We start from the raw sequence: 288,358 nt of genomic DNA on the forward strand, positions 1-288,358 counted from the left end.
ATTGAAAAACCGATATTGAAAAACCGATATTCAATAACCGATATTGAAACCAAATATTGAAAAACTGATATTGAAAAACCGATATTGAAAAACCGATATTGAAAAACCTATATCGAAAAACTGATATTGCAAAACCGATATTGAAAAACCGATATTGAATCCGATATTAGAAACGATATTCAAAAACCGATATTGGAGAACAAATATTGAAAAACTGATATTGAAAAACCGATATTGGAGAACAAATATTGAAAAACTGATATTGAAAAACCGATATTGAAAAACCGATATTGAATCCGATATTAGAACCGATATTCAAAAACCGATATTGACAAACAATTATTGAAAAACTGATATCGAAAAACTGATATTGAAAAACCGATATTGAAAAACCGATATTGAATCCGATATTAGAACCGATATTCAAAAACCGATATTGGAGAACAAATATTGAAAAACTGATATCGAAAAACCGATATTGAATCCGATATTAGAACCGATATTCAAAAACCGATATTGGAGAACAAATATTGAAAAACTGATATCGAAAAACCGATATTGAATCCGATATTAGAACCGATATTCAAAAACCGATATTGGAGAACAAATATTGAAAAACTGATATTGAAAAACTGATATTGAAAAACCGATATTGAAAAACAAATATTGAAAAACCGATATTGAATCCGATATTAGAACCGATATTCAAAAACCGATATTGACAAACACTTATTGAAAAACTGATATCGAAAAACTGATATTGAAAAACCGATATTGAAAAACCGATATTGAAACCGATATTAGAACCGATATTGAAAAACCTATATCGAAAAACTGATATTATAAAACCGATATTGAATCCGATATTAGAACCGATATTCAAAAACCGATATTGAAAAACAAATATTGAAAAACAAATATTGAAAAACTGATATTGAACAACCGATATTCAAAAACCGATATTGAAAAACTGATATTGCAAAACCGATATTCAAAAACCGATATTGAAACCGATATTAGAACCGATATTCAAAAACCGATATTCAATAACCGATATTGAAACCAAATATTGAAAAACTGATATTGAAAAACCGATATTGAAAAACCGATATTGAAAAACCTATATCGAAAAACTGATATTGCAAAACCGATATTGAATCCGATATTAGAACCGATATTCAAAAACCGATATTGAAAAGCAAATATTGAAAAACTGATATTGAAAAACCGATATTCAAAAACCGATATTGAAAAACCTATATCGAAAAACTGATATTATAAAACCGATATTGAATCCGATATTAGAACCGATATTCAAAAACCGATATTGGAGAACAAATATTGAAAAACTGATATTGAAAAACCGATATTGAAAAACCGATATTGAAAAACCGATATTGAAACCGATATTAGAACCGATATTGAAAAACCGATATTGAAAAACAAATATTGAAAAACTGATATCGAAAAACTGATATTGAAAAACCGATATTGAAAAACCGATATTGAATCCGATATTAGAACCGATATTCAAAAACCGATATTGGAGAACAAATATTGAAAAACTGATATTGAAAAACCGATATTGAAAAACCGATATTGAAAAACCGATATTGAAACCGATATTAGAACCGATATTGAAAATCAAATATTGAAAAACTGATATTGAAAAACCGATATTGAAAAACCTATATCGAAAAACTGATATTGCAAAACCGATATTGAATCCGATATTAGAACCGATATTCAAAAACCGATATTGAAAAACAAATATTGAAAAACTGATATTGAAAAACCGATATTGAAAAACAAATATTGAAAAACTGATATTGAAAAACCGATATTGAAAAACCTATATCGAAAAACTGATATTATAAAACCGATATTGAATCCGATATTAGAACCGATATTCAAAAACCGATATTGAAAAACAAATATTGAAAAACAAATATTGAAAAACTGATATTGAACAACCGATATTCAAAAACCGATATTGAAAAACTGATATTGCAAAACCGATATTCAAAAACCGATATTGAAACCGATATTAGAACCGATATTGAAAAACCGATATTGAAAAACAAATATTGAAAACCAAATATTGAAAAACTGATATTGAAAAACCGATATTGAAAAACCTATATCGAAAAACTGATATTGCAAAACCGATATTGAATCCGATATTAGAACCGATATTCAAAAACCGATATTGAAAAACAAATATTGAAAAACTGATATTGAAAAACCGATATTGAAAAACAAATATTGAAAAACTGATATTGAAAAACCGATATTGAAAAACAAATATTGAAAAACTGATATTGAAAAACCGATATTGAAAAACCTATATCGAAAAACTGATATAATAAAACCGATATTGAATCCGATATTAGAACCGATATTCAAAAACCGATATTGAAAAACAAATATTGAAAAACAAATATTGAAAAACTGATATTGAACAACCGATATTCAAAAACCGATATTGAAAAACTGATATTGCAAAACCGATATTGAAACCGATATTGAAACCGATATTGAAACCGATATTGAAACCGATATTAGAACTGATATTGAAAAACTGATATTGCAAAACCGATATAGAAAAACCGATATTGAAAAACCGATATTGAAAAACCAATATTGAAAAACCGATATTGAAATACCGATATTGAAACACCAATATTGAAACCGATATTGAAAAACCGATATTGCAAAACCGATATTGAAAAACCAATATTGAAAAACTTATATCGAAAAACTGATATTGCAAAACCGATATTGAAAAACCGATATTGAATCCGATATTAGAAACGATATTCAAAAACCGATATTGGAGAACAAATATTGAAAAACTGATATTGAAAAACCGATATTGAAAAACCGATATTGAATCCGATATTAGAACCGATATTCAAAAACCGATATTGACAAACAATTATTGAAAAACTGATATCGAAAAACTGATATTGAAAAACCGATATTGAAAAACCGATATTGAATCCGATATTAGAACCGATATTCAAAAACCGATATTGGAGAACAAATATTGAAAAACTGATATCGAAAAACCGATATTGAATCCGATATTAGAACCGATATTCAAAAACCGATATTGGAGAACAAATATTGAAAAACTGATATTGAAAAACCGATATTGAAAAACAAATATTGAAAAACCGATATTGAATCCGATATTAGAACCGATATTCAAAAACCGATATTGACAAACAATTATTGAAAAACTGATATCGAAAAACTGATATTGAAAAACCGATATTGAAAAACCGATATTGAATCCGATATTAGAACCGATATACAAAAACCGATATTGGAGAACAAATATTGAAAAACTGATATCGAAAAACCGATATTGAATCCGATAGTAGAACCGATATTCAAAAACCGATATTGGAGAACAAATATTGAAAAACTGATATTGAAAAACTGATATTGAAAAACCGATATTGAAAAACAAATATTGAAAAACCGATATTGAATCCGATATTAGAACCGATATTCAAAAACCGATATTGACAAACAATTATTGAAAAACTGATATCGAAAAACTGATATTGAAAAACCGATATTGAAAAACCGATATTGAAACCGATATTAGAACCGATATTGAAAAACCTATATCGAAAAACTGATATTATAAAACCGATATTGAAAAACCGATATTCAAAAACCGATATTGAAAAACCGATATTGAAAAACCGATATTGAAACCGATAATGAAACCGATATTGAAACCGATATTAGAACCGATATTGAAAAACCGATATTGAAAAACCAATATTTTAAAACCGATATTGAAAAACTGATATCGAAAAACTGATATTGCAAAACCGATATTGAAAAACCGATATCTAAAAACCGATATTGAAAAACCGATATTGAAACCGATAACGAAACCGATATTACAAAACCGATACTGAAACCGATATTGAAAAACCGATATTGAAAAACCAATATTGAGAAACCGATATTGAAAAACCGATATTCAGAAACCGATATTGAAAAATTGATATTGCAAAACCGATATTGAAAAACTGATATTTGAAAACCGATATTGAAAAACCGATATTGAAACCGATAATGAAACCGATATTCAAAAACCGATATTGAAAAACAAATATTGAAAAACTGATATCGAAAAACTGATATTGCACAACCGATATTCAAAAACAGATATTCAAAAAGCGATATTGAAAAAGCGATATTGAAAAAGCGATACTGAAACCGATATTGAAAAACCGATATTGAAAAACCAATATTGAGAAACCGATATTGAAAAACCGATATTCAGAAACCGATATTCAAAAACCGATATTGGAGAACAAATATTGAAAAACTGATATCGAAAAACCGATATTGAATCCGATAGTAGAACCGATATTCAAAAACCGATATTGGAGAACAAATATTGAAAAACTGATATTGAAAAACTGATATTGAAAAACCGATATTGAAAAACAAATATTGAAAAACCGATATTGAATCCGATATTAGAACCGATATTCAAAAACCGATATTGACAAACAATTATTGAAAAACTGATATCGAAAAACTGATATTGAAAAACCGATATTGAAAAACCGATATTGAAACCGATATTAGAACCGATATTGAAAAACCTATATCGAAAAACTGATATTATAAAACCGATATTGAAAAACCGATATTCAAAAACCGATATTGAAAAACCGATATTGAAAAACCGATATTGAAACCGATAATGAAACCGATATTGAAACCGATATTAGAACCGATATTGAAAAACCGATATTGAAAAACCAATATTTTAAAACCGATATTGAAAAACTGATATCGAAAAACTGATATTGCAAAACCGATATTGAAAAACCGATATCTAAAAACCGATATTGAAAAACCGATATTGAAACCGATAACGAAACCGATATTACAAAACCGATACTGAAACCGATATTGAAAAACCGATATTGAAAAACCAATATTGAGAAACCGATATTGAAAAACCGATATTCAGAAACCGATATTCAAAAACCGATATTGAAAAATTGATATTGCAAAACCGATATTGAAAAACCGATATTGAATCCGATATTAGAACCGATATTCAAAAACCGATATTGACAAACAATTATTGAAAAACTCATATCGAAAAACTGATATTGAAAAACCGATATTGAAAAACCGATATTGAATCCGATATTAGAACCGATATTCAAAAACCGATATTGGAGAACAAATATTGAAAAACTGATATCGAAAAACCGATATTGAATCCGATATTAGAACCGATATTCAAAAACCGATATTGGAGAACAAATATTGAAAAACTGATATTGAAAAACCGATATTGAAAAACAAATATTGAAAAACCGATATTGAAAAACCGATATTGAATCCGATATTAGAACCGATATACAAAAACCGATATTGGAGAACAAATATTGAAAAACTGATATCGAAAAACCAATATTGAATCCGATAGTAGAACCGATATTCAAAAACCGATATTGGAGAACAAATATTGAAAAACTGATATTGAAAAACTGATATTGAAAAACCGATATTGAAAAACCGATATTGAAACCGATATTAGAACCGATATTGAAAAACCTATATCGAAAAACTGATATTATAAAACCGATATTGAATCCGATATTAGAACCGATATTCAAAAACCGATATTGAAAAACAAATATTGAAAAACAAATATTGAAAAACTGATATTGAACAACCGATATTCAAAAACCGATATTGAAAAACTGATATTGCAAAACCGATATTCAAAAACCGATATTGAAACCGATATTAGAACCGATATTCAAAAACCGATAATGAAACCGATATTGAAACCGATATTAGAACCGATATTCAAAAACCTATATTGAAAAACCGATATTCAAAAACCGATATTGAAAAACCGATATTGAAAAACCGATATTGAAACCGATAATGAAACCGATATTGAAACCGATATTAGAACCGATATTGAAAAACCGATATTGAAAAACCAATATTTTAAAACCGATATTGAAAAACTGATATCGAAAAACTGATATTGCAAAACCGATATTGAAAAACCGATATCTAAAAACCGATATTGAAAAACCGATATTGAAACCGATAACGAAACCGATATTACAAAACCGATACTGAAACCGATATTGAAAAACCGATATTGAAAAACCAATATTGAGAAACCGATATTGAAAAACCGATATTCAGAAACCGATATTCAAAAACCGATATTGAAAAATTGATATTGCAAAACCGATATTGAAAAACTGATATTTGAAAACCGATATTGAAACCGATAATGAAACCGATATTCAAAAACCGATATTGAAAAACAAATATTGAAAAACTGATATCGAAAAACTGATATTGCAAAACCGATATTCAAAAACAGATATTCAAAAAGCGATATTGAAAAAGCGATATTGAAAAAGCGATACTGAAACCGATATTGAAAAACCGATATTGAAAAACCAATATTGAGAAACCGATATTGAAAAACCGATATTCAGAAACCGATATTCAAAAACCGATATTGGAGAACAAATATTGAAAAACTGATGTCGAAAAACCGATATTGAATCCGATAGTAGAACCGATATTCAAAAACCGATATTGGAGAACAAATATTGAAAAACTGATATTGAAAAACTGATATTGAAAAACCGATATTGAAAAACAAATATTGAAAAACCGATATTGAATCCGATATTAGAACCGATATTCAAAAACCGATATTGACAAACAATTATTGAAAAACTGATATCGAAAAACTGATATTGAAAAACCGATATTGAAAAACCGATATTGAAACCGATATTAGAACCGATATTGAAAAACCTATATCGAAAAACTGATATTATAAAACCGATATTCAAAAACCGATATTCAAAAACCGATATTGAAAAACCGATATTGAAAAACCGATATTGAAACCGATAATGAAACCGATATTGAAACCGATATTAGAACCGATATTGAAAAACCGATATTGAAAAACCAATATTTTAAAACCGATATTGAAAAACTGATATCGAAAAACTGATATTGCAAAACCGATATTGAAAAACCGATATCTAAAAACCGATATTGAAAAACCGATATTGAAACCGATAACGAAACCGATATTACAAAACCGATACTGAAACCGATATTGAAAAACCGATATTGAAAAACCAATATTGAGAAACCGATATTGAAAAACCGATATTCAGAAACCGATATTCAAAAACCGATATTGAAAAATTGATATTGCAAAACCGATATTGAAAAACCGATATTGAATCCGATATTAGAACCGATATTCAAAAACCGATATTGACAAACAATTATTGAAAAACTCATATCGAAAAACTGATATTGAAAAACCGATATTGAAAAACCGATATTGAATCCGATATTAGAACCGATATTCAAAAACCGATATTGGAGAACAAATATTGAAAAACTGATATCGAAAAACCGATATTGAATCCGATATTAGAACCGATATTCAAAAACCGATATTGGAGAACAAATATTGAAAAACTGATATTGAAAAACCGATATTGAAAAACAAATATTGAAAAACCGATATTGAAAAACCGATATTGAATCCGATATTAGAACCGATATACAAAAACCGATATTGGAGAACAAATATTGAAAAACTGATATCGAAAAACCAATATTGAATCCGATAGTAGAACCGATATTCAAAAACCGATATTGGAGAACAAATATTGAAAAACTGATATTGAAAAACTGATATTGAAAAACCGATATTGAAAAACCGATATTGAAACCGATATTAGAACCGATATTGAAAAACCTATATCGAAAAACTGATATTATAAAACCGATATTGAATCCGATATTAGAACCGATATTCAAAAACCGATATTGAAAAACAAATATTGAAAAACAAATATTGAAAAACTGATATTGAACAACCGATATTCAAAAACCGATATTGAAAAACTGATATTGCAAAACCGATATTCAAAAACCGATATTGAAACCGATATTAGAACCGATATTCAAAAACCGATAATGAAACCGATATTGAAACCGATATTAGAACCGATATTCAAAAACCTATATTGAAAAACCGATATTCAAAAACCGATATTGAAAAACCGATATTGAAAAACCGATATTGAAACCGATAATGAAACCGATATTGAAACCGATATTAGAACCGATATTGAAAAACCGATATTGAAAAACCAATATTTTAAAACCGATATTGAAAAACTGATATCGAAAAACTGATATTGCAAAACCGATATTGAAAAACCGATATCTAAAAACCGATATTGAAAAACCGATATTGAAACCGATAACGAAACCGATATTACAAAACCGATACTGAAACCGATATTGAAAAACCGATATTGAAAAACCAATATTGAGAAACCGATATTGAAAAACCGATATTCAGAAACCGATATTCAAAAACCGATATTGAAAAATTGATATTGCAAAACCGATATTGAAAAACTGATATTTGAAAACCGATATTGAAACCGATAATGAAACCGATATTCAAAAACCGATATTGAAAAACAAATATTGAAAAACTGATATCGAAAAACTGATATTGCAAAACCGATATTCAAAAACAGATATTCAAAAAGCGATATTGAAAAAGCGATATTGAAAAAGCGATACTGAAACCGATATTGAAAAACCGATATTGAAAAACCAATATTGAGAAACCGATATTGAAAACCGATATTCAGAAACCGATATTCAAAAACCGATATTGAAAAATTGATATTGCAAAACCGATATTGAAAAACTGATATTTGAAAACCGATATTGAAAAACCGATATTGAAACCGATAATGAAACCGATATTCAAAAACCGATATTGAAAAACAAATATTGAAAAACTGATATCGAAAAACTGATATTGCAAAACCGATATTCAAAAACAGATATTCAAAAAGCGATATTGAAAAAGCGATATTGAAAAAGCGATACTGAAACCGATATTGAAAAACCGATATTGAATAACCGATATTGAAACACCAATATTGAAACCGATATTGAAAAACCGATATTGCAAAACCGATATTGAAAAAACAGTATTGAAAAACCGATATTGAAAAACTGATATCGAAAAACTGATATTTGAAAACCGATATTGAAAAACCGATATTGAAACCGATAATGAAACCGATATTACAAAACCGATACTGAAACCGATATTCAAAAACCGATATTGAAAAACCAATATTGAAAAACCGATATTGAAAAACAGATATTGCCAAACCGATATTGAAAAACTGATATTGCAAAACCGATATTCAAAAACAGATATTCAAAAAGCGATATTGAAAAACCGATATTGAAACCGATAATGAAACCGATATTGCAAAACCGATATTGAGAAACCGATATTGAAACCGATATTGAAACCGATATTGAAAAACCGATATTGAAAAACCAATATTGAAAAACCAATATTGAAAAAGCGATATTGAAACCGATATTGGAAAACTGATATTGAAAAACCGATATTGAAATACCGATATTGAAAAACCGTTATTAGAACCGATATTGAAAAACCGATATTGAAACCGATATTAGAACCGATATTAAAAAACCGATATTGAAAAACCAATAGTGAAAAACCGATATTGAAAAACTGATATCGAAAAACTGATATCGAAAAACTGATATTGCAAAACCGATATTGAAAAAGCGATATTGAAACACCAATATTGAAAAAGCGATATTGAAACCGATATTGAAAAACCGATATTGGAAAACTGATATTGAAAAACCGATATTGAAATACCGATATTGAAAAACCGATATTAGAACCGATATTGAAAAACCGATATTGAAACCGATATTAGAACCGATATTGAAAAACCGATATTGAAAAACCAATATTGAAAAACTGATATTGCAAAACCGAAATTGAAAAACCGATATTGAAAAACCGATATTGAAAAACCAATATTGAAAAACCGCTATTGAAAAACCGATATTGAAACACCAATATTGAAACCGATATTGCAAAACCGATATTGAAAAACCGATATTGAAAAACCAATATTGAAACCGATAATGATATTCAAAAACCGATATTGAAAAACCGATATTGAAAAACCGATATTGAAACCGATAATGAAACCGATATTGCAAAACCGATATTGAAAAACCGATATTGAAACCGATATTAGAACCGATATTCAAAAACCGATATTGAAAAACCGATATTGAGAAACAAATATTGAAAAACTGATATCAAAAAACTGATATTGCAAAACCGATATTCAAAAACAGATATTCAAAAACCGATATTGAAAAACCGATATTGAAAAAGCGATATTGAAATCGATATTAGAACCGATATTGAAAAACCGATATTGAAAAACCGATATTGAAAAACCAATATTTTAAAACCGATATTGAAACACCAATATTGAAACCGATATTGAAAAACCGATATTGCAAAACCGATATTGAAAAACCGATATTGAAAAACCAATATTGAAAAACCGATATTGAAAAACCGATATTGAAACACCAATATTGAAACCGATAATGATATTCAAAAACCGATATTGAAAAACCGATATTGAAACCGATAATGAAACCGATATTGAAACCGATATTAGAACCGATATTGAAAAACCGATATTGAAAAACCAATATTTTAAAACCGATATTGAAAAACTGATATCGAAAAACTGATATTACAAAACCGATATTGAAAAACCGATATCTAAAAACCGATATTGAAAAACCGATATTGAAACCGATATTAGAACCGATATTGAAAAACCGATACTGAAAAACCAATATTTTAAAACCGATATTGAAAAACTGATATCGAAAAACTGATATTGCAAAACCGATATTGAAAAACCGATATCCAAAAACCGATATTGAAGAACCGATATTGAAACCGATAATGAAACCGATATTACAAAACCGATACTGAAACCGATATTGAAAAACCGATATTGAAAAACCAATATTGAAAAACCGATATTGAAAAACAGATATTGCCAAACCGATATTGAAAAACCGATATTGAAAAACCAGTATTGAAAAACCGATATTGAAAAACTGATATCGAAAAACCGATATTGAAAAACCAATATTTTAAAACCGATATTGAAAAACTGATATCGAAAAACTGATATTGCAAAACCGATATTGAAAAACCGATATCCAAAAACCGATATTGAAAAACCGATATTGAAACCGATAATGAAACCGATATTACAAAACCGATACTGAAACCGATATTGAAAAACCGATATTGAAAAACCAATATTGAAAAACCGATATTGAAAAACAGATATTGCCAAACCGATATTGAAAAACCGATATTGAAAAACCAGTATTGAAAAACCGATATTGAAAACTGATATCGAAAAACTGATATTGCAAAAGCGATATTGAAAAACCGATATCGAAACCGATAATGAAACCGATATTGAGAAAACGATATTGAAACCGATATTGAAACCGATATTGAAAAACCGATATTGAAACCAATATTGAAAAACCGATATTGAAAAACCAATATTGAAAAACCAATATTGAAAAACCGATATTGAAAAACTGATATCGAAAAACTGATATTGCAAAACCGATATTGAAAAACCGATATTGCAAAACCGATATTGAGAAACCGATATTGAAACCGATATTGAAACCGATATTGAAAAACCGATATTGGAAAACCAATATTGAAAAACCAATATTGAAAAACCGATATTGAAAAACTGATATCGAAAAACTGATATTGCAAAACCGATATTGAAAAACCGATATTCAAAAACCGATATTCAAAAACCGATATTGAAAAACCGATATTCAAAAACCGATATTCAAAAACCGATATTGAAAAATTGATATTGCAAAACCGATATTGAAAAACTGATATTTGAAAACCGATATTGAAAAACCGATATTGAAACCGATAATGAAACCGATATTCAAAAACCGATATTGAAAAACAAATATTGAAAAACTGATATCGAAAAACTGATATTGCAAAACCGATATTCAAAAACCGGTATTGAAACCGATATTGAAAAACCGATATTGAAAAACCGATATTGAAAAACCGATATTGAAAAACCGATATTGAAACACCAATATTGAAACCGATATTGAAAAACCGATATTGCAAAACTGATATTGAAAAACAGATATTGCCAAACCGATATTGAAAAACCGATATTGAAAAACCAGTATTGAAAAACCGATATTGAAAAACTGATATCGAAAAACTGATATTGCAAAAGCGATATTGAAAAACCGATATAGAAACCGATAATGAAACCGATATTGAGAAAACGATATTGAAACCGATATTGAAACCGATATTGAAAAACCGATATTGAAACCAATATTGAAAAACCGATATTGAAAAACCAATATTGAAAAACCAATATTGAAAAACCGATATTGTAAAACTGATATCGAAAAACTGATATTGCAAAACCGATATTGAAAAACCGATATTGCAAAACCGATATTGAGAAACCGATATTGAAACCGATATTGAAACCGATATTGAAAAACCGATATTGGAAAACCAATATTGAAAAACCAATATCGCAAAACCGATATTCAAAAACAGATATTCAAAAAGCGATATTGAAAAAGCGATATTGAAAAAGCGATACTGAAACCGATATTCAAAAACCGATATTGAAAAACAAATATTGAAAAACTGATATCGAAAAACTGATATTGCAAAACCGATATTCAAAAACAGATATTCAAAAAGCGATATTGAAAAACAAATATTGAAAAACTGATATCGAAAAACTGATATTGCAAAACCGATATTCAAAAACAGATATTCAAAAAGCGATATTGAAAAACCGATATTGAAACCGATAATGAAACCGATATTGCAAAACCGATATTGAGAAACCGATATTGAAACCGATAATGAAACCGATATTCAAAAACCGATATTGAAAAACAAATATTGAAAAACTGATATCGAAAAACTGATATTGCAAAACCGATATTCAAAAACAGATATTCAAAAAGCGATATTGAAAAAGCGATATTGCAAAAGCGATATTGAAAAACCGATATTGAAACCGATAATGAAACCGATATTGCAAAACCGATATTGAGAAACCGATATTGAAACCGATATTGAAACCGATATTGAAAAACCGATATTGAAAAACCGTTATTAGAACCGATATTGAAAAACCGATATTGAAACCGATATTAGAACCGATATTGAAAAACCGATATTGAAAAACCAATAGTGAAAAACCGATATTGAAAAACTGATATCGAAAAACTGATATCGAAAAACTGATATTGCAAAACCGATATTGAAAAAGCGATATTGAAACACCAATATTGAAAAAGCGATATTGAAACCGATATTGAAAAACCGATATTGGAAAACTGATATTGAAAAACCGATATTGAAATACTGATATTGAAAAACCGATATTAGAACCGATATTGAAAAACCGATATTGAAACCGATATTAGAACCGATATTGAAAAACCGATATTGAAAAACCAATATTGAAAAACTGATATTGCAAAACCGATATTGAAAAACCGATATTGAAAAACCGATATTGAAAAACCAATATTGAAAAACCGCTATTGAAAAACCGATATTGAAACACCAATATTGAAACCGATATTGCAAAACCGATATTGAAAAACCGATATTGAAAAACCAATATTGAAACCGATAATGATATTCAAAAACCGATATTGAAAAACCGATATTGAAAAACTGATATTGAAACCGATAATGAAACCGATATTGCAAAACCGATATTGAAAAACCGATATTGAAACCGATATTAGAACCGATATTCAAAAACCGATATTGAAAAACCGATATTGAGAAACAAATATTGAAAAACTGATATCAAAAAACTGATATTGCAAAACCGATATTCAAAAACAGATATTCAAAAACCGATATTGAAAAACCGATATTGAAAAAGCGATATTGAAATCGATATTAGAACCGATATTGAAAAACCGATATTGAAAAACCAATATTTTAAAACCGATATTGAAACACCAATATTGAAACCGATATTGAAAAACCGATATTGCAAAACCGATATTGAAAAACCGATATTGAAAAACCAATATTGAAAAACCGATATTGAAAAACCGATATTGAAACACCAATATTGAAACCGATATTGAAAAACCGATATTGCAAAACCGATATTGAAAAAACGATATTGAAAAACCAATATTGAAACCGATAATGATATTCAAAAACCGATATTGAAAAACCGATATTGAAACCGATAATGAAACCGATATTGAAACCGATATTAGAACCGATATTGAAAAACCGATATTGAAAAACCAATATTTTAAAACCGATATTGAAAAACTGATATCGAAAAACTGATATTACAAAACCGATATTGAAAAACCGATATCTAAAAACCGATATTGAAAAACCGATATTGAAACCGATATTAGAACCGATATTGAAAAACCGATACTGAAAAACCAATATTTTAAAACCGATATTGAAAAACTGATATCGAAAAACTGATATTGCAAAACCGATATTGAAAAACCGATATCCAAAAACCGATATTGAAAAACCGATATTGAAACCGATAATGAAACCGATATTACAAAACCGATACTGAAACCGATATTGAAAAACCGATATTGAAAAACCAATATTGAAAAACCGATATTGAAAAACAGATATTGCCAAACCGATATTGAAAAACCGATATTGAAAAACCAGTATTGAAAAACCGATATTGAAAAACTGATATCGAAAAACCGATATTGAAAACCCAATATTTTAAAACCGATATTGAAAAACTGATATCGAAAAACTGATATTGCAAAACCGATATTGAAAAACCGATATCCAAAAACCGATATTGAAAAACCGATATTGAAACCGATAATGAAACCGATATTACAAAACCGATACTGAAACCGATATTGAAAAACCGATATTGAAAAACCAATATTGAAAAACCGATATTGAAAAACAGATATTGCCAAACCGATATTGAAAAACCGATATTGAAAAACCAGTATTGAAAAACCGATATTGAAAAACTGATATCGAAAAACTGATATTGCAAAAGCGATATTGAAAAACCGATATCGAAACCGATAATGAAACCGATATTGAGAAAACGATATTGAAACCGATATTGAAACCGATATTGAAAAACCGATATTGAAACCAATATTGAAAAACCGATATTGAAAAACCAATATTGAAAAACCAATATTGAAAAACCGATATTGAAAAACTGATATCGAAAAACTGATATTGCAAAACCGATATTGAAAAACCGATATTGCAAAACCGATATTGAGAAACCGATATTGAAACCGATATTGAAACCGATATTGAAAAACCGATATTGGAAAACCAATATTGAAAAACCAATATTGAAAAACCGATATTGAAAAACTGATATCGAAAAACTGATATTGCAAAACCGATATTGAAAAACCGATATTCAAAAACCGATATTCAAAAACCGATATTGAAAAACCGATATTCAAAAACCGATATTCAAAAACCGATATTGAAAAATTGATATTGCAAAACCGATATTGAAAAACTGATATTTGAAAACCGATATTGAAAAACCGATATTGAAACCGATAATGAAACCGATATTCAAAAACCGATATTGAAAAACAAATATTGAAAAACTGATATCGAAAAACTGATATTGCAAAACCGATATTCAAAAACCGATATTGAAACCGATATTGAAAAACCGATATTGAAAAACCGATATTGAAAAACCGATATTGAAAAACCGATATTGAAACACCAATATTGAAACCGATATTGAAAAACCGATATTGCAAAACTGATATTGAAAAACAGATATTGCCAAACCGATATTGAAAAACCGATATTGAAAAACCAGTATTGAAAAACCGATATTGAAAAACTGATATCGAAAAACTGATATTGCAAAAGCGATATTGAAAAACCGATATAGAAACCGATAATGAAACCGATATTGAGAAAACGATATTGAAACCGATATTGAAACCGATATTGAAAAACCGATATTGAAACCAATATTGAAAAACCGATATTGAAAAACCAATATTGAAAAACCAATATTGAAAAACCGATATTGTAAAACTGATATCGAAAAACTGATATTGCAAAACCGATATTGAAAAACCGATATTGCAAAACCGATATTGAGAAACCGATATTGAAACCGATATTGAAACCGATATTGAAACCGATATTGAAAAACCGATATTGGAAAACCAATATTGAAAAACCAATATCGCAAAACCGATATTCAAAAACAGATATTCAAAAAGCGATATTGAAAAAGCGATATTGAAAAAGCGATACTGAAACCGATATTCAAAAACCGATATTGAAAAACAAATATTGAAAAACTGATATCGAAAAACTGATATTGCAAAACCGATATTCAAAAACAGATATTCAAAAAGCGATATTGAAAAACAAATATTGAAAAACTGATATCGAAAAACTGATATTGCAAAACCGATATTCAAAAACAGATATTCAAAAAGCGATATTGAAAAACCGATATTGAAACCGATAATGAAACCGATATTGCAAAACCGATATTGAGAAACCGATATTGAAACCGATAATGAAACCGATATTCAAAAACCGATATTGAAAAACAAATATTGAAAAACTGATATCGAAAAACTGATATTGCAAAACCGATATTCAAAAACAGATATTCAAAAAGCGATATTGAAAAAGCGATATTGCAAAAGCGATATTGAAAAACCGATATTGAAACCGATAATGAAACCGATATTGCAAAACCGATATTGAGAAACCGATATTGAAACCGATATTGAAACCGATATTGAAAAACCGATATTGAAAAACCGTTATTAGAACCGATATTGAAAAACCGATATTGAAACCGATATTAGAACCGATATTGAAAAACCGATATTGAAAAACCAATAGTGAAAAACCGATATTGAAAAACTGATATCGAAAAACTGATATCGAAAAACTGATATTGCAAAACCGATATTGAAAAAGCGATATTGAAACACCAATATTGAAAAAGCGATATTGAAACCGATATTGAAAAACCGATATTGGAAAACTGATATTGAAAAACCGATATTGAAATACTGATATTGAAAAACCGATATTAGAACCGATATTGAAAAACCGATATTGAAACCGATATTAGAACCGATATTGAAAAACCGATATTGAAAAACCAATATTGAAAAACTGATATTGCAAAACCGATATTGAAAAACCGATATTGAAAAACCGATATTGAAAAACCAATATTGAAAAACCGCTATTGAAAAACCGATATTGAAACACCAATATTGAAACCGATATTGCAAAACCGATATTGAAAAACCGATATTGAAAAACCAATATTGAAACCGATAATGATATTCAAAAACCGATATTGAAAAACCGATATTGAAAAACTGATATTGAAACCGATAATGAAACCGATATTGCAAAACCGATATTGAAAAACCGATATTGAAACCGATATTAGAACCGATATTCAAAAACCGATATTGAAAAACCGATATTGAGAAACAAATATTGAAAAACTGATATCAAAAAACTGATATTGCAAAACCGATATTCAAAAACAGATATTCAAAAACCGATATTGAAAAACCGATATTGAAAAAGCGATATTGAAATCGATATTAGAACCGATATTGAAAAACCGATATTGAAAAACCGATATTGAAACCGATATTAGAACCGATATTGAAAAACCTATATCGAAAAACTGATATTATAAAACCGATATTGAAAAACCGATATTCAAAAACCGATATTGAAAAACCGATATTGAAAAACCGATATTGAAACCGATAATGAAACCGATATTGAAACCGATATTAGAACCGATATTGAAAAACCGATATTGAAAAACCAATATTTTAAAACCGATATTGAAAAACTGATATCGAAAAACTGATATTGCAAAACCGATATTGAAAAACCGATATCTAAAAACCGATATTGATAAACCGATATTGAAACCGATAACAAAACCGATATTACAAAACCGATACTGAAACCGATATTGAAAAACCGATATTGAAAAACCAATATTGAGAAACCGATATTGAAAAACCGATATTCAGAAACCGATATTCAAAAACCGATATTGAAAAATTGATATTGCAAAACCGATATTGAAAAACCGATATTAAATCCGATATTAGAACCGATATTCAAAAACCGATATTGACAAACAATTATTGAAAAACTCATATCGAAAAACTGATATTGAAAAACCGATATTGAAAAACCGATATTGAATCCGATATTAGAACCGATATTCAAAAACCGATATTGGAGAACAAATATTGAAAAACTGATATCGAAAAACCGATATTGAATCCGATATTAGAACCGATATTCAAAAACCGATATTGGAGAACAAATATTGAAAAACTGATATTGAAAAACCGATATTGAAAAACAAATATTGAAAAACCGATATTGAAAAACCGATATTGAATCCGATATTAGAACCGATATACAAAAACCGATATTGGAGAACAAATATTGAAAAACTGATATCGAAAAACCAATATTGAATCCGATAGTAGAACCGATATTCAAAAACCGATATTGGAGAACAAATATTGAAAAACTGATATTGAAAAACTGATATTGAAAAACCGATATTGAATCCGATATTAGAACCGATATTCAAAAACCGATATTGACAAACAATTATTGAAAAACTGATATCGAAAAACCGATATTGAAAAACAGATATTGCCAAACCGATATTGAAAAACCGATATTGAAAAACCAGTATTGAAAAACCGATATTGAAAAACTGATATCGAAAAACCGATATTGAAAACCCAATATTTTAAAACCGATATTGAAAAACTGATATCGAAAAACTGATATTGCAAAACCGATATTGAAAAACCGATATCCAAAAACCGATATTGAAAAACCGATATTGAAACCGATAATGAAACCGATATTACAAAACCGATACTGAAACCGATATTGAAAAACCGATATTGAAAAACCAATATTGAAAAACCGATATTGAAAAACAGATATTGCCAAACCGATATTGAAAAACCGATATTGAAAAACCAGTATTGAAAAACCGATATTGAAAAACTGATATCGAAAAACTGATATTGCAAAAGCGATATTGAAAAACCGATATCGAAACCGATAATGAAACCGATATTGAGAAAACGATATTGAAACCGATATTGAAACCGATATTGAAAAACCGATATTGAAACCAATATTGAAAAACCGATATTGAAAAACCAATATTGAAAAACCAATATTGAAAAACCGATATTGAAAAACTGATATCGAAAAACTGATATTGCAAAACCGATATTGAAAAACCGATATTGCAAAACCGATATTGAGAAACCGATATTGAAACCGATATTGAAACCGATATTGAAAAACCGATATTGGAAAACCAATATTGAAAAACCAATATTGAAAAACCGATATTGAAAAACTGATATCGAAAAACTGATATTGCAAAACCGATATTGAAAAACCGATATTCAAAAACCGATATTGAAAAACCGATATTGAAAAACCGATATTCAAAAACCGATATTCAAAAACCGATATTGAAAAATTGATATTGCAAAACCGATATTGAAAAACTGATATTTGAAAACCGATATTGAAAAACCGATATTGAAACCGATAATGAAACCGATATTCAAAAACCGATATTGAAAAACAAATATTGAAAAACTGATATCGAAAAACTGATATTGCAAAACCGATATTCAAAAACCGATATTGAAACCGATATTGAAAAACCGATATTGAAAAACCGATATTGAAAAACCGATATTGAAAAACCGATATTGAAACACCAATATTGAAACCGATATTGAAAAACCGATATTGCAAAACTGATATTGAAAAACAGATATTGCCAAACCGATATTGAAAAACCGATATTGAAAAACCAGTATTGAAAAACCGATATTGAAAAACTGATATCGAAAAACTGATATTGCAAAAGCGATATTGAAAAACCGATATAGAAACCGATAATGAAACCGATATTGAGAAAACGATATTGAAACCGATATTGAAACCGATATTGAAAAACCGATATTGAAACCAATATTGAAAAACCGATATTGAAAAACCAATATTGAAAAACCAATATTGAAAAACCGATATTGTAAAACTGATATCGAAAAACTGATATTGCAAAACCGATATTGAAAAACCGATATTGCAAAACCGATATTGAGAAACCGATATTGAAACCGATATTGAAACCGATATTGAAACCGATATTGAAAAACCGATATTGGAAAACCAATATTGAAAAACCAATATCGCAAAACCGATATTCAAAAACAGATATTCAAAAAGCGATATTGAAAAAGCGATATTGAAAAAGCGATACTGAAACCGATATTCAAAAACCGATATTGAAAAACAAATATTGAAAAACTGATATCGAAAAACTGATATTGCAAAACCGATATTCAAAAACAGATATTCAAAAAGCGATATTGAAAAACAAATATTGAAAAACTGATATCGAAAAACTGATATTGCAAAACCGATATTCAAAAACAGATATTCAAAAAGCGATATTGAAAAACCGATATTGAAACCGATAATGAAACCGATATTGCAAAACCGATATTGAGAAACCGATATTGAAACCGATAATGAAACCGATATTCAAAAACCGATATTGAAAAACAAATATTGAAAAACTGATATCGAAAAACTGATATTGCAAAACCGATATTCAAAAACAGATATTCAAAAAGCGATATTGAAAAAGCGATATTGCAAAAGCGATATTGAAAAACCGATATTGAAACCGATAATGAAACCGATATTGCAAAACCGATATTGAGAAACCGATATTGAAACCGATATTGAAACCGATATTGAAAAACCGATATTGAAAAACCGTTATTAGAACCGATATTGAAAAACCGATATTGAAACCGATATTAGAACCGATATTGAAAAACCGATATTGAAAAACCAATAGTGAAAAACCGATATTGAAAAACTGATATCGAAAAACTGATATCGAAAAACTGATATTGCAAAACCGATATTGAAAAAGCGATATTGAAACACCAATATTGAAAAAGCGATATTGAAACCGATATTGAAAAACCGATATTGGAAAACTGATATTGAAAAACCGATATTGAAATACTGATATTGAAAAACCGATATTAGAACCGATATTGTAAAACCGATATTGAAACCGATATTAGAACCGATATTGAAAAACCGATATTGAAAAACCAATATTGAAAAACTGATATTGCAAAACCGATATTGAAAAACCGATATTGAAAAACCGATATTGAAAAACCAATATTGAAAAACCGCTATTGAAAAACCGATATTGAAACACCAATATTGAAACCGATATTGCAAAACCGATATTGAAAAACCGATATTGAAAAACCAATATTGAAACCGATAATGATATTCAAAAACCGATATTGAAAAACCGATATTGAAAAACTGATATTGAAACCGATAATGAAACCGATATTGCAAAACCGATATTGAAAAACCGATATTGAAACCGATATTAGAACCGATATTCAAAAACCGATATTGAAAAACCGATATTGAGAAACAAATATTGAAAAACTGATATCAAAAAACTGATATTGCAAAACCGATATTCAAAAACAGATATTCAAAAACCGATATTGAAAAACCGATATTGAAAAAGCGATATTGAAATCGATATTAGAACCGATATTGAAAAACCGATATTGAAAAACCGATATTGAAACCGATATTAGAACCGATATTGAAAAACCTATATCGAAAAACTGATATTATAAAACCGATATTGAAAAACCGATATTGAAAAACCGATATTCAAAAACCGATATTGAAAAACCGATATTGAAAAACCGATATTGAAACCGATAATGAAACCGATATTGAAACCGATATTAGAACCGATATTGAAAAACCGATATTGAAAAACCAATATTTTAAAACCGATATTGAAAAACTGATATCGAAAAACTGATATTGCAAAACCGATATTGAAAAACCGATATCTAAAAACCGATATTGAAAAACCGATATTGAAACCGATAACAAAACCGATATTACAAAACCGATACTGAAACCGATATTGAAAAACCGATATTGAAAAACCAATATTGAGAAACCGATATTGAAAAACCGATATTCAGAAACCGATATTCAAAAACCGATATTGAAAAATTGATATTGCAAAACCGATATTGAAAAACCGATATTGAATCCGATATTAGAACCGATATTCAAAAACCGATATTGACAAACAATTATTGAAAAACTCATATCGAAAAACTGATATTGAAAAACCGATATTGAAAAACCGATATTGAATCCGATATTAGAACCGATATTCAAAAACCGATATTGGAGAACAAATATTGAAAAACTGATATCGAAAAACCGATATTGAATCCGATATTAGAACCGATATTCAAAAACCGATATTGGAGAACAAATATTGAAAAACTGATATTGAAAAACCGATATTGAAAAACAAATATTGAAAAACCGATATTGAAAAACCGATATTGAATCCGATATTAGAACCGATATACAAAAACCGATATTGGAGAACAAATATTGAAAAACTGATATCGAAAAACCAATATTGAATCCGATAGTAGAACCGATATTCAAAAACCGATATTGGAGAACAAATATTGAAAAACTGATATTGAAAAACTGATATTGAAAAACCGATATTGAATCCGATATTAGAACCGATATTCAAAAACCGATATTGACAAACAATTATTGAAAAACTGATATCGAAAAACCGATATTGAAAAACAGATATTGCCAAACCGATATTGAAAAACCGATATTGAAAAACCAGTATTGAAAAACCGATATTGAAAAACTGATATCGAAAAACCGATATTGAAAACCCAATATTTTAAAACCGATATTGAAAAACTGATATCGAAAAACTGATATTGCAAAACCGATATTGAAAAACCGATATCCAAAAACCGATATTGAAAAACCGATATTGAAACCGATAATGAAACCGATATTACAAAACCGATACTGAAACCGATATTGAAAAACCGATATTGAAAAACCAATATTGAAAAACCGATATTGAAAAACAGATATTGCCAAACCGATATTGAAAAACCGATATTGAAAAACCAGTATTGAAAAACCGATATTGAAAAACTGATATCGAAAAACTGATATTGCAAAAGCGATATTGAAAAACCGATATCGAAACCGATAATGAAACCGATATTGAGAAAACGATATTGAAACCGATATTGAAACCGATATTGAAAAACCGATATTGAAACCAATATTGAAAAACCGATATTGAAAAACCAATATTGAAAAACCAATATTGAAAAACCGATATTGAAAAACTGATATCGAAAAACTGATATTGCAAAACCGATATTGAAAAACCGATATTGCAAAACCGATATTGAGAAACCGATATTGAAACCGATATTGAAACCGATATTGAAAAACCGATATTGGAAAACCAATATTGAAAAACCAATATTGAAAAACCGATATTGAAAAACTGATATCGAAAAACTGATATTGCAAAACCGATATTGAAAAACCGATATTCAAAAACCGATATTCAAAAACCGATATTGAAAAACCGATATTCAAAAACCGATATTCAAAAACCGATATTGAAAAATTGATATTGCAAAACCGATATTGAAAAACTGATATTTGAAAACCGATATTGAAAAACCGATATTGAAACCGATAATGAAACCGATATTCAAAAACCGATATTGAAAAACAAATATTGAAAAACTGATATCGAAAAACTGATATTGCAAAACCGATATTCAAAAACCGATATTGAAACCGATATTGAAAAACCGATATTGAAAAACCGATATTGAAAAACCGATATTGAAAAACCGATATTGAAACACCAATATTGAAACCGATATTGAAAAACCGATATTGCAAAACTGATATTGAAAAACAGATATTGCCAAACCGATATTGAAAAACCGATATTGAAAAACCAGTATTGAAAAACCGATATTGAAAAACTGATATCGAAAAACTGATATTGCAAAAGCGATATTGAAAAACCGATATAGAAACCGATAATGAAACCGATATTGAGAAAACGATATTGAAACCGATATTGAAACCGATATTGAAAAACCGATATTGAAACCAATATTGAAAAACCGATATTGAAAAACCAATATTGAAAAACCAATATTGAAAAACCGATATTGTAAAACTGATATCGAAAAACTGATATTGCAAAACCGATATTGAAAAACCGATATTGCAAAACCGATATTGAGAAACCGATATTGAAACCGATATTGAAACCGATATTGAAACCGATATTGAAAAACCGATATTGGAAAACCAATATTGAAAAACCAATATCGCAAAACCGATATTCAAAAACAGATATTCAAAAAGCGATATTGAAAAAGCGATATTGAAAAAGCGATACTGAAACCGATATTCAAAAACCGATATTGAAAAACAAATATTGAAAAACTGATATCGAAAAACTGATATTGCAAAACCGATATTCAAAAACAGATATTCAAAAAGCGATATTGAAAAACAAATATTGAAAAACTGATATCGAAAAACTGATATTGCAAAACCGATATTCAAAAACAGATATTCAAAAAGCGATATTGAAAAACCGATATTGAAACCGATAATGAAACCGATATTGCAAAACCGATATTGAGAAACCGATATTGAAACCGATAATGAAACCGATATTCAAAAACCGATATTGAAAAACAAATATTGAAAAACTGATATCGAAAAACTGATATTGCAAAACCGATATTCAAAAACAGATATTCAAAAAGCGATATTGAAAAAGCGATATTGCAAAAGCGATATTGAAAAACCGATATTGAAACCGATAATGAAACCGATATTGCAAAACCGATATTGAGAAACCGATATTGAAACCGATATTGAAACCGATATTGAAAAACCGATATTGAAAAACCGTTATTAGAACCGATATTGAAAAACCGATATTGAAACCGATATTAGAACCGATATTGAAAAACCGATATTGAAAAACCAATAGTGAAAAACCGATATTGAAAAACTGATATCGAAAAACTGATATCGAAAAACTGATATTGCAAAACCGATATTGAAAAAGCGATATTGAAACACCAATATTGAAAAAGCGATATTGAAACCGATATTGAAAAACCGATATTGGAAAACTGATATTGAAAAACCGATATTGAAATACTGATATTGAAAAACCGATATTAGAACCGATATTGTAAAACCGATATTGAAACCGATATTAGAACCGATATTGAAAAACCGATATTGAAAAACCAATATTGAAAAACTGATATTGCAAAACCGATATTGAAAAACCGATATTGAAAAACCGATATTGAAAAACCAATATTGAAAAACCGCTATTGAAAAACCGATATTGAAACACCAATATTGAAACCGATATTGCAAAACCGATATTGAAAAACCGATATTGAAAAACCAATATTGAAACCGATAATGATATTCAAAAACCGATATTGAAAAACCGATATTGAAAAACTGATATTGAAACCGATAATGAAACCGATATTGCAAAACCGATATTGAAAAACCGATATTGAAACCGATATTAGAACCGATATTCAAAAACCGATATTGAAAAACCGATATTGAGAAACAAATATTGAAAAACTGATATCAAAAAACTGATATTGCAAAACCGATATTCAAAAACAGATATTCAAAAACCGATATTGAAAAACCGATATTGAAAAAGCGATATTGAAATCGATATTAGAACCGATATTGAAAAACCGATATTGAAAAACCGATATTGAAACCGATATTAGAACCGATATTGAAAAACCTATATCGAAAAACTGATATTATAAAACCGATATTCAAAAACCGATATTCAAAAACCGATATTGAAAAACCGATATTGAAAAACCGATATTGAAACCGATAATGAAACCGATATTGAAACCGATATTAGAACCGATATTGAAAAACCGATATTGAAAAACCAATATTTTAAAACCGATATTGAAAAACTGATATCGAAAAACTGATATTGCAAAACCGATATTGAAAAACCGATATCTAAAAACCGATATTGAAAAACCGATATTGAAACCGATAACAAAACCGATATTACAAAACCGATACTGAAACCGATATTGAAAAACCGATATTGAAAAACCAATATTGAGAAACCGATATTGAAAAACCGATATTCAGAAACCGATATTCAAAAACCGATATTGAAAAATTGATATTGCAAAACCGATATTGAAAAACCGATATTGAATCCGATATTAGAACCGATATTCAAAAACCGATATTGACAAACAATTATTGAAAAACTCATATCGAAAAACTGATATTGAAAAACCGATATTGAAAAACCGATATTGAATCCGATATTAGAACCGATATTCAAAAACCGATATTGGAGAACAAATATTGAAAAACTGATATCGAAAAACCGATATTGAATCCGATATTAGAACCGATATTCAAAAACCGATATTGGAGAACAAATATTGAAAAACTGATATTGAAAAACCGATATTGAAAAACAAATATTGAAAAACCGATATTGAAAAACCGATATTGAATCCGATATTAGAACCGATATACAAAAACCGATATTGGAGAACAAATATTGAAAAACTGATATCGAAAAACCAATATTGAATCCGATAGTAGAACCGATATTCAAAAACCGATATTGGAGAACAAATATTGAAAAACTGATATTGAAAAACTGATATTGAAAAACCGATATTGAATCCGATATTAGAACCGATATTCAAAAACCGATATTGACAAACAATTATTGAAAAACTGATATCGAAAAACCGATATTGAAAAACAGATATTGCCAAACCGATATTGAAAAACCGATATTGAAAAACCAGTATTGAAAAACCGATATTGAAAAACTGATATCGAAAAACCGATATTGAAAACCCAATATTTTAAAACCGATATTGAAAAACTGATATCGAAAAACTGATATTGCAAAACCGATATTGAAAAACCGATATCCAAAAACCGATATTGAAAAACCGATATTGAAACCGATAATGAAACCGATATTACAAAACCGATACTGAAACCGATATTGAAAAACCGATATTGAAAAACCAATATTGAAAAACCGATATTGAAAAACAGATATTGCCAAACCGATATTGAAAAACCGATATTGAAAAACCAGTATTGAAAAACCGATATTGAAAAACTGATATCGAAAAACTGATATTGCAAAAGCGATATTGAAAAACCGATATCGAAACCGATAATGAAACCGATATTGAGAAAACGATATTGAAACCGATATTGAAACCGATATTGAAAAACCGATATTGAAACCAATATTGAAAAACCGATATTGAAAAACCAATATTGAAAAACCAATATTGAAAAACCGATATTGAAAAACTGATATCGAAAAACTGATATTGCAAAACCGATATTGAAAAACCGATATTGCAAAACCGATATTGAGAAACCGATATTGAAACCGATATTGAAACCGATATTGAAAAACCGATATTGGAAAACCAATATTGAAAAACCAATATTGAAAAACCGATATTGAAAAACTGATATCGAAAAACTGATATTGCAAAACCGATATTGAAAAACCGATATTCAAAAACCGATATTCAAAAACCGATATTGAAAAACCGATATTCAAAAACCGATATTCAAAAACCGATATTGAAAAATTGATATTGCAAAACCGATATTGAAAAACTGATATTTGAAAACCGATATTGAAAAACCGATATTGAAACCGATAATGAAACCGATATTCAAAAACCGATATTGAAAAACAAATATTGAAAAACTGATATCGAAAAACTGATATTGCAAAACCGATATTCAAAAACCGATATTGAAACCGATATTGAAAAACCGATATTGAAAAACCGATATTGAAAAACCGATATTGAAAAACCGATATTGAAACACCAATATTGAAACCGATATTGAAAAACCGATATTGCAAAACTGATATTGAAAAACAGATATTGCCAAACCGATATTGAAAAACCGATATTGAAAAACCAGTATTGAAAAACCGATATTGAAAAACTGATATCGAAAAACTGATATTGCAAAAGCGATATTGAAAAACCGATATAGAAACCGATAATGAAACCGATATTGAGAAAACGATATTGAAACCGATATTGAAACCGATATTGAAAAACCGATATTGAAACCAATATTGAAAAACCGATATTGAAAAACCAATATTGAAAAACCAATATTGAAAAACCGATATTGTAAAACTGATATCGAAAAACTGATATTGCAAAACCGATATTGAAAAACCGATATTGCAAAACCGATATTGAGAAACCGATATTGAAACCGATATTGAAACCGATATTGAAACCGATATTGAAAAACCGATATTGGAAAACCAATATTGAAAAACCAATATCGCAAAACCGATATTCAAAAACAGATATTCAAAAAGCGATATTGAAAAAGCGATATTGAAAAAGCGATACTGAAACCGATATTCAAAAACCGATATTGAAAAACAAATATTGAAAAACTGATATCGAAAAACTGATATTGCAAAACCGATATTCAAAAACAGATATTCAAAAAGCGATATTGAAAAACAAATATTGAAAAACTGATATCGAAAAACTGATATTGCAAAACCGATATTCAAAAACAGATATTCAAAAAGCGATATTGAAAAACCGATATTGAAACCGATAATGAAACCGATATTGCAAAACCGATATTGAGAAACCGATATTGAAACCGATAATGAAACCGATATTCAAAAACCGATATTGAAAAACAAATATTGAAAAACTGATATCGAAAAACTGATATTGCAAAACCGATATTCAAAAACAGATATTCAAAAAGCGATATTGAAAAAGCGATATTGCAAAAGCGATATTGAAAAACCGATATTGAAACCGATAATGAAACCGATATTGCAAAACCGATATTGAGAAACCGATATTGAAACCGATATTGAAACCGATATTGAAAAACCGATATTGAAAAACCGTTATTAGAACCGATATTGAAAAACCGATATTGAAACCGATATTAGAACCGATATTGAAAAACCGATATTGAAAAACCAATAGTGAAAAACCGATATTGAAAAACTGATATCGAAAAACTGATATCGAAAAACTGATATTGCAAAACCGATATTGAAAAAGCGATATTGAAACACCAATATTGAAAAAGCGATATTGAAACCGATATTGAAAAACCGATATTGGAAAACTGATATTGAAAAACCGATATTGAAATACTGATATTGAAAAACCGATATTAGAACCGATATTGAAAAACCGATATTGAAACCGATATTAGAACCGATATTGAAAAACCGATATTGAAAAACCAATATTGAAAAACTGATATTGCAAAACCGATATTGAAAAACCGATATTGAAAAACCGATATTGAAAAACCAATATTGAAAAACCGCTATTGAAAAACCGATATTGAAACACCAATATTGAAACCGATATTGCAAAACCGATATTGAAAAACCGATATTGAAAAACCAATATTGAAACCGATAATGATATTCAAAAACCGATATTGAAAAACCGATATTGAAAAACTGATATTGAAACCGATAATGAAACCGATATTGCAAAACCGATATTGAAAAACCGATATTGAAACCGATATTAGAACCGATATTCAAAAACCGATATTGAAAAACCGATATTGAGAAACAAATATTGAAAAACTGATATCAAAAAACTGATATTGCAAAACCGATATTCAAAAACAGATATTCAAAAACCGATATTGAAAAACCGATATTGAAAAAGCGATATTGAAATCGATATTAGAACCGATATTGAAAAACCGATATTGAAAAACCGATATTGAAACCGATATTAGAACCGATATTGAAAAACCTATATCGAAAAACTGATATTATAAAACCGATATTGAAAAACCGATATTCAAAAACCGATATTGAAAAACCGATATTGAAAAACCGATATTGAAACCGATAATGAAACCGATATTGAAACCGATATTAGAACCGATATTGAAAAACCGATATTGAAAAACCAATATTTTAAAACCGATATTGAAAAACTGATATCGAAAAACTGATATTGCAAAACCGATATTGAAAAACCGATATCTAAAAACCGATATTGAAAAACCGATATTGAAACCGATAACAAAACCGATATTACAAAACCGATACTGAAACCGATATTGAAAAACCGATATTGAAAAACCAATATTGAGAAACCGATATTGAAAAACCGATATTCAGAAACCGATATTCAAAAACCGATATTGAAAAATTGATATTGCAAAACCGATATTGAAAACCGATATTGAATCCGATATTAGAACCGATATTCAAAAACCGATATTGACAAACAATTATTGAAAAACTCATATCGAAAAACTGATATTGAAAAACCGATATTGAAAAACCGATATTGAATCCGATATTAGAACCGATATTCAAAAACCGATATTGGAGAACAAATATTGAAAAACTGATATCGAAAAACCGATATTGAATCCGATATTAGAACCGATATTCAAAAACCGATATTGGAGAACAAATATTGAAAAACTGATATTGAAAAACCGATATTGAAAAACAAATATTGAAAAACCGATATTGAAAAACCGATATTGAATCCGATATTAGAACCGATATACAAAAACCGATATTGGAGAACAAATATTGAAAAACTGATATCGAAAAACCAATATTGAATCCGATAGTAGAACCGATATTCAAAAACCGATATTGGAGAACAAATATTGAAAAACTGATATTGAAAAACTGATATTGAAAAACCGATATTGAAAAACAAATATTGAAAAACCGATATTGAATCCGATATTAGAACCGATATTCAAAAACCGATATTGACAAACAATTATTGAAAAACTGATATCGAAAAACTGATATTGAAAAACCGATATTGAAAAACCGATATTGAAACCGATATTAGAACCGATATACAAAAACCGATATTGGAGAACAAATATTGAAAAACTGATATCGAAAAACCAATATTGAATCCGATAGTAGAACCGATATTCAAAAACCGATATTGGAGAACAAATATTGAAAAACTGATATTGAAAAACTGATATTGAAAAACCGATATTGAAAAACAAATATTGAAAAACCGATATTGAAACCGATATTAGAACCGATATTCAAAAACCGATATTGAAAAACCGATATTGAGAAACAAATATTGAAAAACTGATATCAAAAAACTGATATTGCAAAACCGATATTCAAAAACAGATATTCAAAAACCGATATTGAAAAACCGATATTGAAAAAGCGATATTGAAATCGATATTAGAACCGATATTGAAAAACCGATATTGAAAAACCAATATTTTAAAACCGATATTGAAACACCAATATTGAAACCGATATTGAAAAACCGATATTGCAAAACCGATATTGAAAAACCGATATTGAAAAACCAATATTGAAAAACCGATATTGAAAAACCGATATTGAAACACCAATATTGAAACCGATATTGAAAAACCGATATTGCAAAACCGATATTGAAAAAACGATATTGAAAAACCAATATTGAAACCGATAATGATATTCAAAAACCGATATTGAAAAACCGATATTGAAACCGATAATGAAACCGATATTGAAACCGATATTAGAACCGATATTGAAAAACCGATATTGAAAAACCAATATTTTAAAACCGATATTGAAAAACTGATATCGAAAAACTGATATTACAAAACCGATATTGAAAAACCGATATCTAAAAACCGATATTGAAAAACCGATATTGAAACCGATATTAGAACCGATATTGAAAAACCGATACTGAAAAACCAATATTTTAAAACCGATATTGAAAAACTGATATCGAAAAACTGATATTGCAAAACCGATATTGAAAAACCGATATCCAAAAACCGATATTGAAAAACCGATATTGAAACCGATAATGAAACCGATATTACAAAACCGATACTGAAACCGATATTGAAAAACCGATATTGAAAAACCAATATTGAAAAACCGATATTGAAAAACAGATATTGCCAAACCGATATTGAAAAACCGATATTGAAAAACCAGTATTGAAAAACCGATATTGAAAAACTGATATCGAAAAACCGATATTGAAAACCCAATATTTTAAAACCGATATTGAAAAACTGATATCGAAAAACTGATATTGCAAAACCGATATTGAAAAACCGATATCCAAAAACCGATATTGAAAAACCGATATTGAAACCGATAATGAAACCGATATTACAAAACCGATACTGAAACCGATATTGAAAAACCGATATTGAAAAACCAATATTGAAAAACCGATATTGAAAAACAGATATTGCCAAACCGATATTGAAAAACCGATATTGAAAAACCAGTATTGAAAAACCGATATTGAAAAACTGATATCGAAAAACTGATATTGCAAAAGCGATATTGAAAAACCGATATCGAAACCGATAATGAAACCGATATTGAGAAAACGATATTGAAACCGATATTGAAACCGATATTGAAAAACCGATATTGAAACCAATATTGAAAAACCGATATTGAAAAACCAATATTGAAAACCAATATTGAAAAACCGATATTGAAAAACTGATATCGAAAAACTGATATTGCAAAACCGATATTGAAAAACCGATATTGCAAAACCGATATTGAGAAACCGATATTGAAACCGATATTGAAACCGATATTGAAAAACCGATATTGGAAAACCAATATTGAAAAACCAATATTGAAAAACCGATATTGAAAAACTGATATCGAAAAACGGATATTGCAAAACCGATATTGAAAAACCGATATTCAAAAACCGATATTCAAAAACCGATATTGAAAAACCGATATTCAAAAACCGATATTCAAAAACCGATATTGAAAAATTGATATTGCAAAACCGATATTGAAAAACTGATATTTGAAAACCGATATTGAAAAACCGATATTGAAACCGATAATGAAACCGATATTCAAAAACCGATATTGAAAAACAAATATTGAAAAACTGATATCGAAAAACTGATATTGCAAAACCGATATTCAAAAACCGATATTGAAACCGATATTGAAAAACCGATATTGAAAAACCGATATTGAAAAACCGATATTGAAAAACCGATATTGAAACACCAATATTGAAACCGATATTGAAAAACCGATATTGCAAAACTGATATTGAAAAACAGATATTGCCAAACCGATATTGAAAAACCGATATTGAAAAACCAGTATTGAAAAACCGATATTGAAAAACTGATATCGAAAAACTGATATTGCAAAAGCGATATTGAAAAACCGATATCGAAACCGATAATGAAACCGATATTGAGAAAACGATATTGAAACCGATATTGAAACCGATATTGAAAAACCGATATTGAAACCAATATTGAAAAACCGATATTGAAAAACCAATATTGAAAAACCAATATTGAAAAACCGATATTGAAAAACTGATATCGAAAAACTGATATTGCAAAACCGATATTGAAAAACCGATATTGCAAAACCGATATTGAGAAACCGATATTGAAACCGATATTGAAACCGATATTGAAAAACCGATATTGGAAAACCAATATTGAAAAACCAATATCGCAAAACCGATATTCAAAAACAGATATTCAAAAAGCGATATTGAAAAAGCGATATTGAAAAAGCGATACTGAAACCGATATTCAAAAACCGATATTGAAAAACAAATATTGAAAAACTGATATCGAAAAACTGATATTGCAAAACCGATATTCAAAAACAGATATTCAAAAAGCGATATTGAAAAACAAATATTGAAAAACTGATATCGAAAAACTGATATTGCAAAACCGATATTCAAAAACAGATATTCAAAAAGCGATATTGAAAAACCGATATTGAAACCGATATTGAAACCGATATTGAAAAACCGATATTGAAAAACCGTTATTAGAACCGATATTGAAAAACCGATATTGAAACCGATATTAGAACCGATATTGAAAAACCGATATTGAAAAACCAATAGTGAAAAACCGATATTGAAAAACTGATATCGAAAAACTGATATCGAAAAACTGATATTGCAAAACCGATATTGAAAAAGCGATATTGAAACACCAATATTGAAAAAGCGATATTGAAACCGATATTGAAAAACCGATATTGGAAAACTGATATTGAAAAACCGATATTGAAATACTGATATTGAAAAACCGATATTAGAACCGATATTGAAAAACCGATATTGAAACCGATATTAGAACCGATATTGAAAAACCGATATTGAAAAACCAATATTGAAAAACTGATATTGCAAAACCGATATTGAAAAACCGATATTGAAAAACCGATATTGAAAAACCAATATTGAAAAACCGCTATTGAAAAACCGATATTGAAACACCAATATTGAAACCGATATTGCAAAACCGATATTGAAAAACCGATATTGAAAAACCAATATTGAAACCGATAATGATATTCAAAAACCGATATTGAAAAACCGATATTGAAAAACTGATATTGAAACCGATAATGAAACCGATATTGCAAAACCGATATTGAAAAACCGATATTGAAACCGATATTAGAACCGATATTCAAAAACCGATATTGAAAAACCGATATTGAGAAACAAATATTGAAAAACTGATATCAAAAAACTGATATTGCAAAACCGATATTCAAAAACAGATATTCAAAAACCGATATTGAAAAACCGATATTGAAAAAGCGATATTGAAATCGATATTAGAACCGATATTGAAAAACCGATATTGAAAAACCAATATTTTAAAACCGATATTGAAACACCAATATTGAAACCGATATTGAAAAACCGATATTGCAAAACCGATATTGAAAAACCGATATTGAAAAACCAATATTGAAAAACCGATATTGAAAAACCGATATTGAAACACCAATATTGAAACCGATATTGAAAAACCGATATTGCAAAACCGATATTGAAAAAACGATATTGAAAAACCAATATTGAAACCGATAATGATATTCAAAAACCGATATTGAAAAACCGATATTGAAACCGATAATGAAACCGATATTGAAACCGATATTAGAACCGATATTGAAAAACCGATATTGAAAAACCAATATTTTAAAACCGATATTGAAAAACTGATATCGAAAAACTGATAATACAAAACCGATATTGAAAAACCGATATCTAAAAACCGATATTGAAAAACCGATATTGAAACCGATATTAGAACCGATATTGAAAAACCGATACTGAAAAACCAATATTTTAAAACCGATATTGAAAAACTGATATCGAAAAACTGATATTGCAAAACCGATATTGAAAAACCGATATCCAAAAACCGATATTGAAAAACCGATATTGAAACCGATAATGAAACCGATATTACAAAACCGATACTGAAACCGATATTGAAAAACCGATATTGAAAAACCAATATTGAAAAACCGATATTGAAAAACAGATATTGCCAAACCGATATTGAAAAACCGATATTGAAAAACCAGTATTGAAAAACCGATATTGAAAAACTGATATCGAAAAACTGATATTGCAAAAGCGATATTGAAAAACCGATATCGAAACCGATAATGAAACCGATATTGAGAAAACGATATTGAAACCGATATTGAAACCGATATTGAAAAACCGATATTGAAACCAATATTGAAAAACCGATATTGAAAAACCAATATTGAAAACCAATATTGAAAAACCGATATTGAAAAACTGATATCGAAAAACTGATATTGCAAAACCGATATTGAAAAACCGATATTGCAAAACCGATATTGAGAAACCGATATTGAAACCGATATTGAAACCGATATTGAAAAACCGATATTGGAAAACCAATATTGAAAAACCAATATTGAAAAACCGATATTGAAAAACTGATATCGAAAAACGGATATTGCAAAACCGATATTGAAAAACCGATATTCAAAAACCGATATTCAAAAACCGATATTGAAAAACCGATATTCAAAAACCGATATTCAAAAACCGATATTGAAAAATTGATATTGCAAAACCGATATTGAAAAACTGATATTTGAAAACCGATATTGAAAAACCGATATTGAAACCGATAATGAAACCGATATTCAAAAACCGATATTGAAAAACAAATATTGAAAAACTGATATTGAAAAACTGATATTGCAAAACCGATATTCAAAAACCGATATTGAAACCGATATTGAAAAACCGATATTGAAAAACCGATATTGAAAAACCGATATTGAAAAACCGATATTGAAACACCAATATTGAAACCGATATTGAAAAACCGATATTGCAAAACTGATATTGAAAAACAGATATTGCCAAACCGATATTGAAAAACCGATATTGAAAAACCAGTATTGAAAAACCGATATTGAAAAACTGATATCGAAAAACTGATATTGCAAAAGCGATATTGAAAAACCGATATCGAAACCGATAATGAAACCGATATTGAGAAAACGATATTGAAACCGATATTGAAACCGATATTGAAAAACCGATATTGAAACCAATATTGAAAAACCGATATTGAAAAACCAATATTGAAAAACCAATATTGAAAAACCGATATTGAAAAACTGATATCGAAAAACTGATATTGCAAAACCGATATTGAAAAACCGATATTGCAAAACCGATATTGAGAAACCGATATTGAAACCGATATTGAAACCGATATTGAAAAACCGATATTGGAAAACCAATATTGAAAAACCAATATTGAAAAACCGATATTGAAAAACTGATATCGAAAAACTGATATTGCAAAACCGATATTGAAAAACCGATATTCAAAAACCGATATTCAAAAACCGATATTCAAAAACCGATATTCAAAAACCGATATTCAAAAACCGATATTGAAAAATTGATATTGCAAAACCGATATTGAAAAACTGATATTTGAAAACCGATATTGAAAAACCGATATTGAAACCGATAATGAAACCGATATTCAAAAACCGATATTGAAAAACAAATATTGAAAAACTGATATCGAAAAACTGATATTGCAAAACCGATATTCAAAAACAGATATTCAAAAACCGATATTGAAAAACCGATATTGAAAAAGCGATATTGAAACCGATATTGAAAAACCGATATTGAAAAACGGATATTGAAAAACCGATATTGAAACACCAATATTGAAACCGATATTGAAAAACCGATATTGCAAAACTGATATTGAAAAACCGATATTGCAAAACCGATATTGAAAAACCGATATTGAAAAAACAGTATTGAAAAACCGATATTGAAAAACTGATATCGAAAAACTTATATCGCAAAAGCGATATTGAAAAACCGATATTGAAACCGATAATGAAACCGATATTGCAAAACCGATATTGAGAAACCGATATTGAAACCGATATTGAAAAACCGATATTGTGTGTGTGTGATTTATTGCTTCCCCTCAGGGTTACATGTCTCCTTTACATTTTCCTTAACCTAATCTTATCCTATCCTTATCCTAAGTCCTTATCCTACTTCCATCGCACTCGCCTCGCTCGCTATCCCTCTCCGCTCTCCCGCTCGCCGCCCCCCCCCCTCTATCCACGCTCTTATACTATTCCCCTTTATCCCGCGCCTGCCGTTTTCTCCTCTTAAAACTACGCCTTTTCCGCTCTCGTCTCCTCCCCTTTCCTCCGCCTTCGACTTCCATTTCCTTTCTTTCATTCCATTCCTCCTTTCATTCATTAGTTCCTTTCTCCCTCCCTCCTTCCCTCTCCTTTCTCTCCGTTTCCTCCTTCCCACTCCCGTCTCATTTCCTCTATCCTCTTCATCCATTCCTCCCCCTTACCTCCTTCATCCAATATTTCCTTTATCATTTCCCCTATTCCTCTCTCCCCTCCCTCTTCTTCCCTTGCACATCTCTCTAAAACGTGTTCCCACGTCTCTTCTTCCCCCCCCCCCGCATACCCTGCATCTCCTCTCCTCTTCCTTCTCCCAGTACCTCCCCCCCCCCTCATTTCGTTCCCCAGCCTAAATCTTGCTATCCTCCTGTACCTCCCTTCACTCCATCCCGCTGCAGATATTTCGGAATCCCCTTTGTTACTATCTCCCTGTACCATCTGTTGTATTTGGACTCCCTTATCTTTTCCCTTCTCTCCTCTGCCTGTCTCCTGCTGTCTTCTTTCTCCATCTCTTCGTACCCCCCTCTTTCCCTTTCCCTTTCGTTACCTTCACTCCCTCCTCTCTCCATCCTAAACTCCTTTCTCTCTATTTCCCACCTAGACAACTCTCTCCCCTCCTCCCTCTCCCTCTCCTTCACCTCTTTCAGACATAATCTGGCCAACTCCCCTCCCTCTCCCCTGCTCAGCTTCTCCTCGTATCTCCACGCCCTTCCCCCCGCCCACGTCCTCAGCTTTTCCCTCTTTGTTTCCTCCCTCACCATATATCCTGGCGTCCTCCAGTCTACCCCCAACGACCATCTTATGAATCTTTCCTGTACCCTCTCTACCTCCTCCCTCTCCTTCCACCCCCATACCTCCGCCCCGTACCCCAAAACCGTCCACACCAGCGCATCGAACAGCCACATCCTCCTTCCCCAGTCCTTTCCAAATTTCCTTTTTCCAATTCCCCAGACCTGTCTCATTACGACCCCTGCCTTTTTCACCCTGTCCTGTATGTGCGCCTCATGTCCCCCGTTTTTCTTGAATACATACCCTAAATACTTAAACTCCTTTACTTCCTCAATCTCCCTTCCTTTCCATTTCCATTCCACCTTTCTGTCTCTTCCTCCCCCTTTTCTGAACCTTACCACCTTTGTCTTTGCCACATTAACCTCTAGGTTCTTTCCCTCCATGTATCTTTCTAGCCGCCTTATCATACACTCCATCTCTTCCTCTTTTCCCGCCAGTAACACTAGATCATCCGCATATGCCAGGGAGCATATCCTCCTGCCTCCTATTCTCACCCCTCCCCAATTCCCTTTATTTAGCTCCTCCTCCACATCCGCTATCAGCAGGTTGAATAGTATGGGGCTCAGCGGGCACCCTTGCCTTAGCCCTCTCGATGTCCAGAATCCCTCCCCTATCTCCCCTCCCACCTTTACTCTGCTAATTGTCTCCCTATATATTTCCTTAACCCTCTCCCTCAACCCCTCCCTTACCCCTCTCTTCTCCATTGCCTCCCATAATTTACTCCTGTCCACCGTGTCGAACGCAGCCTTCAGGTCCACGAACAGCGCTACCAGTTTACCCTAGCCCCTTCTGGTTTGCTTCCCTATCATGTGATTTAGCACGTAAATTTGGTCCACTGTTCCTCTCCCTCTCCTGAACCCTGCTTGATTTTCCGGGATCATCCCCTTCCCTTCCACCTCCTGTTTCAGTCTCTCTCCCAGCACCGCTGCATACACCTTATACAGGGTCGGCATAAGCGTAACTCCCCTGTAGTCCTGCACCCCAGTCCCCCTTCCCTTCTTCACCAGTGGCGCTATTAACCCCTCCTTCCACCCCTGCGGCCATCCTTCTCCCTCCAATACTCTCCTGCAAATCTCCCATGCTGCCTCTGCCCCCTTCTCTCCGCCAAATTTTCAGGCTTCGTTTGGTATCCCGTCCCCTCCCATCGCCTTTCCCTCCTTCAGTCTCCTCAATACCTTTCTTATTTCCTCTTTGCTTATTCCTTCTTCCTCTCCCTTCCTCCTACTCCCCTCCCCTCCCATCCTTACCCTGTTTTCCACTCCCCCTAGCAGTCCCATGAAATATTCCTTCCACTCCTCACTCTTTATCTTTTCGTCCACCCGCTTCCTTTTTTTCCTTCCCCTGTTCACTATCTCCCATACTTTGTTTTCCGTTTTCGCTTCCGCTACCTCCCTTATCATCCTCTCCCTCTCTTCCCCTTTTTTCCTCTCGCACAGTTCATTGTACTCTCTCCTTTTCCTTTTGTACTCTTCCCTCGATCCCTCCCCCCCTCTCCATCTCCTTAGCCCTCTTCTCACCTGCCTCTTCATTTCCCTGGTTTCTCCGTCCCACCACCCCTCCTTCCGCCTTTCCTCCTTGTCCCCCTTCTCCTCCCCTTTCCTCATCACCTCCTTAATCCTTTCTGTTATCTTACTCACCGCCTCCTGTATCCCTTCCCCTTCTATGCCCACTCCTTCCATCCCCCTCCTAAACTCCTCTTTCACCCTTGCCGACCACCGCCCTCCTCCTACCTTTCTTTCCCTCACTTTTCCTCTTCTCTCCCCCACTCCTCCCTCCCTCATCGTCACCACCACCGGGTAGTGATCTGACTCCACTCTGTCCCCTATCTCCATCCTTTCCACCCCCATTCTTGTCCTCTCATCCCCCAACACATAATCGATCACCATTGCCCCTCTTCCCCCCGTGTACGTGTATTCCCCCTCTTCGTCCCCCTCTATGTTCCCGTTCAAGATTTCCCACCCCGTCTCATCTATTAGTTTTACTAAACTTCTTCCGCCCCTATTTACCTTCCTATCTTTCGACTTTCTTCCCCCTCCCTCCTCCTCCTCCTCTCCTCCCTCTATCCTGCCGCCTAGCGTTCCTGTCCTCGCATTGAAGTCCCCCCCTATTATTGTCCTCTCTCCCTCCTTCTGCCCCTCCATCCATCCTATGATCCTTTCCAGCTTCCTCTCCATGTCCTCGTTCACGTATACTGCCACCACCGTCCATTCCTCGTCCCCCGCCTTTATTCTTTCCACCAAAATTCCTTCTTCTTCTCCCTGATCTCGTTCCTGTCCTACTTCCATCTCTTCCCTCACTCCTATCACTATGCCTCCCATCGCTCTCCCCCTCTTATTCCTTCTCTTTGCCCACTGCGTCTTCCACCTGTATCCCGTCGGCAGCCTGTGCTTAATCCTGTCCCATCCCTTCTCTTCTATCCATGTCTCCAAAAGCACTATTACTTCCCATTCCCCTATCCCCTTCCAAAATTCCACCTCCTTGTTTGCCACCCCCGCTACGTTCCAGAACGCTATCTTCCAGCTTTTCGTTTCTTCCGTTTGTTCTGTCGCTCCCCTTTTCTCTCCCTCCACCCTTAGTTTTTTTACCCTTCCGCTCCCTGTCTCCCTTCTTTCTTTCCCACCTCTTCCCTGCCCCTTTCTCCTTCTCGCACCTCTTTTGCTCCCCATTCTGCCCTTCCCCTCTCCTTCCCTCTCCAGTCTCTTAGTACCTCTCCCTGCTCATCCCAGAACCACGTTTTCCCCTCTATCTCTATCTTCCCGTACTTTACTCTCACTCTATTCCCTTTTCTTTCCTCCTCTTCTCCTAACACCCTTAACTGCCATTGCATCTTTCTTTCTTTCCAGGTCAGATCGTCCCCTATCCTTTCCTTTCTCCCTTTTAGCTTTCCTTTGTTCCTCATTATTTCCCTCTTCACTTCCATGCTCTCCATTATCACCTACAGCATCACTTCCTCCCTCCCTTGCCTTCTTCCTCCAAGCTCCCTCACTCCCTCTATTCTCCCCTGTATCCCTACTACATCCAGCACTTCCTTTGCCCTCCTCATCGCCGTTCCCTCCCTACCTACCCCTTTAATTATAATGTTCTTCCTTCTCTCTTCTCTCTCTTTCATTTCTAGTTTTCTTTCCATCCCCTGCACCCTTGTTTCCCATTCTTCCCGTCCTGCGTCCTTCCCCACCCCTTCCTCTCTCCTTCCTTCTCCGACTCCCTCCTCCTTTTTCCTCCTCATTTCTAAATTCTTTAGCCTCTCCTCCATTTCCTTGATCTTCTCCTCCTCTCTCTCCACTTCCTCTAATCTTTTTTCCACCCTTTCCATTCTATTTCCCAACTCTTTCTTTTCTCTTCTCCACTTCTCTTCCCATTCTTCCATTTTCTCTCTTAATGACGCCATATCTTCCCTCGCCTCTCTCCCTTGTTCCTTTACTTCCTTCAGATCCTTCCTCATCTCCGCCCTCATTTCCTTTAATAGCCTCTCTATTCCTCCCCCCTCTCTTTCTCCCTCCGGTGATCTTCCTACCTTTCTACTCTTTTGGAACGCTACTATTCCACTCTCTTCTCCATGACCCTGTTCCTCTTTCTCTCTCTTTCTCTTCCACAACTCCGCAATTTCACCTATGCTTCCTCCACTCATGCTCCTTTCCCTTGCCAGTCTCTCTGCATTCGTTTTCCTACCTCTCATTTTCGCCTCTTCTTCCTTTTCATCTACCTTCCTCTCTGTTTCTACCCTTTCTTTTCCTCTTTCCTCTCCCTTTTCTCCCTCTTTCCCTTCCATCCTATCTTCCTTACCTTCCGCCTATTTCCCCTTCTCTCACTCCCTACTTTATCTACTGTCTCCGCTATATCCTTATTTCCTTTCTTCACCGCCTGATGTCTCTGTCTTCCTCTCTTTCTCCACTCTCCCGCCTTTTCCACTCCCGCTCAATCCTTCCCTCCTTACCATAACCTCAAAACTCGCGTGCTTCCACCCTGTTTTTCCTCCTCTCCCTCACTCCCCTTTTCCTCGCCCTATCTCTCCCTTGACTCCCAGCTCCCCCTTCTCCCTCAGTACCCACTTTTCACACCCTACCTGCCCTACTAACACCTTATCCACTCCTATCTCTCACACTGCTCACTCACACGTCACGCTTCTTACAAACCGGAAATGGAAGTCCGAAAAACCGATATTGAAAAACCAATATTGAAAAACCAATATTGAAAAAGCGATATTGAAACCGATATTGGAAAACTGATATTGAAAAACCGATATTGAAATACCGATATTGAAATACCGATATTGAAAAACCGATATTAGAACCGATATTGAAAAACCGATATTGAAACCGATATTAGAACCGATATTGAAAAACCGATATTGAAACCGATATTAGAACCGATATTGAAAAACCGAAATTGAAAAACCAATAGTGAAAAACCGATATTGAAAAACTGATATCGAAAAACTGATATCGAAAAACTGATATTGCAAAACCGATATTGAAAAAGCGATATTGAAAAAGCGATATTGAAAAACCGATATTGAAACCGATAATGAAACCGATATTCAAAAACCGATATTGAGAAACAAATATTGAAAAACTGATATCCAAAAACTGAAATTGCAAAACCGATATTCAAAAACAGATATTCAAAAACCGATATTGAAAAAGCGATATTGAAAAAGCGATATTGAAAAAGCGATATTGAAAAAGCGATATTGTAACCGATATTGCAAAACCGATATTAAAAAAACGATATTGAAAAACCGATATTGAAACCGATATTGAAACCGATATTGAAAAACTGATATTTGAAAACCGATATTGAAACCGATAAAGGTCGATTTATACAGCGACCGAGCCGAGCTTTCCAAGCCTTCCGAGCCTCTATAGTATGCTTATGGACGGCGCCGGCAAGTTTCCGCCGAGCTCGGTGGAAGCTCGGACGCTCCCCGCTGGGCCCGGGCTCGGAGGCCACTCGTTAAGACGACTAGACGGACGGACCGAGTCCGTGCCCTGTCGAAGTGCAACGCTGCGGGATTTTATGTAACGTATGTACCGACATTGTTATCCAATCTCTTCGCAATGAAAAACATGTATTTTAATAACTGGTATGTATTAGCACTGCCTAAAGTGCAGTTTTTGAATTACTTCTCCAGAAGCCAAACAGTTGAATGAATAGCGTCATTTCGCTTCCTTCTGTGATTTTTTTTTATTTATAGGCTATAAAAGATAAATTGAGGTTACATTTAACCTCTTTTCTCAACCAGTGGTGTACAGAATCGTATTTTAAAATATACGTCTAAGTTTATTTTCGTTTAATATTTGGGATAATAAGATAATAGAGATATTGAGGGACAATGCAGTATTTGGCCATATTAAATCTTCTTCTGAAAGCTAACGAGAAGAGCATCTGTCGCTGCAGAAAGGTGAGATGGTTAAGTTAGGATTTTTTTATATTTATTATTATTTTTTTTTTATTTAGTTTATTTATTCACTTTTGTATTTATTTGTGTTTTTAGCGTAATTGTTACGTGTATATACTGCTGGTTCAGTAACAACGCTTGATTTTGACCAATAATGTTTATTATAAATGACCGTTACTATGGTCGAAAGATATGTGAAATGTATTAAAGAATATGTATTACAAATGTGTATTACAAAACGTGTATGGCCGTTTCCAAGGCCGACAGGAGCCGAGAACTTTTTCTGATTTTGCTGGTCTGAGTTCTGCTCTTCCTTCGCCGCGTACCCTCTAACGAAACCTCGGTTTTCCCCACCACCTGGTCTGCTACGGAGGTCCGTTCAGGGTGGAAATATTCGCTTTCCAATCAGTGTCCTTAAGGTGACACGTTGGGCGTTTTCCTGGATTTTAGCAATACTCCGCCCACCTTTCCAAATGAACAAAATGCAGTGGGAGACACCGTACCGAGACCCCGAGACAGGCCCCAAGGTCCCGCGGCAGAAACGACCCTCACGTGCGCGACCTGTCCAGGGGGTTTATGATGCGGCAATCATTATTGAGTGCCAGGAGAAACTCCAAGACCCGGCATACCTGGGATTTGGAGCTTTCCCCTGTTTATGATGCCAGATGTTTAACAGCTGCAAAAGTCGGGCTAATGAAAATTTAAGTTAAAAAATAGCGAAGAGAGCACGTCCGCATCATAAACCCTGTCGCCTTTCGAATCCTTAACATGCCGCCCACCTTGAACGCATCGCGTTCAACAGACGTCGTAGAATGCTAATATACATTAGTGATATAAAACATCACAAATGTCAAGTACATAAAGAAGAAAAAAAATGACAAGTCGTAGACACAAAAAAAAATTAGCCTAAAAGTCTTTGGACACTACACGTCGTAACAAATATTGACATAAGATGCGTGGTAAAGTAATCGATTAATTGTTAAAGTTTTACAAGTGTCCATATCACAACACAACTCCTGCATCGGCTAGACATCAAGCCTACATGGTTCACTGGGGTTCTTCGGATCGTCCTTCTGCGTCGTCATCTAATGGCAAGATACAAATCTTTGTCACTGGTCGCTTGACAGTGCTGTCAGACAGTCTGATGCTGACAACACGTGTGATATCATCCTTGCCAGGATGAACTTCAACGATCCTCCCCATGTGCCATTTGAGTGGTGGGGTGTTATCGTCCTTGACGACCACCAGCGTCCCTGGACCAAATTTAGCTGGCGTGCTGATCCGCCATTTGGTCCGCTGATGGAGTTGATGCAAATACTCCTTCTGCCACCTCGTCCAAAAATGCTGCAACATATACTGCAGATGTTGGTATCTAATCAGCCGAGCTGGTTTAACATCTCGGAGATCAGGGTCTGGCAAAGACGTCATTAAGCTACCGATAAGGAAATGACTAGGTGTGAGAGGAGTGAGGTCGGATGGATCGTCGGTCAATGGACACAAAGGTCTAGAATTCATGCACGATTCGACCTGCGTTAAAACTGTATAGAATTCCTCAAACGTTAAACTCGTTTGTCCGACCACTCGCCTCAAATGGTATTTTGCCGATTTTACTGCACTTTCCCACAGACCGCCAAAATGAGGTGCGTGGGGAGGTATAAAATGCCATTGAATACCTTCCGTACTACAGAAGTCGGATATCTGCGATCGGTGCTCATTGGTTGACAATAAGATCCCGAGATTCCACAACTCATTACGAGCTCCGACGAAATTGGTACCATTATCCGAGAAAATGTGACTACTTTGACCTCGGCGTGCTATGAATCGGCGTAGAGAGTTAAGGAAAGCTTCGGTAGTGAGGTCAGAAGCTAACTCGAGATGAACCGCCTTAGTTGCAAAGCAAACAAACACACATAAGTATGCCTTGATTATCACCCGACAGCGTGATTTCTCCCGTATCGAGAACGGACCTGCATAGTCAACCCCGCAGGTAGAGAAAGCCCTGGACGGAGTCACGCGTGACACCGGCAAGTTTCTCATCATATAATTTTCGGTGTGTGGTTTGACACGAAAACACCTTATACATTTCCGTAAGAGGTTCCTTACAACGCTCCTGCATGAAAGTGGCCAATATTTCCTACGAAGAGACGCAGTTACTGACTGACACCCCGCGTGAAGCAATCGCAAATGTTCATGCAGAACAATCAAGTTCGTGAACGGATGCTTTGATGGTAAGATTATTGGATGTCTTTCATCATACGAGATTCTCGCGTTCGCTAATCTACCGCCTAGACGAATAATTCCGTTTTTGTCAAGAAAAGGATTCAATGACCGTAATCTACTTAACTTCGGTATAGTTCCTGTTTTTCGTAAATCATGCAATTCCACAGAAAACGCGTCTTGTTGAGCGAATTTCAGTAATCTGATTCGTACATCTTCTAACTCCTGAACCGTTAGAAGTTTATCCCGAACAGTTGCACCCCCTTTCCTCGTACTCGTGGATGCAGACCCCTTTGATGCATGTGCATTACGTATGAAACGCAGACAATACGCCGTGACTCGTATCAATCGCATATACGATGAGTATCTGTCGAACAATTCGCACCCGTTATTGGCGGTTCCGGATAACACGCATGGCTCCTTGAACTCTGGAGCTTCTTCACAAGACTCAACTGGAGTGGGCCAGCAGCCAGCATCCTTGGATAACCAAGGTGGACCGTACCACCACAATCCAGTGCCCTGCAATGCCGTTGGTTGAATACCCCGAGATATGATATCGGCCGGATTCTCTTTCGACTTAACATGAAACCAATTCACGGTGGTTAGTCGCTGGATCTCTGTCGTTCGATTCGCGACAAACGTTTTCCATCTGTCTGACGGAGCCCTAATCCACGCGAGAACAATAGTAGAATCCCACCAATAATATTCCCGGATTGATGTGATGTCTAGCGCAGTTTTTACCTTATTATCTAATTGTGCCAATAACAACGCTCCACATAATTCCAGCCGCGGTAATGTAATTACCTTCAGTGGAGCTACCCGACTCTTTGCGCATAGCAAGCGGACAGTCCCTTGAGCGTTTTCATCCACGGACCTCAGGTAGATGCACGCTCCATATGCCTTCTCGGAGGCATCACAAAAACCATGAAGCTCGACCTTGTCATTCATCCCGAACGTTGCGCGCCTCGGAATATTGATTTCATTGAGCGAAGCTAATTGGCGTTGAAACCCTTCCCATTCCGTGTGTACGGAATCTATCTTGCGGTAACGATTCATCCCAAGACACTTTAAGTTGCCACAACCTTTGTAAAATAATTTTTGCCCGAATTGTCGCTGGACCTACCAAACCGAGAGGATCAAAAATCTTTGATATTTCCGACAAGATGCTACGTTTGGATATGCGTTGCGGAGACAAAGTCGTAACGGAATACCGTAATGAATCGTCCTGTATTACCCACAAAAGACCCAAGGTTTTTGGATCTTTGTCGGCTTTGATCTCCACCCGTTGTAGATGGTCGTCGTGTTTATCTAAAGTACGCGGATCGTTTGACGCCCATTTTCGCAACGTGAACCCCGCGGTGCTCAAAATCTGTGAAATTTGTTGTCGTAATAATCTAACTTCGTCAATTGTATTCGCGGCAGTCAACAAGTCGTCTACGTAAAAATCTTTCATTATCGCCCGACTTGCCGCTGGAAAGGTCACAGCATTATCCTCGCCTAGTTGAGTAAGAGATCTAGATCCTCCACCTAGATTTTAGTAAATTAAGAAGTACCTAAATCTAGAACCTCCACCTAGATTTTAGTAAATTAAGAAGCACATAAATCTAGAACCTCCACCTAGATTTTAGTACAGATTAAGAAGCACCTAAATCTAGAACCTCCACCTAGATTTTAGTAAATTAAGAAGCACCTAAATCTAGAACCTCCACCTAGATTTTAGTACAGATTAAGAAGTACCTAAATCTAGAACCTCCACCTAGATTTTAGTAAATTAAGAAGCACCTAAATCTAGAACCTCCACCTAGATTTTAGTACAGATTAAGAAGTACCTAAATCTAGAACCTCCACCTAGATTTTAGTAAATTAAGAAGCACCTAAATCTAGAACCTCCACCTAGATTTTAGTACAGATTAAGAAGCACCTAAATCTAGAACCTCCACCTAGATTTTAGTACAGATTAAGAAGCACCTAAATCTAGAACCTCCACCTAGATTTTAGTACAGATTAAAAATACCTAAATCTAGAACCTCCACCTAGATTTTAGTACAGATTAAGAAGTACCTAAATCTAGAACCTCCACCTAGATTTTAGTACAGATTAGAAATACCTAAATCTAGAACCTCCACCTAGATTTTAGTACAGATTAGAAATACCTAAATCTAGAACCTCCACCTAGATTTTAGTACAGATTAAGAAATACCTAAATCTAGAACCTCCACCTAGATTTTAGTACAGATTAAGAAGTACCTAAATCTAGAACCTCCACCTAGATTTTAGTACAGATTAGAAATACCTAAATCTAGAACCTCCACCTAAATTTTAGTACAGATTAGAAATACCTAAATCTAGGACCTCAACCTAGATTTTAGTACAGATTAGAAATACCTAAATCTAGGACCTCAACCTAGATTTTAGTACAGATTAAGAAGCACATAAATCTAGAACCTTCAATTAATACACCATCAAAGTAATATGCCTGATAAAAGGAATATTTTGATGAAATACTAATGTAATATATTTTACTATTACTATTATTTTTAAAATCTTTAATTATATAGGTAAGCTAATTTAAGCTTTTAGGCTCATACCCTAACTATAAAAATTCAAATTTTTTCTATATAATTAATAGAATCTAAAATATTATTAAAAAATATTTATATTAAAATCACAATTATTAATGATATTATATTTATTAATATTCTTAATACTCTAAAATTCAAAATTTTATATGCCTTTACATTAAAATATATAAATATAATTTAATAAATTTAACTAATAAAATCACCCTACAAATCATTATTATTATTATCATAGTAACTATAAATTTTATTCTAACTAATAAAATCCTCATATGAATATCCCTAGAAATCACAACAATATCATTTATTAGAATAACAATTTTATCAAAAAACTACAACGCCAGAATCGTCTACTTCATCATCTCATTTATTAGAAGAACAATTATATTTCTAGGAATCATTATATATCCATCAATTAACCGAAACATAATAATCATTTTAAGAGTCATAATTAAAATTGCTATATTTCCATTTAATCTATGATTTAACTCAATAAGAAAATCACTAAGATATATAAATTTAGGAATACTAATAACACTTATAAAATTTATCCCATTAAACATTATACATTTAACAATTGAAATAAATCAATTTATTATACCATTTATTCTAGCAAGAATAATTATTTCACCAATTACAGCAATCAATAAATATTCACTAAAATTAATCTTGTCATATTCATCTATTCATCAAACTAGATTAATAATAATAATTATATACATAAATTTTTATATATTCATAGGATACTTCATACTATACTCAATCATTACATTAAATTTATTATCATTATTAAATAGAATAAGAAGTAAACTAAAATACGAATTCATTATAAACAAAAAAACAAAAATTATATTTTTTCTATTTATAATTTCATACTCTTACTTCCCACCAATAATAACATTCATTATAAAATGATCATTAATTGAAAATTTATTAATAATAAATAATCAATTAAAACTAGTATCAATTATCGTAATAATTTCCAGATGACTCATAATCTGAAGATACATAAATTTTATAAATAACAATATTTATAAATACAACAATTTTAATAAAATATTTACATACAAAATGAATCAAAATCCACAAAAAAACCTGATCCTAATCTACATATTAATACTAACAGCATTTATATACACATACATCAATTTCTAAATCATTAATCTTATCTTTAAACTTGCAATTTAATATTTTTTTTAAACTATAGAAATTCATAGTTCCAGAAAAATTAATTTCATAAATAAATTTACAATTTACTCCTTTTATCAGGCATAGAACTAAACAAAATTTTAAGTTAAAAGTAAACTCTTAATCTTCAAAATTAACAATATATTAAATATTAATATAAATTTTAATATATTACAACACATGACTATACTCGACCAACCATAAAAACATCGGAATACTATATTTTATTTTCGCAATATGAGCAGGTATAATTGGCGCATCACTAAGATTTATTATCCGTATAGAATTAAGAAATCCAGGTAGATGAATCAATAATGATCAAATTTATAATACTATTGTAACTTCTCATGCCTTTATTATAATCTTCTTCATAGTAATGCCATTCATAATCGGAGGTTTCGGAAACTGACTCACACCGTTAATATTAGGAGCGCCCGACATGGCTTTTCCGCGAATAAATAATATAAGATTCTGATTGTTACCTCCATCGATTCTAGTTATCTTGATAAGAATAATTTTAAATTCAGGATCAGGAACAGGATGAACAGTGTATCCACCATTATCATCATATTCATATCATCCATCATCATCCGTAGATTTAAAAATTTTTTCACTTCACATTGCAGGAATTTCCTCAATCATAGGAGCAATTAACTTCATTGTAACAATTCTAAACATAAAAAATATTTCATTAAACTCTGATCAATTACCATTATTCCCATGATCAGTATTCATTACTACAATTCTTCTTCTAATCTCACTTCCAGTCCTAGCTGGAGCCATTACAATACTACTTTCAGATCGAAACTTAAACTCATCATTTTTTGACCCAATAGGAGGTGGTGACCCAATTCTTTACCAACATCTATTCTGATTTTTTGGTCATCCCGAAGTGTATATTTTAATTCTTCCTGGATTTGGTTTAATTTCACATATTATTTATAATGAAAGAGGAAAAAAAGAAACATTCGGAAATATTGGAATAATTTACGCAATACTAGGTATTGGATTTCTTGGATTTATTGTATGAGCCCATCATATATTCACTGTTGGGTTAGACGTAGATACACGAGCATACTTTACCTCAGCTACAATAATTATTGCAATTCCTACGGGAATTAAAGTATTTAGATGATTAGCAACATATCATGGTGCAAAGATAAATATAAATCCACAAATCTTATGATCACTAGGATTCATTTTCCTATGTACCATAGGAGGATTAACCGGAATTATATTATCAAACTCATCAATTGATATTATTTTACATGATACATACTATGTAGTTGGTCACTTCCATTATGTGTTATCAATAGGAGCAGTATTCTCAATTATTGCCAGAATTGTACATTGATTTCCAGCAGTGACTGGATTTTCAATAAACAATAAATGATTAAAAATTCAATTCTTTATAATTGTACGCGAAAGTTGCCATCTTGGCGCCATCTCTGAGTTCGCCTCGATAATTAGGCAGGTGGCAACGGCCTGCTCGCTCCTGTGGAGAGCCGAAAATGTCCCCTTCCATCGACTCGCGATCTATGGAAGGGGGAGGCTCTTCCTTCCAAGAAATAGCGATCGATTTCTTGGAAGGATCACTCTCTAACGGACCACCCTTGCGCCTTTACAAGACACTTATAACAATTTGCAACGACGGACTTGGAGTTGTGCAACGACGTAGGTGAGACACGTGAACTGACGTTTCGCAACTTCTTCGGGGTTTTATTAGAAACATAAACAAATAGTATTTTTACAGTGATCGCTCGGAATAGAGACTTGCGCGTTATCTGAAACGCTCGTATCATTGCATTCTCCTTCACTCGCGTACAATCAGTTATCGTATTATATTTAAATCACTCTCTAACGGAACACCCTTGCGCCTTTACAAGACAATTATAACATTTTTTGGTCCTTCGAGCCGGATGTGCCTGTGAAACAGTTCGAGAAAGTACGTCGGTGTTCAAAGTTCGGTAGTGTCGTCCAACCGTCGCGCGTGACCTCCACACCTGAAAACAATGAGTCACATCATTTCAATCCAACGCGACCTTCACGGCCGAATTGCTCGATGCTTCGAGAATTTGAAGAAACTAGGAGCTAACAATATGACAAAGGGCAACGTAGCTTCTCGATTAGAGACTTTGCGATAGAATTGGGCAAAATACGAGTTACAGCACGAACAACTGTTAGCCTTGGCGGCATCAGACTTAGCCTTCGCGAACCATGATTATTTTAAAGAGAAGAACTTAGCACCTGCAGCTATGGAAGAAGTATTCAGTACACAGGAAGCCTTGCTAATGGATAAACTTGAGGATATAACATCTTTGGAGCGCATCGCAGCACGCACTTTGGAACGACTAGCGACCGACGAACGATCGACCGATTCCCCTGCTGCGGCCGTCCGTTCGAAAGCGTTGCTTCCTCGAATTCCACTACCTACCTTCGATGGCAAACATAAAGACTGGCCCTCATTCCAAGGTCTATTCCGCTCTTTAGTCATACGCGACGCAACCCTGACCGATGCAGAACGTCTCCACTATCTGCGTGGCTCTCTCACAGGCGATGCAGAGCTGCTACTTCGCAACATGCCTGAACGAGAGGAGAATTTTGAAGCGGCGTGGGAATTACTACAAGATCGGTACGACAACCCTCGGCTAATGGTCAAAGCTCAGATGACTACAATTTTTAACTTACCGCGCATACAACGCGAGTCGGGATCGGAGCTGAAACGGTTCTTTTACACGATCTGTGATTCAGTCAAGGCCCTCGCTGCCATGAAAAGGCCCTTCGATGCCAGCGGCGACTGGCTCATCCACCTAATAGTTGAAAGGTTAGATCCTCAGTGCAGACGGGAATGGGAAACGCTAATCGGTCAAACTAAGCAGCCTCCTACCTTTAAAGAATTGCAAAAATTTCTAGAGGGAAGGGTCAATACTCTAGAAGCGTTAGAGGAACCACGAAAAGGATCAGACAATAAAGCCTCGAAACCACCTCTCAAAGGTCAACGAAGATACACCAAGTCACGCAATCGAAGCGATCTTCGGATCAATGTAGCCTCTGCAAGGATACTCACTTTATTCTTTACTGCAGTCTCTACAAGTCTAAGTCACCTTCCGAGCGGAAAGCCGTGTTACAATCTGCGAATCTATGCTACAACTGCTTGGGCAAGCATCAAGTTAGTGCGTGCTGTTCCGAAAAACGGTGCCAGAAATGCAATGGAAAGCACCATACCAGCATACATGAAAATCGCGCTGAATCCAACGTCGACAACCAAGTTTCGGCCCATACGTCTAACTGCTCGTCCAACCCATTGCCTGCCGTTCTTCTCGCGACGGCAAAGGTGAAAGTACAGTGCCGTGACGGTGGTTCAAAGATAGTGCGCGCACTTGTAGATCAAGGCAGCGAAGTCTCTCTTCTCACCGAGCAGCTGGCTCAGCAATTATGTCTTCCTCGTAAACCAGCTAATATTCGAATCGTCAGTGTCGGGAATCAGCGAACAGAACGAGTCCGTGGTCAAATCCAGTTGACATTTGCCGCCCACTTCGGTGCCACGGAGTCGCACGTCATAACCGCCTTGGTGTTGCCTCGCATCACATCGTACCAGCCACGAGTTGATCGCCGATCTTCAACTTGGGCGCATTTGACAGACCTTGCCCTAGCTGACCCGAACTTCGAGGCTGAGGGACCTATAGAATTGCTGTTAGGTGCCGATGCCTTTGCTATCGTAATACGGGAAGGCATTGCAAAGGGTCATACCGGAGAGCCCGTTGCGCAAAGAACCACGCTTGGTTGGATAGTGTCCGGACCTGCTTCACCGGACATCGCAAACGACACTGTCACCAGCCAAAGAGTTGCTACACTGCAAAGTTCCTCCTCCGAGGAGCTACTTCCCTTGATACGTCGTTTCTGGGAACAGGAAGAAGTGATGGTGTCACCCGCTTACACCATAGAGGAACAGAACTGCGAGGAACACTTCAAGGAAACTCACCGACGTCTACCTTCCGGACGTTACATGGTTCGCCTACCGCTTCGTGGGACAATGGAGCTCGGCGAATCTCGGCGAGGTGCTAAGCGAATGTTGCTGAGGATGGAAGCTAAATTCAAAAGGGAACCCGCCTTTGCTGAAGCCTACCACACATTCATGCGTGAGTACAGTCAACTCACTCATATGTCTAAGGTTCAGGGTGATCTGCTAGGCCCCTATTATTACCTGCCACATCACGGGGTTCTGAGGGAAAGCAGCACGACCACCCGACTACGAGTGGTCTTCAATGGATCGTCTCTAACTACCTCAGGCCAGTCGCTAAACGAAGGATTAATGGTAGGGCCGAACCTGCTGCCTAGTCTGCAACAATTACTCCTCCGCTGGCGCGTCCATCGAGTCTGCCTCACAGCCGACATCGAAAAAATGTACCGTCAAATTCTGATTCACCCTGACGACCGTCGCTACCAAAGAGTCCTATGGAGGGAAAGTACCGACAGTGACATTCAAGATTTCGAACTAAATACATTCACCTACGGACTTGCCTGTGCTCCTTACCTCGCCATTCGGACATTACGACAACTCGCTTCGGACGAACAAGCTCGATTTCCAAGAGCTGCTGCTATACTGCAACACGACGTATATATGGATGACGTCGTGACGGGAGCTGACTCGCTACAGGAAGCGGCCGAGTTGCAAACGGAGCTACGACAACTTTGCCAAGCTGGAGGATTCAACTTAAGGAAATGGGCCGCCAATCGAACCGCGCTTATGGAACAATTACCTACCGGTGATGCAATTTCGGAGTGCAAGTGGCAAGCCGGGGAGACTCACACTGCTCTAGGGATCCGTTGGAGCTTGGCGGATGACAGCTTCCGAGTTCACGTTCATTCTCCCTCCGCGGACGGCGCTGTGACAAGACGTTTGGTTTTATCGACTATTGCTAAAATTTTCGATCCACTGGGCTTGGTTTCCCCAGTTACAGTGAACGCTAAAATATTCATGCAGTCCCTCTGGTTAAAACATTTAGATTGGGACACGCCTCTGCTGCCAGCTGAGGCTGGATACTGGAGATCGTTTCTAGAGGACTTGCCCGATCTCAACCGCATCACTACACCTCGCTGGCTCGGTGTCCAAGCTGCCTCACAACAACGGGAACTCCATGGTTTCGCTGACGCTTCGGAGCGAGCCTATGCTGCAGCAATATACCTCCGAGTCGTGGACACTGACGGCTGCGTTCGGACTCAACTGATTACCGCAAAAACGAAGGTGGCACCCTTGAAACGTGTATCGATACCACGACTTGAGCTGAGTGCCGCTACCTTGCTCACCAAACTAATGGCTCTTACCTGCGGGAGTCTGGGATTGACCGACACCACCATTCACTTGTGGAGCGACTCCACAATCACTCTGGCGTGGATTCAAGGACATCCAACTCGATGGAAGACCTACGTGGCCAATCGAGTTTCCGAAATCCAACGAACGCTACCTGGAGCTCGCTGGCATCACGTAGCCAGCAAGGACAATCCGGCGGACTGTGCTTCTCGAGGATTACCGCCCAGTCAGTTGCCCGAATTCTCGCTGTGGTGGACAGGACCTGCCTGGCTAACCTCTTCAGCAGATTGGTCGCAAGAGAAGCCTTCGCCTCTACCCAACACTGATTTGGAGGCTCGGTCAACATGCCATCCGGCATCGGGTGAACCTGCAACGGATGAGAATCCTTTAATGCGTTATTCATCCTTGAATTTACTCCTTAGAATCACCGCCTGGTGCCTGCGGTGGCTACCCCGGAAAACAGCTGGCGCTCGAGGGACCCACCTGAAGCCAGCTGAAGTCAACGCAGCCCGGACTCACTGGCTCCTACTCGAGCAACAGAGGGAATTCGCCCTCGAGATCCGGCAGCTAACTCGAGGCCTGCCGCTATCCCACCGCAGCAATTTGCTGCGACTCAATCCGTATCTGGATGACCAGGGCTTACTAAGAGTTGGAGGACGCCTCCGCCATGCTGTTCTTCCCCTAGATGTCAAACATCAATTCTTGTTACCCCGAAACAGCCGGTTGACCGAGCTGTTAGTGAATGACGCACACGAGCGCACCTTACATGGAGGTACACAACTTACCTTAGCTACTTTACGCCAAAATTATTGGATTCCCCAAGGGCGACAAAGGGTCAAAGCCATTCTGCATCGCTGCGTCACATGCGCTCGCTGGCGATCATCTACTGGACAAAAACTGATGGGTGACTTACCTGCAGTCCGAGTCACGCCAACCCGCCCTTTCCTGCATGTAGGAGTGGACTACGCTGGGCCACTAACTCTACTGATGGCTCGGGGACGAGGACAACGCACGCATAAGGGCTACATCGCTTTATTTGTTTGCCTCAGTACTCGTGCTGTCCACTTAGAGCTGGTCTCCGATTACAGTACGGAGGCCTTCCTTGCCGCACTGCGGCGATTCACATCCCGTCGAGGCCTTTGCACCGTGATCCAGAGCGATCAAGGGACTACCTTCGTCGGCGCTGCTCGGGAGCTCCAAGGGATGTTGGAGCATCTCAACTCTGGTCAGGATGCCGTCCACTCCACTCTACTGAGACAAGGCACTGAGTGGCGTTTCAACCCCCCTGCTGCCCCCCACTTCGGCGGGCTTTGGGAAGCCGCCGTTAAATCGACCAAGTATCACCTCAGGAGGGTGATAGGCGATCAACACCTCACCTTCGAAGAGATGACGACCCTGCTGCACCAGATCGAGGCCTGCCTGAACTCTAGGCCACTTCAACAGATGACCGACGACACTGGAGACCTCGCAACTCTGACGCCTGGCCATTTTCTTATCGGGGAAGCACTGCTAAGCTTGCCCGACCCCACCATCGAAGACGTCCCATCATCCCGGCTCTCTCGATGGCATCTTCTGCAACAAATGCGGCTACACTTCTGGAGGAGATGGTCCAGCGAGTACCTTCAATCGTTGCAGGCCCGCAACAAATGGCTGTACCCACACCGTTCGCCCAAAGTCGGCGATCTTTGCCTAGTAAAATCTGAGTTGACGTCCCCAGCTCGATGGCCACTTGCGAGGATCACCGACCTACATCCAGGCTCCGATGGGTGTACTCGCGTCGTGACTGTTAAAACTGCTCGTTCGACATTCGTGAGACCCATCCGCAAATTAGTTTTTCTTCCACTTGAACTTAACACGGACCCTTCAACACATTGTAACGATTCCACTGCGCACTAAATCTCTTTCACTAGCTTCACCTGAGTTGACAGACGCCTCCACATGAGCTGAGCGGCGCCACTGCCGTGTATTTTGGCCATTTCTATCGATTAGCCAAACGACCCTTTGCTGATTTCAATCATTCATCGGGTGATGAATGCCGGGGAGGAAATGTACGCGAAAGTTGCCATCTTGGCGCCATCTCTGAGTTCGCCTCGATAATTAGGCAGGTGGCAACGGCCTGCTCGCTCCTGTGGAGAGCCGAAAATGTCCCCTTCCATCGACTCGCGATCTATGGAAGGGGGAGGCTCTTCCTTCCAAGAAATAGCGATCGATTTCTTGGAAGGATCACTCTCTAACGGACCACCCTTGCGCCTTTACAAGACACTTATAACAATTTGCAACGACGGACTTGGAGTTGTGCAACGACGTAGGTGAGACACGTGAACTGACGTTTCGCAACTTCTTCGGGGTTTTATTAGAAACATAAACAAATAGTATTTTTACAGTGATCGCTCGGAATAGAGACTTGCGCGTTATCTGAAACGCTCGTATCATTGCATTCTCCTTCACTCGCGTACAATCAGTTATCGTATTATATTTAAATCACTCTCTAACGGAACACCCTTGCGCCTTTACAAGACAATTATAACAATAATATTTATTGGTGTAAACTTAACATTTTTCCCACAACATTTTTTAGGATTAATAGGAATACCACGACGATATTCAGAATATCCAGATGTATATTACTGTTGAAATTTATTATCCTCTATAGGAGCAATTATTTCACTAAACAGAACAATTTTATTTATTTTCATTATACTTGAAAGATTTATATCAAAACGAATTATTATATTTAAATTTTATCAAAGATCACTAGAATGATCACAAAATTATCCACCATTCAATCATTCATTCAACGAAATTCCAATTGTTACAAAATTTTAATATGGCAGAATAGTGCAATGGATTTAAGCCCCATACATAAAATTAAAATTTTTATTAAAAATAGCTACATGAAACATAATATCATTTCAAGATCCAAATTCACCATTCGCTGATAATTTAAATGCATTTCACAATCTAACCATAATCATATTAATCATAATTATTTCATCCACAATAATTACTATAATTAACATAATTAAAAACAAATTTACTAACCGATTCCTTTTAAATAACCACTCAATTGAAATTATCTGAACAATCACACCAATAATTATATTAATAACAATTGCAGTACCATCTATAAAAACTCTATATTTTATTGATGAATTATGAAATCCATTCTTTACAATTAAATCAATTGGTCATCAATGATATTGAAGTTATGAATATCCAGATTTTAACAATATTGAATTCAACTCATATGTAATGAATGAAATTGAAAACTTAAACACATTTCGTCTTCTAGATGTAGATAATCGTATAATTGTTCCTTACAAAATCCCTATTCGATTAATTACTACATCTACAGATGTAATTCACTCATGAACAATTCCTTCCCTAGGTATAAAAATAGATGCAACTCCCGGACGAATCAATCAAATAATTCTATACTCTAATCGAGCAGGATTATTCTATGGACAATGTTCAGAAATCTGTGGATCAAATCATAGATTTATGCCAATTGTAATAGAAAGTACATCAATTAAAAACTTTAAAAACTGACTAAATTCATTTTAAAACAATTAAAGAATTAGTTAAAAAATTACATTAAATTGTCAATTTAAAATTATTAATAAATAATATTTTTTCATTAGATGTCTGAAATGCAAGAATTGGTCTCTTAAACCATATTATAGTACAAGCGAATACTTCTAATGAATATTAATAATCTTTTATTCCTCAAATAAAACCTATAATTTGATTAATAATAATATCCATAACCTTAATAATAATTATAACAACAATGATTATAAATTTCTTTACAAATACAACATTATCAACTCAAAAAAAAAATAAAAAAGTTAACTCAATTAAATGAAAATGATAACAAATCTATTCTCAATCTTTGATCCATCAACCAGAACAATATTATCCCTAAACCCTGATAACCAGATCAGGCAGCAGGATCTGCCGGCAGCTGCGATGCAGCCTACGTCCGCATTCAGCTACGGTTCTGCCGGCAGGGTCTGCTTGTCAGGGTCTGCCGGCAGATCGACGGCAGATCGACGGCAGGTCCTGCTGCTCGCCTGACACATCCAACAGCGCCATCTGAAGGCCACAATTGCCAAAGAATTTCCTACGCGTGACGTCACATGGACCAACGTGCATCCCTACTCCACATGACCAACAAGCAGATTCTACAGTTTATTAAATAATTAATTCTACTTATTTCAAAAAGTATTTATTCTTTCTTTAATAATATACAGGATCAGTGATTACAATTGTTACAAAATAATATAAGCGCATATAAATCCAAAGAGGGACTTTCAACATTTACATTTACAAATCCACGTCCCGTAACCACTGGTACCTAGTAGGGGCGATATCAGGAAATTTCATTCAGTATTTTCGACTTCTTTTTTGTGTAGAATCACCATGTTCCGCGTTGTGTTAGCGCTGAAAACAAATACAATATTAGCATAAAATTAAACGTAACGTATGAATAAACAGAATACATGCGATACTTACTTCAGCTCCATCTCCACACAGTACACAGTCTAGGCGATCATACATGCTCCTGCGAACATTAAAATTTATAAGAAAATATGTCTTAAATTATTATCTACTAAACAAGACGCTAAACATTCGCACTTCGCGCATAACCCTACTTTTCTATCTTGCAGATAATGCGAATCTTGATTTCCGCGACGTAGATAATTAGAAATTATTCAATTCCATAATTACGTTTGCCTTCTGGATACGACGAGATGCTTTGTCTGGATATTGATGGATGAAATTACTTGGAATATTCTTCGATTTTGCCGGCACTGACTGCCACCGCCAGTGACTGCCACCTCAGACCTCGAAAACTGGAAGTGGCCCCCGTTGCCCGTTGTGCTTGAAGACGTACGCTCAAAGAATATTCTAAGTAATCTCATCCATCAATATACAAACAAATCATCTCGGCGTATCCAGAAGGCAAACGTAATTATGGAATTGAATAATTTCTAATTATCTACGTCGCGGACATCGAGATTCGCATTATCTAGAAGACAGAAAAGTAGGGTTATGCGCGAAGTGCGAATGTTCAGAGTCTTGTTTAGTAGATAATAATTTAAGACATATTTTCTTATAAATTTTAATGTTCGCAGGAGCATGCATGATCGCCTAGACTGTGTACTGTGTGGAGATGGAGCTGAAGTAATTATCGCATGTATTCTGTTTATTCATACGTTACGTTTAATTTTATGCTAATATTGTATTTGTTTTCAGCGCTAACACAACGCGGAACATGGTGATTCTACACAAAAAAGAAGTCGAAAATACTGAATGAAATTTCCTGATATCGCCCCTACTAGGTACCAGTGGTTACGGGACGTGGATTTGTAAATGTAAATGTTGAAAGTCCCTCTTTGGATTTTTATGCGCTTATATTATTTTGTAACAATTGTAATCACTGATCCTGTATATTATTAAAGAAAGAATAAATACTTTTTGAAATAAGTAGAATTAATTATTTAATAAACTGTAGAATCTGCTTGTTGGTCATGTGGAGTAGGGATGCACGTTGGTCCATGTGACGTCACGCGTAGGAAATTCTTTGGCAATTGTGGCCTTCAGATGGCGCTGTTGGATGTGTCAGGCGAGCAGCAGGACCTGCCGTCGATCTGCCGTCGATCTGCCGGCAGACCCTGACAAGCAGACCCTGCCGGCAGAACCGTAGCTGAATGCGGACGTAGGCTGCATCGCAGCTGCCGGCAGATCCTGCGCTCTCCTGGCAGACCCTGCTGTCAATCTGCCGACAGACTGCAGGCAGATGGCTATCAGGGAAGGTAAGTATTTCTACCAGGTGTGACGCTGAGATTCCTCTGATTCCTTTCTCTTTCAAAAACTCTTCAAAATCATATATAAAATTGCAAATAACAGAGGAGATAGCGTCTCTCCCTGTAGTACCCCCTAAGTACTCTATTTGCTTATGAGATTTCATCCCTTGTAGCAATTCTTATTTCAACTTTATTATATATACTACTCAGTATCTTTATAAACTTTGTACTAAAACCCAGGATCTTTAGCTTATGCCAAAGGAGGTCATGGTCAACCGTGTTGAAGGGCCCCTTTAAATCTACGAACATTACATATAACTTACCTTTGTCTCTCCTAAGCCTCATCTGTATTAGACTATTTAAGGTGAATATGTTGTCCAAACAAGTACATCCTTCCCAAAACCCTGTTTGCCAGCTAGGAATCTTATCATTTAATCTACACCACTCAGCTGCCCTGCCATACAGTATTTGGGTGCATATTTTAGCTATACAGTTCGCCATCGCAATTGGTCTATAACTATCCATATTGTCCCTTCCACCTTTGTTTTTATATAACATTTTTACAAGTATATTAGACCACTCCTCCGGCACATGCTCTAGCCTTATTATTTCGTTGAACATGTACACTATATAATATAACCAATTTGCAGGTAAGGCTTTAAAAAATTCACAAGATAATCCATCCTCCCCTGGTGTTTTATTGAGTTTACATTTATTAGGCGCATCCTGCAATTCCTTTATTTCTATTTCCTTATCTAGTTCCTCAACACATACTTCATTATCATTCCATATCATACTTATTTCTCCTTGCTCTTTTCTGCTTTCTTTGTAAAATTTGATCTAGTTTTCATACCATTCTTCAGCTTTTATTGGACCTACATTGTTATTATACTTTTTCCTATAATAGTTTATTCCCTCCCAAAACTCATCTGATCCTTTCGCATTCACTATCCTATCAATTATATTTTGCTTATATATTACTTTATTTTTCTCTTTGACTTCAATACATTCTTTTTTTTTCAACATTATTTCTTTCATTATTTCTCTAGCTTCCTTAAGGGGGCCGTCTCCTTTTTGTTATGGTCCGAATCGATCGAAGCGCCCTTGTAAACAGACGGACCCTAATGAAACTACTGCGGTCGGTAAAAAGAAGTTGTACAATGGTGACATCTACCGATACTCTACGTAGACGAATTTTTGACAGCATAGTTGCCGCATGTTCTGTTGTCTCCGTCTCTGCCGCGCTGTTGCCACAGCTCCTTCTATTGAGAAGCTTGGAGGAATACGGCACGAGAGCTGCGTCTAGGCAGCGATCGCCGGGCTCCATGTACCGCTGATGGAGGGGGGAACATCGACAGGAGCGGTGGTTATGTGTGGGGAACTGCGGTGCGTCAGTCACGCACATATAACCACCGCTGTAGGTGTTTCCTCGTGCATCAGCTGTAGCTGGAGCCCGCCAATTCCTGCGTCTAGCATCAGAGCCTCGCTGAACGTAAAGGAGGATAGCACTATTGAAAGATAGAGAGGTTGAGTAGTGAAGTTAGGAAACATGTCAATGAAACAATACTAATTTAGTATTTATTTATACATAGAACGATGCAATACTTTGTACAATCAATGTGCAAATTCAAAGCATACAATTTGAATAAGGTACATCACCGAAGTGTAACATGCCGATCGTAATGAAATTTATGAATGCTGTAATTCTTCTAAAAACATATGCCGCTTTTTTTTCATCTAACTATACATCAAATTATATTTTATATCAACAAGAATTGTCTGTTTCAATAATAGTTTTGTACATGGTTTTCTTCAGAATTGTTATTCCACGGTTGTAAAAATTTATCAATATAAACCAGAGATCAGTACTAACAATACTGATATTTGGGAATGTCCCATTAAACGATTTTATTTAGCTACGATCCTCTGTTTGTTTGTTTGTTTGATTCAAATGTGGAAACTCAATTTTAAACCACTTCCAACCATCCAATTCCCTCGAAACTTTGCAGAGGTGCGTAGTTTGGAATTAGGCCTATGTTCACACTGGCTATTCAACACCGATCCGGATCAGCGATCCGCTAACGAGACAATACTGTAATAATATTATCTTCTCTCATTTGGTGTATTTCCTCTTCTTCTTTGACGGTCTTCCTACAATTTTCTTAGGTCGCTCGTACCGAAAGATGACATAGGCAGTGTGGATCTGTAACACATTATGAAGTTCATTAGGAAATACTTAATTGTAGTTTTGTAAACGTACAAAATTTTACTGCAGATGTATAAGCTGTTAAACTTTACCTGAAATATGGTACTTATCATTCCATTTGTCCTGACATTACTGTCCCATAAACATCAAATTCTTGAAGCGCCTCTTCAGTTTCTCCTAAACTGGCCGTATCAGTGTCTTCATCGGATGGCGAGTGCATTATCTCTTGGTACGTATGATTTTGTCCATCGGATGTTGATGGTTCCTCTACCATACGTTCCTCGGCCACTTCTTCTGAATGTCCTACGGCAGTGTCGTCTGCCGTTTTTTCGTTTTCTTGTTTCTTCTGAAGGGCTGAAGATCTTCTCTTTTGGCGATGTACTTTCCGTTTCGAAAATCTCCTTGCGGACGGACGTAATTTTCGTGGACGAAACGGAGAATTATTGTCCATATCTTCTTCCACATCCTGCATATTCACATTTAGAGTGTCACTCATTCCACACTAAACCAACAAACACAACACAAACACAAACACAACGCAACACAACTCAAAATCCTACTGCCCGTTACAAAAAACGTAAACGCGAACCGTGAACGTGAAACGTGAATCCGAAGGAGTTGGTTACGTGCGCGTGACTGATGCATGCGCAGTTTACGCAACACAACCACCGTTCCTGTAGATGTTCCCCTCCATCAGTGGTACCTCGAGCCCCGCCGATCCCTGGTTATTGAGGAGCCCGGCGACTATCTCCACAATTTCTTAGAATTCTTTGTTCGAAAGTGAGAGATAAAACTTTCGAATAAAAAAAAAAGGTAATTATGCAGAACTGGTGTTTCCTCATCGATTTCAATTATTTTTGGATATGTTGCCGGGGACATGATTCTGAACAACTTTTTCCTATACATGTTACCACGGTTCGACCTTCGTTGCCGAGATATTTGCCAGAAACTATCGGTATTATTATTATATTATTTTATTATCCGGGACAGAAAATCCCATAGTTACAGAAGAACTATATGAACAAAGGGCTTACAGTTACTAGCGCTTACTAAACTAAGTTAACACTAAGGTTTTCAACAGACTATATAACAATGGTCGGATTATACCGATAGTTTCTGGCAAATATCTCGGCAACGAAGGTCGAGCGGCGGTAACATGTATAGGAAAAAGTTGTTCAGAATCATATCCCCGGCAACATATCCAAAAATAATTGAAATCGATGAGGAAACACCAGTTCTGCATAATTACCTTTTTTTTTTAATTCGAAAGTTTTATTCGAATAAATACAACGAATAAAGGATATACTTCCGAATGGCACCAGTGGCCGATCGAGATGAGGTTTGGGTGTGGGGTGGGGTGGGGAGGGGGTGTGAACCCTAAATCTAAAATTGTAGCTTCGGGTATTCTTTAATATTTCGTTTCCGAAATATTAATAAAAAATTGTTAATTTATTTTGGAAATTTATTTACGTTGGTGGAGGCCTCCCTACCCGTAAGCCCTTCTGCCCCTCCCCCGCCATTTTCCACTTTTGAAATTTTGTAATACCCCTCGTAATACTCGGCAAGTTTCGTCTCGATCGGCCACCGGTTGGAGCTAGACCAGTGCGTGGGGCGCGGAAAGCACGACAGCGAACCGATGTGACTTTGGAAATACTCTAGTATTACTGTACTGTATTGGGAATAAAAACTGATGCAGTTACAAGCATCGCGCGATGAGGTCAATATCGTACATTGTATCGTCGACTGTGAAACGAAGAAGATGGTTGTGTTAGTAACGTCTGTGTACATAGGTAGATTTCAATGTATTATGCCGAAATTTTTTTATTAATATCTCAGAAACTAAGAAATATCCGCAGCTGAAATTTTATATTAGAGGGTTTCTCCACCTCCCGCCCAACCCCTCAAAATTTCAGTTCATTCCGTTGGTTGGGTCATACCGTAGTATATCCGCGGATTCTCTCACTCTGGAATAAAGAATTCTAAGAAATTGTGAAGATAGTCGCCGGGCTGCTAAATAACCAGGGATCGGGTGGTCGAGGTGCCACTGATGGAGGGAAACACCTACAGGAGCAGTGGTTGTGTTGCGTAAACTGCGCACGCATCAGTCACGCACACGTAACCAAGGCTCCTGTAGGTGTTTCCTCCTCCACAAATAAGTCTGCCCAAGGACTTGTTGCGTGGCAAGCAACAGTTGGCTCACGAACTCCAGAGCAATAGAACGGAAGACCATGCAGAATTCACAAAATGTAAGTATTATATTGTATACTATTATACAGAGTGACTCTCTGGCTAGAGTATTCAAACGCGATGCCGCCAATAAGCCGCGCCTCGCTGAGTTTCGTGGACGTCGAAGCTCGCGACGAGATTCATTACGGTGTATTAAAAAATTCTTTATTCTTCATTGCATCGATATTGCAGTGATACCAATGCATTCCTGGCATTCTCCCGATTAAAATCATGTCGTGTAATTCGGACTATTTTTAACGAAGTTAGCGTGGTACCATTTTCATCGGCACGACATCCATTGACGCCATTTTCGCAAAGATCTGTTGAGAAATGCAGAACGTGGAATTCGTCACTTCCACGTAACTCAGCGAGGCACGGTTTATTGGTGGCATTGTAGATCGAGAGCTAGCTATATAGGGGTCAACGTGACTCGATGCAGTCACAGTTCTTATTGTTGGATTAGTGTTGCCGAATGCGAAATCCCCATCTGCCGAGTCAGTCCGGAGAACTAACGCAGGGGTGGGCGGTCAAACAGGTAAAATTTTGCAGCATAATAACGTCATTCTTGCTGTTCTGAAATTTCATATACTTATTGTTTACGTATTTAATGAACGATATGCAAAATGGCAGACCACCAAGTGGGGGATACGACGTTGGCAGATGTAAGAAGATCCTAAAGTTGAGGGTATTAACTCGCTTTCTAAATTATTCGTTATAGTTTTATTTATTCCGTTGTTAAAAGTCGGTAGAGTCGAGAAGGTTTTTCTCGAGTCCCGGTCTGTAATCGACTGACTTTCCGTCCCGTGGAAAGTCCCCTCTTGTCCTTTTGGGAAAACTCCTAAGGACCCCGATGCCAATTTATGATGTTTATGGCGTCGCACTGGTCGGGCCCATCGTCGCTGTAGGCGTCACGCTGGCCGCATCTGCGTAAGCTCAACCTTGCAGCCCCTTTTACAAGGTGGTGCTTCAATATTGCTAACACAGGCGTCAATGAAAAGCGCGATACGTGGCTTGCGCGCTAGTGCAAGGGAGAAATATACATTTGTTTCTCCTTTGCCCTAGTGGGACCGCCGTCGGCCGCATATTGGAACGGCAACCGCCTTTAGGGCGCACTTGGTGGTCTGCCATTTTGCATATCGTTCATTAAATGCGTAAACAATAAGTATATGAAATTTCAGAACAGCAAGAATGACGTTATTATGCTGCAAATTTTACCTGTTTGACCGCCCACCCCCGCGTTAGTTCTCCGGACTGACTCGGCAGATGGGGATTTCGCATTCGGCAACACTAATCCAACAATAAGAACTGTGACTGCATCGAGTCACGTTGACCCCTATATAGCCAGCTCTTAGACTATTGTCTTTGAGGACTCTAGCGAGAGAATCACGCTGTACCATCTTACTATTTGCCAAAAATAATACATTCAACATTTCATTTCCAGATGAAAGATACGGTCCCGACCCCGTCGGGGGGAAGTGGAGGGGGGGGAGAAGGAGAAGAAGGAGGAGAGGAATGAGAGTAGGGAGGAAAAATTAGAGAAAGCTCTAGCAAAAGTAAGTTATGTTGAAATTATGTGTGTGTACAGTATTATCTCCGTAAGTGTTTGCTGGTCGGGCCGGCGTTGAGCTCCTGTCGTGAACAGATCTCTAATTCCGAGTGTTCGTTTCTCGCTTCTTCCTGGCCGAAGGGGGGAGCGAGATGGAACGCTTTGCCTGCGCGACGGCCGCGAACGCAAAAGACGGAGTGTCAGGCGTCCGAAAGACGGAGCGAGATAAAACATCATCCCGTCGTCTCGCTCGCTTTCAGTGGCTCTCGCTCGCTCTCGTTCCATCTCGCTCTCGCCTTCGCCGGGCAAGAGTGACACAGAAGTGGTGGAGATACATAGCAACAAACGCGTATCGTGTGCACCAAACCGAACACATACGGAGACAATACTGTATTATTATTGAAAGTGGTATAAGTCGATCTGTAGCTAAAAAATCGTTTGTTTTCTTTAACATTTTTATTGATTATTATTCCATAATAAAATTACACAAGTTTATAGTTTTAAAAACATTACCCGATTTGATTTACGGATGCGAATATTTTGTTGATTCAAAAGCATACCCTTAAATATCCCAATGTATGAATAAATGGACTTATACCAGTTTAAGAAATAACGGCTCATATGTAGGCGTAGAACTAGAAGATGTAATTTTTATGGTACTGTTTCAGTTGAAGAAGGAGCTGAAAAGGTTGAAGTACGGCCGTGGAGGCCGCCGAGGAGGCCGCCGAGGGGGCCGCCGAGGGGGCCGCCGTGGGGGCTGCGGCGGCAACCCCATTATCATTAATAATTATTAATATTGCAATATAAATATTAAATATTTAAAAATATAATAATTCTAATTGATCAATGATTGTTCATTTTCTTTGTTTCAATGGAATGTAAAATTTTCTCATTTTCTATTGTATCGACATGAACGTTTCAGTAACATACTGCTGAGATTTTCCAGATGAAAATGAATTTAAACACGGTATAAATCGGATTATTTTTAGCATTATTAGATTAGAAATGTTTCGCATTTATATTTAATTATCCGATTTATACCGCATTTGAATTCATTTTAATGTGGAAAATCTCAGCAGTATGTTACTGAATATTAAAAACGTGACATTTTACATTTTATCAACATTGTACGCCTCTCCAACCGAGATTACAAGTTGCCGCAGAGTGGGGCATTTCGGGTCGAAACACAGCACAAAACATTTTCTCACCCAAATCATATATTTATCGTTAATTTTTCCATTTCATTCAGTTAGGACGTATGCTTGTGATCCTATTGGTACAGAAAAATTAATGAAATTTGTTTATTTAATGGGTCATAGTACTTTTTTACAAATTGCCGACAATATCGTGCACACTGTACATAGGAAAAAGTTCCGCATCTTTCACATGTAAAAAGACTTCAGTTACTTTGAATTTCAATGGCAGGAAAGGCATTTTTGTAAAAAAAAAGCGTCATAGACCCCTTCTCGTCCCTCTAACTACCTCGTTTGAACTCCCGTTAAAAATAAACAATGAAAATTGGGACATTCAGTAAGATATAATTCCAAAAATATCAGGGATATCAAAATCAAATTTGGTACACTTCAAATACATACCTCAACACTTAATTCCACCAAAAATTAGTTGAATTAAGCAAACAATAATACTATAAACAATAATACAAATTCTGAAGAGTTTCGTGGTTCTCTTCTTCAAAACCGTGTAGTCGCGTTAAAAATTAATGAATATGAAAAACAATCATAATACCTGCAATCAACTACCTGTAAAAGAAAATTTGCAGTTTAGCGATATTTTTGTAAAAGGACTTAGTGCCGTGTTTCGACCCCAAATGCCCCACTGTGCGCCGCCGAACAGCCCAAATCCTCGCTGGTCGGGACCGGCGCGGCGTTGAGCTCGTATCGCGAGCAGAGCCCTAATTCTCAGTGTTCGTTTCTCGCTTCTTTTTAGCTGATAGGGGGAGCGAGATGGAACGAGTGTCAGGCGTCCGAAAGACGGAGCGAGACAAACAACATCTCGTCGTCTATCTCGCACCACCCTCGCTCGCTTTCAGTGCCTCTTGCTCGCTCTCGTTCCATGAGACAATACTGTAGTATGTTTTATTTGACTTTATCCAGATATTATCTTTGCCCATCTCTGTTCTCCAACTGCTTCGCCGTGATTCATTCAAGCCTCCTCGATGGAAAAATATTGATAGGGGAAATGCAGCAACAGCGCGATTCGACTCTCGATACGTCACGGCAACTATGTCTTTCCTACATTTATCGGCTAGATTGGACTTCCACTGGTTTTGATGGTACAAGGCACGAATATACCATCAACGCCGGTGACGGAGAAACCTTGAAGCTTCATTCTGTCATTTTTCGGGCTGTCCTGAGTACACGATTCATAAATTCATTATTATTTCAACGTACGGTGCTTATTAGCGTTCAAACGCACCAGACCACCCTGCACAGATGTCTACTGAAGGCAACTGTACCCGCAAAAACTTCCTTCGGGCCGATTCCAGGACGAAAGTTGTAATTTACGATTTGCTTACTACACGCGTATACGTGCACGCTTTTCCTAGCTTGTGTGAGCGTACTCACACATTCAAAGGCCCGCGAAGACGGCCCCCTTAAGTTCACCCAGGGCCTAGAAAGTGCTCTTTCCCCCCCGGTTTTGATCATTCTAGTTTGCAGTACAACTGTTGTTATTGTTTCAATCATATTTGCATTTAGTAAATTTACATCTTCGCATACCTTAGATACATTATTTGATAATAACATTGTTTGAAAGTGAGAATGAGAATTGAGTGTTTAGAGGTGGGGATGCCGGTGAGGTTGTGTTCGACACTGATGCACTACAACACAGCTGTGAGATAAAATTTTATTGCGTCTTTATTATAAAAGCACTTGTTGAGTCTGTGCGAGATGTGTAGTGAGCACTGAGCCTTTACAACGTAAATGTACACCACGATTATATAATCGACCACACAAGATCGTGAGATCATAAATAAGCTTTGAACCGAGAGATTGAGCACACCAATAACAGTTTTGGATAATGAGATTTGATGAGCGTTGAGATTCACGAGTTGCAAACGAATACTAAATCGCGTACGACACGTCCTTCATCGCACGCTACGTGAACAAAAATGAATTCAAAACGATGAAGGTTTCCGGTACGCGTCGTCTCGAATGTTCTCGAGAATCGATCGACATGGGGACATCTTATTGGTTGATCGATTGATGTGGTGCATCTTGAGTGGTCGATCAATTGTAGATCAGCCATGAGCTCGACTGCCCAGGAGGTGCTGCCGTTAGCAGAGTGTGGGTAGGTGAACTAGATGAATCTCAAACAAACATATTTTCATAATACTGACTTGATCTATTAGTTTTCCATCTAATAACCTGTTTCTGTTCTTTTTTTATCTTCACATCTTCACTTACTTTAATTTCTATCATTACTGGAAAATGATCAGATTGCACAGGTACTGTTATTACTCTAAAATCCTCTGTGAGATCAAGAGCAGTTTCATTTGCCCATACCAAGTCGATAACAGATTTTCCATTTTTGCTGACATACGTGTACTGTACTGGAAAATCACCAGTCGCCCTGCCATTCAAAACAAAGAGCCCCCCATCCTCCATAAATTTCAGCAATAGTTCCCCTCTTTTATTTTTAACCTAATCTAATGTATCTCTGCAGTAATATATTCCAGAGCAAATTTTTGTTGTAGTTTCAAAAATCTCATTTCCATCCCCAATTCTCGCATTAAAATCACCTCCTGTTACAAAAGGAAGACCCCCAGCACACCACCCATTTCTACTAATGGACTTATATATAGATTACATAATAAAAGCCCAAATGTTTTTGTTTTAATCTTTACAAATATATAATTTTTATTTGTAGCTAGCACCTTACTCTTGTAGATTTTATCGTTTAAGCATATCGCGATGCCACCTTTAGGCCTCCCTTTGACGTCAGTTTCTTCAGCGCCAGCAAATATGAGTTCCTGTGAGTAACTGCTAGATGCAGAACCATCTACCATCTTTAGTTCCTTAATACTCCATGTTTCGTATGGACAAACTATACAATTATCCTCAACTTGGGGCTGTATATCCTCAATGTTTCATATTCCACTGGAGTTCCAGAAGATGAGGCGTAGATGAGCATCTCCCCTGGGCTGCTGACTTTGCTTTGGTTGCTACTTCGGTTTTTTGGTACTCCTGGTTGAAACACCCGTTGGCTGAAAGGCAAACTTGTCCAGCATTTCCTAGGTTCCAGTTGTTACTTTAGTCTTGTTTCCTTGCTGTGATTTATGATTTTGACTGCCAACCTGACTTTTTTTGTGTCTTATCGCTGGCTTAACTAGATGCTTGAGAAGCTGCATCATCCAAATTCACTTCTTGCCCCATGTAATTAATTATACCATCCAGCTCTTGTTGTGTGAACTTTCGCTTGTTAAGAATCAGATTGACTCCTCGCATATATGCTGCTTTTCTTTGCTGACGCAAAATGTATCTTGCCTTTAGAGCCTTATTCCTCATTTCTCTGTCTTGTCTTGGCATATCACTGTCAACACTAATACCTAGTTCCCTAAGCTCAGCACTCTTTCCAAAGATATGATATTTATACCTTTCAGCAATCAACTTCAAGCATATTGGTCGACACTTATCTTCTGCTCTTTGCCCCATACAAAACAGGTCCAAGATGCAAACTTCAGGAATTTGAATGCCTACATCAGTACAGATCATCTTAATTCTATTTAATAAACTCGTATTATTTTCTTTTTTTTCTTCCACTCTGAATAATATCACATTTTTTGCCTTTTTTTATCTTCTTCCTTATTCACTCTTTTTTCAATGAGCTCTGACTTATTTTCAAATGCAGTTTGTTTTTCAGCTTGTTGCTTTAATAAGTTTTTTGTCTCCTCAAGATCAGTTTATATTTTTTCTGTATGTTTTACCAGCAAATCAATCTTCGCTTCCAAATTCTCCATTCTTGTGCAATATATTGAGGTTATTTAGTAAATGAACAAAGACACACAACTGTACGCGCTATATACGTAGGTTGGTATTTACGTGTATGCCAATGCCGCGCACGCAGCCTGACGTACTAATACATATAAAGTGTCTATCACATACACCAGCGCATACTATATACTCTTGTGTGTGTGGGATTTTGCATTATATTGCAATCTATCAAACACCAAAATGCTTTATTATGCACCTTTATTTATTGACTGTTAGGTGTTATCTTCTCATTCTATCCTTTTATTCACCCTTTAAATGTTGTTCTTGTGATATTTTGCTGCCTATGTGTATAACCTCAAAAGCCGAGCACGCTGTCCGCTATGTGCCTGTAGCTTGGAGCATTCACCAGCATCGATCAAATCGCTCAATTACCGAGCTCACACACAGTCACTCACAGAATAAACTATTCAGAAATGAAGATCGAACGCTACCGAGCACTTTGATACACGATAGTGGACTCGAAAAAGCAATACTTAATATATTTTATTACTTTTATGCAGGGCGACGTTTCATTCCGTCTACGATACATGCGCGTGCGCGCGCAAACTTCCATGTCAATATTATATCGTGGGTTTCTATGTTCTATAACTCGCCGCCACAGTCGCCCCCCTCGCCACCCGATTGGCCGTCGTCGCCATCTTCGCCGCCTCCGCAGGTATGTAATACATGGTGCGGTTTTGTGTGTTTCATGTTTAATGTGTTTGATGTGTCAATATTATATCGACGTTTGTGTATGTGTTCTACCCAAAAATTTAGTTTCATCGATTCTCTTTAAAATTCCAGCATTTGTCGATAATCTTGCAAAAACAAAGCATACTGAATTTTAAAGGCCTATGTCAAATAGTTTTCGAAATGTTTAATGTTAAAATTTTAAAAATTGAAACATAATCGGCTGACGCGTCATCAGTTAAACTGTAATATCTCGATCATTTTTAAAGATAATGCCCCCGTTTTGGGCTCATTTTAAAGCTGAAGGAATGCTTTCTCAACCCGTATATAGAATATTTTGTTTATTGTTAATAAACTTGACAGTAATCGATGTCAAGTTTCTTAACAATAAACGAGACGTCGTTCCCACCCACGATCTGGCTTGAAAAAAATACCATTCGATTCGTTGAGCCTTCAGCTAATAAATGCGTTTTTCTAAAAAGTGGAGAGATTTTGGGAACAGTCAACAAAAAAATAAAACTTACGATAGTGCACACCGCTTGGAACTGCACGGATCCCGTGGTCAGTTCGCACGCACGCGTTTTCAAAACATTCGCCTAGCGTAGGAAAGTATTTATATACGATGCAACAAAACAAACTTTTCGTTCAGTGTTTTCGGTATTCGTGAAGACGTATTGATTTTATTTCTTGTCAGTAGAGTCAGTCGCGATTTAGCTCGTGTGAGGCATAGCTTTTTATTTAAGTGTTACAAGTTTGCACTATGGCAAACTTAAAATCTGATAGGTGTTTCAATCCCTTGAATATAACGCCCCACAGAAAGAATCCAACTTCTAAATTAAGAAGAGTTCCCTTATGGATTTTAATGATGTTAATATTAACCCCTGATAACCATCTGTCTCCAATCTGACATCAGATTGGGAGCAGGGTCCGGCACGAGAGTGCAGAATCTGACGTCAGAACTGCAGCAGTCTGTGTCCGCATTTGGCTGCGTTCTGATGTGCAGAGCCTGAGGTGCAGTGCCTGATGTCAGATGGACAGCAGATCGACAGCAGATCGACAGCAGATTTCGCCGTCTGCTAGGCACAGCAACAGCGCCATCCGTAGGCAATTGCTTGGTAATTCTGGACCTCAGATGGCGCTGTTGCTGTGCCTAGCAGACGGCGGAATCTGCTGTCGATCTGCTGTCCATCTGACATCAGGCACTGCACCTCAGAACGCAGCCAGATGCGGACACAGACTGCTGCAGTTCTGACGTCAGATTCTGCTCCCAGATCTGGCTATCAGGGACACGGCTGCTAGTCATCTGCAGGCAAGGATCTGCCATTCGTGTAGACTGCAATTGCAAAAGCAAGAGAAGAAAAGAAAAACGGACTGTGACAATGGAAGTGACAATGTTTCTGCCAAAGAAAACATTAGTGAAATTTCTGATAAAAGGCATAGTGTTTTTAGTGGTAGTGCAGAAGGCACTGAAGAAATTATTGTAAGGCAAGATGTTACATCGGCTATGGTTAATACATTGGCCTCTGAACATGATCACGAAAATTGTGAACTGTTAAATAGTTTGAAGCATGCTTTTGCTGCTGCACCAACACATGCCGACAAAGTAAAAATTATAGCATTATTACCACAAAATTGGACCTTCGCGAAAATTGCATCAGAATTTTCGTGCACCCGTTATTTAGTAATAAGGGCTAAAGAATTGGCCAGAAATAACTTGATTTTTTCAAAGATTGCTGAAAAAGGGGAAAGATATTACCAGAAAAAATAACGGAATTAGTAAAAAAGTTGTATAATTCTGATGATTATAGTCGCGTCATGCCCGGAAAGAAAGATTTTGTAACTGTACGACACGAGGGTACTAAGGAACAAATACAAAAAACACTAGTCTTTTGCAATTTAAAAGATTTATATGCTAGTTTTAAAGAAAAGTGCCCTGAGATAAAAGTGGGATTCTCCAAATTTGCAGAACTTAGACTCCGCATTGCGTTCTAGCAGGTGCGAATGGTACACACAGTGTTTGTGTTTGTATGATACACCAGAATATAAAATTAATGATCGATGGAGCGAAAATACAAAAATTAACGCAAGAGGATATGTACCCAATCCAATCATATCATCACTGTATAGCACGTCTTATGTGTAATCCTCCAAAAGAAGAATGTCACTTAAATGAATGTACAGAATGTCCAAGTAATAACACCTTAAAAGAGCAATTAAGAAGTGTATTTAAGAGTAAAGGAGTAGAAATTGTACGATACAAACAGTGGATTGCTGTTGATAGGACATTATTAGAGACGTTAGAAAAAACAATGGATGATTTTATTGATAATTTCGCTGAAAAATTAACTGTGCTAAAAAACATTCTTTCATAGCAATTCAACAAAATTCATACAAAAATGATCTACGAAATCAGTTAAACAGTGGAGAATATTTAGTACTGTGTGACTTTTCTGAAAATTATGCGTTCGTTGTACAGGATGAAGTACATGGATTTCATTGGAATAATAACCAGGCAACAATTCATCCATTTGTTATATATTATAAAGAGGTCCACACTATAAAGACAATGTCATTTGTGGTTATATCAGAAAATGTGAAACATGATACAGTGGCCGTCCATTTATTTAAAAAAAATTAATTCATTTTATGAGGAAACAATTTTCAAACATATTCAAAATTTATTACTTCAGCGATGGTGCCTCGAGCCAATATAAAAACAAACACAATTTTCTCAACTTATGTTATCACGAAGAACATTTTCAAATTAAGGCCGAATGGCATTTTTTTGCAACGTCACATGGGAAAGGTCCATGTGATGCTATTGGCGGAACAATTAAAAAACTTGCAGCAAGAGCAAGTTTACAAAATTCTCAAGAAAATCAAATTCTATCACCGATTGATTTATATGATTGGACTAAAAAACATTTAAAACAAATTACGATGGTATATGCTACAAACGAAGAACATTCAGTAACTAAAGATTTTTTACAAGGAAGATATGAAAAAGCACGACGAATTATTGGAACGCGCAACGAAGATAGAAGTTAAATCATATTCTAATTCGTCGAAAAGTACAGTACACAACATGCAAAAAAAAAGGAAGAATCACTAAAAACTACCTACTATTGCTATCTTTTATATGGTGAGCAGATATTCCTATTAGTTTTTTCGAGAATACTGAAAACACTGAACGAAAAGTTTGTTTTGTTGCATCGTATATAAATACTTTCTTACTTTCTTTCTTCTTTGAAAACGCGTGCGTGCGGACTGACCACGGGATCCGTGCAGTTCCAAGCGGTGTGCACTATCGTAAGTTTTATTTTTTTGTTGACTGTTCCCAAAATCTCTCCACTTTTTAGAAAAACGCATTTATTAGCTGAAGGCTCAACGAATCGAATGGTATTTTTTCATGCCGGATCCTGGGTGGGATCGAAGTCAAATCGCGATTTGAAGCTTTGATATCGATTACTGTCAAGTTTATTAACAATAAACAAAATATTCTATATACGGGTTGAGAAACATTCCTTCAGCTTTAAAATGAGCCCAAAACGGGGGCATTATCTTTAAAAATGACCGAGATATTACAGTTTAACTGATGACACATCAGCCGATTATGTTTCAATTTTTTAAATTTTAACATTAAACATTTCGAAAACTATTTGACATAGGCCTTTAAAATTCAGTATTCTTTGTTTTTGCAAGATTATCGACAAATGCTGGAATTTTAAAGAGAATCGATGAAACTAAATTTTTCACCTATCCGTTTTGACGTGAAATAGCTTTAATGCCTATAATACTGATGACGCTTTTGGCGCGAATCGTAGCGGAGAATGCGCCCCAAGTTGCGCCCCTGGACCTGCAAATGCGGCGATCGGGGCTGGTAAAGAATGGCCGCGCGGCTGCGGCGGCCGCAGGTTCCATACCGACAATTTGGGCCCATGCGACGGCCGCAGTCCCCGTCGTCACAATCATCACCGTGGATCGACGTGAGTCGGCTGCGGTCGTCGCCCCCATTATCCCCGCAGCCGTCGCTCCAGTGGATGATGACGTCGCGCCACCGCCATCGCCACATCCCTAATAGTTTTTTTATCCATTAGTTTATATATTTTTTTATTATTTCTTATATATTTTTTTATTACATTTTTATTTTATTATTATTATATTCTATTTTTATATTATTGATTATATTTCTTTAAATATTATGTAATAATATATTATCATTTAAAACATATTCTTTCTCTATTTTATTTATCCATCTTCCTCCTCCTTCCCTCCAAAACTTGTTAACTTTAGAATGTATGTTTGCTGTATATTGGTTCGGTAGATCGTTGATTTAGAAAAGTATTATTTCTGTGCGTTGGGGAAAAGGTGTCTGTAGAGGTCTCCGCGACGGCTCAGCCTTGACTGATCCCCTCCACGATTGCAGCTTCCCCCACTCCGTGGCTCGTGCGCACGCAACCAATCTCCCACTCCCCGCTCCCTCCGCGCCCAGAGTTCCTCCCACTGCACTCCCCCACGCGCCTTCACTTCCACTGCACACCCCCCCCCCCCGCGCTCCCCTCAGAGGACCTGCGTTAGAACCTTAGTCCTACTACTCCAATACACTTACTGGAGGGACACAGGAACAAAAGGGGTAGTTCAAATTGGGGACGGATCCGTTATCGCTTGGAGTATATAAAAATACACACGCTCGAGTATCAAAACAAAAGGATGCGCGACGTTTTGGCTGCAACAAAAGATGGGCCATAGGGGGGAGATATTACTATGAAGAGGTGGAAACTTCGCGTCTGCAAGGAACGCAGGTCCGAATTGGTCCTAATATAATGACATCCCTATAGCCAACCTTTTCTTGCACCTAACGATAAGGGATTTGAAGGGACCCCGCGCGCGCAAACTACCTGTTCCCGGGTCCCTACACTAAGTGGCCCTCGTCGCGAGTAACTGCGTGTAATTTTTTAATACAATAGCGTGCGGATGAGATTGTATAGATTAAACTGTATTTTTACATTAATAATTAGCAGTAGATTGCTGATGTCGAGGAAAGCACCCATTTGCAGGAAACCAGATGTTTTACTATGTACCAGCATTAGAGTAAAATTTACTTAAATCTACCTACTTAAGGGATTTTAAAATTTTCATTACAGGCACAGAAAAAAGTGGAAAAAGCAACCTTCACTATTTTCTTCGGTATTCCGACCAATTGCGATTTTTTTCAAAACGACGAAACACGACACCTACCTAGAAAACTAATACTTCTAGCTTCTAAAAAGAAATCACGTCGTTTAGACCAATTTTAAAAAATGTTATTCTGTTTTGAAGGGTGTACGAATACTTTTGTCACCTACTGACTGAAAGAACTGTACAGCAGGCTTGCAGAAACGGCTGAATTGGAACTGACTGGGCCAGAACAGGCCTTCTACACAGTTGTCAATGAATTTAGAGACACCGCACGGACACGGAACGGATATGTGTGCGCAGACCTTCAGGGTACAGATTTTACAGGCAATTCAGGGGGGGTCAACGGTGTGAGGGCCTTAAAAATAGGTATATTTTGAAGATGGATTGTGACGCATGTATAATAGATAGAAATGTAATTTTGGTTTTAATTAATAATACATTTATTATTAATCTAAAAAAATTTGTTACTGATCTACAAAAAGATTCAATTTTTGTTTTAATCGAATAAAAGCATGGATAAGGGGCGCTCACGGGCAAGTCCCCGTCACTAGGTGAACGCGCTCAGCGTCAAACTTTAGGTAGGGTAGAGTGGGGCTGAAAGTCCCGTTTATCATATAAACCTATGTAAAATTTAGTAATAACAATCTAGAACTATAATGATAATAATGTACTTCTTTAATGTTAAATATTGAATATAAAAATAATGATAATTAACTATAAGTATAAAAATTTAAAATACATGAAGATATCGCAAAGACAAGAATATTATAATTAAGATTATAATAATTATATAATAAATTAATTAATTAATTTAAATACATGAAGATATCACAAGGAGAAGATTATTATACTCGTAAATATAATATTCTTCTCTTTGTGATATCTTCGTGTATTTTAAATTTGTATACTTATAGTTATTTATCATTATTTTTATATTAAATATTTAACATTAAAAAAACAGGAACATTATTATCATTTTAGAGTCATATCATTGCAATTTATTCCAACAATCTATCTTGGATTTAAAAATATTACTTTTGGCCAGCCTTCAATGACACGTGCATTATTAACCCTCCGGTACACGCGCGTGTGCACTCCGTGCACGGAGGTCAGTTTTTGGCTGAAAGAAAAACGTTTTACCGTGATATATTGTACCCAGCATCCCTATGTATTCTTCCAGCGGACATTTTTGCATAATGCTATGTACTTCTCAGGTTCAAATTCAGTTTGGTAGTGTTTCTGATTGAATGAAAACGAAAGTATGCCGCGTATCTTGCCGGCGAACTCGCACATGTACTCACAAGTTTCCCAGATGTCGGCCTCCAATTCCTTTGGTTTTTGGATATGATTTAGAGGACGGAAAAGTAAGAAACAGGTGTATTTTTTATTTTGGCCTGTCTGCACGTTTAGGGGGTGAAACTACCCCTCAAATTTACAAGATTTTCAGGTGTTCGTCTCCGATTGCTTTGGTTTTTGGATATGTATTAGAGGACAGAAAAATAAGAAATACGTGTCTTTTTATTTCAACCCTTTTCCATGTTTAGGGGGTGAAACCCCCCCTCAAAGTTTATAAGGGTTACAAAATTGTGTCAGGTAAAACTTCATATAAATTTGATTTGCATCATAATTATCCAGAAACCTAAGCAACCGGAGATGAACACCTGAAAATCAATAACTGACGGGTGGTTACACCCCCTAAAAATGCAAACAGGCCAAAATAAAAATACACGTATTATAATTATTCAAAAACAAAAAGAGTCAGAGACGAACACCTGAAAATCAATAACTTTGAAGGGTGGTTTCAGCCCCTAAACATGCAAACAGGATAAAATAAAAAAACACGTATATCTTATTTTTCGGTCCTCTAAACCATATCCAAAAACCAAAGCAATTGGAGGCCGACACCTGGGAAACATGTGAGTACACGGGCGTGCTCGCCGGCAGGATACGCGGCATACTTTCGTTTTCATTCAATCAGAGACACTTCCAAGCTGAATTTGAACCTGACAAGTACGTAGCATGATGCAAAAATGTCCGCTGGAAGAATACATAGGGGTGCTGGGTACAATACATCACAGAAAAACGGTTGTTCAGCCAAAAGAGACCCCCGTGCACGGAGTGCACGACGCGAGTGCTCGTGTAAAACTTTTAGGCGCGAGTACCGGACGGTTAAATAATTAATTACCTAATTAATTAAATAATTAAAAAATATGAAGTAGAATGCATTTTACATTGTTATACTTAGGTACAGGTAATTAACATCATTTTCACGAATATTGTAATTAATGAATTACAATATAATATTAATTAATTATAATATTTTATTGTAATTAATTAATTATAATATTCTTCTACTGTTTTTGTCTTCTTCTTGTTCTTCTTTTTTATCTTCATCAACACGATAACTGGAAACACGATATTCAGATCCTATGCCATAAATGAGCCGTTCACAGGACAAATCGATTAACTCCACTTTTTGAAATATTTTAATTTATTATAAATAAATAAATATGACTAAACCAAGTGCTTTGACACTTAAATTTAAAATATTTAAAAAAAAATCAATGCGTGGAACTCTAACGCGTTGGAAGTGAAATTTCTTATTAAATGTCAAAACCGTTAATTTTTTTTTTTTTGCTTAATGTGAATAAGTTTTAGGATGTTCGGATTAGGAGACAGTAATGCGGTATATTAATTGAGTAAACATAACGTAGTTAAATGAAATATTTTAATGTTTATTAATTTGTAGTCATTAATTTCCATCTCTTCATACTCGAAGAATAATAAGAAAATTTTAGTTTATGAAAACTAAAATAGTTTCTCGGCGAGGCAAAGAAGCAGGGTTGTGCGCGAAGTGCGAAGCAACTTACGCGTGTGATACCGTGCTACATTTAACACCGTCAGTAGAGTAGCCGATAATATTTCTAACGTGCAAGATGCTGCTAGCACATCTGCAGGTTGTAGTTCGTCCGCTCCTGTTAATTTAATCCCCGATAGATTCAGTGCTAGGCGCGATATAAATGTAGAAGACGCCGGTCCTTATACTTCCACGTCACGCGTTTCTAATATCCACGATACATTTTCATTGTCCTGTGGTACATCCTCCGAGCCATTTTTTCGCCAACGGTTAGCGTCTTGTTTCGTGGACAACGATTTGACACACGTTCAAGGAAATAATATATTATCTCTCCTTCGAACACATTCCTGTTTCTCCAAGTTGCCTCGGGATGTTAGAACAGTTCTATCTACGCCACGTAATCCTGTTGTTCCATTCGTCGTGGAACCAGTAGAATACATTCATTTCGATCTGGAAGCAGAAATTATTAAAAGTCTCCCTAACACTTTGTCGGTACCTTTTGTTAGACAGTTAGAATTAGATTTTCATACCGACGGATGTAGTTTGGACAAATCAGGTTCGATTCATATCTGGCCCGTCCAATGTAGGATTTCAAATATTCCTCGTATAAGGCCGATAGTGGTAGGCATCTATAAAGGTCCCCAAAAACCACACGACCCCAATATTTTCTTTGGGAAATTTATTGCAGACGTCAGGGCCATCGTGTCCAACGGAGGCATAAATTTTCATTCCATTAAGTTGCCCGTACGACTGAGATGTTTCATAGCTGACGCACCAGCTCGAGCATTCGTATTAAATCATCGTGGGTATATGTCTATCCATCCCTGTTCCAAATGTACGGTTTCTGGTACCCTGAACGGTAAGCATTACGCTTTCGATGGGATAAATCATTCTCCTCGAACCGATGAGGATTACATTGGACGGTTAGACCAGATGCATCACAAGGAAGGTACAAGCCCATTGTCATCGTTACCGATGGGAATAGTTTCGCAAGTTCCTTTCGAGTATATGCATCTTGTATGCTTGGGCGTAGTAAAGAAACTGTTGTCTGCGTGGGTACATGGAGACTATTCTGGAGACTATAGTCTTAGCAGATATTGCCCCTCAGACTTTGCCAGACGTCCTAGAGCTATCGAACTATCCTCTAAATATAAAGCGACCGAATTTCGTCAGTTCCTTCTCTATACAGGGCCAGTTATACTGAATCGTGTACTGGAGAAAACCCTATACAAGCATTTCTTATTATTACATGCGGCCATACGGGTTTTAGTTTCAGAATCTCCTTCGATCCCACACTTGAGCTTCGCAGAGTTAGCTTTGCAGAAATTTGTTCTTCGTAACCAAGAACTTTATGGCCCAACTTTTAATAGTTATAACGTCCATGGCCTTCTTCATTTAACCAACGATGTCACACGTCTTGGTAATTTAGATTCATGTTCTGCTTTTCCATATGAAAACAACATGTCCATTTTTAAAAAGTATCTCAGGAAGCCAAATCTTCCTCTCCAACAATTTTCCAATAGGATGAGGGAGATACAATTTCATGGCACAAACATTCATTGTAATGTCAATTTTTTTTGTTCGCGTATCTAGACCACTTAATAACGACCCCGATTGTTCTCAGTACCGTAAGATAGAGTTCAATAGCATATCTCTGGGCATCAATGTACGCGATAATTGTTGCATCTCAGTCGACTGCTCGATCTGCTTAATTTTCAATATTAGCATGGACTCCGATAACTCCTATCGTTCAGGTATTAAAAAATTTCTAGAGGTCGATGATTTTTATGATATCGGCATAATATCTTCGGCTCTTAGCGTATATAAATGCGCCACATTGAGCCAGGACATTTTATATATCTCCCCCGATCAGGTTCACGCCAAATGTTTTAGAATGCTTTTTCACGATAATATGCCCACTGGCAATAATGACGACCCCATCCCCTTAGAAACCCGTAGCTATGTCGTTGCCGTTATTACACACAGCGAGAAGCCAGAGTGTTTCAAATTCTTCCATCTTCATTATCGTTAGAAGTATCTCGCTGCATAGTCTCTCTCCCTTGTGTAAGCCTCTCGCGTCAGGCGGTCACCATGGTGGTTTTAGTGGGTGCAAGCCCCACATAATCTCACTCTTCCCACGGGGGGTGAGGTATCCGTTCGGGATTTCCTCCATGTAAAAAAAAAAAATCTTGTTCCTTTTCTAGCTTCGTCTCTTGTTTTTGGTAAGTTACGACTATTTTCTGGTGAGTGACGTGCTACAATATTTACATTTTCTTCTTTTGTATTTCTCTTCACAAGTAAAACCATATTTACACGTATCCTTGTTAATCTCTGGTGATGGGTTATTTTATTCTTTGGTTCGAATGTTTCTGCATGGATCATTTTTTCACGTTTTCTACTGTTGTAGTCTTTGTCGAGTTACACTCGAATTATTGAGTAACACGTTGTATAGGTTCGTCTTGAGGTTTCGTACAATTAAGATACATACAAATATAATATGGAAAAGGTGAGAATAGTTGGTGCATAAAATATTGCATGTAAAATGAAAAAAAAACAGCTAACACGCCTTTGCTAAGTATTGTAATATGTACTTTTACTTGCAGGCTGACATGGACCAACGAGGGAAACGTGTGACCACGAAACCAGCACGGTACCAGACGACTTCTTAGGAGGAGGAAGCGCCAAAACGGCGAAGGACGTCGACCGCGCCGAGACCACCGATCGATCAGGACATCGATGAATTAAGGATGGTCCTGCAGGAACACGGTTCAACAACGTCAAAGGGTGTTCCTACTGTTGACCCGAGTAATGTTTATATGTTTCAGGATAATTATGCGGCCAGTGTTCCTGCCCCCGCACCATTCACGTATCATCAGGATCCAGGGACATCCTCTGCACGCGCCACTGTGATCCAGAGTGAGCCGTTGCGGCACAATACAGCGCCGACCCAACCTCCTGATAATGGGTAAATTTACATGTTTCCTTTTTTTTTTTGCTATAAAAATATTACTGTAAGGACATTTTCTTATGTAAATGTTAATGTTCGCAGGAGCATGGACGATCTCACGGGGCGCAATCGGATCGAGGCGGAGCTAATGTAAGTATCGCGTGTATCGTGTTTATTAATACGTTACGTCTTCATCCGGTCTGTTTGCAGAAGAATGAATACTCTCTTGCTGAGTATTCAGAAATCTGTCCAGGCCATCCATAATACCGGTGAACCGATGAAACCAGCAGTCCTCCCTTTGTCCTCAGTGCAGGAAGTGGACTGTTTTGAGGACATCGATGACGACACTTATTCCAAAGTTGTAAGTAAAAACGAAATTATTCTTTTATTTACTTTTATATGTAATATATACTTACATCAATCTTTACTCGCTTTGGTTAGGTAAAGTATTTCGAATACGTGGGCGGGTTCGATTTCAAGGGAGCGGTCAAGTGCTGCTTCAAGGAAGCACTGCTGGACGACTTAACGTCGTCGTTCACTTGGTTTGGCAGCGAAGGACTCAGATCCTTATATGACACCCGCATCGCGAGGGCGATTTTTGGTACGAAACAATAAGCATTTTTCATCTTTTTACGTAGAATTATTGTTACTATTACTGTATGTTCCATTGATGCTAACGTACTTTGCATACATTTCTTTTTCAGACGGTGTGGCTCAGAACCCCAAGTTCCAGAAGCCAACCCGATCGGACTTCCAATTGCGGATGCAAGCAGAACTGAAGGCGGCAAAGGAGAGGATACGCTGTAGGAAGCGTGATCCGAGCACGAAGCCAACATCGTCAATCCAGAATCCTCGAGTGCCCCACAGTTTCTGGAGCGACCAGCAGCCCGACGAAGCTGATGACGACCTCTGAAGGTCCGTTTTTACGTGCCATTAAAAGTAGAGATGTGTCTCCTTTTACAGTGGCGAAGAGGCCAAACGGTACTTTTCAGTGCCCATTTTAATCTATTACAACGGGCACTACCTCTCGACGTTCACAATGAACAACAATCGGCACTTTTCAGCGCCCGTTTAATGAAATATTCATTGATCGGTACTTTCCCAGTATCATTTCAATTTTAAGCTAATAAGAGTTTGTTTTCAGACTTAACACAAGCGAAGAAGAAGTGGTGATTCTACGCAAAAAATAAGTCGAAAATATAGAATAAAAATTTCTGATATTGCCCTTCGTTCTAGACAAAATTGACTTATGTTTGCATCTAGAATCACCACTTCTAAATGTAAATATTGAAAGTTTCTCTTCCGATTTATATGTAGCACTTATATTATTCTGTAATTGTAATCACTGTATGTTCTTAAAGACAAAATATATACTTTTACAAATAAATAGAAAACTTATCTAATAAACTGTAGAATCTGCTCGCAGGTTATGTGAGTAGAATCCACTGCTCCATTTCTCCTGTCTATCAACTCTCCACGCGTAGTAGAAAGGGAGGGAATAGGGATACACCTACAGCAATAACGATACATTTGTGTTGGTGTGTAGATCCATGTGACGTCACGCGTAGGGAATTCTTTGGCAATTGTGGCCTTCAGATGGCGCTGTTGGATGTGTCAGGCGGGCAGCAGGACCTGCCGTCGATCTGCCGGCAGAACCGTAGCTGAATGCGGACGTATATGTAGATGACGACCAGGATAATCCTTTCCCATTTTGTAATCGACATTGGGCTGAACACATATCACCAATTCCTGTGGAATGGATACCCACTGAATGGGTTTGTTCTACATTGAAATTCATGTTAGCAGTCACAACGTTTGTCGCTTCATTTTTATTTTTGTAAACTGCTACTCCTCCAGCTCGCATGTTTGTACGTTTCGATTGTACAATACAATAAAAATTGGTAATTTCCATTCTTTCTTCATTCTTCACCCATGTCTTCGATAACAGCAAGAAATTACATCGTTGCATCACTGCATTACCCATATCCACAGAGCCCGCAGACTTTGGCAATCAAACAAGCAAAACGAAATTCCTCTTCTGTTCGTATCATCATCATATTCAATATGAACTAATGTGCCTAAAGCACCATTTACCAAACCATGGCGTCACTTGGCTTGGCTTGGCATGGCGCTGGCGTCGCCATACGCACACACTACCACCACTCCTGTAGGTGTTCCTCCTCCGCTAAATATCTGGTCGTGCATAATGTTTTCCGGTCACCCTGTTGCCGAATCCTCGCATGTATATATATAGACCTATATATACTAATATGACTTGTGCACACACCATACGAGGATTTTCTGTATACAGTATTTTGTCGCTAAAAAATCGCGGTTCTGAACTGACGCCGTGGTGGGCATTCAACATCGATGGGGGTGTACCTACTATTCTGAGCGATAGTGTCTCCCTCCTTTCTTGGCGAAGGTGAGAGCGAGATGGAACGAGAGCGAGTCAGAGGGACTGAAAGCGAGCGAGAAACAGTATGAGACAGACCACCCGTTGTACTTTGTCTCGCTCCGTCTTTGGGAAGGTTGATACTCCGTCGCACACGCAAATAACGGAATATCAGGCGCCCGAAAGACATAGCGAGTCAAAGTATGAACGCCTCGTCTGTCTCGTACCATGCCTCGTTTGCTTTCGGCCCCTCTGACGCGCTCTCGCAGGGTAGGAGTAACCGGAAGCGGTGGGTATCTTGGCGGGGGAAGCGTTCTTGGTAGGGGAAGCTTCCGTTGAAGTATGAAACGCTTCCCCGGCCAAGGGGACGACACCCTAGAAAACTTACGCTACCGCGGCTAAAGAAGATCACTTCACAAAGTGGAGTTAATCGATTTATCCAGTGCACTGCTCAAATGAACCCCTCCATAAACGGTACGAGCGGCGAAGAAATGACAATAACTCATAAGATCGCAATTTATCGCAGGAAAATGCAACGGGCCTTTCTTCAAGAAACTTCAAACTTTATTTTACAATAAACATTGCCGCTTGATCTCGCTTGATACATAACTATTTCGTTAGGAGAAGTGAAAAAATATATAGGTCATGTATTCTCCTCTATCATAACTGTAAAAGAGAAATAAACCAATAAAAGCAGAATATATATTAACTTACAGCATGTCAGATAGCTACCAGCACAGAAAAAAAAGGGATTATAGTTTGACATTAAATCGAAAAGTTACTTTCAATTCTGGCCTAAAAGTTCCAGATCATAAAACTAGCAACTTTGAGATCGCATATCTCTTAGAGTATTGTACAATAAAAAATGGTATTAGTGAAGTATCATGCTTTGACAAGTCATAAATGATCTGTAAAAATCAGGGAAAAAATTTCGTCACTTTCGGCCAGTTTTTCGTACCGAACGTGCCACTGTGCGGCGTTCCAAAGGCGTCTTAAAGACGCCTTGTTGTAACACAAATCGGGACGCTCAGTCAGGCCGAAAACAGGCCGGAAATGGGCGCATTTAAAGCGCCGTGTGCTGTGTGGGAACCTAGAGGCATAAAATATTAGTTAAATATATGTATTGTTGCGAGCACCCTATGGACAAGAGTCCAAGGCCTGCTGGTGCTCGCGACAACGATGAGAAGACGGCGGAGAAGACGAACGCGATATCGATCGCCTGTCAAGCTGTCATACGAAAGTCAGACGCCATTGCGAGCAGACGGATTGAGATTACACTATTTCTGTATACTAGACATTCCTTTCCGCTTAGTGTTCTTGTTTAAATTGTATTCCCTGTTCTTGTATGTATGTGCTTTATTGTTTCCCCTTGGGATTACAAGTCTTCTTTACATTTTCCTTAACCTATCCTTATTTTACATTCTTATCCTACTTTCCTCCCTCTCGCCTCCCTTCCCCTTCTCTGCCGCTGCTCTTACTCTATTGTTATCCTAGCCTTAGCCTATCGCTTTCACATCTTAAGGCTGCCGTCTCATTTCTGTTATGGTCCGAATCGATCGAAGCGTCCCTTGTAAACAGACGGACCCTAATGAAACTATTGCGATCGATAACAAAAAGTTGAACAGAGGTGACATCTCCAGGTACTCTATGTAGACGAATTTTTTACGCATAGTTGCAACATTTTCTGTTCTCTCTGTCCCTGCCGCGCTGTTGCCACAGCTCCTTCTATTGAGAAGCTTGGAGGAATACGGCACGAGAGCTGCGTCTGGGCAGCGATACATCAAATTATCTTTTATATCAACAAGAATTGTCTGTAATTTAAATACAAATTTAATAACGTAATCATTATTTAAAACATCAATTTGGACAAAAAGTATATTAAAATCATCCACACTCGTTCTTTACGAACTTTTAGCACTGTAGGATTCAGGCAAACTGTTTAACTGCATACAGTAATAAAAGATATTTGTAAAGAAGTTTAAGGTGTGAAATGTAAATCCACAAACACTAAAAAGTAGAAAATAAAAAATATATAAAAGTTTATACACACCTACTTATAAAATCGTGGAGCAGGATATCTCACTACAGATTCATTTCGACACTTGATGCTGTACTAAATTGATTCATATTCTGTTATGCAATATCCTGCTCCCCTTTTTCATTTAAAGTTAAAAAACACCATCGAAATTGTAGTACAAGAATTGAATTATTTTTTAGTTGTTAGGGCCTCTTTGATAAAATCGTTTAACATAATTTTTATTTTATATATCTTTTTGGCTCTGATCAAGTTACAGTCATCACAATAAATCAATCCAACTTGATTGGAGATTTAAAATAATTATTATCAATTATTATTTTTTTTATTAACTTCTCTCATTCTGGGTAATTCCTCTTCTCCATTGGCGGTCTTCCTACAATTTTGCCAGATCGCTTATAATGAAATCTGACGTATGGCAGTGTGGATCTGTAACACATTGTAATGGAAATATTTAATTGTTGTTCTATAAGCGTACAAAATTTTACCGTATATTTATAAAGTGTCAAAAATTACCTGAAATATGGTACATATTATTTCATGTAGCACTCCATTTGGCCTGGCATTACTGTCCCATACATCATGTGCGCTGTAATTTTATAAAAAGTCCGACTGTAAGAAATGATCGCAAACATTTCAGTAAGTTGTGTATAAAAGTAAAAGTTTGTTTCAATATTTCGTCAAACATCATGCATACCTGCGATGCCCGTATGTACCAGCCTGGCCTCCTTTGACCAAACCGGACTCGGCACAAGGGTGTGACGTATACCCTTTTTTCTACCTTGCCTCCGTCTTCTGTCTGTCTGCCTGCTCCTGTGAACTTAAAAATGTGTCTGAAAAAATTAAAGTGTTAATTAAATTTATTATTTCCTTTTTCACTTTCTGGGAAAAGTTACGGCGGCGTCGATCGACTCGCGTGATCGGAGGATCCGCGAGGAAAAGTGCGATTGCTGACACTTGTGACCACTGACACAGTCAGTGGCTCTGCACTTTACAGTGCGGTGCGACGCCGGTTCGATAAGATCGGAGTTTCGCTATTTTCGGAGGGAGACCTCTTTCGCTTTTTCGAGCTTTTCGCTTTTTCTCTCGCTCTCTCTGATAGTATAAATTGAGGCTCCCGAATAGGCATGCATCTATTGTGCCGACTATCAATTAATTCCGGTAGAATGCATTCTAAATAAAATTGAACCAGTTTTGGCTCCATTTCTCTTTTCCAAAACGCATCATCTCTCTCTACTTTAATATATTTCAGCCCCTTCGGGGTCCAAATGCAAAATATACAGTACTTTCGGTCAGTGATATGTAACTGGCCTTGTACTTGATAGAAATAGTGATGCGTTTTGTTCATTGAAATACCTGTTTTACATGTGAACATGCGTCGGACAGCGGGAATTTTTTCCATAGCCTCTTCCGGCGTAAAGTTCTCCGCTGATTTAGGGCATTTGATTTCCACAATACCCTCTTGGCTGATGATTCCATCCGGTGAAGCTCCTAAGAAGGGGATGCAGCTGTCGATGAATATTTCACATTCTGCAATATCTGTATATTGCTTCTTCAATTCTTCGCGAGCAATCTTCTCGCATTCTTTCCCGTATTCCACCGCTGGTGCACTAATTAACTTTGGATACACAAATGCTTTCACTGCATTTGCGCGTAGCGTGTCAGGTCGGCGACGGCACACTTGTCCAAAATTGGATGCTGTCAACAATTTGGACCTATACTGCAACCATTTGCGGTTCTTCGCTTGTCCGATGGTTTCGTCTTCAATAGCATGCCTTTTCTCTTGCCAGTCACTGAGCATTTGCATATGTTTTTCCCGCTCCACTTCATACATTTCGGATGGCATGTCTGGCTTCTGTGCATTTTGTCCATAATCCAAATCTTTCTGCGACGGAAATTGTTTGCGAACATATCGCGCAGCCTTCGTTTCCTTCTGTTTCGTAGCTCTCTTTTCCTTTTCTGTTTCCTTATTTTCTTCTATTTGATGCACAACCTCGGGCGTTTTCATCTTCATTACCGCATTCAATCGCGAGTGCACTTGGTTACTGTTGTATTCTACGATAGCAGCAGCACATCTTCCTGTATACGGTCCTCTTTCGGCGAAATTTAATCTTTTTCCGCCAATGTACTTGGCAATTATTCCGTTTAAACTTTCCACAGCGTTATTATTGGTATTATAGAGTAAGCTCTCCGCATGAGCTAACAGTGGTACACTCCAATTTTCGTCAATTCTGGAACGATGTTTTTTTCTTTCTCTTTACTGTTTCCATCGCAGAAATATCCTAGTCTTGCACACTCTGCGTGCTCACCAAACACGTGGCTTGGAACATTCTGTATGTCGCTATACAAATTCTTCGTTTTCTCGTCGATTGATACATTCTGATTGTATCTAAACTTTGCGGCTTTTACGATGTCCGTGCGTATCCGGCGAATGCTACTTTCCACAAATTGCCTCAATGGTCCAGGTGTAGTCTTCTTCACAATCGCTTTCATTTTTGTGCAGAAGTTTCGCAACAAATGATTCGTGCATTCAATTTTTTTTACGCGAATCTGTCTCTTATATGGGTCAGCATCAATAATCTTCTTATACACGCTGCTGTCCCCATCAGCAATCAGAGTAGAATAAACGAGCCCACGTTTTGCTACGCTAGTATTGAATCCTTCTACTATAGCATCGCTTTCCATAGCAGTCGATGCTCGAGATGTGTTCCAGTTTTTGAAGCATATGTGCTTTCGGGGTTCTTTATTGTTTTTCGCAGCAATCCGACAAACTCTGCAGACTTTATTTCGAACGCCGTAAAATAAAACTTTCTTCGTAGGATAGCCAACTATCACGCCGACTCCAGACGCAGAATCGTAACATCCGCTGCGATCTCTTCATCCAACTTCCATCGGCCACAACGGGGATGTGAGGGGTCCCTGATCCGGGAAGAACGTCGCCTCTTTCAATCGCCAAACGTTTTTCTTCTTCAGCCGCTGCTAACATCTCTTTTTCTGCAGCGACCATTGCAGACTTAACGAATTCATCTTGATTCTTCACAAAGTCTCTCTTCGACATGCAACGTATGTTCACTCCTGCAAAAGTGTGTTCCAACTGGGCATAACTTGCCTCCACATAAAATTGTTGCATTGACGGCGCCCTGATTGCAATTAATTTCTTCGGCTTCGTCCGATTGATTACAGATTTCAGCTTTGTAATGGCATAAAGTGCACATTACGCTGAAGATGCTCTTGAAGCCACGCCGTTTCACACCAATTATTTGTAGGTGTTCAATGCCGCAGTCTTCCCTATTTTTTGCATGCTTACCTATTTTTTGCAATTGAGCAAGCACATTTGGGAAATTCATTATATCGTTGCTATATTGGAGACGCGATTGCTCTTGCGGCTCGTTCTTCGTAACTTTTTCTATAACGAAGTTTTCTTCTTCGTTACTTTGTATATCAAATTCTTCAAGCGCATCTTCAGTTTCTCCCGAACTGGCCGTATCAGTATCTTCATCAGATGGCAAGTACATTATCTCTTGATGCGTATGATTTCGTCCATCGGATGTTGACGGTTCCTCTACTATACGCTCCTCGGCTACTTCTTCTGGATGTTGTCCTACGGCAGTGTTCCTTCTGAAGGGTCAAAGGCCTTCTCTTTTCGCGATATACTTTCCGTTTCGAAAATCTCCTTGCGGACGGACGTAATTGTCGCGGACGAAACGGAGAATTATTGTCCATATCTTCTTGCACATCCTGCATATTCACATTTAGAGTGCCACTCCTTTCACACTAAACCAACAAACACAACACAAACACAAACACAATACAACACAACGCACCACGACTCAAAATCCTTCTACCCGTTACAAAAAAAAAACGTAAACGCGAACCGTGAACGTGAAATCTGAATCCAAAAATTCGTATATGGTGCGAACTGAAACAAATGACGCTCTACAAAACAGGCAACGGTGCAAACAGTCCGCTGCGTGGAGCGTCATTCTGCTGAAAGAACGCCAACCAGGTGGACGCTGAATAAAACAATAGAGAATATGACTCAGCAAGGCGCGGCTTATTCGCGGCATTTTCTTTACGACTCCAGCGAGAGAATCACGCTGTGCAATCTTACTATTTGCCATAAAATAATACATTCATTATTTCATTTCCAGATCAAGGATGCATTGACCTGGCGTCAGCCGGGAAACGAGGACGGAGACGGAGGAGAAAATAGGAGAGAGGAGGAAACCAGAAAGGAGGAGGAAATGCAGAAAGAGAGGGAGATTTTGAAAAATAAAAAGGAAGCGGAGGAGAAGAAAAAGGAGGAAGACACACGGAAATTAAAGAAAGAAATGGCGAAGGCAAGCTATGTTGAATGTGTGTGTATTTTTCTGAAGTTTGTTTGATATGAACAGCGAAGGCCAAGCCCGGCAAAAACGAAACGACACCGCGTGGTCGAACGTGAAATGTAATCCTACAGCATAATTGTTAGTGGTTAAAATAGTTATTAGTTTAGTTTTAACTCTTTTTAAGGTAGTTGTAAGTAGGTTTAAGGTAATTGTAGCTAGGTTTAATTAAGTGTAAGTAGAAGTCTAGATTTTTAACCAGCACGAGTATCACGACCGGTATTTTTAGTTTATTAACTGAGAGTTGGACAATAAACCTGCGCACTGCACTTTTATTCGTTGTAGGCTATTCTTAACAGCACAAAGAAACCGAGTCTCACTTTTAGAGAATAAAGTCAATAGTTTTGTTTTGAAGTAGAAAAGTTTGCGAAGTTAACGACTCCAGGAGACCGACTGACTCGAGTATTCGCGATCGCAATCTGCGCTCGCTCGCGAGAGAGAGAGAGAGTGGGGAGAAAGCAATTGTTGCCGCGACAATCGACGAGATGGTGACACCGTTAACTTTTCACCCCAAACCAGAAAGAGCGCGTGCAGTGTCGAGCAAGTTAATCTATTCTTAACAACTAAAACAATGTAGAACTTAGATCTAATATTTACAATATATACAGTCCTAAACATAATTAAAGAATTTGTATACAAATTATGCTGTAGTGAATCTCGTCTCAAGCGTCGAAATCCACGAAACTCAGCGAGGCGCGGCTTATTGGCGGCATCGCCTTTGCAGACACTAGCCAGAGAAACATCGTGTATGCTTACTTCGTACCAAACAACTTTGTACGAAACGTGACAATTGTCAGAACGCTAATTCATTTGGGTCCGAATATTTTTGGGATTCACTATATGTACGGGTAGAAGTAGAAACTGTAATTTTTATTGTACTGTTTCAGATGAAAAGGAAGCTGCGCAGGTTGCGCTACCAGCGCGACCGTGGCGGTCGTGGCGGTGGCAGAAGCCGTGGAGGATGGCGCCGGGGTGGCCACGGCGGTAGGCGTGGAGGAAACGGGGGAGGGGGGGGGGGATATAATATTTACATTTCTTATTAGAAACTAATAAAAAAAAAATCTGATTAGTGGCATGGGTTTTATTTAGAAAAAGTAATAAAAAAAGGTTGGTGTTAATATCACTATAAATAATTCACTTTCAATAAAATCGTGGGGCACGATATTTCATAACAGGATATGATTCATTTACTTCAACTTCTGGTTGCACATGGTGTTCTACAATTTCATTAGTGAATTATTTAAATTGATATTAACACCATCAAAATTGTAGTACAAGAAAAGAATTATTTTTTAGTTGTTAGTGCATTTTTAATAAAATCGTTTAACGTAAAAATTATTTTTTATATATTTGTTATTTTCTAGTTTTTAGTATTTGTCGATTTCTATTTCACAGCTTAGAATTTTTTAGAAATATCTTTTATTGCTGTATATAGTAAACGCTATAGTGCTAAAGTCAATAAAAAATAATCATTTTCTTGTACTGTAATTTCGATGGTGATATACTACGAACGGCTGCAAAGTTTGAGTATCATTTCTCGATAAATTTTGTATTTTCGGAATCGCGGTGCGATTAGCGTCCCGAACGTAGAAGCTTTTGTCTTTTTCGTAAAGAACGTGATAGTTGGAAGTGGGTTAGGATCCATTTCGGTTAGAATGGAAGATATCATATATACGGTTCATTCAATACCAAGCGGATCACTGTGAACACTCAATGTCTGAGATTTAGTTCAAATTGAATCACACATTGTAATTGTTTATGTTATTTGTTTTGATAGAATGTAAAACTTCCACATTTGCTATTGTATCGTCATGAACGTTTCAATAACATACTCCTGAGATTTTCCAGATGAAAATAAATTTAAACACAGTATAAATCGGATTATTTTTAGCATTTTTGGATTAGAATTTAGATTACATTTAGCGAACTGTACTCGTATTTGACCATGTACCAATAGTTGACACTTTTATTTTCGGTCACGAATAATAAGCTTTTGACTAATACTTTTTCTAAAAGCGTATTAGTCAAAAACATTTTTTTAATAAAAAGCTTATTATTTGTGACTAAAAATAAAAGTGTCAACTATTGGTACACTGTCAACAACGAGTACAGTTACCCTATATTTAATTACCAAGTGCAGTTCTAGAAATAATCCGATTTATACCGTGCTTGTACTCATTAATCTGGACAATCTCAGCAGCATGTTAATAAATACTGTACACGTCACGTTTTACAATTTATTAATACATAATTCACCGCAAGCAACACTGTATGCCCCTCGAACCGAAATCAGAAGCTGCCGCCGAACAGCCCAAGTCTTCAGGCTCAAAGAGAGATCGCGCCGGTTCGGATAAACACGCTGCCGAAAGTTGTTTGAAGCATTCAAATAAAAGTCGAATAAACTACGGTTAAAGATCGAATAAATAAATTATTCTTCTTCGAATAAAAAAATTATCTTTCGTCGTCGAATGAATTCAATTTGGTTCCGAACGGATAAACATAAAGTATCTTTTATTGGAGTTTATCAAAATATTATCTTTGCCCATCTCTGTTCTTCAGCCACTTCGTCGTGATTCATTCAAGCCTTCGTGACGACAAAATAGTAATAGGGGAAATGCGGTAACAGCGCGATCCGACTCTCGATACGTATCGGCAACTATGTATTTCCTACATTTATCGGCTAGCTTGCACTTCCACCGGTTCTGATGGTACATTCATAAATTCATTATTATTTCAACCCACGGTGTTTATTAGTGCTCAAACGCAACCGACCCGTCTGCACGGATGTCTACTGGAGGCAACTATACCCGCAAAAACTTCCTTTTGGCCGATTCCAGGCCGTAAGTTGTAATATACGATTTGTTTACTACACGCTTGTACGTACACGCTTAACTTAGCTTATGTGAGCGTATTCACACATTCAAGGCCCGGTGAGACGGCAGCCTTAATTGTACGCCTTTTCCGTTCTCGCCTCCGCTCCTCCTTTCCTCCGCCTTCGACTTCCATTTCCTCTCTTTCATTCCATTCCTCCTTTCATTCGATAGCTCCTTCATCCCTCCCCCTTCTCCCCCGTTCCTCCTTCCCTCTCCCCTCTCATTCCCTCTATTCTCTTCATCCATTCTTCTTCCTTACCTCCTTCGTCCAGTATTTCCTTTATCGTTTCCCCTATTCCCCTCTTATCCTCTTCTTCTTCCCTTGTACATCTCTCCAGTACCGCGTTCCCACGTCTCTTCTCCCCCCCCCACACATATCCTGCATCTCCTCTACTCCTTCTTCTCCCAATACCTCCCCCCCCTCATCTCGTTCCCAGCCGAAACCTACCCTCCTATACCTCCCTTCACTCCATCCCGCTGCCAAGTATTTCGGCGCCCCTTGCCACTATCTCCCTGTACCACCTGTTGTATCTTGACTCGTGTTTTTTTTTCCTTTCTCTCCTCTGCCTGCCTCTTGCTGTCTTCCTTCTCCTCCACCAGGGGCAGGTGGTTCTTCTAACCCCTGTACGGGCGGTTGCGTTCCCGGTGTACCCGATTCGCATGAGGACTGGCATGCGATTTTATGCAAGGCCGTCCCCGGCCACCAGAGCGTCCCTGGTGGTCCCGGGTGAGTGCATGCACCCCAAAGAGAGCAGAAGATAGCCAGGGACTTAGTCTGGTTGCGAATGTATTATATTCTTCGTGACCTGGCATCCTGCTCAGAGAGAAAAATTCCTACAGTGGACGCCGTGGAGTCAAGCGTGGTCCTTCTCTGCTTTTTCCGACCCGGCCCTGGCGGGGTCGCTAGTTATGTACTGCCAATACCACCTTGCAAGCCAAATGCTCGTATAGGCAAAAGCCTGAGGAAGAGCGCGCCCCTTTTGGGCCAAGACGGCTATACTAGATATCTTCCTTCTCCATCTCTTCGTACCCCCCTCGGCCCCTTACCCCTTCCTTTTCTTCTCTCCCCCCTCTCTCCATTCTAAACTCCTTTCTCTCTCTTTTCCACCCCCTCCTCCTTCTCCCTCTCCCTTACCTCTTCCAAACACAGTCTTGTCAACTCCCCTCTCTCTCCCCTGCCCAGCTTCTCTTCGTACCTCCATGCCCTTCCCCCCGCCCACGTCCTCAGCTTTTCCCTCTTCGTCTCCTCCATCACCATGTATCCCGGTGTCCTCCAGTCCACCCCCAGCGACCACCTTATGTACCTTTCCTGGACTGTCTCCACCTCCGCCCCGTATCCCACCACCGTTCACACCAGCACGTCAAACAGCCACATCCTCTTTCCTCATTCCGTTCTAAATTTCCTTTTCCCAATTCTCCAGACCTGCCGCATTACCACCCCCGCCTTTTTCACCCTGTCCCTGATGTGCGCCTCCTGGCCCCCGTTTTTCTTAAACACGTACCCTAAGTACTTGAACTCTTTTAACTCCTCAATCTCCTTCCCTTTCCACCTCCAATCCACCTTTCTTTCTCTCCCTCCCCCTTTTCTAAACCTTACTACTGTCGTTTTCCCCACGTTTACTTCCAGATTCTTCTCCCTTCTCCACCGTTCCTCCCAGTTCTCCATTTTCCCCCTTAATCTTCCCATCTCCTCTCTCGCCTCCCTGCTCTGCTCTTTTACCTCCTTTAAATCTTTCCTTACTTCTTCCCTCATCCCCCTTATCAAATTTTCCAGCGTTCCGCCTTCACCTACCCTATTCTCCTCTGGGGATCTCAGTACCTTCCTACTCTTTTGGAACGCAGCTCCTCCTCTCTCCCTTCTTCTCTCTTCTTCTTCCACATCTCTGTTATCTCCACTATACTTCCTCCACTCATGCTCATTTCTCTCCTCAATTTCTCTACGGTCGGTTTCCTGCCTCTCTTTTTCGTCTCCTCTTCCCCCTTTTCCTCACCCATCTTCTCTCCTATCACCCATTCACTCCCCTTTTCCTGCCCCCCCCTTTCCCTTCCATCCTTTCTTCCTCGCCCTCTTGCCTAATTTCTCTTCATCCACTTCCTTCTTTATCCACTGTTCCGCTATCTCCTTACTCCCTTTCTTCACCGCCCGATGTCGCTACCTTCCTCTCTCTCTGTTCTGCCGCTTTTTCCTCTTCCCGCTCCATCCCTTCCCGATTTGTCCTAACCTCAAAACTCCGCGCCTCCTGCCTGTTTTCCTCTTCTCCCTCACGTCCCTTTTCCTCGCCCTTTCTCTCCCTTCACTCCCTGCTCTCCTTCTCCCTCCACTCCTCCTTTTCACTTTCTACTCGCCATATTAACACCTTTTTTGTCTCTTTAACTTGCACCGTTCACTCACATGTCTCGACTCTTACAAACCGGAAATGAAAGTCCTCTCCCTGTTCTTGTATTAAATCACTATTATGTCAAACCGAGCTACCCCGTTACACAGAAGTGTAACAGTATTTTGAAATGGTAATAAAGAGTATTCGTAGAAAGTTACATTTCATTATAAAAGAATGCCTTGACAGTAGCCTTTATTTTCGACCGTCAGAGTAGCTTCATCCCTTAATACGGGGAAACTGTATTATATTTTGACATTTCAAGTATAATAAATTATGATCATGTTACGTACGCAGTCCTATCTTTGAATTCTTAAACCCTTTCGGGTGTCCGGAATGCGCGTGACTCGGCGGGGTCACAGTTTCCTGCAGGGATGCAACCGAGTTTTCCCGAAAAACCTAATAGTCAAAGAAGGTATTCATATCCCCACTACTTTTTAGCCGAATTTCACGATATAGAAAGGGCCACGAATCAATGCTCGGGGGCTCATTTCCAGTCTAGTACACGTAGACGAAAGAGGTTTGCGAGATCGAGTATTATTTCAACTTAAACCATACAGTACGTAGAGTCGCTGATAGGTGTTGTAATTATTAAGCTCTTTGAGACCCCCGCATTTCTCAGTGCGTTAAAACCGAGAGGTGGACCTAGGTACCGCGACAATAACACGTAAACATTTGTAAAGACTGAACTTACAGAATATAATTAGTAATTATAAATTCAGTGTTCTCTTCAATCACCATCCGAATTTCCTCTTTGAGACCAACCCACAAAGATACCTCTTTACCGCTCAAGGGGTATCACATTATAAAGTTACGAGGCTAAACTAACATTCCTAGTGGCTCCCGGGGATACCAGACCCCGGTTCGTCCACAACAACCATCTTCCTAGTGGCTCCCGGGGATACCAGACCCCGGTTCGTCCACGATATCCACCTTCCTAGCGGCTCCCGGGGATACCAGACCCCGGTTCGTCCGTGAAACTTTACCTTCCTAGTGGCTCCCGGGGATACCAGACCCCGGTTCGACCACGACATCCAACCTCCTTATAGCGGCTCCCGGGGATACCAGACCCCGGTTCGTCCGCTACTAACAAACTCTAAAAAACAAATTCAATCCTCGGCCTCGCAGCCGCCACTCTCATTGCCCTCAGCCTCGACTCGTAACAAATTGGTGACAGCGGTGGGATCATTCTCTTAGCTGGTTATTCGGATTTTGGTGTGCCTTCAGCACGATTTAAAATCTACGGCCCCGCGTCCGAGAAGGTCTATTAGTGTTAGGCCAGAATATCGCGAGAATATTTGTATTAAAGGGTGAACTACCACCTTGGTCGATGGTAGCATAATCACAGTGTGCTTTAACCACGCCTAAAGGAATATCAAGTACGGCATTAGAACGTTGGTTTCAACGTGATCCGCCTGCAGTTCTTTGCGAGTCTTGTAACAAGTTCTTGTACGAGACTCAACCAATTTTGTATTGCCCTCGTCGCATACAAAATCACTTCACGCACGGTCCGTGAACGGTTTCGGATAATTTGAAGCAATCAAAGTATCTGTAAAAAGGAAAGAAAATCTTTCGCTTTTATTTTGACGCCTGTTCGGGTCGTTATCTTATTAATTAATCATGCCCGGGACAGAAGCCTCGGCCTCTCCTGAGGATATAGCTAATCTGACTTTGTCAATGGCCAATTCAATGGCTTTGCTTACACAGCGTAACTGCATACAGTACGCTGCAGCTTCAATTCCGGTTTTCGATGGTGAGAGTCCATCCCTCTCGGTTTTCGCGCAGAATGTAGAAAACGGGTTGGCTTTAATACCACCGAATACGGAGCCTGAATATCTAACAATAGGGCCCTTTACACGGACGGTCTTGCGCGCGGTCCGGCGCGCGGGCCGGCGAGCCACACGCCGCGCGGCCCGCAAAAGTACGTGAGGCCGGATCGTGGCGCTCCTTCGCGCGGGCCAGAAGGTCGTACCCGTCACTACTTAGAGATAGCGAGTTCGGGCTCCCATTTCTACGTCGACTCCACATGCTTTGTACACGATCCACTGCAGTGGTGTATTGTGTACTACCTGTTCGATGTATATTATCGATCTGCGAAACGATCGACAAGACACGATCGCGATATACGTTCGCGAAAAGTATACAAATTCCTCGATATACCTGGCTTATAAAGGATACCATAAACGCTGTTACTGCAAGGTACACTGAAACATCTGTTTTGACAAAGCTAAATTTGGTTGACCTGAAGGTGCTATAAATTCTGGAAATGGTTTATGACTCAGTTATAACGAGTGTAAAATTTTACAAGGGTACATTAAAGAATGTCCAAATTTTTCCCCGGCAATGCGATGGCAAATGAAATTGCAGTTAACACATTCACTGTTGTGACGATCATAAATATTACTATCAACGGCAATAATTATCATGTCACTGCTTGTTTTAATATAAAAACTAATATTGATAGACGATAAATACATATAGGTATGCAAGTGATGTTATATCTAAGATAAATGATGAAGAGATGTAATATGCAAGATGTTTTGAAGAAGGGGGGTAGTCTTCTGATTGCTCGTGATGCAGGTCAAATTTTTCACCCACGCTCTTGCGTGGCGCGCAGCAAGAAAGCATCACAGTCCTGCCCGCGCGCCAGAAAGCACCACGCTCCTGCCCGCGCGCAAACCTCGAATCCAGAAGAGTTTTCATAAGAGACAGAAAAGGTAGTTAGAAAAGGAAAAAACGATACTTGGAACCAGGCTCGTTGCGCGCCTCAGGATTTCCGACAGTGCGATCGTTGCTCGTTTTGGTCATCGTTCGGACCACGGAATGCCTACTCCTTTTATAATTTGTATTGTTTGTGTAAAAGTAGTCCGATTTGCATGATATTTGTGATCATTTTAATTGGGAGAACGCCAGGAATCCATTAGTGTTACTTTCATATCGATACGACGAAGAGTAAAGAATTTCTTAATACGTTGTAATGAATATTTCACCCTCGACTGTGGGTCGCTGACCTCGATTCGCTGCGGTCGGCCAAGGATTCATACCTGTTTCAGAAAAACTGTATACTTTATTCTTTATCGTATCGATATGGAAGTGATACCGATGGATTCTTTACGTTTTTCAAATGAAAATTATACCAAATTTCATGTAAATCGAACTATTTTTAACGAAGTTATGGAAATCAATTTATTATGAAGATTCCTTAATTACAATCCGATTTGTGTCTTTTTTTGGACCATTTTCATCGGGAAAACATAAGGAAACGATCCACCTCACTTTCGCCAAGATCCGGTGCGAAATGTAGAATTTTTGATTCGCCACGTCTTAGGGGGCAACATGGTACGGCCCCCCTGGTCTCGAGGGTCGAAGTCCTCGAAACCCATCGAGGCACGGCTTATCGACGGCGTTGCGTCTGGAGTCTTGGCTGCCAGGATCGGCTGCCAGGCTCGTCGCGCGCCTCAGACTCGTCCGCACTGTCGGAAATCCTGAGGCGTGCAACGAGCCTGGTTCCAAGTATCGTTTTTTCCTTTTCTAACTACCTTTTCTGTCTCTTATGAAAACTCTTCTGGATTCGAGGTTTGCGCGCGGGCAGGAGCGTGGTGCTTTCTGGCGCGCGGGCAGGACTGTGATGCTTTCTTGCTGCGCGCCACGCAAGAGCGTGGGTGAAAAATTTGCCCTGCATCACGAGCAATCAGAAGACTACCCCCCTTCTTCAAAACATCTTGCATATTACATCTCTTCATCATTTATCTTAGATATAACATCACTTGCATACCTATATGTATTTATCGTCTATCAATATTAGTTTTTACATTAAAACAAGCAGTGACATGATAATTATTGCCGTTGATAGTAATATTTATGATCGTCACAACAGTGAATGTGTTAACTGCAATTTCATTTGCCATCGCATTGCCGGGGAAAAATTTGGACATTATTTAATGTACCCTTGTAAAATTTTACACTCGTTATAACTGAGTCATAAACCATTTCCAGAATTTATAGCACCTTCAGGTCAACCAAATTTAGCTTTGTAAAAACAGATGTTTCAGTGTACCCTGCAGTAACAGCGTTTATGGTATCCTTTATAAGCCAGGTATATCGAGGAATTTGTATACTTTTCGCGAACGTATATTGCGATCGTGTCTTGTCGATCGTTTCGCAGATCGATAATATACATCGAACAGGTAGAACACAATACACCACTGCGGTGGATCGTGTAAAAAGCATGTGGAGTCGACGTAGAAATGGGAGCCCGAACTCGCTATCTCTAAGTAGTGACGGGTACGACCTTCTGGCCCGCGCGAAGGAGCGCCACGATCCGGCCTCACGTACTTTTGCGGGCCGCGCGGCGTGTGGCGCGCCGGCCCGCGCGCCGGACCGCGCGCAAGACCGTCCGTGTAAAGGGCCCTAATCGTATTAACAAAACTCACGGGTCCTGCGAGAATTAGTATTCGGGATAAATCATTTTCTGATACGTCGGAGTTATTAAAATATCTTAAAAAACGATACGCTCCGGAACGTAATCTGGCGCATTTCCAAGGAGAAATCGCCCGACTTAAAATTCGTTGTGACGAATCCTTACGAAGATATATCGACCGGGTTAGTCGCCTTGCTCATCGCACTCGCACGGCAATTCGTGATCGATACGGTGCGAACGCCGATGAAATAACTAAGGAGATGGAGAAAGACATACTGGAAAACTTCATCGAGGGATTACCGGAACGCGTTGCATGGCGCATGGCGGCATTAGGGGGAAAACACAAGGATCTGGACGACGCGATTGAGGCCGTCCTCTTAATTGATCGCCGACTCAGGAATCGTCGAGAAACCTACGACGACCGATCCACAGATTACGATGACGAGTACCGCGGAAATAGACGGAGCCGTAAACGGGATCGCGGGGCGCGACCCCAGTACCCTCAATCACCCTCTCCCTCACGATATCGCCGGCAATACTTTAGGGACAAGAGCACGTCGGGTTCGGAAAATGAACGCGAAGACCGACCAAAACGCGTGACGGCTATGATCTTACGTAGAAGCGATTCACGCTCCCCGTCCTATAATTCCGATGCGTCAGAAGAGGGTAATTACCGCGATAGGAAATACGTCGGGAAAAGTAATGACAGGCAAGAACTGTACTGTTGGAATTGCGGCACGAAAGGACACGACGGGAAGATTTGTAGGGAAACAAACTGATTTCAGCGTAGAACTAGATCGCCGATAGCCTCGTCTGTCGGGTCAAGTAAGTCTTTAAACTCCGAGAACGATTATCGCAGCGGCGATCCGGTGAGCGTATTAAAAAAGGATCGCCTAAAAACAGTCAAGTTCACCGACGAGAAGAACGAAGATTATTCAAAGAAGCACCCATACCGAGAGTCAGAGTCAACGTTCCGGAACTGGAAATCGGACAAGGGGAGTTCCTCGTAGACGGAGGAGCCTCCGTTAACCTAGTCGCCCTTGTTACGTGCCGCGGCCTTTGGTGTTCGAGCGGCGCGTTTTAGACAGCCAAATTCTGATTAGGGGTATCCCACAGTCGTTAGACTATCAGAATTTCCTATCGTTACGTATAGAATGGCAAGGAGGCTCGCCGCACTGGTAACAGTCAATTATTTTGTTTAATTATCTAAATACCTTATCAAAGAATAAGGGGTAGATTTTGGGATCGTTGGTGCCCTAGACCCATACGGGTCTTTTCAAAGGAATCAGACAGGTAATTAATGAGTATAATTTATGATAATAAAGGTTTAATATTGTAGAAGTGAATGAAAGCAAAAGAACATAACAAAAAGTGGAAATATTCAATGAATCACCTCATAAAATAATAATCAGAGATAACTCCTGACTAGGGGAATCCCATAATGCTTTGATTGTCAGAAATTATCGTTACACTCGATCGTATATTAACAATGTAATAAAGTTTACAGAAACAGATAAAAGGTGCAACTCACCAGACAGTCGATATTGTATTGACAAATATATTTCTGTGGTTTTCAGTTGGAATGGTTTCCTGTGTTCTGATGATATATCTAAATCAGAAAAAAAGATGAAACGCGAACACACACACACTTGGTTATCTTAACGTATAGATCTGAATTGAGTTTAAACGAGACTGAATAATAGTGATTTTAACAGAGCGAAATGAATAATACTTTTAGTTTATAGTTAAGAAATTAATATTGTAAGCAAAGTTTAGTAAAATGATTATTTCACAAGGTTGAGTCTTTTCCGCGGTTTCAAATTAGACCGGGGAACTCTCGCTCTAAAACACTTGCGGACCCAGCGACACGTACCTCACGATTTTTCATCACAGAGTGTCGCAGCTTCACGCTCTCGGCAGCGACCACAGTGGGTCCGTACCGAAAATGCTTACGCTGCATTTTATCGCTCGGCCGCGTTACCATGGGCCCGTCTACTTAACGAGGCGGTGTATGTGTGCGTTTTCACGTCCATCCATCAGACTCCCGATTCAAATATATGATCAATCCTTACGGAATGTTCGTACTCACAGGAAAACATGACGTCTCACATACAATTTCGCACAGCTAAAGGTCCTCCCTTAGGGGAATCCCACAGTCGGTTGACTATCAGAAATTGTGTTGGGTATTCAAATTTTAACAACAATTTTTAATTAATTACTAATTCACAAATGCGACAAGATCGTGGGAAGGCGCGGTTCCCTGCACCGGATGTAGAGCATACAATTTCGTCAGTCTTCTAAGAAATGATCCAGTCTGCGCATTCCCGCTGTAGCCGTTACTGATTTGTTACAATGTTTAACGCGACGATCAGAGGTGTGCTCAACGAGGGTTCTCCCACAATGTTGCAAAGCATTGTTGAAACGCACCCCTGCCGCTTACATAAAACGGATTCGGCACAGAAGGAGAATCACTGGGTCTTTCCGAACGCGACTCTCTGGTGAGAACGCCGCTGCGTCAGCACCGCCTTATCTGTATCGCGGGACGGCAGTACGTTGAGACGACGACGTTCCAAGAAAAGGGGTTTTTGTTCTATCAAAAATATTATTAATTAATAGGCAGGAGTATGATCAACGAGGGATTTCCCATAACGCTAGGCGTTGTTGATGCATACCCTGACTTAAAAGAAAAATTTTACGTTCCGAACGTAACACCCTTAACGTATTGGGAGATAAGGCCGAGATCACTTCCAGGGAAAGGATAGAGATAACGAGTCTATCTCCTGCACCCGTTCACACTTTGGGTACCACTACACTACATATCAATGGCATTCCAGCGTATTTCTATGTTATTAAAGATCTTCCAGTATCAGCAGATGGTCTCATGGGAAGTCCCTTTTTACTACAAGACCAAGCAGAGATTTCCTACCACCACAAGACCCTTGTAACTCACAGTTAGCCGATTAGGCCTATCAGATTTATTAATTTCCCAGATATGGAGGCACAATCTAACCCTTCCAAAACAAAACACCGACTCCCTGGAAGGACAACGCAGCAGATAGCATTGTCAGTTGCAAACCCGGAAGTCAAGGAAGGTTATCTCCCACGCCTCAGGACATCAAAGAACGTCTTCATCGGTGAAGCCGTGGTATCTAATCGAGACGGAACATGTTACGTTTTGGCCACCAACACCGGGGATGAGGAAGAAGAAATAGATTTGGAGCCTCAATACTTACAACCTTACGACATCATGGACTCCTCCGACGAAGATCCAATTTCATCGTATTCAGCACAGCCCATCAACGAACAAAACAGAGGTCAGAGTATATGGAACACCCTAAAAACTGGTCATCTCAATCCGGAAGAACAAAGACACATTCAGGACATTATTCAAGAATTCTCTGATAAGTTTTTCTTGCCGGAAGATAACCTTGATAAAGCTCCAAATTTCCATCTATTCACGTAACTGATGAAATTCCAATTAATACAAGACAGTACAGATACCCACTTGTACATCAAGAGGAGATTCAACGACAAGTAGGAGCATTGTTATCACAGGGCATTATCAAACCGTCTACATCACCTTACAATTCCCCTTTGTGGATCGTACCTAAGAAAACCGATTCTGACGGTAACAAACGCTGGCGTATGGTCATCGATTTTCGGGCGTTAAATGACAAAACCATCAGTGATAAATATCCACTTCCTCAGATCACAGAAATTTTGGACAAACTGGGGAGCGCCAAATATTTTTCAGTTTTTGATCTGGCCAATGGTTTCCACCAAATTGAAATGGATCCGAAGGACCAAGCGAAAACAGCCATTACCACTCCGTACGGGCATTATGAATTTGCGCGTATGCCTTTTGGCTTGAAGAACGCAACACCAACATTTCAACGCCTCATGGATCAGGTTCTAACAGGTATGCAGGGAACTGAATTATTCGTATATTTGGATGACATCGTGGTTTGCTCCTCGTCGCTCCGGGAACACGAAATCAAGATTAAGAAATTGTTAAATCGCCTTCGAGACCATGGACTTACACTCCAAACCAACAAATGTGAATTTCTCCGCAAAGAAGTTGCATACTTGGGACACATAGTATCAGCAGACGGGGTAAAACCGCATCCAGGGAAACTACAGGCAGTGAAGGACTTTCCTGTGCCTAAGACACAGAGAAATATCCAACAATTCTTGGGTTTAACAGGATATTACCGCCGTTTTATTCAAGACTATTCATTGAAAGGAAAACCGTTATTCCAACTTTTGGGAAAAGGAATTAGATTCAAATGGACTGAAGAGCAACAACAAAGCTTTGAAAAATTACGAGACGAGCTTTGCAAAGCACCAATTCTGCAATACCCAGACTTCAATCGACCATTCGTCATCACTACAGATGCTTCGGATTTTGCAACTGGAGCAGTTCTAAGCCAGGGAGACGTAGGCTCTGACTTACCGATAGCCTATGCTTCCCAAAGCTTAAATCAAGCCGAAAAAAACTATTCCGCCACGGAGAAGAAATGCTTAGCTATGGTATACGCTGTTCAATACTTTAGATCATACATTTTTGGTCAGGAGTTCACTCTAGTTACCACCGACCACCGACCCTTGGTTTGGTTGCATTCGGTCAAAGATCCGACCTCGCGACTGGTTAAATGGAAACTGAAACTTCTTGAGTACGAATACAAGGTCGTGCACAAAGCTGGAAAAATCAACAAAAATGCTGACGCATTATCACGAAACCCTACAGCAGTTTGCTTACCTCTCACCCCTAAGGGGAGGACGAACCCTGATACTAACACCATTGGACATCGCATCAGGACATTAAGCCGAAACCAAGAAACGAAGCCAAATTACAAGGAACCCAGTTCTGAAGATTCCGACGAACCAACTACCCCAGTCGTTCGCCGAACGCATCGAAAAACTAAACTACCACAAACCATGCAAAAAGGGAACATACCGCCTCCTTCGTCACCAACCATACAACCTGCACCAGTAAATCAGGAAGAAGAGGAATCCATTGAGGAGGACAGAACTTTAACTGCAGATTCGAATCCTTTCTGCGACTCGAATCCAGTGAACGCTACACTGATACCCGCAAATCAAAGTCAATTATTTTCACAAACAGTCATGGAAGGACCAAACAGGTAAAATCCTCCTATATCACCAGTAGCATCTACGTTCAGTAATCCAATTATCGCATCCACGCCCATCCCTGTGAGAAACATAACAATTCCGTCACAAAACGTATCAATTCCGCTGCGGAACTTATCCCTTGGTTTAAACACCCCCAGGACGATAAACACCATTCCAATAGATTGTGAATCATCACCACCTGAAGATAGCAGTTCGGATCAAGAGGAACCAGCCATTCCAACCATACCACAGCCAACCGTATCGAGCAGTAATCTTCAAAATCCGCCAGAAGACATCAGGAGACAACTGATTGAGGAAGCTCATATCAGCCTCATTGGAGGACACAAAGGAGTTACCAAAACATTTAATCGACTTCAAACAAAATACCATTGGCAGGGTATGCGAAGAGACGTACAGGATTTCATCAGAAAATGTAAGAGTTGTCAGGAACAAAAATTAGTTAGGGCAAAAACACGGCAACCTATGATCATCACCGATGCACCTTTGGAGCCCTTCGATAAGCTCGCTTTCGACACCGTTGGACCACTTCCAGAGACTCCTGTTGGGAATCGTTACATTTTAACAATGCAAGATAGCCTCACGAAATATTGCATCGCAGTTGCAATACCAAATATTCGAGCCACTACAATTGCAGATGCCTTTGCACGACATTATATTTCAATTTTTGGAACTCCTCGTTCAATATTAACCGATAAAGGAACTAGTTTTGTGGGGAAGGTAATGACACATCTCGCCGAAATATTCAAAATAAAACAAGTAACCACTTCCGGATACAGGCCTCAAACAAACGGATCTTTGGAGAGAAGCCATATCGTCCTTACGGAATATTTAAAACATTACATGGAGTCGCATGAAGAATGGGATCTCTTCATTCCATTTGCCATGTTTTCCTATAATACATCTGTGCACGAAGCCACCAACTTCACACCACATGAGTTGGTATTTGGGAAAATGGATCGTTTTCCCAGCGCTTTTGATCTGGATCAAGATACGGAAACCTACGGGAGTTATTTGACGGAACTAATCACCCGGATGACAAATATTCGCAACACAGCAGCAGACCACCTCAACAGAGCAAAAGAACGATCAAAGCGATACTACGACAGACGAGCACGCCCGCAACAATTCAAAGAAGGAGAGTACGCCTATGTTATAAAAGAACCTCGACTAAGCAAATTCGATTCTCATTATATTGGATCATATAGAATAGTTGACGTATCAGATTTACATAACGTAGTCCTGAGTACTGATAATCACAAATTAATCACTAAACATCAAGATAAATTAAAGCATGCATTCCTACCCGACGATACTTCAGAATCAGAATGAAAATCATCATACTCCTTTCTAGTCATTATGCCAGTACCACACAATCTTTTTCGATCCGAAGAAGACGAGGGAGAAGAATTTTATGGACCTTGGGATGGAGTTAGACCAACGGATTACCCAGAAACCTACAAGGAGCTCTCGACGTTGTTTTGCGTACTACCACGGATTGTCCACATTTATGAAGCCGAGGGTCGTCGAATTTGTGAAGATTGCTGGGGAAAATTGCAACAACACGAAAAGGCAGTCTTCACTGAAGGAGGATGGCATTCTGTTTGCGTAAATCAGTCATTACGGAAAAACTGCACTTGCGAAGCTTGCGGCAGCAGAATCGCAGTCTACCGGCCCGCAACAGAATGCTCGGAGTTTATCGAGGAATATTTCGAAATGAACCACGAGACCTGGACACAAGTGGAAGCAGGAAAAACCATCGACGTAATAACGCGATGGTAGACCCGAGTCGATAGAAAAAAAATAATAATAATAAATAAATAAATAAATAAATAAATAATAATAATAATAATAATAATAATAATAATAATAATAATAATAGAGATATTAGAGATAATTTAAAAAAAAGAAAAAAAATATATATATATTTTAACCTAATAATATTAAGAAAGAAAACCAACCCAGAGGAGGCAATAGGCTTAAAACGGCAAAAGTCGGGATAACACCACGTTCTGTTCGCAGGAGCGATAACGGACGGGAACGACATGTTTTGGATTTTCATTTTCATTCTATCCGCTACTTATGGCATCGGGGAGAAGACTGGGGACGATTACACCATCACTCCATTGAAATATAACACTGGGTTGTATTTCGAAAAACTACAACCCCTGAGATTTTACCGTACGCAATGGAAATTAGTCACCTCCTTGGAGATAACAGATTATTTAAAGAAGAGACCAGCTGTCGAAGAGCACATAAAGTGTGGTAAAGACATCTGTATTAAAGGAGGACTCGAAGGGTGCCCCGCAGACGAGCTCGGCCCAGCCATAATTAAAAAACTAGAAAACAGCCGCAGATACAGCGACATGCTAGAAGCAACCTTAGGAAGGGGCCAACGTAAGCTGTCCAGAGGAACTCGTGTTACAAGGGGCGCACCCTTATCCTTCATCGGCACAATCAGCAAAGTCCTATTCGGCACTTTATCGGAAGATGACGAAATTCATTAAAATCAAGCACTTGATCGGTTATACTCCCAACAAAGGGATACGACCGAAATGATAATAAACCAAACCCATATTGTACGTTCTGAGTTTGACAATTTTAATTCACGAATTCAGAATATCTCCGCACAGGTCGATGTTTTGCTTCAAAAATCCACTACAATAATCGAGACGATACAAAAAACTCAAAATGCTATTCGGAGGACGAGACTGGAAGGTTTCATACGAAACTGGATTTTATTTGCAAAACAATGAATATTACATCCCGCCATTTGGTCACCCGAACAACTGTGGACCGCCACTCAGAAGATCAAGAATACTACCACTTATAAGTTTCCATTGACCCGTGCTGAACTACTCTCTGAACAAATTAACGGTATCACCGAACTCAAAATCGTATGTACTGAGGGTAGAGCGTTATTCCAGCTGACGGTTCCGCTGCTAGATTCTGAATTTTTCAACCTGTACAGAGTTCATTCAAACCCATCAACACAATCGTATGGATCGAAAGAACTAACACTTTATATGAAAGCTCCTGCCCCGTATGTGGCAATCTCAACGGATGAACATACTTATGCCACACCAAATCTACAATTTATACGAAACTGTTTCCATCACCACAGACAAGTCATCTGCCAGATGAGACAGAAGCCCAACCAATTTGTGAGGTGGAGCTACTTCGCAAACCGAACCAGGATACCTGGAAAAAGTGCGACATTCAGGTATCACTACTTGTTGGTGAGATCTGGGAACCACTAGAATCCAAGCAAGCCTGGCTGTATTACACTAAGGCGGAAAAACGGATTCGGTTTTTTTGCAAGGGACGATCAGTAGGCACGGATTATATTCACAATGCCGGAATAATTCGCATCAAACCCGGGTGTGCAGCGAGCACAGATTCCACGCAGGTACAAGCATTGAACACCTTATCCACTACTGAGGAACACCTATACGCACCGGAAATCTCAATAAACCTAACGCAACTTTCACCGGAGCTTGGCGAACCTCATCTAAACATCCTGGAGGAACTAACTCATGTAAACACCAAAAATCAAGAAGGAAAAGAATGGAGCAGGACGGAAGCGGCCATCTCTCTGAGGAACATCGAGCACCAAGCACAACAACTAAAGGCACGCAGCACTTTCGAAACCCATTTAAACACAGGAGTCTACACCGGGGGAAGCGTGATGACATTGTTTATGGTGGCCGGTGCAGTATTGGGAGCCCTCAAATTGAAATCGATGTGCATAAAGGGACCAATGAATGCAGCCAGTGTAACTGAAGACGGCGTTATCTCGCAGGAGCCGGTGGAGACCCTTGAAATGAAGGATACTAAACCGTCAACACCTATCACGGTCCCGCGAAGGCCTCTCATCCCCAAACCTGTCCTGACTGTCATATAAAGAAGGAAAAATGCAATAATAGTTAAGATAGGCTAATACCATAGAAATAGACCGTTTTTTTTTTCAAATAAAAGGGCTTAGTTTCCCCGGAAAACCTCAGAGTTTCACTGCAACGCTCAACGGGTGAACATCAAAATGTGTCTCGACAAAAGTAACCAAACCGAAATCGAGGAAGGTACGCGCACCATCTCCGTGCAAACGGGGGAGCAAGGCGCCTGGCTCAAAGAAACCCGAGTCGGGAAAGTGATCTTTCCAACCGGAAAATTTGTTCCGGGCCTAGGAGAGGTGGCTCGAGCAAGGGGCACCCAAACAAAGAGTACTTGGGGCACGGACCATGAGTGCCAGGCGACGGAGGAGGACATCACGAACAAGGCAGCAGAGGGAACCAACAGAAGCAGTCAGCCAAAAGTCCCATACTATTGGGAGAATGGCCTGATCCTGGCCCACTTGACGGACAAAAACATAAGGGACTGGACGCCCGGTGACTCATGGAAGCTAAACACAGCAGAAGAAGACATCTTCCCAAAGAGCGAAGACTGAGGCAACCCATCACCTACGACATCGCCCCACAATACACTAAATTACCACACACACACACACACACACACATCGCAAAAGGCCGCGGAAAACTTGGTTCCAACACACCATTGCACGTGAGTAGTATACATATCGTTTGGTCGCGTGCATTTCCGACACCAAAAGGTGGAAAAGCATCGTAATAAACGATGTTTATTCTAAAGGGGGAGGTGTTACGTACGCAGCCCTATCTTTGAACTCTTAAAACCTTTCGGGTGCCCGGAATACGCGTGACCCGGCGGGGTCACAGTTTCCTGCAGGGATGCAACCGAGTTTTCCCGGAAAACCTAATATTCAAAGAAGGTATTCATATCCCCACTACTTTTTAGCCGAATTTCACGATATAAAAAGGGCCACGAATCAATGCTCGGGGGCTCATTTCCAGTCTAGTACGCGTAGACGAAAGAGGTTTGCGAGATCGAGTATTATTTCAACTTAAACCATACAGTACGTAGAGTCGCTAATAGGTGTTGTAATTATTAAGCTCTTTGAGACCCCCGCATTTCTCAGTGCGTTTAAACCGAGAGGTGGACCTAGGTACCGCGACAATAACACGTAAACATTTGTAAAGACTGAACTTACAGAATATAATTAGTAATTATAAATTCAGTGTTCTCTTCAATCACCATCCGAATTTCCTCTTTGAGACCAACCCACAAAGATACCTCTTTACCGCTCAAGGGGTATCACATTATAAAGTTACGAGGCTAAACTAACATTCCTAGTGGCTCCCGGGGATACCAGACCCCGGTTCGTCCACGATATCCACCTTCCTAGCGGCTCCCGGGGATACCAGACCCCGGTTCGTCCGTGAAACTTTATCTTCCTAGTGGCTCCCGGGGATACCAGACCCCGGTTCGTCCACGACATCCAACCTCCTTATAACGGCTCCTGGGGATACCAGACCGCGGTTCGTCCGCTACTAACAAACTCTAAAAAACAAATTCAATCCTCGGCCTCGCAGCCGCCACTCTCATTGCCCTCAGCCTCGGCTCGTAACAATCACGTATTTATATAGAATTCCACCTAAGAGTAGACGTACACCCCTACCGATATGCGACCGATCTGCGCAGCTTCCACGAATCTGACACACGTGAGATTGGTCATAGCAATTTCCGTGCTGGTTGCCTACCAATCAACAGTATATTCGTGCGCGGAACGAGTCTACTCGTAGATGGAATTCAGTACAGGTAATTGTCATCTAAATAGGGTTCAATATTCCTATAATGAATAAAACATCAAGTTTATTGCGAATGCAAAAAAGAATGAGGATACATTTTCAGTATACTTGCGATTGTAATATAGCATTTTGTAACAACATACAAAAGGTTTGAGTTACTTCTTGACATAAAATATTTGCAGCTTTGTCTCCTAATGCCGCTTGAGCCGAATTAACTCTACCAAGCTGTAACAGTAAGCCTGTTGTATCATCAGCTAAAGGTGGAAAAGCTAAACATATACGCGCCAACGCTGGTAGAACAGGCATAAACAAAATTACTCGATCTTTAGCAGACAGTACTCCTAAAAGAGTTATCAAAGTATTAATTGCTAAACGTGAAACACTTAAAGCCTTTGGTAAAGCATATTGAATTGCAAGATGTGAAGCCAAATCTACAGCAAATATTTGCTTTTCCGGTTCCGGTTGAGACAATAATTCAGGTATCCAGTCAAGACAAATGTGCATAGATGGAATTCCAGTAACTGTAATAGGCAACAATTCCCGCGGATATCCCTGCACATGAAAATAATATGTGTTATAAACTATTCATACAAATTTAAATATATAAATACAAATTTATAAATAAAACTTATTATTATTATAGTAATTAACATGTAATAAACATACTTGAAAATGGACCAGTTTAGCTAAAGATGGATCTGCTATGAACACTTGATGCAAATATGAACAGATAATACTCTGAATTTCTCTTAGTGACCACATTTGTCCTGGAGTTTCTCTGTCTTCTTCAGTTTCTAAGCATACTTCTAATAATATTTGAACGGCTGCACTCTCTTGACCTGCTACTAAAGCTATTCTCAAATCTTCTCTTTCTGTTTCACTTGATAGTTGTCCAACTTTTTCTGTTAATGGTTTGTCTTGTATGTGCCTAGCTAACTGACACCGGGAAGCTGCTAATGCAGCCTGCAAAATTCTAAAAATATTGAATACAAACAATATATTAGCGATAAATTCACGAACCTTGTATTGGCGATAATTGCACACGTTGTAAATTTATAAAAGTTTACCTTAAAATCACAGATAAAATTGGAGCGCACCTAAAAACTCTCGTATCACATCTCAAAACTTGTAATGGATCTAATACAATATTTTCTTGTGTCAAGAAAACATTTTTTACGACAGAATTTTCTATTAATAGGGCATTTATTGATAAAACCCACAAACATCTTGGTAGAACTGTATTCAGTCTAAGCCATACTTGTTTGTACAATTCTGCAAAATGAAAATAATATTTTCAGTTATTAAAATTGAAGCAATGTAGTAATAGTATAAGTTTAATATTTCCTTAACGGGGTACATAGGCAGACTTCTGCTCCGCCTTACGACCCTCCTGCTCTCTTTTCCACTTTATCTCTCTTTCGCTTACGCGTAAGCTCGGGGTTTTCCCACTCTCGTCCGCGTTGTCAGGGACTATGACAGACCAATCGCTAGCCTGGCTAGCCCGTCATGGGAGCTTTCGCAGTGTCTCCTTGACAACGGAAGGCGCGCTGCGGAAAAGAAGATTGGAAAGGGAAGCAGGCGCGTAAAGGGTTCCTACGCTGGACCTGGTTACGGGGGCAACATTATTTTACTCGGATACTTTCTGGAGGGGGAATACCTACAGGGAATGGTGGTAATATGTGCGTGATGACACCGTGACGTCACTGACGCATCGCTGCCTACGTCAAGCCAAGCCAAGTGATGTGAACGCGAAGCTGAGCGACTAACAAAGCGAGTGACGCCATTACGCACGCCGTGACGCCACACTTTCAAATCAAATGGTACAGTACTGTACAGTACTTTTCTAGACGCTACGCGGCACAGTTGTGAATTGTGCCGTTTTTTATAGTTCCACAGTGTTTCATTAAAGTTCCAGTATGAGCAAAGAATCAGGTAAGAGAAATATTGAATACTTTTCCATCAGTATAATTTTAAAAATCTTCATTTCTTGAAAAATTAAAATATCTTTTTCAACAAGGAACATTATGTTCATACCTTCCTTCTTTTAATATTTATTATTTTCAATTCTTTTAATATTGAAAGTATTTACCGTGTTCTCTCTTCAAATGTGAGTACCAGCAGGTCATGAATAGGCCTATACCTGGTGCTCGCAACAGTGTGTATTGTTCTGATATTAAAAATATACTAATAATGGATATTTTATACAAATATAGATACCAGTGTTGCTGGACCCAGCGATGCAACTATTACAAGCCCCGATACCAGTGCTGCTGAACCCACCGATGCAGCTATTAGAAGTTCGGATGCAGAAACAGATTCAAGTAATATATATCTTTAATTTAACTTTCTTTTTCAATGATTATTTTATTGAAATTGTTTTTAATAGTTTATTAATAGTAATTAGTATTTTATGAATAGGCAGTGCTGACAGCTTCATTTGCCCCTCTGCAAAGAAGGTACACAACCATTTTGCCAAAGTTGCTTGAATGAGCCAGTTTCACTCGTGGCTTGAAGAAACTGAGGATCCATACAAAGCAAAATATACAGTGTGCTGCAAACGTTTAACAGCGGCTTCATGTGTATTAAAAAGTCACGCCAGCACTAATTGTAAGAATTTTGCGCTAAAAAATAGGATAAAATTATCCCTGACGTGACTTTTATATTTTTTACGTTTATTTAATTTTTTCATTTCTGTTAACTTAATTATGATAAAAAATTGAAAACTGTTTATTTGGTACTTTATTTAATGCCCTTTTAAGTTTCTAATACAATTGTTTAATCGTTCGCCATCGAGTCGATTACGACGATCATTTTTTTAAATTTTTATTCTCGAGAATAGTTGCTCACCCGCATACGTACTGAAAAAAGAAAATCCATCTCAAACGAAGAAATATGCGGAGGAGATACAGAGTTTACAAAAAGATTTCAGTTTGCGATTCAACAACTTCCGCGAAAATCAAACAAGTTTTGATATTTCTTCATCACCCTTTAATATAAATGCTAAAGCTAAAAGAATTCCTGAAGAATTTCAAATGGAGATAGTCGTTTTATAAAACGACACAGAATTAAGGAATAAATTTCAGAATGAGTTATCTTATTGAGTTTTATAAGCGGTACTTTCCGGCCATAAATTTCCATTGGTAGCTACCCACTCCAGGCAAATAATAAGCTTATTTGGCAGTACGTATGCGTGTGATCAACTATACTCGAAAATGAAAATTATGTAATGAAAATTTGTAAAATTAATAAATGTTCAAACAGGTCTCCCTCTGTCTCTATGCAGTTTTGGAGCCTTCTGATGGAGGAATTGCGAACATTCTCTAACACCCCTTGTTCTTTAACAGCTTCAAATGCCGCGATTATCCGTTGTCGCAATGTTTCTACGGTATCAATTTGAATTGAGTAGACCTTCGACGAAGCAGGCTCTCTTCGCGAGCCGCATTGATGTTGAGTAATACTCTTTAATTGGTAGTTGCCAAAAATTAATCAGGCTGATCGGCCAGAGCATTTCGCTAGGGTCGCGGTTTATGACCGTATTGTCCCGCTAGTCGACGGTAGACAACGGTTTCCTACAGTTTCGGGTAATTTATGGCTTAGTTGGTTCCGCCTCGTAGCAGACGTGAACTCAGGGTATCGGAAAAGGGAAACAGGATTTTTTCTTTATAGCAACTCGAAGACTTTCTGTTTCTCTTCTCTTCGGACCCTTTCGAACCAAACACGTGGTGTCTGCTGCCTACCTCCAAGCAATGGGTACATTAGCAGTAAAAGGACGGAACGCAGACTTTTGTAAAAGTGCACGATAGTCCGTTCGTTGCACTTCTGCGAAGCACGTGTGTTTCGAAAATGTGCTGGCTTCTTTTTACCTGATGCCTCTTGGGCTGGTGGGGGTCAACTCATAATGGAACGAGAGAAACTATTTGGGGGTAGAAGAAGTCGCTTGGAAAAAAAACCTTTTCAGTCAGCAAGCAATCGCGTCGCAGAAATGTTCTCTGCTCAAGAGTATTACTCGAGGTTCTGAGTGTACCCCCCGAACAACGGGGACGCAAGTGCTGCAGTGTGAGAATTTGCGCAGGAATACCCACGGCTCCGAAAGCCAAGTTCTCATTCATTTCCACAAATTTTTATAACGTAAGAACAACACGTTCCATGAAAAATAAATTAAGTGATCAGTGTTAGTAGGCGTACAGTGAAGTGAATATTCGGTAAATTAACCCGGACGTTGGGACCCTCAACTTTGGATGGTGTCGTGTACCTGAGATCAGCTGTGCATTCGGCGCGTCTGTCGATGACCAGGATCGGTTCAGTGACCTAGTGACTCAGGTTTTCAAGCTGTAGGTGAATTTCCGAAAGGGTGAGTTTTAGTTACATTATTGGCAACTATTATTTTTTAAATTTAACGCAGGCTATGGCTTATTTGCGGCGAAAATTCTCCAAATTTCCGTACGTAAATTTTTCTTCGCAGTTTTTAAACGGACTTATTCATTATCAACAACAGTGTTGGCCGTTATTGAACTACGGATTTTTATCATAATAACCAACTACGATCACTTTTCGTTCGTTCCCTGTTGCATACCTTTTCGTTTGTACGTTATTAAAAAAGGAAATTTACGTGTTCCTTATCCTCTCACTCCAAATAATTATTATTTTCGATTCTTCTAAAAAAAAAAAAAAAAACTGTGTATTCGTCTTTTTACGTTACACATGATTTTCATCCATTTATCCTTTATTCATTATTCACTTGAAATGCCAAACAAACCATGGCAAAAGGTTAGATTTTTTCGTTACGTCTTTTTCAATTGTCATTCTACGCAATTTCTTTCGATGCATGCCGCCTTGCTTGTTCGTAGCCGCAGCGCGGCCCGGCGCGCGGCCACGCTAGCGCGAGAGCTCCAGCGGAAGACTCGTGCTCTGATTGTTCGGGCTTTTTTTTTAATATCTCGAAAACGAAACCCCAGACCCCAAAACGGTTAAGGACTTTTCGATTTCTTTTTGCATCAGGATATTGCATGTTCCGGGATGTCCCTCAATTCAGAGACACCCTGTATACATTTGTATGTTTGTCTGTCGCCTAAAAACTCTCGAACATTAAACTCTGGGATCACGAAAAGTGCCTCAGCTTATTATGTCTGACTAATCCAGATGAATGTGATCATTGTCACCCCCCCCCCCCCCAAAAAAATAAAAAATTTTTTTTTTACAAAATCAGAATCTAAATTTCGGACGAAACCGAGTAGTAAAGCTAGTATTACATATATTTCAATTCAATTTATTAGAAACAGGGAAGTAGAGGACCTTATATTTTTCAATTACCGATTAGTACCACAATTCATCGCAGGTGGCATGACAAGCATGTGACGTCACCTTAGCTTCGCATTCACATTACCACCACTCCCTGTAGGTGTCCCCCCTGCAGAAAGTATCCGAGTAAGAAAATGTTGTCCCCGTACCTTGCGCTGGACAGCGCTGCTCTACCGTACCGTCTCGCTCTCGTCTCACTTGTCATTTTTCTCTCATCCGCCTCTCTCCTTTCTCATCACCCGCCGCACTGACACGCACACCCCTCCTCGCCCCCCTCTCCAGCCGTTGCCTGTTGGGCTATCGAGCAAAAGGTCGAAAATCGTGAAAGTCCCGAAATCAGCGATTTTCGACCTTGTTCTGCGATCTTTAAGTGTAGCTCAGAGTTAACCGATTTTGATGAAATTTTAGGCATGTATACAACTTACTTCAATCTATAAGCGATTATTAAGAATAATAATGTGTAACTAAACTGTAGCTTTCGTTACAATTTCTAATTTTACACTCCTCACATTAATTAAAGGATCACCTCTAGGAGCCCGAAAAATATGGGCAAGTTCACATGGTCATAACTCCAGTAAAAACAGTCGTATCGATATTGTGAAAAATATGGTTTCAAAGCGTGGAATCTCTACTTTCAGCCACTTTTTTCAAATTTTAGATGCATTGCTTTTCGGCAAAGTTATAGCATTATAAACAGCACTTGGTCAATTTTAAAAAATTTTTTTCAACTTTGCGTTGTTCCACAGGGAGTATGATTTTTTTTACACAAATTCCATTTACACCAGTTGAAAGTTGTCGTAGCAAATTTCTTGTGCGATTTTTTTGTTGGCCGAGTTATTCAACTTTGAAGTAAAAACCGTTTTTTTTTACTTTAATTGCTTCTAGTAAGCGAACGAATCATCGTGGAACGTTCATAAAAAAAACAATAGAAAGATCAGTCTTTTCTCTTTAAGACGCATCTTCGACTTTTTCGATTCGGTTAAATTTTCGGTCTCTGATGTCCGTTCCAAATTATTTTCTCTTCATCTCGCTGTATCTTCGCGACGGATGATCGGAACATCAACGTCTTAAGCTCATTTTAAAGCGGAGAGTCTGTCGATTCATTTGAGTGCCACCGGAACCCGCTGCGATAATTTCTTACCTGTGGCCTTTAAGTTTGAATTTACCGTTTCGGAAAAACCTACGCGGTGGCTTCAGCGGCCGCGTGGATGCCGTACCGCTGGCATTGGCACCAACCGATGGCATATCGCGTGGAGGTATGTGTCATATGTGTGTGCACACATCGTCGGCGTAACTCGGCTCGCTTTCGGATGCTATCGTCACTTATGCCGACGGGTGGAGATACGATCAAGAACGCTCGCTTCCGCGGGGACGACTGACAGTGTGACATATTTTGTAGTCTTCTTTTTCCGAAACGGTAAATTCAAACTTAAAGGCCACAGGTAAGAAATTATCGCAGCGGGTTCCGGTGGCACTCAAATGAATCGACAGACTCTCCGCTTTAAAATGAGCTTAAGACGTTGATGTTCCGATCATCCGTCGCGAAGATACAGCGAGATGAAGAGAAAATAATTTGGAACGGACATCAGAGACCGAAAATTTAACCGAATCGAAAAAGTCGAAGATGCGTCTTAAAGAGAAAAGACTGATCTTTCTATTGTTTTTTTTATGAACGTTCCACGATGATTCGTTCGCTTACTAGAAGCAATTAAAGTAAAAAAAAACGGTTTTTACTTCAAAGTTGAATAACTCGGCCAACAAAAAAATCGCACAAGAAATTTGCTACGACAACTTTCAACTGGTGTAAATGGAATTTGTGTAAAAAAATTCATACTCCCTGTGGAACATCGCAAAGTTGAAGAAAATTTTTTAAAATTGACCAAGTGCTCTTTATAATGCTATAACTTTGCCGAAAAGCAATGCATCTAAAATTTGAAAAAAGTGGCTGAAAGTAGAGGTTCCGCGCTTTCAAACCATATTTTTCACAATATCGATACGACTGTTTTTACTGGAGTTATGACCATGTGAACTTGCCCATATTTTTCGGGCTCCTAGAGGTGATCCTTTAATTAATGTGAGGAGTGTATTTGACTTTTCCATATAACTCGGAAACGAAAAGTTTCCCAACTAGCGATTTAAATCACTTAAAGAGCATTAAATAAACTACTAAATAAACAGTTTTCAAATTTTTGTATAACAATTAAGTTAAAAAAATTGAAAAAATAAACATTAAATAAACGTACAATAATAATATATTCAATTATAAATCATTAGAAGGGGTAATTTTTTCTGTTTTTTGGCGCAATTTCATTCCAATATCTTTTATAGTTTAAAAGTTATACACGAATGTCACTAACTAAGATGCAGATACGGATGAAATTTTTACTCGACGGAACGGAAGAAACTCCTTTCGTTGCTCGTTGAATAAAGATAACTTTGATTATTCGAGCCTCGAATTACGAATCAATTTTGTTTTATCTTTTATTCGCAATTCAAAATGTTTATTTCCATTATGATTTTATCGAACTTTATTCCCCATGATAGTATGCGTGCAGACCATTTGTACTGCGAAGTCGTTTGAGTTAGGTAGGATACCGGAGATATGTAGAAGCTCGTGAAAAAAAACGAATCGAGTGCCAGTTGGGGTTCGCACAGTTCCTAACACTGTCCATTTTGCTTCGAAGAATGGTGAGAAAATATCTGTCGTTAAATTGATTGGGTACAATAAATTTTCCACCTCAATTATAGTAAAAAAAACATGCTTTTATGACAAAATATGCTCTAAACAACGATGCAAAATGACAGATCTGAACCTGACCGGAATAAAAGATTGTTAACATATGATTGACTAAACTATAATACCTTTAGGTATTAAATGCATAAGTTTTAAAGAAATTTGTATAGTACCAATTACAAATTTATAAGAAATGGGTTTAGTACAGGGCTCTCCAAGTTCGCTCCCGCGGAAGCTTGGAGTTCTCCCACTCTCGTCCGCGTTGTCAGAGATACCGCGCGACGCTGACCGCGAAGACGCTAGCCCGGCTAGCCCGTCATGGCAGCCTTCGGAGCGTCGCGCGGTCTCCTTGACAACGGGAGGCACGCTGCGCCAGAGGAAGATTGGAAGGGGAAGCATTCGCGTGAGGGGCCCCTACGCTTGGGAGCCCTCGTTTAGAAATACAGCCTGAGAAAGTTCTTGAGACTAAGTATACATGTAATAAGGTGAATGTCCCAATTTCTGCTCATTTCAGGGGTTACTCGTCAGAAAGGTGTAAAAAATTTGTTTATGATCAAAATTTGCAGAGTAATTGATTAATTCTTTAATAATAAATCAACCAGTCGAAAACTATTTAAGAAAGGTATTTCAAGATGTTTAGCTACTAGTAATTTGTAATTAAATATAATGCTTTAAATGTCCGTATTTCTGCTCACGAAAAATAGCGATGTACGTATTTATACTCACCATTTGTACCAATTTCTGCTCACATAATATGTTGCCTTTACAGGTTAAAATAAGTTACATATTTTATGGAGATGTTTTATAACACAACAGTAAAGCATAAAATAATGATAAACAAAAAATGAAATGCCTTTGAATAGAAATAGAGGTTATAGCATACAGTGAGCCGCATTAAAATTCAGATACAGTGGTACTTGGAAATATACTGCTGTGTATCTGTAGTAATTCTGGAAATAAGAGATTCGTGTTTTTTTTTATGATTTAGTACACTTATTCTAGTTGCTAAAAACGTAAGATTTTTTTATTTAATTTATACATTTTTCTTGTTAATCAATGGTAAACGAAATAATGCCTAATTTTGACATCGCAAAAATATTCGGACATCACGTATGCTTCGCAGTTTGGTCGTCCTGTTAAGTCAGTTAAGTTGCACGTTGGCAATATTTTTAAACACAACATGTAAGCACTACCTTGTAGACTCAGTTTCATTTCAACACTCATTCATATCGCACGTATTTTTTGTGAAAATGGTACGTAAAGGTAAAAATACGCCGATCGATACACGCAAACTCGTTATTTATAATCGCGAATAAGAAAAATCAGTACATTACTAAATTTGAGTAAGAGTACTGTAGCAGACATTATACGGAAATATAATCATGAGGGCAGGATTGAATCTGTTGCTCAAACAGGTCGTCCAAAGTTACTCGATATTCGTGACATACGTAATATTATTAGAAAAGTGAGTAAAGAACCTAAATTAAGTGCACCAAGGTTTGCAGCAGAATTGTTTGAAGAGGCTGGAAAGAAAGTTCATTCTGGCACAGTTCGTCGAATGCTCAATGAAAGTGGACAGAACGGTACAGTTCCCCGAAAGAAGCCATACATTAACAATGTGAATCGAAAGAAAAGATTACTCTTCGCCAAAGAATACATTTCTAAAGAAGAAACGTGGTGGAAAACTAGTTTTTTGCAGATGAGAGTAAATTCAATACTTTTGGGTTTGATGGCCGAAAACTGATAAGGCGTAAAGCCAATGCAGCTATACACTAAAAATCTCAGACCAACACGGCACAGTGAAACACGGTGGAAGAAGTGTGATGGTTTGGGGTTGTATTTCGACTACTTGAATGGACGAATTTATTTTCATTGATGGAATTACAGATAAAAGTAGATATTTATGTATTCTAAAACAAAATTTACTTAATAGTGCTATTAATATGAACATTCGTAACAGTTTGAAATTTTATCAGGATAATGACCCCAAACACAAATCACGTATACTTCATGAATATTTGTTGTATAATTGTCCAAAGGTATTGCACCCTCGTCTACAGTCACCAGATTTAAATCCGATCAAAAATTTATGGGATTACTTAAATCATCGAATCAGAATAACACCCATATAGTCGAAAGACGAATTAAAATTACTTACAATTAACTGAAGAATGGTCACGTATTCCGTTAGAATGGTTAAATAAAATTATTTTTAGTCTGCCCAAACGTTTAAACCATACACTTAAATGAAAGGGGCATCCAAAAAAATATTAAAATTGGTGTAATTTGGTTAACGTATATGTATATTTTACATAAAAGCATTATGCTTTGCAGAGTATCCGAATATTTTTGCGACGTCAAAATGTGGCATTATTTCGTTTACCATTGATTAATAAGAAAAGTGTATAAATTAAATAAAAATATCTTTCGTTTTTAGCAACTAGAATAAGTGTACTAAATCATAAAAAAGCAACGAATCCCTTATTTCCAGAATTGCTACAGATACACAACAATAAATTTCCAAGTACTCCTGTCTTCGAATATTAATGCGGTTCACTGTATATAGTTGAATTGTGAGGCTATGTTGCTATAATTTTGGTGAGTAGAAATGCGAACACGACGGTGATTCACTTGACCCTAAATCTAAAAACCTGTTTTCTACTTAAAATAATGAAAAATAGTAAAAAAAATCTACATCCAGAGCACAATACGGTATCTGTTTTTGTTATTAAATAAGAACTTTTACTGCAAAAACTATTTTCTGCCCAATTATCGAATACCAATTGTGACCCTGTTCATTACCACAAGCAGCTAAAACACGGTCGAAAAATCATGAGACTCTCATTTTAAAAGTTTTTCGTTGCTTATGCTGCACTTTGATTAGCCCCAAGCTCGTGCAACACTCGTGTAAATGTTCAAATAATTTAGAACTATTTTGTTGTAACTATAGTACAAACGCTTATAACAATAAGAAAAATACGAAATGAGCAGAAATGGGGACATGAGCAGAAATTGGGACATTCACCTTACATAACGCTTAATGAATGCTCTTCATTGAACTTGAATAAACTTGTTCTTAGTATTTTATAAATACAATTATAATAGAACACTTTTAACATATGATTACAAAAGATACTGAAGTAAAACATTACCTTGAATATATCTAGGAACTCTTGAACTTAACGTTGCTTTGAAATAATATATTATGACTTCAGCATGAGGCCAAATATCACTTGGTTTCATTGACATCAATTGTCTTAAAAGTCTTCCCGTTCTTGATGGACATGTTTGAATATGTGTAAATGTCTCAATTATCATGATGTCAGTAATTTTAACATCCTCATAATTTGTAGCTGTAGAATCTATGTTAATCATTTCATTATCAAGCCAATCATCCACTAATGATAGATGAGGGAAATGTGTTGCCAATAGTCTGAGAAGAGGGGAGAACAAACCAGCATAATTCATTTGATCTCTTTGAACTAACTGGAGCAGATATTTTATTGGCAACTCTGACAGGAATTCAGTCGAATAGGATTTAACTTTTTTATCCTGAGATATGAAAGTGTGCATATTGGATAATCTGACATCTTCATACAATAGTAAGTAATAAAGTAATAATAGTTGCGATGTGAGAGAAGGTTTTGGAATATCAATATCGATATTGTCTGTTTCACATTGAGGAATGTTAATAACACTTTTCTTAACCCCGAAATTAGCAGCAAAAACATTATTCTGAAATACTCTCCTGATTTCATCTTCAGTAATTGGTTTATTTGTGTGTTCTGATATTTTATTGTTTGTTACTAAAATCGAATTGACATACACTTCCACCAAAGCAGGGAGAACTGGATGCAACGGTGGAACACTGTTACAAATTTGTTTATAAATCCAATTTTTGATCGGTACTCGATGCTTTGCAAACGCTCGTGACTTCAACAATTGATGAATACAGTGTACAGGTAAAAAGCCTGGAATGTTCGCATTTAAATTGGCTGTGACTGGTACCTTGACGGCATGAGAGGTGACAACTTGTTCAGTAAATATCTCCTGCATAAAGATTTGCTTCATTCTAGTTAAATTGTTTGGTCTAATTGGTATTTTCATCCCCAAAGTTGCGCATACAAGTTCACATATAGCTGATAGCTGATTGCTATGAAAATGTATAGCCATTAGAAGTAACATTTCACCGAAACTTGCTGTCACGCCACTAGCGCTTTCAAAATAAGCTTCTTCACGAACAAGCCACTGCACCCATTCTATACTTCGTTTTTCAAGATTATGATGCCCTATTAACGAAGAGCATGCAATCAGCATACAAAGGCCTAAAGAAACAAATCTTACACCAGCTGGTGACGGAGGAGGATGAGATGTTAGCAACTGAACAATCATTGCTACTTCGTCATCCTGAAATTTAATACCTCCAATGCCTCTCAATGCACAATACAGGCGCAATAATGCACTAGCTTGAACAACTTGACTCTCTGCTAATTGACCTGCATTCTGAGATGTAATTGCTTGCAGTCGTTTAAGTAGTTCGTCTCTTAAAGATTGCAGTGCCGTATGAGATTCCCATTTACGTTTCTGACCATTTCTAATAAACAGTGCAATCCATGTTCTTACTTGCTGGTCACTGCCAAGCAATAATCCTGATACAAAAGCAACAATATCACTTTCTGATAGTGCATTATTCATGCTTTCATGTTCCAGACTTAATATAATCGCCAAGGCTGGCATTCTACAAAGTTCTACACACTTGGCTCTTACTGCCAATGCTTGACTTGGATTCATTTGGCACAGCATTGTCAAAGCCATTGTTCTAACTCTGCCTAATGTTGATTCTTCTTGTCTTTCTCCATTGGCTATTAAATACGTACATACTTCAAAGAAACTGTCAGGAACATTAGCAACTATCCAGCAAATTATTTCTGGGCCATGTTTAACATGTAATAAAGTCTCGGCGATATCTAATACCGATAGCAATGTTGGTAACTCTGCGAGAGCAATGGAGATGACGTAACTAATTTCTTCCATGTATACAGCATTATCAAATAAATCAGATTGTTTGATTTGAAATTCTTGATTTTTCTGTAATTCCTGTACTTGGGAGGCTATATATAATAATTCACTTAAGACTAGCCTTATTCTTCTAGTTGACTCACTGCGTTCAAATTCCAAGGCAAGACCACTTTGCAACGATTGAGCAAGTACACTATCTCGTTGTAAACTGCCCAACTTTTGCCTAAGAAACAGAAACTCTTGTAAATTTATGTAATTGGAAACAGTTTAAAATTATTTATATTTATACTTATATTTATTAAAATATAAGCCTAACCTTAATTGTTGTTCTTTTCGAACATCAGTTTCCAATGCGTGAAAATCAATTGAAAGCAATGCAATTATTGAGTTTACTGATTCAATTCCAGATAAAATTGTCAAAACCTGTTTTCTTTCTTCCACGCATTCTTTAGTTATGTCTAAAGGAGATATCAGACTCATTCGAACTAAACACGGTAAAATTGGTCGAATTTCTTTGTGGGAACACATCGATAATTCCTGTATGTCTACATTTTGTATTGCGGTAAAAACTCGCGGTATTATATATGTACTTGTTTGCATCACAATCAATTATTATTAACGCCTGTTAGAAATCATTCAAATATAAAGAAAATGTACCACTTCTAAACACCATAAGATCTGAATTATGAATCGTTAATCTAAACCTGATTGTATATTTTCTGTAAACAAAAACCTTTATAAATATGTTCTATATTCATAAACTAAATAACTCTCTAATGACATTACGGAATGAAAATACAAGTAAATATAAGTTGATACAAGTCTCACAACTGCTCGTAACTAGTGTTGGCTAGAACCGTGATTTGTGAAACACGAGTGATTCGATCACGTTCATTCCCAATCACGGCGATTTTTCACAGTGATCCGTGATTTTCGTGATCGCTTCTGATTGGTGCAGACAGAACAGTGATTCGCGATTTTCGTGATCTGATTGGTGCAGGCAGAACAGTGATTCGCGATTTTCGTGATTTGATTGGTGGAAAGCATAACTGCTCTTTGCACGCGCCACATAACCCCAATTTCTAATTTCTCTTGAAACATTCTCAAGTCCTCACTGTGCTTATAGAATCTCAGTTGTATATTTTGAACCAATGTAATCGTTATTGATCTATTTAAATTAACGAATATTTCTTCACTTTAGTTAAAAAGTACAATGTTTATGTGAATACTTTAGCCAATCAAATCATTGCGTGCACACATTGACTATTTCTGAATGTACACAAGGCGCCAGGATCGGCTTCCCTTCGGAAATTTGGCAACGCTGCATGTAACTAGGTATAAATCAGCGGTTCTAGTGATATGCAACGTTGCCAAATTTCCGAAGGAAGACGTTTTCACGCTCAGTGTATATACTAAGTATATATTCGCTGAATTAGCACGCTTTGACCAAAGAAGAGATATAATAAGAGGCGTCACTCCGGGCGGAACCTTTGAAGTCCTTACTTGACCTTGGCATTTAAATTGGTTGTCTATTCGAGCGGGGTATTAAAATCGACTAAATGTACCTTACCGCAATTTGCTGATTATTGCCGAAGTTTAGTGTGGTTTACCGATCATTGCCGAATGGGCATTTAAATTGGTTGTCTAGTGATTTTCCTAGTTTATGTCTGTCCTTGTCGAGTGACGCCTCTTATTATATCTCCTCTTTGCTTTGACTGTAACACAAGCTATATTGAAGTATTTTATGAAAAATAATTCAATCAAGATCAAGAATTACGATCACAGTAAACAATTCACTCAAATTAAAAAAATCACGATCGCGGTCGTGATTTAACTTCATTCACGACCGTGATCGGGATTCTGCGATCACTGTGATAAATCACTGTTAGTGATTTTGCACTCCATCCCTATGTATGTACCATAGACATATATAGACGGAGCCGAAGCTGGGACTGTCGGCGAGGGGAACGGTAGGCTTGGAGGGGAAAATGCAGAGGTCAGATACAGGCACGTCGGATTAGCTTCGGAAACATTCGGCATGCATAACCACTGCGTTACCCGATTTCCCTGTATCGTTCCCCTCACCGCGAATCTTACACCCCCCCCTCAGCTTACGCTCTGTCTATATATGGCTATGGTATGTACCGACTTGAAGATCCCGGCGCCATTTTAATCTCAGTAAGATTCTCACTTTACAGCGGTAAATTTGAACGGTAATAAAGGTAGATATACGTAACGAATGAGTGCATGTATGAAAATTGAAAATTATTATTTTAAATAAAAGATGTAATAAAAAATAAACGTACATAAAACAAAAGGAAATGTATAAATGGCTCAAAAGAAGAAAATAGATAATGAACTGACGAAGTTAAAGATAAAAACACATTAAATATAAATATGAAAACAATTTTATTAAATGTAATAAAAGTACACGTATAATAAAATATAAAATTGTATGACAGATATAAATATTGACGTAAATTTAAAATATATATCGTGTAAAACTATGCAATTCATATTTAATACTTAAGCATAATATCCCAGATAGCACAAAACCGTTTTAAATACGTTTTAAAAAGTCCAGGTCGGACGTTCAGGATGTTTTGAGAACATCCAGAAAAGGTCCTAAAAACATCCATTTTCACAAACCAGAACGTTTTCAAAACGTTTTCAGGACGTTTTTTGGACTTTTTAAAACGTTTTCAAGACGGTTTGTAGAACGTTTCTAAAACGTTTTCAGGACGGTTTGTAGGACGTTCTTAAAACGTTTTCACTACGTTTTCTGGACGTTTTTAAAATGTTTTTAGGACGTTCGACGGTGCTGATTCGATTTAATAAAAATTTAAGCAAGTAAATGGTTTTCAAAATGAGATCAAACTCGATAACAATTTATTTAATTTATTTAGTTCAGAAATAATGAAGAATATATGCACTTACAATAGATACAAGAACATGTTATATGCTATTTTACAGGCTGTGAAATTTATAGAAAAAAATGACAATTCCCAGTTTGCCATTCTCACTGACTCTATGTCTGCTATTGACGCAATCAGAGCCTCCAGTAAAGGTGACCACATTACCCAAGAACTGCAAGAGACCCTCTATATTCTTAAAAATCGGGGCAGAGATTATTTTAATTTGGATACCATCTCATGTGGGTATTGAAGGAAACGAAAAGGCTGATTCCCTAGCCAAGTCAGCATGCTCACTACCAGTGCCTGACGTCCCTATCTCTGTGCATTACAATGATCTCAAAACCCCGATTCGTATTGCAGTCCAGGCCCTATGGGATGAAGAATGGAAAACGGGCAAAACCACCAAACTGCACCTGATTAAGAAGGATATCCCTGAAAGAAACGGAATCTGCTTAGAAAACTGGAAAGACCAAGTGACACTCACTCGATTGAGAATCGGTCACACTCACTTGACCCACCCCCACCTCATTACCCACAATGAACCGACAGAATGTGATGTCTGTAAAGTACGTGTCACCATTCAGCACATACTGGTCGAATGTGTCAAGTACTCAGCAAATCGAAACCAACATAAAATTGGCACTGACCTCAAACAGATGCTCACCGATCCGAATACCTTCAACAATGTGCTCAACTTCCTTGAAGACATTGGAATCCGACAACTGATTTAGCGTCTGTGCTTACCAGTACCTGAGATGTCTGAGCCCCAGGAACATTTTTCTTTTTTTTTCCTTTCTATTCTACTCCCTTTTCTTTTCACTAATTCGCACGATGACCAATTGATCTTACGCACCCAATGTAGTCGTTAATGACCATACAATTAAATGCGACTCTAAACGCTCAATTAATAAAAAAAAAAAATAAAAAAACATGTTAGTACGAGGTCGAATATACAGACAATACATTGAATTTTACAGTAATCAATATTGGGAACAGTAAAATGAGGGTGAAAGTTACATATTAAAACCGTTGCTACGTTTAATTTATGGAAATCTTCTTTCCCTTTTCTGCCGTGGCCAACTAAATAGCAATACAACGTCCATTGGGCATAAACGACGTTAACCTAAAATTTAAAAATTATTCAAACCCTAACCTAGAACTACATACCTTTGACCGCAAATACTGAAACACATATACAAAAACTGTACAAAAACGTTATGAAAGCTGTATAAAAACTGTATGAAAACAATATAAAAACGGTATAAAACCGGTTTGCAAACATTCGGTCAGAAACATTTAAACAAATGCTTCTGTGTTTTTGGTTTTCCATTGTTTCTTTCAACAAATGTTCATAAACATTTATATGTACCAGTGTGTATATTTATGTATATATGTATGTAGATTTAATTAGGCTTTACCTGTACGATCTATCCATTTTTGGTGGATCCTTGGTTTCCTTCAACTAATGTATCCTAATCTATCGACATTTCTCAAATGGCACACAGCCTCTTTTGAACGCCTGTTTCGGACATAACCAAAGCGTACTCTGGATGTTTTGAAAACTTTTGCAAAATACGTTTTTAAAATGTCTTCTGGACGTTTCTAAAACGTACAGGAAACGTTTTAAAAACGTACAAAAAGCGTCCAGGAAACGTTTTAAAAACGTACAAAAAGCGTCCAGGAAACGTTTTAAAACCGTCCATTTTCACAAATCAAGCCATGGACGTTCAGACATAAAATATACGTAAAATGTACGTTTTCAAAACGTCCTGTGCTATCTGGGATACAATGTATACAATAAATTCTGAATATAAAAATATATACAATATAAATATGAATAAAATACAAATAAATATTAATTATTTATAAACGAAGTGGTATAAGATTAGATTAATAATTATACATCATAATTTAATGAATGTAGGTACAATTTGAAAACTAGAATATGGAATTGTTATATTTACTAATATGATGTCATTGAACAGGTGAACCAATTTCTTTAAGCTGTAAGAAGTGTAGAAAATACATAAATATGTAACACTATCGTTAAAAAAAAAAACAATTGAAGTTTCTGACAGTATCTAAAATTTACTCCCTACCATGGACCTAAGAATTAAATGGACGGAGCACAAAGTCTCAACATGGACGAGGGGGTCCAATTAGTTGATCGGGAGGAGAGAAGTCGTGGTGGTGGACGGCTTGTGATTGGCGGAGTAGTACGCATGCGTCGCGCTTTATTTGAAATGGAATGCTAAATGCGTATACATATAGGGTATATTACAATTACGTCCAAATTGTCCACGCGGTCGCAATGTGTAATGAAAACCGCGGACGTTGCGGGCGATACCATATTATCAACTAATGATGGTAGGATGATAAAGAACGTATATACAAATTCGATCTGAACAAGTAAACATATTTATTTTTAAATGTATAAAACTATACATATGTTGTATATACATACAAATATACACATATATATTACTCATATGTAGGACAGGCTTTACCAAGTCTTAAGAAACCAAAACATTCAGGAATGTACCTCACTGCAATCGTTCTTAAAGAATTCTTATTGGTTCTTAGTTTCTAATTCTATTGATCACAAGTCCTGATACTATAACTCTCAGTCTCATATTTTTCGTAGACGTGATTAACTTAAAAATATTTTAAAACAATCTACCTAATGTCCGTTGAACTGAATTAAGTTGGTCATATATTGTCTAGGCATCAGCACATTTCTGCCTTCTTTGTGGATCTTTTGAGAAACTGAAAAAGTATAATGTTGCAATTACGTATTAACGTTTTAAACTCAACGACACACTTAACCACAAAAAAAATTAAAAGAGACAATATCTCTTACCGATGGTATGTCACTTTCATAGCATTTTCTTCGTCGCCACTCTTCATTCGCCATTCCTTTTTTAATCTGCATCGTCATAGAATTCATTTTATTTTAGTATTGGCGTTTACGATTTTAATTTATATGTTATGTACATTTGTGACAGGTTTTAAATTTAAAACAAAAACGAAAATCATCAACCAATCACCGATCGTCCACCTCCACATGCGCAGTATCACGCACCCCCCTTACTTATACGAGCTTAGGCCCCGCGGCTTTGTGCTCCGTCCATTTAATTCTTAGGTTTATGCTCCCTACATACATGCTTTGTTTGTTACGGTACCGCGTGATAAAACGTGAACGTAGCTTATGTTAAGGCAGCCACACACGGTCCAGTGGGCGTGTCAGGTCGGCCTGCGCAGGCAGGCCTGTGCAAATTGGTTGGACCGTGTGGATGCACTACGTCGTCCGGCCGGCCTGCGCAAGCCGGCCTGTGTAGGCCGGCCTGACACCCCACAGTGGTCGGGATAGGGGTAGTTAGTGACATTCATTGTTGTATAATTTTTAAACTGTAAAAGATATCGGAATGGCGCCAAAAAACATAAAATGAAAAAATTATTCATAATATAAACAAATTTGAAAAGTGTTTATTTAGTAGTTTATTTAATGCTTTTTAAGCGATTTAAATCACTTGTTGAGAAAAGTTTTAATTTCCGATTATAAGGAAAAACCAAATAGTACTATTTTAGAAATTGTGACGAAATCTACAGTTTAGTTAAACATTAGTATTCATTTATTATTCATTTATTCAACGGATTATTCATTTCAGCGTATTAAGAAATTCCTTATTCTTTATTGTATCGATATGGAAGTGATACCGATGGATTCCTTATGTTTTTCCGATGAAAATCATGCAAAATTTTATGTAAATCGGACTATTTTGAACAAATTCAGCTTGAAATTATATAATTCGATTTTTCATAAAATTTCCTTCATTATGGTCCGAATTATGTCGTTATTGGTTTTGGTTTCATCGGCGAAACATAAGGAATCGATAGGCGAAACATAAGGAATCCTGGACATTTCTGACTTTTTAATGGTATTCCAATACTTTCGAAGATCGAAAGCCATCAAATTCGGTGAAGCAATGGAGGATCCGGTTCTCGCCTCGGGGTACCAGGCGGCATCTCTTTGACAGGCGTCGCTGGAGAACCACCCTGTAGTATACATTCAGTAGATTTCGGTAGGAGAAAGTTTATTTTTCCTGCGCAATAATGACTGTGCAGGCCGACTGGAGCAAAATAGAAAAACGATTCGGTCGGCCTGACGCCACGGCTAGATCTGAACCGAACGCCACTTGAGACTCCCTATTCTCCATTGTAGCGTAGTAAGAAATTCATCATTTTTCATCGTATCGATATGAAAGTGGTATCAGTAGATTTCTGGCGTTCTCCTGATTAAAATCATAACAAATTTCATGCAAATCGAACTACTTTTACACAAGCAATTTGTATTCCTTATGTAAAAGTAGTCCGATTTACATGAAATTTGGTATGATTTTCATCAGAAAAAAATAAGGAATGCACTGTTGCCACTTTCATATCGATACGATAAAGAACGAAGATTTTCTTACTGCGCTGAAATGAATATTTCACATTTTCACCCTCGACTGCGGGGGTCGACCTCACTTCACTACGTTCACCCGAGGATTCATATCTGTTTCAGAAAAAAATAATTATTTATTCTTTATCATATCGATATGTAAGCGATGGATCCTTATGTTTTTTTAGATGAAAATTATACCAAATTTCATGTAACTCGGACTATTATTAACGAAATTAGCTTGAGGTTATAGGAATTAATTTTTCATGGAATTTCCTTCAGTAATTTCCGTGAGAACGCTCATGGATCGCTGATTCGCGAGCCTAGGCGAGTCGAAGCGATTCGTCGATCCACGCGCCGTCTGATTTCACCTTTAAGACCCAATTAATGTGATGGTACGCGTGCTGTTCGATACTTTATCACCCGCTATAATTAATATTAAGCAAGAAACTGATCGCTAGCCACAAGCTAGTCCAGAAGGTAAACTCCGAATAGACCGGATCTCCATAATTTTGGGAGCTCACAATTCTAATTGGTTGCACTTTTGAGGAAGAGGAGGGTCTCTCCTCTGTGAAATCGTCGATGGAACAGGTACCCTCACTGTCCTGACGACGTGGAGGAAAAGCACAGCCAGCTAGTCCTAAAAAATAGCCGCGATGATTGGACAGAGCGTCACGACAGGGTCGCGGTTTATGACGGTATTGTCCTGTGAGTCAGTGGTGGACAACGGTACACGCGGGTACGGATGATTACTAAATGTCGACAGAGCAATATACGGCTTAACTCGAAGCGAGGAAAGTCGAATTCCCCCCAAAAAACGGCACGTTGTCAATTGCCCCCTATTTCCACATTAGGTAGGCAAATGTTTCCCGAAGAATGATTCGGAAATAAGTTGTGCCCGATTGTAAACGAATAAACGAATTTAACTTCTCAAAATAAAAAATATCGATCGGAAGATCGGAAGACTGTCGAGCGTCAGTTCTGCAACTACCAATCGTGACTGCACCAAGTGCTTCGTGAAATTCAAAGAGTGTGGTGATCAATTATTATTATTGGAACAGAAAATGACATCGTCACTTTCTGCTAGACAGAAAAAATGCATAGAGGATTTTTTAACAATTTATAGAAGTGAACCATGCCTATGCAAAACGAATACTGAAGAGTATCGTAATCGTGACCTCAGAGCTACTGCATATTTAAAATTAGTCAATAAGTTAAAAGAAATCGAGCCATTTAGCACCAGAAAAAGTGTGGTCAGAAGAATCAACAACATGTGCAGCGCCTATCGGAAGGAGTTGAAAAAAATAAAGGTCTTGACCAGGACAGGAGCGGGTGCAGACGAAAGGAGTTTCGACGAAAAAACCGGGATCGAGGTAAGTTAAATCAAAGAATTTTTTTATGCATATTATATTTGAAAAATATGCACATTGTACAGGGTGTCCCACTAAGGAGTGGACAGCGCGATATCTCTTAAAGTATTGTCGATAAAAATATAAAAAAAATAGGGAATTGCATGGTTCGAGGGGGCCCATTTATTAGCGCGAACGAATTTTGTTTTCGATTATTATTTTAAAAGATACGATGGTCAAGTTCGGTTTTTCAAATGGAACTATTTTTTTTGAAGACCTGAGTTGATAGTGCGTTCCAAGACAAATTCAATAAGCTTTAATGTATACACTTTATTTCCACTGGTTTTTAAGATATTGCGCTTGCAAATTTACTGATTTTCACTGCAAGAAACCCCTCTGGAATGGCAAAAACCGGGGGCGGTCTTACTGGCGCCACGGGTGGCACTGCCTGTTGAAATGGATACTTACCTGCCAAAGGTCTACGCCAGAAATGGCAGGCCCAAAGGCTGGACAATTCTTTTCCGTCAGAAATGCTACTTAGGTAGGTACATCTGCGGTATCGAGAAGCGCATCGTTACTTTTATTTCGCACTTGCTTTTACGCTCGGATGGCCGGTTCTTTTGGGAGGGATGCAAGTTGGATTTTTTAGGTTAGGAGGAGTGAAAGTTGCTAGACTAAATTTCAACCATAGGGAGCAGATTGTATCAGAACCAATCCAACTTGCATCCCTCCCAAAAGAACCGGCCATCCGAGCGTAGAAGCAAGTGCGAAATAAAAGTAACGATACCTACCTAAGTAGCATTTCTGAAGGAAAAGAATTGTCCAGCCTTTGGGCCTGCCATTTCTGGCGTAGACCTTTGGTAGGTAAGTATCCATTTCAACAGGCAGTGCCACCCGTGGCGCCAGTAAGACCGCCCCCGGTTTTTGCCATTCCAGAGGGTTTTCTTGCAGTGAAAATCAGTAAATTTGCAAGCGCAATATCTTAAAAACCAGTGGAAATAAAGTGTATACATTAAAGCTTATTGAATTTGTCTTGGAACGCACTATCAACTCAGGTGTTCAAAAAAAATAGTTCCATTTGAAAAACCGAACTTGACCATCGTATCTTTTAAAATAATAATCGAAAACAAAATTCGTTCGCGCTAATAAATGGGCCCCCTCGAACCATGCAATTCCCTATTTTTTTTATATTTTTATCGACAATACTTTAAGAGATATCGCGCTGTCCACTCCTTAGTGGGACACCCTGTATGATCGAAATTCCAGTATGGTGGTCTGGGTCAGTTTTGGATCTGAAATCAACATCTGTCCTTAAACTGAGATTTTCCGTGTCAGGAAAGCACGTTCTCTTGTCTATATTCTTACCTACGATGTGGCATTTAGTGCAAGAGGAATAGCCGACAGGGCCTTTGCTATATTTAAGAAAGGACTTGGCAGGTACATCGCAAATAAATGATTTTATTTTTAAGTGATAAAAATGGTCGTTAATAGAAATTCCGTTACTAATTAAATCTATGGCCTCTTTGGCGAAATCTTCTAGAAAAAGATTGGCATCATTAGGCTTTTCAAACCCATGATATGTGCCAATCATACCTACTTCATTGTATCCTGCAATGCAGCCTAAAATGGGGTAAACTTGACTTTTGGAACTTTTACGTAGTGGTGAACCGTCCACATTGATGTTAATATAAATTGTATTGTCTTTGATACGGGATAAATCTAGAGACTGAGCGAGTTTTAAAATGGTGGATTCTAAACCAAAATGGTAATAACGCCCTGTTCGATACGTCTAATCGCTACAGTCCTGGGAGTTTTTAAAAGGGTCGTGGCATCCGAGGGTAAATGACTTGATATTGATTTCTTTAAAATGGGTAATAAAGCGTTAATGGCTTGATGCGAAATATTATGTTGTACAGCCCACTCTGATAATGACTGGGATAAATTGGGACTATCAGTGGTCTGAGAATTTTCGAATGTGGCGAAATTTTCAATTTCTTCCACATTCTCGAGAAATCCTACATCACTCTGAGTGATATTAACAGAAGGTTGGGAATTAATGCCAGGTGAAATGGCATTTGTAGTGGTACTGAGATCGGAAGATGTTTATTGGGAAACTGACTGTGAACAACTAGTGCCAGGTGGGAGTGATATGGGAAACTAGCATCTGATGATGTTGTGGCTCGGATTTCCTGAAGGAAACTATTTAGAGATCTTTTGGCGCGCATATAGTACTTCTTCTGCAATTTGATTTTGCCAGTCATTATTGCGGTAAAGAAGGAGATAGATAGAACTGACTTGACTGTATAGTCGGGAAGAGAATAGCGCAATGGAAGAGAATGGATATAGAACTTACGTGTAATAAAACCGGCCCTTGTATATCCTTGAATGTTAAAGAGACACAACACTTTGTAAAAGTAAATGTAGCTTGTTTAAAATGTCATCCTTTGCGTTCGACGGTTCAGCAGTAACTACCGTATCGCGTGCAGTCAGTGATCCAGAATCGTGGGTTTTCGCCCATGGGCGCTACCCCCACCCCACGACCAAGCGTACCCCCTCCTGGCGCCTGTACCGCACTACGCAAGCATACCCGTCCCTCTATCTGTGTGCCATGAATCGCCCGCACGGTCGCGATATATAATGGAAAGTCGCGGACGTTGCGGGCGATTTGAGCGTAAGTGGAACGCACCCTTGAGGTACCCCTGATTAAAGCACTGACGAGGGCGCGAGATATAAATCATATATATGTTCAATATCTGCGGCAGAACTCTTCAACGAACATAATTGTGGTATTTAGACGAAACAGCATCCCTTGCGTGGTCCAGAACCAGCCATGAAAGTGAGGGGAGTTTCTCATGCGCAATGAGTCAAGTTGGTAAGTCAATATATGGGTATAAAGGTAATTCTATTCTATGCGGAGATAGTTTTTTATCATGAAAAGTTACAATGAAAAAATATAAGATGTAATAAATAATTTTCAGAAAATACAGATGCAGGCCCCAGTGGCAGCAGCAGCGACGCTACTGATGGATTGTTAAGAACTATTATTGAACAGAACCGTGCAATAATGTAGCAAAACAATTTTCTGGAGACATTATTAATCCCCACAAGAAACTTCAAAAAAGTAAAAAAATTACGCCAAGTACATGAAATCAAATAAATCACAAAAAATAGAAGATAATAATAACATCAAAATAAAAAAAAAGATGTGAAATCTTTTTCTCGCTAAATAAATAAAAGAATAATTTCGTTTTCACTTACAACTTTGGAATAAGTGTCGGCATCGATGTCCTCAAAACAGTCCACCTCCTGCACTGAGGACAAAGGGAGGACTGCTGGTTTCATCGGTTGACCGGTATTATGGGTGGCCTGGACAGATTTCTGAATACTCATCAAGAGAGTATTCATTCTTCTGCAAACAGAACGGATGGAGACGTAACGTATTAATAAACACGATACACGCGATACTTACATTAGCTCCGCCTCGATCCGATTGCACCCCGCGAGATCTTCCATGCTCCTGCGAACATTAAAATTTATAAGAAAATGTCCTTACAGTAATATTTTTATAGCAAAAAAAAAAGAAACATGTAAATTTACCCATTATCAGGAGGTTGGGTCGGCGCTGTATTGTGCCGCAGCGACTCACCTTGGATCACAGTGGCGCGTGCAGACGATGTCCCTGGATCCTGATGATACGTGAATGGTGCGGGGGCAGGAACACTGGCCGCATAATTATCCTGAAACATATAAACATTACTCGGGTCAACAGTAGGAACACCCTTTGACGTTGTTGAACCGTGTTCCTGCAGGACCATCCTTAAATCATCGATTTCCTGATCGATCGGTGGTTTCGGCGCGGTCGACGTTCTTCGCCGTTTCGGCGCTTCCTCCTCCGAAGAAGTCATCTGGTACCGTGCTGGTTTTGTGGTCACACGTTTCCCTCGTTGGTCCATGTCAGCCTGTAAAGGCTCGTATAGACTGGGCGATAATCGCCGGCAACTTTGTCGCCAGCGACTCCAGCGGGTCGCCTGGCGACTCGCTGGGATGCATCGACTTGTCTCCAGCGACTTTTACCGAGCGGCTGGTATCTAGCGACTTGTGTCCGGCGACTCGGCAACTTGTGTCCCCCACGTTATGACCAAGACCTTTCGGCGTCCATTCCAAACTCTATTTAGTAGCCATGAATCCGTCAATAGCTATGGGTGTTGGCGCCGCGTTCATTGTAATAGCATCCACCAAAAGAAAAAGAAAAAGGCGTTGGTGGAAAAAGGCGTTTTTGAGAATTGGAGAACATTACGGTGACGATTTAATGTCACAGTTTCTATTAAACGACGGCGGTAGTTTCATTAATTTTGTGCGAATGACAAAATCTGATTTTGAAGAGCTCCTGACATTAGTGGCTCCAAAAATTGCAAAGAAAGACACAAATTGTCGTCTTGCAATTCCACCCACTATACGATTAGCTGTCACGCTATATTGAACTCGCTACGCATATGGAACGGGAACCTCAGGTATACATTATCATAAACGATGTAAAATTGTTCATATTTCAGGCCCAAGGCAAACCAGTTGTTTCCGAAAAACTAGCCAAGTTAATCGGCGAAAACGTCTCATCAGAGTCGCAGTTTATGATCGTATTATCCCGCACTTCGACAGTGGACAACGATGCGTACGGGTGCGAAGTCACCATCTATACCTACTCACCACCCGCCGACACACCATTAAACGGATTAACAAAAAGGCCGCTTTATATTCTATTTTCAAATTTTATTATATTTTGGGCCTTTATATTGTGTTCTGTATTTTGCCTTTATGTTGGGTCCTTAATTATCGCGAAGCGAAAACTCATTTATCGTTTATTGATGGGCAATTCCGTATTTCCCAAGACAGCTTCGACAACATCTGGTTGGCAGATTTTCAAAGGGCAATCAAGAATGTACCTTCGCAGTCTTTAAGAATTTATAAATTATTCGCTGTGAACAAAAATGCGACTTTTCGTTAATACGCAGGTATCCACGGGAACAGTAAACAGCTGGATGCTTCCCAACGTATTGGAAATAAAAAAAAATTGTGTATATGCAATTGCATGCTTCGGGGGGGGGGGGGTGTAAAATTATTAGCGCATACGATATTTTTCTTCGATTATTATTTTAAGAGATAAGATGGTCAAGTTCGGGTTTTTAAATGGAACTATTTTCTATTAACTATTGTCCCAGTGTTCCTTTTGTAGACGTAGTAAAAGTAATAGTTTGTTGAATCGTTTACCGTTCAATCCATTTCTTTGCTGGAGGTTAAACGATTGAGCAAACTATTATTTTTACTATGCCTGCAGAAGGAACCCTGGGACATTTAAATAAAATACTGTTATTATAATGATAATAAATGGGTATGATTCTGAATTGTTCTTTTCGGTTTTTTATTTTATTTCACTAGTTATGGCCTGTTAATTAATTCAAAACGCAGAAGTATTCGATGTTAAAGAAAACATCGATGCGTAGTTGCGATGCATTACATCGAGAATATAATTTAACATTTTTTACTACGAGCATCATCCACAATATGATTGATTGCACATGCTAATAATTCACAATCGATCAATGAATGCTGTTCGAAGTGTTCGCTTTCAAAAATTAATTTTACATAATCCGTTGGCGCGGTAGCGCTACGTAGAACGTCTACGAAAGTGGCATATTTACTGCTTACAGAGTACATATTTTCAGTTAGCCACGTGTACATATGTTCAATGCAATGATTGTACGCGAATAGTTTACACATCGTGGCTTCAGTCATATATATAACAACGCGATTATCGGTGATTTTAATAAGCTGATCATCATGCATACGCGTGAACTCTAGTCGTAAATGATCAATTATAATGTGAGTTTGGGGCGATGTTGCGTTGCTGCGTAATCGTTGGAGTATGTCCACCTCGTTTTGTAGCAGGAGCTTCCACGTAGACATTGAAAAGCTTAACTCGCTGCCTTTATTGTCGGCTATGGCGATCTCGACGTGACACAAATCCATACCAATGCAAATTCCTATAGTTAGACGTTTATAAGCTGTTGCAGTCAGTGGATAATCACGCCCCAGGATCCATACGATTGATGATTTCGGTGTTTTCATCGTTTTTAGCGATACGGATCCAGAACTATAAGAAACAAGTACATGAAATTGATACTTCGGTCGTTTGCGTTTACAGGGAATGAAGTAAATGAAAAGTGTATAGTAACGCGTACGTACCTCATATTGGATTGTTGATGATGTTGTTGTTGTTGCTGCTGTTGTTGGCATTTATTTGGAAACCCACCATCGTTGCCGGCTGTGCAGGATGAATCGTTTAAGCTGGGTTTGTACCTTTTGATGTGCACTATATTTTGTATGGAGTACCGCCTGTTCCGTCAAAGTCACTGAGGCTACTGAGCGCTTGATGGAATAGCGTCCGAGAGCTCGGCTTAAATAGAGGTGCAATTGCCTCCCCCACCACAGCATTTTATTTTAAAGCTACCAATTTTTCCATAATGTTTTCCAATCTTAACATCGGAGCATATCGCGCGATTGTGTGTAATTTGAGCCCCACCTTCAAGGATAAAAGTCTCGACACGTGTTGAATGTAATATAATATCTGTGAAAGCGTCGAATCTTAGAATTATGCGGTGTCAGCAGAAACTGTGTCGGATGATTTTGCGCGCTAATTCGTCATACGCGTGAATCATAGAAAGAATTATGCTGTATCGGTAGAAACTGCACAGAACCATGCTGGGACGGATCGTCGTTTTTGCATGCGGTGCATTCGAGGGATGAGGGTACGCCAAAAGAGTTAGGCAGAGATACCAAACCATGGTATCAGTCTTAAAAGCGCACTCCAAACTGCACAAAGCCTCAAATCGTTGCAACGTGTTGCGCGGAAAAGACATATTCCATTTACAATCATGGGAGAATTCGCGCAAGTAGAACGCCAATTGTTGGAAATCGTTGGAAGAACACAGCCGAATGAAACGCCCGCGATTATCGATCGGTGTTCGACAATCATTGGTTGCTCGAATCGCGCGGCTCGAAGGACTGAAACATTCGTTGCGCGGTCGTTTCGTGCGCGAAGGTGCCGGACATTCAAGTACGGGACTTTTGTGGCGCGAAATGGACACTGCGTTCGATAGTCGCGTATTAACTGGTGCCGTGTTAAATTCGAACTATATCGAGCCGTGCAACTTCCTCCAGGATGTGGGGACCATTGTGCTGGAGCATGCGCGGGGCGCTTTGAGAAAACGTCGAAGCCTCAAAGTGAACACTGTGTTCAACGGCGAATTTGTGGCAGGTGACAAGCATGTTTGTAAAAGCATCAATACCCGGAACTGTGAACTCTTCGGCACATCTGATCTGCAGGAGTGGTACCAGCGATGCGTCATCGAACCCACCCTGGCATCGCTGGAAGAGTTCCAGGAACGCGACAGCGGATGGGCATTGACGAGGATTCTCAACCTAACCGTCAATGTTAATAAGTACAATCCGCTGCGTGCCGGGTGTCATAACAAATTGCCGCGGAAATTGTCGCTGAAGAAGGCGACGATTAGTGTGCAATCCCCGGACAATGCATGTTTCGCGTGGGCAGTGGTCGCAGCCCTCCATCCAGCCGAAATACACGTTGATCGCTCAAGTTCATACCCCAACTATGCATCCGTGCTAAATCTCCAGGGCATTGAGATTCCAATGTCCCTGGAGCAGCTTGGGAAGTTTGAGCGGCAGAATGGCATCTCCGTCAACGTGTACACCTTCGAGATGTAGAAAGGATCGACGGTCTTTCCGTTGCGCCTCACCAGCCAAAAGAGGGATCGACACTTCAATCTGCTCTACACGCCGAATCATGAGCACGGCGATGTAGGGCACTTTTTGCTGATCAAGGACTTATCCCGGCTGGTGAAAACTTATGAAACGTTGAAAAAATATCGTTGAAAAAAATTAAATAAATTTTTTTTTATTTTTTGCAGATGCATGCACTACTTTGGATCTGCCGAGAAGTTGGAGGCCCATTCGCTGGACTGCGGGCAAATGAATGATTGCGCCATCCTGTTGCCCAGCGAAGGAAACAATCTGCTCAAATTCAGAAACCACTGTATGAAGGAGCGGCTCCCCTTCGTGGTGTACGCCGATCTCGAGTGCATCATTGAAAAAACACAGGACAATCACCGAATGGGTGAAATAGATAGTAAATTGCGCGTGTATCAACACCATAAAGTGCATAGCATTGCACATTATATGCATTGCTCGTACGATACATCACTGTCGACGTATCGATGTCGCCGCGTCGCAGATTGTGTTTCATGGTTCGTCAACGAACTGGAAAATTTTGCAAACTTCGCCAAACCCATTCTGGTCAGTAATGTTCCCATGCTTGATATAACTCCCGAACAATGGACGACATTTCGCGATGCAACACACTGTCATATTTGCGAAGAACCATTCAATGCTGAACATGTATGAGTTCGCGATCATTGTCACCTATCCGGACGGTTTAGAGGTCCAGCACATTCGGACTGCAATTTAAATTATAAAAACGCGTTTTACATCCCTATAGTTTTCCATAATTTATCCGGTTACGATTCGCATTTCATTATCGAGGAAATAGCTACCGCTTTCGAAGGCCACGTTAACGTATTGCCCATAACGAAAGAAAAGTACATTTCATTCACAAAAAATGTTGAAGATACGCCTGCCTCAGACTCGCGAAATTGTATTAAATTGCGATTCATCGATTCGTACAAATTTCTCAATACCAGTCTCGACAAATTAGCATCGTTTCTTAGCACGGATAAATTAAAAAATTTACGATCCCAATTTGAAACATTATCCATCGAAGATTTCAATTTATTGACGCGAAAGGGTGTCTTTCCATACGAATACCTTGATTGCGCGAACAAGCTGCAGGATCCATGCTTATCACCGCGCGAGTCATTCTACAGTTCGTTAACGGGTGAGACTGTATCCGAGAGCGAATACGCGCACGCCGCGACTGTCTGGCAGCGTTTCGGGATTAGAACCTTGGGCGAATACAGCCATTTGTATTTGAAAACAGATGTCTTGTTATTGGCAGATAATTTTTAAAATTTTGGCGAAAGTTGTATCAAGAGTTACGGATTAGATTCAGCGCATTATTATACTTTACCTGGTTTCACGTGGGATGCCATGCTAAAACATACCAAAATTACATTCGAATTGCTCACTGACGTCGATATGGTCATGTTTATCGAACGCGGTATACGTGGGGGTTTAAGCCAATGTTCCGGAAGATACGCACATGCCAATAACAAGTACATGTCATCTTACGACCCACCGGAACAGTCATCGTACTTGATGTACTTTGACGTGAACAATTTGTACGGATGGGCAATGTGTCAGCCCCTGCAATGTACTCATTTTCAATGGGTCGAAGATATCACAACTTTTAACGTGTTTTCGATTGCTGTCGATTCGCCCACGGGATACATTCTCGAGGTAGATCTGGAATATCCGCAACATCTGCACGACATTCATGCCGATCTACCGTTCTGCCCGACGCGTGCCAAACCACCGGGCAGCCGACAGGATAAGTTACTCGCGACGGTATACGATAAGCAGCGGTACATTATCCATTATCATAACCTGCAGCAGTGCACGAGTCACGGTCTTCGTATTACAAAGATACACCGCGTGCTTCAATTCGCTCAATCTCCCTGGCTCCGCGATTACATCGAACTCAATACACGGTTTAGAACATGCGCGACAAACGACTTTGAAAAAAATTTGTACAAATTGATGAACAACGCGGTATTCGGTAAAACTATGGAAAATGTGCAAAATCACGTGGATGTAAAACCTTTGACACATTGGGATGGGCGATATGGCGCGGAGGCAATGATCGCGAAACCGAATTTCCACAGCAGAAGTGTTTTTTTCGGAAAATTTAATAGCTGTTGAATTGCGAAAACTCGAGGTGAAATTCAACAAACCGATATACGTGGGTATGTGCATTCTAGACATATCAAAAATTTGTTTGTACGAATTTCATCACGAGTACATGTCTCCCCTGCACGCTCAAAATTGTAAAATTCTATACACAGACACAGACAGTCTCATTTATCATATTCGATGCGATGATATCTACGAGTCCTTGAAACGCAATATCGATAGATTCGACACAAGCGATTATCCCATCGAGAATGCATATAATATGCCGCGCTTAAATAAGAAAGTCCCGGGGCTGATGAAGGACGAAAATAACGGTGTGATAATGACCGAGTTCGTAGGTCTTAGAGCGAAAATATATGCACTTCGCGTAGACGGCACCGGTCACGCAAAGAGCGTTATCTCGCATGTAATTTCGAAGCATACCGCTCCATTTGTAATAGTCCATTGTAGCTGCTCCACTCTTCTCGAGCGATACCCCAAATTTGTTGATCGGCATCTCGACGCACACAGTGCACATCATCAGCGTGCGGTTTAATTTATAATGAGGCCTACCTCGTGGAGTTCCTCGATAATCGATAGAATTTCGTTGTCGTGCGAGTTGTTACGAGCCTGACGCAACGCTTCCAGCAAACTTCCAGACCTTTCCCTGTCTTTAGACCTTTCTCTGTCCTACTAGCCGATACACGGGGGAGTAGCGGTGCAATAACATGTTTGTATTTGTATCCCTTATTGCCCAATACGGGATTCTGAGCGTCATGATCGCGTCTGTGGGCATTCGTCGCCAGCAGTATACTTTTGTGTTTTTGTTTATCGACATCGGTGTACAGGACATCATCGGGAATTCTCTTGAAAATCAGTTCGTAAAGACCGGACGTTCCTCCGTACCTTACACCATCTATGATTATATTATCATCCTTGTCTATATCAAACGCCTTATCCCCAAGCATCGTTCCACTATCGCCAAAGTATACGCCGTACACATAGTCCATTGCTGCATCCCTATCGCCACTTAGGATTGCGCTCATGTATTTTTGTCCCAGCGAACCGAAATGGTTGCGAAACGTTTCTTGTCCCTCGGATGTTTGAAGTTGCTGTCTAATAGATGTTACAAACGACTCATCTGGAGTAGTTTCGAAAACGTCATCACCATCATCGTTGGTCGAGAGCAATTGCACGCTGGGAAATGTATTTATTGGCTTGGGAGGAACCGGGGGCTCGTTTGATGCGACATTCTGTCGTTTCCGCTTCGATTGAACTGTTGTGGAGGTTATGGGTGAATATTCCGAAGACAAGCGTCGTTTCCTCTTTGCCTTGCGCGATGTGTTTCCTTTAGGCTGTATTTTTGTTTTAGGTGTTAATGTTTCATTCCCCTCTACGTCTGCACTCATCAGCAGTGATGTGTCAGCTTCTGTCGCTGCGGTATTTTCCACAATATGTTTTAAGGGTTCTACGATAGATTTAAAGTATCTCTGCAACGCGATATCTTCCTCCATCTTGCCGGTCTTCAAAGCCTGATGTTTCTTGCGAATAGATTCGCTGGTTTTTGCAATTTCCTTCGCTATTCTCTCGCGATCCTTAATCTCCAAATTATCGATATCGATCATCGTTGCACCGCGGGAGGTTGCTTTCCCACCGACGTGTTGACGACAAATGAACATCTCACGGTACTGCAAACTCGTTAAATCCCTTTCTATAACGACCATTGGACATCGCGCTATCCTTGTCTATTACCACGAAACCATACTCCCGTTGCCAACAATTACGACACAAAGCGCAGAAATCCTCGTAAGACATGCCAGTGTTTACGTGATCGCTGTACATATGTTTCAAGTTGGTACCATCCTGCTTAAACAGAATCAGCAGATTCGCATTGTCGCGTATAAGATGTTTGGGAATCTTTGCATACGTCTGACAGAGATAGAAGCAGTCGACGTTCGAGTGGCGTCCCATTGCAAAGTATTCCCTTATCGTATCTTGCTTGTCGCATGCCACGTCATTAAAGATAAAAATAGAATTCGGAAGCGATTCGCTCGGTGGGATGACGTCACTGTTATTCGAAAATGTAAAGTAGCCAATTTCATTTATCGGAGTCAATAAATTCTCCAAATACTTATATTTCGGCTGTTGCAACGACTTGGAATACACGTACACGTTCTCGAAGCGGACGCCGTGAGGACTTTCCAACAAGCTGACCAGCACGTTGGTCTTTCCACAATTTGATGGGCCACAAATGAGGCAGCGTATAGTGTTTGGTAGCATGCTACCGTGTCTGCGTCTCGTTTTCGGAGACATCATTTGCGATTTATCATCAAAATTAGTCACGCGTATCGCCACAGGTTGTCTCACGAATCGCATCCTCGGTGTGAACTGTGAAAAATGATTTTGATACGTCGAAGCGGTGATTCACCCTATTTATAGGTCTGCGCCGAAGCAAAACAGCTCATTATTCAAAATGCTTCTGATCCTGTCGGATAATTGTGATATTTCGAGACCTAACCGCTGAGCAGTTGAAATATATACCAAAAATTATTCTACTGCGAGAGTTTGGCAGACACATCGATCAGTTGTGGGACAGACTCCCCGAGCTTATAAAAGCCGATTTCGAGGTTCAGCCACATCGTCGGTGCTTGGAACATTATAATCGCCCTTGGCAGCGAACGCATATCGACGGTCCAGCACCATTGATTAAAAACTGCAGCGAATGTCGCCGAAGAAAGTAAAGAAAGGTTGTGGTCTGTTAAATCGGGCGATAAACGCGCTACCTATCGAATTACATATTCCGGAATATCAGTTTTGCTGTCCAGGAACTCATCTGGAAAAACGATTGGCTAGAGATGATCAAGGCATCAATCCGTTGGACGCAGCGTGTCGCGAACACGATAATGCATATTCGCGTAGCAACGACCTCGGTGAAAGGCACGCGGCAGATAAGGATCTCGCTGACAAAGCGCGAAAACGCATCGTTGCGCGAGACTCGACTCTGGGTGAAAGAGGTGCCGCTACAGCTGTTTGGGTAGCTATGAAAGCTAAGACGAAAATCGGAATGGGGATGAAAACAAAAACCCGCAAAAGGACTCCAAAGAAAGCATTGCAAAAGCGGATTCTTCCGGTGGCAAAACGAGGTGGCATATTACCACTTCTCCCGCTGCTAGGTTCTAGGATCGTTGGCCGGCGAAGCGGCGAGGATCGACAAGGCGGTAAACGATAATAAGGCGGCGCAACATCAGCTGCAGGAACTGCAACGTCATAATCGCTCAATGGAAGGTCGCGGACTTTATCTCGTACCATACAAGCGCGGACAGGGAATATCGAAACAAAATAAAAATGCCCGAGGGCGTAACTACAGATGCGCAATTGGAGGAGTTGGCAAAACGTATGCGTATTCCATTCTTTAGAGGTGTTTTTATGCGCAACGCGCTACCAGCCGGAGGAGTACGTCGATACGAGAGCGGTATCGTAAATTTGGACAATGTCGAGGGACCGGGAACTCATTGGGTAGCGTACGCGAGGAGAGGGCGTCGAGTTGTATACTTCGACAGCTTTGGGAATCTTCGACCGCCAAAGGAATTGGTACAATATCTGGATAAAGATGCAGTGAAAATCGAATACAATCGAACGTCTTATCAGAAGTACGATCAGAGCAATTGTGGACAACTATGTCTACGCTTTCTACAAACGATTGGCCGCAAATTTAAGGATTGACTTCTCACCACTTTGATTCAGTACGAGTCCAGTCGTACAGCTTGGAATATGTCGTTAACATTCACTCTAACCGGCAAGAGTAGCACCCTCGCGGTGAGCTACTTTCCGCCCATAGATTTAAGCGACGATGATTACGAGCTTGGTCCAACAACCTTCGAAACTTATCACACAGTACCGAACATCGACTCGAGCAAAGATAAATTCTACTTCGCCGCAAACTATGATGTCAACAGCAGCGTTGACACCAGCCATGAATACATTACGATTCCCCACGGTTCCTACGAACTAGACGCCATTGCCAAGTATTTGAAGCAGCGATTACTCGAACGGTATCCTCAAAATCTCGGTGGCACCGATTACAACAATGACGATGGTGACAACGATATGTATCCTATAGTGTTGCGCGCCAACAAGAACACCATGAAAAGCGAGCTGTACTGTCGGTTCGCCGTAGACTTTACAAAGCCCAATAACATTGGATCGTTACTGGGATACTCGAGAAATCGCGTATTAGTACCGGGACAGTGTCACGAATCGGACGATCCGATTAATATCATGAACGTGAACAGTATTCGCATAGAATGTAGCGTGACCGCTGGTGCGTACAACAATGGGACACGTGTACACACGATACATGAATTTTCTCCGGGAGTCCCACCAGGATATAAGATATCGGAAACGCCCGCGCAGATCATTTACCTTCCAATCACCGCACAGGTCATTTCAGATCTAACGATACGCGTTGTGGATCAAGACGGACGGTTGCTTGATTTTCGAGGTGAAGAGATTACTATCAGACTTCACGTACGATGACGACGACGACAATAATACGCGTGGTGCGAACGAAAGAGATGCTTGTATTGAACGACTCCAGAAACCCATTTCTTCCAAGTGAAATTGTTCACAACAACAACAACTGCAACAGCTTTGATCACGCTAAAAAGAAGAGGCTCACTGCTGCAAACATTGCATTTTTTAAATCATTGGGATTCATTGTACGCATTTAAGTTGAAAATTTTTTTGACATTCTAAACATTGGAGGGAAGCCGACGTTTGATGATCGCATCGTCAAGCTCGAGACTCACACATACAACCATAACGTCAACACGACGTTTGGGTACAGCGATGAGATAAGAATACCTATACAGCAGCAGGATTTATACACATTGCCGTGTGAAAGTTTCCTCTTCCCTGGAGGGGAAATTGAAGATAAATAAGCCAAACGATGCATTAACGGTGACGTTGGGAAATAATTGCATGGCGTTCTTATTCGATGAGATTCGATACGAGCTGAATGGCGTGGAGATTGATCGTAACAGAAACGTTGGAATAACTAGCACGCTTAAAAACTATGTATCGCTAACACCTGGCGAAGCCAAAAATATGGAGAACGCTGGATGGGGCTTGAAACGACGCGATGGACCCATATTGAAAAATCATTTCAATTTTTGCCTCCCACTCAAATATTTGCTGGGATTTTGTAAAAACTACAAACGCATGATTATTAATGCGCGTCACGAATTGATTTTAATACGATCGCGCAACGATAACAATTCTCTAATAGGATCGCCGATGTTGGAGCCAGAAATTGAATTACTTAAAGTGCAATGGCGGATGCCTCACGTGACGCTAAACGATGTTACTAAGCTATCGCTGTTACATGCTCTGGAAAGTGGACAAAACCTGAGCATTTGTTTTCAATCGTGGGATCTGTACGAGAATCCTTTCTTACAGAGCACGACCAAGCATTCGTGGGCCGTGAAGGTATCTGCGCAGCTGGAGAAGTCGCGATGCACTATCCTTAGTCTACAGACTGAACGAAAGAATAAGATAACCGAAGATGTTACTCGGTTCAACGACGGCAAAATGACCAATGTAAAACTTTTTCTCAACTCGGAATTTTACCCATACAATGACCTGAGTTTGGACTTTGACAAGAATAAGCATGCCATCTTGTATCACATGTATACGCAATTCCATAAATCGCATTATGGACATGGTAGCAATGATGCATTATTCACCGTGGATGAATTTTTGCAAATTGCTCCCCTCGTGGTGATTGATTGCTCGCGACAAAATGAGTCGATCAAAAATGGTACCGTGGACGTGCGCATAGAATTCGAGTGTAAAGAGAATGTGCCTGCAAATACTACGGCCTACTGTCTGATTCTGCACGATCGGGTGGTTGAATACAATCCGCTGAAAAACGTGGTGCGCAAAATCAATTAAATTGCCACGCTACTTGCCTGCCCTCTCCTGTGTCAAAATCATACCAAAATTTCATCGTGAAAATCGGGATGCTTTACGAGGACGACCGCATTCTCCAGTCTGTCTTGGAAGCGAATGGACCTCTAAATTGTATCGATAATGGTCGTACCAACATTCGTTGACCTGCAAGAGTTCATTGTCGATGGAAGATTTGTCGCGAAGGAAGTGGCTGTCCTACGAAAGGGAACAATTCTCTCGCACTATATTTTTGGGAGTTCGATGCCGCAATATCTTCTTACAAAATTCGACAAATCGAGCATCCGGTGGTTTGTGGCAAAACATCATGGACTTCATTGGGAAGATGGAGACGTTCCGTACAGTATGGCTAAACAGCTAATTATGAAAGCTGTAGCCGATGCGATCGACGCGGAAGATGGAACATCCCATGTCGTATACGTTAAAGGGCTGCAGAAACGCGATTGGCTCGTGGATTTCGTCGATGAAAATACGAGAGCGGACGTGATCATCGAGACGCTGGACATTGACTACGAGGATATCAAATCCCTAAATAAACTAAATGTAGTTAATACTCTGCGATGTGGCACACACGCAAAGCACTGTGCCATGCACAATGTATTTAAAATATTCAACTGGTGGTCTAAACGCCAGAGGGAAATACACAAATAAAATATAATCAATTTTTAATGCATAACTGTTTTTCTTCACCCTCCTCAACCACCAACCTCCTGCATGTACGCTAGATTAAGACGATAGTTGTAATTATTATGTAGAAGTAGTACGATTCATGATCAAAGCGGTACCATACACGTATGATAGACGTTTGATAGACGTTCAGAGTGGTACGTTAGGCGTTGAAAGTGGTACGATAGACGTTGAAAGTGGTACGATAGACGTTTTATAGACATTCAGATTGGTACGATAGACGTTGAAAGTGGTCCAATACACGTTTGATACACGTTCAGAGAGGTACGATAGACGTTCAGAGTGGTACGATAGACGTTCAGAGTGGTACGATAGACGTTCAGAGTGGTACGATAGACGTTGAAAGTGGTACGTTATGTGTTGAAAGTGGTTCAAGAGACGTCCAATACACGTTTGATACGCGATCTAGTCGACCTAGTAGTGTGACCTAGTCGAATGATGTGTCCAAAGAAGAAGGGAGAAGAATTCGAAGAACATGATAAGTGCACTCTGAGGATGGTTAGTGAATAATTCAAATATGTATAGAAGGTGAGAATGGTCAACGAAAATGCAGGTGGCCTGTGATGAAGATGGCGAAGAACAAAGGCATCCTACTTTGCAAAGCAATGCAACTTTAGGCATGGGCCCACATGTGGGAGCTTGGAGATGCAGCGAGACCAGTTGTCTTCAACCACTTTTTTCATTTTTTGTGTTACGTGAAATTGCTTTGAAGAAGATTGTTTTTGAAGGATATTATCAATCGTTCAACGCATGGAAATACAATCAAATACACATCAAATTTCGATGATGATGATAATGTACAAATAACTATATCTCGGAATAATCATGCGTACCATCCAAAGAGTGTGGCTTGGCGAAACGTCAAAGCGGAAAATATTGATTTTGATACCTATAGGAATAAAGTATCGGGGCTTCGGGCTAGTGTTGTTGCAGTTCAAACTGACCCTGTGCAAGTTCCTATGGATTTACCATTAACTAATCTATTTGCTGATGATGTTATCGAGTGGGATAATTAAGCCAAATAAATTTTAATTATGTTTTTTTATATTCTATATTATTCCTTCATATTATTCTTCGTATAAAAAAAAAAGTTCAGCAGATTGTTGATAGTGAAACCTCAAAAATTTGATATATTGGATACAAATAGCATTAAAGATATGTATGGAATAGTTTTATACGACAAATTATTTGAACTGATTACAAATAATTACTTTCATATAACTATACAACGTATTTGCAATGACGTCCATAAAACAAAATATTTTATCAATGCTACAACTCTTTCATTAGATTCATTTGTTAGGTACGAAATTGTAATTGTTATTTGTGATATAAACGACGATTGCATTTCGAACGATACATTGCAACAAATTTTTAAATGTTTATATGGACATAATCTTTTATGGGAAAAGGTTGTTGGGTTATTAGTACTAAATAATACGTGTATGTCAGAACAGTTGCGTACAATATACCCGAATCATCCAACGAACATAATGAACATTTGTTTCCAAAAGTCTTGTAAATTACACCACAATGCAGATATTTCTGATTTATTTATTGCACTAAGCGTTAAAAAAGTTTTATATGAAACAGATAGAAAATGTGGATATCCAATTCTTGAATTTACTTCTAATTTTAAAAAAATTAATTTGAGCTTGCTAGAAATTGAATGGCAACAACTGTATTCTTATTTCGATGAAAGTGAAAAAGCAAAATATAAGCGTTTACATTGCGATAAAATGTGGAAAGAAATTTGTTCAAAGAAGAACACAAACAATGATTACGAATTCCCTACATTAAGACAAGTATTACAGATCATACTCTGCTTTCCTCAATGCACAGGCTGTTAAAAAAGTAATGGTCATCGATTATAGGGATGAAACTAGACCTTTGGATCAGTACCATCAGTGAACATTTGTAAAAAAAAGCGGGCCGCAAAATTGTTTACAAAACTGAAAATTAACGTTAATTTTTGTTTACATCAACGTATTCTCTACTCGACGCGTAGAGAAAAAGTCTGATAGAAACCATGAGCCGGAAATGTACCGTTTCGGAGCTATTAAATTGTTAACATCTTGGTAAATTGAGTGTGTTGTCGCACTCACACCACGTTGCGGTGCGTGAAAAACAAAGTGAAAGACGTTTCGCTTTCTCACTCATTCCCATTTCCTCTAACTCGCGTTCACGTCTTTCCCTAAAAAATAGATATAGTACATATGTATGTTATAAATATGATATGTAAAACTAAACCTTCACTTCATAAGCCCTATCGCTTCATCCTATCATACTGTTATTTACTTTTGCATCACATATTGTATATAACTATACATATAGACACATACATATATAATACATCGAAAAAATTATTGTCAAGCTGATTATCCCACAATTAAACATAATTTATACAAATGACATTACAAAATAATTTAAGAGTATACATACTGTAAGCATAAATTTAATAACTTTTAACATACCTTTATATGTACATATTTATTGATTTTTTTGTCTTCTATAGATGTTTAATAAATATAGAAAGGAAACAAAAAACAACACAGATGTGCATTAATTATTAATTATGTCAATTATTTTATACGAAAATTATAAGAAAATAAATTTTATTCAATTTTAATAAATTATTCTCTGTAATAATTGTAACTGTACAAGCAAGTATCGGTGCCCATAGCGTAAGCTAAAGCGTCTATCGCCAATGTCAACGGTTTATTGCAATTCGGATATTGCAAAATCCTACATGTATCGTGAACGAAAATCCTTTATGAGCGAAAATAGGGAAAAAATTTATTTAACTTTTTTACGTAGTATTTAATTCCCTGTGAGATTCGTTTAGAGAATCTTTTCAATTCTTACGAATAACGAATATTTATATTAAATAATACGAAAAATTATAGAACTATAAGAGGTAACTATCATTATTCATGAACCGATTGGGTTAAAAAATTAACCAGATTTTAAGACGAAAATATGAAATCTACATATAAAGTTTTATTAAAATCTATTGAGCCATTTAAACGCAATTGTGTTAACAAACATTCGAGATTTTGGAAAAATCTATTTTTTTTAATAGTCTCAGTATGATCAGGAGATCCTAAAACGTATATTTCCGCGATAAAATTTTTTTCGAATTTTTTTTTCGTTACAAGAATATCTGAGTCGGAAAGTGAAAATATCCAGGAAGCCAAAATCGCATTGCAGTGGCTCGTGCCGCTTGCCAGCAACCAGGGTTGCCGTTTACCGTTGTCGTCGAGGTAACTCCGATTTAATAACTACTGATTCTTTATTACTATAACTGGTACAATTTATAAGTTTTTACAGTGTTTTGTTTCAAAACGGCGTTGTGACTTGACTGGTCTTAGGTTTGCGACTGACCTGTCCCTTGGTTTGGGACCGGTATTTAACTTAGTTACGAAAAGGGGTGGGAGGTGAGCTAGGCGAGCAGCCTAAGGAATTTGGGAAAAAAGGGGGTGTTTGGAAAAGGCGATATCAGGAGGAGCCATCTTGGCGACTCTCGGAATTTGGGAAAAGGGGTGTTTGGGAAATCTGATATCAGAAGGAGCCATCTTGGCGACACTCGGAATTTGGAAAAAAGGGACTGCTCTGGAAATCAGGATATTGCTAAAAGGGATCTGTTGTCCGGATGGGTAATTATCTTGGCGACACTTGGAATGTGTCGCCCCTTACTGAATGTTCGAATTTCCAACCGGACCCAATCTCGTTGGGTCCGTACAAGGGAAACCCATTCGTCTAATGGAGGAAAAAGGGGGTGGTCGGTTGGCGACTATCGCGATACCGTCCGAGACCTGTAAGAGTGAAGGAGTCCGTGATAGGTACATCATGAGTAAGTAAGATGAAAGATCCCCGAACGGCAACCTCACCGGCACTAGAATCTCAACGTTTCAAGAGCGAGAGAGAAAGGCTCATATTCACCGTCCCTCTCAACTCCCGAAATTGTCCGAAGTCATCCGAAGGGCTGGGCTCACGTACGCGCGGATCGTGGAGTTGTGTATGTGCATGGTGGGGGAAATTCTCGATACTCCGGCCATTAACTTTAGCATCACTGAATAGAGTACGAACTGAATGAAAACTATCAAAACTTCCTCACTCTACCGCAAGCGGCGCTGCAGTCGGAAATCTTCGCATCTTACACCTCTGCCCGTGGAACGCTAAGGCGTTCTGCTCCCTGGACGCGGATTTTTAGAGATAAAAATAATAATAATCATAATAATTATGTAATGAAACGATTTGAACACAAAACTAATAACTTCAATCCCATCAAAAACATTTCATGTAAAAAATGTAGCCGAGTCTCGTGACTCCTTTACTCATAAAAAGTTGTGAGATGTAATGTAGAACCGAGTCTAGCGCTCTAATTTACTCTGACACTTCCATTCACAAATCACTCCAAGTCTACATCTTTAGTTGAGAAAGAACATTTTGTGACTTGGCAATTACGCAGTACGAGAATGTGACGGTAATTGCTTACATTTTAATATTCACGTTTATTAATAAAGTATTGCATAAAATAATATTTATACAGGAACTGAACGTTTATGTATTTATAGCGTGAACTTAATTTTACATAACATTGTAAGGTGTAATAATTTCCCTGTGCTGCGTAATTGCGAAGTCACAAAATGTTCTTTAACGAAAGATGTAGACTTGGATTGATTTGTGAATGAAAGTGTCAGAGTTAATTAGAGCGCTAGACTCAGTTCTACATGACATCTCACAACTTTTTATGGGTAAAGGAGTCACGAGACTCGGTTACATTTTTTACATGAAATGTTTTGATGGGATTTCACTTCTTTTTGTAAGTGATCCTTCTTTTCTTAGCTACGGGTTCTTTTTGGACATTAGCCACTTTTTTCGAATAGCCCACTCTCTATCCTTATTGGTTCTTCTCACGCGATTTTTGCGGAGTGGGGGACTCCGCGCTGTGACTAGGTTACGGCGTCAGGACCGAAACATGCGTCACGCCCGCGGGGGCTAAACATTCATGTATCGTTTTTCGGTAATAAGGCGGCGAGTTTTGTTTTTAAATTTCGAGCACCTGGGGACTAAGAGGAATGTACCTATCAAATTTCATGGTTATGCGTTCAGTGGTTCCAGAAATATCGAATTTCTTTCAAAAATTGTTAGAGAAAAGGATCTTTCTACATTTTTTAATTTTTCCTTTCATTGTATCCCAAACACTACCTTTCTGCCAAAGTTCAAGTCTCTAGGGCTGCGGGAAGTACGTCTGATTTTTGATGTTCGGTCAGTCGAAATAACGGAACTTTGAGTTCAAATATTTTATGAACTAGAAAAGATAGAAACGTGAAATTTGGGGGGGGGGGTAATTCCTTTGAAAAGTACTAGGTTTCAGTAAAGTTTCAGGTTTCTGGGTAACTCCAGCACTAAGATATGAGGGGGGGGGGGGTCAAAAGTACGCTGAGTTGCTTCCAGAAAAGACTGCTTACGGCATGCGCCGGACTCGACTCGGCGGGGGCACTGCCGTGCCCCCAGATCAACTTAATAAACGAATTTAAACAATACAATTAAGAATTTCACTAGATTTATATTTGCACGTCCGTTCACTTTCGCTATCGGGGTTCGAGTGTCGTTTTACAAGGTCTATCGGTTTTAACACCTTTTTGTTAATTACAAAATATCTTAGTTTCTAAGAGCCAATCGCAAATTTACTAATTAGTTAGCTAAATTCCTATTCGTCGATCCATTCCATTTCGGTTATCGATTTTCGCAAAAATAAGCGTTTAACAACATTGCGCTGATTTTACACACTTAGGAGAAGGAATCAAAGTTTATTCAAACATCCGTTTCCAAGTAAGTATTGATTAATTTATAATCTTGAAGTTATTTATTTAGAGAATCTCTAACAATTTTCAATCCCCTCGGGCTTGTGCGAACTTCACACTGTTTCCCTTTCCTATTACACTCGTATGACTCGATTCGAACTTCGCGCTTCTAAAGTTTATACTACACGCCGCTAGACGGGAGTCGCAACACCGTCTTTTGTTGCGGTTTCCGCTGGTTAAATATGTGTGATTGCGTGAAATTAGCTATATGACATAGAGATATCGAAACTAGATGTAGAGCGAAATTCAAAATCCTTTGTAGCGAAAAGATTTATTATAGACATGTGGGTTCGAAACGAACAACACATCTGGAAGGTTTTAAACGAGATTGAAACGGAGGACGAGGAAGAGTTTAGTGCCAGGACTCGTAAACACGTAGAGCGCGTTGTGCTTCTCGAGGGTTTTTCCATGCCAGTTTTTCGAACGTGCTCATACAATATTAGTAGGATACCTGAACTCGGAAGGCATACGAGAATCTGCGATAGCATTCAGTAATTTTCAAGACTACAGTTAGGCCAAGCGAGGATAATAAACGGCTTAACTTTTCCTTCCACATCTGCGTGCCAGGTTTCGACGAGCGAGCAGCTGCTCGTCTCGTAAAACGACTCAAAATTCTGTCCTCGCTTTCAATAATTGCCGATGTCCTGTTAGGGTAAAAACTCAGCTCGGAAAAGTCATAAAGTCATAAACTTTGCGCCGGCGACGTCGTCTTGACCCTAAGGGTTGCGCTTACCTACCTGCTAGATATGTATGTAATGTAAATAGACTATGTAAACGGAAAGCGTACCTCGACCACCAGCCGAGAGTGGAGGGAAGCGCGAAGGAAGGGCCAAGGACGGAGAGATGGCTGAAGGACAACCCCCTGACGAAGCTTGAGGGACAACACCACCTTGATTGGACGAAAGGATCCAGGGAAGGAGACAGAGGAACACGCCGAAATTGGAGGAGTAGGGCGCTCGGAGGTTACAAGCGAGGAGTGATTTTGTAAAAACTTTAGATCTAACTTGTTAGAAATACAGTCAACATCAAGATATCCATAAAAATCCAGAAAGTGTTTCATTCAATTTCATTCCTTCGTTCTTTGAAATTCCCGCGCTACACGTGAGCTGAGTGCTTCAGCGCTCCACGGGCACGGACCCGCCGCCTATTAAGAAGGCTCCACGGAATCGCGCAACACTTTACACTGTTGCGGTTTCCGCCAGTGTAAATATATGTAATTGTGTGAAGTTAGCTATAAGACGTAGGGATATCGAGGCTAGATGTAGAGCGAAACTCAAAATCCTTTGTAGTGGAAAGATTTATTGTACGCATGCGGGCTTGAAGCGAGCAGCGCATCTGGAAGGTTATAAGCGAGATTAAAACGGAGGACGAGGAAGAGTTTAGTGCCAGGACTCGTAAACACGTAGAGCGCGTTGTGATTCTCGAGGGCTCTCCTTGCCAGTTTTTCGAACGTGCTCGTACAATATTAGCATCTGATACCTGAACTCGGAAAGCGTACGAGAGCCTGGGATTGCATTCAGTACTTTTCAAAACTACAGTTAGGCCAGGCAAGGATAATAAATAGCTTAACTTTTCCTTCCACATCTGCGTGCCAAATTTCGTCGAACGGGCAGCGGCTCGTTTCGTAAAACCACTTAAAATTCTATCTTCGCTTTCATAATTGTCGGTGTCCTGTAAGGGTAAAAACTCCGGTCGAGAAAGGCCGAAAGTCATGAAGTCATAAACTTTGTTCGGGCGACGTCTTCTTGACCCTGAGAGTTGCGCACGCCTACCTCTTAAATGTATGTATAATGTAAATAGCCTGTCTATGTAAACTATGTAAATGGAAAGCGTGGCTCGACCTACCTCGACCACCAGCCAAGAGTGGAGGGAAGCGCGAAGGAAGAGCGAAGGACGGAGAGATGGCAGAGGACAATCCCCTGACGAAGCTTGAGGGACGACATCGTCTTGATTGGACGAAAGGATTCAAAGAGGGAGTTGGAAGAACACGCCAAAATTGGAGGAGTAGGGCGCTCGGTGGTGACAAGCGAGGAGCTATTTTTGTAAGAAGTCAGAGCTATCTTGTTAGCAGACCAACAAACAGTTTACTTGTCTAAATATACGTACAATTCGAAAGTTCAAGCTTGTTGAAATCTTTTAAAATTCCCGCACTACTTCGCGAGCTGAGTGCGTTAGCGCTCCACGGGCACGAACCAACGCCATCATATTAAAACTCCATTAAATCGTGCAATACCACTCATTGCATGAAACGCAACCAACTTCGAAGCGAACAGCACATCTAGAAAGTTTTAGGCAGAGTCGAAACGGAAGATGAGAATGGAAGCAAATACGTGGCGCGCATCGTTATTTCTTAAAGGCTTTTACTGCTAAGTTTTTCGAACGTGTTCTTATAATGCTAACGTTACAGCTATACTCTAATCCAGAAGATGTACGAGACCCTGCAATTGTATTCAATAGCCTTCAAAACCTTTAATTTAACCCGGGCGCAGATAATAAATAAATTCATTTTTCATTTACACATCTGCTTACCAAATCTCGCTGGGTAAGCAGCAGTTCGTCCTGTAAAACTCATAAAATATGGTCTTCGCTTTCAATAATTACCGCTGTTCAGGAAGAATAGAATAACTCGGGTTGAGAAAATCCAGAAACCAATAAAGCCATCAAATTTCGTTAGGAGTCGGTCCCCGATTCTTACGGCGAAGTAACCGATGTAGTTAGAAAGCGTGCTTCGACCACCGTCCAAAAGTCTCGAATTAAATTTAACGTAATCCATCCAACTGCATAGCTAATTATAAGTAATTTTGAACATTCCCGCGCAACCTCACGAGCATCAAACGTATCGAAAACATGGACCTAAGAATTAAATGGACGGAGCCCAAAGCTGCGGGGCCTAAGCTCGTGTCAGTAAGGGGGGTACATGATACTGCGCATGTGGTGGTGGACGATCGGTGATTGGTTAATGAAAGTGACATATCATCGATAAGAGGCATTGCCTCTTTTATATTTTTTTATGGTTAAGTTTGTCGTTGAGTTTGAAACGTTAATACGTAATTGCAACATTATACTTTGGTCTCTTAACACTTGGTAAAACTTACGCTACTTGTCAATTGAGGGGCTCATATGTAAGTACATATATATAAGCAATAGTTTTATACATATAAACATATTTTAATACACCCTATATAAGCATTCCGTTTCAAATAATGCGTACTACTCCACCAATCACAAGCCATCCACCACGACTTCTCTCCTCCCGATTGACTGGCTTGACCCCCTCCTCCATGTTTAGACTTTGTGCTCCGTTCATTTAATTCTTAGGTCCATGATCGAAAACCGTTCCGTTTCGTTACTGCGGTTCATGCGCTATTGGAAACGGAACGCTATGAATGCGCGCAGCAACTGCGCTGCGGTCTATGCGCAGTATGCGTGAATCGGAACACACCCAGAATCGTTCTGAAAAGTGCTCTGATATTTGCTCAGGCTATCGATTTTATAAATCGAATTTACTCGAATGCTTCGTTCGAGTAAATTCGTACAGCCTCAGTTTAGCTTCGTGACATTTGACAGCTACTACCCTACGACTCGAACAAAGTTTTGCTCTTCCAGTTTGTCACGTATCATTAATGGCTCAAATGGAAGTTAAACCAAAAAGTGAACATCTGCTGGCGTTGAAAGGTAATTACGCGAGTTTCTCCGTGGTATTTCATTTATGTATGTTAAATGTTGGAAGTACAGGTAACATTGTTATTTATGCCGTGCTGCTTTGCTTCTCAGTAATGAGATTGACACGACCCACTCTTGCGAGTCCAGTAGTTGTTACTTGCGATTCAACGGACCTTCCTGGTAACACATTGAATAATGAGCTTAAAAGCGATTGTACCGCTTTGCAAGGAATGGAAACTCTGGCCGTAGGACAGTTTATGGTGTTACCGCAAAGTTTTGGGTACGTATTCAGTTATTAATGGTATTAAAATTAAATCATATCACTATAGAGTTCTTGAGTCCACCTTCAACATTCTTGCTGTTAATAGGAAGATTTCATTTTTCTTGTTTCCAGAAGCTAATTTAGGGGGCATGTTATAATACATGTTTGACGAACCTTTTCTTTGCATGTTGTCAAGGGTGAATTATCAAGTATAAACGTTCAAATCCTTTTGCGAATGAGATAGATAATCAGAATAGACAAGTTGTGTGGTTCAAATAATTAAGGACCTTGCAGCCAAAGGGTACAGCTTTATTTTTGACAGTTTTTGAGTTATGAAGTGTAATATATACATAAAAACATTCTACATCGCTTGATGTAAATCCGATAGCATTACTCTTTTGCGTAATACAGATTCTCCGGATTTGAAGAATTTGCCAAAAATAGAAATAGAAACTTATCGACTCAATAACTATTACTTCTTGTGCGAAAATGTATATTTTTCAATTAGTGTTCTCCTTTTAACTTTAAGTCAAAGCAATAATTTTATAAACAGTTTTTCCTAATTTACTTGAAGTTGGTAAAGATGGAGCTGCGCTACTCTTGCTGCAAGGTCCTCAATTTAATAATTCAATATTAAATAATGAAATGTTAAAATCGTACGTTCATGCTTGCAGGAACATTTATCTTGGTGAAATATTTTCTAGCTACCTTTCTGTGCATAATGGTAGCAATCAGTTAGTCAAAAATGTTACAGTTAAAGTAAGTAAAATATTCTTATGTATTAATTTTAAGTATAAACACATTAAGACATGTTATATGGTAATAACAAATATAGATTTATAATAAACGGTAGAGATAGAATGATATTATAAAATGATTATATGTGTATAAAATTTCTGAATCAAACTTAACAATATTTCGTACTGTAGGCAGATTTACAAACAAGTACTCAAATTATTTCTCTTTCTGGTAATAGTGGAGGAATGAAGGATTTAGCTCCTGACAGTACAGTTGATGAAGTAATACATCACGAAGTAAAAGAAATAGGCACACACATGTAAGAATGTATATTATAATATAACAAAAGTTACGGCGCATAATTAAAGCGTTGATAACGCGAATCTTTTCCAGATTAGTCTGCGAAGTTACTTATACACCTACTAGTTCAGGTGCCACACCGCAATCGTTTAGAAAATATTATAAACTTCAAGTGGTAAAACCGTTAGATGTAAAAACTAAATTTTATAACGCAGAGGTAACATTCTTACAATGACATACAATATTATATAGGGGAAGTTCCACAGTGCGTGGCTCGGCGAGTCGGCGAGCCATGAGCCCGAGATGGGCGTTCCCACGCGCCGTGGAACTTCACCTTATTATGCCATACTATATAATAACGAAGGCTTTGACGTTTCTAACACTTAGATCTATCTAATTGTTTAAAATAGAATTTGTTTAATAGAAAAGTTTAATTCAAAGCATATTATTTTCTTGAAGTCAGATGAAGTGTACCTAGAAGCGCAAATACAGAATCTTACAGCAGGCCCTATATGTTTAGAGAAAGTTTCGCTCGAATCGTCTCATTTATTCAGTGGTGAGCTCATATCCTCGGATCGACTAATCTAATTGTAAATTTCGTTAGCGAGTATTTTAACTGTTTCAGTATCGACGCTAAGTACAAATGAAAATGGAGAGTCTATTTATGGATCAGTTAACGTATTAGATACTGATTGTAGCAGACAGTATTTATATTGTTTAAAACCACAATTGACTTTGTTAAAAGACCCAAAAATGATGCACAACGCAACGAACATTGGGAAATTAGATATCGTTTGGAGAAGTAATTTAGGAGAAAGGGGGAGGCTACAAACAAGTCAGTTACAAAGGATGGTTTGTTAAGTCGTTTATTGTTTCATTTGTAATTGACGAACCACTTTAGTATCTGATTTATGCTTTAAATCTTTAGGCACCTGAATACGGTGACCTCAGAGTCACTATGAAAGATGTTCCTGTAAAAGTATATCTTGAGCAAGCGGTTAAATTTAATTGCCACATAATAAATACATCGTAAGTATTCCAAATATATGGACGAACTAGAATTAATAGCTAATACAGTTCATTTATAAGGTTTTCACAAATTAAATGTTACAAATTACTGAACTTTATTTTTATTGCTCTAGAGAAAGAAGTATGGATTTAATGATGAGTTTGGAATCAAGTAACTCGATTGCATGGTGCGGAATATCCAACACGAAAATAGGGACATTAAAACCTGGAGTATCAATAGATATTCCTTTATGTTTGATTGCATTACACGGTGGTATTATTGTAAGTATTATGGTATAAAACGTTATAGAAGGGACATTCCATGTGAACTCGGACAGATTTTGGAGTAAGTTTTCATATATTGCTGAAATTTGAATATGTTTTAGTCTTTAGTGATATTTAAACGTACCTCAAAGGATTTTTCAAAATTTTCAAAAGTGTCGATTTTACAGCTGTTTGAAGTTAAGTGCTAACTTTTTTTCAATACATTATAGCTATGGAAGTAGTAAACGGATGGAGATGAAGTTTACGATGCTTATAGAGAAGACATTGAAGTTTTAAGAAAAAATTATTTCAGTTTAAAAAAAAAATTGAACCATTTTTGTGCAATTATTGTAAACAAATGCAAGTTTTTAACATCGGGCGCGATTTTAAAAATCTGAAGAAAAAAAATAGAATATAGTTCTATCCTTCCCCTTGATGAACAAATTTTCAAAAATATGGACATTTTAAAATTGGCCCTGTAAAAATTACAGAAAGTTGACGCTGCGTCGCCCAGCACCGACTCGTCTGGTCGGGCCGTGCGGTACTCGCAGCGGCTATATCGGATATTCTTATACAGGATTCTCGAAAATGTTAAGTATTTGAAAAAAGCTGAAGCAGGAAAACTTTTACTGTTTTTTATATCCAACATAATACGGTATCTCAATTTTTGGTGTTCGCAATATTTTCCTTGAAACGAGGGTGACTTTTAGTTTTTTTTAAATGGAATGGTATATATTTCATTACCCAATATGAAAGTGACTGTCAAGACAAATTCAACCATATGGTACACTATGACCTTCAAGGCCACGCAAGGTTAGGAATGAAATAAATATATTGAACTATCTATCTAAAGTCCATTTCATATATGTTGGCCGGCGAGTTTGGTTTCGCGAGCAGCGCGCGAGGAGAAATCAGCTACCACCACCTAACGATCGTGAATTGGCAGTTGAAGTTGCTGGGTCCCCAAAGGGTATGGTGGGGTAACGGGAACGCTGCTCGACTCCGCCTGAACGCAGCCGTGTGGCTGTTGTTTATTCTTAGCGTAATAGTTGTGTGTGTTACGAAGCTATGCGTAGATCAATACGAATTGAAGCTATCGAGAAAGAATGTTCTGACCAATAAAACTCCTGAATTTTTCCGACCTAACACACACCTATTCTGATGTATGTATTTCTACGCTAAGAACTCGGTTTGGCCTACACGTCTGGAGCTTGGCGCTATCCCCACCACTTGTGACTCGCTCTTGTTCTGCGAAGGCGAGAGCGAGATGGAACGACAGCGTGTCAGAGGGACTGAAAGCAAGCGAGGAACGGTACGAGACAGATGACACATTGATACATACTTTGTCTCGCACCGTTTTTCGTACGCCTGATACTCCGTCCTTTGCGTGCGCACCGGGCACGAGCGTGTTTAGACTCGCTTTCATTCCATCTCGCTCTCGCCTTCGGCAAGAAGGAAGTGAGAAACGACCACTCGGAATCCTGTCCCGTCTGTGTAGTTAAAGTGGTACACCGTATCTCCACGGCGCGACGAGCAGGTGTAGCCCGAAGGAGAAAACGTAGAGAAAGGAGCACCGAGGCAGGCAAGCGGTGTGGTGGGAGATTACCCCTCACGAAACTCACCGGCCAATATGTATGAAATGGACTTTAGTAGATTGAGTTTCTCCCTTTCATTCCTAACCTTGCGTGGCCTTGGAGGTCATACTATACCATATGGTTGAATTTGTCTTGACAGTCACTTTCATACTGGGTATTCAAATATATAGCGTTCCATTAAAAAAACTAAAAGTCACCCTCGTTTCAAGGAAAATATTGCGAACACCAAAAATTCAGATACCGTATTGTGTTGGATATAAAAAACAGTAAGAGTTTTCCTCCTTCAGTTTTTTTTTCAAATACTTAACATTTTCGAGAATCCTGTATAAGAATATCAGGTATAGCCGCTGCGGAGTACCGCACGGCCCGACCAGTCGAGCCGGTGCTGGGCGGCGCAGCGTCAACTTTCGGCAATTTTTACAGGGCCAATTTTAAAATGACCATATTTTTTAAAATTTGTCCAACAAGGGGAAGGATAGAACTATATACTTATTTTTTACATTTGTAAAATCGCGCCATTTGTTTAAAATAATTGCACAAAAATGGTTCTTTTTTTTTTTAACTGAAATAATTTTTTCTTAAAACTTCAATGTCTTCTCTATAAGCACCGTAAACTTCATCTCCAACCGTTTACTACTTCCATAGCTATAATGTATTGAAAAAAAGTTAGCACTTAACTACAAACAGCTGTAAAATCGACGTTTTTCAAAATTTTCACAAATCCTTTAAGGTACGTTTAAATATCACTGAAGACTACAACATATTCAAATTTCAGCAATCTACGAAAACTTAATCCAAAATCTGTCCGAGTTCGCATGGAATGACCCAGAAGCAATAAGTTACTCTATAATGTTATAATGTTTTAGACCATTTCGGGGCTGAAATTGGAGGACACATTTTTGAAGAGGACATACGATTATGATGATTTAGCACAAATATTTGTTAATCAATAGACTAGTCGACAATTAATAAATTAATAAAAACATGTTTATTCACCTGCTATATTCCCCTTAAAAGTGTACCAGGTATATTTATAAATGCATAGAAGAATATTAACGTCGAAAGGAAATCAACTGAATTATTGATTACACATTTTTAGAAATATGCATCCACCGTGGACATTCTTTCACTTTCACTCACTGCTCCTACAGCACACGCAAGGAGAGTTTGCACATCCTGAGGTTCATTTCCACCGAAAACATAGCCGTTAGCTTTGTCCACAGCATTTTTCACTTGTAATAACAATGCTTGATTAGAAATATCCAACGGTATAAAACAGACGAGACTATAATCTTCTATTAGCGACACAAAAGCTGCATTTAGTTTCTTATACCTGAAACACAAAACGTTTTATACGCATCAAAAGTATTGTGACAATTATTCATGTGAAAAATATCGAATGTAAACATACTTTGACGTAAATGGATCCTCATCGAGTTTATCTAACAAATAATTTAAATCGAGAACTTCTGTATAAAAGTCTATATTAAAGGCTAGGCAGTGACTAAATCTCTTCATTTCGTCGAACTTTGACATAATATTAACATGAGGTAGGCCTAACTTCAACATGGTCGTCGTGCAAAGGATTAAGGATGATAAATATTTTCCTATAATCAGAAATGCTAATGTCACGTGTCAACGCATAAATCTACTTCTGAGAATGTAACGTATATAATCACCAGCGTTGCTACAATGATGAGAGTCTACAAGGTGTACGCTGCATAGCCTAACTAGATTCTGTCCCAATTTTTCAGCAATCGCACTGATCGATTTATGATGCGTGTATAATTCAACCTGTCGATGAATATCACGCTACAGCCAAAGAATGTAACGAATTTCATAATAACGTTTACGGAGTATATGTACCTGTCCCGGACAATCGAAAATGAGATAGTAATCCTTTAAGTTTAAAACTCTTGTAATTAGCCATTGTACGTTAGCTTCTAAGAATTCCATACAGTAAACCAGAGCTCCATTTGGCCCAAGCCCGTAATGTAACATTGCTTCTTCGTGTTTTATTAATTCGGATACATCTATTGCTGGTTTATATTCCATGTTTTCATTTGCTGGATCTGAATGCACATGAATAATGAACTCACGGGAAAAATAGAAAAGTCAAATGCTTATTTGTCAATTGGCACTGGTTTTTACCAATATTAATAACGGCTACTTTTCTGCCAAGTTTCTCTAAAAATTTGGACATAGCATGGCAGTAAGTGGTTTTTCCACTCCCGGGTGGGCCGATAACTAACTGACCAAATATTAAACTCATATTTGTACTCTGAACTTATGGCATCACCACGCTGCAAATTTCTTTACAGCTGCGACAATAGCATTAAAGGTATCTTTATCGTAATGTTTTAACGATAGTGAAATTAATAATGGTTTGTCTGCGTTAATTTGATCTGCTATATATCGAGCAGCTGCCACAACTTCAATGTCATCCTTTCCAAACAGTATTCTAAAAATAATATTTGTTTATTTACTGCAAGGAACTGGTTTCAATTATAAGGATACATACACTGTAAAATAATGGCAAAATTACTTACTTTGTGGAATATACGCTGTTGTTGAATGGAAGTAACGCCGGTCCCTGAGATACGGCTATCAATGATCCAAACTTTTTAATGTGCGTGGCAATGAGCAATATGCGATTACTAAAAATAAATATAAATACATACATATCTTTGATTCAATGCTTGTGAATAGAATAATGGTATTTTCAAGCAATGGAAATGCATATATTCCCTATTACCTGTAAATCCTCAAAGCAATATCAGTGTGGTGACCATGTGTAACAATGGCACAAGCATAATTTTGCATAGTTTCTGTTTCTCCCTCTACAACTGAAATAGTATATATCTATTTACAGTGAAATCAATACTACTAATGACGAAATAACTCGTTAAACAAGCTATACTTACATCGCATTAAAAGTACATACGTTGAACAATTCCTGCTTAGTTGGTGTAGATCATAGACATATATAGACAGAGCGTAAGCTGAGGGGGGTGTAAGATTCGCGGTAAGGGGAGCGATACAGGCAAATCGGGCAACGCAGTGGTTATGTATACCGAATGCTTCCGAACCTAACCCGACGTCGGGCCGACGTGCCTGTATCTGACTTCTGCCTTTTCCCCTCCAAGCCTACCGTTTCCCTCGCCACAAGTCAAAGCTTCTGCTCCGTCTATATATGTCCATGGCGTAGGTGCGCGAGGTGGGGGAAATACTCGAGGGAACCCGTCCCCGATCTGGCATCACAGGCTTAGTGTTGGCCAGGGGGGCCAAGCTTCCCTCTTACGAAAGTTGAAGCAGAGTTTGTAGTGCCTCCTACCAATGAGGTGCGTACTAAACTGTGAATGTGTGAATTGGGACGTATGTGTATGTGTATACGTGTAATGCACCGTTTACTTTAAAACCTGTCCACGGATCGTCGCGCCAGCGACACGTATGCAGCAGATAGAAGGATATACAAAGAAATTGAATATATTTTCTTTTCCTAAGAAAAGAAGAAATATTCAATTTCAATGTTTATCCTTCTATCTGCTGCATACGCGTCACTGACGCGACAATCCATGGTCAGGCGGCATTAGAAAGGGTAAACTAGGGAAAGTGAGGACACTTCCTCGTGTCTGCGCCAAACATTTCTAAATGACGACGGTCGTCATGGTAACATTTCACCAACGTCGAAAGGTTGCGTGTCGTGCTCACTGATACACGTAGGTATGTGTATGTGATATACCTAGCGCCTCCTACCAATAAGGTGCTAACTAAACGGGAAAACTTCAGCCAAACAAAGACGGCTTGGCCCCCCTGGTGTTGGCTAGAACCGTGATTTGTGAATCACGAGTGATCCGATCACGTTCGTTCCGAATAACGGTGATTTTTCACAGTGATCCGTGATTTTCGTGATCGCTTCTGATTGGTGCAGGCAGAACGGTGATCCGTGATCGCTTCTGATTGGTGCAGGCAGAACGGTGATCCGTGATTGCCTCTGATTGGTGCAGGCAGAACAGTGATCGCTTCTGATTGGTGGAGAGTATAACTGCTCTTTGCACGCACCACATAACCTGTATATTCTATATTAACGACGTCAAAACAGAAATGCAAGTTACATCGAGTGAATTATATTGAATAAATTAATAATGATGAATTGCAAAGGTAAGTTTAATTTTAGATTTCTGTAGACTTCATTCTATAAAAAAAATATATCTATCTACAAAATAACATTTGTTGCGTGGCCTTAGGGGACTAGTAGCCTTCTGGTGGGGAATTCAGGCGCGGGACAACGTCCGTGGAACGCTAAGGCGTTCTGCTCCCTGGACACGGATTTTTAGAGATAAAAATAATAATGTAAGGAAACGATTTGAACACAAACAACTAATAAATTTAATGAACTCAATGAATTTAAACAATACAAATAAGAATTTCGCTAGATTTATAATTGCACGTCCGTTCACTTTCGCTCTCGGGGTTCAAGTGCCCTTTCAAACGCAAACGCTTTTACATCTTTTGTTCTTTACAAGATGTCCTTAAAATCTAAGAGCCAATAAAATATTTACTAACTAAATTCTCATTGGTGAATCTATTTCCTTCACAGTTATTGATTTTTAGAATCAAGCGTTTAACAACATTGCTCTGGAATTACATCTAGGAGAAGGGATCAAAGTGCAGTTCATTTATTCAAACACCCGTTTCCAAGCGGTTATTGATTAATTTATAATCTTGAAGTTTTCTCATTAAAAGAATCTCTAACTATTTTCTAACCCCTCGGGCTTGTGCGAACTTCGCTTTGTTTCCGTTTCCTATTACACTCGTATGATCCGTTTTGAACTTCGCGCTTGGTTAAGATCTTGACATGTGGATTGATTTTCGTTGAAGTCGACTTTACAGAGGATTGCGTCTCCTCTCCCGTTAACACAGTCACGGACGGCCATGAGGTTGGCCCCACAAGCTTACGCTGGGAAACCATATCCTCCCCCGCCAACATGACACCACATTCCCCAGACGACAGAGCCGCTGATCCGTCCCGCCTCACGGATCCAGGGGTTACCAACCTGAGCGGAGTCTCTTGACAGAAGACCTTTCCGTTAGCCAACAGGCCAGGCAGAGCCCTGGCACCCGCGTCCTGGAGGATACGCACATCCTCTTTCCTAAGGCACGGGGATACTTGATGCCCTTCACCGCAGTCCATCAGCTCCATCAAGTATGCCATATCCCCGGTGCCTTCAGAGAGCAATCCTCCTCTCGTTACAATTTCTATTTCTCCTGCATCTGTAGTATGGCACTCGTCGCTGTCGCTGTCCGTAGAGTAGTGGTCTGTATTTGTGTCCTTAGAATATATTTCAACTTCATCAACATTGCGTAATTTACCATATGTTAAAAAAACTTTGGCTAAAGCCTGCTCATTTCTTTCTGTTGTAGGGTAACTTTCGTCCTCGTCGTTGACTCTCTCGGCATCTACAGGCGGCGGATCGTTGGGCCCTACGACATCCTCCTGCAGCTGCCCAGAAGAAAACGTGTCGGTTTCGTCTATTCTGATATGATGATTTATAGGAACTGTGTCTATAGAAGACGGGATTTGATCGCACTCAAGAGATTTAGAAGGGTTGCGAGATAGGGCATCGGCGTTGGAATTAGTTTTCCCAGGTTTGTAGACGATGGTATAGTCATATTCATTTAGCTTAATTCGCCACCTCATAAGACGGGAGGTGGGATCTTTTACATTGTGTAACCATATTAGTGGTCGATGATCAGTAACTAAAGTGAATTTATTTCCATATAGGTACGGTCGAAAATGTTTAACGGCGAAAACAACAGCTAATAGTTCCTTCTCGATGGTGGAATAATTGATTTCGGCTCCAGAAAGAGTTCTCGAAGCGAACGCGATTGGAAGGTCTTTGCCGATTTGACCTTGGCTTAACACAGCTCCAAGAGCGTAATTAGAAGCGTCTGTCGTGACAATGAAGGGTATTTGGAAATTGGGGAACTGTAAGATAGGTTTGGAACAGATGCTATCCCGTAAATTTTCGAAAGCACTTTGTGCATTGTGATTCCAGATAAGAGGAACGTCTGCTTTTAAAAGTTGAGTTAGCGGTTTGGCGATTTTAGCCATTTGAGGAATAAATCGACGGTACTACCCGATGAGCCCTAAAAACTGTTTGATATTCTTTTTAGTTTTGGGGACTGGAAAGTTCTTTACCGCCTCAATCTTAGTGGGGTCGGGTTTTACCCCTTCTGTTGAAATGACATGGCCCAGATAGGATACCTCACGTCTCAGAAATCGACATTTTTCAGGTTTCAACGTTAAATTCGAATTTTGTAACCGCGCCAGGAGGTTCCGCAATTTTTGCGAATGCTCCTTCAAAGAATCAGCATAAATCACTACATCATCCATATACACAAAGAGCTCCACTCCCTGCAGACCAGACAAGACCAGGTCCATGCATCTCTGAAAAGTGGCCGGGGCATTCTTTAAGCCAAAGGGCATCCTATTAAATTCGAAATGGCCGCCAGGGACAGAGAACGCAGTTTTGGACTTGGATTGAGCATCCATGGGGATCTGATGGAACCCAGAAGCCAAATCAAGAACAGTGAAATATTTTGCAGCTCCAAGTTGGTCCAAAATTTCCGTGATGTTGGGTAGTGGGTAAGCGTCATTAATGGTTTTATCATTTAGCATACGATAGTCTATTACCATTCTCCAATGCGGGTTACCTTCTGAATCCGATTTTTTTGGGACTACCCAAATTGGCGAGTTATAGGGTGAAGCCAATGGACAAATAACACCATTTTTGAGTAAAGTATCTACTTGTTTTTTTATTTCTTCTTTATGAATGATGGGGAATCGATATTGTTTTGCGTTAATTGGAATTTCATCGGTTGTTATGATTCTATGTTTCAGGGCACTAGTGGAATTTAATTTATCGGAGGGGAGGTAAAATTGATTAGGAAATTGGTTCACTATCTCGAGTATGCTAGCTCGCTCTATTTCATTAAGACCATTTAGATCCAGTAGCTTTGCTATTTCAGTTAGTCTACAAGCGTCGGCCTTTGATTGGTCGGTATTAGATTTTTCCTTTCGAGACTTGCGCGGTACTGATTGGCTCTCTGCGAAAGCTTCTAATTCAACTGGGGGAATAGTTACATTAAGGGGGTAGACACGTCACGTGACCTGGCCGTATTACAGCAGGTCTTTTGTGCACAGAAATGGTAATACCCATAGACACGCGGCTGCCTGTGCACGCGAGAGGGAGCTGTTTGCTATTTCCATATTTTATTTTGAATGTGGAAAGAAATTGTCAGCTGTTGCGTTGAACTTGTACAAATTTAAACAGAAAGTCTGCTGGTACTGCAAACGTAGAAAATTCATTGTATATTTACTTGAAATGTGCTTATGCTAGAATATTTTACGATGGCAGTAAGGAATTATAAGTGAAAAGGAAAAATACACGAGGGCATGTCCCCAGAAAATGAAGTTTGTTAGGATAGACATTTTTTAATTAGCAAAATACTGAAACAGAACATGAAATACACATCCTATGCAGAAAGCAGTTATGAACAAACATATATAAAATTGTGTTTGGCGTTGAATCCAACGCGTGATTATTATGTGGTCCCTCCTCGAAGTGACAGGAAATATAACCTACGTATATGCTATATGACAATAAATGTTTAGCGGCTATTTCGTTCTATTACGCTACTTTTGTGAACTTTTCATCATCCTTTCGAAACATTATCATTACGCCACAACAGTATCTTTAGGAAATCGGGTAAAGCATATAGGTTATATTTTCTGTCACTTCAAGGACAGAAACTATGCTCCACCAGCTGACAGAAAATCTGCTGCTGCACCTTTTCTCTAGCCCGATCGGCGTCATGGAAGGGCTACCTCTTCCACCCTGCATTTGTGGTAGTTGCAACGATATTCCTCAGCCCAGTGTACATATGTACACCCTGGTTTGATCTGCAAAAAGAAATAAATTTAATAAAAATAATTTTTGTGTTTATACCACTTGAATGTAAAAATTGATACTCACACTTACTGAAGAAACCCTTATTATTGTGTCCTATTTCTCATAAATATTTTCGTGGAATGGCACTGACCCTTTTCGATTCCAGTTAGTTGTCATAGAACCTGCAGTAAAAATGTAAATGTATGTATGTTGTTTACTTATCTTTATGCTTGCGGAGAAGACAGCCTTCCTTTCCTCGCTTCATACAGCATGATTTTCAATGTTGATATTGGTTGGTGGATATATCTAAAACAAATTCATATATGAGAGAAACATTCATGATGATTTCCAATTAATCCAATTATTTGCATAACAAAAGTATATGTCATACTTACGCTTTTATACATGTCATTTCCACTTGATATGAAAGAATAGCTATAGGTATTTATTATTAGAAGAGTGTGAAAAGGCCCACCACCACCCCCGTCATAGACGGTCCTATTCACTCTCCATATGTATCTTCTACATACTTTCTTCCTTGCATTTTGGAACATTACTTATTCGACAGCTCTTCATATGCGCTGGATGCACTCGTTGGTGCATTAGTGACTTTGCATTGCAATTGCTTATTTCACAGCTCTTCATATGCGCTGGATGCACTCGTTGGTGCATTAGTGACTTTGCATTGCAATTGCTTATTTCACAGCTCTTCATATGCGCTGGATGCACTCGCCGGTGCAATAGTCACTTTGAATTGCAATTGCTTATTTCACAGCTCTTCATATGCGCTGGATGCACTCGTCGGTGCATTAGTGACTTTGGATTGCAATTGCTTATTTTACAGCTCTTCATATGCGCTGGATGCACTCGCCGGTGCATTAGTGACTTTGCATTGCAATTGATTATTTCACAGCTCTTCATATGCGCTGGATGCACTCGCCTGTGCTATCGCGATGTTTTCATCCATCGTTTTATGTACTTTCTTGTGTACTCGTAGCTGCTCCTCCTTTTTGTGTGTACGGAGGTTCTCTAATCGGCTGTTGTCGATTGTATCTGCTATCTATAATTTCTGGCAACATGCAGTCCTCATAGAACTTGCTCAGTTTGTCTTCCATCTCTGTTGCCCAGAATCGATCATCTCTCGTTACTGTTGTAACCTTCATTCCTTTCGGCGTCCATAAACAAAAATAGGCCCGTTGCCTTTTCGTTATGTGCAATTGTCCTTGCACTTGATAATAGTAATGATGATTTTGATTCATTTCATTACCCTTGAAAATACGCCGTATATTACCAAGTTGCTTTATTGCTTCAGCAGGTGTTAAATCCTTGGCCGATTCAGGACACTTTACTTCGACGATTTTATCATGGTCCACGAGGCCGTCAGGAGTTGCACCTAACTGAGGCAGAGTGTCATCGATGAAGAGGCCACATGGTTGAATATGGATTCCTAATTCTTCTTCCATTTGTCTCAAGGCGTTTGCCTCGTTTTCCCTTCCGTATTGGAGAGCAGACAAATTTGGAAGTTGCGGGTACATTATACTCTTCACAGTATTTGCCCGTGGTGTAATGTTTCGTAATCGGCATACCTTGCCGAAATTGGATGCAGTTAGTATTTTTTTTCTATAACTAATCCACTTTTCACTATTCGCCTGATTGCGAGTTTCCTCTTCGATCTCGCATCGCATTCTTTGCCAGTCATGGAGTACTGCCGCGTGCCTTTTACATTCGGAAGAGTATACTGTCTCTTCCATATCTGGTTTTTCTGCGTTAGGGCCGTAATCCTGGTCGCACGATTGTTTTTTATTTCGGAAGGAGGATGCTTTCGCTTCTTTTTTATATTCCCTTGCTTTTTCTGCTGCACGCTTCCGACGTCCTTCCAGCTTTCTTACCATGGTTGACGGCTCTTTATCCATTGCCGTACTCAATCTGCTAAACGCCTCTTTTGTATTATATTGGACGACTGCAGCGGAGACTCTGCCCTGATACGAGCCCCCTCGTCCAAAGTTTATCCTTTTGCCTCCGATGAATTTGGCAATGATATTATTAAAACTTTCAACAGCATTGTTATTTAAACCGTGCAGCAAACTGTCAGCTTTAGGGAAAAGTGGCTGCATCGCTTCTTCGATACTCTGATAAATACCAGCTTCTCTCAACCTTGGTACGTAGTCCTCTCTGTTTGGATCGGAGTATTTCTTACAGAAGTATGCTAACTTCTGACACTCCTTGTGTTCACCGAAAACGTGACTCGGTACATTCCTCAAGTCTTCCTTCAAATTTCTTACTCGTTCCTCGAGTGTTATTTCTTCTTGCAACCGGTATTCTGCAGCTTTCTTTATACCAGTACGCAAGCGGAGAGCATTATTCTTTACGACAGCTCTTAGGTCTTTATCGCGGCCTTTTGTTGCGATTTCGTTTATTTTTTTACTGAAATTGCGTAGCAGGTGATTGGTGCATTCCTCAAGTCTTCCTTCAAATTTCTTACTCGTTCCTCGAGTGTTATTTCTTCTTGCAACCGGTATTCTGCAGCTTTCTTTATACCAGTACGCAAGCGGAGAGCATTATTCTTTACGACAGCTCTTAGGTCTTTATCGCGGCCTTTTGTTGCGATTTCGTTTATTTTCTTACTGAAATTGCGTAGCAGGTGATTGGTGCATTCTATTTTTCGTACCTGCACCAGGTAGTTTTTATATGGATCACTGTCCAATATCTTTTTGTACACACTGCTATCGCCATCGGCAACTAATATAGTGTATATTAGGCCGTGCATATCTATGCTGCAATTGAAGCCTTCGACAATAGCAACACTCTCCATGCCAGTTGAACTCTGATTACGGCCCCAGTTCTTGAAGCAACGATGCTCGCGCGGTTCTTCCTTCTTCGTACCTGCTATTTGGCAAGTCATGCAGAATTTATTCTTCACGCTGATGTACAGCACTTTCTTCGTGTAGTATCCCACGATGGCTCCTACGCCAGAGAGAGAATTGTAATCTCCTCCGCGGTAGGACCTTTTCATCCAGCTGCCATCCGCGACAACTGGAATAAACGGTAGATTGGATTCTGCATGTACGTCGCCTCTTGATATAGCTAATTCTTTCTCCTCTTTTCCTGCATCTCCCATTTCGCGTTGTGCAGCCACTTCGAGGGCATCGATTAGGTCATTCTGACATTTCTCGTAGATCCTTTTCGTCATACAGGATACGTTCACGGCAGTCAGTATGTCCTCCAGTTGATTATATCCGCCGCCCGTCATCATTGTTGCGGAAACAGCGGCGCGGTTGATATCCATAGTGGCATCACTCTTCCGAAGACAGGATATGTGCTCTGTGTATTTGCACATTTTGCACTCTACATAATACACATTTTCTAGTCCATTCCGTTGACATCTAATTATTTCAAAATGTTCGATGCCACAGCCAATAGTGGAATGTTTTCCAAGATTTTGTATTTGTTCGAAAACATACGGAAAATCAACGAAGTCTACTCCTTCTGAAATTGGATTTTCCGGCTGTTCTGGTTCTGTATTTTCTACCACCCAGTAATCAGCATCGCTTCCAACATCTTGAGTCGTTTCGTCGTTGATGTCTCTTACGGATTGTATCTCATCGCTGTCTCTGTCGAAATCTATTTCTTGCACAATTCTTTCTTCGTTCGACTCGAAATGCACATCTTCTACAATTTCCTCTTCGTCCGCATTGAAATTTATTTCTTCAATAATATCTTCTGCGTCCGTATCGAAATGTACTTCTTCTACAATTCCTTCGATAATTGGAGAATCTTCAAAATTTTCATCCGCAGCAGATGTGCTTGGATGTGTTCCGTATGAGATACCTGCTTCCGCCACGGTATCCTGAATTACAGTGAGGCACGCTGTGTTCTTCAATCGTTGCCTGCACGTAAAGAGTCAATAATCAGTAACACGTGGCACATATATAGAAATAAGAAAAACATACAGCAGAAAAGAAAATCAAGCATAGTAAAAGAAGATATACAGTAAAATCTCGATGTAAGCGAAAGCCTCGGAACGATACCCCTGTACGTGTGAGACAATACTAACGCAATCAAAATTTAAAATTTGTATTTTTGGTTTCATTTTCATGAAACTTCTACCAACATGTTTGTTGCAATCTCCTAATTAAAATGATACCAAATACAACATAAATCGGACAACTTTTACTTATCGTGAATACGAATCGTTTATATTTATATAATTATCCAAACCATATCGTGTTTGGTGTCATTTTAATCAGAAAGTCCTCACAAATATGTTGGTAAACAATTTATAAAGAGAGCCAAAAATAAAATACTTTTAATTGTGAACCTCGTTTGTATCGGTGTTGTCTCTCACCGATTTTCAATTTCGGATCGGGTTATACGATCGGCCCTCGAGCCATATTACACGCTTCACTGGTTCCAAGAGGGAACACTCCAACTAAGGGTGATATAAATTAACACCAATCATACATAGTCATGATTTTAAACCCTAATCGAGATGTTACTGTGGTTCCTATATTTTTAGAAGTTTGTCGATAAAAGCCTCGAACGTAGGAGAAGAGAGCGAGTGGAAGAAAGGACTGCCGATTGTCCCCATCTTTTTCATTCGCTGTCCTTTTCTGCGGCCGAAACATATTACTACTAAATATGTATTATTCAAATTATACCGTGTTTGGTGTCATTTATCATTAGGAAATATCACAAATGTTACGATGCTATATTCATGAAATTATTATTATTGTATTACTGTGAATATCATTCTAATTTATCTTCCCGATACGAAGAAGGACGTGATACAAATGTTCTTCTTAGACAACGTGATCCCCTCGCTACGCAAACCGAAGGACATGCACTTTTGGCCCGTTTTCTTTTCACACGCACACATCTGCACAACCGTCTCCGCTACTCGCAAGCGGAGGCAGCCACAAGCAGACATGCTGAGCTGCGATACGCGGCTGTGTGTGTGTGTGCAGGCACGCGTGCGCTTGACCGCGTGTGAAAAAGAATACTTTTCGCATTTCAATCCTGGGTAATTCAACGCGAAATCGGACACTTTTCGGAATACCATTTGAGACTTTGGTGAAATTTGGATATGTTATAGTCTTTAGTGATATATAAACGTATTTCAAAGGATTTTTCAAAATTTTCAAAATTGTGGAAATTGACTTTTTTCATTAAATTATAACTGTTGAACTAAGAGAAAGGTAAGAATAAGCTTTTGGGTGTTTACACTGGAGAAGTAAGAGTATCTAATAAAAATTATGTCACATACCAGAGCCGCCAATCACAAAGGTTGACGGAATCCATACAGTAGATGATCTGTGTTTACGGGAAATTAGCAACAAACGACGAAGGCGACGAAATTTGCTTACATTGCTCCCGACTAGTACCAACAGAAACGGTGACAGAGTATCAAATTCACTACTGCCAAACACCCTATACATTCCCTAATTGCCTAAGGTGCAATAGCGTGATATATCAAACGCGTCCCGCAACCAATTGTGTCGAGTGTACACAGTGGTACTTCCTTTCAAACAGAAACTGAATCACTAATATCCTTTTACCACGAAATTTAAACAAACTGCCTGACGCAACATAAGACATTGATAACTAACATGTGCGATTCACGCCAAAGTCAAAATACATTATATTTCCCAAGCCGCAGGCTGCGGGGCGTTTTGTCAGACTCAAATAAACTGATTTGTGTTTCGGGAGGAGCAGCTACGACCACGGAAGGCGGAAAAATTTGCCTAAATTGCTTTAATTCAAATCGGGTAGAGGTAGACGAGATATATCAAGTGCACTACCACTAACCTAACGATATATTCCCTGAGTGCCCTCGTTGCAAAAACCTTCTGTTCAAAGTACGGCCTATTAGCAGTCGTGCCGCGTGCACAGAGCATTTACGTCAAATAAATAAAAATTATAACAGGTTCGATATAAACTACCCGGGTAGAGAATATCATAGATTTTGAGTAGCTGCTGCCGGACGCTTAAACATAGGAAACCTCTTAAATCACCCTAAAATAATAAAATTTACCGAGTTTAAAAATGTCCGAATCCGGTGATACCGACAACCTCCGCGTGCTAGACCAAGACGCGGAGCCTTTCAATAGCGCTATAGAAATCGCCACCGCCGAAATAATGGAACAATTACAAAAATTACGTGAGAAACGAGCCGAAATCGACAATTTGCACATGAGATTTGCGGTAAATTCCGAAACTAAAACGCATACGGGCGAAGGCATCGGACCGCCCGAACCCACGCTTAAAGGTCTTTCCGATAAAATACAGAATATCGAAGCAATGATGAAAAAACTTCTTGCACCCCCGCCAATTGCGAATAACTTTGCTACACCGGGTTCCTCCCGTTTCGATACAAAACCGGTGCTAAATTACAATAAAACTCCTGAGGCATTGAATAGTAATAATATTCCGGACCAGGATCCATTGCCCCAGATCAAATTAAAGGACGCTATAGAAACAGTCCCAAAATTTAACGGTCACAATATGTCTGTTTTGCAATTCGCTAGAGCCTGCAATAGGGCTAAAGCTCTGGTTCCCCCGCAGGCTGAACCCCAGCTGGCGAGGTTGTTGCGCAATAAACTGCAAGACCACGCCTGCTTGGCTGTTGAGGATAGGGTCTTCGACTCAGTAAATGACTTAATGAAACAACTAAAACGTACATTCTCCCCCGCGAAAACGTCAGATCACTATCGAGGAGAATTAGCAAATATTATCAAAGGAACAAATGAACACGTACTAGAGTACATCTCGCGCGTTAAGGATCTCCGATTCGCTATTTTGGAAGAGGATAGGGATTATTATCGCGACTTTGCACGGAATCATCCCGAGGACCTAGACCGTTTGACGTTGGATTCATTTGTGGATGGACTTCCCCCCCATATACGAACAAGATTACAACAACATGATTTCGACACGCTAGATGAAGCTTTCGAGCTAGCTGTACTCGTAGACAAGAAAATTGATCGAGACCGCCAGAGATTTTCCGAACAAAAGACTCCAAAAATCATATGTCAAGTTTGTAATAAGACGGGACACGACGCATTGTCCTGCAGGAATAATCAAAAAATAGCCTCCCAATCGACAGAGCGATATTCCCAAAACCGCATTGCGGGATACGATAATCAGGCGCCAAACCCTTTGGTCCCTTACTGGGACAAAAACCGACCTCCTCCTTCAAGGCCTACGGAATTACGTATTTGCGCATATTGTAAAAAGCCCGGACATTTAATCTCTGAATGTAGGAAACGCTTATTTAATCGCAATGAGAGAAGCCCTAGAACCTTCCAGGAACGTGACTCGGGAAACGCTCTGCCCCTACGGTCAACTATGGAGGCGTACCGTGGAACGGGCCAAGCAGGAGCGCGTCCAATAGAAATACAAACGGAACCGGGAATATCGAAACTAGAATCGCAACAGCATGGTTAACCACTGCCGATGAAGCTCCGTCTGTGATGATTTCCTCCCCCGACTTCGAAACTACACCTGAATTAATGATTGATACTGGGTCACAGGTGAACTTATTGAAAATTCAAGCTGTAAAGCTACCGCAAGAGATAAACACGGAAAATCGATTAATACTCAAAGGCATCTCTCCAGGCCCTGTCACCACGCTTGGCACAGTAAGGATAACCCTTTTGGGCGATAACGTCACGTTCCACGTAGTCGAAAACGACTTCCCAATTAAGCCGCAAGGAATATTAGGCACGGAATTCTTTATAAAACAGAATGTCTCGATACACTATTCCAAGAGGGAGTTGGACTTCCAAGGAAACTCCATTCCTTTCGTGAATAGTAACCAAATCATGCTACCTGCTAGATCAAAAACCGTTTCCTTTATTAATATATTAAATTCGAATATAAAGGAAGGGTATGTACCCCGGTTAGACTTAGGCACTGGGATTCACGCTGGTAACGCTCTTGTCCGTAATCGAGACGGCAAAGCGTACTTACAAATAATAAATTCTAATGAAATGGACATAACGATCACAACACCTACTGTTGAATTGGAAGAATTTGAAATTGTGATTCCAGAACCCAAACAAAGACGAACAAAAGAGATTATGACGTCTAAATGCGTCACTCCTATCCCCGCCCTAAATTCAAACAAGTCCCTCTTACCCCAGGATCTGTCGATCCACCAAATCGAGGCACCCACGAAAGTGCACTCACTCTCACCCCCTGTGCATTATGCCAGATCAACCGTCTACCCAAATTCCCGTGAGTCTCTTACTATTGCGTCGGGTGAGGTATCGATAATTTCTGAACAAACCGCAACAAGAATGGAACGAGTGCTCAAACTAATTTCAACGGAACACATGAATCCGGAGGAAAAACTTCATGTCCAAAGAATTTTATATAAATACCATGACCTCTTCCATCTACCAGATGAGAAGTTAGGCCACACAAACGCTATCCAGCATGGGATCCAGACAATGGACCCAGTGCCAGTAAATACTAAACAATATCGCTTCCCTCCTGTACATAAGAAGGAAATAGACAAGCAAATAAAGAATTTACTAACTAACGACATTATAAAACCGTCATTATCACCCTATAATTCACCTATTTGGATCGTCTCTAAAAAACCAGGACCCAATGGGGAACTCTTGTGGAGAATGGTAATTGACTTCAGGGATTTAAACGGAAAAACCGTTCCTGACGCATACCCACTTCCAAACATTAACGAAATACTAGACCAATTAGGAGGAGCAAAATACTTTTCCGTATTCGACCTAGCTTCCGGATTTCACCAAATCCCTATGAAACCGGAAGATGCGCCTAAAACGGCCTTTTCTACACCTCATGGACATTATGAGTTTGTTAGAATGCCATTTGGACTTTGTAATGCACCAGCTACCTTCCAACGTTTAATGGATCACACGCTCACGGGACTCCAAGGCACAGAAATGTTCGTATATCTGGACGATATTGTCCTTTACGCGAGTTCCCTTACAGAACATTTAATAAAATTTAAAAAACTTGCTCAACGCCTAAGAGAGGCGAATCTTAAACTTCAGCCTTCGAAATGTAAATTTCTACACAAAGAAGTCGCATATTTGGGTCACATAATTACAGAACAAGGAGTAAAACCTGATTCAGGAAAAATTGAAGCCGTCCGAAACTACCCGGCACCAAATACACCTAAAGGAATCAAACAATTCCTTGGTTTAACCGGATATTATAGGAAATTTATCCCAGACTTTTCTAAAATAGCTCGTCCGTTAACCCAACTATTGAAGAAAGACACAATATTTGAGTGGGGACCGTCCCAGAAAACGGCTTTTGACCACTTAAGACTAGCATTGCAGAAAGAACCTATCCTGCAATACCCGAATTTTGACCTGGAATTTCACGTCACTACAGATGCTTCTGACTACGCTATAGGAGGGATATTGAGTCAGACTATAGATGGAAAAGAGTTACCGATCGCTTACGCCTCTCGCCTCCTAAATAAAGCAGAAATAAATTACGCAACCATAGAGAAGGAACTTTTAGCCATCGTATATTGCGTTAGGCACTTCCGACCTTATCTATACGGAAGGAAATTTATTTTATTTACCGACCATCAACCACTAATCTGGTTACATAGAGTAAAAGATCCAACGTCACGCCTCGTTAGGTGGCGTTTAAAATTAGCTGAGTATGAATACGAAATTCGATACCAACCGGGGAAAAGCAACAAACTTGCCGACGCTCTATCTCGTAATCCCCCTACAGTGGAGGCATGCCCAATACGGCCACGAGAAGAAGCCGACGAAGACTGGGTGGACTGGCCCACACCAGATACCAAAAAACCTCGGACTACTAAAGAAACTAAAACCCCACCTACACGAGGTCCTGGAAGACCTCGGGGTTCCCGACCATCCACCTCTGCTTCAGAACCCACAAGTAAACCCCATCTAAGGACGAAACCTACGCGGATGCAGCCTCACCGGAAGGTACGAAAAGGTCCAACATCTGCAGTAGAATCCACAAAAGAAAATTTATCAGAACCAATGAGTAGCGTCGAAGAAGAGAATCAGGAAAATGAAGGGGAACAAATAACCACCCCTTACGAACATATTTCGCCTCCGCAGTCCCCAGTTCCCCAGATACAATCGGATCCCGATTCCGAAGTGGAATCAAACGTATCAGACGAGTCAACATCCGACTCTGATTTATCAATAATTGAGCAAGACGATTCCCATGATGCAGAATACGAAGCTGACCCAGACCGAGAAATCAGAATAGTACCGTCCATCAGTCGCGACCCATTGTCCCTACGTAAAGAAACGCTCGTCTTCCTTTTGAGTGCCGATGGGAAACCTTGCGACGAAGGAGCTAAACAGTTACAAGAAGCAGGAGAACTGACAATAGCAAACGAACTCACTCTGGGCAGGGCTCATGTGTCATATAAAAAGGGACAAATTCTCGTAGGGTTAGTTATCAAGGAAACACAAAATATTCCCCTAACCACGACAAATTGGAGAACAGCCCTTTCTTCTCTTAGGGATGTAGTACGTGAGTTAACTATATATTCATTCAGTATTGCCAAAACGACAAACATTGATCAGCTAAGTTGGCAAGATATTATTATGGACATTCTCGAAACCGTCGACGAGGAAGACATCGAGGTCACAATATGCCTGCAAATAGTTCAGATCCCCGAAGAATCAAAGAGACAAAGCATTATTACGGAAAATCACGCGTCTGCATTAGCTGGACATAAAGGAGTAACAAAAACCTATAACCGAATTAGACACCACTATTTCTGGAAAGGAATGAAGAAAGCCGTTGAAGATTATATTCGAAAATGCGAAGACTGTATGCGGAAGAAACTCGTTCGTGTTAAAACCAGGCAACCAATGATCCTTACAGACACGCCTGGACGCGCCTTTGATAAAATAGCCTTAGATATAGTAGGACCGTTACCCACCACGAGAGAAGGAAATACCTACATATTAACCATGCAAGATTTATTAACTAAATATTTCGTGTGTGAACCACTCAAACAATCGACGTCGGAAAAAATTGCAGATGCATTTATAAGAAAGTTTATCTGTCAATTCGGAGCTCCCAGAGCCATCCTCACTGACCAAGGAGCTAATTTTACTGGTAAACTCATGAAAACTATCGCGCAAAAATTTAAAATTGAACAATTTCGAACCACAGCTTTTCACCCACAGACTAACGGCTCTCTAGAGCGATCGCACCTTGTCCTAACAGAATATTTGAAAATGTTTATCGGTAGATACAGTGACTGGGACGAATGGACCGACATGGCCGCGTTCTCTTATAATACCAGCGTCCACGAGGGCACTGGATACACTCCACATGAATTAGTGTTCGGTAAAATAGCCCGGGTACCCAGTCGGAAAAGAATGCCCGAAGACTTTGAAAATGAAACTTATAGTCAATACCTCTCGAAATTAAACATAAGGATGCAAGAACTGCAAACCGCTGCAGCAGAAAAGTTAAATCAATCAAAACTCCGTTATAAAAAGTACTACGATAGACACATAAGCGAGAAGACCTTTAAACCGGGCGACTCGATTTTCGTATTAATAGAACCCCGAAAGGGAAAATTCGGAGATCAATACTCTGGCCCTCACACGATATTAGAGGTAATCCCCTCTCAGAATTTAAAAATATCATGGAAAGGGAAAACAAAAATTATACACGCGAATAAGGCGCGTCTTGGTCAAATACGCGAAAACCCTGGTTGACCCTAATCATAAATTATAGAGAAAAGAACATTAAATCACCTCGTTTCTTAGATCGCACCATGCCTCATAAAAGGGCCCATAAACCCAGTGGGCCTAGGACCCATGGGGGAGGCCTCAAGAGAAAGCTCTCCCATATACAGTGGCTGCGCCAGAGGGCCATGAAGGAGGAAGGGAGCGCCTCACATCTTCTCCCGAAGGTGACATCAAACATCGTCATCAGGGAGGCAGCGTCCACAGCAGAGACAATTACAATAGACGACTCCCCCCCCCCCCAGGAGGATGGACGACCTCCACTCATTTCAAGAGGCCGTCACTCCACCGCCCCCTAGCCTCCCTCATGCAGGAAACAGAGAGGTACTCTCCGGTCCTCCACCCTCTCCTTACCACTCCCAGTCCCAAAACCCAGAAATCCCACTTCCTTCCTCAATCCCTCCTTGGCCAGGCGTAGTGGAAATCCTGGACACGGGGTCAGCCATCAGGTTACCTGATACCATAGAGCTGACGCCCGAGGATCTAGCGTGGTTCGCTTATCTCTGTCAGGGAGATAATAACCTCACTTACGTCCTGGACCACTCCGAATTCCTCTTCCCAATTCCCGATCCATATTCCCCCTATTAAACCTTAATCCTATCCTTCCTTGTAAATATTCCTTATTTTCTATTTCTTTTATATACATATATATATACATATTATTTTTAAGTATAAGTAAATGTTTTTTTTCCTAATACAATCAATTCTTTTATATTTTCTATTATTATTATTCTCATCTTTTATTTTACTTTTCTTTTACGCCAAATAGGCTATATATTTTATTTTATTTTATTATTTCCAAACCATTTTATTTTTATTTTTTCCAAAACGGTACATTTTATTTTATTTTTCTTTTCCTCCGCATTTCAAGACACCCTAACCCTATGTTAAGAAATGTACACATTTCTTCATATAAGGGGGGAGGTGTAACGTCCCACGATTTTTCGCGCGTTTCCTATTCCCAATTCCACTAGTAAACCTCAAAATCACTCCACTAAAGTCTATCAAACTCAACTCCTACCCCATCTCCTCAATCACCGATCACCTTGATGTTGCACCTTAGCGGTCAACAACACAGGATGATCAATACAAACCTCCACCTCGCTGATGTACCTTAGCGGTCCCCATCACGAGATGATCGTTTCAAAACCCTCTTCGCCTATTCGTCTTACAAGGCACGAATCATTCCCTCCAAAAACAAATTCAAACAAGTCCCTCATTACAAATCCCTCTTAAATCGAGACCAAGTCTCAACCCCCTCTTTACGACTCATGAAGTCCAAGCCACTCTAATAACCCCTTTCCCGTAAAACACCCGAAATCCATTCGATGAGTTGAGTATCTCTTTTCGCAGTCATAAAAACCCCAGAAACCTAATTGCGACGTATATTTGGCGTACGTAACATAAATACGTCTATTAATAGACGTACCGTTTGTAAAAACCCCGGAAGTCCTACTGCGTCTTAAACCGAAATGTGTCAAGGTCTTTACCGCGCGTACCCCACAATACTCCTGTGAAAGTACATAAATATGAGGTCCTGACAGGCCGAGTCCTCTTTCTTCGACAGAAACCTCTTCGGTAGAAGGCTTACTTGAAAAGTATATCTTTAAAGTGTTAATATTAAACTCAGTGTTCGACGATCACCGTAAGCCATTTATATTACTTAATATTATTGTGCATATCACCACCATACCATACTATTCAATTATTTCGTTTATAACTGCTTATCGCAATCTTACTATTCAATTATTTCGTTTATAACTGCTTATCGCAATCTTACAATTCTATTATTTCATTTATAACTGCTTATCGCAATCTTACTATTCTATTATTTTGTTTATAACTGCTTATCGCAATCTTATCATATTATTATTATTAACGATCATTATTAAACGACTTATATTGTATCTCATGTCCATATATATATATTAAATGTTATAACCATATTACAAATATTGTGCCAATGCTAAAAGCCCCCTCGCACGATCATAATAACCGATTAACGAAGTTAATAAATCGCTTTGTTTAAAATCTTGCTTCAAGTTATTTGTGTTCAACCATTAGTTACGAACGTACTAAGATACAAACCAACGAGTCGGCGAAACAGCTGATCGCGGATCGCGAACTAGAGAACAGTGACAGTGTTTACTAACATTCCCTTGCATAGCTGCACGTATAGACGAATTTCTCAAGAAATATTACGAGGAAACTTTTTGTGCCTATGCAACGGTAAATCTGATATTACGTAAACCAAAACAAAGTGCTAACGGGTGTTCCCCAAATACGCTCTAGCCTTTAAACTTCCCTGGTCGACTAGTGTGCTGGATTATAGATTCGCGCCTGGCGTTCCTCCCTGTAAAACGATTAGTGTGCTGGATTATAGATTCGCGCCTGAATTCCTTCAAAATCCTCAGTGTGCTGGATTCAAGATTCGCGCCTGACGTTCCTCTCCTTCAAAATCCTCAGTGTGCTGGATTCAAGATTCGCGCCTGACGTTCCTCTCCTTCAAAACCCTCAGTGTGCTGGATTCAAGATTCGCGCCTGACGTTCCTCTCCTTCCAAACCCTCAGTGTGCTGGATTATAGATTCGCGCCTGAATTCCTTTCAAACCCTCAGTGTGCTGGATTCAAGATTCGCGCCTGACGTTCCTCTCCTTCCAAACCCTCAGTGTGCTGGATTCAATATTCGCGCCTAAGTTCCTTCCAAACCCTCAGTGTGACGGATTCAATATTCGCGCCTAAGTTCCTTCCAAACCCTCAGTGTGACGGATTTAATATTCGCGCCTGGTCTTCCCCCAAAAATCTCAGAGTGCTGGATTTTAGATTCGCGCCTGTCTTTCTCCTTTCCTAATGTCATCGTTCCCAAAAGACCTCACCCGGGACGTGACACAACAATTATAATTTAATGAAAAAAGTCAATATTTACAATTTTGAAAATTTTGAAAAATCCTTTGAAATACATATCATCATACATATTATATATCACTAAAGACTACAACATATCCAAGTTTCACAAAAATCCACAATGTTACTCCGAAAAGTGTCCGATTTCGCGTGGAATGACCCTGCTTGAAAATTTAGAATACTGTAGAGAGAGTTGGTAATAATATAATTGAAATGGTACAACATTGTATGCGTCACACAGGACCATGTTTCTAATAAATTATAACCTGAAGGAATAAAAATATTGCTAATATCTTCCGGGTTATGAATAAAAATCTTTTAGTATTTCTGTTGACTTATTCCGATATAACGCATTCCACTTTCCAACTTGTTGTTGTAAGAACGTTTAATAAATGTGTACATGCCAGTTCGGCGTTCGGCAACGACTGACGCCGTCGCGTGAATAACAAAGAAACGGCAAAACGTACGATGCTGCGACGCAACGCCTTCCACGGTTGCCGGTGCGTCGATCGGAGATGTCGGGCGGCATACACGCATACCTTACAACTCGGCCGTCCTGACTATGACCGACCTCGGTCACCCGCACGTCTCTTAATTTCTATGGTTTTACAAAATATGTACATACACACACATGAATAGGTTAATACGTGTCTTAAACTATTAATTACATGAATATTAGAATGATAAATGATTAAAAGTAAGTGAATATTGTATATAGTAAAAGTAGGCAAATAAAAATAGTTAAGGTAAGTTATCAGTTTGTAATCCCTTGTGCCAAAGCCGCAAGTTAGCCGCTTCCCATACTCCATGATATGGTTTTTGTGAAACTTGGAAACCTGCGACATCCTTTAATAGATAACGGTCATTACGCAATTTTTTATCGATCTCGTAAGGGCCTTTAAAAGAAGGTATAAGCTTTTTAGCTACACCAGGTGTGTTATCAAAATTTTTTACCATAACATAATCACCAACACTAAACTGGTGTCCTTTCTTTCGATGTTTATCGTAATTTTTTTTTATTATATTCTTGCGAAAGTGTAGTCTTTACTTGTGCTTGAGCTCTAACGTTTTGAAGATCGCGGTTGTTGTCAGTGGTGGTATTTTCTAAATATTCACGAATACTATCTATATTTTTCCCTTTTTGTCTAACACCAAATAATAAAATACTTGGAATTTCTCCCGTTGACTTGTTGATGGTATTGTTCAGTGCGTATTCCACATCTTCCAAAACTTTGTACCAATATTTTCCTGACGAGTCGTCAACTAGTTTAGCTAACATCGGGGCAAATGTTCGATTGAACCTTTCTATTTGACCATTGGCTTTAGGTGATCCTGTTGCAATTTTTATATGTTGTATATTCATTTCCTGCATAAAATCTGTAAATTCTTTGGACGTAAAAGAACTGCCTCTATCAGAAATAATAATATTCGGTCTACTATAATTGCAAAAGTATTGTTTTAAACAAGTTATAACCTCCTTAGTATTGGTAGTTTTTGTCGCGTATAATTTGATAAATTTCGTGAAAGCGTCGATTACTAGAAAAACATATAACTTTGTAGGGTGCTTTCTGTTTACGGGACCATAATGGTCCACGTGTACTGTTGAAAATGGAAGATTACCTTTCGGTATATTATGCAAATGTCCTTCAGCTCTACCCGTGCTTGGAGAATATGCAATGCATTTCAAACAATTTTGTACGTGAGAAACAATTTTCTGTCTTAAGTTCGGAAACCAATAATTTTTTAGAATAATACTAGCAGTTTTATCTGTTCCCAAATGTCCCATCTCATCGTGGTACTTGTACAGAACATTATCCTCCATGCTTTCTGGAATGTAAAATAATAAATTTTCACCCTTTTTTCTATAAATTAGTCCGTTTCGCATCTCAAAAAACTTATCTTCAGCGCATTCGAGTTTACTTTTTATTTGTTTAATTTTCTCGTCTCTATTTTGAGCTATTGCAAGATTTAATTCGAAAGGGTTATCATTAATAACAAGTATGCCCGTAGACCGATTGAGCGCATCAACGTGCCTCATTCGTGAGCCTTCTCTGTGTTCTACTGTGTAGTCATAATCTTGAAGATCTAGCGCCCATCGTGCAATTCGAGGATTGATTTCCTTCTTATTAAGAGTTAATGTCAGAGCATTACAATCAGTTATGATTTTAAACTTGACACCCTGTAAATAGATTCTAAATCGCTTCAATGCATAAATGATCGCGAGGGTTTCTAGCTCGAAACTATGGTACTTGCTTTCCGCATCAGACGTTCGTTTAGAAAAATAGAAAATAGGATGTAATTTCAAATCTGCTTTCTTTTGCATTAACACTGCACCGAAGCCCACAGAACTGGCATCACAGTGCAGTTCCGTATCGTCTTGGGGGTGATATATTCCTAATGTAGGGGCATCGATTAATTTAGATTTCAGCTCGTGGAATGCACTTAATTCTTTTTCGCCAAACATAAAGGTCGCGCCCTTTCTTAGAAGATCGTATAAAGGTTTTGCGATTATAGAAAACCCCTCGATAAACTTTCTAAAATAAGCACATAATCCTATAAACTGCTGGACTTCACGTACGCCTTTTGGCACAGGGAACTCTTTAATTGCCTTAACACCGTCTTCGGTGGGTTTTATGCAATTCTCCGTAACCATATAACCCAAATATTGAATCTCGGTATGCAAGAATCGACACTTAGCAATGTTTAACGTTAACAAATTATCGCAAAGCAATTTAAATACACGCTTTAAAATCACAAAATGATGTTCCAACGTTCGCGTAGCAATTAAAAAATCGTCAAGGTAGGTTACAATATCGCCAGATCTAATGAGTTCATTTAACACTTCATTTATGAACCGTTGAAACTTTAAAGGTGCCGTCTTTAAACCAAAAGGCATTCGAAGGTATTCGAACTGCCCATGTGGTGTAACAAATGCCGTATATTTGATAGACTCTTCGGCAACTTTAATATGATGAAAGCCATCCTTCAAGTCCAGTAAACTAAAATATTTTTTGTCACTTAAGACATTGAGTTGGTCCTCTATGAGTGGTAAAGGATAATAGTCTCGGTCAATAAGTTGGTTTAAAAATCGGAAATCAATACACAGTCTACGCCGTTTTTTCTTATTTTTTACGACAACAATTGGTGACGCATAATCAGACTCACTAGGGCGGATGATGCCACGCGCAAGCAAATCATCCAATATTTCCTGAACTTCACCCTTTTCGGCAAACGACAATCTACGCGGTGCAAAGTGAAACGGTTTGTGATCTCGCAATCTCAGACTTAATTCCATCTTAATCTTTGGTTCCTTTGGTCGTGTACCTTTTGTATATTCGCTTTCAAATAATTGTTTGAGCCTAGCCTGTTTATCGTACGAAACATCCGGATTAATCACAAGCGATTCCACCTCGCTCATCTGCGCTTCGCCTACATTAATGTTCATGATATCCACAATCGCGCCCGATTCAAGCTCTACATCGTTATTCTTTTCTGTTAAGAGTCTCATTGCGAATAGTTTCAGCACGTCACGACCCAATACCACAGAAGTGGCCATAGTATTATCCGGTACGACAAAAAGAGACACATTATTTCGCGTGATACCATTAAAAATTATTTTTGCTAGAACGGTACCCTTAACTCGCAACTCAGAACAGTTTATGCCGAAAAATTTACTCTGGTCAATACCTGAGACTCTGCAGAACTTGCCGCGTATAAACTTTTCCTTTATAAAACTTACCGGACTACCTGTGTCCAGGAGCGTATTGAGATACAGTTCACAATTTACCGTACCGTCGCTTATGACATAGCAAATGTTTTTCTGGAAATCATCTTCCACCGTCGCTTCTTCCCGTACGTGGTTGACTTGATCATTTTTCTTGGGACAATCCTTAACCATGTGGCCCATTTCTCCGCAGTTAAAACATGTTCCCCTCGGCTTCCTGGGTGTCTTGCAGTCCTTTACTGAGTGGTCCATTTCCCCACAGTTAAAACATGATCCTTTTGGTCTCTTGGGTAGTCTGCAGTCTTTCGACAAGTGGCCCGTTTTATAACAATTATGGCATCTACTGGGTGCGCGTTCATTTTTCGGTTGAGAACCAGTAGTCTTTGGACTATCAAATTTCTGAGTTTCGTCCGCGCGCCGCTCGGATAATGTCTTTGGTTTTGAACAAAGGCTAGTCTTCTTGAAAGCGTCCAAGAAAGATGCAGCCGTCGAGAAGTTGTGGGTGAGTGCCTGATTACGTAGAACCCTATCTGGTATGCCCTCGATGAGGTACTCTATCAATTCTTCCTCGTTCACTGGTACTTTACTGGCCAGAATTGATTTGTCATAATAGTAATCACTGAACTGTTCATCGGTCTGCCATATTCTCTGTTCGACTTTCCTCCTTCTATCAAGTTGGCTTGATCGATGGTTAAACATAGTAGACATGCGTGCCAATAAGGTGTCCACATCCATTCCTACATGTTCTGGTCGAGAATGAAACCACTCGTGTGCTCTTCCTTTCAATTTCGTGCAAATTAAAATCTTCGCCATTTTGTTGTCCAAATCGTAACTCTGAATTAACTGCAACAAGTGCCTCTCCCATCTTTCAAACGTATCTCCGCCGTCAAAGTCATTAAGCATCTCACCGATTGTCTTAATACTTGCGCTTGGTTGCACAGCTGAACTGTCTCTTCTGCCTTCCAGTCGTTGCATCCGAAGTTCCAGTTCTAATAATTCTTTTTCTCTGCGTAATGATTCCATCTCTCTACGTAAGGCCCCGTCCTCAACATCAACTCGTTCCCAAACAGGTGCCTCAGGTCGCAGAACAGACGTCCCGTCGTCTATCAGGAGGTTGCTCGCCCCCTCCGCTTCCTCACCTGCGACGGCATCCTGCCCGTCTCTGAGATCCGAACGTCCTTCTCTCCACTTACCACTTGGATCAGCCTCATCCAGCCGTCTTATTAATTCGGCTTTGTTGCCACTTGACGAAATTCCCCAGTCTCGAAGTATGTCCTTCAATTGCTCGACCGTAAACTGAGCGGAATTCTTCCGGAGAGACATATTCCTTGTAAAGACAGACATAAAAATCCGAGATCCTCACAGAGAGAGATATAACGCGCAAAACGTTGCGATGTCACACAAAACACTGTCAAAATACTTCACACCGAATGTCAGAATGGTATTAATCGACAAATAGCACACGACTTACGAACTCCGTGTTAAAACAGCACTGGGAGAATCCCACTTCTGAATTTGTAAGAACGTTTAATAAATGTGTACATGCCAGTTCGGCGTTCGGCAACGACTGACGCCGTCGCGTGAATAACAAAGAAACGGCAAAACGTACGATGCTGCGACGCAACGCCTTCCACGGTTGCCGGTGCGTCGATCGGAGATGTCGGGCGGCATACACGCATACCTTACGTTGTGAATATTAGTATTGGTTGGGGCTAGACAAACGCGGGAGGTGCGCCCCTCGCTTGCAGTCGCGTAAATCTATTATACAGGTTACCTGTTACTCTATTGATCGTCAATACTGTAGAGGGTGATTCTATGGGCAAAAATGAGACGAAAATATAGAATACAATTTTTTAATATCGTGCTTCGTTTTCGAGAAAATTGACTTTGAATTTCAGCTACCTAAATACGCGTGCCATTTACTTAGCCATCTGTGGGCCACGCGGAGGTAAGGGGGGGCAGGACGGATCTCCATACAACGGCCTGTAGACGTCCAATATTGACTATTATAAATGCCCGAAGCTACAACTTTAGATTTGGGATCCACCCCCCTCCCCCATCCCTCCCCACGAACCTCGTGTTGATCGGCCAATGGGATCATTCGGAACTACATATATCCCAAATCATTATCATATTTGTAACGTTGTATCTCTTAAAATTCAATGAGGGTGTGCAGGGTGGTATTTCGCTTTATGGAACGTTGTAAAATAACGAAGAAACTAAGGGTCCGATAAACGCGTGTCGTGTGTCTTTTGTCAAATAAACCCTATTTGACCGTACCGGTAACAGAAATCAGAACCACTCCATTGTTAGAAACATTTTCTGCAAGTGGTTCTTCGAACTGTTCATAATTGTGTACGGAAGTCATAGCGCCCAATGCGGAAATATTGAAAACAACACTGGATATCACTCGCCGTCTTAGAAGGCGAGTCCCAGGAGGATGCATAAGGCATACAATGCACAAGGAAAGCCGATGCCATCAGGATCATCGACGAGAGTTTGAGAGAGTTTTTCATCGAAAGTCACTGCCATTGCTTACAATCAGAGTTGGGCGTTATTCGAATAAAATATCGAATACATTTTTTCGAATAAATACTGCTTCGAATAATATTGGGGGGACATTCCACGCGAAATCGGACACTTGTTGGAGTAATATTTTGGATGTGGCTCAAATTTGAATATTTTGTAGTCTTTAGAGATGTATAAACATATCTCGAAGGATTTTTGAAAATGTTGAAAAATGTAGATTTTATAGCTGTTTGAAGGTAAGTGATTTGAAGGTAACTTTTTTTCAATAAATTATAACAATGGAAGTAGTAAACGGATGGAGATGAGGTTCACGGTGATTTGTAGAGAAGACATTGATGTTTTAAGAAAAAATTATTTCCGTTTAAAAAAAATAAAATTTGGTTCATTTTTGTGCAATTATTATAAACAAATGCAGTTTTTTAACATCGGGCGCGATTTTAAAAATCTGAAAAATAATTGGAATATAGATCTATCCTTCCCCTTCGTGGTCTAATTGTCAAAAATATGGGTATTTTAAAATTGACCCTGTAAAAATTGCCGAAAATTGGCGCTGCGTCAAATCACACCGGCTCGATTGGCTGAACCGTGCGGTACTCGCAGCGGCCCAGCGGGTATATCTGATATTCTTATACAGGATTCTCGAAAATGTTAAGTATTTGAAAAAAATTGAAGAAGGAAAACTTTTATTGCTTTTATACACAACATAATACGGTAACTCAATTTTGGGTGTTCGCAATACTTTCCTTGAAACGAAGGTGACCCTCAGTTTTTTTAAATGGAATGCTATATATTTGATTATCCAATATGAAAGCGACTGTCAAGACAAATTCAACCATATGATATACTATGACCTTCAAGACTACACATGGTTAGGAATGAAAGAAGAAATTCAATCTACTAGATAAAAAGCTAGTTCGATATATTTATTTCATTCCTAACCATGTGTTGCCTTGAAGGTCATAGTATATCATATGGTTGAATTTGTCTTGACAGTCGCTATCATATTGGATAATCAAATATATAGCATTCTATTTAAAAAACTAAGGGTCACCTTTGTTTCAAGGAAAATATTACGACCACCAAAATTTAAGTTACCGTATTATGTTGTGTATAAAAACCAGTAAAAGTTTTCCTTCGTCAATTTTTTTCAAATACTTACCATATTCGAGAACACTGTATAAGAATAGCAGATATACCCGCTTGGCCGCTGCGAGTACCGCACGGCTCAGCCAGTCGAGGCGGTGCGATTTGACGCAGCGTAAACTTTCGATAATTTTTACAGGGCCAATTTTAAAATGTCCATATTTTTGACAATTAGACCATGAAGGGGAAGAATATATCTATAGTCTGATTTTTTTCAGATTTTTAAAATCGCGCCCGATGTTAAAAAACTGCATTCGTTTATAATAATTGCACAAAAACGGTCTAAATTTTATTTTTTTAAAACAGAAATAATTTTTTCTTAAAACTTCAATATCTTCTCTACAAATCACCATAAATCTCATCTCCACCCGTTTACTACTACCATAGTTATAATTTATTGAAAAAAAGGTAGCACTTACCTTCAAACAGCTGTAAAATCTACATTTTTAAAAAATTTCAAAAATCCTTCGAGATATGTGTATACATCCCTAAAGACTACAACATATTCAAATTTGAGCCATATCGGAAATATTACTCCAAAATGTGCCCGATTTCGCGTGGATAAAAGTTACGAATAAAATGAAGTTATTCGAGAAAAACGAATGAAAGTTTTTTCGAATAAGAATTTATTGGAATAAATCGTCAAATAAAAGATGAGCGCTAAACAGGCAATCTGCTAAAATATTAATTAAAAAACGTGGGGTTTCTCAGAATGCAGAAAGCGAATATGAACTGTGTTTTGTAGAGAAAAATTATTTATAACCACGTTATTTAGAATGAATTACACATTTTAGCTTCTAACATCATCTTTTTTGACGATAGAATTATTTCAATTACAGTATTTCCTCGTTAGCGCCTCGATTTTGTGTACACGATACCGACTTTTCGCTATCCCAACCACTTTTGTCTCACTCTTGTCCGGCGAAAGCGAGAGCGAGATGGAACGAGAGCGAGCGAGAGGCACTGAAAGCGAGCGAGGACGGTACGAGACAGACGATGCGTTCATGTTTTGTCTCGCTCCGTCTTTCGTACGCTTGACACTCTGTCCTTTGCGTGCGCGATGGTCGCAAGCGCGTATCGTGGGCACGAAACAGCTTCGCAAAATCTTGACGCAGACCCGGCTCAAGTCTTTCTTGCGCCCTAGGCGAACTTGTCAAATTGCGCCCTTTATTATAATACATTTATTTGAGTTTATTGATGACCTTACTCTGAATTTTTATTCGTAGTTTAAAACAGTTGCAGTGCAATTTGTAATATTTTATTTTAAAGTATATTTTCAACAATACCAGCAATGAAAATACCATTATGCACCTCTTGTCGACTTTCCGCCCTAGGCAGTGGCCTAATTTTGCTTATAGGGACAAGCCAAGCTTACAGGCAGAGATCAGTATGTACAAAGCCAAAGAAAGTACATATATAACGCGTCTTAGACTAAATAAATCATTTATACTTTTGAAAAATGAAATTCTAATATTTTCGATTTTATGTACATATTTGTAATAACTAGGTCAAATTTCCCAAACGAAAGGAAGGCCAATTTCGACGTCCTTCGTACAATTATGTATGTGCTGCGACTGCGCATGAATTGTTGCTTGGTTGCTGATATATACAATTGTACGAAGGTCGTCGAGATTGGCTTTCCTTTCATTTAGGAAATTTGGCATAGTTGTTACAAATATGTACATAAAATAGAAAATATTAGAATTTCATTTTTCAAAAGTATAAATGATTTATTTAGTCTAAGACGCGTTATATATGTACTTTCTTTGGCTTTGTACATACTGATCTCTGCCTGTAAGCTTGGCTTGTCCCTATAAGCAAAATTAGGCCACTGCCTAGGGCGGAAAGTCGACAAGAGGTGCATAATGGTATTTTCATTGCTGGTATTGTTGAAAATATACTTTAAAATAAAATATTACAAATTGCACTGCAACTGTTTTAAACTACGAATAAAAATTCAGAGTAAGGTCATCAATAAACTCAAATAAATGTATTATAATAAAGGGCGCAATTTGACAAGTTCGCCTAGGGCGCAAGAAAGACTTGAGCCGGGTCTGCGTCAAGATTTTGCGAAGCTGTTTCGTGCCCACGATACGCGCTTGCGACCATCGCGCACGCAAAGGACAGAGTATCAAGCGTACGAAAGACGGAGCGAGACAAAACATGAACGCATCGTCTGTCTCGTACCGTCCTGGCTCGCTTTCAGTGCCTCTCGCTCGCTCTCGTTCCATCTCGCTTTCGCTTTCGCCGGACAAGAGTGAGACAAAAGTGGTGGGGATAGCGAAAAGTCGGTATCGTGTACACAAAATCGAGGCGCTAACGAGGAAATACTGTATTACTTTTGAATATGTACTCTATAAGGCAAATAGAACAAATAGCACACAACTTTTCAGGTTCGACGAGGTTCCTGGATATCTAGAGCTTTTCCAACGAAAGTTATTGAAAAATTCCATCATTTTTATGATTATATTTTAATTGTGTTCGTTGGAAATTAAAATACTCATGTTTGAACTTGATTTGTACCTCTGCAATCCATTATTCAAAATACTAACAATTCGCGATACAATTGAGCACTTTTGATATATAGCTTATACTGAAGCCGACTCGCCGAGGCTGGGTGAGCCGAGCCGACTCGCCGTCTGACTTCACCTGAAGACTGGGCTTTTCAATGAGACAATTTCGCTAAAGGTACACATATGGACGTACATATTGCGGTCAAAAACCCACAATAGAAGAAGCAATGTGTACATATTTCGTATTCAACAAGTAACTACATATGCTCAACATCGAATTGCTAAGCATCGATGACTGTTGCTAATTTTAAACATTATCTTCTACATCACAGAAATAAAATCGGAATTACATTTTTTATCCATTGAATACTACGTACAACGATTGAAATAATCACAACTGCATTATAAAGGAAGCATATCTAACGAAACGCGTATATGTAGTTTGAACGTTTTATATTAACAAAACGCTTATAGTTTGTATAACATACATAACGAAATTTAAAATTTCTACATTCCGTCTCATCGGCTCGAAAGTTTCAGGAACGTACTGCTCACAGTTTTCACATAAAAATGAATCCAAACACGGTATAAATCGAATTATTAATTAATTATACAATGATGAACGTACGAATGGGAACGAGTGGTGCAAGCGGGGTAAAATAATGGCATGTGTTGCGGTGCGCGTAGCATAGAATATGTGTACGTAAAGTGTCAAAGATAGTATACGTATTTGAAGAATATGAATAATACTGTATTATATACAGCAAAATACCGTGCTGCTACTACTACATCACAAATTGTAACTTCATAATAATCTGTACCATAACACGTAACTTACCTTTCTCGATACTTTCTATTTTTCGACAAACGCTTTGCAAATAACTTGGGCTGCTTCCTTTTTGTACCATCCTCCAAATAGCGTTTATTTCTTGCATCTGCGGCTTCCTTATTTGATTCCATGGCTATGGAATGATCACACACACTTATCACACTACGATAACGAACCACGCAGGAATGGAACAATTCACAAATTATGAATATTCCTATGTATCAATATCTGCGCAGTAAATAAAACTCCGATTGCTTTCTGCATCTTCACCGTAGTGCAAGCGGCAGAAAACTGATCAGCTAGCATTGTCGCTGCATTAGTTACAGATGCTGAGAAGCAGAACAAAAGATAGTGTGAAAAGGACGGGTATATGCGTTCTATTCCTCTCTTTCCCATTAGGATTGGTGTATGCTGATGCATTTACATAGAGTATGTACTTCCGGGAATACTTTTGAATTGCAGAAATGTACCCAAGAAAGAATTTTGGATTATCCGATGCATATACTTTTGACGTATCACCTTTGCGCATTTGAACTTTTACGCGGACCGAGATGTGTCGCTCGGTCCTTGGTGCAAGTGAAATACAAAATATTGAGTGAGTGAGAAGGACAGTTTGGGTCCAGCCCAGCGGTTTCAGGAAAGAATCGCAAGTTGTGTAGTAGGATCACCTACAGGAGCGGTGGTAATGTGTGCGTGAATCGCGCCAGCAATTGTTTTCTGGCAACGCTGGCCCTCGAGGCCAACAAAGCCTCGATCGTCAGAAGCACGCGTAACTGTCGACGAGTAAAGATCGTAAGTACCTTCACGCTTCCTACGCCTGCCCTTTTCACTATACGTGCCTGTTATTATGAAAGTGGTCTAAATTCAAAGTTTTCATTTACATTTTACTTATTTTTACTTATAATAAACGTGAAGTTCAATTTCTTTCTTTTTCGACTGACGCCATTTTCATACTAACTGACACACTTCTACATTTTACTTCCAACCCAAGACTGTATTTAGACAAAGTCCGGGTGAAGTTTCATTACCGTCATAGTATTGTTGTAATTTTTTGTGTAAAATCTATCGTGTGAACTGTGATTGTTTGAGTGTCCGCGTGTTTCTCAAGCTGCGTATCGCCATTGCGAGGCTGCCTCGCATGACACACCTCGCGGAGTGGACAGTCTAGAGACTACCTCGACCATGTTTATTTTACGAGGCATCAGCAGTCGATTTTTCGACGTGCTCAAAGGTGCCTCGCAGCCCCATGATAAAAAATCGCATGGCTCGGGCGACGCAAATATCATGCTGGAGGTAGCGCGAGACTGTCGTACGCGCCTCCCACGCAAAGTGATCATGATCGAGGTAGTCTCCAGACTCTCCACTTCGCGAAGCGTGCCTCGCGCGGCAGCCTCGCAATGTCGATATGCAGCTTCACGCTCAGAGATTCGTGTATTCATTCTCATGTAGACCAGAGATGGGCAAAAATAATATCTAGATATACTCGAATAAAAGATACTTTACGTTTATTCGTTATTCGCAGCTTTGAATAACACGATTTATCTTCATTCGAAACATCACGGATAAACAAATTTCAAGAAGAATCAGAGTTGGGCAAAAAGTAAACTAATTACAAATTACGATTAAAATGTAATTGTGTAATCAATTACACAATTACATTTTAATCGTAATTTGTAATTAGTTTACTTTTTGCCCAACTCTGATTCTTCTATTGCATTTTCTTACGTTCAATAATTTCAATGTTTCTTCGACTCGTTTTTAGATGTCTGAGAAAAGAACTCTTCAAAATGTAGAAGAGGAAGGGACTCCGTCTCGAGGACGGAGTCCACCCACCTGGGAGCTGCGGTCCCCAGAACGGAGTCCGCGCAAGGAGGGGACTCCGTCCTCGCGACGGAGCCCGCGAAAGAAACAGACACCGTCCTCGCGACGGAGTCCGCGAATGGAACGGACTCCGTCCGCACAAGGAAAGCACTCCGTCCTCGAGACGGAGTCCGCCGACGCCATCTTCGACGACTCTATGGATGGAGAGAGCGGTCGAATACAGGCAGAAGGTATGTAGATAACCATTTCTTACATTTTCATGAAAGTGTGAAAGCGTCTAGTCATTATTGCAGTAATTAACATAAGATTTATGTTTATTGTTTATATTACAGTACAGCCAGCTAAAAAAAAATTTGCGGAAGGAAATTTATGGAGGTGGAAGAGGAGGGCGAGGAGGGAGAGGAGGAAGTCGAGGAAGAGGAGGAAGTCGAGGAAGAGGAGGGAGTGGAGGAAGAGGAGGTAGGGGAGGAAGAAGAGGTAGAGGAGGACGAGAAGGAGGAAATGTCATAAATTATAATTTTTATAATTAATAAATCAAGACAATTACATATTTAGTCGTCATTTTTTTATTCGAAAGCCTTACATCTGTCGGCCATGAATAATTTTCTCGTATTTATTCGTACTTTAGTTGCGAATCATACATTTAGTCGAGAAAGTACGAATAAATACGAGAAAATTATTCATGGCCGATAATTGAATTAACCTTTTTGAATTAATTTTTTTCATTTGTAAGAGATGTTATAAGTATAAATGAATAAAACACGAGTATATCGTTTAGAAATGTTTAGAAAAGATATACTCGTGTTTTATTCATTTATACTTATAACATCCCTTATACATTATAGTACACATGCATCAAATTTTGTATTTATTGAGCCACATTATACTCCGTACATGCCCAGTGTAACGTATACGTCACATTTAGAAAATGATATTTCCATTGGCTTTTTTGGGAAAAAGAACAATCAAGTGCATGTATTGGCACCATTTTTCAGTTAACTAAACGCAATAAATAATTGTTTTCCGCCGGGAAAATTGTCTGCGCACTAAAGTAATGTCCATCTCTGGTATTTTGTCATAATTGAGGCAGTGAGAGCAACAACGGACTCACCCACATTTTTTTTCGAAAGTGAGTTAGTAGCAATAACGTATTCCAATAGGCTTTACTAATCATATCGATGGCCTAGTGCACACATAAATAATACAATAATGTAAAAAGTATTTATTTAATTATAAAGTATCATTGAATGATTGATCCTGTGAAAAACGCTAAAAGGGGACATACAATATGTGTGCATTCCATCGATGTACAATAGGAAAAATTTTTGTTTGAAGTAGGTTAGTCCGTTGTTGTTCTAACTGCCTGAATTACTATGACATAAATACGACAGCGATTTCAAGTGATGTATATGTAACGGTAAAAGCGTTAATTTAATAAATGTGTACAATTCCCAGCTGTTCCTACGTCAATGTATGCCTAAAATGAATATAACCTAATCTACAATCGTCCGAAAATGCATACATTGACTCCATCATGCTTTTATTGTGGCTCGTATATCCAGCTATCGCTTCAGTTTTGCTATGATTCGACGTTAGCAGTCCTCCCAAGTAGGCGCCATCTCGTATCCACTAGCTGAACTAAATTTGTCACGTGACTTGTTCTGTATTATCGCCAATATGGCGGAATTCGTATTTGGGAGTGCAGACACGAGAATACGCTTTTCGTCCTTATATGAGCAGATTTTGAGCTGGGTGAGGTCTCCTTCGAAAGAGGAAGGTTTGGTGCAGCGCGCTCTGGTCATCGTTTGAGTCACAAAACTCTTTTAGTGACCTAAAAATACTTGGATTCATGCGGGTGTATTTTGTCGACTTTTGCACTACTTTGAACACTCAGATTATTAGATATCAACACAATCTCGTCGAGCCATGACCAGAGCGCGCTGTACTGAACGCTGGATGCGCGTGATTATTATGTGGTCGGCTCCTCGAAGTGACAGACAATATAACCTAATTGCTATACCCGATTTCCTAAAGATACTGTTGTGACGTAATAATAATATTTTGAAAGGATGATAAAAAGTTCACAAATGTTTCTGTAAAGAATACTCTGGATCGTCGATGCTAACTACCCTGAGTCGTACAAACGAATGCCTCTCGTTCCTTTTACGCGCCTCGAACCCTCGCCGATGCCCCTGACGTCATCGGCATTCATCGAGAATCCAAGTTACATTGTATATACATCTTACGTGTCCTACGGGGCCTCGCGCCTTCGACGACGGCGAGCGATGCCCAGTGTGATTTTCAATATTCTCGTATTGAGCGTTACGACTTCCTTACACTCGGCCTTCCTGACAATTGAGTCTGTCCTCAGGCTCATGGTATCTATAATAGAAACATTGCTTTCGATCCTACCTATACGTCAACGGCCAACCACTGCCGAAGTAAGACGCTGTTGTGTCTTCTTGAATCAGGTATCGTTAACCGCTGCGGCGTAGCACCGTCGCACTACCCACCAGACGGGATTTTCAACTTCCTTACACGACGCCACTGCATCTGTCTCCATCGATCGTAATTATTACCGATGTACTTAGCCAGACCTCTCGTTGCCTCCTGCGGTGCGATAGTACCGTCGTACTCCTAGTCCCAGTTTCGTTTGATCGCCTAAGCGACACACCGTCGCACGCCCTTAGGTCGATCGTTCGTAACTACAGTGTGATAGTGCCGTTGCACTCGTCACCACTCGTTCCGTTTGATCGCCTAAGCGACGCACCGTCGCGCGCCCTTAGGTCGATCGTTCGTAAATATAGTGTGATAGTGCCGTTGCACTCCGCACTACCCGTCTTTTCATATATCGCCCAAACGACACACCGTTGCACGCCTTTGGGTCGATCGTTATTACTACTTATTATCTAACTAGCTTTTACCCGCGGCTTCGCTCGCGTGGTTTTCATTTATGACAGAATTTGCAGTGTTTCTTTGAGCAGCGTTATTTGAGAAAACAGATCTGTACTATTGCTGTTATTGCAGGGAATGTAACGGAAAGCAACGGATCGCTTATTGATTAGATTATTCATTTGGAAGCAGCGACCGCATTGAGAGCGTTGGGTGCATCGGGTAATGGTTCGTGGTGACCGTGTGTAAAAGTTAAAAGATATGACTACGTAGGTGGTAAAAAACGTGTTATTAACCTTTCCGTATCATGGTCATAACACCTCTCTGTAAACGATGTTAAACGATTTCCCGTGTTCGGCAAAAACATGTAGATTTCGGGCGCTGGAAACACGTGAGCAAGCAACATACAGCTGACCGTGCGAAAAGCAAGCTGTGCCTAAATGTAAGCCGGCAACAACCATCGTCTGGCCCTGTGACTTATTAATCGTCATTGAGAACGCTACTTTCAGGGGAAACTGCAATCTCTTGAACTGGAAAGGTAGATCATTCGGGATTATGGGTATTCGGGGAATAAGTACATTTTCCCCTTTGGCCGCCCCAGTGAGAATGGTGGCTCCAATGACGTTTTTACCGAGTGTCGTAATGTATAACCTTGTTCCATTGCACAGTTTCGGTGCGTCGAGGTTACGCATTAGCAGCACGGGAACTCCGACTTTCAGTTGAAGTTTATGTGACGGTACACCCGAGAGTTCTAATGAGTTCAGAAATTCAACTGGATACGAAGTACTGTCGTCGGAATCCATTAAGGTGTCGATTGAGGTATAGGTCACCACTTCACCGGGGATTTGCTCCAATATTTTTTTGTTAATTTGGCCCACTGTATCATTTCTAGGTGCCAATATAGCCCTTTCGCACAACCAATTCTCCACATTCATGTTATGTTGTAAATCTGGATAAACATTGGCGATGAGATCATTTTCCGAATTTACAACATTACAGAAATCATTTGTGAAAATGATTTTTCCCTCTGCATCCGTCGGAAGTCTTCCTTCGCCAATTTGCAGCAGTTTACTTGCATAGGCCCCTGATTCCCTATCATCATATAATTGCACGCGCATGTTAGTGGTCAAGTTGAGCTTCTTCGCCTTAGCCCATAGCGGCGACGCCTTCAAACATGCGTTTATTTCGTCTGCCGGAGTCCCTCTCTGTATCACAGGCAATGTCTGCCGAAAGTCCCCAGCCAGCAACACTACCATGCCTCCCATCAACGCTCTACTACCCCGTAAATCTTGGAGACTGCGATTTAAAGCTTCGACTGCACGCTTGTGAGACATAGTGCATTCGTCCCACACTATAAGCTTGCATTGTCGCAACATGACACCGCGGCTACTGTTTTTGGTGACATTGCATGTGGGAGTTTCTTCTCTAGCTAGGTTGAGCGGTAACTTCAATACCGAGTGCGCAGTGCGTCCACCACTAAGCAGCGTTGCGGCAATGCCGGAGGAAGCCACCGCTATGGCAATGTTTTTGTCCATGCGAATATGGGCCAGTAGCAAATTTAGGAGAAATGTTTTACCAGTCCCCCCTGGCGCGTCAAGGAAAAAAATTGCACCTTCTCCATTGTGAATCTGCTGCAAAACTACGTTAAGTACGTGTCTCTGCTCGGGAAGAAGCCGCGGTATCGTTTCGGTGACGTGGGTCTGGAGTGCAATGTAATCATAATTGAGTTCCCTGGCAACGTCGTTTGATATTTCCCCGGTGCGCTGTGGTCTGGGCATACCGAATTCAGCCAGATCTTTGCCGGCAATGGAAATAACTTTGTCCTCAATGAGCATCAGGGCTTCGTTGTAGATCATGTTATTGAAAGTTGTTACATCGTGATTGGATTGTTGGCGTCTTCTGTGTAATATATCTTCTGCAAAAGCATTTTTGTATTTTTCCCATAACTGTACAGGATTTGACAATCCACATGTGCTGATTAAAATTGAAAAGAGCTCTCGAACTTTTGCTGGCGAGCGACATAAAACAGCTTCTTCTATTGTTGAATCCCAATGGTTGTCATCCTCTAACAGGCCCAAGACTTGACACGCTTCTCTATATGTTGCCATATCTTGTCCGTTCACAATCTTGATTTCCCGAAAAGTTACTGGTCCCCTCACGTGACTCAACAACAATCGCAAACAGTAACACTCAAAATTGCTTACATGGACAGTATATATGCGCCCAAGTGCATCTGCTGCCTTTACCCCTGGCCAATTTTCGACCGGCGCACCTTGTACACGACGTTTCCACTCTTTCTTTGACGCATTCCAGGTATAGTACCGAGGCACCTCTGCATAAAGCAGCGTCTTTGCAAAGTTGTCAGTCTGACAAAGCTCAAAAAATGCAGTCAACGTTGTTCTTGGAGGCGTCGCCATTCTTTCTTGGAAGTTTTGCTCTGTGAAATATACGCGCTGCCCATTCTCTAAGTGCACCGCGAGGTGAGTAACGGTTGGATACCTCTCGTGCAACGGTAGCCCCAAAAGACGCCACGCTGCCTCATTGCTGCTCACATAACGCCCTGCTCTAAATGCCTGAACTTCATTTCTCGGATCAATATTTACGTTTTCCTGTTGTACAGTAAAAATTGCCTGGTCGCTGCCTTTGTTAATGTACTTACAAATGTACTTTATCGCCCGCACTGAGTTGCAAAACTCCACATTTATATGTGCGTCAAATATTTTTGACAATAGGGGAGAATAGGGAACTATCCAGCTGTTATTAATAACTGTTTCCTCCGTATTGCCACGAATTTTCATAGTTGTAGTTTGCCCTCCATCCTCGGGTGCTCTTCGCCTGTACAGTGGATAGCCATTGTCATTGGTTTGCGTCTCTTTAAGTAGCATTCGCGGGTACTGTTTAGTGCATTTGCCGTCTTTCATGCAGGGCGACGATGGATTATATGAACCACAAGGGCCGTGTATCATATTTTTAACAATTGTGGTGTATAACTGTTTGTCCATGTTTGGATCAGGTAGCTCCGCACTTATAATATCATCAATTTGATTGGGGCGCAACTTTTCCTTTAACCACAGTAGTAGGTGCATATGAGGCAGCCCACGCTTCTGCCACTCAATCGAATACATGAAACATTGCGTATCACCAAAAATCTTGCCTTTAGTGAGGAGAGCCACTAATTTTTGCCCTTTTGTTTTGAAAACTCGTGCTATGAGATCATGTCTGTCAGTTGCTCTTTGGCCAGGCATTAGCTCATTGGTAATTTCTTTCCATGCAGGGTTGCATGTGCAAGTAATGAATAAGTCCGGACGTCCGTAATTTCGAACGTAAGCAAATGCATCCTGTGTGTACTCATGCAAGTATCGTGGGCTGTTTATAAATGACGATGGAAGAATAATCGCCTGACCCAAATTAGTTGGATTTACATTCGTATCTGTTCGAATCTTCAGTGATATATATCTCAGACGCTCACTCTCCACCTTCACGTACATGTCCACAAGAAACTGATGTAAGAGCTGCCTGCACTTTAGGAGCAAATTAAAATCGTTCCTTCGTTGCATTAAGAGAAAAGCGTAAAAGTCCATGCAGGACACTTTTTTGTTCCTCATCGGTTGTCTCGTTGATGGGTTAATTTGTGATATTTCAAAATTGTAGCTTTCTTGTCCCTTCCAAAATATTAATGGGTATTCTAAGGCGTCATAAAATTTGTGTGTATCGAGAACTCTCGCGAGGTTGTCATCGCGCGCGTGCACCACAATATCTCTTGGTAAGAATTCATTTCCCGCAATAACAGCTGCCACTTCATTTACGGTGGGAGCGTTGTAGCGCCTTTCATGTTGTCCTTGAGGCGTACGATCGGCGTGAATAACTACTTTATAATTTTCGTTTGGCATGCTTTCTAGAGCTGTTTTAAAAGTGTGAATCAATCGATTATGGTCATGCAAAACTCTCTGTATCTTTGCAACAGTTTCTCGCTGGACTCCTTGCAAGATTTGACATCGCCTATCAGTTTGTGCTTCTTCGTCACCCATAAAGTAGACTTGCAAAAATTGAGGCAGCTGATTTGCTGACGGAAAGAGTGACCCAATTCTGTGATATACTTTACCCTGTATTGTAAAAGTTGGTGAAAAGCCTGGCATTGCAATAATTCTGTCTGCCCCAAAAGATGTCATGTGAAAACAGGAATTATATTTTCTGATTTGATTTAGAAAACGCCGTGATTCCTCTGTTTCGTACGAAAACAGTGTTTTTAACGGTTCTACCGGCTCCTCTATACATGGAATGGACACTTTGCCTCCAGAGCAACACATCCCCGCCCTTTCTTCCTTCCATGTCAATGCCCTGCAGAATTTACATTCCTTATCCATTCTCCCCATTTGTATAATTCTGTGATTGCCATAATCAATAGTTGCATCGTACTCGAAAGCAACTTTTTCAAACACCCCCCATGTGTTTCGAGTAAATGCTTGTCGTCGCACAGCCATACGCTCGCTATTAGCAATTCGTCTGGCTTCTGTTTCTTCCATATTCTCTGCAACCCTTAAATTAGCTTGACGATCAGCCTGCTCTTGACGGCGTGTCAGTGACTGTTCAGCAGTTTCAGTAGCACGCTGAGATGCCAAGTATACAGCGTGCTGCTGAAGACGCGAACGCGTCTCTTCCGGCGTTTCTGCAGCTCTAAGCGCCGCTTGTCGGGCGTTCTGCTCTTGACAGCGTGCCTGCGACTGTTCAGCAGTTTCAGCAGCACGTTGAGATGCCAAGTATTCAGCGTGCTGCTGAAGACGCAATCTCATCTGCTCTGGCGTTTCTGCAGCCCTAAGTGCTGCCTGACGCTCGGCCTGCTCAAGCCTTCTCAGCTCGGCTTGACGAGAAGTTTCTGCTCTTCTGGCTACTGTCATAGCTCGAGCTTTCTTTGAGCTGTGGGAAAGGTTTCCTTTACGCTTACGTGGCATATTTAAAAAAAAAACCGAATCAACATAAAACAAAGCAAATCCATATATGTGAATTCGTATAATCACCAACAAATTCAATCCGAAATACAACCAGAACCAAATAGCAATTAAAGAGCATTCAGAAGTTCGTTAATATGAATAGCCAGTTGTGAACAGAGATTTAAAACATCGAAAAGTAATATTTTTTGTAAGAACTACTTAATTGATTGGGATAATTGATTGGAATTGATCGGGATAAAAGTCGCTTTTATATGTGTTATCTGTGGTCATATACTGTTTTTATATAAAATTTAGGCGTTTAGTAATGTGTACAGTATTCTTCGCTTCTGTCTTGCCGAGAGCGCGGCAAGATGAAGCGGTAAGTAGCTGGTCGGGGTTTCGTGTAAACGCGCGCACACAAAGGACGGAGTATCAGGCGTCCGAGAAACGGAGCGAGACAAAGTATTAACGCGTCGTCTGTCTCATACCGGTTCCCCGCTCGCTTTCCCTCCCTCTGACACCCTTTCGTTCCATCTCGCTCTCGTCTTCGCGGGACGGAAGTGAGACAGAAGTAGTGGGGATAGCGCCGAGGCCTTAGTGCGTAGGTCTGGCCTGGCTCTTGGCGAGTACATGTATACTGTATATTCCTTCTCCTACAGGAACTATTCAATCAATCGGGATAAAAAGTATCCTATGTGTTATTCCCGGTCCTAGACTACATGTATACAAAATTTCAGAAAGATCCGTTGCGTAGTTGCGACGTGATTGAGTAACAAACATCCAAACATCCAAACACACATTCGCATTTATTATATTAGTAGGATGCCGTTATACTTTATATGAGCTTAAAACTTTTTTTTTTTTTTTTTTTTTAATTAATACTTTTTAATTAATACTACTGATCGTCTGTTTGAACGGTAATCCATGGTTTTATGCGGTCGGCTGCTGCAACCGTTCGAGCCCTTTTAGAACCTTCGCGTAGGTCCTCTACTTCATACCGATCATTTATGAGGACTTTGTGAATCCGGAAAGGTCCCTTATGTTTGGGGAATAACTTGCGACTACCCCCTGTCGCCGGTTCGCTCGTTATCTGTACCAGAACTAAGTCGCCTTGATTATACTTTCTAGCTTCCCGTCTCGTTTTATCGTATCGTTCTTTTTGTTCCCGTTGTTTATTCGTAATGTGCGTCGATATGGTTTTCCGTAGTTCGGTTACGTCTAACCGCTGTAAATTAAGCTGAATTTCATTAAGTAACGGCGCTTCGGTCGCGCTCTTCGTGTTGTGACCTATGAGTGCTTTCATAGGTGTTGTGTTTATACCGTTATTGTGGGTCGTATTTAACGCACTTTGTATTTTCTTTACCTCCAAATCCCATTTTCCAGGATCTTTACCAGCGGAAGTCGTCGCCAAAGCACTTACAATTGTCTTGTTGTACCTTTCGCACTGGCCATTCGCTCGCGGTGTAGCGACAGCATTCAGCACATGTTTTATACCGTACGTAACGCAAAATGTTTTGAAGGCGTGCGACGTAAATGCCGTACCCCTATCGCTAATTAATCTGGTGGGGGTTCCGAACAGATATATTAAATTCGTAATTATTTTCAGAATGTGCTTCGATTTCTGATCTTTAACCGGCTCAATAATTGTGAACTTTGTAAATCCATCCACGATTACCAGTAGATACTTATTACGTTTCCGGCTCGTCTCGAACGGACCCACATGGTCGATATGTATTGTGTGAAACGGAATGGGGATCTTCTCAATAATGTTCAATTTGCACTGTTTCCCCCCCCCCCGCATTTTTGTAGTAAGCACAATTGAGGCATGCCCTTACGTACTTAGTGACAAAACGTCTCATACCTGCGAAACAATAGTTTCTGCTGATTCGTTCTAACGTCTTTTCGACACTCAGATGTCCTACATCGTCATGGCACAGTCGACAAATTTGCATTCGTGCCCCTCGTGGCACCACCCACGCCTCTTCGCTGTCCGTCAGTCGTCTGTAAATTTTGTCATTTTTTAACAAATATTCTCTAAAGTATTGTTTCGTCTCGTTTGTGCGCTCCTTCCCAATAAGTATTTTCCTTATACGCGACAATTGCTCATCCTGCAGTTGTGCAGCTAGCACCCAATCTGCCTCCGTCAAGTCAACGTGCGTCACTTCTAACGTTACCACTGGGTTTCGACTCAATGCATCTGCGTGGCCCATCTTTGAACCTGCTCGATACTCGATATCAAACGTAAATTCTTGTACTTGCAGCCACCACCTACCAATCCGTGGCAACAAGTTTTTCTTGGAAAATGTCGTGCGTAGCGCGTTGCAGTCGGTTACTACCTTAAATTTGAGACCTAAGAAATAAACTCTGAAGTATCCTAATGCTAGTACGACTGCCATGGTTTCTAACTCATATGAATGGTAACACCGTTGATCGACCGTCGTTTGTTTACTATAATATGCGATGACCGACATTTTTCCGTCCTTTTTTTGCAATAACACTGCACCCACGCCAAGTGAGCTCGCGTCGGTATGTAATTCGGTCTCTCTCATTGGATCAAATATCGTCAGTATCGGGCGTGTTGTCAACTTGTCCTTAATCATTCTAACCGCGTTGCAATGTTCCGCTGACCATATCCACGGTTCGTTTTTCTTCGTTAAACGTGTTAATGGTTCCACCATCGCGGCATAGTTCTTAATGAATCTTCTAAAATAACTGGCTAAACCCAAAAATTGTCGCAACTGTTTTACCGAGCGCGGTGCTTCCATAGACAACACGGCGTCAGTCTTCCGTTGACCGGGCCTTACCCCGTCCTTACTAATTTCCCGGCCTAAATATTCGATGGTTTGCTTAAAAAATGAACATTTATCGAGTTTCAGCGTTAGTTTGTTCGCACGTAGTACCTCTAATACCTTTCGTAACCGTTCTAGTCCTTCTTCTACCGTATCGCAAGGAATGATTACGTCGTCCATATAAGGGAATGCTATCGAGTTTTTTAATGGTCCCAAAACCGTATTTATTAACCGTTGAAAGACTGCGGGTGCGTTTGACAACCCGAAAGGCATTCTCAAAAACTCATAGTGCCCCTCCGGCATAACAAAGGCCGTCTTCGCGATTGACCCATCAGCGACAGGGACTTGATAATACCCAGATGCTAAATCAAGCCCGATAAAGTATTGGTTTCCCCCTAATTTGTCTATCTGTTCTTCGATAAGAGGTAGTGGGTATTTATCCTTAATGGTAATCGCATTTAATTTCCTATAGTCGATGCACAGGCGATACTCTCCCGTCTTCTTCTTTACCAGCGTAATCGGACTGGCGTAGGGCGAACTCGACTCGCGTATAATTCCGTTGTCCAACAATTCTTGAATCATGTCTCGTAATACTTTCTTTTCGGGTTCTGCCAAACTGTATGGGCGATACGCGACCGGTACTTCCGAAACGCATTTAATTTCCAAAGACGTTGCGTGTGTTTTCCCCAGATCCCGCATCGATGACGATATGCAATCTCTAAATTCTTCCAGCAGTTCATTACATCGTTGCTTTGTCGTAGCATCGACATCTCCAAATTTCAGACTACTCGTTGTTAAAACTTCGCAAAAGTTTACTTCCCACGCGTCGTCTAGCTCGTTCTTACGTTCCGGAATTTGTTTGAATATTAGCTGATTACCACGCTTCATCGTGACTACGTGTTCTTGTTCTAAGAAATCTCGCCCGACGATGATTTCATGCGCGATATGCTCATCTGGCACAACTACTGCATCTACTTCTGCTACCGCGTCCATAACTTTTACCGTTAACCGCGCCGTTGTGTGCACTGTTACCATTTGCCCTGCGAATCCTTTTAATACCGCATTCCCCGTTGACATTACAGCTATACCGAATCTATTGGCTACCGACGAACGTATAATAGTGCAGGCACTTCCCGAATCGACTAAGCCTCTAATCTTGTGACCATTTACTCGGACAACGCGTTCATACAAATTTGGTTTACGGCTACCCATGTATCCTATTTCGTTAACTTCTTTCATAGAAGGGCATTTCTCGCGAACGTGACCTAACCGGCGGCAATTCGTACATTCGATACGTGGTTTCCTACATTCCCTTGCCATGTGTCCCGTTATGCCGCAGTTGTAACATTCGACAGATGATCGTTTACTGCTGCTACTCTTATTAGTATTGTAGCGGACTGTAGGCCGGGAGAAAGTTTTATTTATTTCTTAGGCCTAAAACGGTCGGTTGCTCGAGTGCCTACTGCGGGTGGTCGAGCTCGAGGGCTAGGGCAATAAAATGATGGTTGCCAGAGCCCTGGCGAAGTGTTAAGGACAGCGTGTCCTCTTCCGCAACCTTGGGGCGCGTGGGAAATTTGTTTTCCCCGTCCGGGAATTTTCGGGCGTTCGTTAAAACGCCAAGGAGAAGACACAGAACCTCACGGGACTCCGTACCGAACGCTTCGTGTCCGTTAAACTTCTTATTCTGTATTCACTTTGGTTAATTGTTGAATATACGTTGTTATTGTTATGTATATATGTTGACTCGTTTTTTACATTCACACCCCGGTATCCAAAGTATCATCGTTACTACTACTCTTAGCCGGGGTCTTGCTCGTTGTTGCTGTTGTATCGGAACGGGATCGTTTTCTCAATGACGGCGATGATGTACGCCTAGAGCTCGTATCGTCGTCGCGCCTAGAACGCGTGGTTGCCCGTCGCGATTCGTCATCAATCGGAACTTTTCCTAACGTTACCATGTACGAATAGAGAGAGTTCGCGTCCGTTTTTCCCGCCGACCGTACCGTTCTAGCGATATGTTCGTTACTAATCCCGCCGATAACCATATCGATAAGATACTTGTCTGGGATGGGTATGTCTAGCTTCCGTAATTTGTCCAACTTTCGGAAACAATAGTCTCCTAGAGATTGGCCTGGCCTCGTCTCATATAATGCGGCCTCCTTAAATAATTTACCAAATGGAACGGACTTACGAAATTGCTGGATCAGTAACTCTTTCGTCTCCACCCACGTCGCGGCAACATTTTGACGTGTGTCATACCAGTATCTGGCGTGCCCTCGTAACCGAGATACGATAAGTCGCATTACGGATCGGTCATCCCAATCGTACTGGTCAGCTAGTCCATCCACCTGTTCCACCCATTTCTCTATCACTAGGTCGTCCTTGGATGGGTCAAAACGAGGTATCATTTGCTCGTCCCCCGATCGAACATTTGAATTCCGGCTCTGCGATGGCGTTCCGCGAGACAGCCGCTCCACCATCCGTTCCAGCTCCGCTAATCGGTCATCTTTTCGCCTCCTCTCCGAACTTCCGCTTGATGTTGAACTAGAAGTTCGCTGTCGTCTCCTTTTCGTTCCGCTACGGTTCGAATCTCGACGGGAACGATGCCGACCCATGTTCGGTGCAACACGTGGCTGTCACGGTTTTAACACTTTTCCGACACAAGTTTTAACAGTTCTCACCCCGAAAAAGGAACGAGGGAAGACACGAGAACAAGCGTAACGAAGAATAAACGAAAATCTATGCACGGGCGCGTTATAGTCTATCCCACTTCTGATTTGTAAAGAATACTCTGGATCGTCGATGCTAACTACCCTGAGTCGTACAAACGAATGCCTCTCGTTCCTTTTACGCGCCTCGAACCCTCGCCGATGCCCCTGACGTCATCGGCATTCATCGAGAATCCAAGTTACATTGTATATACATCTTACGTGTCCTACGGGGCCTCGCGCCTTCGACGACGGCGAGCGATGCCCAGTGTGATTTTCAATATTCTCGTATTGAGCGTTACGATTTCCTTACATTTCGTAAAAGAACGAAATGGCCACTAAACATTTGTTGTCATATACCATATACTTAGGTTATATTTTCTGTCACTTCGAGGAGCCGACCACATAATAATCACGCGCATCCAGACTGCGCATTTTCAGTAGCAGATTTCATGAACGAATTCTGAACTGGAATAATTATGAAACACAATATTTACGGAGTTTATTACTATTTTATGATGCTTCAATTCCTTTAATGTTCCTGTCCATATAACCGTTGGCTATTAACAAATAATATAAAAAAGGTACTCAAAAATATTGGGATGGCTTAGTGCACACATATTGTATGTCTACTTTTTATGAAATTTGAGTTTTTATATGCAAGAAATAGTGCTTGACTGTTTATGCTGCATAAAAATTACATTTTTATCTTTTTTATAAATTCCTCAAAAATTATATTTTTGTTTATTGTATGTCCCTGAATTTATTATGCTGACTGCACAAATGTTGTGTCCATGCCAGAGGATGAAAATAGTCTTGGAAAAATGTGACAATAAATAAAAAAATTTTAAAGTCTTCCTATACCTACCGCGAATTACTTTTTTATTCCTGTTACTTTAAAAATAAATATAATATTGAAGTGAGATTATTTCCAGTATTATTCCTTTCATTCATTTTTATATAATATCATTCAGTATAGTATGTCCTCCTCTGTACTTGGTTACAATAGCATGTCCAACTTCCAAGCATTATTGTCGAGTTATTATTATAATTTTGCAGATTCTAACTTATACTACTATTTACATACTTTCAGTGATACCTATATTACAATAATGCAAAAAGTATTTATGTAATTATAAAGTACCATTGCATGTTTGAACCTGTTTTTCTCAAAAACGCTAAAAGTGGACATACAATATGTGTGCACTAATTGTAAGCCATCGATGTACAATAGGAAATTACTATGACATAAATACGACAGCGATTTCAAGTGATGTATATTTAACGATAAAAGCGTTAATTTAGTAAATGTATACAATTCCCAGCAGTTCCTATGTCAATGTATGCCTAAAATGAATATAACCTAACCTACAATCGTCCGAAAATGCATACATTGACTCCATCATGCTTTTATTGTGGCTCGTATATCCAGCTATCGCTTCAGTTTTGTTATGAATCCACGTTGGCAGTCCTGTGGCGCCGCAAGCGCGCCATTTAGTACAAACGCGCTGAAAGAACGCGTGTTCGCCACGCTAGGGGATTGTAAGCTGACAAGTCAATCAGCGGCGGGAACGGCGACACCGTGTTAGTGTCGTTCGGAACTTTAGTTTTAAGCATTGGATCTCTCCTCGTGGCAGTCAGCTTTTTCCACGTGCAAGGCTGCCACGAGGTTTCTCTCTGTACCTGAGTTGATATATTAAACTTTTATTGTTCATTTTATTACTCATCGAATATTTCATTTTTTGTGGACCTGCCCCGGCACAGTGCCTCCGTAGGAAAGTACCCCACAGTCCTCCCGAGTAGGCGCCATCTCGTATCTACTACCTCAACTAAATTTGTCACGTGACTTGCTATGTATTATCGCCAATATGGCGGAACTCTGATTTGGGAATGTAGTCACGATTTTTCGTTTTTCGTTCTTATATGAGCAGATTTTGGCCTGGGAGAGGTCTCATTCGAAAGAAGAAGATTCAATGCGGAGCGCTCTGCTCACCGTTTGAGTCACAAAACTCTTTTAGTGACCTAAAAATGCTTGGATTCTGCGGGTATATTTTGTCGACTTTTGCTTTACTTTGGACACTGATATTATTACATATCAACACAATATCGTTGAACCATGAGCAGAGCGCTCCGCATTGAACCTTCCTCTTTCGAATGAGACCTCGCCCAGCCCCAAATCTGCTCATATAAGGATGAAAAACGAAAAATCCCGAACCCATGTTTCGGGCCAGATTGTGTCGGTATACAGCGCGCTGCATTACCCGTGACTACCCCCTTAACGCTGTTAGGAGTGGTATTGATCGCGAAAATTTTGGCAAACCCCTGCTGTTGGGTGACTCCTGCTTCTCCGATATAAACACCTGGGTCTGTTTTGATTTTCCTCACGTAACCCTCTTTAGCCTCCGGATTTTTTACGGCCAGGGCTATTAGACATTTTGAACGGGGAGGTAATTTAAAAGAAAATGACGAAAGGAGAAAACGTTCATTGGCAATTTGGAGAGTGTTAGGTTCGTTGTTACCGAATTTTAGTATGGCATTTCTATTTTCTAGAAATGGCATGCCCAGTATGCCTGCTTCAGCAATTGGGAAAGATTCATCAACGATTTGGAATTTCACATCTGTGTTAAGTATCGAAAGAGTAACCTCACCAAGAATGTGTAAGCTTCCCGACTCTATACCGGTAAGGTCATAGGTAACGTTATTGTTTACTATTTCGCTAGAATTTATACTATTCCGTTTTATAATATTGAGTTGGGAACCCGTGTCAATGAGAAAGTTAGCGAAATTCTTTCGAAAACACCCATGAATTAATTCAATCACTGGTAGATAACTGGACCCTTACACTTGGATTTTGTAACAAGCTCGCTGGGTTTGGCGCTGGCAATAAGGGGCTCGCTCCGTGTCGCGCCTTTCCGCGGTGTCGATTTGGAGTTTAAATTATTGGAACGAGGATATTCGCTGCGAGGTTGCAAGGTATTCGAGTTCCGCTTTTTAAAACAATTCATTTCTGTATGACCACTTTTCTTACAGAATCTGCATCGAATTCCTATATGATTCCTAAATCTTCTTTGATCTCTCCCGACAGGTTGACCAGATGGGCAGTGATAGCTAAGGTGACTGGTCTGGTTGCATCGGAAACATGTGCGGTCTTATTTGCAATATCAATTGCGGACTCGAGATTTGGTATCTTTTTGTTGTCATTTTCTCGGCTTAAATAAAATCGAATTGTGTCATTAGAAATTCCTTTGATAAAGCTAAGCATGGCAGTATTTTTTAATAAATCATTAACTCCTATCAGTTGCCCTGTGTTATATATATCTTTTGCGGTTTCGAGTCCGCCATTTAGGATTTCACTTACTCTTGTCCCGAATACATCTACCGGTTCGTTAACATTTTGGTGCAATTGCATCAATTGAGAATTTAAACTATGGACGTTAAATGACCGAATATAAAATCGTTTCAGAAGTGCAAATAGTTCATCTAATGTCTCGGATTCTTTGCTATTGGACAACACTAGTTTAGCGTGCCCTTCGATCTTGTTTCGAATTAAAAAAAGTAAGTTCTCATGGTCTTCGGGTTTAACTTTTGAATTTAATAGTCTACACTGTTTAATGAAATGAATTAAAGAAATAGATTTCCCGTCAAATTTGGGGATTGAATCTTTTATAAGTTTTAATGAAAGATGGGGTTTGGACGGAACAGAGTTTTGTTGCATGATGATATTTGCAGAATTGAGTTGAGCATTCAATTCAGAGGAGCTTATGGTCGGGTGATTTATTCGGGCCGGTGTAAGGTTCAAATCTTGAAGTTGCGCCGTGTTGATTTGAGGCTCGCAAACGATCGGAGCGGCCACAATCGGACAAATTTGAGATTCGCCAACGATCGGAGCGGCGTTCACGATCGGACTAGGTAATTGACTAATCGGTTCGGTAGAATTGACAGGGGTGCTCGTTTGCTTCGGTGCAAGGAAACTCAATTCTAAAGATCGCGAACTATTTTCGAGACTATCCGAGCGCATTATTTCCGTGGGTATGTCTTCCACGTCAAATTCTCGTAATCTACTTGAGCGAAGTAAGCGCTTTTTCCTTAGTTTTAGCATTTTTCTAGGATTTCGCAACATTTTAATAATACGATATTTAACGACCGGACGAATTACAATTTGAACGGTTGAACAGTAACGAACGATTAAACAATAGCGAACAATTAAACAGTAATGAACGATTAAATAGTAATTCTTATTTCTCACAGGGCTCTTGAGCGATGAAGTCCTGATCCAGGCGTCGTTGTCTCCACGAATGCGCGTGACCTTGGGGGAAATAGCTGCACGGCCGCCCGAAGTCACCCTCTCCGAAATTCATCCACGTTTCCGCGTTCCTGGGGAAACTGTGCGAAAACCCAGGAAGGAGAAGCTGCAATCGCGAGGACCTCTTGAACTACGTCCACGAGTCGACGAAAAGGATCCTACCGCTGTCACCAAAATTTTGTTGCGTGGCCTTAGGGGATTAGTAGCCTTCTGGTGGGGAATTCAGGCGCGGGACAACGTCCGTGGAACGCTAAGGCGTTCTGCTCCCTGGACGCGGATTTTTAGAGATAAAAATAATAATGTAAGGAAACGATTTGAACACAAACAACTAATAAATTTAATGAACTCAATGAATTTAAACAATACAAATAAGAATTTCGCTAGATTTATAATTGCACGTCCGTTCACTTTCGCTCTCGGGGTTCAAGTGCCGCAATCCTCCATAAAGTCGACTTCAACGAAAATCAATCCACATGTCAAGATCTTAACCTCTACAATTACAGACTCATCCATACCTCATCACCTCGAAATTCCTAGTATAAACTTTTGCAAAGATTACCTTTATATGCGAAGGGATAACCTTGTGAATTTCCTCTCAAGTGATTATCATGTTTTTCCCGCACAACCAAAGACTTACTAAATCATGGCAAATTTTCCGTTCCACAAATGCAACCATATCAGGTTAACGTAGGAAATGCAATGGTTTTTCCAGGTGGAACTTACCTTACCTTTCATCTATTCCACAAAACTAACCCCATGGAAATACAGAACCTTGATCATCTAACTTCTTGCTTAGCAGCTCTCAAGCACCTCATGCAAACCCAGAATATTTTGACTATTAGCATCTCGAAGGCCGACAATAATTTGGAACCCGTCTCTTGGAACAGTCTCGAAAATCTTTTAAAACAAACTTTTAATGATTCACAGTATGTCATTACAATATGTACTGGGGAAATTACAATTCCTTGTTCTTTTGAAACATCATCCATTATACGGGAGCACCATGAGTCTGTAGTAGGCGGTCATCAAGGCATAACTAAAGTGTTTAAACGGGTAAGGGAAAATTTTTATTGACTGCGAATGGAGAAGGAGATTACTGACTTTATACGCACTTGTCCCAGTTGCCAAAGGAATAAAGTACTCGTCCCTAAAACAAAGCAACCTATGAAAATTACGGATACACCCAAAAGAGCATTTGAGAAGGTTCAAATGGATATTGTGGGTCCCTTACCAATTACAAAAAAAGGAAATCGTTATTTACTTACATTTCAAGACAACTTGACCAAGTATTCCGATGCTATACCGCTTTCAAATACTGACTCTATATCCATAGCATTAACTCTCGCCGAACAATTCATCAGCCGGTTTGGCTGCCCTAGAGCAATCCATACCGATCAGGGTAGCAACTTCGTTAGTAAAATCATGGGTACGGTCTGTAAAATTTTCAAAATTCAAAAAATCACTTCCACGGCCTTTCACCCACAATCACTAGGATCGCTTGAAAGAGCTCACCGCGTTTTTGTAGATTACCTTAAGCATTATTGCACTCAAAATGACTGGGATGACTGGATCCGATTTGGCATTTTCTCCTACAATACTTCTGTACATGAGGCCACTGGGTTCACGCCGCATGAACTTGTATTTGGCCTTAAATCTGTAATCCCTTCCGAGTTTGCTAAACAAGAAATTCCGAGAACATTTATTAAATACTTAGATGACTTATTCTTAAAGATTACTACCACTCAGGCGACAGCGGCCGAAAATTTAGAAAAGGCAAAACAGAAAAGTAAATTAAATTATGACAAAAATGCTAACCCGTGTAAATTTAATCCAGGAGATCATGTTTATTTAGTTAGAGAACCTAAAACATCCAAATTCGATTCCGCATGGGTGCCCTGCTGGAACTGCCAGTTAGAACCGCACTAAAAATTTTTAAATCCGGATTAATGCGGTTTTCTTCCCGTAAATTGCAGATTGAACCAGATGAAGTATTTTCTATCAGTTTCGAACCGGATATGCATGTAAAAATCTTGATGGTATATATCTGTATTTCCTAGCCCAATTTGGCATTGGTTTTACTCGGATTTACATGAAGTAACTAGTAACTTCGTTCATTTTTTAAGCTAGTTCTATCTGGAAATCCAGATCCAAACCAATATGGAATCTGTAGGTCTTTTCAAGTTAATTTGCTACCAGTAGTTACCCGGGTTTTCTCGACATTAATGCACCTGAAATAGCACGTATTTTCGTATCGAGTAGCCTCGAATTGAAATCAGTTCATAACTGGAAATGCAGGGCGAAATTCAGATGGTATTTATTAGTTTTTCCAAGCCATTTTGTTAAAATCGTCTTGGTTTTTGAGTCAGGAATATAGCCTGAAGAAATTGCGGATATATTTTAAAGCATCCTCCCTGATAGCCATCTGCCTGCAGTCTGCCGGCAGATTGACAGCAGGGTCTGCCAGGAGAGCGCAGGATCTGCCGGCAGCTGCGATGCAGCCTACGTCCGCATTCAGCTACGGTTCTGCCGGCAGGGTTTGCTTGTCAGGGTCTGCCGGCAGATCGACGGCAGATCGACGGCAGGTCCTGCTGCTCGCCTGACACATCCAACAGCGCCATCTGAAGGCCACAATTGCCAAAGAATTTCCTACGCGTGACGTCACATGGACCAACGTGCATCCCTACCCCACATGACCAACAAGCAGATTCTACAGTTTATTAAATAATTAATTCTACTTATTTCAAAAAGTATTTATTCTTTCTTTAATAATATACAGGATCAGTGATTACAATTGTTACAAAATAATATAAGCGCATATAAATCCAAAGAGGGACTTTCAACATTTACATTTACAAATCCACGTCCCGTAACCACTGGTACCTAGTAGGGGCGATATCAGGAAATTTCATTCAGTATTTTCGACTTCTTTTTTGTGTAGAATCATCATGTTCCGCGTTGTGTTAGCGCTGAAAACAAATACAATATTAGCATAAAATTAAACGTAACGTATGAATAAACAGAATACATGCGATACTTACTTCAGCTCCATCTCCACACAGTACACAGTCTAGGCGATCATACATGCTCCTGCGAACATTAAAATTTATAAGAAAATATGTCTTAAATTATTATCTACTAAACAAGACGCTGAACATTCGCACTTCGCGCATAACCCTACTTTTCTGTCTTCTAGATAATGCGAATCTCGATGTCCGCGACGTAGATAATTAGAAATTATTCAATTCCATAATTACGTTTGCCTTCTGGATACGACGAGATGCTTTGTCTGGATGTTGATGGATGAAATTACTTGGAATATTCTTCGATTTTGCCGGCACTGACTGCCACCGCCAGTGACTGCCACCTCAGACCTCGAAAACTGGAAGTGGCACCCGTTGCCCGTTGTGCTTGAAGACGTACGCTCAAAGAATATTCTAAGTAATCTCATCCATCAATATTCAAACAAATCATCTCGGCGTATCCAGAAGGCAAACGTAATTATGGAATTGAATAATTTCTAATTATCTACGTCGCGGACATCGAGATTCGCATTATCTAGAAGACAGCAAAGTAGGGTTATGCGCGAAGTGCGAATGTTCAGAGTCTTGTTTAGTAGATAATAATTTAAGACATATTTTCTTATAAATTTTAATGTTCGCAGGAGCATGCATGATCGCCTAGACTGTGTACTGTGTGGAGATGGAGTTGAAGTAAGTATCGCATGTATTCTGTTTATTCATACGTTACGTTTAATTTTATGCTAATATTGTATTTGTTTTCAGCGCTAACACAACGCGGAACATGGTGATTCTACACAAAAAAGAAGTCGAAAATACTGAATGAAATTTCCTGATATCGCCCCTACTAGGTACCAGTGGTTACGGGACGTGGATTTGTAAATGTAAATGTTGAAAGTCCCTCTTTGGATTTATATGCGCTTATATTATTTTGTAACAATTGTAATCACTGATCCTGTATATTATTAAAGAAAGAATAAATACTTTTTGAAATAAGTAGAATTAATTATTTAATAAACTGTAGAATCTGCTTGTTGGTCATGTGGGGTAGGGATGCACGTTGGTCCATGTGACGTCACGCGTAGGAAATTCTTTGGCAATTGTGGGCTTCAGATGGCGCTGTTGGATGTGTCAGGCGAGCAGCAGGACCTGCCGTCGATCTGCCGTCGATCTGCCGTCGATCTGCCGTCGATCTGCCGTCGATCTGCCGTCGATCTGCCGGCAGACCCTGACAAGCAGACCCTGCCGGCAGAACCGTAGCTGAATGCGGACGTAGGCTGCATCGCAGCTGCCGGCAGATTCTGCTGCCCAGATCTGGCTATCAGGGCTCTGTATAATCCATATATCAACTGTATATAACCCATATACGCACTTTTTTAACCATGTGAAGCTCATATATGGTTCATACATGCTAGCATATTTGTTGCCAAATTTCCATATATGGGGGTTACATATAAATCATGTATATACAACCCAGTTACTGTGGTCTGTCACGAACCCCCATTACAAGTCCCCACGTAGGCCAATTTAGGAATAAATTCAGACGGATTTGGAGAACTATTAATGCAACTTTATTGTATTATTTATAATAATCTATTGAAGAATGTATATTTACACATAATTTTAGTCGAATCGCGTGTAAGGTAACAATCTTAAGTGTGTGGCCTCTTAAAATTAGTCGGGTAGTTTAAAGTCAAACAATCGTAAATATTTTATATATAATATTCATGCTAGGTCTATGTCTAAGTCAGTCTTTCTTTACTCAGGTACAATTTGTCACGATATTCTACGCTATCCCGCGTTATTACATTTATTGTCTCATTTCCCGTTCTTACACCCTAGATATTTTTTTTGATTTTGTTAAAAAATCCTACTATTAATCTTGCCACCGCTGGCTCTCCTTCATTAATCCTATTTATTATATCTTCACTTTCCCTTGCCCCCTTCGCCTCTAGCATCGTTTTATACCTTACTCTTTCACTCTGATACTTTCTACATTTCCACACAACATGATTAATATCCTCAATCCCTTCTCCACAGTCGCAGTTGGCAGACTCTACTATTCCCTTTCTCTGCAGAGATTCGGCCAAATTATAATGATTTGCTCTCAACCTACTGAGTGTGGTGATGGGCCCTCTTGCCATGTTTTTTAATTTCCCAAACCACGGACACCGTTTCCCTTCATTATTTGTCTTCATGTTAAAATATTTGACCCCTTTCTCCTTTCCCTCCTCCCCTTCATGTCTCTAAACGATCTTTTCCATGCATCCTCTGTTAGTGCCACTCTTATGTCCTCCAGTGGAATCTTGTTCTCCTTGTCCGGGATTCCTTCTGTTGATTCCTTGGCTTTCGTATCAGCCTTCTCATTTCCCATTATTCCCTTATGCGCTGGCACCCATGCTATTCTTATTTTACCGCTGGTTTGTTGGGTGTTTACAGTTTCCCTTCTGTGTAGCTTTTCTCTTTTTATTATGCTGTTTCTTATTCTTTCTATTCTTTTATTCTTCTTATTCTTTCCACCGTTTTCACTGTCTCTACTTTTTCCTAAGGCAGTCAGTACACTCATTGAGTCTGTCAAAATTAATACATCCCTTTCCTTAAATTCTACGTTGGCTATTTCTATCGCCCGTTCTATTGCAATTGCCTCTGTTGTGAAAATAGTCGCCTTGTTACTAACGCTCATGCCTCTTTCCTGCCAGGTATTTTCGTTGCTATTCTTTATTACTATGCCTATGCCATTAGCTCTTTTACCCGGTATCTTGGACCCATCTGTGTAGATTTCGGTATTTACTTGTCTGTTTATCCCTTTTCTCCCTTTAATTTCCTCGATTATTCCATTGTGGCCACTAGTTGGCATATCCCTCATGATATTCCCCAAGTTCCAATCTATCACCTCATCCATGTCAATCTCCTCGTCTTCCCTCTCCCTCTCGGTTCTTTCGCCATGCGGCGCCTCCTCTCTCTCCATGATCTCTTCCAATGGTTCCGTCTCGTTCCATATCCGTACCATATCTTCCATCTGTGCCTCGTCATCTCTTCCCTGCGCCTCCACTAGCCTTTTGATGGCCTCCAGTGGCTCACTGTGTATTCGGCTCCTTTGTTTGCTTAAGTATCTTTGCAGTAGTAACTCTTTCCTGTTTATCATATCCATGATTCCCGCCTCTGTCATCATTACGTTTATTGGGGTGGACATTCTGTATCCCATTGCTGTCCTTATTCCTGCATTTTGCATCTTCTTTATCTTGTCCTTTATTTTACCTCCCTTGCTGCTGTTATGGAAGATGGTGATGCCATACTCCATTACCGATCTGATTAGGGACTTATACAATATAATCATTGTTTCCGGGTTGGCCCCCTTTTTTATGTGTCCTATGTACCTAAGCATTGTAAGTCTTCTTTTGGTTTTCAACTCCATTTCCGACACGTGCTTCTCAAACCTCAGTCTTCTGTCCAGCACTATACCCAAAAATTTTCCTTCCTCTTCCTCTTCAATCTCCACCCCGTTGACCTCTATTTTAACTTTGCCCCTTCTACATGACCTGTTCCTTGTCGTGAAGTTTATCACTTTTGTTTTTTCTTCCGCTACTTCCAACTTTACCTCTTTCAAGTTGTTTATTATCGTATTGATTGCTGTTTCAATTGCGTTAATATTAATTTCTTTGGCGTTACTTGTTGTATATATGGCTATATCATCTGCGTATTGCAGGACTTTCACCCTTTCCCTGTCTATATTACTAGTTATGTCTGCTGTATATATATTGTATAATATGGGGCTTAATATGGCTCCTTGTGGTAGCCCTTTTCCTTGGTTGCATATTGTAGGTTCTCTGAATTTCCTTATGCACTTGATTTTCCTATCTTTGACTCAGTTGCTCACGAATCCTACAATTCTTTCTGGACATTTTTTTTGTGTTAGTTTCCTTATTAGTGTGTTGTAATCAACATTGTCGTATGCAGCTTTCACGTCTAGGAATGCTGCCAGGGTGTCCCTCTTGCTCACAAATCCTGTTCTTATGTCCGCGGTCATAATAGTTAAATTGTCTATCGTGGATCTGCCTTTTCTAAATCCGTTTTGACTGGAATCCATGACCTCCTCTTCCTCCGCCCACCTGGCCAGTCTATTATTAACAATTCTCTCCAAGATCTTCCCCACACATAGGGTTAGGGCTATGGGTCTTAAAGCTTTTTTATTAGGTTTGTCTATGAATATTATCACTGCCTTCTTCCATTCGTTTGGAATCTCTTGTGTGCTCCATACTTCCTCGTATATATCTTTAAGGAACTCCAGATATTCCGGTATCAAATTCTTGAATATTTCGTATCCTATGCCGTCCTCCCCCGGCGCTGACTTGGAGTTTGACGCTTCTATGGCTTCCTCTACCTCATTTATTGTTATGGCCCTGTTCCACACCTCATTCTCCCCCTCCTCGTCTTTGACTGGATGTTCCCTGTCTCTGCCACTGTTTCCCATCCCATACTCTCCGCTTCTCAGTTTCCTTATTTCCGCTTCTTCCAGCTCCTCCCTTTCTTCTGTAGATATATTCTTGTTTCTTATGCAGCTGTCGAATCCCTTCTGTATGTTTTTGATTTTTCTCCATATATCCGTTCCACGAGTGTGGTGGTTAATCGATGTTGCCATCTCTTCCCATGCATTCGTCCTCTTGGTCTTAATTACTTCTCTAACCTCCTTACCTTTCTCCATATACACTTGCCAATTGATATCATTAGGGTTTTTTATAAATTTGTTTACGGCCTTCCTTCGTTCTCTTTTGGCCTGGACACATTCCTTGTCCACCATGGGTACTGTTTTTGTCGTAGTCGGTTCGATTGGTTGGCCCCTTCTTTGGACTGGTTGGTCTTCTTATTTTTCCTCTTTCCTTTCCCTTCTCTCGTGTCGCTCTCTGTATTTGCCTCCTCTGTATTTGCTTCCTCCATTGCATCTGTAATGTTTTCCATTAGTACTCTACATTTATTGTTTGTATCAATGCATCTGCTAATCTCTTCTTTAATCCTTTCCCCATTCCTTATCTGATACATTTTAAATACCCTCCAGTCTGTATATCCTTCTTTGTACCTTCTAGTTGTGAACATCTTCTCCTCCCTTCTTTCTAGTTTCTTTGATATTTGCACACCTATAATTTGATGGTCTGACCCCAATGTTTCCCCCTCCTCTATTATAACCGATTCTTGGTAGACCTTAAATGTCATTATTATTAGGTCTATGTTGGACGGTTTATACTTCCCTGAACCTGTTCTCGACGTCGTGTATTCATTTTTAATGAACATCTCCTGCTGTTCCACCGTTTCCGCCAAGTGCATCCCATCTTTATCATTTTTATAGCAGTTCCACTCCTTATTATTAGCGTTAAAATCGCCCATTATTATCGTTTCCGTGTCTCCTCTTCTATTTTCAAATAATTTCTCCCATTCTTCTTTTTTCAGTATACAGTCTGGATATTTGTATACTACTATTATGTCAACCTCTTGTCCATCTATTTCGACTGTGATAGCCATTATCTCGGTTTTGTCTTTGATCCATCTAACGTTGACTCTTTCTCTCATATTAATGTTATCTTTTATTATAATACATAACCCCCCCCCCCTTCTATCGTTCTCCCTATCTTTCCTATATATATTAAACCCTTTCATCCCGAATTTGTACCTATGTGTCATCCATGTCTCCGTCACCCCTATAATATCATATTCATTTGCCATTTCCTTGAATTCTACTGTTTTATTTCTCAAACTTCTCGCATTCCATATCGCAATCCTACAACTATTATTGTCCCTATTCATTATATTACTATTCAGGCTATGCTCTTTAGATATTAATATGCCTGCTTATGATTTTTATTATCACCCTTACGAGTTCCTATAATTCCACCTTATTTCTATTATTAACCAATTAAAACTACTATGTGGTTTCTATTGCTTTTATATACAGTTACACCTATTCTTATACTTTACTTGATGTTGTACGCTATTTCTCTTTGGTTTGAGCCACATTTTCCTCCTGGCCCATTTCTATTGCCTCCGTGCTTTCGTTCCAATTCTCAAGTCTTCCTTTCTCTCCCCTGTCGTCTAATCCCTCGTTATCGTCCTCATCTTCTTCTTTCATTACCAACTCCTCCAGCCATTCAGTCGTTCCCTCGCTCTCGTTGTCGTCATCTACTAATGTATCAGTGTCCGACTCGACGACGTCCAGCTTCTTAGCCGTTACCCTTTCCATTTCCAGTTCGTCTGTTTCATATCGGACTGGAATGGATACCTTTTCTATCTTCCTAACTCTTGGTTTGTCGTGCTCCTTTTCTTTCCCATGCTGTATTATGTTGTGTTCGATACCTTCATTTTTAATTTTATCCATCCATCCATCCTTATCCGCCTCCATTCTTTTAGTGTGTGCTCCTTCCCCTTTCTTATTATTTTCCTTAACTTTTCCTGGTTTGTTCATGTCGAACGGTTGAGTGTGTATCCCATTCCAATTTTCCTCCGAGTCCGTTGTATGTTGCTCTCTGTCCATTTGTTCCTTCATTCTTCTACTAAGTCTTTGCATTAAGTTCTTTTCTTTTATGATTTTCATCATTTCTTCAACCAGTAACTCCTCTTCCTCCTGGTTACGTATTTTATTCGTTTGTTCTCTTATCTCCTTCTTTGTTTTGCTTTCACTACTCCCACTTTTTCCGGGTGCTCCTGGTTCATTTTTTAGGTTATATTTGTCAGATCCTCCTCCCTGTGACGAGATAGTTTTTTGATTAGTATCTAGGTTATGTTTTCTTGGTATGTACTGTTGTGTTCTATCTTTCCTGTAATTGTTTTCGTTCTTCCACCTTTGTTCACCCTCTCTTCCAGGGCTTCTGACCGGCTTCCTCTGAGTGTCCTCTGGGATCTCATTCCTCCTCTTAAATTCTTTGTTATTCTTCAGGACTCTGCTACTGTGTCCCCATATGTTCTCCTCCGGCCTTCTGTTATCATACTGAGTCCATTCCTCTTTCTCTGGATCCTCCCTTTGGTATCCTCTCTGATCTTTGTTTTTCTCCCAAACTTTCCTTAACTTGACAATCTCTTTCTCTACCGGAAAGTCTAATTTTTCCCAGTACTCAATTTTGATATTTTTCCTGAGAGCGGGGAAGTCTGTTCCCATTACATCTTCCTCGTACTCCTCCATACCTCTCCCTTCGTTTCCATACTTCACAAGTTTTTCTTCCCTTCTAACTATTTCTTCAGCCCCTCTATAGGTCAGATTCTTGTGGGCCATTATTTTTTTTATTGTGGCCTCCCTCTGATATGCAGGGCACTCCCTAGCAGTACTCGTATGATTTCCATTGCAGTTAATGCATCTGGGGTTTTCTGTGCACCCTCCATGAAATGACTTTGCGCATAGGAAACATTTTCTTTCAGGTGTCTTGCACATCGCCTGAATGTGCCCAAATCTTAAACATCTAAAGCAATGCTTGACCGCTTCTACAAACGGTTGAACATTGAGCCACACATGCCCAAATCCTATAAGTAGCCTTGTGGGCAGGGATTCGCCCTGCATCCTTATTAAGATTGCCTTTCCCTCTTCCCATGTGACTTTTCCATCTTTCATTTTTCTTCTTTTTAACCTTTCCAGCGTGAACCGCCCCTGATTAGGGCTCATTTTTAACTGGTCTTCAAGCTCTTCGATTGAGTCCTCCCACTTGTTGATCACTCCCTTTCTGAACTTCCATCTATTCGGAATGTAGGTGATGTAGTCCGTTGGTTGTAGTCTACTCCTTGCTAGCATTGCGTTAGCATCTTGTCTGCTTTTGTACGTGACTTCCGCCCTGTTGAAGCCTACCATCTTCAATCCCTGGAATTTTATTTTCATGTCCATTATTATTTTGTATATCTTAATTAAGTTGTTCTTTTTACTAGCTGTTACTTTATTTTGGTTGAGTGCTATTGTTACGAGGTATTCCTCCCGGCACGATTCCCAATCGTACATCTCGCTAATCTTGTTTTCCTTTGTCATTGTATCATAACCACTTTCCGCTTGTTTTACCATCTTCCTTTCTTTCCCAGTTATCATCTGTTCTTTTTCTCTTACCTGGTACCCGCTCTGCCTATCTCTTATCTTCTTACTACTGGCTTTATCTGCTGCGTTATCAATTTTTTTTCTCTTCTTATTGACACTTTGCTGCTCGTATTCATTATCCTTACACTGATCACTATATTCTACTGTGTTTTCGCCAACTATACATTCTGTCGTTCCTCGTGCACCCCGTTGTGTGGCACTCTTTTTTCCTTCTTCCTGATCCACTTCAACTTCCATGTCTTCGACGTGGTCTCCGTTAGCCTGCCCTGTGTTTATCTTTTCTTTCTCTTTTTCCTCCCAGGTCTTCACTTCTTCTACTTTTCCCATGTTCTCTATGGTATGTCTTTCATTATCCTTCCTATCTTTCCCCATTTCTCCTTTAACGTTCTTACTCAATTCCTTCTTAATATCCTTTCTCATTCCTCTCTCTAGTCCTATTTCATTTTTCCCTCCATGCCCTCCCCCTATCGGTCGGACCTCGGCGCCCAGCTTAACCTCTTCACTCACCTTTCCTTCCCTTAATCGTCGCCGTGACCACCTTTACTTCTTCCCCGTCTCGCTCGTTGAGCCTCTACCTTCCTCTTCTCAACCCTTACACGCCTCACTCTCTAACTTCCTATTTCGACTTTAATATTTTAATATTTCACAGCTCTCGTATTCTCTCAATCATCAGGCCACCATGCTTCTGCTGAATTCTGAGAAAAAAGCTTCTTTAACTTCAAAAAGCTGTTCTTATAGAGAACACCTTTTATATAAGGAGGGAGGTGTTGCGAGTTGCGATTCTCGCTCTAGTGGCGTTCAACACAAACTTTAGAAGCGCGAAGTTCAAAACGGATCATATGAGTGTAATAGGAAAGGGAAACAAAGCGAAGTTCGCACAAGCCCGAGGGGTTAGAAAATAGTTAGAGATTCTTTTAATGAGAAAACTTCAAGATTATAAATTAATCAATACCCGCTTGGAAACGGGTGTTTGAATAAATGAACTGCACTTTGATCCCTTCTCCTAGATGTAATTCCTGAGCAATGTTGTTAAACGCTTGATTCTAAAAATCAATAACTGTGAAGGAAATAGATTCACCAATGAGAATTTAGTTAGTAAATATTTTATTGGCTCTTAGATTTTAAGGACATCTTGTAAAGAACAAAAGATGTAAAAGCGTTTGCGTTTGAAAGGGCACTTGAACCCCGAGAGCGAAAGTGAACGGACGTGCAATTATAAATCTAGCGAAATTCTTATTTGTATTGTTTAAATTCATTGAGTTCATTAAATTTATTAGTTGTTTGTGTTCAAATCGTTTCCTTACATTATTATTTTTATCTCTAAAAATCCGCGTCCAGGGAGCAGAACGCCTTAGCGTTCCACGGACGTTGTCCCGCGCCTGAATTCCCCACCAGAAGGCTACTAATCCCCTAAGGCCACGCAACACATATAATATATAATATAAATACACACATAGAAATTTTATATAAATATAGGTATAAAAACTTAATACGAATAATCTCACATACTTAGTATAAATATAAAAAAAATTAATAAGTAATAAATATGTACGTAATATAATTCTTTAAAATTGTATATAATATAAATACACTAACAAATATTTAAACTAAAAATAAAAAACAATATAATATAGAATAACAAAAAACTATGTATGTATTAACATGTAGGAATAATAACATACATAATTTTTTTGCTTCTAGACGGTTTCTTTTTTCATTTAAAATTAACCCTGCTTTTGAAAATATTCTGTCGCACTGTACTGACGTGGCCACAATACAAAATATTTGATCTATTAATTTTTTTAATATTGGAAACTGAAATTTATGATTGTTCCACCAAATTAGTGGGTCCCTGTTTCTATCATAAAACTCCTCCCTTAAATAATTATCTATTTCTGTGAAGATTTTATTTTCTTGGGTTAGCTTGTGGAGCATTTTTCTTCACATTTTCATTTAATGCATCCCATATTGACAATTCTTATGTGTCATTTGTCTGGCATTCGTACATTTGTCTGATGTTCTGATTCAGTGTTATTTATTTCATCGACTAACATGTTTTTTATTTCTATCTTTAATATATTTAAAGTTTGTGGTGAGAAAAAAGCATTTTTAAATCGGGGGTTTAGAAATATGCAAATCTGTATTATAATATTGTTCTCAATATTTTCAAATCGATTTAATATTTCTTCTTCAATAATATATATTATTTGTTTAGCGATTATTGAAAATTCTTTTTGTTTTAGTTTGTCACATATGTTGTTTAAGGGGGTAGTCACGGGTAATGCAGCGCGCTGTATACCGACACAATCTGGCCCGAAACATGGGTTCGGGATTTTTCGTTTTTCATCCTTATATGAGCAGATTTGGGGCTGGGCGAGGTCTCATTCGAAAGAGGAAGGTTCAATGCGGAGCGCTCTGCTCATGGTTCAACGATATTGTGTTGATATGTAATAATATCAGTGTCCAAAGTAAAGCAAAAGTCGACAAAATATACCCGCAGAATCCAAGCATTTTTAGGTCACTAAAAGAGTTTTGTGACTCAAACGGTGAGCAGAGCGCTCCGCATTGAATCTTCTTCTTTCGAATGAGACCTCTCCCAGGCCAAAATCTGCTCATATAAGAACGAAAAACGAAAAATCGTGACTACATTCCCAAATCAGAGTTCCGCCATATTGGCGATAATACATAGCAAGTCACGTGACAAATTTAGTTGAGGTAGTAGATACGAGATGGCGCCTACTCGGGAGGACTGTCAACGTGGATTCATAGCAAAACTGAAGCGATAGCTGGATATACGAGCCACAATAAAAGCATGATGGAGTCAATGTATGCATTTTCGGACGATTGTAGGTTAGGTTATATTCATTTTAGGCATACAGTGACATAGGAACTGCTGGGAATTGTATACATTTACTAAATTAACGCTTTTATCGTTAAATATACATCACTTGAAATCGCTGTCGTATTTATGTCATAGTAATTCAGGCAGTTAGAACAACAACGGACTAACCTACATTAAAAAAAAATTTCCTATTGTACATCGATGGCTTACAATTAGTGTTTACAATTACAATGCACAAAATTGGGCTTTGTAACAGGAGAACATGCCGTCGAAAGAGATGGCACAAAGTAACGTCTCCGGAGAGCAAATCAAAGAGCGAGAAGTGGCGCAGATGTTTCGAGACAGTGACTGTTTAACGAAGAGACGCAGAATTTTCGAACGCTTCTTGAAAGGCCTGCGCCTCTTATTTGCAACTTTAAGGCGATGCCTTTGAAGCTGAAATTTAGTATACCTCTTTCCACTTCATGTTCTCCTGATATATTGGCCAAAATCTGGCGCAAATGTTCAGAATGCACAAAATTGGGCTTTGTAACAGGTGAACATGCCGTCGAAAGAGATGACACAAAGTAACGTCTCCGGAGAGCAAATCAAAGAGCGAGAAGTGGCGCAGATGTTTCGAGACAGTGACTGTTTAACGAAGAGACGCAGAATTTTGGAGCGCCTCTTATTTGCAACTTTAAGGCGATGCCCTTGAAGCAGAAATTTAGTATACCTCTATCCACTTCATGTTCTCCTGATAAATTGGCCAAAATCTGGCGAAAATTTTCAGAATGCACAAAATTGGGCATTGTAACAGGAGAACATGCCGTCGAAAGAGATGGCACAAAGTAACGTCTCCGGAGAGCAAATCAAAGAGCGAGAAGTGGCGCAGATGTTTCGAGACAGTGACTGTTTAACGAAGAGACGCAGAATTTTCGAACGCCTCTTGAACGGCCTGCGCCTCTTATTTGCAACTTTAAGGCGATGCCCTTGAAGCAGAAATTTAGTATACCTCTATCCACTTCATGTTCTCCTGATAAATTGGCCAAAATCTGGCGAAAATATTCAGAATGCACAAAATTGGGCATTGTAACAGGAGAACATGCCGTCGAAAGAGATGGCACAAAGTAACGTCTCCGGAGAGCAAATCAAAGAGCGAGAAATGGCGCAGATGTTTCGAGACAGTGACTGTTTCACGAAGAGACGCAGAATTTTGGAGCGCCTCTTATTTGCAACTTTAAGGTGATGCCCTTGAAGCAGAAATTTAGTATACCTCTATCCACTTCATGTTCTCCTAATAAATTGGCCAAAATCTGGCGAAAATATTCAGAATGCACAAAATTGGGCATTGTAACAGGAGAACATGCCGTCGAAAGAGATGGCACAAAGTAACGTCTCCGGAGAGCAAATCAAAGAGCGAGAAATGGCGCAGATGTTTCGAGACAGTGACTGTTTCACGAAGAGACGCAGAATTTTCGAACGCCTCTTGAACGGCCTGCGCCTCTATTTGCAACTTTAAGGCGATGCCTTTGAAGTTGAAATTTAGTATACCTCTTTCCACTTCGTGTTCTCCTGATATATTGGCTAAAATTGGGCTTTGTAACAGGTGAACATGCCGTCGAAAGAGATGACACAAAGTAACGTCTCCGGAGAGCAAATCAAAGAGCGAGAAGTGGCGCAGATGTTTCGAGACAGTGACTGTTTAACGAAGAGACGCAGAATTTTGGAGCGCCTCTTATTTGCAACTTTAAGGCGATGCCTTTGAAGCTGAAATTTAGTATACCTCTTTCCACTTCGTGTTCTCCTGCTATATTGGCCAAAATCTGGCGAAAATGTTCAGAATGCACAAAATTGGGCTTTGTAACAGGAGAACATGCCGTCGAAAGAGATGACACAAAGTAACGTCTCCGGAGAGCAAATCAAAGAGCGAGAAGTGGCGCAGATGTTTCGAGACAGTGACTGTTTAACGAAGAGACGTAGAATTTTGGAGCGCCTCTTATTTGCAACGTTAAGGCGATGCCTTTGAAGCTGAAATTTAGTATACCTCTATCCACTTCATGTTCTCCTGATATATTGGCCAAAATCTGGCGAAAATTTTCAGAATGCACAAAATTGGACTTTGTAACAGGAGAACATGCCGTCGAAAGAGATGGCACAAAGTAACGTCTCCGGAGAGCAAATCAAAGAGCGAGAAGTGGCGCAGATGTTTCGAGAAAGTGACTGTTTAACGAACAGACGCAGAATTTTCGAACGTCTATTGAAAGGCCTACGCCTCTTATTCGCAACTTTAAGGCGATGCCTTTGTAGCTGAAATTTAGTATACCTCTATCCACTTCATGTTCTCCTGATATATTGGCCAAAATCTGGCGAAAATGTTCAGAATGCACAAAATTGGGCTTTGTAACAGGAGAACATGCCGTCGAAAGAGATGACACAAAGTAACGTCTCCGGAGAGCAAATCAAAGAGCGAGAAGTGGCGCAGATGTTTCGAGACAGTGACTGTTTCACGAAGAGACGCAGAATTTTCGAACGCCTCTTGAACGGCCTGCGCCTCTATTTGCAACTTTAAGACGATGCCTTTGAAGTTGAAATTTAGTATACCTCTTTCCACTTCGTGTTCTCCTGATATATTGGCCAAAATTGGGCTTTATAACAGGTGAACATGCCGTCGAAAGAGATGACACAAAGTAACGTCTCCGGAGAGCAAATCAAAGAGCGAGAAGTGGCGCAGATGTTTCGAGACAGTGACTGTTTAACGAAGAGACGCAGAATTTTGGAGCGCCTCTTATTTGCAACTTTAAGGCGATGCCCTTGAAGCAGAAATTTAGTATACCTCTATCCACTTCATGTTCTCCTGATAAATTGGCCAAAATCTGGCGAAAATTTTCAGAATGCACAAAATTGGGCATTGTAACAGGAGAACATGCCGTCGAAAGAGATGGCACAAAGTAACGTCTCCGGAGAGCAAATCAAAGAGCGAGAAGTGGCGCAGATGTTTCGAGACAGTGACTGTTTCACGAAGAGACGCAGAATTTTCGAACGCCTCTTGAACGGCCTGCGCCTCTATTTGCAACTTTAAGGCGATGCCTTTGTAGCTGAAATTTAGTATACCTCTATCCACTTCATGTTCTCCTGATATATTGGCCAAAATCTGGCGAAAATGTTCAGAATGCACAAAATTGGGCTTTGTAACAGGAGAACATGCCGTCGAAAGAGATGACACAAAGTAACGTCTCCGGAGAGCAAATCAAAGAGCGAGAAGTGGCGCAGATGTTTCGAGACAGTGACTGTTTAACGAAGAGACGCAGAATTTTGGAGCGCCTCTTATTTGCAACTTTAAGGCGATGCCCTTGAAGCAGAAATTTAGTATACCTCTATCCACTTCATGTTCTCCTGATAAATTGGCCAAAATCTGGCGAAAATATTCAGAATGCACAAAATTGGGCATTGTAACAGGAGAACATGCCGTCGAAAGAGATGGCACAAAGTAACGTCTCCGGAGAGCAAATCAAAGAGCGAGAAGTGGCGCAGATGTTTCGAGACAGTGACTGTTTCACGAAGAGACGCAGAATTTTCGAACGCCTCTTGAACGGCCTGCGCCTCTATTTGCAACTTTAAGACGATGCCTTTGAAGTTGAAATTTAGTATACCTCTTTCCACTTCGTGTTCTCCTGATATATTGGCCAAAATTGGGCTTTATAACAGGTGAACATGCCGTCGAAAGAGATGACACAAAGTAACGTCTCCGGAGAGCAAATCAAAGAGCGAGAAGTGGCGCAGATGTTTCGAGACAGTGACTGTTTAACGAAGAGACGCAGAATTTTGGAGCGCCTCTTATTTGCAACTTTAAGGCGATGCCCTTGAAGCAGAAATTTAGTATACCTCTATCCACTTCATGTTCTCCTGATAAATTGGCCAAAATCTGGCGAAAATTTTCAGAATGCACAAAATTGGGCATTGTAACAGGAGAACATGCCGTCGAAAGAGATGGCACAAAGTAACGTCTCCGGAGAGCAAATCAAAGAGCGAGAAGTGGCGCAGATGTTTCGAGACAGTGACTGTTTCACGAAGAGACGCAGAATTTTCGAACGCCTCTTGAACGGCCTGCGCCTCTATTTGCAACTTTAAGGCGATGCCTTTGAAGTTGAAATTTAGTATACCTCTTTCCACTTCGTGTTCTCCTGATATATTGACCAAAATCTGGCGAAAATGTTCAGAATGCACAAAATTGGGCTTTGTAACAGGAGAACATGCAGTCGAAAGAGATGGCACAAAGTAACGTCTCCGGAGAGCAAATCAAAGAGCGAGAAATGGCGCAGATGTTTCGAGACAGTGACTGTTTCACGAAGAGACGCAGAATTTTCGAACGCCTCTTGAACGGCCTGCGCCTCTATTTGCAACTTTAAGGCGATGCCTTTGAAGTTGAAATTTAGTATACCTCTTTCCACTTCGTGTTCTCCTGATATATTGGCTAAAATTGGGCTTTGTAACAGGTGAACATGCCGTCGAAAGAGATGACACAAAGTAACGTCTCCGGAGAGCAAATCAAAGAGCGAGAAGTGGCGCAGATGTTTCGAGACAGTGACTGTTTCACGAAGAGACGCAGAATTTTCGAACGCCTCTTGAACGGCCTGCGCCTCTATTTGCAACTTTAAGGCGATGCCTTTGAAGTTGAAATTTAGTATACCTCTTTCCACTTCGTGTTCTCCTGATATATTGACCAAAATCTGGCGAAAATGTTCAGAATGCACAAAATTGGGCTTTGTAACAGGAGAACATGCAGTCGAAAGAGATGGCACAAAGTAACGTCTCCGGAGAGCAAATCAAAGAGCGAGAAATGGCGCAGATGTTTCGAGACAGTGACTGTTTCACGAAGAGACGCAGAATTTTCGAACGCCTCTTGAACGGCCTGCGCCTCTATTTGCAACTTTAAGGCGATGCCTTTGAAGTTGAAATTTAGTATACCTCTTTCCACTTCGTGTTCTCCTGATATATTGGCTAAAATTGGGCTTTGTAACAGGTGAACATGCCGTCGAAAGAGATGACACAAAGTAACGTCTCCGGAGAGCAAATCAAAGAGCGAGAAGTGGCGCAGATGTTTCGAGACAGTGACTGTTTAACGAAGAGACGCAGAATTTTGGAGCGCCTCTTATTTGCAACTTTAAGGCGATGCCCTTGAAGCAGAAATTTAGTATACCTCTATCCACTTCATGTTCTCCTGATAAATTGGCCAAAATCTGGCGAAAATATTCAGAATGCACAAAATTGGGCATTGTAACAGGAGAACATGCCGTCGAAAGAGATGGCACAAAGTAACGTCTCCGGAGAGCAAATCAAAGAGCGAGAAATGGCGCAGATGTTTCGAGACAGTGACAGTTTAACGAAGAGACGCAGAATTTTCGAACGCCTCTTGAACGGCCTGCGCCTCTTATTTGCAACTTTAAGGCGATGCCTTTGAAGTTGAAATTTAGTATACCTCTTTCCACTTCATGTTCTCCTGATATATTGGCCAAAATCTGGCGAAAATGTTCAGAATGCACAAAATTGGGCTTTGTAACAGGAGAACATGCCGTCGAAAGAGATGACACAAAGTAACGTCTCCGGAGAGCAAATCAAGGAGCGAGAAGTGGCGCAGATGTTTCGAGACAGTGACTGTTTAACGAAGAGACGTAGAATTTTGGAGCGCCTCTTATTTGCAACGTTAAGGCGATGCCTTTGAAGCTGAAATTTAGTATACCTCTATCCACTTCATGTTCTCCTGATATATTGGCCAAAATCTGGCGAAAATGTTCAGAATGCACAAAATTGGGCTTTGTAACAGGAGAACATGCCGTCGAAAGAGATGACACAAAGTAACGTCTCCGGAGAGCAAATCAAGGAGCGAGAAGTGGCGCAGATGTTTCGAGACAGTGACTGTTTAACGAAGAGACGTAGAATTTTGGAGCGCCTCTTATTTGCAACGTTAAGGCGATGCCTTTGAAGCTGAAATTTAGTATACCTCTATCCACTTCATGTTCTCCTGATATATTGGCCAAAATCTGGCGAAAATGTTCAGAATGCACAAAATTGGGCTTTGTAACAGGAGAACATGCCGTCGAAAGAGATGACACAAAGTAACGTCTCCGGAGAGCAAATCAAGGAGCGAGAAGTGGCGCAGATGTTTCGAGACAGTGACAGTTTAACGAAGAGACGCAGAATTTTCGAACGCCTCTTGAACGGCCTGCGCCTCTTATTTGCAACTTTAAGGCGATGCCTTTGAAGTTGAAATTTAGTATACCTCTTTCCACTTCATGTTCTCCTGATATATTGGCCAAAATCTGGCGAAAATGTTCAGAATGCACAAAATTGGGCTTTGTAACAGGAGAACATGCCGTCGAAAGAGATGGCACAAAGTAACGTCTCCGGAGAGCAAATCAAAGAGCGAGAAGTGGCGCAGATGTTTCGAGACAGTGACTGTTTAACGAACAGACGCAGAATTTTGGAGCGCCTCTTATTTGCAACGTTAAGGCGATGCCTTTGAAGCTGAAATTTAGTATACCTCTATCCACTTCATGTTCTCCTGATATATTGGCCAAAATCTGGCGAAAATGTTCAGAATGCACAAAATTGGGCTTTGTAACAGGAGAACATGCCGTCGAAAGAGATGGCACAAAGTAACGTCTCCGGAGAGCGAATGAAAGAGCGAGAAGTGGCGCAGATGTTTCGAGAAAGTGACTGTTTAACGAACAGACGCAGAATTTTCGACCGTCTATTGAAAGGCCTACGCCTCTTATTCGCAACTTTAAGGCGATGCCTTTGTAGCTGAAATTTAGTATACCTCTATCCACTTCATGTTCTCCTGATATATTGGCCAAAATCTGGCGAAAATGTTCAGAATGCACAAAATTGGGCTTTGTAACAGGAGAACATGCCGTCGAAAGAGATGGCACAAAGTAACGTCTCCGGAGAGCAAATCAAAGAGCGAGAAGTGGCGCAGATGTTTCGAGACAGTGACTGTTTCACGAAGAGACGCAGAATTTTCGAACGCCTCTTGAACGGCCTGCGCCTCTATTTGCAACTTTAAGGCGATGCCTTTGAAGTTGAAATTTAGTATACCTCTTTCCACTTCGTGTTCTCCTGATATATTGGCTAAAATTGGGCTTTGTAACAGGTGAACATGCCGTCGAAAGAGATGACACAAAGTAACGTCTCCGGAGAGCAAATCAAAGAGCGAGAAGTGGCGCAGATGTTTCGAGACAGTGACTGTTTAACGAAGAGACGCAGAATTTTCGAACGCCTATTGAAAGGCCTACGCCTCTTATTCGCAACTTTAAGGCGATGCCTTTGTAGCTGAAATTTAGTATACCTCTATCCACTTCATGTTCTCCTGATATATTGGCCAAAATCTGGCGAAAATGTTCAGAATGCACAAAATTGGGCTTTGTAACAGGAGAACATGCCGTCGAAAGGGATGGCACAAAGTAACGTCTCCGGAGAGCAAATGAAAGAGCGAGAAATGGCGCAGATGTTTCGAGACAGTGACAGTTTAACGAAGAGACGCAGAATTTTCGAACGCCTCTTGAACGGCCTGCGCCTCTTATTTGCAACTTTAAGGCGATGCCTTTGAAGTTGAAATTTAGTATACCTCTTTCCACTTCATGTTCTCCTGATATATTGGCCAAAATCTGGCGAAAATGTTCAGAATGCACAAAATTGGGCTTTGTAACAGGAGAACATGCCGTCGAAAGAGATGACACAAAGTAACGTCTCCGGAGAGCAAATCAAGGAGCGAGAAGTGGCGCAGATGTTTCGAGACAGTGACTGTTTAACGAAGAGACGTAGAATTTTGGAGCGCCTCTTATTTGCAACGTTAAGGCGATGCCTTTGAAGCTGAAATTTAGTATACCTCTATCCACTTCATGTTCTCCTGATATATTGGCCAAAATCTGGCGAAAATGTTCAGAATGCACAAAATTGGGCTTTGTAACAGGAGAACATGCCGTCGAAAGAGATGACACAAAGTAACGTCTCCGGAGAGCAAATCAAGGAGCGAGAAGTGGCGCAGATGTTTCGAGACAGTGACTGTTTAACGAAGAGACGTAGAATTTTGGAGCGCCTCTTATTTGCAACGTTAAGGCGATGCCTTTGAAGCTGAAATTTAGTATACCTCTATCCACTTCATGTTCTCCTGATATATTGGCCAAAATCTGGCGAAAATGTTCAGAATGCACAAAATTGGGCTTTGTAACAGGAGAACATGCCGTCGAAAGAGATGACACAAAGTAACGTCTCCGGAGAGCAAATCAAGGAGCGAGAAGTGGCGCAGATGTTTCGAGACAGTGACTGTTTAACGAAGAGACGTAGAATTTTGGAGCGCCTCTTATTTGCAACGTTAAGGCGATGCCTTTGAAGCTGAAATTTAGTATACCTCTATCCACTTCATGTTCTCCTGATATATTGGCCAAAATCTGGCGAAAATTTTCAGAATGCACAAAATTGGGCTTTGTAACAGGAGAACATGCCGTCGAAAGAGATGGCACAAAGTAACGTCGCCGGAGAGCAAATCAAAGAGCGAGAAGTGGCGCAGATGTTTCGAGACAGTGACTGTTTAACGAAGAGACGCAGAATTTTCGAACGCCTATTGAAAGGCCTGCGCCTCTTATTTGCAACTTTAAGGCGATGCCTTTGAAGCTGAAATTTAGTATACCTCTTTCCACTTCATGTTCTCCTGATATATTGGTCAAAATCTGGCGAAAATTTTCAGAATGCACAAAATTGGGCTTTGTAACAGGAGAACATGCCGTCGAAAGAGATGGCACAAAGTAACGTCTCCGGAGAGCAAATCAAAGAGCGAGAAGTGGCGCAGATGTTTCGAGACAGTGACTGTTTAACGAAGAGAAGCAGAATTTTGGACCGCCTCTTATTTGCAACTTTAAGGCGATGCCTTTGAAGCTGAAATTTAGTATACCTCTTTCCACTTCGTGTTCTCCTGCTATATTGGCCAAAATCTGGCGAAAATGTTCAGAATGCACAAAATTGGGCTTTGTAACAGGAGAACATGCCGTCGAAAGAGATGGCACAAAGTAACGTCTCCGGAGAGCGAATGAAAGAGCGAGAAGTGGCGCAGATGTTTCGAGAAAGTGACTGTTTAACGAACAGACGCAGAATTTTCGAACGTCTATTGAAAGGCCTACGCCTCTTATTCGCAACTTTAAGGCGATGCCTTTGTAGCTGAAATTTAGTATACCTCTATCCACTTCATGTTCTCCTGATATATTGGCCAAAATCTGGCGAAAATGTTCAGAATGCACAAAATTGGGCTTTGTAACAGGAGAACATGCCGTCGAAAGAGATGGCACAAAGTAACGTCTCCGGAGAGCAAATCAAAGAGCGAGAAATGGCGCAGATGTTTCGAGACAGTGACTGTTTCACGAAGAGACGCAGAATTTTCGAACGCCTCTTGAACGGCCTGCGCCTCTATTTGCAACTTTAAGGCGATGCCTTTGAAGTTGAAATTTAGTATACCTCTTTCCACTTCGTGTTCTCCTGGTATATTGGCTAAAATTGGGCTTTGTAACAGGTGAACATGCCGTCGAAAGAGATGACACAAAGTAACGTCTCCGGAGAGCAAATCAAAGAGCGAGAAGTGGCGCAGATGTTTCGAGACAGTGACTGTTTAACGAAGAGACGCAGAATTTTGGAGCGCCTCTTATTTGCAACTTTAAGGCGATGCCCTTGAAGCAGAAATTTAGTATATCTCTATCCACTTCATGTTCTCCTGATAAATTGGCCAAAATCTGGCGAAAATATTCAGAATGCACAAAATTGGGCATTGTAACAGGAGAACATGCCGTCGAAAGAGATGGCACAAAGTAACGTCTCCGGAGAGCAAATCAAGGAGCGAGAAGTGGCGCAGATGTTTCGAGACAGTGACTGTTTCACGAAGAGACGCAGAATTTTCGAACGCCTCTTGAACGGCCTGCGCCTCTATTTGCAACTTTAAGGCGATGCCTTTGAAGTTGAAATTTAGTATACCTCTTTCCACTTCGTGTTCTCCTGGTATATTGGCTAAAATTGGGCTTTGTAACAGGTGAACATGCCGTCGAAAGAGATGACACAAAGTAACGTCTCCGGAGAGCAAATCAAAGAGCGAGAAGTGGCGCAGATGTTTCGAGACAGTGACTGTTTAACGAAGAGACGCAGAATTTTGGAGCGCCTCTTATTTGCAACTTTAAGGCGATGCCCTTGAAGCAGAAATTTAGTATATCTCTATCCACTTCATGTTCTCCTGATAAATTGGCCAAAATCTGGCGAAAATATTCAGAATGCACAAAATTGGGCATTGTAACAGGAGAACATGCCGTCGAAAGAGATGGCACAAAGTAACGTCTCCGGAGAGCAAATCAAGGAGCGAGAAGTGGCGCAGATGTTTCGAGACAGTGACTGTTTAACGAAGAGACGTAGAATTTTGGAGCGCCTCTTATTTGCAACTTTAAGGCGATGCCCTTGAAGCAGAAATTTAGTATATCTCTATCCACTTCATGTTCTCCTGATAAATTGGCCAAAATCTGGCGAAAATATTCAGAATGCACAAAATTGGGCATTGTAACAGGAGAACATGCCGTCGAAAGAGATGGCACAAAGTAACGTCTCCGGAGAGCAAATCAAGGAGCGAGAAGTGGCGCAGATGTTTCGAGACAGTGACTGTTTAACGAAGAGACGTAGAATTTTGGAGCGCCTCTTATTTGCAACGTTAAGGCGATGCCTTTGAAGCTGAAATTTAGTATACCTCTATCCACTTCATGTTCTCCTGATATATTGGCCAAAATCTGGCGAAAATGTTCAGAATGCACAAAATTGGGCTTTGTAACAGGAGAACATGCCGTCGAAAGAGATGACACAAAGTAACGTCTCCGGAGAGCAAATCAAGGAGCGAGAAGTGGCGCAGATGTTTCGAGACAGTGACTGTTTAACGAAGAGACGTAGAATTTTGGAGCGCCTCTTATTTGCAACTTTAAGGCGATGCCTTTGAAGCTGAAATTTAGTATACCTCTTTCCACTTCGTGTTCTCCTGCTATATTGGCCAAAATCTGGCGAAAATGTTCAGAATGCACAAAATTGGGCTTTGTAACAGGAGAACATGCCGTCGAAAGAGATGGCACAAAGTAACGTCTCCGGAGAGCAAATCAAAGAGCGAGAAATGGCGCAGATGTTTCGAGACAGTGACAGTTTAACGAAGAGACGCAGAATTTTCGAACGCCTCTTGAACGGCCTGCGCCTCTTATTTGCAACTTTAAGGCGATGCCTTTGAAGTTGAAATTTAGTATACCTCTTTCCACTTCATGTTCTCCTGATATATTGGCCAAAATCTGGCGAAAATGTTCAGAATGCACAAAATTGGGCTTTGTAACAGGAGAACATGCCGTCGAAAGAGATGACACAAAGTAACGTCTCCGGAGAGCAAATCAAAGAGCGAGAAGTGGCGCAGATGTTTCGAGACAGTGACTGTTTAACGAAGAGAAGCAGAATTTTGGACCGCCTCTTATTTGCAACTTTAAGGCGATGCCTTTGAAGCTGAAATTTAGTATACCTCTTTCCACTTCGTGTTCTCCTGCTATATTGGCCAAAATCTGGCGAAAATGTTCAGAATGCACAAAATTGGGCTTTGTAACAGGAGAACATGCCGTCGAAAGAGATGGCACAAAGTAACGTCTCCGGAGAGCAAATCAAAGAGCGAGAAATGGCGCAGATGTTTCGAGACAGTGACTGTTTCACGAAGAGACGCAGAATTTTCGAACGCCTCTTGAACGGCCTGCGCCTCTATTTGCAACTTTAAGGCGATGCCTTTGAAGTTGAAATTTAGTATACCTCTTTCCACTTCGTGTTCTCCTGATATATTGGCCAAAATTGGGCTTTATAACAGGTGAACATGCCGTCGAAAGAGATGACACAAAGTAACGTCTCCGGAGAGCAAATCAAAGAGCGAGAAGTGGCGCAGATGTTTCGAGACAGTGACTGTTTCACGAAGAGACGCAGAATTTTCGAACGCCTCTCAAACGGCCTGCGCCTCTATTTGCAACTTTAAGGCGATGCCTTTGAAGTTGAAATTTAGTATACCTCTTTCCACTTCGTGTTCTCCTGATATATTGACCAAAATCTGGCGAAAATGTTCAGAATGCACAAAATTGGGCTTTGTAACAGGAGAACATGCAGTCGAAAGAGATGGCACAAAGTAACGTCTGCGGAGAGCAAATCAAAGAGTGAGAAGTGGCGCAGATGTTTCGAGAAAGTGACTGTTTAACGAACAGACGCAGAATTTTCGAACGTCTATTGAAAGGCCTACGCCTCTTATTCGCAACTTTAAGGCGATGCCTTTGTAGCTGAAATTTAGTATACCTCTATCCACTTCATGTTCTCCTGATATATTGGCCAAAATCTGGCGAAAATGTTCAGAATGCACAAAATTGGGCTTTGTAACAGGAGAACATGCCGTCGAAAGAGATGGCACAAAGTAACGTCTCCGGAGAGCAAATCAAAGAGCGAGAAATGGCGCAGATGTTTCGAGACAGTGACAGTTTAACGAAGAGACGCAGAATTTTCGAACGCCTCTTGAACGGCCTGCGCCTCTTATTTGCAACTTTAAGGCGATGCCTTTGAAGTTGAAATTTAGTATACCTCTTTCCACTTCATGTTCTCCTGATATATTGGCCAAAATCTGGCGAAAATGTTCAGAATGCACAAAATTGGGCTTTGTAACAGGAGAACATGCCGTCGAAAGAGATGACACAAAGTAACGTCTCCGGAGAGCAAATCAAGGAGCGAGAAGTGGCGCAGATGTTTCGAGACAGTGACTGTTTAACGAAGAGACGTAGAATTTTGGAGCGCCTCTTATTTGCAACGTTAAGGCGATGCCTTTGAAGCTGAAATTTAGTATACCTCTATCCACTTCATGTTCTCCTGATATATTGGCCAAAATCTGGCGAAAATGTTCAGAATGCACAAAATTGGGCTTTGTAACAGGAGAACATGCCGTCGAAAGAGATGGCACAAAGTAACGTCTCCGGAGAGCAAATCAAAGAGCGAGAAGTGGCGCAGATGTTTCGAGACAGTGACTGTTTAACGAAGAGAAGCAGAATTTTGGACCGCCTCTTATTTGCAACTTTAAGGCGATGCCTTTGAAGCTGAAATTTAGTGTACCTCTTTCCACTTCGTGTTCTCCTGCTATATTGGCCAAAATCTGGCGAAAATGTTCAGAATGCACAAAATTGGGCTTTGTAACAGGAGAACATGCCGTCGAAAGGGATGGCACAAAGTAACGTCTCCGGAGAGCAAATCAAAGAGCGAGAAATGGCGCAGATGTTTCGAGACAGTGACAGTTTAACGAAGAGACGCAGAATTTTCGAACGCCTATTGAAAGGCCTGCGCCTCTTATTTGCAACTTTAAGGCGATGCCTTTGAAGCTGAAATTTAGTATACCTCTTTCCACTTCATGTTCTCCTGATATATTGGTCAAAATCTGGCGAAAATTTTCAGAATGCACAAAATTGGGCTTTGTAACAGGAGAACATGCCGTCGAAAGAGATGGCACAAAGTAACGTCTCCGGAGAGCAAATCAAAGAGCGAGAAATGGCGCAGATGTTTCGAGACAGTGACAGTTTAACGAAGAGACGCAGAATTTTCGAACGCCTCTTGAACGGCCTGCGCCTCTTATTTGCAACTTTAAGGCGATGCCTTTGAAGTTGAAATTTAGTATACCTCTTTCCACTTCATGTTCTCCTGATATATTGGCCAAAATCTGGCGAAAATGTTCAGAATGCACAAAATTGGGCTTTGTAACAGGAGAACATGCCGTCGAAAGAGATGACACAAAGTAACGTCTCCGGAGAGCAAATCAAAGAGCGAGAAGTGGCGCAGATGTTTCGAGACAGTGACTGTTTAACGAAGAGAAGCAGAATTTTGGACCGCCTCTTATTTGCAACTTTAAGGCGATGCCTTTGAAGCTGAAATTTAGTATACCTCTTTCCACTTCGTGTTCTCCTGCTATATTGGCCAAAATCTGGCGAAAATGTTCAGAATGCACAAAATTGGGCTTTGTAACAGGAGAACATGCCGTCGAAAGAGATGGCACAAAGTAACGTCTCCGGAGAGCAAATCAAAGAGCGAGAAGTGGCGCAGATGTTTCGAGACAGTGACTGTTTAACGAAGAGAAGCAGAATTTTGGACCGCCTCTTATTTGCAACTTTAAGGCGATGCCTTTGAAGCTGAAATTTAGTATACCTCTTTCCACTTCGTGTTCTCCTGCTATATTGGCCAAAATCTGGCGAAAATGTTCAGAATGCACAAAATTGGGCTTTGTAACAGGAGAACATGCCGTCGAAAGAGATGGCACAAAGTAACGTCTCCGGAGAGCAAATCAAAGAGCGAGAAATGGCGCAGATGTTTCGAGACAGTGACAGTTTAACGAAGAGACGCAGAATTTTCGAACGCCTCTTGAACGGCCTGCGCCTCTTATTTGCAACTTTAAGGCGATGCCTTTGAAGTTGAAATTTAGTATACCTCTTTCCACTTCATGTTCTCCTGATATATTGGCCAAAATCTGGCGAAAATGTTCAGAATGCACAAAATTGGGCTTTGTAACAGGAGAACATGCCGTCGAAAGAGATGACACAAAGTAACGTCTCCGGAGAGCAAATCAAAGAGCGAGAAGTGGCGCAGATGTTTCGAGACAGTGACTGTTTAACGAAGAGAAGCAGAATTTTGGACCGCCTCTTATTTGCAACTTTAAGGCGATGCCTTTGAAGCTGAAATTTAGTATACCTCTTTCCACTTCGTGTTCTCCTGCTATATTGGCCAAAATCTGGCGAAAATGTTCAGAATGCACAAAATTGGGCTTTGTAACAGGAGAACATGCCGTCGAAAGAGATGGCACAAAGTAACGTCTCCGGAGAGCAAATCAAAGAGCGAGAAATGGCGCAGATGTTTCGAGACAGTGACTGTTTCACGAAGAGACGCAGAATTTTCGAACGCCTCTTGAACGGCCTGCGCCTCTATTTGCAACTTTAAGGCGATGCCTTTGAAGTTGAAATTTAGTATACCTCTTTCCACTTCGTGTTCTCCTGATATATTGGCCAAAATTGGGCTTTATAACAGGTGAACATGCCGTCGAAAGAGATGACACAAAGTAACGTCTCCGGAGAGCAAATCAAAGAGCGAGAAGTGGCGCAGATGTTTCGAGACAGTGACTGTTTCACGAAGAGACGCAGAATTTTCGAACGCCTCTCAAACGGCCTGCGCCTCTATTTGCAACTTTAAGGCGATGCCTTTGAAGTTGAAATTTAGTATACCTCTTTCCACTTCGTGTTCTCCTGATATATTGACCAAAATCTGGCGAAAATGTTCAGAATGCACAAAATTGGGCTTTGTAACAGGAGAACATGCAGTCGAAAGAGATGGCACAAAGTAACGTCTGCGGAGAGCAAATCAAAGAGTGAGAAGTGGCGCAGATGTTTCGAGAAAGTGACTGTTTAACGAACAGACGCAGAATTTTCGAACGTCTATTGAAAGGCCTACGCCTCTTATTCGCAACTTTAAGGCGATGCCTTTGTAGCTGAAATTTAGTATACCTCTATCCACTTCATGTTCTCCTGATATATTGGCCAAAATCTGGCGAAAATGTTCAGAATGCACAAAATTGGGCTTTGTAACAGGAGAACATGCCGTCGAAAGAGATGGCACAAAGTAACGTCTCCGGAGAGCAAATCAAAGAGCGAGAAATGGCGCAGATGTTTCGAGACAGTGACAGTTTAACGAAGAGACGCAGAATTTTCGAACGCCTCTTGAACGGCCTGCGCCTCTTATTTGCAACTTTAAGGCGATGCCTTTGAAGTTGAAATTTAGTATACCTCTTTCCACTTCATGTTCTCCTGATATATTGGCCAAAATCTGGCGAAAATGTTCAGAATGCACAAAATTGGGCTTTGTAACAGGAGAACATGCCGTCGAAAGAGATGACACAAAGTAACGTCTCCGGAGAGCAAATCAAGGAGCGAGAAGTGGCGCAGATGTTTCGAGACAGTGACTGTTTAACGAAGAGACGTAGAATTTTGGAGCGCCTCTTATTTGCAACGTTAAGGCGATGCCTTTGAAGCTGAAATTTAGTATACCTCTATCCACTTCATGTTCTCCTGATATATTGGCCAAAATCTGGCGAAAATGTTCAGAATGCACAAAATTGGGCTTTGTAACAGGAGAACATGCCGTCGAAAGAGATGGCACAAAGTAACGTCTCCGGAGAGCAAATCAAAGAGCGAGAAGTGGCGCAGATGTTTCGAGACAGTGACTGTTTAACGAAGAGAAGCAGAATTTTGGACCGCCTCTTATTTGCAACTTTAAGGCGATGCCTTTGAAGCTGAAATTTAGTGTACCTCTTTCCACTTCGTGTTCTCCTGCTATATTGGCCAAAATCTGGCGAAAATGTTCAGAATGCACAAAATTGGGCTTTGTAACAGGAGAACATGCCGTCGAAAGGGATGGCACAAAGTAACGTCTCCGGAGAGCGAATGAAAGAGCGAGAAGTGGCGCAGATGTTTCGAGAAAGTGACTGTTTAACGAACAGACGCAGAATTTTCGAACGTCTATTGAAAGGCCTACGCCTCTTATTCGCAACTTTAAGGCGATGCCTTTGTAGCTGAAATTTAGTATACCTCTATCCACTTCATGTTCTCCTGATATATTGGCCAAAATCTGGCGAAAATGTTCAGAATGCACAAAATTGGGCTTTGTAACAGGAGAACATGCCGTCGAAAGAGATGACACAAAGTAACGTCTCCGGAGAGCAAATCAAGGAGCGAGAAGTGGCGCAGATGTTTCGAGACAGTGACTGTTTAACGAAGAGACGTAGAATTTTGGAGCGCCTCTTATTTGCAACGTTAAGGCGATGCCTTTGAAGCTGAAATTTAGTATACCTCTATCCACTTCATGTTCTCCTGATATATTGGCCAAAATCTGGCGAAAATTTTCAGAATGCACAAAATTGGGCTTTGTAACAGGAGAACATGCCGTCGAAAGAGATGGCACAAAGTAACGTCTCCGGAGAGCAAATCAAAGAGCGAGAAGTGGCGCAGATGTTTCGAGACAGTGACTGTTTCACGAAGAGACGCAGAATTTTCGAACGCCTCTTGAACGGCCTGCGCCTCTATTTGCAACTTTAAGGCGATGCCTTTGAAGTTGAAATTTAGTATACCTCTTTCCACTTCGTGTTCTCCTGATATATTGGCCAAAATTGGGCTTTATAACAGGTGAACATGCCGTCGAAAGAGATGACACAAAGTAACGTCTCCGGAGAGCAAATCAAGGAGCGAGAAGTGGCGCAGATGTTTCGAGACAGTGACTGTTTAACGAAGAGACGTAGAATTTTGGAGCGCCTCTTATTTGCAACGTTAAGGCGATGCCTTTGAAGCTGAAATTTAGTATACCTCTATCCACTTCATGTTCTCCTGATATATTGGCCAAAATCTGGCGAAAATTTTCAGAATGCACAAAATTGGGCTTTGTAACAGGAGAACATGCCGTCGAAAGAGATGGCACAAAGTAACGTCTCCGGAGAGCAAATCAAAGAGCGAGAAGTGGCGCAGATGTTTCGAGACAGTGACTGTTTAACGAAGAGACGCAGAATTTTGGAGCGCCTCTTATTTGCAACTTTAAGGTGATACCCTTGAAGCAGAAATTTAGTATACCTCTATCCACTTCATGTTCTCCTGATATATTCGCCAAAATCTGGCGAAAATGGTCAGAATGCACAAAATTGGGCTTTGTAACAGGTGGACATGCCGTCGAAAGAGATGACACAAAGTAACGTCTCCGGAGAGCAAATCAAAGAGCGAGAAATGGCGCAGATGTTTCGAGACAGAGACTGTTTAACGAAGAGACGCAGAATTTTCGAACGCTTCTTGAAAGGCCTGCGCCTCTTATTTGCAACTTTAAGGCGATGCCTTTGAAGCTGAAATTTAGTATACCTCTTTCCACTTCATGTTCTCCTGATATATTGGCCAAAATCTGGCGATAATTTTCGGAATGCACAAAATTGAAAGAGATGGCACTAAGTAACGTCTCCGGAGAGCAAATCAAAGAGCGAGAAATGGCGCAGATGTTTCGAGACAGTGACTGTTTCACGAAGAGACGCAGAATTTTCGAACACCTCTTGAACGGCCTGCGCCTCTATTTGCAACTTTAAGGTGATGCCCTTGAAGCAGAAATTTAGTATACCTCTATCCACTTCGTGTTCTCCTGATATATTGACCAAAATCTGGCGAAAATGTTCAGAATGCACAAAATTGGGCTTTGTAACAGGAGAACATGCCGTCGAAAGAGATGGCACAAAGTTACGTCTGCGGAGAGCAAATCAAAGAGCGAGAAATGGCGCAGATGTTTCGAGACAGTGACAGTTTAACGAAGAGACGCAGAATTTTGGAGCGCGCCTTATTTGCAACTTTAAGGCGATGCCTTTGTAGCTGAAATTTAGTATACCTCTTTCCACTTCGTGTTCTCCTGATATATTGGCCAAAATCTGGCGAAAATATTCAGAATGCACAAAATTGGGCATTGTAACAGGAGAACATGCCGTCGAAAGAGATGGCACAAAGTAACGTCTCCGGAGAGCAAATCAAAGAGCGAGAAGTGGCGCAGATGTTTCGAGACAGTGACTGTTTCACGAAGAGACGCAGAATTTTCGAACGCCTCTCAAACGGCCTGCGCCTCTATTTGCAACTTTAAGGCGATGCCTTTGAAGTTGAAATTTAGTATACCTCTTTCCACTTCGTGTTCTCCTGATATATTGGCTAAAATTGGGCTTTGTAACAGGTGAACATGCCGTCGAAAGAGATGACACAAAGTAACGTCTCCGGAGAGCAAATCAAAGAGCGAGAAGTGGCGCAGATGTTTCGAGACAGTGACTGTTTCACGAAGAGACGCAGAATTTTCGAACGCCTCTTGAACGGCCTGCGCCTCTATTTGCAACTTTAAGGTGATGCCCTTGAAGCAGAAATTTAGTATACCTCTATCCACTTCGTGTTCTCCTGATATATTGACCAAAATCTGGCGAAAATGTTCAGAATGCACAAAATTGGGCTTTGTAACAGGTGAACATGCCGTCGAAAGAGATGGCACAAAGTTACGTCTGCGGAGAGCAAATCAAAGAGCGAGAAATGGCGCAGATGTTTCGAGACAGTGACAGTTTAACGAAGAGACGCAGAATTTTGGAGCGCCTCTTATTTGCAACTTTAAGGCGATGCCTTTGTAGCTGAAATTTAGTATACCTCTTTCCACTTCGTGTTCTCCTGATATATTGGCCAAAATCTGGCGAAAATATTCAGAATGCACAAAATTGGGCATTGTAACAGGAGAACATGCCGTCGAAAGAGATGGCACAAAGTAACGTCTCCGGAGAGCAAATCAAAGAGCGAGAAGTGGCGCAGATGTTTCGAGACAGTGACTGTTTCACGAAGAGACGCAGAATTTTCGAACGCCTCTCAAACGGCCTGCGCCTCTATTTGCAACTTTAAGGCGATGCCTTTGAAGTTGAAATTTAGTATACCTCTTTCCACTTCGTGTTCTCCTGATATATTGGCTAAAATTGGGCTTTGTAACAGGTGAACATGCCGTCGAAAGAGATGACACAAAGTAACGTCTCCGGAGAGCAAATCAAAGAGCGAGAAGTGGCGCAGATGTTTCGAGACAGTGACTGTTTCACGAAGAGACGCAGAATTTTCGAACGCCTCTTGAACGGCCTGCGCCTCTATTTGCAACTTTAAGGCGATGCCTTTGAAGCTGAAATTTAGTATACCTCTTTCCACTTCATGTTCTCCTGATATATGGGCCAAAATCTGGCGATAATTTTCGGAATGCACAAAATTGGGCTTTGTAACAGGTGAACATGCCGTCGAAAGAGATGGCACTAAGTAACGTCTCGGGAGAGCAAATCAAAGAGCGAGAAATGGCGCAGATGTTTCGAGACAGTGACAGTTTAACGAAGAGACGCAGAATTTTGGAGCGCCTCTTATTTGCAACTTTAAGGCGATGCCTTTGTAGCTGAAATTTAGTATACCTCTTTCCACTTCGCGTTCGCCTGATATATTGGCCAAAATTGGGCTTTATAACAGGTGAACATGCCGTCGAAAGAGATGACACAAAGTAACGTCTCCGGAGAGCAAATCAAAGAGCGAGAAGTGGCGCAGATGTTTCGAGACAGTGACTGTTTCACGAAGAGACGCAGAATTTTCGAACGCCTCTCAAACGGCCTGCGCCTCTATTTGCAACTTTAAGGCGATGCCTTTGAAGTTGAAATTTAGTATACCTCTTTCCACTTCGTGTTCTCCTGATATATTGACCAAAATCTGGCGAAAATGTTCAGAATGCACAAAATTGGGCATTGTAACAGGAGAACATGCCGTCGAAAGAGATGGCACAAAGTAACGTCTCCGGAGAGCAAATCAAAGAGCGAGAAGTGGCGCAGATGTTTCGAGACAGTGACTGTTTAACGAAGAGACGCAGAATTTTGGAGCGCCTCTTATTTGCAACTTTAAGGCGATGCCCTTGAAGCAGAAATTTAGTATACCTCTATCCACTACATGTTCTCCTGATAAATTGGCCAAAATCTGGCGAAAATATTCAGAATGCACAAAATTGGGCATTGTAACAGGAGAACATGCCGTCGAAAGAGATGGCACAAAGTAACGTCTCCGGAGAGCAAATCAAAGAGCGAGAAATGGCGCAGATGTTTCGAGACAGTGACTGTTTCACGAAGAGACGCAGAATTTTCGAACGCCTCTTGAACGGCCTGCGCCTCTATTTGCAACTTTAAGGCGATGCCTTTGAAGCTGAAATTTAGTATACCTCTTTCCACTTCATGTTCTCCTGATATATTGGCCAAAATCTGGCGATAATTTTCGGAATGCACAAAATTGGGCTTTGTAACAGGTGAACATGCCGTCGAAAGAGATGGCACTAAGTAACGTCTCGGGAGAGCAAATCAAAGAGCGAGAAATGGCGCAGATGTTTCGAGACAGTGACAGTTTAACGAAGAGACGCAGAATTTTGGAGCGCCTCTTATTTGCAACTTTAAGGCGATGCCTTTGTAGCTGAAATTTAGTATACCTCTTTCCACTTCGTGTTCTCCTGATAAATTGGCCAAAATCTGGCGAAAATATTCAGAATGCACAAAATTGGGCATTGTAACAGGAGAACATGCCGTCGAAAGAGATGGCACAAAGTAACGTCTCCGGAGAGCAAATCAAAGAGCGAGAAGTGGCGCAGATGTTTCGAGACAGTGACTGTTTCACGAAGAGACGCAGAATTTTCGAACGCCTCTTGAACGGCCTGCGCCTCTATTTGCAACTTTAAGGCGATGCCTTTGAAGTTGAAATTTAGTATACCTCTTTCCACTTCGTGTTCTCCTGATATATTGGCTAAAATTGGGCTTTGTAACAGGTGAACATGCCGTCGAAAGAGATGACACAAAGTAACGTCTCCGGAGAGCAAATCAAAGAGCGAGAAGTGGCGCAGATGTTTCGAGACAGTGACTGTTTAACGAAGAGACGCAGAATTTTGGAGCGCCTCTTATTTGCAACTTTAAGGCGATGCCCTTGAAGCAGAAATTTAGTATACCTCTATCCACTTCATGTTCTCCTGATATATTGGCCAAAATCTGGCGAAAATGTTCAGAATGCACAAAATTGGGCTTTGTAACAGGAGAACATGCCGTCGAAAGAGATGGCACAAAGTAACGTCTCCGGAGAGCAAATCAAAGAGCGAGAAATGGCGCAGATGTTTCGAGACAGTGACAGTTTAACGAAGAGACGCAGAATTTTCGAACGCCTCTTGAACGGCCTGCGCCTCTTATTTGCAACTTTAAGGCGATGCCTTTGAAGTTGAAATTTAGTATACCTCTTTCCACTTCATGTTCTCCTGATATATTGGCCAAAATCTGGCGAAAATGTTCAGAATGCACAAAATTGGGCTTTGTAACAGGAGAACATGCCGTCGAAAGAGATGACACAAAGTAACGTCTCCGGAGAGCAAATCAAGGAGCGAGAAGTGGCGCAGATGTTTCGAGACAGTGACTGTTTAACGAAGAGACGTAGAATTTTGGAGCGCCTCTTATTTGCAACGTTAAGGCGATGCCTTTGAAGCTGAAATTTAGTATACCTCTATCCACTTCATGTTCTCCTGATATATTGGCCAAAATCTGGCGAAAATGTTCAGAATGCACAAAATTGGGCTTTGTAACAGGAGAACATGCCGTCGAAAGAGATGGCACAAAGTAACGTCGCCGGAGAGCAAATCAAAGAGCGAGAAGTGGCGCAGATGTTTCGAGACAGTGACTGTTTAACGAAGAGACGCAGAATTTTCGAACGCCTATTGAAAGGCCTGCGCCTCTTATTTGCAACTTTAAGGCGATGCCTTTGAAGCTGAAATTTAGTATACCTCTTTCCACTTCATGTTCTCCTGATATATTGGTCAAAATCTGGCGAAAATTTTCAGAATGCACAAAATTGGGCTTTGTAACAGGAGAACATGCCGTCGAAAGAGATGGCACAAAGTAACGTCTCCGGAGAGCAAATCAAAGAGCGAGAAGTGGCGCAGATGTTTCGAGACAGTGACTGTTTAACGAAGAGAAGCAGAATTTTGGACCGCCTCTTATTTGCAACTTTAAGGCGATGCCTTTGAAGCTGAAATTTAGTATACCTCTTTCCACTTCGTGTTCTCCTGCTATATTGGCCAAAATCTGGCGAAAATGTTCAGAATGCACAAAATTGGGCTTTGTAACAGGAGAACATGCCGTCGAAAGAGATGGCACAAAGTAACGTCTCCGGAGAGCAAATCAAAGAGCGAGAAGTGGCGCAGATGTTTCGAGACAGTGACTGTTTAACGAAGAGAAGCAGAATTTTGGACCGCCTCTTATTTGCAACTTTAAGGCGATGCCTTTGAAGCTGAAATTTAGTATACCTCTTTCCACTTCGTGTTCTCCTGCTATATTGGCCAAAATCTGGCGAAAATGTTCAGAATGCACAAAATTGGGCTTTGTAACAGGAGAACATGCCGTCGAAAGAGATGGCACAAAGTAACGTCTCCGGAGAGCGAATGAAAGAGCGAGAAGTGGCGCAGATGTTTCGAGAAAGTGACTGTTTAACGAACAGACGCAGAATTTTCGAACGTCTATTGAAAGGCCTACGCCTCTTATTCGCAACTTTAAGGCGATGCCTTTGTAGCTGAAATTTAGTATACCTCTTTCCACTTCATGTTCTCCTGATATATTGGTCAAAATCTGGCGAAAATGTTCAGAATGCACAAAATTGGGCTTTGTAACAGGAGAACATGCCGTCGAAAGAGATGGCACAAAGTAACGTCTCCGGAGAGCAAATCAAAGAGCGAGAAATGGCGCAGATGTTTCGAGACAGTGACAGTTTAACGAAGAGACGCAGAATTTTCGAACGCCTCTTGAACGGCCTGCGCCTCTTATTTGCAACTTTAAGGCGATGCCTTTGAAGTTGAAATTTAGTATACCTCTTTCCACTTCATGTTCTCCTGATATATTGGCCAAAATCTGGCGAAAATGTTCAGAATGCACAAAATTGGGCTTTGTAACAGGAGAACATGCCGTCGAAAGAGATGACACAAAGTAACGTCGCCGGAGAGCAAATCAAAGAGCGAGAAGTGGCGCAGATGTTTCGAGACAGTGACTGTTTAACGAAGAGACGCAGAATTTTCGAACGCCTATTGAAAGGCCTGCGCCTCTTATTTGCAACTTTAAGGCGATGCCTTTGAAGCTGAAATTTAGTATACCTCTTTCCACTTCATGTTCTCCTGATATATTGGTCAAAATCTGGCGAAAATTTTCAGAATGCACAAAATTGGGCTTTGTAACAGGAGAACATGCCGTCGAAAGAGATGGCACAAAGTAACGTCTCCGGAGAGCAAATCAAAGAGCGAGAAGTGGCGCAGATGTTTCGAGACAGTGACTGTTTAACGAAGAGAAGCAGAATTTTGGACCGCCTCTTATTTGCAACTTTAAGGCGATGCCTTTGAAGCTGAAATTTAGTATACCTCTTTCCACTTCGTGTTCTCCTGCTATATTGGCCAAAATCTGGCGAAAATGTTCAGAATGCACAAAATTGGGCTTTGTAACAGGAGAACATGCCGTCGAAAGAGATGGCACAAAGTAACGTCTCCGGAGAGCAAATCAAAGAGCGAGAAGTGGCGCAGATGTTTCGAGACAGTGACTGTTTAACGAAGAGAAGCAGAATTTTGGACCGCCTCTTATTTGCAACTTTAAGGCGATGCCTTTGAAGCTGAAATTTAGTATACCTCTTTCCACTTCGTGTTCTCCTGCTATATTGGCCAAAATCTGGCGAAAATGTTCAGAATGCACAAAATTGGGCTTTGTAACAGGAGAACATGCCGTCGAAAGAGATGGCACAAAGTAACGTCTCCGGAGAGCGAATGAAAGAGCGAGAAGTGGCGCAGATGTTTCGAGAAAGTGACTGTTTAACGAACAGACGCAGAATTTTCGAACGTCTATTGAAAGGCCTACGCCTCTTATTCGCAACTTTAAGGCGATGCCTTTGTAGCTGAAATTTAGTATACCTCTTTCCACTTCATGTTCTCCTGATATATTGGTCAAAATCTGGCGAAAATGTTCAGAATGCACAAAATTGGGCTTTGTAACAGGAGAACATGCCGTCGAAAGAGATGGCACAAAGTAACGTCTCCGGAGAGCAAATCAAAGAGCGAGAAATGGCGCAGATGTTTCGAGACAGTGACAGTTTAACGAAGAGACGCAGAATTTTCGAACGCCTCTTGAACGGCCTGCGCCTCTTATTTGCAACTTTAAGGCGATGCCTTTGAAGTTGAAATTTAGTATACCTCTTTCCACTTCATGTTCTCCTGATATATTGGCCAAAATCTGGCGAAAATGTTCAGAATGCACAAAATTGGGCTTTGTAACAGGAGAACATGCCGTCGAAAGAGATGACACAAAGTAACGTCTCCGGAGAGCAAATCAAGGAGCGAGAAGTGGCGCAGATGTTTCGAGACAGTGACTGTTTAACGAAGAGACGTAGAATTTTGGAGCGCCTCTTATTTGCAACGTTAAGGCGATGCCTTTGAAGCTGAAATTTAGTATACCTCTATCCACTTCATGTTCTCCTGATATATTGGCCAAAATCTGGCGAAAATTTTCAGAATGCACAAAATTGGGCTTTGTAACAGGAGAACATGCCGTCGAAAGAGATGGCACAAAGTAACGTCGCCGGAGAGCAAATCAAAAAGCGAGAAGTGGCGCAGATGTTTCGAGACAGTGACTGTTTAACGAAGAGACGCAGAATTTTCGAACGCCTATTGAAAGGCCTGCGCCTCTTATTTGCAACTTTAAGGCGATGCCTTTGAAGCTGAAATTTAGTATACCTCTTTCCACTTCATGTTCTCCTGATATATTGGTCAAAATCTGGCGAAAATTTTCAGAATGCACAAAATTGGGCTTTGTAACAGGAGAACATGCCGTCGAAAGAGATGGCACAAAGTAACGTCTCCGGAGAGCAAATCAAAGAGCGAGAAGTGGCGCAGATGTTTCGAGACAGTGACTGTTTAACGAAGAGAAGCAGAATTTTGGACCGCCTCTTATTTGCAACTTTAAGGCGATGCCTTTGAAGCAGAAATTTAGTATACCTCTATCCACTTCATGTTCTCCTGATATATATTGGCCAAAATCTGGCGAAAATGTTCAGAATGCACAAAATTGGGCTTTGTAACAGGAGAACATGCCGTCGGAAGAGATGACACAAAGTAACGTCTCCGGAGAGCAAATCAAAGAGCGAGAAGTGGCGCAGATGTTTCGAGACAGTGACTGTTTAACGAAGAGACGCAGAATTTTGGAGCGCCTCTTATTTGCAACTTTAAGGCGATGCCCTTGAAGCAGAAATTTAGTATACCTCTATCCACTTCATGTTCTCCTGATAAATTGGCCAAAATCTGGCGAAAATATTCAGAATGCACAAAATTGGGCATTGTAACAGGAGAACATGCCGTCGAAAGAGATGGCACAAAGTAACGTCTCCGGAGAGCAAATCAAAGAGCGAGAAGTGGCGCAGATGTTTCGAGACAGTGACTGTTTAACGAAGAGAAGCAGAATTTTGGACCGCCTCTTATTTGCAACTTTAAGGCGATGCCTTTGAAGCTGAAATTTAGTATACCTCTTTCCACTTCGTGTTCTCCTGCTATATTGGCCAAAATCTGGCGAAAATGTTCAGAATGCACAAAATTGGGCTTTGTAACAGGAGAACATGCCGTCGAAAGAGATGGCACAAAGTAACGTCTCCGGAGAGCAAATCAAAGAGCGAGAAGTGGCGCAGATGTTTCGAGACAGTGACTGTTTAACGAAGAGAAGCAGAATTTTGGACCGCCTCTTATTTGCAACTTTAAGGCGATGCCTTTGAAGCTGAAATTTAGTATACCTCTTTCCACTTCGTGTTCTCCTGCTATATTGGCCAAAATCTGGCGAAAATGTTCAGAATGCACAAAATTGGGCTTTGTAACAGGAGAACATGCCGTCGAAAGAGATGGCACAAAGTAACGTCTCCGGAGAGCGAATGAAAGAGCGAGAAGTGGCGCAGATGTTTCGAGAAAGTGACTGTTTAACGAACAGACGCAGAATTTTCGAACGTCTATTGAAAGGCCTACGCCTCTTATTCGCAACTTTAAGGCGATGCCTTTGTAGCTGAAATTTAGTATACCTCTTTCCACTTCATGTTCTCCTGATATATTGGTCAAAATCTGGCGAAAATGTTCAGAATGCACAAAATTGGGCTTTGTAACAGGAGAACATGCCGTCGAAAGAGATGGCACAAAGTAACGTCTCCGGAGAGCAAATCAAAGAGCGAGAAATGGCGCAGATGTTTCGAGACAGTGACAGTTTAACGAAGAGACGCAGAATTTTCGAACGCCTCTTGAACGGCCTGCGCCTCTTATTTGCAACTTTAAGGCGATGCCTTTGAAGTTGAAATTTAGTATACCTCTTTCCACTTCATGTTCTCCTGATATATTGGCCAAAATCTGGCGAAAATGTTCAGAATGCACAAAATTGGGCTTTGTAACAGGAGAACATGCCGTCGAAAGAGATGACACAAAGTAACGTCTCCGGAGAGCAAATCAAGGAGCGAGAAGTGGCGCAGATGTTTCGAGACAGTGACTGTTTAACGAAGAGACGTAGAATTTTGGAGCGCCTCTTATTTGCAACGTTAAGGCGATGCCTTTGAAGCTGAAATTTAGTATACCTCTATCCACTTCATGTTCTCCTGATATATTGGCCAAAATCTGGCGAAAATTTTCAGAATGCACAAAATTGGGCTTTGTAACAGGAGAACATGCCGTCGAAAGAGATGGCACAAAGTAACGTCGCCGGAGAGCAAATCAAAAAGCGAGAAGTGGCGCAGATGTTTCGAGACAGTGACTGTTTAACGAAGAGACGCAGAATTTTCGAACGCCTATTGAAAGGCCTGCGCCTCTTATTTGCAACTTTAAGGCGATGCCTTTGAAGCTGAAATTTAGTATACCTCTTTCCACTTCATGTTCTCCTGATATATTGGTCAAAATCTGGCGAAAATTTTCAGAATGCACAAAATTGGGCTTTGTAACAGGAGAACATGCCGTCGAAAGAGATGGCACAAAGTAACGTCTCCGGAGAGCAAATCAAAGAGCGAGAAGTGGCGCAGATGTTTCGAGACAGTGACTGTTTAACGAAGAGAAGCAGAATTTTGGACCGCCTCTTATTTGCAACTTTAAGGCGATGCCTTTGAAGCAGAAATTTAGTATACCTCTATCCACTTCATGTTCTCCTGATATATATTGGCCAAAATCTGGCGAAAATGTTCAGAATGCACAAAATTGGGCTTTGTAACAGGAGAACATGCCGTCGGAAGAGATGACACAAAGTAACGTCTCCGGAGAGCAAATCAAAGAGCGAGAAGTGGCGCAGATGTTTCGAGACAGTGACTGTTTAACGAAGAGACGCAGAATTTTGGAGCGCCTCTTATTTGCAACTTTAAGGCGATGCCCTTGAAGCAGAAATTTAGTATACCTCTATCCACTTCATGTTCTCCTGATAAATTGGCCAAAATCTGGCGAAAATATTCAGAATGCACAAAATTGGGCATTGTAACAGGAGAACATGCCGTCGAAAGAGATGGCACAAAGTAACGTCTCCGGAGAGCAAATCAAAGAGCGAGAAATGGCGCAGATGTTTCGAGACAGTGACAGTTTAACGAAGAGACGCAGAATTTTCGAACGCCTCTTGAACGGCCTGCGCCTCTTATTTGCAACTTTAAGGCGATGCCTTTGAAGTTGAATTTTAGTATACCTCTTTCCACTTCATGTTCTCCTGATATATTGGCCAAAATCTGGCGAAAATGTTCAGAATGCACAAAATTGGGCTTTGTAACAGGAGAACATGCCGTCGAAAGAGATGACACAAAGTAACGTCTCCGGAGAGCAAATCAAGGAGCGAGAAGTGGCGCAGATGTTTCGAGACAGTGACTGTTTAACGAAGAGACGTAGAATTTTGGAGCGCCTCTTATTTGCAACGTTAAGGCGATGCCTTTGAAGCTGAAATTTAGTATACCTCTATCCACTTCATGTTCTCCTGATATATTGGCCAAAATCTGGCGAAAATGTTCAGAATGCACAAAATTGGGCTTTGTAACAGGAGAACATGCCGTCGGAAGAGATGACACAAAGTAACGTCTCCGGAGAGCAAATCAAAGAGCGAGAAGTGGCGCAGATGTTTCGAGACAGTGACTGTTTAACGAAGAGACGCAGAATTTTCGAACGCCTATTGAAAGGCCTGCGCCTCTTATTTGCAACTTTAAGGCGATGCCTTTGAAGCTGAAATTTAGTATACCTCTTTCCACTTCATGTTCTCCTGATATATTGGTCAAAATCTGGCGAAAATTTTCAGAATGCACAAAATTGGGCTTTGTAACAGGAGAACATGCCGTCGAAAGAGATGGCACAAAGTAACGTCTCCGGAGAGCAAATCAAAGAGCGAGAAGTGGCGCAGATGTTTCGAGACAGTGACTGTTTCACGAAGAGACGCAGAATTTTCGAACGCCTCTTGAACGGCCTGCGCCTCTATTTGCAACTTTAAGACGATGCCTTTGAAGTTGAAATTTAGTATACCTCTTTCCACTTCGTGTTCTCCTGATATATTGGCCAAAATTGGGCTTTATAACAGGTGAACATGCCGTCGAAAGAGATGACACAAAGTAACGTCTCCGGAGAGCAAATCAAAGAGCGAGAAGTGGCGCAGATGTTTCGAGACAGTGACTGTTTAACGAAGAGACGCAGAATTTTGGAGCGCCTCTTATTTGCAACTTTAAGGCGATGCCCTTGAAGCAGAAATTTAGTATACCTCTATCCACTTCATGTTCTCCTGATAAATTGGCCAAAATCTGGCGAAAATTTTCAGAATGCACAAAATTGGGCATTGTAACAGGAGAACATGCCGTCGAAAGAGATGGCACAAAGTAACGTCTCCGGAGAGCAAATCAAAGAGCGAGAAGTGGCGCAGATGTTTCGAGACAGTGACTGTTTCACGAAGAGACGCAGAATTTTCGAACGCCTCTTGAACGGCCTGCGCCTCTATTTGCAACTTTAAGGCGATGCCTTTGTAGCTGAAATTTAGTATACCTCTATCCACTTCATGTTCTCCTGATATATTGGCCAAAATCTGGCGAAAATGTTCAGAATGCACAAAATTGGGCTTTGTAACAGGAGAACATGCCGTCGAAAGAGATGACACAAAGTAACGTCTCCGGAGAGCAAATCAAAGAGCGAGAAGTGGCGCAGATGTTTCGAGACAGTGACTGTTTAACGAAGAGACGCAGAATTTTGGAGCGCCTCTTATTTGCAACTTTAAGGCGATGCCCTTGAAGCAGAAATTTAGTATACCTCTATCCACTTCATGTTCTCCTGATAAATTGGCCAAAATCTGGCGAAAATATTCAGAATGCACAAAATTGGGCATTGTAACAGGAGAACATGCCGTCGAAAGAGATGGCACAAAGTAACGTCTCCGGAGAGCAAATCAAAGAGCGAGAAGTGGCGCAGATGTTTCGAGACAGTGACTGTTTCACGAAGAGACGCAGAATTTTCGAACGCCTCTTGAACGGCCTGCGCCTCTATTTGCAACTTTAAGACGATGCCTTTGAAGTTGAAATTTAGTATACCTCTTTCCACTTCGTGTTCTCCTGATATATTGGCCAAAATTGGGCTTTATAACAGGTGAACATGCCGTCGAAAGAGATGACACAAAGTAACGTCTCCGGAGAGCAAATCAAAGAGCGAGAAGTGGCGCAGATGTTTCGAGACAGTGACTGTTTAACGAAGAGACGCAGAATTTTGGAGCGCCTCTTATTTGCAACTTTAAGGCGATGCCCTTGAAGCAGAAATTTAGTATACCTCTATCCACTTCATGTTCTCCTGATAAATTGGCCAAAATCTGGCGAAAATTTTCAGAATGCACAAAATTGGGCATTGTAACAGGAGAACATGCCGTCGAAAGAGATGGCACAAAGTAACGTCTCCGGAGAGCAAATCAAAGAGCGAGAAGTGGCGCAGATGTTTCGAGACAGTGACTGTTTCACGAAGAGACGCAGAATTTTCGAACGCCTCTTGAACGGCCTGCGCCTCTATTTGCAACTTTAAGGCGATGCCTTTGAAGTTGAAATTTAGTATACCTCTTTCCACTTCGTGTTCTCCTGATATATTGACCAAAATCTGGCGAAAATGTTCAGAATGCACAAAATTGGGCTTTGTAACAGGAGAACATGCAGTCGAAAGAGATGGCACAAAGTAACGTCTCCGGAGAGCAAATCAAAGAGCGAGAAATGGCGCAGATGTTTCGAGACAGTGACTGTTTCACGAAGAGACGCAGAATTTTCGAACGCCTCTTGAACGGCCTGCGCCTCTATTTGCAACTTTAAGGCGATGCCTTTGAAGTTGAAATTTAGTATACCTCTTTCCACTTCGTGTTCTCCTGATATATTGGCTAAAATTGGGCTTTGTAACAGGTGAACATGCCGTCGAAAGAGATGACACAAAGTAACGTCTCCGGAGAGCAAATCAAAGAGCGAGAAGTGGCGCAGATGTTTCGAGACAGTGACTGTTTAACGAAGAGACGCAGAATTTTGGAGCGCCTCTTATTTGCAACTTTAAGGCGATGCCCTTGAAGCAGAAATTTAGTATACCTCTATCCACTTCATGTTCTCCTGATAAATTGGCCAAAATCTGGCGAAAATATTCAGAATGCACAAAATTGGGCATTGTAACAGGAGAACATGCCGTCGAAAGAGATGGCACAAAGTAACGTCTCCGGAGAGCAAATCAAAGAGCGAGAAATGGCGCAGATGTTTCGAGACAGTGACAGTTTAACGAAGAGACGCAGAATTTTCGAACGCCTCTTGAACGGCCTGCGCCTCTTATTTGCAACTTTAAGGCGATGCCTTTGAAGTTGAAATTTAGTATACCTCTTTCCACTTCATGTTCTCCTGATATATTGGCCAAAATCTGGCGAAAATGTTCAGAATGCACAAAATTGGGCTTTGTAACAGGAGAACATGCCGTCGAAAGAGATGACACAAAGTAACGTCTCCGGAGAGCAAATCAAGGAGCGAGAAGTGGCGCAGATGTTTCGAGACAGTGACTGTTTAACGAAGAGACGTAGAATTTTGGAGCGCCTCTTATTTGCAACGTTAAGGCGATGCCTTTGAAGCTGAAATTTAGTATACCTCTATCCACTTCATGTTCTCCTGATATATTGGCCAAAATCTGGCGAAAATGTTCAGAATGCACAAAATTGGGCTTTGTAACAGGAGAACATGCCGTCGAAAGAGATGACACAAAGTAACGTCTCCGGAGAGCAAATCAAGGAGCGAGAAGTGGCGCAGATGTTTCGAGACAGTGACTGTTTAACGAAGAGACGTAGAATTTTGGAGCGCCTCTTATTTGCAACGTTAAGGCGATGCCTTTGAAGCTGAAATTTAGTATACCTCTATCCACTTCATGTTCTCCTGATATATTGGCCAAAATCTGGCGAAAATGTTCAGAATGCACAAAATTGGGCTTTGTAACAGGAGAACATGCCGTCGAAAGAGATGACACAAAGTAACGTCTCCGGAGAGCAAATCAAGGAGCGAGAAGTGGCGCAGATGTTTCGAGACAGTGACAGTTTAACGAAGAGACGCAGAATTTTCGAACGCCTCTTGAACGGCCTGCGCCTCTTATTTGCAACTTTAAGGCGATGCCTTTGAAGTTGAAATTTAGTATACCTCTTTCCACTTCATGTTCTCCTGATATATTGGCCAAAATCTGGCGAAAATGTTCAGAATGCACAAAATTGGGCTTTGTAACAGGAGAACATGCCGTCGAAAGAGATGGCACAAAGTAACGTCTCCGGAGAGCAAATCAAAGAGCGAGAAGTGGCGCAGATGTTTCGAGACAGTGACTGTTTAACGAACAGACGCAGAATTTTGGAGCGCCTCTTATTTGCAACGTTAAGGCGATGCCTTTGAAGCTGAAATTTAGTATACCTCTATCCACTTCATGTTCTCCTGATATATTGGCCAAAATCTGGCGAAAATGTTCAGAATGCACAAAATTGGGCTTTGTAACAGGAGAACATGCCGTCGAAAGAGATGGCACAAAGTAACGTCTCCGGAGAGCGAATGAAAGAGCGAGAAGTGGCGCAGATGTTTCGAGAAAGTGACTGTTTAACGAACAGACGCAGAATTTTCGACCGTCTATTGAAAGGCCTACGCCTCTTATTCGCAACTTTAAGGCGATGCCTTTGTAGCTGAAATTTAGTATACCTCTATCCACTTCATGTTCTCCTGATATATTGGCCAAAATCTGGCGAAAATGTTCAGAATGCACAAAATTGGGCTTTGTAACAGGAGAACATGCCGTCGAAAGAGATGGCACAAAGTAACGTCTCCGGAGAGCAAATCAAAGAGCGAGAAGTGGCGCAGATGTTTCGAGACAGTGACTGTTTCACGAAGAGACGCAGAATTTTCGAACGCCTCTTGAACGGCCTGCGCCTCTATTTGCAACTTTAAGGCGATGCCTTTGAAGTTGAAATTTAGTATACCTCTTTCCACTTCGTGTTCTCCTGATATATTGGCTAAAATTGGGCTTTGTAACAGGTGAACATGCCGTCGAAAGAGATGACACAAAGTAACGTCTCCGGAGAGCAAATCAAAGAGCGAGAAGTGGCGCAGATGTTTCGAGACAGTGACTGTTTAACGAAGAGACGCAGAATTTTCGAACGCCTATTGAAAGGCCTACGCCTCTTATTCGCAACTTTAAGGCGATGCCTTTGTAGCTGAAATTTAGTATACCTCTATCCACTTCATGTTCTCCTGATATATTGGCCAAAATCTGGCGAAAATGTTCAGAATGCACAAAATTGGGCTTTGTAACAGGAGAACATGCCGTCGAAAGGGATGGCACAAAGTAACGTCTCCGGAGAGCAAATCAAAGAGCGAGAAATGGCGCAGATGTTTCGAGACAGTGACAGTTTAACGAAGAGACGCAGAATTTTCGAACGCCTCTTGAACGGCCTGCGCCTCTTATTTGCAACTTTAAGGCGATGCCTTTGAAGTTGAAATTTAGTATACCTCTTTCCACTTCATGTTCTCCTGATATATTGGCCAAAATCTGGCGAAAATGTTCAGAATGCACAAAATTGGGCTTTGTAACTGGAGAACATGCCGTCGAAAGAGATGACACAAAGTAACGTCTCCGGAGAGCAAATCAAGGAGCGAGAAGTGGCGCAGATGTTTCGAGACAGTGACTGTTTAACGAAGAGACGTAGAATTTTGGAGCGCCTCTTATTTGCAACGTTAAGGCGATGCCTTTGAAGCTGAAATTTAGTATACCTCTATCCACTTCATGTTCTCCTGATATATTGGCCAAAATCTGGCGAAAATGTTCAGAATGCACAAAATTGGGCTTTGTAACAGGAGAACATGCCGTCGAAAGAGATGACACAAAGTAACGTCTCCGGAGAGCAAATCAAGGAGCGAGAAGTGGCGCAGATGTTTCGAGACAGTGACTGTTTAACGAAGAGACGTAGAATTTGGAGCGCCTCTTATTTGCAACGTTAAGGCGATGCCTTTGAAGCTGAAATTTAGTATACCTCTATCCACTTCATGTTCTCCTGATATATTGGCCAAAATCTGGCGAAAATTTTCAGAATGCACAAAATTGGGCTTTGTAACAGGAGAACATGCCGTCGAAAGAGATGGCACAAAGTAACGTCGCCGGAGAGCAAATCAAAGAGCGAGAAGTGGCGCAGATGTTTCGAGACAGTGACTGTTTAACGAAGAGACGCAGAATTTTCGAACGCCTATTGAAAGGCCTGCGCCTCTTATTTGCAACTTTAAGGCGATGCCTTTGAAGCTGAAATTTAGTATACCTCTTTCCACTTCATGTTCTCCTGATATATTGGTCAAAATCTGGCGAAAATTTTCAGAATGCACAAAATTGGGCTTTGTAACAGGAGAACATGCCGTCGAAAGAGATGGCACAAAGTAACGTCTCCGGAGAGCAAATCAAAGAGCGAGAAGTGGCGCAGATGTTTCGAGACAGTGACTGTTTAACGAAGAGAAGCAGAATTTTGGACCGCCTCTTATTTGCAACTTTAAGGCGATGCCTTTGAAGCAGAAATTTAGTATACCTCTATCCACTTCATGTTCTCCTGATATATATTGGCCAAAATCTGGCGAAAATGTTCAGAATGCACAAAATTGGGCTTTGTAACAGGAGAACATGCCGTCGGAAGAGATGACACAAAGTAACGTCTCCGGAGAGCAAATCAAAGAGCGAGAAGTGGCGCAGATGTTTCGAGACAGTGACTGTTTAACGAAGAGACGCAGAATTTTGGAGCGCCTCTTATTTGCAACTTTAAGGCGATGCCCTTGAAGCAGAAATTTAGTATACCTCTATCCACTTCATGTTCTCCTGATAAATTGGCCAAAATCTGGCGAAAATATTCAGAATGCACAAAATTGGGCATTGTAACAGGAGAACATGCCGTCGAAAGAGATGGCACAAAGTAACGTCTCCGGAGAGCAAATCAAAGAGCGAGAAGTGGCGCAGATGTTTCGAGACAGTGACTGTTTCACGAAGAGACGCAGAATTTTCGAACGCCTCTTGAACGGCCTGCGCCTCTATTTGCAACTTTAAGGCGATGCCTTTGAAGTTGAAATTTAGTATACCTCTTTCCACTTCGTGTTCTCCTGATATATTGGCTAAAATTGGGCTTTGTAACAGGTGAACATGCCGTCGAAAGAGATGACACAAAGTAACGTCTCCGGAGAGCAAATCAAAGAGCGAGAAGTGGCGCAGATGTTTCGAGACAGTGACTGTTTAACGAAGAGACGCAGAATTTTCGAACGCCTATTGAAAGGCCTACGCCTCTTATTCGCAACTTTAAGGCGATGCCTTTGTAGCTGAAATTTAGTATACCTCTATCCACTTCATGTTCTCCTGATATATTGGCCAAAATCTGGCGAAAATGTTCAGAATGCACAAAATTGGGCTTTGTAACAGGAGAACATGCCGTCGAAAGGGATGGCACAAAGTAACGTCTCCGGAGAGCAAATCAAAGAGCGAGAAATGGCGCAGATGTTTCGAGACAGTGACAGTTTAACGAAGAGACGCAGAATTTTCGAACGCCTCTTGAACGGCCTGCGCCTCTTATTTGCAACTTTAAGGCGATGCCTTTGAAGTTGAAATTTAGTATACCTCTTTCCACTTCATGTTCTCCTGATATATTGGCCAAAATCTGGCGAAAATGTTCAGAATGCACAAAATTGGGCTTTGTAACTGGAGAACATGCCGTCGAAAGAGATGACACAAAGTAACGTCTCCGGAGAGCAAATCAAGGAGCGAGAAGTGGCGCAGATGTTTCGAGACAGTGACTGTTTAACGAAGAGACGTAGAATTTTGGAGCGCCTCTTATTTGCAACGTTAAGGCGATGCCTTTGAAGCTGAAATTTAGTATACCTCTATCCACTTCATGTTCTCCTGATATATTGGCCAAAATCTGGCGAAAATGTTCAGAATGCACAAAATTGGGCTTTGTAACAGGAGAACATGCCGTCGAAAGAGATGACACAAAGTAACGTCTCCGGAGAGCAAATCAAGGAGCGAGAAGTGGCGCAGATGTTTCGAGACAGTGACTGTTTAACGAAGAGACGTAGAATTTTGGAGCGCCTCTTATTTGCAACGTTAAGGCGATGCCTTTGAAGCTGAAATTTAGTATACCTCTATCCACTTCATGTTCTCCTGATATATTGGCCAAAATCTGGCGAAAATTTTCAGAATGCACAAAATTGGGCTTTGTAACAGGAGAACATGCCGTCGAAAGAGATGGCACAAAGTAACGTCGCCGGAGAGCAAATCAAAGAGCGAGAAGTGGCGCAGATGTTTCGAGACAGTGACTGTTTAACGAAGAGACGCAGAATTTTCGAACGCCTATTGAAAGGCCTGCGCCTCTTATTTGCAACTTTAAGGCGATGCCTTTGAAGCTGAAATTTAGTATACCTCTTTCCACTTCATGTTCTCCTGATATATTGGTCAAAATCTGGCGAAAATTTTCAGAATGCACAAAATTGGGCTTTGTAACAGGAGAACATGCCGTCGAAAGAGATGGCACAAAGTAACGTCTCCGGAGAGCAAATCAAAGAGCGAGAAGTGGCGCAGATGTTTCGAGACAGTGACTGTTTAACGAAGAGAAGCAGAATTTTGGACCGCCTCTTATTTGCAACTTTAAGGCGATGCCTTTGAAGCAGAAATTTAGTATACCTCTATCCACTTCATGTTCTCCTGATATATATTGGCCAAAATCTGGCGAAAATGTTCAGAATGCACAAAATTGGGCTTTGTAACAGGAGAACATGCCGTCGGAAGAGATGACACAAAGTAACGTCTCCGGAGAGCAAATCAAAGAGCGAGAAGTGGCGCAGATGTTTCGAGACAGTGACTGTTTAACGAAGAGACGCAGAATTTTGGAGCGCCTCTTATTTGCAACTTTAAGGCGATGCCCTTGAAGCAGAAATTTAGTATACCTCTATCCACTTCATGTTCTCCTGATAAATTGGCCAAAATCTGGCGAAAATATTCAGAATGCACAAAATTGGGCATTGTAACAGGAGAACATGCCGTCGAAAGAGATGGCACAAAGTAACGTCTCCGGAGAGCAAATCAAAGAGCGAGAAATGGCGCAGATGTTTCGAGACAGTGACAGTTTAACGAAGAGACGCAGAATTTTCGAACGCCTCTTGAACGGCCTGCGCCTCTTATTTGCAACTTTAAGGCGATGCCTTTGAAGTTGAAATTTAGTATACCTCTTTCCACTTCATGTTCTCCTGATATATTGGCCAAAATCTGGCGAAAATGTTCAGAATGCACAAAATTGGGCTTTGTAACAGGAGAACATGCCGTCGAAAGAGATGACACAAAGTAACGTCTCCGGAGAGCAAATCAAGGAGCGAGAAGTGGCGCAGATGTTTCGAGACAGTGACTGTTTAACGAAGAGACGCAGAATTTTGGAGCGCCTCTTATTTGCAACTTTAAGGCGATGCCCTTGAAGCAGAAATTTAGTATACCTCTATCCACTTCATGTTCTCCTGATAAATTGGCCAAAATCTGGCGAAAATATTCAGAATGCACAAAATTGGGCATTGTAACAGGAGAACATGCCGTCGAAAGAGATGGCACAAAGTAACGTCTCCGGAGAGCAAATCAAAGAGCGAGAAATGGCGCAGATGTTTCGAGACAGTGACAGTTTAACGAAGAGACGCAGAATTTTCGAACGCCTCTTGAACGGCCTGCGCCTCTTATTTGCAACTTTAAGGCGATGCCTTTGAAGTTGAAATTTAGTATACCTCTTTCCACTTCATGTTCTCCTGATATATTGGCCAAAATCTGGCGAAAATGTTCAGAATGCACAAAATTGGGCTTTGTAACAGGAGAACATGCCGTCGAAAGAGATGACACAAAGTAACGTCTCCGGAGAGCAAATCAAGGAGCGAGAAGTGGCGCAGATGTTTCGAGACAGTGACTGTTTAACGAAGAGACGTAGAATTTTGGAGCGCCTCTTATTTGCAACGTTAAGGCGATGCCTTTGAAGCTGAAATTTAGTATACCCCTATCCACTTCATGTTCTCCTGATATATTGGCCAAAATCTGGCGAAAATGTTCAGAATGCACAAAATTGGGCTTTGTAACAGGAGAACATGCCGTCGGAAGAGATGACACAAAGTAACGTCTCCGGAGAGCAAATCAAAGAGCGAGAAGTGGCGCAGATGTTTCGAGACAGTGACTGTTTAACGAAGAGACGCAGAATTTTCGAACGCCTATTGAAAGGCCTGCGCCTCTTATTTGCAACTTTAAGGCGATGCCTTTGAAGCTGAAATTTAGTATACCTCTTTCCACTTCATGTTCTCCTGATATATTGGTCAAAATCTGGCGAAAATTTTCAGAATGCACAAAATTGGGCTTTGTAACAGGAGAACATGCCGTCGAAAGAGATGGCACAAAGTAACGTCTCCGGAGAGCAAATCAAAGAGCGAGAAGTGGCGCAGATGTTTCGAGACAGTGACTGTTTCACGAAGAGACGCAGAATTTTCGAACGCCTCTTGAACGGCCTGCGCCTCTATTTGCAACTTTAAGACGATGCCTTTGAAGTTGAAATTTAGTATACCTCTTTCCACTTCGTGTTCTCCTGATATATTGGCCAAAATTGGGCTTTATAACAGGTGAACATGCCGTCGAAAGAGATGACACAAAGTAACGTCTCCGGAGAGCAAATCAAAGAGCGAGAAGTGGCGCAGATGTTTCGAGACAGTGACTGTTTAACGAAGAGACGCAGAATTTTGGAGCGCCTCTTATTTGCAACTTTAAGGCGATGCCCTTGAAGCAGAAATTTAGTATACCTCTATCCACTTCATGTTCTCCTGATAAATTGGCCAAAATCTGGCGAAAATTTTCAGAATGCACAAAATTGGGCATTGTAACAGGAGAACATGCCGTCGAAAGAGATGGCACAAAGTAACGTCTCCGGAGAGCAAATCAAAGAGCGAGAAGTGGCGCAGATGTTTCGAGACAGTGACTGTTTCACGAAGAGACGCAGAATTTTCGAACGCCTCTTGAACGGCCTGCGCCTCTATTTGCAACTTTAAGGCGATGCCTTTGTAGCTGAAATTTAGTATACCTCTATCCACTTCATGTTCTCCTGATATATTGGCCAAAATCTGGCGAAAATGTTCAGAATGCACAAAATTGGGCTTTGTAACAGGAGAACATGCCGTCCAAAGAGATGACACAAAGTAACGTCTCCGGAGAGCAAATCAAAGAGCGAGAAGTGGCGCAGATGTTTCGAGACAGTGACTGTTTAACGAAGAGACGCAGAATTTTGGAGCGCCTCTTATTTGCAACTTTAAGGCGATGCCCTTGAAGCAGAAATTTAGTATACCTCTATCCACTTCATGTTCTCCTGATAAATTGGCCAAAATCTGGCGAAAATATTCAGAATGCACAAAATTGGGCATTGTAACAGGAGAACATGCCGTCGAAAGAGATGGCACAAAGTAACGTCTCCGGACAGCAAATCAAAGAGCGAGAAGTGGCGCAGATGTTTCGAGACAGTGACTGTTTCACGAAGAGACGCAGAATTTTCGAACGCCTCTTGAACGGCCTGCGCCTCTATTTGCAACTTTAAGACGATGCCTTTGAAGTTGAAATTTAGTATACCTCTTTCCACTTCGTGTTCTCCTGATATATTGGCCAAAATTGGGCTTTATAACAGGTGAACATGCCGTCGAAAGAGATGACACAAAGTAACGTCTCCGGAGAGCAAATCAAAGAGCGAGAAGTGGCGCAGATGTTTCGAGACAGTGACTGTTTAACGAAGAGACGCAGAATTTTGGAGCGCCTCTTATTTGCAACTTTAAGGCGATGCCCTTGAAGCAGAAATTTAGTATACCTCTATCCACTTCATGTTCTCCTGATAAATTGGCCAAAATCTGGCGAAAATTTTCAGAATGCACAAAATTGGGCATTGTAACAGGAGAACATGCCGTCGAAAGAGATGGCACAAAGTAACGTCTCCGGAGAGCAAATCAAAGAGCGAGAAGTGGCGCAGATGTTTCGAGACAGTGACTGTTTCACGAAGAGACGCAGAATTTTCGAACGCCTCTTGAACGGCCTGCGCCTCTATTTGCAACTTTAAGGCGATGCCTTTGAAGTTGAAATTTAGTATACCTCTTTCCACTTCGTGTTCTCCTGATATATTGACCAAAATCTGGCGAAAATGTTCAGAATGCACAAAATTGGGCTTTGTAACAGGAGAACATGCAGTCGAAAGAGATGGCACAAAGTAACGTCTCCGGAGAGCAAATCAAAGAGCGAGAAATGGCGCAGATGTTTCGAGACAGTGACTGTTTCACGAAGAGACGCAGAATTTTCGAACGCCTCTTGAACGGCCTGCGCCTCTATTTGCAACTTTAAGGCGATGCCTTTGAAGTTGAAATTTAGTATACCTCTTTCCACTTCGTGTTCTCCTGATATATTGGCTAAAATTGGGCTTTGTAACAGGTGAACATGCCGTCGAAAGAGATGACACAAAGTAACGTCTCCGGAGAGCAAATCAAAGAGCGAGAAGTGGCGCAGATGTTTCGAGACAGTGACTGTTTAACGAAGAGACGCAGAATTTTGGAGCGCCTCTTATTTGCAACTTTAAGGCGATGCCCTTGAAGCAGAAATTTAGTATACCTCTATCCACTTCATGTTCTCCTGATAAATTGGCCAAAATCTGGCGAAAATATTCAGAATGCACAAAATTGGGCATTGTAACAGGAGAACATGCCGTCGAAAGAGATGGCACAAAGTAACGTCTCCGGAGAGCAAATCAAAGAGCGAGAAATGGCGCAGATGTTTCGAGACAGTGACAGTTTAACGAAGAGACGCAGAATTTTCGAACGCCTCTTGAACGGCCTGCGCCTCTTATTTGCAACTTTAAGGCGATGCCTTTGAAGTTGAAATTTAGTATACCTCTTTCCACTTCATGTTCTCCTGATATATTGGCCAAAATCTGGCGAAAATGTTCAGAATGCACAAAATTGGGCTTTGTAACAGGAGAACATGCCGTCGAAAGAGATGACACAAAGTAACGTCTCCGGAGAGCAAATCAAGGAGCGAGAAGTGGCGCAGATGTTTCGAGACAGTGACTGTTTAACGAAGAGACGTAGAATTTTGGAGCGCCTCTTATTTGCAACGTTAAGGCGATGCCTTTGAAGCTGAAATTTAGTATACCTCTATCCACTTCATGTTCTCCTGATATATTGGCCAAAATCTGGCGAAAATGTTCAGAATGCACAAAATTGGGCTTTGTAACAGGAGAACATGCCGTCGAAAGAGATGACACAAAGTAACGTCTCCGGAGAGCAAATCAAGGAGCGAGAAGTGGCGCAGATGTTTCGAGACAGTGACTGTTTAACGAAGAGACGTAGAATTTTGGAGCGCCTCTTATTTGCAACGTTAAGGCGATGCCTTTGAAGCTGAAATTTAGTATACCTCTATCCACTTCATGTTCTCCTGATATATTGGCCAAAATCTGGCGAAAATGTTCAGAATGCACAAAATTGGGCTTTGTAACAGGAGAACATGCCGTCGAAAGAGATGACACAAAGTAACGTCTCCGGAGAGCAAATCAAGGAGCGAGAAGTGGCGCAGATGTTTCGAGACAGTGACAGTTTAACGAAGAGACGCAGAATTTTCGAACGCCTCTTGAACGGCCTGCGCCTCTTATTTGCAACTTTAAGGCGATGCCTTTGAAGTTGAAATTTAGTATACCTCTTTCCACTTCATGTTCTCCTGATATATTGGCCAAAATCTGGCGAAAATGTTCAGAATGCACAAAATTGGGCTTTGTAACAGGAGAACATGCCGTCGAAAGAGATGGCACAAAGTAACGTCTCCGGAGAGCAAATCAAAGAGCGAGAAGTGGCGCAGATGTTTCGAGACAGTGACTGTTTAACGAACAGACGCAGAATTTTGGAGCGCCTCTTATTTGCAACGTTAAGGCGATGCCTTTGAAGCTGAAATTTAGTATACCTCTATCCACTTCATGTTCTCCTGATATATTGGCCAAAATCTGGCGAAAATGTTCAGAATGCACAAAATTGGGCTTTGTAACAGGAGAACATGCCGTCGAAAGAGATGGCACAAAGTAACGTCTCCGGAGAGCGAATGAAAGAGCGAGAAGTGGCGCAGATGTTTCGAGAAAGTGACTGTTTAACGAACAGACGCAGAATTTTCGACCGTCTATTGAAAGGCCTACGCCTCTTATTCGCAACTTTAAGGCGATGCCTTTGTAGCTGAAATTTAGTATACCTCTATCCACTTCATGTTCTCCTGATATATTGGCCAAAATCTGGCGAAAATGTTCAGAATGCACAACATTGGGCTTTGTAACAGGAGAACATGCCGTCGAAAGAGATGGCACAAAGTAACGTCTCCGGAGAGCAAATCAAAGAGCGAGAAGTGGCGCAGATGTTTCGAGACAGTGACTGTTTCACGAAGAGACGCAGAATTTTCGAACGCCTCTTGAACGGCCTGCGCCTCTATTTGCAACTTTAAGGCGATGCCTTTGAAGTTGAAATTTAGTATACCTCTTTCCACTTCGTGTTCTCCTGATATATTGGCTAAAATTGGGCTTTGTAACAGGTGAACATGCCGTCGAAAGAGATGACACAAAGTAACGTCTCCGGAGAGCAAATCAAAGAGCGAGAAGTGGCGCAGATGTTTCGAGACAGTGACTGTTTAACGAAGAGACGCAGAATTTTCGAACGCCTATTGAAAGGCCTACGCCTCTTATTCGCAACTTTAAGGCGATGCCTTTGTAGCTGAAATTTAGTATACCTCTATCCACTTCATGTTCTCCTGATATATTGGCCAAAATCTGGCGAAAATGTTCAGAATGCACAAAATTGGGCTTTGTAACAGGAGAACATGCCGTCGAAAGAGATGGCACAAAGTAACGTCTCCGGAGAGCAAATCAAAGAGCGAGAAGTGGCGCAGATGTTTCGAGACAGTGACTGTTTCACGAAGAGACGCAGAATTTTCGAACGCCTCTTGAACGGCCTGCGCCTCTATTTGCAACTTTAAGGCGATGCCTTTGAAGTTGAAATTTAGTATACCTCTTTCCACTTCGTGTTCTCCTGATATATTGGCTAAAATTGGGCTTTGTAACAGGTGAACATGCCGTCGAAAGAGATGACACAAAGTAACGTCTCCGGAGAGCAAATCAAAGAGCGAGAAGTGGCGCAGATGTTTCGAGACAGTGACTGTTTAACGAAGAGACGCAGAATTTTCGAACGCCTATTGAAAGGCCTACGCCTCTTATTCGCAACTTTAAGGCGATGCCTTTGTAGCTGAAATTTAGTATACCTCTATCCACTTCATGTTCTCCTGATATATTGGCCAAAATCTGGCGAAAATGTTCAGAATGCACAAAATTGGGCTTTGTAACAGGAGAACATGCCGTCGAAAGAGATGACACAAAGTAACGTCTCCGGAGAGCAAATCAAGGAGCGAGAAGTGGCGCAGATGTTTCGAGACAGTGACTGTTTAACGAAGAGACGTAGAATTTTGGAGCGCCTCTTATTTGCAACGTTAAGGCGATGCCTTTGAAGCTGAAATTTAGTATACCTCTATCCACTTCATGTTCTCCTGATATATTGGCCGAAATCTGGCGAAAATGTTCAGAATGCACAAAATTGGGCTTTGTAACAGGAGAACATGCCGTCGAAAGAGATGACACAAAGTAACGTCTCCGGAGAGCAAATCAAGGAGCGAGAAGTGGCGCAGATGTTTCGAGACAGTGACTGTTTAACGAAGAGAAGCAGAATTTTGGACCGCCTCTTATTTGCAACTTTAAGGCGATGCCTTTGAAGCTGAAATTTAGTATACCTCTTTCCACTTCGTGTTCTCCTGCTATATTGGCCAAAATCTGGCGAAAATGTTCAGAATGCACAAAATTGGGCTTTGTAACAGGAGAACATGCCGTCGAAAGAGATGGCACAAAGTAACGTCTCCGGAGAGCGAATGAAAGAGCGAGAAGTGGCGCAGATGTTTCGAGAAAGTGACTGTTTAACGAACAGACGCAGAATTTTCGAACGTCTATTGAAAGGCCTACGCCTCTTATTCGCAACTTTAAGGCGATGCCTTTGTAGCTGAAATTTAGTATACCTCTATCCACTTCATGTTCTCCTGATATATTGGCCAAAATCTGGCGAAAATGTTCAGAATGCACAAAATTGGGCTTTGTAACAGGAGAACATGCCGTCGAAAGAGATGGCACAAAGTAACGTCTCCGGAGAGCAAATCAAAGAGCGAGAAATGGCGCAGATGTTTCGAGACAGTGACTGTTTCACGAAGAGACGCAGAATTTTCGAACGCCTCTTGAACGGCCTGCGCCTCTATTTGCAACTTTAAGGCGATGCCTTTGAAGTTGAAATTTAGTATACCTCTTTCCACTTCGTGTTCTCCTGGTATATTGGCTAAAATTGGGCTTTGTAACAGGTGAACATGCCGTCGAAAGAGATGACACAAAGTAACGTCTCCGGAGAGCAAATCAAAGAGCGAGAAGTGGCGCAGATGTTTCGAGACAGTGACTGTTTAACGAAGAGACGCAGAATTTTGGAGCGCCTCTTATTTGCAACTTTAAGGCGATGCCCTTGAAGCAGAAATTTAGTATATCTCTATCCACTTCATGTTCTCCTGATAAATTGGCCAAAATCTGGCGAAAATATTCAGAATGCACAAAATTGGGCATTGTAACAGGAGAACATGCCGTCGAAAGAGATGGCACAAAGTAACGTCTCCGGAGAGCAAATCAAGGAGCGAGAAGTGGCGCAGATGTTTCGAGACAGTGACTGTTTCACGAAGAGACGCAGAATTTTCGAACGCCTCTTGAACGGCCTGCGCCTCTATTTGCAACTTTAAGGCGATGCCTTTGAAGTTGAAATTTAGTATACCTCTTTCCACTTCGTGTTCTCCTGGTATATTGGCTAAAATTGGGCTTTGTAACAGGTGAACATGCCGTCGAAAGAGATGACACAAAGTAACGTCTCCGGAGAGCAAATCAAAGAGCGAGAAGTGGCGCAGATGTTTCGAGACAGTGACTGTTTAACGAAGAGACGCAGAATTTTGGAGCGCCTCTTATTTGCAACTTTAAGGCGATGCCCTTGAAGCAGAAATTTAGTATATCTCTATCCACTTCATGTTCTCCTGATAAATTGGCCAAAATCTGGCGAAAATATTCAGAATGCACAAAATTGGGCATTGTAACAGGAGAACATGCCGTCGAAAGAGATGGCACAAAGTAACGTCTCCGGAGAGCAAATCAAGGAGCGAGAAGTGGCGCAGATGTTTCGAGACAGTGACTGTTTAACGAAGAGACGTAGAATTTTGGAGCGCCTCTTATTTGCAACTTTAAGGCGATGCCCTTGAAGCAGAAATTTAGTATATCTCTATCCACTTCATGTTCTCCTGATAAATTGGCCAAAATCTGGCGAAAATATTCAGAATGCACAAAATTGGGCATTGTAACAGGAGAACATGCCGTCGAAAGAGATGGCACAAAGTAACGTCTCCGGAGAGCAAATCAAGGAGCGAGAAGTGGCGCAGATGTTTCGAGACAGTGACTGTTTAACGAAGAGACGTAGAATTTTGGAGCGCCTCTTATTTGCAACGTTAAGGCGATGCCTTTGAAGCTGAAATTTAGTATACCTCTATCCACTTCATGTTCTCCTGATATATTGGCCAAAATCTGGCGAAAATGTTCAGAATGCACAAAATTGGGCTTTGTAACAGGAGAACATGCCGTCGAAAGAGATGACACAAAGTAACGTCTCCGGAGAGCAAATCAAGGAGCGAGAAGTGGCGCAGATGTTTCGAGACAGTGACTGTTTAACGAAGAGACGTAGAATTTTGGAGCGCCTCTTATTTGCAACGTTAAGGCGATGCCTTTGAAGCTGAAATTTAGTATACCTCTATCCACTTCATGTTCTCCTGATATATTGGCCAAAATCTGGCGAAAATTTTCAGAATGCACAAAATTGGGCTTTGTAACAGGAGAACATGCCGTCGAAAGAGATGGCACAAAGTAACGTCGCCGGAGAGCAAATCAAAGAGCGAGAAGTGGCGCAGATGTTTCGAGACAGTGACTGTTTAACGAAGAGACGCAGAATTTTCGAACGCCTATTGAAAGGCCTGCGCCTCTTATTTGCAACTTTAAGGCGATGCCTTTGAAGCTGAAATTTAGTATACCTCTTTCCACTTCATGTTCTCCTGATATATTGGTCAAAATCTGGCGAAAATTTTCAGAATGCACAAAATTGGGCTTTGTAACAGGAGAACATGCCGTCGAAAGAGATGGCACAAAGTAACGTCTCCGGAGAGCAAATCAAAGAGCGAGAAATGGCGCAGATGTTTCGAGACAGTGACAGTTTAACGAAGAGACGCAGAATTTTCGAACGCCTCTTGAACGGCCTGCGCCTCTTATTTGCAACTTTAAGGCGATGCCTTTGAAGTTGAAATTTAGTATACCTCTTTCCACTTCATGTTCTCCTGATATATTGGCCAAAATCTGGCGAAAATGTTCAGAATGCACAAAATTGGGCTTTGTAACAGGAGAACATGCCGTCGAAAGAGATGACACAAAGTAACGTCTCCGGAGAGCAAATCAAAGAGCGAGAAGTGGCGCAGATGTTTCGAGACAGTGACTGTTTAACGAAGAGAAGCAGAATTTTGGACCGCCTCTTATTTGCAACTTTAAGGCGATGCCTTTGAAGCTGAAATTTAGTATACCTCTTTCCACTTCGTGTTCTCCTGCTATATTGGCCAAAATCTGGCGAAAATGTTCAGAATGCACAAAATTGGGCTTTGTAACAGGAGAACATGCCGTCGAAAGAGATGGCACAAAGTAACGTCTCCGGAGAGCAAATCAAAGAGCGAGAAATGGCGCAGATGTTTCGAGACAGTGACTGTTTCACGAAGAGACGCAGAATTTTCGAACGCCTCTTGAACGGCCTGCGCCTCTATTTGCAACTTTAAGGCGATGCCTTTGAAGTTGAAATTTAGTATACCTCTTTCCACTTCGTGTTCTCCTGATATATTGGCCAAAATTGGGCTTTATAACAGGTGAACATGCCGTCGAAAGAGATGACACAAAGTAACGTCTCCGGAGAGCAAATCAAAGAGCGAGAAGTGGCGCAGATGTTTCGAGACAGTGACTGTTTCACGAAGAGACGCAGAATTTTCGAACGCCTCTCAAACGGCCTGCGCCTCTATTTGCAACTTTAAGGCGATGCCTTTGAAGTTGAAATTTAGTATACCTCTTTCCACTTCGTGTTCTCCTGATATATTGACCAAAATCTGGCGAAAATGTTCAGAATGCACAAAATTGGGCTTTGTAACAGGAGAACATGCAGTCGAAAGAGATGGCACAAAGTAACGTCTGCGGAGAGCAAATCAAAGAGTGAGAAGTGGCGCAGATGTTTCGAGAAAGTGACTGTTTAACGAACAGACGCAGAATTTTCGAACGTCTATTGAAAGGCCTACGCCTCTTATTCGCAACTTTAAGGCGATGCCTTTGTAGCTGAAATTTAGTATACCTCTATCCACTTCATGTTCTCCTGATATATTGGCCAAAATCTGGCGAAAATGTTCAGAATGCACAAAATTGGGCTTTGTAACAGGAGAACATGCCGTCGAAAGAGATGGCACAAAGTAACGTCTCCGGAGAGCAAATCAAAGAGCGAGAAATGGCGCAGATGTTTCGAGACAGTGACAGTTTAACGAAGAGACGCAGAATTTTCGAACGCCTCTTGAACGGCCTGCGCCTCTTATTTGCAACTTTAAGGCGATGCCTTTGAAGTTGAAATTTAGTATACCTCTTTCCACTTCATGTTCTCCTGATATATTGGCCAAAATCTGGCGAAAATGTTCAGAATGCACAAAATTGGGCTTTGTAACAGGAGAACATGCCGTCGAAAGAGATGACACAAAGTAACGTCTCCGGAGAGCAAATCAAGGAGCGAGAAGTGGCGCAGATGTTTCGAGACAGTGACTGTTTAACGAAGAGACGTAGAATTTTGGAGCGCCTCTTATTTGCAACGTTAAGGCGATGCCTTTGAAGCTGAAATTTAGTATACCTCTATCCACTTCATGTTCTCCTGATATATTGGCCAAAATCTGGCGAAAATGTTCAGAATGCACAAAATTGGGCTTTGTAACAGGAGAACATGCCGTCGAAAGAGATGGCACAAAGTAACGTCTCCGGAGAGCAAATCAAAGAGCGAGAAGTGGCGCAGATGTTTCGAGACAGTGACTGTTTAACGAAGAGAAGCAGAATTTTGGACCGCCTCTTATTTGCAACTTTAAGGCGATGCCTTTGAAGCTGAAATTTAGTGTACCTCTTTCCACTTCGTGTTCTCCTGCTATATTGGCCAAAATCTGGCGAAAATGTTCAGAATGCACAAAATTGGGCTTTGTAACAGGAGAACATGCCGTCGAAAGGGATGGCACAAAGTAACGTCTCCGGAGAGCGAATGAAAGAGCGAGAAGTGGCGCAGATGTTTCGAGAAAGTGACTGTTTAACGAACAGACGCAGAATTTTCGAACGTCTATTGAAAGGCCTACGCCTCTTATTCGCAACTTTAAGGCGATGCTTTTGTAGCTGAAATTTAGTATACCTCTATCCACTTCATGTTCTCCTGATATATTGGCCAAAATCTGGCGAAAATGTTCAGAATGCACAAAATTGGGCTTCGTAACAGGAGAACATGCCGTCGAAAGAGATGGCACAAAGTAACGTCTCCGGAGAGCAAATCAAAGAGCGAGAAATGGCGCAGATGTTTCGAGACAGTGACAGTTTAACGAAGAGACGCAGAATTTTCGAACGCCTCTTGAACGGCCTGCGCCTCTTATTTGCAACTTTAAGGCGATGCCTTTGAAGTTGAAATTTAGTATACCTCTTTCCATTTCATGTTCTCCTGATATATTGGCCAAAATCTGGCGAAAATGTTCAGAATGCACAAAATTGGGCTTTGTAACAGGAGAACATGCCGTCGAAAGAGATGACACAAAGTAACGTCTCCGGAGAGCAAATCAAAGAGCGAGAAGTGGCGCAGATGTTTCGAGACAGTGACTGTTTAACGAAGAGAAGCAGAATTTTGGACCGCCTCTTATTTGCAACTTTAAGGCGATGCCTTTGAAGCTGAAATTTAGTATACCTCTTTCCACTTCGTGTTCTCCTGCTATATTGGCCAAAATCTGGCGAAAATGTTCAGAATGCACAAAATTGGGCTTTGTAACAGGAGAACATGCCGTCGAAAGAGATGGCACAAAGTAACGTCTCCGGAGAGCAAATCAAAGAGCGAGAAATGGCGCAGATGTTTCGAGACAGTGACTGTTTCACGAAGAGACGCAGAATTTTCGAACGCCTCTTGAACGGCCTGCGCCTCTATTTGCAACTTTAAGGCGATGCCTTTGAAGTTGAAATTTAGTATACCTCTTTCCACTTCGTGTTCTCCTGATATATTGGCCAAAATTGGGCTTTATAACAGGTGAACATGCCGTCGAAAGAGATGACACAAAGTAACGTCTCCGGAGAGCAAATCAAAGAGCGAGAAGTGGCGCAGATGTTTCGAGACAGTGACTGTTTCACGAAGAGACGCAGAATTTTCGAACGCCTCTCAAACGGCCTGCGCCTCTATTTGCAACTTTAAGGCGATGCCTTTGAAGTTGAAATTTAGTATACCTCTTTCCACTTCATGTTCTCCTGATATATTGGCCAAAATCTGGCGAAAATGTTCAGAATGCACAAAATTGGGCTTTGTAACAGGAGAACATGCCGTCGAAAGAGATGACACAAAGTAACGTCTCCGGAGAGCAAATCAAGGAGCGAGAAGTGGCGCAGATGTTTCGAGACAGTGACTGTTTAACGAAGAGACGTAGAATTTTGGAGCGCCTCTTATTTGCAACGTTAAGGCGATGCCTTTGAAGCTGAAATTTAGTATACCTCTATCCACTTCATGTTCTCCTGATATATTGGCCAAAATCTGGCGAAAATTTTCAGAATGCACAAAATTGGGCTTTGTAACAGGAGAACATGCCGTCGAAAGAGATGGCACAAAGTAACGTCTCCGGAGAGCAAATCAAAGAGCGAGAAGTGGCGCAGATGTTTCGAGACAGTGACTGTTTCACGAAGAGACGCAGAATTTTCGAACGCCTCTTGAACGGCCTGCGCCTCTATTTGCAACTTTAAGGCGATGCCTTTGAAGTTGAAATTTAGTATACCTCTTTCCACTTCGTGTTCTCCTGATATATTGGCCAAAATTGGGCTTTATAACAGGTGAACATGCCGTCGAAAGAGATGACACAAAGTAACGTCTCCGGAGAGCAAATCAAGGAGCGAGAAGTGGCGCAGATGTTTCGAGACAGTGACTGTTTAACGAAGAGACGTAGAATTTTGGAGCGCCTCTTATTTGCAACGTTAAGGCGATGCCTTTGAAGCTGAAATTTAGTATACCTCTATCCACTTCATGTTCTCCTGATATATTGGCCAAAATCTGGCGAAAATTTTCAGAATGCACAAAATTGGGCTTTGTAACAGGAGAACATGCCGTCGAAAGAGATGGCACAAAGTAACGTCTCCGGAGAGCAAATCAAAGAGCGAGAAGTGGCGCAGATGTTTCGAGACAGTGACTGTTTAACGAAGAGACGCAGAATTTTGGAGCGCCTCTTATTTGCAACTTTAAGGTGATACCCTTGAAGCAGAAATTTAGTATACCTCTATCCACTTCATGTTCTCCTGATATATTCGCCAAAATCTGGCGAAAATGGTCAGAATGCACAAAATTGGGCTTTGTAACAGGTGGACATGCCGTCGAAAGAGATGACACAAAGTAACGTCTCCGGAGAGCAAATCAAAGAGCGAGAAATGGCGCAGATGTTTCGAGACAGAGACTGTTTAACGAAGAGACGCAGAATTTTCGAACGCTTCTTGAAAGGCCTGCGCCTCTTATTTGCAACTTTAAGGCGATGCCTTTGAAGCTGAAATTTAGTATACCTCTTTCCACTTCATGTTCTCCTGATATATTGGCCAAAATCTGGCGATAATTTTCGGAATGCACAAAATTGAAAGAGATGGCACTAAGTAACGTCTCCGGAGAGCAAATCAAAGAGCGAGAAATGGCGCAGATGTTTCGAGACAGTGACTGTTTCACGAAGAGACGCAGAATTTTCGAACACCTCTTGAACGGCCTGCGCCTCTATTTGCAACTTTAAGGTGATGCCCTTGAAGCAGAAATTTAGTATACCTCTATCCACTTCGTGTTCTCCTGATATATTGACCAAAATCTGGCGAAAATGTTCAGAATGCACAAAATTGGGCTTTGTAACAGGAGAACATGCCGTCGAAAGAGATGGCACAAAGTTACGTCTGCGGAGAGCAAATCAAAGAGCGAGAAATGGCGCAGATGTTTCGAGACAGTGACAGTTTAACGAAGAGACGCAGAATTTTGGAGCGCGCCTTATTTGCAACTTTAAGGCGATGCCTTTGTAGCTGAAATTTAGTATACCTCTTTCCACTTCGTGTTCTCCTGATATATTGGCCAAAATCTGGCGAAAATATTCAGAATGCACAAAATTGGGCATTGTAACAGGAGAACATGCCGTCGAAAGAGATGGCACAAAGTAACGTCTCCGTAGAGCAAATCAAAGAGCGAGAAGTGGCGCAGATGTTTCGAGACAGTGACTGTTTCACGAAGAGACGCAGAATTTTCGAACGCCTCTCAAACGGCCTGCGCCTCTATTTGCAACTTTAAGGCGATGCCTTTGAAGTTGAAATTTAGTATACCTCTTTCCACTTCGTGTTCTCCTGATATATTGGCTAAAATTGGGCTTTGTAACAGGTGAACATGCCGTCGAAAGAGATGACACAAAGTAACGTCTCCGGAGAGCAAATCAAAGAGCGAGAAGTGGCGCAGATGTTTCGAGACAGTGACTGTTTCACGAAGAGACGCAGAATTTTCGAACGCCTCTTGAACGGCCTGCGCCTCTATTTGCAACTTTAAGGCGATGCCTTTGAAGCTGAAATTTAGTATACCTCTTTCCACTTCATGTTCTCCTGATATATTGGCCAAAATCTGGCGATAATTTTCGGAATGCACAAAATTGGGCTTTGTAACAGGTGAACATGCCGTCGAAAGAGATGGCACTAAGTAACGTCTCGGGAGAGCAAATCAAAGAGCGAGAAATGGCGCAGATGTTTCGAGACAGTGACAGTTTAACGAAGAGACGCAGAATTTTGGAGCGCCTCTTATTTGCAACTTTAAGGCGATGCCTTTGTAGCTGAAATTTAGTATACCTCTTTCCACTTCGCGTTCGCCTGATATATTGGCCAAAATTGGGCTTTATAACAGGTGAACATGCCGTCGAAAGAGATGACACAAAGTAACGTCTCCGGAGAGCAAATCAAAGAGCGAGAAGTGGCGCAGATGTTTCGAGACAGTGACTGTTTCACGAAGAGACGCAGAATTTTCGAACGCCTCTCAAACGGCCTGCGCTTCTATTTGCAACTTTAAGGCGATGCCTTTGAAGTTGAAATTTAGTATACCTCTTTCCACTTCGTGTTCTCCTGATATATTGACCAAAATCTGGCGAAAATGTTCAGAATGCACAAAATTGGGCATTGTAACAGGAGAACATGCCGTCGAAAGAGATGGCACAAAGTAACGTCTCCGGAGAGCAAATCAAAGAGCGAGAAGTGGCGCAGATGTTTCGAGACAGTGACTGTTTAACGAAGAGACGCAGAATTTTGGAGCGCCTCTTATTTGCAACTTTAAGGCGATGCCCTTGAAGCAGAAATTTAGTATACCTCTATCCACTACATGTTCTCCTGATAAATTGGCCAAAATCTGGCGAAAATATTCAGAATGCACAAAATTGGGCATTGTAACAGGAGAACATGCCGTCGAAAGAGATGGCACAAAGTAACGTCTCCGGAGAGCAAATCAAAGAGCGAGAAATGGCGCAGATGTTTCGAGACAGTGACTGTTTCACGAAGAGACGCAGAATTTTCGAACGCCTCTTGAACGGCCTGCGCCTCTATTTGCAACTTTAAGGCGATGCCTTTGAAGCTGAAATTTAGTATACCTCTTTCCACTTCATGTTCTCCTGATATATTGGCCAAAATCTGGCGATAATTTTCGGAATGCACAAAATTGGGCTTTGTAACAGGTGAACATGCCGTCGAAAGAGATGGCACTAAGTAACGTCTCGGGAGAGCAAATCAAAGAGCGAGAAATGGCGCAGATGTTTCGAGACAGTGACTGTTTCACGAAGAGACGCAGAATTTTCGAACGCCTCTTGAACGGCCTGCGCCTCTATTTGCAACTTTAAGGCGATGCCTTTGAAGTTGAAATTTAGTATACCTCTTTCCACTTCGTGTTCTCCTGATATATTGGCTAAAATTGGGCTTTGTAACAGGTGAACATGCCGTCGAAAGAGATGACACAAAGTAACGTCTCCGGAGAGCAAATCAAAGAGCGAGAAGTGGCGCAGATGTTTCGAGACAGTGACTGTTTAACGAAGAGACGCAGAATTTTGGAGCGCCTCTTATTTGCAACTTTAAGGCGATGCCCTTGAAGCAGAAATTTAGTATACCTCTATCCACTTCATGTTCTCCTGATAAATTGGCCAAAATCTGGCGAAAATATTCAGAATGCACAAAATTGGGCATTGTAACAGGAGAACATGCCGTCGAAAGAGATGGCACAAAGTAACGTCTCCGGAGAGCAAATCAAAGAGCGAGAAATGGCGCAGATGTTTCGAGACAGTGACAGTTTAACGAAGAGACGCAGAATTTTCGAACGCCTCTTGAACGGCCTGCGCCTCTTATTTGCAACTTTAAGGCGATGCCTTTGAAGTTGAAATTTAGTATACCTCTTTCCACTTCATGTTCTCCTGATATATTGGCCAAAATCTGGCGAAAATGTTCAGAATGCACAAAATTGGGCTTTGTAACAGGAGAACATGCCGTCGAAAGAGATGACACAAAGTAACGTCTCCGGAGAGCAAATCAAGGAGCGAGAAGTGGCGCAGATGTTTCGAGACAGTGACTGTTTAACGAAGAGACGTAGAATTTTGGAGCGCCTCTTATTTGCAACGTTAAGGCGATGCCTTTGAAGCTGAAATTTAGTATACCTCTATCCACTTCATGTTCTCCTGATATATTGGCCAAAATCTGGCGAAAATGTTCAGAATGCACAAAATTGGGCTTTGTAACAGGAGAACATGCCGTCGAAAGAGATGGCACAAAGTAACGTCGCCGGAGAGCAAATCAAAGAGCGAGAAGTGGCGCAGATGTTTCGAGACAGTGACTGTTTAACGAAGAGACGCAGAATTTTCGAACGCCTATTGAAAGGCCTGCGCCTCTTATTTGCAACTTTAAGGCGATGCCTTTGAAGCTGAAATTTAGTATACCTCTTTCCACTTCATGTTCTCCTGATATATTGGTCAAAATCTGGCGAAAATTTTCAGAATGCACAAAATTGGGCTTTGTAACAGGAGAACATGCCGTCGAAAGAGATGGCACAAAGTAACGTCTCCGGAGAGCAAATCAAAGAGCGAGAAGTGGCGCAGATGTTTCGAGACAGTGACTGTTTAACGAAGAGAAGCAGAATTTTGGACCGCCTCTTATTTGCAACTTTAAGGCGATGCCTTTGAAGCTGAAATTTAGTATACCTCTTTCCACTTCGTGTTCTCCTGCTATATTGGCCAAAATCTGGCGAAAATGTTCAGAATGCACAAAATTGGGCTTTGTAACAGGAGAACATGCCGTCGAAAGAGATGGCACAAAGTAACGTCTCCGGAGAGCAAATCAAAGAGCGAGAAGTGGCGCAGATGTTTCGAGACAGTGACTGTTTAACGAAGAGAAGCAGAATTTTGGACCGCCTCTTATTTGCAACTTTAAGGCGATGCCTTTGAAGCAGAAATTTAGTATACCTCTATCCACTTCATGTTCTCCTGATATATATTGGCCAAAATCTGGCGAAAATGTTCAGAATGCACAAAATTGGGCTTTGTAACAGGAGAACATGCCGTCGGAAGAGATGGCACAAAGTAACGTCTCCGGAGAGCAAATCAAAGAGCGAGAAGTGGCGCAGATGTTTCGAGACAGGATTGTTTAACGAAGAGACGCAGAATTTTCGAACGCCTCTTGAAAGGCCTACGCCTCTTATTCGCAACTTTAAGGCGATGCCTTTGTAGCTGAAATTTAGTATACCTCTTTCCACTTCATGTTCTCCTGATATATTTGTCAAAATCTGGCGAAAATTTTCAGAATGCACAAAATTGGGCTTTGTAACAGGAGAACATGCCGTCGAAAGAGATGGCACAAAGTAACGTCTCCGGAGAGCAAATCAAAGAGCGAGAAGTGGCGCAGATGTTTCGAGACAGTGACTGTTTAACGAAGAGAAGCAGAATTTTGGACCGCCTCTTATTTGCAACTTTAAGGCGATGCCTTTGAAGCTGAAATTTAGTATACCTCTTTCCACTTCGTGTTCTCCTGCTATATTGGCCAAAATCTGGCGAAAATGTTCAGAATGCACAAAATTGGGCTTTGTAACAGGAGAACATGCCGTCGAAAGAGATGGCACAAAGTAACGTCTCCGGAGAGCGAATGAAAGAGCGAGAAGTGGCGCAGATGTTTCGAGAAAGTGACTGTTTAACGAACAGACGCAGAATTTTCGAACGTCTATTGAAAGGCCTACGCCTCTTATTCGCAACTTTAAGGCGATGCCTTTGTAGCTGAAATTTAGTATACCTCTATCCACTTCATGTTCTCCTGATATATTGGCCAAAATCTGGCGAAAATGTTCAGAATGCACAAAATTGGGCTTTGTAACAGGAGAACATGCCGTCGAAAGAGATGGCACAAAGTAACGTCTCCGGAGAGCAAATCAAAGAGCGAGAAATGGCGCAGATGTTTCGAGACAGTGACTGTTTCACGAAGAGACGCAGAATTTTCGAACGCCTCTCAAACGGCCTGCGCCTCTATTTGCAACTTTAAGGCGATGCCTTTGAAGTTGAAATTTAGTATACCTCTTTCCACTTCGTGTTCTCCTGATATATTGACCAAAATCTGGCGAAAATGTTCAGAATGCACAAAATTGGGCATTGTAACAGGAGAACATGCCGTCGAAAGAGATGGCACAAAGTAACGTCTCCAGAGAGCAAATCAAAGAGCGAGAAGTGGCGCAGATGTTTCGAGACAGTGACTGTTTAACGAAGAGACGCAGAATTTTGGAGCGCCTCTTATTTGCAACTTTAAGGCGATGCCCTTGAAGCAGAAATTTAGTATACCTCTATCCACTACATGTTCTCCTGATAAATTGGCCAAAATCTGGCGAAAATATTCAGAATGCACAAAATTGGGCATTGTAACAGGAGAACATGCCGTCGAAAGAGATGGCACAAAGTAACGTCTCCGGAGAGCAAATCA

The 288,358-nt window shown here is 39.9% G+C and overlaps 11 protein-coding genes and 3 long non-coding RNA genes across 18 annotated transcripts; 7 read left to right on the forward strand and 7 right to left on the reverse strand.

Annotated features, from left to right (window-relative positions):
- Positions 1-44,994: 44,994 nt before the first annotated feature.
- On the reverse strand, positions 44,995-47,617 carry LOC143373173 (uncharacterized). The gene is made up of 2 exons (XM_076820135.1): positions 47,288-47,617; positions 44,995-47,229 (listed from the first exon to the last, which is right to left on the reverse strand). Exons 1-2 carry the CDS (start codon positions 47,615-47,617, stop codon positions 44,995-44,997), a joined length of 2,565 nt encoding a protein of 854 aa, XP_076676250.1.
- Positions 47,618-80,779: 33,162 nt separating this feature from the next.
- On the forward strand, positions 80,780-82,780 carry LOC143373181 (uncharacterized; the record flags this gene model as incomplete). Its single annotated transcript, XM_076820169.1, is given in 2 exon segments — positions 80,780-82,318; positions 82,320-82,780. Coding segments are annotated over 2 exon segments (1,998 nt in total), but the record flags the coding sequence as incomplete, so codon positions are not given.
- A 713-nt stretch (positions 82,781-83,493) lies between these two features.
- On the forward strand, positions 83,494-85,073 carry LOC143372914 (uncharacterized). Its single transcript, XM_076819551.1, has 5 exons — positions 83,494-83,711; positions 83,796-83,843; positions 83,904-84,054; positions 84,135-84,294; positions 84,398-85,073. Exons 1-5 carry the CDS (start codon positions 83,494-83,496, stop codon positions 84,604-84,606), a joined length of 786 nt encoding a protein of 261 aa, XP_076675666.1. The 3' UTR covers positions 84,607-85,073.
- A 27,956-nt stretch (positions 85,074-113,029) lies between these two features.
- Ints2 (integrator complex subunit 2) lies at positions 113,030-126,927 on the reverse strand. The gene is made up of 5 exons (XM_076819483.1): positions 126,355-126,927; positions 124,172-126,261; positions 114,055-114,259; positions 113,654-113,960; positions 113,030-113,539 (listed from the first exon to the last, which is right to left on the reverse strand). Exons 1-5 carry the CDS (start codon positions 126,636-126,638, stop codon positions 113,087-113,089), a joined length of 3,339 nt encoding a protein of 1,112 aa, XP_076675598.1. The 5' UTR covers positions 126,639-126,927; the 3' UTR covers positions 113,030-113,086.
- A 9,023-nt stretch (positions 126,928-135,950) lies between these two features.
- Positions 135,951-136,846, reverse strand: LOC143372879 (uncharacterized; the record flags this gene model as incomplete). Its single annotated transcript, XM_076819495.1, is given in 2 exon segments — positions 135,951-136,516; positions 136,519-136,846. Coding segments are annotated over 2 exon segments (894 nt in total), but the record flags the coding sequence as incomplete, so codon positions are not given.
- Positions 136,847-137,965: 1,119 nt separating this feature from the next.
- LOC143373147 (uncharacterized) lies at positions 137,966-138,696 on the reverse strand. Its single transcript, XM_076820093.1, has 3 exons — positions 138,341-138,696; positions 138,213-138,260; positions 137,966-138,152 (listed from the first exon to the last, which is right to left on the reverse strand). The coding sequence occupies exons 1-3, from the start codon at positions 138,694-138,696 to the stop codon at positions 137,966-137,968; spliced, it is 591 nt and encodes a 196-aa protein (XP_076676208.1).
- Positions 138,697-141,716: 3,020 nt separating this feature from the next.
- Positions 141,717-153,226, forward strand: LOC143373148 (uncharacterized). The gene is given in 2 exon segments (XM_076820094.1): positions 141,717-142,654; positions 153,158-153,226. Coding segments are annotated over 2 exon segments (990 nt in total). The 5' UTR covers positions 141,717-141,733.
- A 7,392-nt stretch (positions 153,227-160,618) lies between these two features.
- On the forward strand, positions 160,619-166,084 carry LOC143372798 (trafficking protein particle complex subunit 13). Of its 2 annotated transcripts, none has more exons than XM_076819353.1 (10): positions 160,619-160,860; positions 160,960-161,128; positions 161,785-161,869; positions 162,040-162,167; positions 162,242-162,365; positions 162,608-162,704; positions 162,753-163,000; positions 163,077-163,177; positions 163,291-163,438; positions 165,882-166,084. In XM_076819353.1, exons 1-10 carry the CDS (start codon positions 160,809-160,811, stop codon positions 165,966-165,968), a joined length of 1,239 nt encoding a protein of 412 aa, XP_076675468.1. In that variant the 5' UTR covers positions 160,619-160,808; the 3' UTR covers positions 165,969-166,084. The 2 variants fall into 2 exon arrangements, with proteins under 2 accessions (XP_076675468.1, XP_076675470.1); XM_076819355.1 differs by having other exon boundaries at positions 160,624-160,860; positions 162,774-163,000.
- Positions 165,989-168,007, reverse strand: LOC143372800 (GPN-loop GTPase 2). 2 transcript variants are annotated; one of them, XM_076819359.1, is made up of 8 exons: positions 167,940-168,007; positions 167,771-167,861; positions 167,565-167,672; positions 167,167-167,476; positions 166,882-167,087; positions 166,695-166,809; positions 166,427-166,622; positions 165,989-166,348 (listed from the first exon to the last, which is right to left on the reverse strand). In XM_076819359.1, the coding sequence occupies exons 4-8, from the start codon at positions 167,285-167,287 to the stop codon at positions 166,111-166,113; spliced, it is 876 nt and encodes a 291-aa protein (XP_076675474.1). In that variant the 5' UTR covers positions 167,288-167,476; positions 167,565-167,672; positions 167,771-167,861; positions 167,940-168,007; the 3' UTR covers positions 165,989-166,110. The 2 variants fall into 2 exon arrangements, with proteins under 2 accessions (XP_076675474.1, XP_076675473.1); XM_076819358.1 differs by having other exon boundaries at positions 167,771-167,855; positions 167,936-167,981.
- Positions 168,008-170,448: 2,441 nt separating this feature from the next.
- Positions 170,449-217,988, forward strand: LOC143372805 (uncharacterized). 2 transcript variants are annotated; one of them, XM_076819364.1, is made up of 7 exons: positions 170,450-170,678; positions 170,801-171,664; positions 216,053-216,182; positions 216,329-216,475; positions 216,588-216,685; positions 216,966-217,411; positions 217,751-217,988. In XM_076819364.1, the coding sequence occupies exons 2-5, from the start codon at positions 171,651-171,653 to the stop codon at positions 216,612-216,614; spliced, it is 318 nt and encodes a 105-aa protein (XP_076675479.1). In that variant the 5' UTR covers positions 170,450-170,678; positions 170,801-171,650; the 3' UTR covers positions 216,615-216,685; positions 216,966-217,411; positions 217,751-217,988. The 2 variants fall into 2 exon arrangements, with proteins under 2 accessions (XP_076675478.1, XP_076675479.1); XM_076819363.1 differs by lacking the exons at positions 216,588-216,685; positions 216,966-217,411; positions 217,751-217,988 and having other exon boundaries at positions 170,449-170,678; positions 216,329-216,560.
- Positions 199,983-200,648, forward strand: LOC143373149 (uncharacterized). The gene is made up of 2 exons (XM_076820095.1): positions 199,983-200,415; positions 200,518-200,648. Exons 1-2 carry the CDS (start codon positions 200,127-200,129, stop codon positions 200,646-200,648), a joined length of 420 nt encoding a protein of 139 aa, XP_076676210.1. The 5' UTR covers positions 199,983-200,126.
- Positions 217,989-218,701: 713 nt separating the features above from the next.
- Positions 218,702-219,698, reverse strand: LOC143373589 (uncharacterized). Of its 2 annotated transcripts, XR_013086490.1 has the most exons (4): positions 219,621-219,698; positions 219,318-219,480; positions 218,918-219,238; positions 218,702-218,841 (listed from the first exon to the last, which is right to left on the reverse strand). It is a non-coding gene; the product is annotated as an uncharacterized LOC143373589 (long non-coding RNA). The 2 variants fall into 2 exon arrangements; XR_013086489.1 differs by lacking the exon at positions 219,621-219,698 and having other exon boundaries at positions 219,318-219,563.
- A 923-nt stretch (positions 219,699-220,621) lies between these two features.
- Positions 220,622-221,301, reverse strand: LOC143373560 (uncharacterized). Its single transcript, XR_013086486.1, has 3 exons — positions 221,060-221,301; positions 220,844-220,892; positions 220,622-220,771 (listed from the first exon to the last, which is right to left on the reverse strand). It is a non-coding gene; the product is annotated as an uncharacterized LOC143373560 (long non-coding RNA).
- A 152-nt stretch (positions 221,302-221,453) lies between these two features.
- Positions 221,454-221,818, forward strand: LOC143372912 (uncharacterized). Its single transcript, XR_013086386.1, has 2 exons — positions 221,454-221,515; positions 221,588-221,818. It is a non-coding gene; the product is annotated as an uncharacterized LOC143372912 (long non-coding RNA).
- Positions 221,819-288,358: the final 66,540 nt, after the last annotated feature.

The sequence above is a fragment of the Andrena cerasifolii genome, chromosome 9 (assembly GCF_050908995.1).
Source record: "Andrena cerasifolii isolate SP2316 chromosome 9, iyAndCera1_principal, whole genome shotgun sequence".
Taxonomy (NCBI): domain Eukaryota; kingdom Metazoa; phylum Arthropoda; class Insecta; order Hymenoptera; family Andrenidae; genus Andrena; species Andrena cerasifolii.

Coding starts and splice junctions, on each gene's coding strand:
- LOC143373173 (XM_076820135.1), bottom strand. CDS start 47,617: ATGAAAGATTTTTACGTAGACGACTTGTTGACTGCCGCGAATACAATT. Junction 47,230..47,287: donor TTTTTGATCCTCTCGGTTTG/GTAGGTCCAGCG, acceptor GGCAACTTAAAG/TGTCTTGGGATGAATCGTTA.
- LOC143372914 (XM_076819551.1), top strand. CDS start 83,494: ATGGTCCTGCAGGAACACGGTTCAACAACGTCAAAGGGTGTTCCTACT. Junction 84,055..84,134: donor ACGACACTTATTCCAAAGTT/GTAAGTAAAAAC, acceptor CGCTTTGGTTAG/GTAAAGTATTTCGAATACGT. Junction 84,295..84,397: donor CATCGCGAGGGCGATTTTTG/GTACGAAACAAT, acceptor TTTCTTTTTCAG/ACGGTGTGGCTCAGAACCCC.
- LOC143373147 (XM_076820093.1), bottom strand. CDS start 138,696: ATGGACCAACGAGGGAAACGTGTGACCACAAAACCAGCACGGTACCAG. Junction 138,261..138,340: donor ACCCAACCTCCTGATAATGG/GTAAATTTACAT, acceptor TAATGTTCGCAG/GAGCATGGAAGATCTCGCGG. Junction 138,153..138,212: donor CGGATCGAGGCGGAGCTAAT/GTAAGTATCGCG, acceptor TTCTGTTTGCAG/AAGAATGAATACTCTCTTGA.
- LOC143372800 (XM_076819359.1), bottom strand. CDS start 167,287: ATGAGTTTAATATTTGGTCAGTTAGTTATCGGCCCACCCGGGAGTGGA. Junction 167,088..167,166: donor AGTAGCCGTTATTAATATTG/GTAAAAACCAGT, acceptor ATGTGCATTCAG/ATCCAGCAAATGAAAACATG. Junction 166,623..166,694: donor TCATCATTGTAGCAACGCTG/GTGATTATATAC, acceptor TTCTGATTATAG/GAAAATATTTATCATCCTTA.
- LOC143373149 (XM_076820095.1), top strand. CDS start 200,127: ATGTCTGAGAAAAGAACTCTTCAAAATGTAGAAGAGGAAGGGACTCCG. Junction 200,416..200,517: donor CGGTCGAATACAGGCAGAAG/GTATGTAGATAA, acceptor TTTATATTACAG/TACAGCCAGCTAAAAAAAAA.
- LOC143372798 (XM_076819353.1), top strand. CDS start 160,809: ATGGCTCAAATGGAAGTTAAACCAAAAAGTGAACATCTGCTGGCGTTG. Junction 161,870..162,039: donor TCAAAAATGTTACAGTTAAA/GTAAGTAAAATA, acceptor TTCGTACTGTAG/GCAGATTTACAAACAAGTAC. Junction 162,168..162,241: donor AAAGAAATAGGCACACACAT/GTAAGAATGTAT, acceptor AATCTTTTCCAG/ATTAGTCTGCGAAGTTACTT.
- Ints2 (XM_076819483.1), bottom strand. CDS start 126,638: ATGCAAACAAGTACATATATAATACCGCGAGTTTTTACCGCAATACAA. Junction 126,262..126,354: donor CGAAAAGAACAACAATTAAG/GTTAGGCTTATA, acceptor TCTGTTTCTTAG/GCAAAAGTTGGGCAGTTTAC. Junction 114,260..124,171: donor AGTTCCTAGATATATTCAAG/GTAATGTTTTAC, acceptor TTCATTTTGCAG/AATTGTACAAACAAGTATGG.
- LOC143372805 (XM_076819363.1), top strand. Junction 216,183..216,328: donor AGCTTCCCGACTCTATACCG/GTAAGGTCATAG, acceptor AATCACTGGTAG/ATAACTGGACCCTTACACTT.